At 28.3% G+C, this 288,358-nt stretch overlaps 4 protein-coding genes across 19 annotated transcripts in view; 1 reads left to right on the forward strand and 3 right to left on the reverse strand.

The window, feature by feature from the left end:
- The first annotated feature begins 1,514 nt into the window (after positions 1-1,514).
- Positions 1,515-160,440, forward strand: LOC119604447 (polypyrimidine tract-binding protein 1). 5 transcript variants are annotated; one of them, XM_037957049.1, is made up of 12 exons: positions 1,515-2,058; positions 55,432-55,476; positions 89,124-89,244; positions 105,123-105,388; positions 123,443-123,733; positions 123,801-124,086; positions 125,680-125,873; positions 127,327-127,360; positions 142,830-142,922; positions 155,245-155,461; positions 159,114-159,191; positions 159,274-160,440. In XM_037957049.1, exons 1-12 carry the CDS (start codon positions 1,522-1,524, stop codon positions 159,404-159,406), a joined length of 2,295 nt encoding a protein of 764 aa, XP_037812977.1. In that variant the 5' UTR covers positions 1,515-1,521; the 3' UTR covers positions 159,407-160,440. The 5 variants fall into 5 exon arrangements, with proteins under 5 accessions (XP_037812977.1, XP_037812978.1, XP_037812980.1 ...); XM_037957050.1 differs by lacking the exon at positions 55,432-55,476 and adding an exon at positions 26,131-26,172 and having other exon boundaries at positions 1,522-2,058; XM_037957052.1 differs by lacking the exon at positions 55,432-55,476 and adding an exon at positions 26,131-26,172 and having other exon boundaries at positions 1,522-2,058; positions 123,801-124,074.
- LOC119604448 (seminase-like) lies at positions 155,763-156,667 on the reverse strand. The gene has a single exon (XM_037957054.1). The coding sequence runs from the start codon at positions 156,572-156,574 to the stop codon at positions 155,807-155,809; it is 768 nt and encodes a 255-aa protein (XP_037812982.1). The 5' UTR covers positions 156,575-156,667; the 3' UTR covers positions 155,763-155,806.
- Positions 160,441-182,655: 22,215 nt separating the features above from the next.
- LOC119604449 (rho GTPase-activating protein 100F) lies at positions 182,656-257,250 on the reverse strand. Of its 10 annotated transcripts, none has more exons than XM_037957063.1 (15): positions 256,670-257,250; positions 252,894-254,087; positions 239,929-240,702; positions 206,820-207,122; positions 206,631-206,753; positions 206,433-206,570; positions 206,094-206,367; positions 205,018-206,027; positions 203,832-204,957; positions 203,682-203,761; positions 203,246-203,609; positions 202,562-202,815; positions 198,874-198,997; positions 197,533-198,338; positions 182,656-183,833 (listed from the first exon to the last, which is right to left on the reverse strand). In XM_037957063.1, the coding sequence occupies exons 3-15, from the start codon at positions 240,013-240,015 to the stop codon at positions 183,828-183,830; spliced, it is 4,695 nt and encodes a 1,564-aa protein (XP_037812991.1). In that variant the 5' UTR covers positions 240,016-240,702; positions 252,894-254,087; positions 256,670-257,250; the 3' UTR covers positions 182,656-183,827. The 10 variants fall into 10 exon arrangements, with proteins under 10 accessions (XP_037812991.1, XP_037812983.1, XP_037812990.1 ...); XM_037957055.1 differs by lacking the exon at positions 182,656-183,833 and having other exon boundaries at positions 195,659-198,338; positions 252,894-253,835; positions 253,935-254,087; XM_037957062.1 differs by lacking the exon at positions 182,656-183,833 and adding an exon at positions 195,659-195,984.
- A 3,782-nt stretch (positions 257,251-261,032) lies between these two features.
- Positions 261,033-288,358, reverse strand: part of LOC119604450 (pleckstrin homology-like domain family B member 1) — a 53,041-nt gene continuing 25,715 nt past the window's right edge. For all 3 annotated transcript variants that reach the window (XM_037957067.1, XM_037957068.1, XM_037957069.1), the window contains exons 3-10: positions 281,868-283,636; positions 281,636-281,808; positions 278,948-279,789; positions 278,773-278,881; positions 273,495-273,708; positions 262,952-263,373; positions 262,756-262,888; positions 261,033-261,448 (exon numbers count right to left, since the gene is read on the reverse strand). In XM_037957067.1, coding sequence (XP_037812995.1) covers positions 261,272-261,448; positions 262,756-262,888; positions 262,952-263,373; positions 273,495-273,708; positions 278,773-278,881; positions 278,948-279,789; positions 281,636-281,808; positions 281,868-283,636 — 3,839 coding nt within the window. In that variant the 3' untranslated portion in view covers positions 261,033-261,271. The remainder of the gene's footprint in view (positions 261,449-262,755; positions 262,889-262,951; positions 263,374-273,494; positions 273,709-278,772; positions 278,882-278,947; positions 279,790-281,635; positions 281,809-281,867; positions 283,637-288,358) is intronic.

Genomic DNA, 288,358 nt, shown 5'->3' on the forward strand with positions numbered 1-288,358 from the left:
TAAGGTCCCCAATTTTCATTTAAAATTTGTTTGGTTTTATATTGAAAACAGTGAGAACTGTCATCATTTTATGACAATATAATTATTAAATTTGCAAAACTAATTCCAAGAAGAACCGTTAAAAACAAAGTGTCAGTCAATGTTTCAACACTACAAATTGTATTTAATTACGGTTTACACTCGCAGGCAATCAGTTGAAATACGACATTTCAGTTCTTATTATTTGAAAAATTTGAATAATAATCTGGTAATTTTTTAATTAAATTTCGAGCCAATTAAAATGGTCCTTCGGTCCCAAATGAGTTTCAGAATTGGAATGATTCTTTCAGGCTTAAAGTTACATTAGTTTTTAAATTTTTTTCTGAAATTATTTTCCATTCAATTTCTGGTTATTTTATAATGACAGTGTCTTATCAGTTACGAACGAAGACTAAGATAAGATATCTTAACCCCATTTTCTTAATGTCTAGTTAGTTTTTAACTTTAAGATATTTTGACAGTTTTCGTATAAAATTTACTTTAACCAGCAGAATAACTAACGGGTAAGCGATAACTGGATGTTTGTTTTCTATAGTCCTTCGAGCCAAACAAAACAATTTATTTAGGCAATCTTTTGATAAAATAATGTTTAAATAACAAATGTTTCAAATACATTATTATAGGCTATAATATTGAATTTTTTTAACATAAAACTTAAATAATTTAAACAAATTAATATAAAATGATTTCAGGAAATCATTACTAAATAACTTTTTAAATTAAATGAAATTAATTAAAAAATGTCTGAATATTTTTGTATAACAAACCAAAAGATTTTTCCGTTTGGTTTCCTTTTCTTAAAATGAGTTTTACCTCTGAAATTAAAACTACAGCTAATTTTAGTAGATGGAAAAAAGTAATGCTGTTATTCAACTTATTTAAATACTAACTATTTTTAATTTTATTGTTTTCTTTAAACTTTTATGGTTAAAAAATAACTAACTTACTTACTAACTGTCTCTTAATAAATGCTATATATAATAGTCTGGCTAAATATACAACTCTCTGCTAAACTCTTTACTTCTACACTCCACTCCATTCTACTCTTTCTTTTTTTTTAAATTTCACTCTTATAAAATTATTAAAAAAAAAAAAATTTCACTAACTTTGTAGTATATTTCACTTGTTCTAAACTCTTGGTTTTTTTATATACTAAACTACTTACTAATACTAGTTAATAATTAATTTTGCTTTCATTAAAATTTATTATTTAATTTTTGTTAATTGTTAAGAAAAACTTCAACTCAGCACTTTTAGGTCTATTTTAATATTTTTTTAAATACACAATTTAAAAAAAAAAAAACTTAAATAAAATATTTCTTTCAAATTATTGATTTCTTTTCAAAATTTAAATTTTTTATGGTTTTTTTATTTAAAAATACTCCTTTTTTTTATTAAAATTAAATTTATATTTATATATATGAAAAAAAAAAATTATACACTACTAAACAAAATTTTGTAAAAACCAACCACAAACAGCAAATGCAGTTGTTACAAGCAGCACCAACACCAGCGCATCCTCATTTGCATATGACGCCACAAACGTATACAACGGCTACGTATCCAGCAACAGCTGCTGCTGCAGCAGCCGCTGCCACTATGCTGCATCAACAGCAGCAGCAACAACAACAGCAGCAGCATCAATTCCAGATGCAACAATTCTATGCTGCTCAACAACAACAACAGCAGCAACAGGCTGCTGTGGCCCAACAACAACAGCAGCAGCAGCAGCAACAACAACAGCAGCAACAATTACAAATGCTGCAAACTTATATGCAAATGACAATGAATAATGCCACCTCGCCCACTACGCCCACCAAATACAATTCCAATCTATTGGGTCAGGCTACACAGCAGCAACAACCTGCTACAGCGGCCTTCTTCTCTACGGCCGCTGCTACACCCTTGACGATCATACCCACCTGTAATGGCTCGGCAGCTGTGGCAGCCGCTATGTTTGCAGCAAATATGGCTGGTACGACTTCATCATCGTCGTCAACAACTACTCCATCCAATAATGTAAATAATAACATTAGTCTATCTGCAACTAGTTCTTCTCCAGCAGCAACTGCAGCGACTGGGGGAGCCTTCCTCAATGCTCTGGCTACAACAAACGCTTTTACGTCTATCAACACTAATGGTCACCATGCCCTTAACAACACTGGTCCTGGTCTCTTGGGTGGAGCACCCAATGGCTTACTGCAAACCAATGACTTTAGCACCAAATATTTCACTAAAACACCCACTATGGTGTCTAATAATAATGGTGGCAGTTATGTTGGTATGCGTTCAGGTGCTGGTTTGCTAGGAAGTGCTCCTGGCTGTCCTACCATCGAGTTGGCCAATAAGACTTCGAAATTATTATTGGCCACCTCACCAGTGGCCAGCCACAGCCAGGCCACTTCTTTGGCTTCGAACTGCTCCAGCTCAAGTCGTTGCAGTTCTGCTTCTTCTGATTGTTCTATGCCATCGCCATCTTCATTACACCTATCTTCTCCTAAAAAGGTTTGTGTCTACTTTTCGCCTAGAGCAACAAAACAATAAAACAAAACTCAACCTTTAAAAAAAAAAATATATCCTGTCCATCCTAGAAAATCCCTAAAATTCCTCAAAATCCTGTGGTAAATGTGAGATAAAATCAGAAATTCAAATCTTATTTTATCTATCATTCATGGCTTTGTATGTTGTTCTCTATTAACTCTCTGTAGTTAACTAACTGCTTTTGACTTTAATACTTTCATTCTTTCTTTCTCTCTCTCTCTCTTAAACTAAATGTAAATAAGTAGTTGCTGTATACTCTGTGTTTAAAAGTAGTTGATCTTTATCTCTCACTCTGTCTCTATGTAACTGTTTTGTTTGTAGTTTATTATTAGTTTATTAAATGAATATCCTTTTTAATATCCGGTTTAACAATTTTATTATAAATGTATTTGTAACAAAGTGTTTTTTCTTGAGTTTCTTTTTTTTTAAATTGTATGATTACATTTAATTATTTTATTAAGAATTCAAGGATTATTTAATTATTCAAAACAATATTGTTAATACTATAAGCAGTTTATTAAGATATACAATTATAATAACAGCCATTAAGAGACATTATTTGCTTACATTAATAATAATATTGAACACAATTAGTAGGCGTTTTAGATTAAGAGAATTAAAAGGAGACGTTAAGAACCTTTGATATTTTATAATAGACATTTTTATAATGCCTCCAAAGGAGGAGTACATTTGTTTTTAATTTCCCATATCTTTATTTAACTATTGTTAATGTAAACATTATAAACATATGACTGTATTCCCTTACCAAGCTGATTTTGCAACTTTGTTGGTGAATCCTAGAGAAAATAGAAAACCACAGCCAAACTCCTATATACACCTACACATGTTATTAACCGTTTGTGTCTCAGATCGTTTATCTATAGTTTCATATTGTTTTCTGTGCGGTTTTTCTGTAGTAAACCCTATATTTAAATTTAATGAAGTAGGCGCCTATAAAATATTAAATCATATGTCCTCGTTCGCTCACTCTCCCTCTCCATTTCTTTGTTGTGTTAAGTAAATATTATAGACTTTTATATGTATGTGTTTCCTTCCTACTCTGGACTATTCTGCAGTTACCATCATGCATATTTATTAGCTTTTTTTTACTTGTATACAGGGTTTAAGTATGCCATGTCAACGAGCTTTTAAATTTAAAAAAAGTGCTTATCACTATTTTAGTTGTTGCTGTTTGCTTCACCTCGACTCGACTACATTCCGGTAATGTGTGTTGTGTGTGATGGCTTTGATAGATAAATGTCTGATACACTGTTGTCCAGGTTAAATGTTTTTTTTCCAAAACCTTTGCAATAAAGATATAACTATTTTTGCAAAACTTTAATAGACTTCAAGTCTTAAAAGGTTTTTGGAAATTAAAGTTTAATTTCTCAAACGAATGAAGGACCATGTTTGGTCCTTCGAGCCAAAAGTTTAATTTGAATCTATGTTAAATTTAGTTGAAATTGAATAAAATGTTCTTCTCGTTTAGTAATAAATTTATATATTAAAAGATATCTTTATAAAATCAATATATAGAAAAACAACACATGGTCCTTCGAACCTTAATAAAATTGAAAAAAAATCTCTTTTTATTTCTAGAAATGGTGTGTTGCTAGCAACAGGATACACCATAGACCCGCATATAATTGCATATAATTATTTTCTATTTTTTTTTTCACTTTTATAAAAAAGGGGGACATATTCCCCTACTTTCAAAGTACCAACGTACCACATATGTTAGTCATTTAGTTACTCATTGAATGGCTTTATTTTTATATTCGTATTATTATACTTTATCCTTTTAATGTATTTATATACATACATACACCTTTTTGTATCGATTTGTGTTAATGTATTATTGCATATTTTATTAAAACAATTTTGTATATTCATTTTAATGAAAAACAAAAATAATTTTTGTTGCTTGAAATATAATTTGTATAAATGGAAAAAAATCCTCAAAAAAAAAAAAAAAACTACAAAATTCCATTCGATTTTCAACGTTCATTAGTCCTGCAAACAAATATTCCTAGCTACTACTTACAACTACACTAACAGTTTGTTGGTATGTATTAAATAATTGAACAAGTACTTTAACTGCATTTAACTGCCGTTAAAGTCCGTCTGTCACTACTCCGCCCACTTAAAAGAAATTGGTCAATTTATGTGTCTTTATCGACTCTTGTGTGTGAGTGTGAACAAGAAAAAAAGGAAAAAAGGTCTAAAAAACAAACTAGTGTCGTTGGAATAGCACTTTTATCAATTGTTATTGTCTTAACTTGCCTTTATTTCAAACACCCTTTACTTACTAGTTTTCTACTTCTGAAAGTTGTTTAGTTGTTTTTTTTTTTTTTTTGCTGCCTGTCCAATTTAAACAATTTACAAAATGAGTTTATTTCCTGGGGATTTGTTTTATTATTACATTTTTATTATTATTATTATTAGTTTTATTATTTTGCTGTGACTTTATGGTGTGAGAGAATAAATGTTGTTTTCTATAATTTATTCTATTAATTTATTATTTTATGTTGTTTTATTTAAGCGTCTAAAAGGATTAAGTGATTTTTGCAATAATATTTTTTTACATACATTTGAATATTATAGTATTTAGTGCCAAATTGTAATTACAAATTAAATAAAAATCATGTCTAACTGACTTATTTTCAATATAGCCTAAAACTATTAATTAACTTTAAATTTGAAACCAATTGTTGTTATTGTTTGACAATGAAATTAAGCTCTTTTGAAACTTTTTTAAATTTAATGTTCAAAGAATTAGTTTAGAATTTAGTTTAGTTTTTAGTTCAGTTCTAGTTCAGTTCTAGTTCAGTTCTAGTACAGTTCTAGTACAGTTCTAGTACAGTTCTAGTTCAGTTCTAGTTCAGTTCTAGTTCAGTTCTAGTTCAATTCTAGTTCAGTTCTAGTTCAGTTCTAGTTCAGTAGTTCTAGTTCAGTTCTAGTTCAGTTCTAGTTCAGTTCTAGTTCAGTTCTAGTTCAGTTCTATTTCAGTTCTATTTCAGTTCTAGTTCAGTTCTAGTTCAGTTCTAGTTCAGTTCTAGTTCAGTTCTAGTTCAGTTCTAGTTCAGTTCTAGTTCAGTTCTAGTTCAGTTCTAGTTCAGTTCTAGTTCAGTTCTAGTTCAGTTCTAGTTCAGTTCTAGTTCAGTTCTAGTTCAGTTCTAGTTCAGTTCTAGTTCAGTTCTAGTTCAGTTCTAGTTCAGTTCTAGTTCAGTTCTAGTTCAGTTCTAGTTCAGTTTAGTTCAGTTCTAGTTCAGTTCTAGTTCAGTTCTAGTTCAGTTCTAGTTCAGTTCCAGTTCAGTTCTAGTTCAGTTCTAGTTCAGTTCTAGTTCAGTTCTAGTTCAGTTCTAGTTCAGTTCTAGTTCAGTTCTAGTTCAGTTCTAGTTCAGTTCTAGTTCAGTTCTAGTTCAGTTCTAGTTCAGTTCTAGTTCAGTTCTAGTTCAGTTCTAGTTCAGTTCTAGTTCAGTTCTAGTTCAGTTCTAGTTCAGTTCTAGTTCAGTTCTAGTTCAGTTCTAGTTCAGTTCTAGTTCAGTTCTAGTTCAGTTCTAGTTCAGTTCTAGTTCAGTTCTAGTTCAGTTCTAGTTCAGTTCTAGTTCAGTTCTAGTTCAGTTCTAGTTCAGTTCTAGTTCAGTTCTAGTTCAGTTCTAGTTCAGTTCTAGTTCAGTTCTAGTTCAGTTCTAGTTCAGTTCTAGTTCAGTTCTAGTTCAGTTCTAGTTCAGTTCTAGTTCAGTTCTAGTTCAGTTCTAGTTCAGTTCTAGTTCAGTTCTAGTTCAGTTCTAGTTCAGTTCTAGTTCAGTTCTAGTTCAGTTCTAGTTCAGTTCTAGTTCAATTCTAGTTCAGTTCTAGTTCAGTTCTAGTTCAGTTCTAGTTCAGTTCTAGTTCAGTTCTAGTTCAGTTCTAGTTCAGTTCTAGTTCAGTTCTAGTTCAGTTAGTTCAGTTCTAGTTCAGTTCTAGTTCAGTTCTAGTTCAGTTCTAGTTCAGTTCTAGTTCAGTTCTAGTTCAGTTCTAGTTCAGTTCTAGTTCAGTTCTAGTTCAGTTCTAGTTCAGTTCTAGTTCAGTTCTAGTTCAGTTCTAGTTCAGTTCTAGTTCAGTTCTAGTTCAGTTCTAGTTCAGTTCTAGTTCAGTTCTAGTTCAGTTCTAGTTCAGTTCTAGTTCAGTTCTAGTTCAGTTCTAGTTCAGTTCTAGTTCAGTTCTAGTTCAGTTCTAGTTCAGTTCTAGTTCAGTTCTAGTTCAGTTCTAGTTCAGTTCTAGTTCAGTTAGTTCAGTTCTAGTTCAGTTCTAGTTCAGTTCTAGTTCAGTTCTAGTTCAGTTCTAGTTCAGTTCTAGTTCAGTTCTAGTTCAGTTCTAGTTCAGTTCTAGTTCAGTTCTAGTTCAGTTCTAGTTCAGTTCTAGTTCAGTTCTAGTTCAGTTCTAGTTCAGTTCTAGTTCAGTTCTAGTTCAGTTCTAGTTCAGTTCTAGTTCAGTTCTAGTTCAGTTCTAGTTCAGTTCTAGTTCAGTTCTAGTTCAGTTCTAGTTCAGTTCTAGTTCAGTTCTAGTTCAGTTCTAGTTCAGTTCTAGTTCAGTTCTAGTTCAGTTCTAGTTCAGTTCTAGTTCAGTTCTAGTTCAGTTCTAGTTCAGTTCTAGTTCAGTTCTAGTTCAGTTCTAGTTCAGTTCTAGTTCAGTTCTAGTTCAGTTCTAGTTCAGTTCTAGTTCAGTTCTAGTTCAGTTCTAGTTCAGTTTTAGTTCAGTTCTAGTTCAGTTCTAGTTCAGTTCTAGTTCAGTTCTAGTTCAGTTCTAGTTCAGTTCTAGTTCAGTTCTAGCTCAGTTCTAGTTCAGTTCTAGTTCAGTTCTAGTTCAGTTCTAGTTCAGTTCTAGTTCAGTTCTAGTTCAGTTCTAGTTCAGTTCTAGTTCAGTTCTAGTTCAGTTCTAGTTCAGTTCTAGTTCAGTTCTAGTTCAGTTCTAGTTCAGTTCTAGTTCAGTTCTAGTTCAGTTCTAGTTCAGTTCTAGTTCAGTTCTAGTTCAGTTCTAGTTCAGTTCTAGTTCAGTTCTAGTTCAGTTCTAGTTCAGTTCTAGTTCAGTTCTAGTTCAGTTCTGGTTTAGTTCCAGTAATTTAGTGGACTTTAAACATTTGCAATATAACTCAGGTTTATTTTGTTTTCATATTGCAATAAATATTTAAAATGTAATTTCGCCATGAAAGCAAGTTCGCTTTTTCAATATTTTTTTGCTTGAATTTCACCTGCCTATTACTTACGTATGCTGATTGAAGTACACCTCTAAAAAATATTACAAATATTTTTTCAACGTAAAATTCTATTGTTTTAGCAACAAAAATAGTTTTTTCTAGTTGCACTAAAAAGCAAGCAAAAAATTTTGCAAATAACATCAATAACAACAAGAGCGAAAGAAAAATAACGAAATATTTATGTTATTGGTTTTTAATCCTTTTGCTAAATGTAGTAAAATTGTACTAACAGCAAATCTAAAAAAAGAGGAAATATTGTTAGTTTATGTTTAATTGAATATTTTATTATATTTTTACAATATTGTTCGGAAAAATGTAAATTCATAACAACTAATAAAAATAGTTCAAATAGCGAAACAAAATATTTAAATTTAGCTAAAAAACATACTTTTTTGATGTGTGAGTAAGTTAAAGCCTGTTAATCCTTAAGATTTGTTTTACAATATTTTAGGTTTTTATGTGGGTGTATTTGTAGCTGTTTTTTTACTAAAATAAAAACTGTAAAACAAACTAAAGCATAAAGAAAAAATATAATAAAAAATAATTGCAAAAACTGTTAAAGCAAAATTTCATAAAACATCCAACTAGTTGAAACCAGGAGTACAGATCTACTGAGAAAACTTTTTTGTAGTTTTCTACTAAACACTTTGTTGTTGCTGTCTTATAAAAGTAATTTAAATTTTCTGCATCTCCAGCAATGTTCTAATAATGCCTTAGCGCAAACAACAACAGCAAAAAGTCCTTCACACAGTTACGTCGGCTACTCATACATTTACACTTTTATGTTGTCTCTCTGGTTGAGCAACAAAACAATCTACAAGTTAAATTTAGTTTTATCCTTTATTGCTGTTTTTTATTCTTGTTCTTATTCCTTTTCTTATATAATTTTATAACTTTTTAATTTGTTATTATTATTTTTTCTTTTTTTTTTTTTCAATTCACTTTAGTCAAGGAAACTACTTTCCATGGTGACAATGTTTTTATTTCCGTTTCCTTTTCAGCTATATAAGTTGGCAGATTTTACTCGTTTCCTTAATATTGATTTTGGCCTGCAACGAGAACAATACGAAAAAAATTGAAACACGTGATTTCTTTGACAGTTATTGTTGAGAATATTTGAGGGCTTTTTTGAACAATTTCCCAAGAAAGCAAATAAAATATCTGAAATACATACATTCATTTCTACATAATAAGGACTTTTAGTCTAGCTGTCTGTCTGTATGTCACTTTCTCATAATCTCTTTATCAATTTTGCTATGACTTGATATCACCCCTTTTTGCTTGTTATTATTTATACTCAATCAAATCTAAAATTTTATCTATATGTTTTACTAATAATAAACATAAAATATTTACCCCATCCCTTGAGTTGTTTTTATTATTAAGAGTATTTTTCATATTTCAGCATATGTCCCTTGGGTTGTATTATCTAATCGCTTGGATTGTATTATTTTGTTTTCCTCCTCCTCGTCCATAAAAAATTGAATTTATGATATTATTCTATCTATATCTGTACTGCCACTCAACTCAGTGGAGGGTGGGGGTTTGTAACAGCCAAAATTTACTGTCATTTTGTTTGTGTCTATGATATTTTTTTATTTCCTTTTAACGATAGATATATAAAAATATTTCTAATACAATTGTTGCTTAATGAGTTCACTTAGTTGAAAAGCGTTTTATATTGTTTTATTTTGTTGCCATGAGTTTTATGGCTAAAATTTAAGCATGCAACAAGTTTTAGGAAGAAATTATAATATATTTAATAGGAAGAGTACTGAAAGAACTGAACCAGAACTGAACTAGAATTGAACTAGAACTGAACTAGAACTGAACTAGAACTGAACTAGAATTGAACTAGAACTGAACTAGAACTGAACTAGAACTAGAACTAGAACTGAACTAGAACTGAACTAGAACTGAACTAGAACTGAACTAGAACTGAACTAGAACTGAACTAGAACTGAACTAGAACGAACTAGAACAAACTAGAACTGAACTAGAACTGAACTAGAACTGAACTAGAACTGAACTAGAACTGAACTAGAACTGAACTAGAACTGAACTAGAACTAGAACTGAACTAGAACTGAACTAGAACTGAACTAGAACTAGAGAACTAGAACTGAACTAGAACTGAACTAGAACTGAACTAGAACTAGAACTAGAACTGAACTAGAACTGAACTAGAACTGAACTAGAACTGAACTAGAACTGAACTAGAACTGAACTAGAACTGAACTAGAACTGAACTAGAACTGAACTAGAACTGAACTAGAACTGAACTAGAACTGAACTAGAACTGAACTAGAACTGAACTAGAACTGAACTAGAACTGAACTAGAACTGAACTAGAACTGAACTAGAACTGAACTAGAACTGAAGTAGAACTGAACTAGAACTGAAGTAGAACTGAACTAGAACTGAATTAGAACTGAACTAGAACTGAACTAGAACTGAACTAGAACAAAACTAGAACTGAACTAGAACTTATTTCTACTTTGGTTTCTCATTTCAATTTACAAATTGACATGAAATCTCAAATTTTAACATAATATGCGGTTCCAAGGACCATTAAGTGCTTAAAAATGATTTTCTTCCGACTACGCTTAATAATCTCAATATTTTTTTAATAAACTTATGGGAAATCTTTATTTATGTTATTTTTTCTACTTTCTTAAACAAATCACTTGCGCAAAAGTCATTGAGAAATGTTTTCTCATAAATCAAAAGTTTTCGTTGCGTAAAAGACATGTCATTAAATTTATTAAAAACTTTTTCATAAAATTTTTCCGTTTTTTCCCCCCTCTTTTTGCCTTGTTGAGCTTCTTTCGTCCTTTTTTTTCGAAGGCAAAGCAAATATATTTCTCAGCTAAACGGATTTCAATCAGCAACAAGTTTAAGTTTGTTTTTCAATAATTTATTTTCCCCATCTTGTTTATTTGATTTGATGATTTGATATCATGACTTTAAGTGATTTATTTTGAACTAAATATAAATGTGTATATATGATAAATAAGGGAATGTGAGAAAAAGTCAACACCTTCTTTACCCACTGACTGTTGTCAACCTTTTTCTTTCAATTTTTTAACATACTTATGACATTTGCACTATAAATTTATTGAAAAAAATCTGTCATTTTCCTTTTTTCCACTACAATTTTATTTCCTTTAAAAAAAGTTTTATATGTAGAAAAGTTGTTAGTGGTGGTATCGGGTTGTCTACAGTGTTAAAAGTGCCTTCAAAATCATACACAAGTCAGTCACATTGTAATTAACACATGTATACCACACACTGACAGCTCTGTTGGGGGAAAACGGAAACAGCACGCGCCCAGTTAAAAAGTAAACATTCAACGCACACATGTGCAACTTAATGTTTAACGTTTAATTTTTTTTTTTCTTCTACTGCTAGTTACAACATCGTTAAAATGTCTCTTGGTAAAGCGATACTAATGATGTCTTTGTGTTAGACTGAGTCTTGTTCTTTTTTTTTTTTTTCTTTTGCTTTCTTATGTTTTGATGCTGGTTTAACTAACATGGATGGATACCTTACCTTGTTCTAAATGTGTAAAGTTGTTTAAATATGCTCCTGTGTAAGTGCGTTAGCTGTTGTTGTTGTTGTTGTTCATTGTAAAAGTACTGAATTTCCCGCTGGGCTTACACTTACACACTTAAGTTTACAAAACTGTGATGCTGCTAGTTAATATTTACTTAGATATCAAATGAATATGAATGTATATTTCAGTTAAACAGCCCCCACCCTCTCTTAGTTCTTAACATGTAATAGTTTGGTGTGTTCGTTCTTATTTTCTGCTTGATTCCTTATTATTCATAGTTCTACGCAGAAAGTATGAAAATTAAAACTCTTTCTTAAAGTTGTTAGAAAACAGTTTCTGTATTGGTTGTAGTAAGTCTTTGTAGTTTTGCGAATTTAATCTTCAAAGTATTAACTCACTTTCATTATAAGTAAAATTTTCTTTACTATAAGGGCTGGTAAGAGGTGTGATTTGAAATTTTTTTAGAAACTAAGTTCAGTCGCTTTTACAAATAGATGATTTAAAATTTTTTTTAATTAGTTAGCTATTTAAAGATTTAATGCTAATATACAAATTTAATTACAATTTTAATAATTTTAATCGGGATATATTAATTAAAGAAAAATTTTTGGTTCGAAGGACCAATAGCATTTGCTCACTTTTTAGATCACTTATAAACTAAAAGTAAACTAAAAGCGGTACAATTTAAAGGGAATCAAGCTGATGCCAATTTAAAACTGTATTAAAATAATTTGTGTAATTATTACTTGACCCTCGTTGATCAAATCTATGATAAACTTAACTCTATAAGTAACTAACTATTTCGTCTGTCTGTCGACAAATGTGTGCTTTAGCTTATTTATTATCCACCTGTATCTGTAGTAATTTAAACTAACATCAGTCTTACTAATTTTTGGTTATACATAGTAAAATATATGTACATTTAGGTATGTAAATGTATGTGTATTTTATACACACTTTCACTCATTCTTGTGTAACTATGATTTCGTTAGGGGTTTTCTCTAATACAACCTAATAATAGGGAAAAAAATAAACTTGTAGTATTTTTACATACAGCCTGGAGTCATACATGATACTTTAAGCAACTTACATTGATACACAAAGTGTGAGTCATGGCATATTTAACATTTCCCTATGCGTCACATTACTGTTGTGCTTGCATACATTTTCCTGTGGAAAAAACTTATTCCACCATATATGGCAGCAGTTCTATTTCATACTCTTGGTATCTATTCATCAACACCACTGCACTTGAGTTGAAATTTAGTTACATACTACATATGCATGTTTTGCCTTCTGTCAGCCAGTCATTCAGTCAGTCAGTCAGCCTGCCTCTACTCTTCCTTTTATGCAGTTGATTTCATTAACAAAAAATGTTGGAAGAAGTTTAACATACATTTATCCTTGCACATACACACACACATCTGTATGTGTTTGTGTATGAGTAAAGGCTTAAAAATTAATTTGTTAAAAATACACTCTCACTCATACAAACACAACTATGTCAGCAACAAAACATCCTTCTATCTTTAGTTGTGAGAGTCATACCTGGATAAAGTTTTTATTTAGAATATTTTTAATAAACTTTATCTTTTTTTATATTTTTGCAATTTTTTTTTTTAATTTTATATATTAAAAGCATAAGTTTTGTTTTAACTTTAGCTTTGTGAAAGTGTGTCTCTGTGTTTGTGTTAAGAAGTCTATAAATACAAAATTAGTTTGGGGAAAATATTTGTAATGTAAAATTTGTTTTGCTAGTATTTTGTTAAAATTTCTGGAAAATAATTAGAAAAACTGCAGTGTCAAAAAATTATGTTTATTTTTTTTAATAAGTTTTGGAATATAATTAAATGAAAATTAAGAGTTGCTTAAATAAGGCGTTAGGGAAATTATAAATCAATTCATGTGGCTTGAATGATCAATGAAAATATGCTCAAGGTTAAATTGAAAACTATGAGATTATAATATTATTTTTTAGTTTCGTAAACAAAATATTTTTAAGAATTTTAATCATGTTTTAATATCTTCTACTAAATAGATTTTTAAATCCTTTACTATCATTTAACATTCTTAAAACCCTTTAAATTCTCAACACATTTTTCAACAAAGCAACATAAATTTTTTAACGACTTTTTGTCATTTTTGCCCCTTCAAGTATGCACTAATTTTTTAACACTCTATAAACACAATGTTAAACAATTTTAAGTGCATTTTACTCTCTTTTTTTCAGCTATAAAAATCAGTTTATATAAAAAATTTAGTCTAGTATTAAAAAAAAGAAAAGAATACAAGACACAAATTATTTCCAGTAAATTGCCAAAGGTTTACTTTTTAACCATAATTTTATACAGATTTATTTTTTTTATCATACAATATTTATAATTTTGCTGTTTATGTTGAAAAAAGAAGAAAGTAATAAAATGACAATGCTTTCTTTCTTAACAAAAAAAAAATAAAAAAAAACAAATAGAAAATGAATTTACTCCCCTAAAAGTATGCAACAAGACTTACCAACATATAGTCTATATTATTGTTTGTCTGTGTTGGGTTATATGTGCTAGATTTTCCGTTAAACTACTGCAATATATTGTGTCAACACTTTTTCTTTATCATCAAGTAAATGGTGGCACACAGCTCTAAATACTGAACAAAAAAAACGAAGAAAATATAAATTCAAAATTATTTTTTTTTCTCCTTTTAACGTCTGTTGAATACTTGTATATCCTGTGTGCTTTTTTCTATGAATAATAATATTCAGATTTCTTCTTTTTATTGTAAGAGTTTTTGCTAGCTTTTCTGCTTTAACAGCAGCTTCTAGCAGTCAAACAGTCATATTCTAAGGTGATTGTGTTTTTCCTGCAATATTTTGCCATTTCATCATTTTAATATAAAAATAGAAATTTTTGTTTCCTTCGTGGTGTCTGTCTACCTGTGTATTTCTATGTATGTGTGCGCCTGTTGGTATGCCTTTATATTTTTATTTTATTTTTTTTATACCATATACTTTTTTAGAATTTATTATTTGTATTATATATTTTTCTTGTATTTGCAGACTTATTTTTTTGTTATTTTATTTTCTGCCATTTATGTTTGCTGTTTAAATTATGCATGTTTTTTTCAGAATATGTTTTTTTCTTTAATTTTTTGATTTTCTTTTCAAGGTTTTATTTGAAAATTCAATTGTTTATTTATAAATTGTCTTCTATTCATTAGTTTAAAGTCTCTTTGGAGTTTTGCGTTTAATACGTTGGTGTCCTTTGCCGATTTACAATATGTAACTTACTTATAATTTTACACTAGTATTAGTAATTATAAGAGTTTTAGAAAGGATTTGTACAATAATGTACAAAAGAACCCAATGAACATGAGAACAAAACAAAACTATAACAGAACTAGAACAAAACTATAATAGAACTAGAACAGAACTAGAACAGAACTAGAACAGAACTAGAACAGAACTAGAACAAAACTAGAACAGAACTAGAACAGAACTAGAACAGAACTAGAACTGAACTAGAACTGAACTAGACTAGAACTAGAACTAGAACTAGAACTAACTAGAACTGAACTAGAACTGAACTAGAACTGAACTAGAACTGAACTAGAACTGAACTAGAACTGAACTAGAACTAAACTGAACTAGAACTGAACTAGAACTGAACTAGAACTGAACTAGAACTGAACTAGAACTGAACTAGAACTGAACTAGAACTGAACTAGAACTGAACTAGAACTGAACTAGAACTGAACTAGAACTGAACTAGAACTGAACTAGAACTGAACTAGAACTGAACTAGAACTGTAACTGAACTAGAACTGAACTAGAACTGAACTAGAACTGAACTAGAACTGAACTAGAACTGAACTAGAACTGAACTAGAACTGAACTAGAACTGAACTAGAACTGAACTAGAACTGAACTAGAACTGAACTAGAACTGAACTAGAACTGACTAGAACTGAACTAGAACTGAACTAGAACTGAACTAGAACTGAACTAGAACTGAACTAGAACTGAACTAGAACTGAACTAGAACTGAACTAGAACTGAACTAGAACTGAACTAGAAAACTGAACTAGAACTGAACTAGAACTGAACCTAGAACTGAACTAGAACTGAACTAGACTGAACTAGAACTGACTAGAACTGAACTAGAACTGAACTAGAACGGAACTAGAACTGAACTAGAACTGAAACTAGAACTGAACTAGAACTGAACTAGAACTGAACTAGAAACTGAACTAGAACTGAACTAGAACTGAACTAGAACTGACTAGAACTGAACTAGAACTGACTAGAATGAACTAGAACTGAACTAGAACTGAACTAGAACTGAACTAGAAACTGAACTAAGAACTAAACTAATAACTGAACTAGAACTGAACTAGAACTGAAGCTAACTGAACTAGACTGAACTAGAACTGAACTAGAACTGAACTAGAACTGAACTAAGACTGAACTATAACTGAACTAGAACTGAACTAGAACTGAACTAGAACTGAACTAGAACTGAACTAGAACTGAACTAGAACTGAACTAGAACTGAACTAGAAACTGAACTAGAACTGAACTAGAACTGAACTAGAACTGAACTAGAACTGAACTAGAACTGAACTAGAACTGAACTGAACTAGAACTGAACTAGAACTGAACTAGAACTGAACTAGAACTGAACTAGAACTGAACTAGAACTGAACTAGAACTGAACTAGAACTGAACTAGAACTGAACTAGAACTGAACTAGAACTGAACTAGAACTGAACTAGAACTGAACTAGAACTGAACTAGAACTGAACTAGAACTGAACTAGAACTGAACTAGAACTGAACTAGAACTGAACTAGAACTGAACTAGAACTGAACTAGAACTGAACTAGAACTGAACTAGAACTGAACTAGAACTGAACTAGAACTGAACTAGAACTGAACGAACGAACTAGAACTGACTAGAACTGAACTAGAACTGAACTAGAACTGAACTAGAACTGAACTAGAACTGAACTAGAACTGAACTAGAACTGAACTAGAACTGAACTAGAACTGAACTAGAACTGAACTAGAACTGAACTAGAACTGAACTAGAACTGAACTAGAACTGAACTAGAACTGAACTAGAACTGAACTAGAACTGAACTAGAACAGAACTAGAACTGAACTAGAAATGAACTGGAACTGAACTAGAACGAAGTCCTGCAATTTTCACTGCCCTGCGTTATATTGGGTTATGAATTCAATAATTCATAAAATTGTTTCTATGTATGTGAGTGTATCGCTCAGTTGGTATTATGCTATTTTCATTGTACATTTAAACCTTTTATGCGATTTCCATTTTACTACACATACATACATATGTATATTTACATAATACTCACACACACTTCGACTCAATCAGGAAGGTATAAAATTTATACTGGCAACAACAATAACAAACACATACAATTTTTCATGGAAAATCAGTGGTCAAGTAGAGAAAATTGCCATAAATTCCATATGTTTTCATATGAATTTGTAGTATGCACGATGTAAACGTATGAATGAATGAACTCTCTCACATACTCATACACACACACACAAATACTAATAACATTTATTTCTTAAGCGTGCCACATGGGGAATGAAATTGTAGCATTCAAGCTAAGGCACGCATCATACAGACAGCATACATACACTCACGTTTCTTTTTTTACTTATACACATAAATATTTATATTTTACTGTCTGTAAACGTATGTCTCTGTATGTTTGTAAGTAAGTAAGTGGTGTAGGAATGTCTGTTTTACTCATCATCATCGTCGTCATGATTGTCCCTTCCCCCAGTTGTCCTGCTTGTCCTTTATGTTGTCGTTATGGCAGTGGTAGTAGTAGTAGTAGTTGTTGTAAGTGCCATAAAGACTATTATTGTTCATCATATTCATCTTGTTAAGAATCTAATAATACATTCATATTGTACTTGTCTGTCTGTATTTTCCTCTTTTTGGTTTTATATAAATAATACAACTGTATGTGTTTGTCAGTGTTGGTTTAATCCTCGTTTTCTGTACGAATAGTCTAATGTATGAAGAGGGGAGTGGAGAGTAGTGTGTTTGTGTGTGTTTTGGCATGTATGTGGTTTCACACATACAAAATCTCTTGATTTGTGCTACAAAATCCATCATTTACATTTGAAATGTTAATGTACTTTTATATCTCTGTATTATATTTATGTATCTTTATAATATTAACATGATTTTCTGTTATCGGATTGTAAGAATAATAACAGTTTTTATATGCAAAAAAAAAAAGGAAGAAAAAACAAAAGCATACTTATAGGTTTGTATGTGAAGGTTTTTTTTTCTAGGTTCTTTTTTGGTATTCTCTTTAGTTGGAATTAAAATTTATGAGATTTTTTGTTAAGGAATTTGTGTTGTTTTTGTAACATATTTAACATGATGACCCCAGCGGCTAGATGAGTACCATAGTGGAAATTATGAGATTTAATTGTAATTATGTTAGAGCAGTTTTTTAAACAATTGATTCGACTGTTTCTTTACTGTGTCCTGGAAATTTTTCTTCCCAGAATTATATTTGCAACATTTTTATGTTTTAATTTTAAATCTATGAAAAAGAAAGTATAAGAATTATTTAATTCTATAACATTTAGAAAAATAATCCTCCAAGCTATTTTCTACAATATCAGGGTTTTTTTTGAGTACTTTGTTGTACTTGTTTCCTTTTTGCCATATTTGCTGTTGTTGCTGTGTGTTGTGTGTATTTCCTCCTCCTGCTAAACATGCTCCAACATGTTTGGTTAATTAATTTGTTTTTCCTATTTTAGTTGAAAGACAGAGAAAAAAAGCAAATAAATATTTCATAGAGATAGAATTAAAATTAAAAAAAATATAATGTAGTAGTATAAAACGCTACAATTTGGCTTAAAGCTAAAAACAATTTGTTGCCATGTTTTTTAAATATTTTGTTATTTTGAAGAGTAGGAGTAGAGTAATTTATTAGCGATAAAAACATATAAAATAAAGAGGAAATTATGTGGAGCTTTATACACCTACACGTGGAAGTACTTAGAATGAAAACAACTTCCTAGGAAGAGAAATTAGAAGTAGAATTTACAATTCGTACTAAGCAAAAACTTGTTTTTAAAACCCTAATTTAGAACTGGAATACACGAATCTATTTTTGAGATTATTCAGTTGATTACTTGATCCTTTGATGGGTATTTCTTACTTCTTATCTCAACTAATGTAGAATAAGTTTTTTTATAAACTTCATATTCTTTATAGCTGGTCTTTAATAAGCATTAGTTAAAAATCAAATTATTTTATAAATTAATAAAACAAAAAAATATTGCAAGTTTAAATACTGTCAGTGTTTAAAAATCCTTTAAAAATTATATCTCCACTGCTTTTTCATTTCTTACTTTTTTGCTTTAATTTAATAATCCTTGGAAAAAGTAACACAACGAAACAACAATTATAAGCAATAATGTTGAGCCTGTTGCTGGGGCTGCCAGAATTTTCCTTCATTCCTACTTCCCTAGATTTAACAACACATGCCAGCAACTAGTGGCAAAAGTAACTAGTTGAATATCCTCCATATAGACTACAAAATATTATCTATCTATCGTGGTAGATAAGAGTTTCTGTGTTAAAACTAAAACAAATTAGTTTTAGGTTTCCTAACCGTTTCCCCTATTTTTATACATTTCAATTTGTTTGAATTGAAAAAAAAACTGTTGCATACTTTTTGGTTTATAGTAGATAATGGAAAATGTGTGTTAGTATAGTTATACAACTTTTTGATTTTGTTTGTGTTAATTACTAAAGTGGATTTAATAAAATTGATTATTTATCAGGAGAAAATGAAAAAAGGGGGAAATACTTGGTGAAAATATTGTGGGGAACCTAGTTGGTGCATATTATAGAGTTTTTAAGTGGTAGCATGATATGAACTAGTTGCTTTTAGTTTGTAATATAATATTTAAAAGCCAAGGGGGAAATTAAAGATCTAGCTTGTTGCTGCTTGTCCCTTTTAATAAAACTCTACTTCCCTTTTAAAAAAATCTACTATATTTTTTTTTACCAAATCATGTCTGCAAAACTGAGCCTTCTCCAAAATTGATGCCATTTTTTATATAAATTTTAGGGACTTTCCTCCAGCATTAAAAGCCTGTACCATTAATAACTCTTTCTTGAGTCTCTGATCTTTCAAAATTTTGAACTAAAAGCAATGCAATTTTCATACAAGTACAACTTTGAAAGTACTGCTCTATTTATTTCGGAATTTGGTGAGGTTACAGAGAATGACTTAAACTTTTAGTATATAGTTGACATAGTTAAAAAATTTACACATAGGGGGCGCAGCAAAGCTTTAAAGTTGACTACTACAGTTATGGAAAGCTTGTTTTCCAAGTATTTATTTATAAAATTTGAATTGTTCAAAGATTTTTATTTAAAGTGTTTACAGCAAACCACCCTTAGATTTTTCAATTTGAAATTTCTTTTATAAATATGTTTAAAAATAAATTGACAGTTAAATTAATCTATTAAACAACAATCAAACAATTATATTAAATTTTCAAGTTAAATTCAAAGTAAAGAATAAAAGCTTTTTAAAGAAATTTTAATAATAATCATAGACTTACGTATGCTTAGAATACAAATGAGTTAACTCCACTTTTGAGAAAATTTGAAGTAAAATCAACAGCTGTTGAAAGTAAACGAAAGTAATGTCAGTCGTAATTCAGATCTGAGTTGGGGAATAACTCTCTTATAATCGCGATTATTTTTTAAACGCGTTCAGGCTTGTTTTCGCACTGGTGTAGTGTATTACTTCATGTAACTGTTGAAAGCTATATGTTGTCGACATTAACCTCGTGCTTTCGTATCGCCTCAAGTGAGGTTATGTTTTATTGGTGGAGATCATAGAATACTCAAACGTTTATACCCTGATGGAGACCATTATAAATCAACCGTTTATACCCTGGTGGGGACCATTAAACCTCAACTGTTTATACCCTGGTGGAGACCATTGAAACTCTTCAACTTTCCTGGTGGAATATAATAAAGTTGAGTTTTTAAAGGTTTCCAGCTTCCTTCAACTTAGAGTATTTGCTTTAAACGCGTTTTAAACGCGTTCAGGCTTGTTTTCGCACTGGTGTAGTGTATTACTTCATGTAACTGTTCAAAGCTATATGTTGTCGACATTAACCTCGTGCTTTCGTATCGCCTCAAGTGAGGTTATGTTTTATTGGTGGAGATCATAGAATATTCAAACGTTTATACCCCGATGGAGCCCATTATAACTTAACCGTTTATACCCTGGTGGTGACCATTGAAACTCTTCAACTTTACTGGTGGAATATGGTAAAGTTGAGTTTTTAAAGGTTTCCAGCTTCCTTCAACTTAGAGGATTTCCTTTATGAGCTCTGCCAACACTTTAAATAATCCAAAAAAAAGTAATTTAAATATATAGTTATAGTGAAAAAAGTGTTAAGTCCAAAATATAGATTAAAAATAATTCAATAATTTTTGAAATTTTAGTCATTAATTCAAAAATTAGTTCATGATTCATCAATTCATTTAAATTTCATTCTCAGGTATATTAAACATAGACTTAGCTGTTTTACTCACTAAAGTACCTTTCCTTCTTATACGATTTTCATATTTTTTTTACCACATTTATTATATATTGTTCTACTACAATGTTGTTGTTCTACAATATGCTAGGATTTGTATTGTTGTTGTTGTTTTTATTAGAAAAAAGTTTTTTTTTAAGGTAAACTAGGGTCGTGTGTCTATTCATTTTCCCCAAAAAAAAGAAAGATACGCGTGCGATAACACCAAATGATAACAATATTATGATAACAATATGTTATGTTAAGTATTGCTATAGCAAAATTATTTATATTTATAACCTATTGCCAGGATATTTGTGTGTGTGTGTGTATTACCTTAAATGGGTGTTTTTTGTGGCGCTTTAAAGGAAAAAACCCAAAATTTTTAGAAATTAGACATATTTGGTTAGATAATAAGTTTGTTTGTTGTTATTTTTTAACTAGGAAAATAATCTATATTAAATAACTGCACTATGGGTTGTAAAATTGTTATAAAATATGTTTTTATTTTGATCTTATGAATTTAGGCTGACAAATAAGCACTGAAATAAGTCATTGCTTTAAAGTAATAAAGAGTTTATAGAAATTTGATGTGTATAAAAAGTCTTTAAATATTTTTATAGATAACAACCTTTTCTAAAGATTTTTGTTTAATTTAAAGATTTTTTTTAAGAGAAAATAACATGTTAATACATAAGAGCGAGTATCTTGCTTTTTATAGATTACAAACCAGTTATTACTTAACTAGTTCTAAGTAAAGCACAAAGTATATGATATACATTTTCAATTCTTTGTAGGCTGTTTTTTTTAGCCATAGTGTTCAATAGTTTAGCTATTTTTCCACTTAATACTATCTGGTCTAGGTAATAAAACAATATTTTATTTTAAAAATTTAAATGGGAAACGCAAAAAAAAGTTTGTTGAAAAGTGGGTGGGGAAAAACGGAAAGTAATAAAGAAGATACAATATTTCTATATAATAACAGTAAAGGTATCTATGTAGGCAAAGACCTATTTAAATAAAGTGTAAATCCAACAAAATGTTACAATACAACAAGGCTAAAGCAAATAATCTCAACTGTAAGAAGGTATGAGTGGGGTGTGGGAAGAAAGCGTCAAGTTGTTAATGCTAAAAGTTTTGCTTTTTTATATATTTGTTTTATTTTCCAACTTATTTTTTATAAAATTTATTATCCTAGAAAATAAAAAAAATAAAAAAACACTCACACACGCTTTAGCAAGCATCTCTAGCATAATGTCAAATAAAAGGACATGGACAATGAATTTAATATGATAAAATAAATATATACTCCTCTTGATACTCCTCTGAGCAAAAAAAAATACTTATATTGAAATAAATAGACCAAGGAGGGCACACACAAAAAAAAAGGAAAATAAAAATAAAACATTTCTATAGACATTTATAAATATGTATGCCTGATATTTGAGTATGTATCATACATATATAATGATGATGTATACCTGTATAATATATGGTAATTTTTTCTTTTGTTTTTTGTTTTTTTTCTCCATATGACATAAAATGATAAACATTTGTTTAGGAGGAAATGTCTTAGTTTTCCTTATTTTGGCTAAAAACAACAACAACTAAACTTTTGCTCTTTATGTTCCCAAAACTAAATTGAAATATTAAAAAAAAGTTTCAACTCCAACCCCTGGAAAAAAAATAAGTAATAAAAATAAAAGCTCAATTTTTAACAATGTAGAAAGAAAAAATATCAAATATCTTACAAAAATTGCAATAAAAATATGAAAAACCTTCCCCTAAACTAAGGCTTTTAGATATGTTTATTATAACAGCCTAAAAGTATGTTTGCTTTTTTGAAATATGTATAATATCTAAATAAACTTATGTATGTGTAAAATTTTTTGCTTTTTGATGTTGAAAGATTTTTATTAATGGCCACAAAATAACATTAATTCATAAATGGAAAAAACACGTACCAAACTTAACAGCTTTTGAACAACAACAACAACGAAAAAACTCTCAAAAATATTATATTTTTATTTATAAAATTAATCAATAAATTTTTGTACTAGAAACAAAACTTTTTTATAAGTATACAAATTTATCTAGAGCATTTTTTTTCTATTAGTTGTGAGTACTTACACAGTATGTCTGGGGGGGAGAAGGATCATATTTATTTATGATTTTTTATAGTTTGTTGAGACATGTTTGGAATTTTTAAAAAAATCTAAATAGATTTTTTTTTTCTTATTTATTATGAAAACTTGGTCTTGTCAAATGGTCTTATGACTTCAAAGCATTGCTGAAATAATCATTAAGATTTTGTTATAGAAATGTTGTTGTATATATTTTTTAGACTTGACCTTTTTTTTCTTGGATATATCAAAATTGTCAGGAGAACGAAGGTGTTTTTTGAAAGCTAGAGTGCTTAAAAACTTCTTTAAGAATAAAGTTCATAATTTCTATTGCATTGATTTTTACTATAAAGGGTTCAAAAGTTCAATATTTGATAGAATTTTATTAAAAACTTTTGCCTTATTTGCAATTTAAATATATTAATTTAAATATTATGCTTAAAATTATTAACAAATCTCTTTGTTGTATGGAGGGGTCAAGGGTCAAAGATTTTAGTGGTGTCTTGTTTAAGGATTTATAGGCAAATTAGTGACATAGTGCTTTGCTACACTAAAAACCATATTCCCATATAAAATTGTTTCTAGTTGTTATATATTCGAAGATATACAACTTTTTGAATTTAATTTATATGGAAGGATCCACGCCCAGTATTTCTAGTGGACTTATTCTTAAACCAAATGTTCATATTTATGCTAAAGCTACTTGTACAATAGTTCAGACCTCCTACCTTTTGTAGTTCACATATGGTCAAGTTGTTCTTGCAAAATTTGATGATTCTATCTCTAATAGTTTCATATGGAGGTGTCATGCCCCCTATTGCTTATCCGACAATTTATTACACTAATGTTCACTTGGATGTCCAAGTTGTTCTTGCAAAATTTGAGGATTCTAGCTCTAATAGATTCTCAGATATACGAATTTTTGTACTTAATTCATATGCTCCCTTAATTTATATGGAAGGAGCCACGCCCAGTATTTCTAGTGGACTTATTCTTAAACCAAATGTTCATATTGATGCTAAAGCTACTTGTACAGCAGTTCAGGTCTCCTATCTGTTGTAGTTCACATACATTGGTGTCAAGTAGCACTTGCAAAATTTGATGTTTCTATTTCTAATAGTTTCATATGGGGGTGTCACGCCCCCTAATGCTTATCCGACAATTTATTACACTAATGTTCACCTGGATGTCCAAGTTATTCTTGCAAACTTTGAGCATTCTATCTCTAATAGTTTCCCAGATATTACGAATTTCACATGGGGGTATCTCGCCTCCTTATTGCTAGTCCGCCCATTTTTGTCTAAAATATTCATATTATTACTAAAGTGGCTCTCATAAAATTTGAGGACTCTAACTTATACATACTATATCAGAAATACTAATTTAACATTTTCTGTATATAGGAAGTGCCACGCCCACTATACCCATTCCGCCCATTTTGCCGACAATTGTTCATATCTATGTCAAAATTTTCCATACAAAATTTGAGGACCATAGCTGTAGCAGTTTCTGAAATAGACTACTTTTAATAGTTACTATGTTTGTGGGCGTGGCACTTTGCCTACATGAAATATCAAACTAAAAAGTAGCCTATAGTTCCTTCCAGTCATACATAGTTTGAAGTTAAAACTACTTTGAATCTTAAAACTACTTGCAAATTGAACTTTTGAGCTAAAATTCGCTCAAAAATATCTGCAGTAAATTGTTTAAATGAACTTCCTCAGCAAATCATTACTTAACCTCCCTAATATTAATAAACTAAACAATTGCTCATCATCTACTAAACTCTTAACAATTCTAATTGAATTTTGAAATCAAATCCTTTTGATTTTCTATTAATTTTCAATTACAATTACACAAAAAAAATCTCATTATAAATATTAATAAAGTTTTTTTTCTCTCCCATTTTTGTATTCTTCAGCACAAAAGCTCATGTTACATTCAGACATTTTAAGCATCATTATGTCTACTACTTTTCTACGACATTACTAACATTCTAATGAAAATAATTCTTAGATTTATTTTGCTATTTATACAAAAATATTTTATTGATTTAAAAAAAAACAAAAGATATTCTATTAAAATTTGTGATTTCTATACATAAATATTAATTGAATTTAATTATTATAATAATGTTATTAAATTAAAATGAAAATTGATAAGTATTATTATCTATTTAACTGCAATAACAACAAGGAATGGCAAAAAAATAATAATTTTAAGTTAAATTAATTGACCTGATTTGAAGTAAAAACATAGGCAGACTATTTTATGCCCACACAACTGAATTAGATTCAAACATCAGTGATTGTTATAAAGAGTTGTTATTTTTAACGGTTCGAAGGACCATAAATAAGTTTTCAATTAGAAACAATGGCAATTTGTTGCTTTTTTAACTGATTACAAGAGCTGTATTAATATTAATATTTAACGAACTAGAAATCTATTTACAACTCTTTAGAGAATTAGTGTATTATGAAAACTAGCCAGAACTCATGCCCCAAATTAAAAGTGTTTGTTTTAAAAATGTTTAAATTTTCATTAAATATTAATTTTTTGTCTGATGCCACAAAATACATTAAACAATTTACTCTCATATGATTTATAAAATGTTATTTTTTAATTACCCAATAAATTTAATTCTATTATGTGACGAAAAAGGATTTTTAGTTTTTATTAATACACAATAAAAATTTATTATAATTTAAATTATTTTTAATATTTATTTAATTTTTATTTATAAAATTGTCTATATTAGTGTATAATATGTATATAGTATAAGTGTATTAAATATTTAGCTGTGTTTGCATACTACTTAAAAAAAAAAATATTTTATAAATTTATTTATAAATGTCTATGTTTGTGTGCGTATGTGTGTAAATTGTAGTATTATTTAAATATTTGTTAAAAATATTCTTAAAGTTTTTTCTATAGCATATAAATGTATATATAAATTTTTTACAAAATTTTTATACAAATTCTTAAACTTTTATTCATGTTGAAATTTTTTCTTTCTCTTTCGTTTTAGGTAAGAATTGATAAACAACTTTTATATAAATTAAATCATTTGGTAAGCAAGAAATTAATTACTTTATTTTTTCTTGAGAAAAATGAGGGATGTAGAACAAAGCAATTTAGTTAAAAATGTAATTAGAAATAATAAAATTATATACAGTATTGTTCGAAACCTAAGCAACTTTTTTTGGCATTGTATACAAAGTGCTATATTTTCTATTTTAATTGATTTATTCAAAATTATATAATTGATAATAATAATATTATGTGTCTACATTATAATAACAACAACAAAATTTTAATTCCATTTCGATGTGAGTTACAAGAAAATAATAACTGAATTAACTCCATAAATAGCTGTTCGAAACTTAAGCAACTTTTTGATCTTCTTATGCAAATCTTTGGTCCCTTTGAGTTCCAAACACCTTTATGGAATAGATTAGTTACTAGTGTAGTTCGTAATGAAACCCAATCGGATTTTAAGCTATTCGCCCCTTCAATGTTTTCTAAAACGGCGAGTTCCGAAACAGCACTTCAAAACGCCGAACAGCATCTCTAAGGGATTTGAGTCAGGAAATTTTGATGAGCAATCAAAGAGTTTGGGTCCTATTACCCGATAACAACTCTTAGATCAACTTTGCCAAAGGTTTTGGTTCATTATCATGCTGAAAATCGCAATAAAGTAAGTTGATCTGTTCGATGTACTCAATCATATGATTCATTTTGTTGGCGAAAAACGTCCCAAAAGGAAAAACAATCCAACTTTGTTTGTGTTTCAACATCAGGACTAACTCTTCTCTTTAAAAAACATAGCCACACCCTAAAATTTTGCTCTCTATTCATTATTGGGCCTTTACTAAAAGGGTATATTGTAATATTTCCTTCAGCCTCTGAGCCTCGCATACTCTGTTTGAATTTAAGACGGAAAATGTGGACCCGTTTGTAAATAAAACTGTTTTTATTAGTCTTGCGTAATCTATTTCAATATTCTACCCAAAATTGTACAAAATTTTTGAAAAAATCGAATTTCTTTAAGTAAACTCTGTGCCATGTCACTGCGGGATTCATATGCGGTTACATCATCGTACATTAAAGACTTAAAAAAGCATGGAGGTCACACAATTAAGGTTATGGGCAAGATTTTTAGTGAGTAGAGTAAGTCCTGATGTTGAAATACAAATAAAATTGGATTGTTTTACTTTCTGGGACATTTTTGGCCAACAAAATAAACCAAAGGATTAAGTACATTGAACAGAACAAATTACTTTGTTGCGATTTTCAGCATGATAACGAACCAAATCCTTTAGCAAAGTTGATCTAAGAGTAGTTATCGTATAATGGGACCCAAATTCTTTGATTGTCCATCAAAATCTCCTGACTCAAGCCCCTTAGAGATGCTGTTCGGCATTCTGAAGCGCTGGGTCGAAACTCGCAGTTTTAGAAAACATTACAGCTGGCGAGTGGCTTAAAATCCGATTGGGATTCATTACGAACTACACTAGTAACTAATATATTCCATAAATGTGTTTGGAACTCAAAAGGATCAAAGATTTTCATATGAAGATCAAAAAGTTGCTTCAGTTTCGAACAGCTATTTATGGAGTTAATTCAGTTATTATTTTCTTATAACTCACAGCGAAATGGATTTAAACTTTTGTTGTTGTTATTATAATGTAGACACATAATATTATTATTATCAATTATATAATTTTGAATAAATCAATTAAAATAGAAAATATAGCACTTTGTATACAATGCCAAAAAAAGTTACTTAGGTTTCGAACAATACTGTATTTATTTATAATAAATACATATATATTTTTTAAATAAATAAAATATGCAACTGGGTTGAACATTTTTAGAAGACAGTAATGTGAAGAGTGAAAGATTTACATTTGATGCAAACATTTGCATTTTATTTTAAAAATTGCCATTTATGCTAAAATTTTCATTTTATTCCAAAATGAGCGTTTTATTCTAAAATTATAATTTCGTGCAAACATTTGCATTTTATGCTAAAATTTGCATTTTATTCTAAAATGTGCATTTTATGCTAAAATGTGTATTTTATGCTACAATGTGTATTTTATGCTAAAATGAGCATGTTATGCTATAATGTACATTTTCTTCTAAAATGTGCATTTTATGCTAAAAAGTGCATATTATTCTAAAATTGTCATTTTAAACTATAAATTGCATTTTATGTCAAAAGCTAGCATTTTACACTAAAATTTTATTTTATGCCAATATTTCAATCTAATTTGCATTTTATGCTAAAATTGCATTTTATGCCAAAGTTTGCATTTTATGCTAAAATTTAAATTTTATGCTACAATATGCATTTTATGCCAAAATTTTAATTTAAATTGCATTTTGTTCAAAAATTAGCATTTTTTGGAAAAATTTACATTTTATGCTAAAATTTGCATTTTATGCTAAAATTTGCATTTTATGCTAAAATTTGCATTTTATGCTAAAATTTACATTTTATGCTAAAATTTACATTTTATGCTAAAATTTGCATTTTATGCTAAAATTTGCATTTTATGCTAAAATTTGCATTTTATGATAAAATTTGCATTTTATGCTAAAATTTACATTTTATGCTAAAATTTGCATTTTATGCTAAAATTTGCATTTTATGCTAAAATTTGCATTTTATGCTAAAATTTGCATTTTATGCTAAAATTTGCATTTTATGCTAAAATTTGTATTTTATTCTAAAATTTGTATTTTATGCTAACATTTGCATTTTATGCTAAAATTTGCATTTTATGTTAAAATTGAAATTTTATGCCAAAATTTGCATTTTATGCTAAAATTTGCATTTTATGCTAAAAGTAAACTTCAAATTTTATACTAAAATTCTCAATTTATGCTAAAATTTGCTCTCTATGCTAAAAGTTGCATTTTAAGCTAAAATCTGCAAAATTTTCATTGTATTTTTAATTATTAAATGATGTTTCTTTTCTCAATGAATTATTGAATGAAATATTCGATATGAATTTTTTACCTACAAAACAAGTAAATTCCCTTTCAAGAGTATTTAAGTTTTTTTTCCGTTTTTTTTTTTTTTTTAATTTCTTTCCTTCTCTTCACAACAATCCTTATTAAGAAAAGCAATTATTTCACATTACACTTAAAGAAAACCCTAATCAATTGCATTTATTTTTCAAATAGCAATTCATGGCAATTTTTATACACGTTAACGGTTTTATTACCAACTCCTTTTGAATTCTACGTATACAGTTTTGTTCGTAAAAGTCTTAGCACGAAATATTATTGCCACTGAAGTAGTATTGCCATGAATGTGTGTTAGTTTATATGTATGTGTATGTCATTATAAGCTATTTTTGCCATTTGACCAGTTTTAAGCTGTCTCTTATGTGCTTGTTTGTTCATATATTTTTCGCCTTTTATGCCATAATTGAATTTTAAATAAACTCATACTTCTCTCTTAAACAAACACAAACTTACACACACATGATTATTTGTGTTTTTTTTTTCACCAGACCTATAGAGTCTAAAGCCTGAAAATATACTACACCTTTTCTCGTTTTCATACTAGTGCAATTGCAACTACTACTCTATGCTCTTAAATACATACATACATTCCGAATGTATGTTTGCTCGTTTTATCAAGTCTGTAAATACAGTCGAAAAGATTTTTATTCTTTTACATTTTACATTTTACTTATTTTGTTTTTGTTGTCTGTTGGTCTGTCTACCTTGCGTATGTTGAAATATTCCATAGGTTTTGGGCTGTTGGGGTAAGAAGAAAAATTATTAACTCTTCGTTCTTTTCATGCTTTCTATATAGTACATTTATCAGGTTGCTTGCTGTTAAGACTTCTTTAGCTGTTGATGCAATTTCTTTAACAGAAAGATGCTGGCTGTATCAAGAGTTTTCGGGAGTTCATAGGGAAAGGGTTATTTTTGTTCTTCTTATTTTTATGTATTTTATAAAATATTCAACATTAAACTTTTACCAGTACGAAAAGCTGGATTTTACTTACATTTTCGTTTATTTCAGGGGATTTTTTTTCTTCATATTTATATTTTAATGTTGTACAAGATGAGATTTCTTTCAGTTTTTTTTAATACGTTTTTTTTATATAGAATACTGTTTGCTTGGTTTATTATTATTATTATATTGTAAAGGGTTTTAAAGGAGGAAGCTTTAAAATATGGTTATACAAGTTGTAGACTGCTTGCATTTTCAAGCATTTTACCTATAGCAGACATTTAACATATTTTCTTTTATGTTTTTTTTGTGGTATAAGTAATATTAGATATAATTTTTTTGCCATGGTCTCATCACTAGAGATTTTTCTTTTTATTGTGTGTGTGTGCCACACAGTTGGAGTAAAGAAAAACTCTTTATATAGTAGATTTTTAATATTTTTTATTTGTGTTAAGAAATTTCAGTTCAACTTGTTCATAAACGAAAATTCATTTTCAGTAGTATTTTTATATTTTATTATTTCATACTTTTTTTCTTTACTTTTGAGATGTCTAAGGGTTTTCTTATTTTAACAAAAAAAAACTGATTTAAAAAAAAGTCTGTTGATTATAAGTGTACGTCATATTTTGTCATAGTCTATTTAATAAGAGAAATTTGGAAAATATTTATATAAAAAAAGTTTGAAAGTTGAAGTACAGCATTAAATGGATTATTTTAAGAAAAAGAGTCTACAAAGTATGTAGTTGTATTAATATATTTATAGTTTTTGTATAAAATTCTTTTCGTAAAAATTTTTACTGAAATTAGCATTTTATGTTAAAATATGCATTTTATGCTAAAATTAGCATTTTATGCTAAAATCAGCATTTTATGCTAAAATTAGCATTTTATGTTAAAATATGCATTTTATGCTAAAATTAGCATTTTATGCTAAAATATGCATTTTATTCGAATTATGCATTTTATGCTAAAATATGCATTTTATGCTAAAATATGCGTTTTATGCTAAAATATGCGTTTTGTGCTAAAATTTGCATTTTATGCTAAAATTTGCATTTTATGCTAAAATATGCATTTTATACTAAAATTTGCATTTTATGCTAAAATATGCATTTTATGCCAAAATTTACATTTTATACTAAAATTTGCATTTTATGCTAAATTTGCATTTTATACTAAAATATGAGTTTTATGCTAATATTTGGATTTAGTGCTTAAATATTCATTTTATGCTAAAATTAGCTTTTTATGTTCTTAAATTATGATTCTATTAACTTTTTATGCATAAATATGGTGCTAAAATTATACAAAAATTGCTCGCCTATTAGTCTTCGAATATATATGTATGTTTAACAATTTTGTTTAATATTAGTTCATTAGAGCCTTTTACAAAATATTTTTTTTAACCAAATTAAATATTTCCCCAAGACTCATGCCTCTACAAAAAAACTCTATCAGCTCAATGACCATATTTTTAATTGAATAAAATCTGTTTAAAGAGTTCTCAAATATTTAATGAACTATTAAAGCACTTATTTGTCCCTACTTGAGTTAATTTCTTTTAATAACAAATAAAGTTCTTCAACCCCTAAACTCAATTTAACAAAATCATGAGTAAACCAAAAAAAAAATATAACAAAATATTATTAAAGATATTACCCAGCATTTATCAATTTCTTAAGTACTACTTAGACAATTTATACCTTTATATAATAAAAGAAAATCTAAACTTCTTAAGAAGGACCTTTTTAAGCAATGAAATTTTTGCTATTTTCTATTATTTATAATAGACCAAAAGCGAAAAAAAAAACAAATCAAGACAAATTTTGTTAAATAACCCCGACCCTACCAACCAACCACCTATCAAAAAGTAACACTGATGATGATGAAGTATCTTTACCACATACAATAGACTAATGAAATGAAGAATATAAAAAAGAATCTTAAGAATAATGGCTTTTCGTATAAAAGTAAAGAAAGTCCTTTTACCTCTTTATTTTTTCCCTCTCTCTCGACATTGTAAATTAAATAGCAAAATATAAAATAAATGAACAAATGACTGGTGGATTTGTCAAATGAATGAGTTGAATGGGAGGTAATAGCTAGAGTTAACTTTGCTGTCCTTTTCTAGGTGTATCAAAGGTATCTGGCCAGCCAACATGAAATACAACAATAGAATGCGTGTGGATTTTTATACTGTTTCCATTCTTTAGTCGCAGCATCATTTAGCTATTATCAAAAAGTATAGATATGTATACACATATTTTTGGTTTTGCACAAAAGGATGCTTTTGCTGTTACATGAAAGGATTTTCTTTTATTTGGTTGTATAAATGGAGAACTCTTTCCCCCCCAGAAAAGCCATATACGTAACAACAATAAAATATTGTAATACAAAAAAAACCTTTTATAATGAGTTTAAGCTATTAATTAATTGAATTCAATTTGTGTTTGAGATTTTTGTTTTCTGAGGAAAAAAGGGGGTGTTGGGTTTAAAGAAAAAAGGTTTGGGTTTTCTGGGGGTTTTTTCTGTGTTGGAGAAAAATTGCAAAATTTTTGTGGTCTAAATAATTAAATTTCAAAATAATAAAGAAATATTTAAGGAATTCTTTAAAGAGAAATTTTAGTCAAACTGAGAATTTTTTATAGAATTGTTTAGCAGGATTTATTAAGTAATAAAGCAATAAGTCTCAAATTTCATATAAATTAAGACTTTTTACATAAAATGTGTGTTTTTATAAAAAAATATGAAGTTTACTTAAAATGTGTTATAATACACAAAATGTGTAATAATACACAAAATGTAAAATTTTACTCAAATTGTGTATTAATTTTGTCCAAATGTATTATTTTACTTATTTGTACTCAATCTATACAAAATGTGTAATATTACACTAATAATGTTATTTTACACAAAATGTGTAATTTTACACAAAATGTGTAATTTTACACAAATTGGGCAATTTTACACAAAATGTGTAATTTGACATAAAATGTGATTTTTTACACAAAATGTGTAATTTTACACAAAATGTATAATTTTACAAAAATTTTGTAATTTTACACAAAATGTGTAATTTTACACAAAATGTGTAATTTTACACAAAGTATGTAATTTTACACAAAATGTGTAATTTTACATAAAATGTGTAATTTAACACAAAATGTAAAATTTTACAAAAATTATCATATTATTCTCTTTTTGTGTTAAATTTTACACAAAAAAAGCGTTATTTTGATACATATTATGTAATTTTAACCCAACTGTGTGATTTTACACCAAACGTGTTTTTCTTTATTCAAACTTACTATTTGACTTTATTACTAAAATAACATTTAATTTGCAACAATAACAAGGCTCATTTTATTCGTTAATTTTAGTCACAACAAATTGTAGTTTTATACAATTTTCTCTTTTAGCTGACGCTCATTATCACTAATTACATCCTTTATGAGTTTGATATGATTATTAAAGTTTGAGTGTGTGTGTGTGTGTGTCAAAGGAAATGCCTTTTCTTTTATAAATTTCCGTTTGTTATTACACTTAAGTATCGGGTATTTGTTTATAAGCTTTGTTAAAAGTAAAACCTACGAAAAAGAAAATAAACTAAATGAATGTTTTTAAAACACAATTTTGTTAATTAATTTTCTTTAGTTTCCCGCTCTATTTGTGTGTTGTCGTGTTATGCTGCTCTTACAACCTGTAAAATATAATTATTTTACCCAAGTAAATAAATTCCTAGATATTAATCTACAAAATTTATCATACACACCAAAAAAAAGCAAACTCCCTTTTTTTAAACAATAAACAAAGTATTTATTTTTAAGCTGCCATAATAACAAAATATGGAGAAAATAAATGGGGTTTATAAGTGGATTCTATTATATTTTCAGTCTCTTTCTTGTGAGGATGCCGTCAATCACAGAAAAGCAGAAAATGAACTTTTTTTTCTTACACACAAACCTAGACACACTGAGCAAGCAACAGATACTTAAACACATATAAATGGTTTTTGAAATACATAATAATTTTAGATTAGACAGACATACAGTGGGTAAATATAAGTGCGTGTTTAACTAACGTGTGCGTGAGTTAAACACAGAAAATATTTGTATTTTGGTGGAATTTGTATTTTTTGGGGTGCCAAATAGACACAAGAAAAAAACCCCCATGCTATTTAAGTGTTTGCTGCTGCTTGTTTTTTTCCAATTTGTTTCGCAGAACAAAAGCTTACAACCATGCACTTGATGTTTTTCAATTATGTGTTTAAAATGTAAAATAACGAGAAGGAAGCGTTAAAAAATAAATGCTAAAATAGATAAAACATTATATGAGTTTTATTTTTGTCTTGTCGTGTGTCTAGGTTTCAGAATAAGGCCTAAAAGCCAAATATATGTGTAAGGTAATGATGGCATTGGCGGGGGGTTATTTATTTTTTTCTTTATTTTTTGCAAAATAGCAGACTATTTGGCTGTAGGTGTGTAAAGGATGTGTATGTGTTTTGCAGGATGTGGCGTAAATTACAAGATAATTTGTCCTCTAGTGATATATTCTATTTCAATTTACACAAATTTGACAATAGCAAAAAAAATACAAGCATAACATGTATACAGCAATAACAACATAATGAAAATAACACAAGAAAAATCACAAATACTCGTTACAATAGACAACGAAACGTAAGTAATAAATGCTTTTTTTTAAAGCAAAAAAGTATGAGTATTGAACCATTTCCTACTTAACGCATATGCAACTCATACATATATACACATAAATAACGCAAAAGCATCATGATGCTTTGGGGTATAATAAACACAAATACATACATGTGTTTTTTTTTTTTCGTTTTCGTTTTCAGCTCTTGTGCTTTGGGTAGAGATGATGGCACCCCAGGCGTATAAGTAATATTTCTAGTCATTGTATATTGTTTGAAGACAACACTTTCATACGTACCTCTACACACATATAAAGATTATTATTTTCTGTAAATGATGCATAGCTTTTTGAAAATTTGTTTTTCTCTCTATCTTTCTGTGTGTGTCTATTTCTACAATTTCTATTTGTATGTGTCTCTTTTATCAGCCTAACTGTTGCCATTTTTAAAAAGTCATTATAAATTTTGTAATTTCCACACATGTTACACATTTGACAAAATATCCTATTTTAGTAATAACAAAAATAAACAAGCAAAAAATTGTATTCTTTTCAATTTTCCTAAATTAAATCGAGTAAATTTAATTGTTTGCAAAAAACAAAAGTGTGTGTTATAATAATAAAATAGAAAAAATTAAGAAAATATAGTGATTATTGCATTAAAATAAATCAAATTATTTTAGGAAGTTTTATAAACATTTTAAAAAATTAAACAAAGATCATCAGGACATCTTCCTGTCCTGATGAAATAACATTTTAATTCTAGTTTACTTTATTTTAAACTTAAGAATTCCTTTTTTCTTAGAAAATCCTTAGCAATTTTTACAAAGAAGTTTTTTTAACTAGCAATTTTCTTTAAATAATAATATATTAATCTAAATATTTAAACAATTTCTTTATAAACTGCCATATGAATTTTGATTTCTTACCAAACAATAAATAACTAGCAGAAGGCTATATAACTTACACTTGCTTCGGTCAACTAACAAATTAAAAGCCTAAAAACACGCAATACCTAAAGAAAAACTAACCACAATAAATAAAGACATTTTTTACACTTACACATACATTCATAACTACATCAGGGTCTTAATTTAATAAATTACCCAAACTAAACTAAACAAAATAAAATAAATATTTAATAAACTATTACAAATTTAAGATTATGTGTAATAAAAACAAAACAAAAAAAAACTAAAATATTTTTATTAAATTAATAAAATTGTGGGCAAACAAAACCAACCACATTGTATCATATAACTTCTATCTAAGAGAAAGGAAAACTTTATTATACAAATAATATTAAAAAAAAGTACTAAATGAAAACAAACAAATAGAAAAAAAGAGATTATAAACTCCATTTAAGTACTAAAAGTAAATAAGTCATAGCAAAACAGCAACAACAACAAACACATTTAAGGAAAAAAGAAAACTAAAAAAACTTAAACAAAAACAATTGTCAACAATGAAAGAACAGAAATAATAACAGCAACAAATAGAGAGAAAGAAACAATAGTTAAAGCAACAAATATGCTTCTTACTTTTCTTTTTTAGTTTTTCTAACTACTGTTGACTTGTTGCAAACAAAACAAATATTGTTAAAAACTTAAACAACAACAAAATAAAGTCCTTGCACATATACAGTATTAAAAACTATTTTAAGTTTCTCACAAAAAACTCACATGAACTTGCTAAAGAATTGAAACTCTAAGAAAGCTTTAAGGAAATAAAACAACAACAACAAAACTTATATACAATTGCAATATACACATGTTTACTTTATTATATAGACAGACAAACACATACATATCAACAAGCATTTTCAAGTGTTTATTTCACTTACAAAAATAGTTGACTTTTGGTTAAACACAATGGTAGTAGAACAGCAACAACAATTACAAATATATGTACTATATACATATATCTGGTATGGAAAATCGAAATACCAATAACTTTTCAACAAGTCTATTAAGTACAGTATGGACTAGTCTATTGTCTAGCCTACGGGGTAGTCTATTGACTAGTCTACGGAACTAGTCCATGGACTAGTCTTTATACTAGTCTATGGACTTGTCTTTATAATAGTCTATAGACTAGTCTTCATACTAGTCTATGGACTAGTCTTTTTACTAATCTATGGACTAGTCTAAGGATTAGTCTATTGACTATTTTATCAAAAATCTGTTGGATAGCCAACGGACTCGTACTATTCTATAGACTAGTCTATGAACTAGTCTGTAGACTAATCTATGGACTAATCTATGAACTAGTCTATAGACTAATCTGTGGACTCGTTTATGGACTAGTCTATGGGCTAGTCTATGGGCTAGTCTATGGACTGGTATATGGACTAGTCTGTAGACTAATCTATGGACTGGTCTATAGACTAATCTATGAACTAGTCTATAGACTAATCTGTGGACTAGTCTATGGACTAGTCTATGGACTAGTCTACGGACTAGTCAATGGACTAGTCTATGGACTAGTCTATGGACAAGTCTATGGATTAGTCTATGGACTAGTCTATGGACTAGTTTATGTACTAGTCTATGGACTGGTCTATATACTAGTTATTCAAGTCTATATAGTAGTCTATGGACTAGTCTAAGGATTAGTCTAATAAATATTTTACCAAAAGACTGTTGAATAGCCAATAGACTCGAGTAGGCTATGTACCATCATCTTTGGACCAGCATAGGGAATATTCTAGTCCATGGACTAGCCTACGGACTAATACGATCTGGTATATGGACTAGTCTACGGACTAGTATACGGACTTGTATATGGACTAGTCTATTATATATGGATTATTCAATTGGATTGAATCTATTAACTATGGATTAGTGTATTGGATTGAGTCTATTAACTAGACTATCAGAAGTCTGTTGGATAACCAGCGCACTCGACTATTGCCCTTCAAACATTTTTAGAGTACATGATCTATTAAGGTAATCATATATTGAACTAGATGATCCGTTTAGTAGCCTCTTAGTTTTGATTGCATTGCATAGGATCATGTACTACCATAACTTAAGCAAAGGCCTAATTTCATGATGTAAAGCAGCATATATTTGGATTAGTTTTGGAGCAGTCCTTGTCCTTTGAGGAGTACACTTTACCCGTGTGTGTAGAGTAGTCTAAATTTGTACTACCATAACTTAAGCAAAGGCCTAATTTCATGATGTAAAGCAGCATATATTTGGATTAGTTTTGGAGCAGTCCTTGTCCTTTGAGGAGTACACTTTACCCGTGTGTGTAGAGTAGTCTAAATTTTTGTCGAATAAGCAGTCTATCGAATAGTTTATTGCCTATTGTCCAGTCGTTGTTGGCTAGTCTGCCAAAGTACAAAAAAGTACTTAGTATGCCATGGTTGTGAAGTTTACAAAAAGTACTAAACCATTGTAAAAGTACTAAATTTCCATACCTGATCTCTACTTTCATATGTATATGTATAAAATACAACAATATTAACTTTAAATATGGTTAGTTAAGAGTTTTATACTTAGGGTCTTATTCATAAACTATTATCAAAGGTTTATAAATCAAATTTTCATACAAAATTTGTTCTATAAACCTTTGATAAATGTTTATGAATAAGGCTGTTAGTCTTTACTTTTTTCGAGAGTGAGTGCGTATTTGTTTCCATCCACAAAGGTATGGGTTTACTGTATATGTTTGTATTTGTTCTAGTGCTCCTTGTTTATAAAGAGGGCAATTTAATTTTCTTTATTTTCTGCTGCATACACTTTATATTCAACTATTTTGTAGTTGTTTTTTTTTTTTCTATTAAACAAACAATAACAACAACAGCAGCTAACCACTGCAAGAAAAACTAGTTAAGAAATGAAATATTTCTATACAAATTTCTCTTCATCTTCTTTAACAAATACATACATACTTGGTATGTAGTTTATATTTGCTTTATTTGCAACAAAAAATTTTTGTTAGATTTTATTAAGTTTTGTTTTCTTTTCAGCAAATATTCAAATATATATGTGTGTTTGTGTATGTGTTTAAGGATCGTTGAGTTTTGTTTAACTTTTGCTAGTATGTGTGTATAAATTTCAAAACAATGTGGTGGCTGTTGCTGTTTTCCATTTATTTTCTTTTTTTGTTTCTAGTAGCTATTGTGTTGGTTTTTGGTTATATTTTGTCGCGTCCAAAATAATTTAATTTTATCCTTTTTTTTTTTTGTATGAAATCACATAAAACTCAAAACATTGTTTCTATGTTTTTTGATTTCTGTTTCTACTCATATATTTTTTATACATTTCACAAATCAAACAAGTGCTGAAAAAGTAAACTAACTGGGAAAACAAAACAAAAAATGAAAAACTAAACGTCATAAATCCTGGCAATGCACATTGTATATTTCATTTACTTAAAAAGCTGGAAAACATCAACATTGTTGTTACTTAGCTATTGGGTAAGGGAAAAGCAAACTCTTCAAATTTTACACAAATTTTTAAAATTTACAATTTTACTAAAAATTTTGAATTTTTTAGAAAAAAATTTTTAATCAAATTTAAAAGGCTTTTCTATACTTTCTTAAAGTTTTCGAAAGAAAATCCAAACTTCTTTTATAGATTTTCCTTTAAACATTAACTACAACTCACCTGTCAAAATCTTTAAATTTATATTAATTTTTCCACAAATTTCTTCTCAACAACAATTGTCATTAGTCATAATTTCTGTTTGTCTAAACTTTTGGCTTTTCAACTGTTTTTTAATAATGTCGAAGACATAAAAGAAATCATTAATTTCACTTTAAAATAACAAACAAAGTTAAAAACAGGAAAAAGTGAAAACTTAACAACAGCCAGCAAATACAAAAAAAGAATAAGAAGAAGCCATGTTAATTGATTACATGACTTTAAAAATTAATTTTCACAGACATTACTCATTTACGTTATAGGCCTGTAGTAAAGAAAGCTCATAAAAGCAAAAAAAATAATTTATATTTATTTTTGTCAAATTACAGACATAAGTGTTGGGAGGGGAGAGGATTTCTTTTTTTTAAGGTGTGTACGCCTAAAAGTAGACATTGTACTCATTTTGTAGTAATAGCACTTCCGTTGCCACATAAATCCTGACACTTTTTTCCTTAACACTGTTGTTAAGGTCTTTTTTTTAGTGCTGACTATATTGTTGGGTTTTTAGACAGCAGCAGTTTTTGAAATTTTTATTTTCTTTTTTTACTTGTCATAAATGTTTCTTTTTTTTATGAAAATAGTAGAAAACATGTGTTGTTGTTAAATAAAAAAACCACAATTACCCTAAAACAAAAAAAAAAAAAAATTTCATCTAAGACCAAGTCTTACTGGTAAAACGGAAATAAAAATGTTATAAAAAATGTCCTGCTAAATATGATGAACTGCATAAAAACTTAAACATAATAACAGCTTATGGCAAAGAAAAACTATTTTCTACAATTCTATATGTGCGAATAATTTTCTTTTAAAATGTATGAGCAAAAAAAATCCTAAAGTATAGAAACAGTTAGAATTGCTTACATTCGTCCATCCATCTTTAAGTACTCTCCTTTCTTTTGTAATTTCTTTTTTTTTGTCGTTTGACAGCTTCAAAATAAAACAATCCAATCTACTGTGTTTTGTTACTCAACATTGTTGTTCGTTCTCCTTTTTAAGTCAGAGCAAACATCATCATCAAATGAAAGAATGAATGTTTAACTTAGCAGTTCCTTCCTCTACTTTATGTTGATGCCATCTACTTTGCAAAAATTGGCGAGTCCTTTTTATACCCTACACCACTTTAGTGTTAAGGGTATATTGGGTTTGTGCTGATGTTTGTAACGAACAATAATATTGGTCCTATAGCCACCTTGGAGTTTACCAATCGGCTTAGAATAATTTTCTGAGTCGTGTCCGTCCGTCTGTCAGTCCATCTGTCCGTCCATGTAAACCTTGTAATCAGGTCGAAATTTTGAAGATAATACAATGAAATTTGGCACATGATTTTCTTTTGTCTCAGTGACGAAGCCTATTGAAAGTGGTTAGGATCGGTCAATTATTTCACCTAGCCCACATACAACTGAACCCCCGAAAAGGGCTTATAAACCTTGTAATCAACCTACAGGTCGCAAATTTCAATTAAATTTGGCACATGATCTACTATTGTACTAAAGACGAATCCTATTGAAAATGGACAACATCGGCCCAATATTTGACCTAGCCCCCATACAACTAAACCCCCGAATAGGGCTCTTAAGTTCATAATTATGTTTAATATACTCGTATCTCGACAGAAAGCTGCAAAACCAAGTTCTATACTAGCCTTGATGACTCTGATGAATTTTTTGATAATAGGGCCTCATTTGACCCTACAAGTCCCCCTTCGAAATATGACTTAAATGTACACAATTTTATTAAACAATAAATGGCTTAAGTATATCTGAGTCAAGGTACAATTCAACTTAAATGCTTTATTATGAACACTAAATCACATTTTATTTTTATAACTGCTGTAGGGTATTATATGGTCGACCTCCTTCGACTATAATTTCTTACTTGTTTTTTGCTCTATTTGTTTATACTCGTATTTTCCCTAAGTGGCTGTAGTTAGTTTCATCATATTACTTTGTTGCAGTTGTAGTTGTTGTATATTTCCATCATATTTGCAATGTTTTAAAAGGGGAAAGAGAGAAACAGCCAGAGAGCAAGAAAAAATATTTTTGATTTCAACAACAATGTCAACAGTAAAACGACATGTGAGTAAGAAGACTCACAGACTAAAGGTTAGGGGAACAAATCATTTCTATCCTACTCATATATTCTTCTAATTCTTACCTTTAAGTTTTTCATACGTTTTGTAATTTCCACAATATAATTTTGGGAGCCTATGAAGTGTATATTCTGGATCCGTATAGATAGCGTAGTCGATTATACTATGTCCGTCTGTCTGCTTGTATATGTATATCTTTGAGATCGAAATCTTCAATAATATTATAAGACATACTTTCTAAAAGTTCGTTATTTAAAATTAACAACACTGGTGTACAAATAACGGAGATATGGCGAAAATTACAAAAACAAATTTTAAACATTTTGAAAATTTTTTCACTTTAATCAAACTACAAAATTTTACATAGAAATTTTTAACAAAATGTAAAATTTTATATAGAAAGTTACATTTTACATAATAAGTGTAATTGTACACAGATAGTGCAATTTTACATAATACGTAATACTTTACACAAATGTGAAATTCTACATAAAATGTGTAATTTTACAGAAAATTATGTGATTTAAGCCGAATTTTATATAAAAAGTGTAATTTAACACAAAATGTGTAATTTTACAATAAATGATTAATTGTTAATTTGTAATTTAACACAAATTGTAAAATATTTCTCAAAGTTTAAACAAAATATTAAAAATATTTCAAATTTTACATAAAAATTTTACACAAAATGGAAAATTTTACATTAAGAGTTTTTTTTACTCAAAAAGTAAAATTTTCCATTAAAAGTAATATTTAACACAAAAAGTAATTTTTGTTGTCGTTTTATTAAGACAAAAATTGATTAGAAAAATTTTGCTGGAATTGTTTAATTTTACAGAAAATTGAGAGATTTAAACCGAATTTTATATAAAAAGTGTAATTCAATACAAAATGTGTAATTTTACATTAAATAATTAATTATTAATTTGTAATTTAACACAAACTGTAAAATATTTCTCAAAGTTTAAACGAAATATTACAAATTTTACACAAAAAGTAGAATTTTACACAAAAAGTAGAATTTTACACAAAAACTAATATTTACACAAAATAAAAAATTTTACATCAAAAGTAAAATTTTACACAAAATGAAAAATTTAACCAAAAACTAAAATTTTGCATAAAATGAAAAATTTTACACAAAAACTAAAATTTTACACTAAAAAATAAATTTTAAAAAAATTACACAATTTTTCACAAGTCTTGCAAATACTACAATTTTATCCATAAATTTATGTTTCATGAAAAGTATTTTTGGTGTTTTTACAGCAATTTTTGTTGTCGTTTTATTAAGACAAAAATTGATTAGTAAAATTTTGCTATAGATTTGTTCACAAAAAAAACCCCTCCTATTTCATGTTCGCAACCAATTACCTAAAAAAAGGTGTAAAAGTAAAAAAAAACTGGCTGCAAAACTTTTTAATAACATTGATTTTTATTTCCTCTACAAGTTTTTTTTTTTTTTTGGATACCTACAACTTTAGGGTCTTAAAAAAATACACAATTTTTTGTTCACTCTTTAGCTAACCTCAACATTTGCCGGTAATATTTCTCGCACATACATACTTCGTTTTTATTACTTTACCTCAAAACTTTGTGCTTTTTTTTTAGCTCATTTCTTAACAAAATATTTTTGTTTTACAACCAAAGCACGGCCAGTTGTGGCAGTGGTAGTGGATATAAAAAACAGGTCATATTTTTCTAGCCTTTTATTTTATTTGCCATTTTGTATGTGTGTGTGTTTCGTCGTTGGTTTCATTTTAAGCTATTTTTTATTTTACTTTCTTAATAAACGTCACTGTGCCAAATACACGAGACAGTTTAAACGTGTTTTTGTTGAAGGAAAAAAGGGGAAGTGGGGAGGAGACAGAGGAGTATGTTTAAGGGCAGGTATAACGGTTGTGGCAACATGGCTAAACTTAAGCATAAACTTTAAAGATTTAAAAAAAAATAAAAGAAAATGCTGAAAATTTTCTTCTATTTCTATTAGTTAAAAATAGAAATTAGAATATAAATTAAAGAAGGCGGACAGTATGAAGTTTACATTACATTTTCTAGGAAAAAGTTTGTTCATTTTTTTTAACTTTTTGTCAAATTTTTATTTTGAAAATGAAATAGATTTCTTAAAGCTTTAGAAAATAACGTTAAATTCTATTGCTTTAATATTTGGATTATTTTTAACACCCTTTTTCTGCAACTTTACTTTGTTTTCTATTTTCACCCTTATTTATGGGTTTTATAAAGCCCAGTCATTAAATTATGAAATTTTTTCAAGCATACTTTTAAGAGCCTATTATTTTTCTGTGTTTTTTTTTCTCTCTTAAAAAAAATTATATTACCATTTTATGCAATTGTTTATTATTTAACACTCTTGGGATTTATTTTTACTATTTGACCATCATCATATTGTTATTATTACCTGGCTTTATACAAAATACCGGAAATTTACTCAAATAATAATAGAACAAAACCAAAATTACTAATTTCACCCTCTTGTTAATTTCACATTTGGCCATTTCATTCAATTGCCGGAAATGGAAAAAGTACTCACACACACACACACACATTTCAACATTTGTTTTTTTTTTTCTTAGAAAATTCATTAATATTACGGCTGTTTGCATTTGATTTCCCATATGAATTTTGTTGTTTTATATTAATTTGAATAGAAATGAAATAAAAATGGAGCAACCTTATATATATTTTGTAAATGTTTAGTAAGCAAATTTTGTGCTTTGAGTATTTAATATGAACCTAGCAAGCTGTAGTGGAAGTAAAGTATGTGGAATGTTAAGTAATTGTTTAATAAAAGATCTATGGCTTTTAGGTTTTTAGTTCTCTAGTTAATTCCCTGAAAGCTTTGCTATTTAACTATTGATATTTTAAGTTTTATATAGTTCCATTGTGCACTTATTTCATAGTTTTTAATGACTTTCATTTTGGTTTTGTTATTGTTTTTATACTTTGATTTGAATTTATTAACTAATCTTCAATTTTAGCCTTAAACTCAAGTTTAACTAATCTAGGTTTTCGAGAGTTTAAGCTAAATTTCTTTGACATTTATATTCAGCAGAATGAAATAAGCAAATATTGACAACATTTTTATAAAAAATGTTTTATATAAAACTAAAGTTTTTAACTTTTGGTTTGTGTTAAAATTTAGCAATTTCTTATTAACTACTTCATTTTATGATTCCCTCTTGACTCAGGCAACTAAACTAATCATTAATTTAAGCCTTAAAAACGATTTTAACTAAACCGGTTTTTCGTTTCATTAAAGTTTATCTTTAATTGAGAAAGAAACTAAAATTTAAAACATTTTATTATATGAAAAAAGCTTGAAATTTTTAGCTTTTCGTTTCACTCTTTTCGATTTAATATTCTGTTTTATCATTCTTTCTTTACTAAGGTCTTGATCAGTTAAATAATTTTCAATTTAAGCCTTAAACTCGAGTTTAACTAAACCAGCTTTACGAGAGTTTAAGCAAAATTTCTTTAAAATTCACAATAAACAAACAATAATATAGTATATCACTATTTATATACATTTTATAATATAATTGTTTTAAACAATTTTAAATAAATTATAAACAAAAAAACGTTGCTATATCCCTTATGTGTTTATTTTTATATTAAAACCTTATGTTTATAAACAAATTAAAAAGAAAAAATTAAACTTTTTAATTGCATTTTTTTGACTTATTAGTTCAATTTGTTTTAAATTGCAACAACTACACTTATTTATGATTTAATTTTTGTAATATTGTTTAACAAAAAACGTTAAAATATTTACTAACTATTACTATGTGGCTTTATTTCCCGAGGTCTTTAATTTATAATTCAACATGACCTCTCTTGTTATATTTTTTATTTCAAAAAAATAAACTTCATCCTTGTTTGTGGATTTTGCACTGATGAATAAAACTAACTGATGACAATTTGACCAAAAAAAAAAACGATTGTTGTTAACTTTTGTTTTGAAAACTAATACTACGAGAAAAAAACACTAAACTAGAGAATTGAATAAATAAAAAACTAGAAAAAAACAAGAGAGTAAATTAAAGGGAAATGTAAAGCAAATTTTTCTATTTTGAATTTTGAACCCAAACATGAATATTGTATGTTTTACACATGCATAACTCTAGAAAAGGCAAAAAAAAAAAAACACACACACACTTTTTTTCCTATACGTGGCATATTTATTATTAAATATCCAACACAATGACAGCACATGAATGAACATGTTTAGGAAAGTGGCAGGAAATTGGAATAGAGAGTGCGGCTGTAGAGAGAGAGTTAGAGTTGAATTGCAGTTAACAATTTTGTGACATTTAGCATGACATTATAAATTTAAAGAAATAACTGTTGATTAGTAAACGACAAAAACTACTTTACTATAAAGAATTTTTTGGGTTTTTTTATAATTTATGTATATTTAAAATTTTGTTAAAACAAAAACTAAAAAATTAACAAACAATTTCCACAACAATCGTCATCATCAACAACCATCATACACACAACCACAATCATCATTTACAGGCAACCATTAACTTGACATTTTGATACTCTGTTGATGAATTCTGTTTCCTGTTGCCCCCCAAGTTCTTAGTAGCTACTAATACCACAAAAATTTAAAAAAAATTTTGTTTTTAAAACTAACTGAGAAATAAAATTTATAAATTTATATAAATATCCTGTTGCACTTCTATTACACTGTATGCTTTTTTGGTTTGTTGAAAAATTTTATATTTATAAACTTGTAAATATGAATTTTATTACACAGCACCAGAGTTCATACATTTCTGCCTCTACTACTGCTCATATACATTACTTCATACACAATCATTTGGTGTCCTGTTTGTCATGGTAATCAGGTGCATGTAAAATGTCCTCACACACTCACATTTATGCATTTTTAATTTTGAAATTTACAACATAAAATGGCAAAACTGTATTAAATATTTAACACTGACCATATTTTTTGGCACCCACATTATTACTTTGGACTCTTACACTTTTCCAAATTTACCTCATACTCATTTTGTGTATTTATATGCATAAAAATGGAAAATGATGATGAGAGTTTTTATTCGGAAACATCATGCCAAAACAAATCAAATATTTATCATCATTTTTATATGATAAAAATTCCAGAAAAAAAAGAGTTCATCATAAAATATATACGGAAATGTTTTCAACAGCAGACATTTATATGTTGCAAGTTTTACTATTATGTCACTTTTATTTTATTTAAAAATTTTTGGGACTTTTTTTTTAAATAATAGGTATGGGCAGGAGGGAACCAAAAAAAAAAACACAAATTTATGACAAAAATGTTCTTTGCATAGACATGCAAATTTTTGTTTGGCAAATTGTTTAGAAAAATTTAAATAGTTTTGGAAATTTGAGATATTCGTGTTTCTATTTTTTGTAAGGTTAAGGGGAAAAGTACAGGTCAAATAAATCGCATGGCTTTAAAAATTAACTATTTCTTTTAAAAATAGTTTTAGATGGCTATTATCTCTTAATTTTTAACACTAAACTTTACTTTTAGTCTTAAACTCGAGTTTAACTAAACTTGGTTTATGAGAGTTTAAGCCAAATTTCTTGCAAATTTGTAATAATTAATACTAATTAAAGAAATGTTGTTATAAAATTTGCCAAACAATTAACTACTTTAAGTTATAAAGATGTTTTAATCAATCAAATTTTAAGGCTACAACTTTAAACACTTGATTAGATTTTTTTCTTTAATAACTTTTGTATGCAAAATCATTAAAGTTTCCATTACTTTTTTATTATGGCCTTTGCAAGCCTATAGATATCTTAATGCAGTCTTAGAAAAACCACATTAAAAGCCAAACCAAAATGTACTAAAAACCAAGGCAAAAAGAAAGAAAAACAAACTAAAAAGTTTGCTTTTAAGTCTACCCAATACACACACATACCTACACATACAAAACTTAAATGAAAATAAACTATATTTTTTTGTAAAGTACACAAAATATAACCACAAATATTAAGTAGAATAAGCCCACAAACAGAGAGAGATTAAAACAGATGAAAAGTTAACAAACACATACTTAGAACTTACAAACACTAACAAAGTGGTTTTTGTTTATAGAAAACATTTGTCCAAAAGAAAATGAAGCACATTAACTGTATGTGTTGATTTCCGTTTTAAAGTCAAAATGAGTAGACATACATAGTGGTAGTAACTAGGGGTCAAGTCTTAGCCAAGTTTGTATGTAAAAACTATATAACGACAACATCAAACTAAATTTATGGTTTTCACACTCAAAAAAATAAAAGCAATAGAAGTAAAAAATCTCTGAAAAACAACATTTATACTGACATTTAGTATTTTAAATCCTGTACAGTATATCCTTTATACTTTTACTTGTTTTGCTGTTTCCTGTATATGGTCCTTAACTGTTGTTGTTGTTCGGTATAGGCCTTTACCAAACGAGTGTACTTTCCTTATAAAGTGAGTTGGTAGTTTGGCAAATATGGGTGGATAAATGCAATTTTAAGCCACAATTTTTGTGGAACTTTAGTTTTTTTTTGCTGGCCGATTTGTTATGTTTTTGTTTATTTTTCGGTTACCAGTCTTCACTTACATTGTTGTCGAAATATAAACCAATGAAACAAATATGCATAAAACCAAATGAACAATACCAACAACCAGACGTCATCATACTTGTAAAGTTGTTGTTCATCATCAGCGTCACTAACCCGCAAACAGATTGCAGTTTACAACAACTTAACTCCTGATACAGGCAAGGCAGCCACCAAAAAATATACAACATTTAAACCCACAATATGATGAGTGTGATGGTAGTATGTGTGCATTTGTGTTAATGGTGGGACATTGTTAAAGTTAAAATGATTTCCTATTTGTTATTGTTGTTACTTTTTGGGTGTAAATGTTGCTAGTTGCTAGTTGTTGTTTTTTTTTTTTGTTCCCTTTTTTGGTGGGTTGTGTTTTTGGTTTTGTTATTTCTTCTTGTAAATCATACAACATTTAATGGTCATGTTTCATTAACATCTTTACAAAAATGGCAAATATTTCTTTAAATACTTTGCTGGACAGGAGTAAAGTAAAAGAAAAACACAGCCTTTGTAATACATACATACAGGATTTTGTTACATTTAAAATTGTTATCCTTTCCCAAAACAGATTTCATCTTTTAAATTTAGTTTTAGCCTTAAACTCGAGTTTAACTAAACCTGGTTTTTGAGAGTTTAAGCAAAATTGTTTATATATTTGTTTTTAACTAAAAAATTTGAACAAGTTTTGTTAAAACGATTTTACTAAATGTTTATAGTTTAAGTTTTAACGCTATTTAAATTTATATATTTGTTTAAATTTTTATGAAATTAAAAAAAAAAATTCTCAAATTTATAATATACATATAAGATGTAATTAACAAGATTTATTTGTAATAAATAAATTTGCTTTCTTGCCTTATTCCTTTACTTTGAGGTATATAACGTCCTAATTGTCCATCCTACCCTAGACAATGTATCTCTCTGGTTACATGTCTCTATGATTGCCTGTTGTAAATTTGTATGTATAGGCAAATGAAGCAGGGTAAATGTTTGCTTATTTGTTTGCCTTTGTAACACATGCTGAAAATAGTAGAGAAAAAAAATCAATGTTTTTTTTTCAAACATATTTTTTTTTTTTTGTTGAAATTTTGGCAATGGTTAGGTTAAAATTTCAATGTTTGAGGGATCAGTTTACTGTGCCGATGTAACAAAACAACTGTAAATGCAACTATTAATACAGCAACAGACATGGCAACTACTTTTTACTACTTCCGTTTCATATGATACCAAAATGATGTTGAGTTTCTTTTTTTCGACAACAGAGTATAGTAGTGTTAGTAGATAATGTTGCTAATGTTGCTTGTTGCATTCTACACTTGTGCTGTTGACATTGGTATTATCAAGTCAAGCTGCAAAAAACAACCACAATTAGCCAAACACACCAACACTTCTATATGTTGATGTTAAGAAGTCTAAAACCCTCCACCTGCAACAAATCAAACAACTACACATACACGAATGTTTAGATAGCTTACAGACAAGGACAGAGAGTTTTAGGATGTGAGCAGAGCTTAATGATGGTTGGAATTAGCTATAAGTATAATGCAACTTTTGTTGCAAACAAAAACCCAATCATGTGTATGACATTTGCAGCCTATTGAAAGCCTAGTATATTAGACAGCTGACCACCCCGCCCCCCTAAAAGGCAAATTTTTAAGTTACATTCTCACTCAAAAACATGTTTGTGTGTCCTGAAGTTTAGCTTAACCTTATGTTTGTGACTTTAGAGGCTTGTCAAAATGCTGAGTAGCTCGGACAAAGCCAGAAAAACATGCTATTGTATTTGTATTAGCATATTAAATACAATACTTTTTCAAATAAATGAAAAACTATAAAATGATGAAGACAGATGATTTGTTTTACTTAATAAATAAAAAAAATTTTTAGTTATAATTTTTAAGCCTTATGGTTTTGCCTGTTGTTGCTAGTTTTATAATTTTTTTGGGACTGAGAAACAAAACAGTTTTGTGAGTATAGTGCCACAAAACCATAGTCGTCATAGTTTTTGTCAAACCACAATATTTTGCAAATGTTTTCGCAGTTCTTTCTATAGCTTAAGAGTATACTATTCTCCCTCAGCTGGATATTTTGTCTGTGCTATTTTTTTGTAATTTTCATGGAGTTTGTTGGTGGTAGAGTTGAGAGGGAGATATGAATTGCAATTTTAAATCAATAAATGCAAATTTGGTGCAAAAAAAAAAAAAAAAAAAAAAAAAAAAAAAATACTCACACTCTGCCGTATAAATGATATCAATTTAATTAATTGCCTGTTACTCATACGTATAGTGAGACCAAAAATCTATATTGATAGATTTGCTGTCAGTTTGAAATGTTGATATGGAGCATAAATATGAACATCAAGATCATAAATATTTTATAATTATGAAATTTTCTTAGCAATATTTGCTTAAATCTATCATTTTTCCTTAACGACTTTCATTTAATTATAAGTTTCCTAATTTTATTTCTGGTGTTTATTTTAACAAATCATTGACTTTATTGTAATGATAAATTTTTTTAAAATTTTTTTCTGCTTAAGGACTTAATGCATTTTTGTACCTATTTTAAAGTCAGTTGTTGAAATTTTTGTGATAAATTAAAAAAAATTTTGCTCCCATTTGTCATATTTATGCTTAAATTCAATAGCAAAATAAAATATTTTGTCAAGCATTGAATGCACTGAAGCAGCATCAGCTGCATAATATTATTTTTCAATTTATATGTCTGTCTGTCCGTCTCTACTCTATTGTCTGTCCGTCTTTCCGTTAGTCTACTGGCTTTTATGATTGAATACAATTTTGCAGCAAATTTATCAAATATTTTGAAAATATACATGATGATGTTGATGATGATGATACATAAATATAAACAGTTTTGTTATAGTACAACAACAACAACTACTACAAAAAAGGAAATATGATTTTCCTTTCAAATAAACAGATAGAATTTCAGCAACATTATGTGGGGAGTTGTCTGACGAAAAAAAAAAAATAAATGTTTAAATCTACTACAGTATTAGGAAAAAAAGTAGTAACTAGTTACAGTGGCAATTAAAACTAAAAATTTTTTAATATATAAAAAAATATATTCCTAACCCCGATTTTCACAATGTCTAGTTATTTTTAACTTTAAGATATATTGACAGTTTTCATACAAAAGTTGTCTTAACTGGAAGAATCGGTTAAACGATAACTGGAGGTGGTGAAAATGGGGGTAAATGTTATTACTGAAATTGTTTAGTTTTCTTATTCTCTTTTTTTAAGCCTTTAAGTTTTCTTTAAATTTCCATTAAAGTGAAAGAAATAAACAGGTTTTCATTAGATTTACGATAAAAGGTTAAAGTTTAGGAAAAGTTTAGTTTACTAGTGCTATTCTTAGCTTATTTTGATGTAGCTCGATCTAAAATTTTACACTTTAAGCCTTAAACTCGAGTTTAGTTAAACCTGGTTTTCAAGAGTTTAACCAAAATTCTGTTTATATTCCCATTAAACTGAAAGAAATAAATAATTTTTATTTAAAAATTTTATAAAAAATGTATTACTAAAAGTTTTAATAAGATTTTTTCAACGAAATTTTGTATTTAATTTAGCTGCCACTGTTCTAAAATGACTAATGTGTATGTTAGTACTGCTACTTGTTGTTAGTTACCTTAAATTCTCATGCACACTAACATACACATTATCAGATCTATAAATACTGTTGGTTGTGACATAAACATACACATGCACTCATAAATTTGCATACAAATGTCAGATTGTATAGCAGTGTGTCATACAATATTTGAAATATAATTGTGGTATTGTATGGTTTTGTTCAGTTGTTGTTGTTGTTGTCGTTGCTGTTTTGTTTTTGTTATGCCACTCAATGCAACAAAACAGTACAATTCAATTGCATGCAACTCAATTTTACCAAAATAATTTTTGAACATAAACTAATACCCACAAATACACACACACACACATCCGACATACATACATACAATATAGATATAGTATGATGCATGCGATGCTTATCAAACCATATTGACATGACCATATACAATGTTGCTACAACAAGTACTCCCAATACACACATAAAACTAACTAACTAACTGTACTAACTCATACCATATATTTGTTTGCTCTCTCTTTCTCTCACACTTTTGCTTTTATTATGGTTTTTTCATAGCATACATTTGTGTGTTCAATAGTAATTTGTCTGTCTACTGTTTTCAGTTAAACCAACATTTCTTTATGCTTATAGAGTAATATGTTTAAATGTGTGTATCTTTGCGGCTTTTTATACATATGAATGTATGTATGTATGTGTGTGTACATTTTCCAATATGTATAATTTTCTCATCATATTTTATTTCATTTATGTATGTTTTGTGTCTGATTGTTTTTAGCCAAATTAAATCATTTCCTTGTGGATTATAAACTTTGGCATCTGTTTACCCTTGGTTTTCTTTTTTCTCTTTCTCTCCCTCTCTCTCTCTATAGTGTGTTTGTTGTTAACTGTTGCCATTTTGTCAATAACAATTATTTAAGATTTTAATCTATATTATTTGTTTGTTTTATATTAATTAAATATGCATTAAATTTATTTGTCAATTTTTGTTATAAAATTCAGCATTTTTTAAAAAGCTTTATTTATGAATTCTTTATTTGGGGTTTTACAAAAATTAATAATTTATTGAAAATAGTTATATTGAATATTTTTTCCATTATTATAGTGATAATTAAATATTTAATAATGAAGATATTTCCTTTTCAATTTAACTAGAAAAATTATAAACAGTGTTGGACAAAAAAAAAAAAAAAAAAAAACAATGTTTTAAACAATTGCTGGGATTTTAAGTGAAGAATCGTTTCCAGATAATTGAATAACAATTTTGTAAAAAAGAACTATTTAAAGTAAAGTTATATTATAACATTTTAATCGACTTATAGCAAAATTAAAAGTCCGCCAATCCATCAAAATTTTAAGTGAACAATCCATCTTAAGTTAATTTTTGTTTTTCTCAAATTATTTAGATCTCAATAGAGCAAAAAAATTTCAATTTAAGCCTTAAACTCGAGTTTAGTTAAACTTGGTTTTCGAGAGTTTAAGCAAAATTTTTTTTAAATTTTAATTAATCGACAAGAAATAAACAAGTTTTCATTAAAATTATAAACATAAAATCCTTTGTGGTCCAAAAGTTTTGAATATTGTGCTTTCACTTTTATTATTTTGGCCTTTACTGTAAGCAATTATTTATATTACACAAATATACCTTGATTACTTGAGGATTATTTGTATTATATGCTTTACTTACTTATTTACTTTATTATTCTTTATGAATTTGAAATTATGCATAAATTGTATAGATAAGAAAACTATAAAAGATACAGTAGAATCACATTAAACTTAGTGGATGGTTTAGAATATATTTGTGTGTGATTTTTTAACAACTAAAGAAATCTAAAAGTTTTAGTTCTCGTTTTAAAAGCCTTATAATTCGAAAACACTCCACTCTCATATCTTTATTAGCACAGCATACTTTTAGTTGCTTAATTTCCTCAATTTAGTCATTACTGTTTGTCTTAGTATAGTTTTAATTCCTTAGTTCTAAACTAGCCATATGTTTAATTTACATAATGATTTTCATCTATTTACTATCATTATTATTTATTATGGTCTTTTATTGTTTAACGATTTGTGTATAGGTATGTATATGTATTGGTCTTTTAGTTCGAACTACTTTTGCATATAAAAGTGTGTCTTTAACTCTCACACTTTCGTCTTTTTTGTTTTTATTTACTCCCTTTTAATATATGGATTTTATTATAATTTATTCTGTTTTATTATTGTTATTTGATTATTAATATTTATGGCATTTACTTAATGTTTTTAATATTATTCATAACTACACACATATGTATTCATAATTGTATGTTTTTGTTTATCTGTGTATATGTTAATTAATTATTTAATTGTTTCACTTATCACTTAATTAATATGGGATTTATTCATATATTATGCTTAAAAAAAAGATGGTAAATATTGTTGCTGTTTTTTGCATATAACAAATTAAATTTTTTTATCATTATATGTGGTATCATCACTTGACTTATTATTATAAAACCTAAAGAAAGTAATATTTATTTAAATTGTAAATTTGAATTTCTATATTTTTTAACTTTTCATGTCTTTATTACTGGATTTTTTCTATTTTAACTATTTTGCAAAACATTTATCATTTGCAGCAGAGTGTCTTTTAAAATTTATGAGTTTTTAATTAACTTTTAATATCTCGAGGTTATATTTAATTATTTAAAATAAATTTCATGCAAAATTTAATTTACATTTTACAGAAAAATTATTTATACAAAAATTTCTGCTGGCATTTATATTTCTGTTGTGAATTTATGAAAAATTTTTCTTTTTTATAATTAAAAATTAATTGTAAAATATTTTATAAAATACTTTTATTTTAAAGAATTTTAAAAATATTGCAACAGCAAAATTTAAATGCAGCCTAAAAATAGGCTATAGCAAATATATTTTGTTGCAATCTAAAAGTAGGCAACATTATAATTATGATTAGAACATAAACGTTTCAAAAAAGTTTTAATCAGATTTTAAATGTAATCTTTGAAATTTATCCTAAAAGTAGGCACTATTTATTTAATATTTTTTTTATTAAAAACTCATAACTTACAAAATAAATTTTGTTTATATAAATTATTGCTAAAAGTAGGCAACATTTTTATAATATAATTAAAATAAAGATCCGTTTTAGAATGCTTTGAGAATAGATTCTCAATATAAAATTTTATACTTGCAATTGCAGCCTAAAAGTAGGGCACAGAAATAAAGTAATTAATTACGTGTCAATAACAATTACATGTAATGTGTAATTGAGCAATAAACAATTACACATACTTGTAATTGTAATTGAAGTTTTTCCAATTACAATTACTTGTAATGTGTAATTGACCAAAAAACCAATTACAATTACTTGTAATTGTTATTGAAGTTTCCATTTAAAATTACTTGTCATTAAGGTATTACTAATTACTAATTACATGTAATTATAAAGAACAAAATTCACAATTACAAGTAATTGTAATTGGAAATTCTTCAATTACAATTACAAGTAACTGTAATTGTCAAACCTTCAATTACAATTACAAATAATTGTAATTGGAAAAACTTGTAATTGTAATTGGTAAAGCTTCAATTGCAATTACTTCAAATGTAATTGTAATTGAAAATGTAGTCATTACCCCCCAACCCTGGTAGAAACTGTACATTAATAAAAATTTAACTTGTGTCTTAATTAAATTGTACTAATTTCCCTCAATTTTTCTCTCTTTCCAGGTGAGTCCTCACGAATATTATCACATAAAAATGCCGCAAAAATTTGTAAGTTGTTTTTAATTTCATACTTTTACTTTGTTTTCCATTCATTCAATCATTTCTAATTAATTTTTACATAAACTAAATACTACTACTTCTCTAGTTTCTATTATTTACAAAATTTCTATAAGAATTTATTTGTTAAGCACTTAAAGGGAATATAAATTTCAATTTTAATTTCTATACAATTTATTAATTGTTAAAATTAAATGAAAATTAAATCCTTATTAAATAAAATACTTAATTTTTTCTCAGCAACTGGTTACCAAAACAGCAAAATAAGAAAAGAAATTTCTTTAGAAAGTTTAAATAAATAAATAATACTTGAACTAACAACACACTTAATATTATTCAATAAAAGCCCCCCGCTGCTGAGGATGTTATTATACCATAACACACACACACAGCGCACAAAATGATTATCAATTACTTGTAAATTTGTTGAAAATAGACAAAAAAAAAACGACGAACGACCCTTATAAATACATATTTCATTAAGCTAATTTTTTCACTCCCTCTATTACTACTTGGCTTTGTTTTTATCTATTTTGAATTGCAGATATTGTTAAGGGGAAAAAGTTACTTGTTGTGCTGCTTTGTTGTAGGGAGATTTTATGCCTATTTAGCAAAAAAAGTTAAGCTTAATTAGCATTTGGTAGCATAGAAATCACTGGGGAGGCTAAACAAAACAAAAACCAAACATTAACTTTTAGATTTAAATAGACTACAAAGAAAGAACGATAGATAGAAAGAAAGAAAAGACAATGTGTCATGAAAACCAAAACGCTAATTATGATAATTGTTATTAAAAGGAATTTTACAGCAAAAATCTAATACACACAACACACTTTTACATACATTTAGACAAAAAGGTTAAAACAACAAAAAGTTTACAATCAGTTGGGCTTATGCTGCCTAGCTGCCATTGCCACACCAGGCCAACAAGCACTTAACAAAACCTAACGCTTGTATTTGTAGCTGCCTTTAACGTTATACTATTTGGCTTGTCTGTAATGATATTGGCTGACTGATGGTTTTCAGTTAGTTGTACTATATTACTGGCCTCCTTTGGTTCTTTTGTGTATCTTAGTTAAAATCTCTTTTAATGTGTATTATATTGACTGTATGGCCTTTAAATCGAACAATTTTGTTGTAAAGTCGTTTTTATTATCCCCAAACAGCTATCCAGCTTAATTTTAGTTCTATTTCATTATAGAGTGCGTGTGTTTGTATTTGTGTTATAATACGAGTCCTTATCTCTATGCTATTTTTGTATGTCCTTCATGTTTTTTTCACTTTTTGTGCCTAGAATATTATTCAAACATAAAGAAAATGCTTTTACTTCTATTCTTAATATTTCTACTTCGTGTTTTGTTGTTGCGAAAACTTGTTGAAGCTAGATAAGATGCTTATCATCAAGTTCAGAGTATCATCATCATCATTATTATTATCGTCATGAATGAATGAACGAACCATTATGTCTATTGCAAAAATTTGTTTTGTTTGCCTTTAATGGTTATTACGGGTGAGCTAAGATACTGCGAATAAAATGAGTAGGGTAAAAGACATTAAACGTACATGTTCTTGGTTTTCGAAAAAAAATTGTTTATAAATGTTTTAATTAGCCTAAAATTATATGAACAAGCTTGCTATGCAACTAAAAGTATGCAACATTTTTCATTATGGAATATTAGAACATTATCAAAAATTCTAAAAAAATGTGCAAAATTCGTTAATATACAAGTATTGAGTACTACTACACTACACAGAGGGAAAGAGAAATATACACGCCTGGCACCAAATTGACACCAAACTGTTTATAATTTTTCAATACCATCCGTTGTCAAAGTATATACATACGTACGACAACACTATGTAATGTTGACAACATTGCAACAACAAACGTTGTAAGCATTTAGATAACGAATGTGTATAAAATTTCGACAACGAATTGTTGCAATGTTGACAAGGTTGCGTTGTGAACATTACATAGTGTTGTCTTACGTATGTATATACTTTGACAACGGATGTTATTGAAAAATTATAAACTCTTTGGTGTCAATTTGGTACCAGGCGTGTTTATTTCCTTTTCCCTTTGTGTAATGGTGTGCAACATTCATGAAGTCTATCTAGTTTTTAAACTTTCTAAACTCCACTTTAAACTGCTTAAATGTATTCAAAGTAAAAATCGATTTAATATTAAAACAGCCCAAAAGTATGCTATAATAAGAAAAACAATTTAAATTAAAAATTCTACCTTATTCCTTGCTTGCTGAGTATTTTTACCAAAAATGGAAAAACGCACACAAAAACCTGAAGTACTTGTTTATTTTCCTTAAGGAGTGTGTATATCTGTGAGTGTGTGTGTGGCAGTATAATTTTTCCTTTAGTATTTATGTAAATTACTTTCTGATCAATCTGTTGTATAGTATTTAGTCTAATTAAAGACCCCCTGCCAAACAATTTTTGGCAATATAATCACTACAACCTATTAACAAGCAAACCCTAACTCTTAAAAACTGATACATAAAAAGTAACAGATATATAAAGAGGCGGAGAAGTTATCATAACAACGCCAAAGCAATGCTTAAGGGCTTGTGTTTATGTGTTTTCTATGTGAGAGAAAAAGAAAAGTAAAGGATTGTTTTTATTATAATATACAAAACATTTTTCAGGTTTATTTTTCATTTAAACAAAAACAAAAGCCTTGAAAAACATTATTTTGCTTTTAAAATACAAAAAAAAAAAAAAAAATACAATTGAAATTTTGTATTCTCTACTTTTGCTCTTTTTAGTTTTAAGTTAAATGTTTTTGGGGTTTTGTAAGTCAGGTGCCAGAGATCTTTCTTTGTTTTGTCTTTGGTTGTTATAGGAAAATATATTTCCACTCTATTTCCGGTTGGGGCTAAGTAAGCATAATAACAATTTCTATAATAATAACAATAACTTTTAAACTTTTTGTTTAAACTTGAAAAGTTTTATTTTCTTAACTATGATCTATTTTCTTTTAATTTGTTTTAAAGTAGTTTAAATAGGTAAATATTTTATTGATTTTTATCTTCTAAGGAAAAATTAAAAACAATTTCGCGAATATTCCGAGAGCAACTCATTTTAATGCAGCCTAAAAGTATGCTTAGATTTTAATACTAACCAAACTCACAGATATAAACAAAAACCTTTAATACACCCTAAAAGTATACTTATTCAATACTTTTCTCTTGATTTAAACCAGAAATTAGTCATTTTATAAATAACATTTTTACAACAACTTTTCATTTGATTTCTTTGACTTTTCAAATAGTTTTTTTTTTTGACATTTACACAACTTTTAAGAGATTTTTCTTTTTTACTCTGAAAAAGCTCTTCAAACTATAAGTTCTAATTAAAATGACGCCTGAATTGCTTTGATTTGTTGAGACTGGCAAATTGGCAAATTCCAATGCAGATGAAAAGTTGCAATAGTTTTGCAATAAAGCACAACACTTGAAGTTTGTAGCCAAATGAAAGTGTTTCTTTTGCTATAATAAAAATTTAATTTAATTAAAAGGTCAAGCCCAATAAGGCCAATAACAAAAAGCCAAAAGATTTTAATACTAAATATAGAAAACCAACAAAATATGTTCGATAAAATCTAAAGATTTTTATTGATTTTTAAATTTTTAAACAATTCACAGAAAATTCAAATTCAATGTAACATTAAACTGTTGTTGAAGGAATATAACAAACAAATTGCAAGTACTTTTAATCAAATGCATACTTTTATTTAATTTTGTTTTATATATATTTTTTTTTTCATCTACTAATAAACAATAATGGTCAACAACTTGAAAATGTAGAGGAGCACAAGACCTAAATAAATGAATAGTAAATGACTGCTCAAGTAGAAAATTTTTCAACACAAATATTATAGAAAAAAAAACATAGAAATGTTTATGTACTTGACAAACAACAAAATAGTAAAACAATTTTTTTTTTTTTTTTTTTGAGAAAAAAAAATCCTGAAAAGTCCATTGAGAATCAATTGCTGAATTAATTTCAATCTAACCAGAACACACAAAACAAAAATTCAACAGCATTAGACTTTCAACAGCAGTTTTGAAGCAGGAATAAACTAGAAAACTGTGGATAAAATATAGAAAAACCAACAGATTACAACTGAAATCCTTAGATTGTGAAATTGTAAATAAATGTAGAGGAGTAGTACAGAAACATAAAAAACACAAAGAAGTAATCTAAGAAAAAAAATGAACATTCCAAAATCGTTAGGGGAATGAACTAGAGCAAAGGCAAGGAAACTTGATTTTATATGAAATTTGGTATGAAATAAAAAAAAAAAGAAAAATAGTTTATTGAATTGTCGTATACTTCTCTTAAAAGAAAAAAAACACCAAACCCAAATTATTAAAATCACCATAACATAAAAAAATCCTTTCCAAAAAACAATAACTGTTAAAAATTCAAGCGGAAACCGGAAGTGTTGCTGAAACACTAACGATGATGAAAACAACAATAACTTAACTGCCAGTTATAAATTTTAACATACATTCTTACACATATTCACAGACAGATACATATACTCCAACTTTTTGTTTTTGGTGATGAATTGTTTTGCTTTTTTTCTCTCATCGATCTCTTTTTCCTTAGTCCTTTTTTTTTGGGTTGTCGTTTTGCTACAGCCAACAACTACACAATATGATGAATGTCAGTTCTAAAAATTTATGAATATTGAATAAATTCATAAACCAAAAAAAAAAATAAAACAAGAACTCAATTGTTGAGAGACGAGATAAAAAAAAAACACGGGTTAAAACATGTTTGAAAAAGTCATCACCATTTTGAATGATTTTTCCGTTAAGTTTATTTTACAGATTAAAAATGTTTAGTGCATATTTTTGAATGTGAACAATTTTAAAATTTTATTTTTAAAAGGAGACCAAATTTTTTCATTAACTAATTTTATTACTATTTAAATTTAAGAAAAGTAGTAAAAATTTTACTTCTTTTATTATACCCTACGCCACTATAGTGGGGAGGGTATTATGAGTTTGTGCTGATGTCTGTAACACAAAATATTGGGCCTACCTACATCCACCTTAAAGTATAATAAACGGCTCAGAAACTTTTTTAGATAAGCCTACTTATTTTCGTAATGATCGGGCCTCATTTGACCCTATCCCTCATACAAAGTCCCCTTCAGAAAATTACTTTATGGTCAAAATTCTCTTATAAATACTAATGTCATGATGATATTCTGCATATATAACTGATGTAGACGTAAATCCCTCTACTAAAATGTATATGGATAGGGCCATATTAACCCCCTGGCTCCATAAAACCCCTCTTTTATAAATTCCCTTTTTTGTCAAAAAATATTGTTAAAATATTCCTGAATTAAGGCTAAAATGAAATTAAAACTTTATTATTGAAAAAACGATCAAAATTTTTAACATATTCACTAGAGTAGGGTATCATATGGTCGGCCATGTCCAACTATAAATTCTTACTTGTTTGAATTTTTTAAATAACAAATTTCTACGAAATTTTAACTATTTCTATAACAATTTTTTAAAATTTTAAATTTCAATTTAAAAATAGTTGTAGAAATACTACTTTTTAAAATATTTAAAAAACTAATTTTTATTAAATATAAAATTCCCATATTTAGTTCAATTGTCTGAATTTTAATAAAAAATTAAAAAAAGACTATAAAAAATTCTAAATTAAGTTTTCAAAAAAGTAGTAAAAATACTACTTTTTTATATATTATAAGAAAAAGCAAAAAATAAATTAAAATTTTAATTCATAAACAAATTCTTATTTCATAAAAGGTTTATAAAACTAGATTTCCTTATGAAACTCGTTTTATAAACCATTTATAAAACAAAAATTTTTTTATAAAAAAATTTTAAATATTTCTTTAAAGAAATATAGATTTTTTTTAATTAAACTTAGAAAACATGTTACTATAAAAACTCTCTTTACCCATATAACTCTTATTAAATCTTTATGCCATTTATTAACAAACAAATACACAGATTTTAAATAATCATGTTATCCACATATACAAAAGTCTATAGAAAAACAAATACACAACTGAAAAACCTTAACAATTTTTTCCATATTTTTTCCATTAGGTAAGCATTTGCTATTGTAGGTATTAATATTAGAAAAAAAACCAACCATATTTATACCCTTTTACAATATTAGATTTAACATGTATTTAAAGATAGATGAACAGAAAAAAACTACATGAGCAAAACACAATCATACGCTTTTGACTGCAATACATATGCATCTGTGCCAGATTTTTTTTCATAACAAAACAAAAACAAAATTTCTGAGTTTTAGTTTATGTTGTCATACATACTAGTATTATTTAGCAAAAAAAAAAGCGCAATAGAAAAACCATTTTCAATAAATTTATCTGGTATTTTATGAAAAAAAAAAAAAATGTAGAAAAAAAAATGAAAATCATAATGTGTGTGTAATATTTAAACCGGCTGTTAGTAACGGACGTTTATGACACAAATACACATACACATGAAAGAGTGTTAGTGTATTGCTGTTTTAGATAAAATTATTTACTGAACCATTTTTTTGCAGATAAGAAATTTTTTTTCTATATTTTAATAAAAAACTAGAATTTTTTTCCTCTTTATGATTATTTCAATTGAGAGCCATTGATTTTCTAGGAAAATAAAAGAAATTGATTTAGTAGAGTCCTTTTTTTTCTTAATAAATAAATTTACTTTTTATTAAATATATTGAGTAGAAAGTTTATTTCTGGGTTTTTCTTTTTTAAGGAAAGGTTATGAAGAAATGTTGTTATAGAGGAAAATAAATTAAAATATTATTTTAAAAGAGTATTTGAAGCTAAATAAATAAAAGGATTATATATATGATTAAAAAAGTATCAAATTGATATTTCTTTTTAATTTAAACTACAGAAATTTCATTAGGATTTATTATTTTTAAGTTATTTATAAATAATTTTATAAATTAATTTAAAATTTAAAGAATAGTAGTAAAAATACTACTTTTTTCAAAATAAAAAAATTAAAAAATTTCACACTTTTTTATGTATAATAAATACAAAAATGTTAAATTAAATTCTAAAAAAAATGTAAAAATATTTTTCTAGGAGACTTTTTAAAATCATACTAAACAAGTAAGAAGTTATAGACGGGCGAGGTCGACCCTACACCAGTTATAAAAATAAAATGTGATTTAGTGTTCATAATAAAGCATTTAAGTTGAATTGTACCTTTTCTCAGAACTCGGAACTAACTAGTTAGTTAGTTAGTTATTTAGTTAGTTAGTTAATTAGTTAGTTAGGTAGGTAGGTAGGTAGGTAGTTAGTTAGTTAGTTAGTTAGTTAGTTAGTTAGTTAGTTAGTTAGTTAGTTAGTTAGTTAGTTAGTTAGTTAGTTAGTTAGTTAGTTAGTTAGTTAGTTAGTTAGTTAGTTAGTTAGTTAGTTAGTTAGTTAGTTAGTTAGTTAGTTAGTTAGTTAGTTAGTTAGTTAGTTAGTTAGTTAGTTAGTTAGTTAGTTAGTTAGTTAGTTAGTTAGTTAGTTAGTTAGTTAGTTAGTTAGTTTCAAAGGAGGATGTATATACACTAAATCCGAAGAAATACACCTAAGCCTCTATCGGGCCTGTTGTGCGCATCAGGGTCATGAAGGCATGAATATAATTATGAACTTAAAAGCCCTATTCGTGGGGTTCAGTTGTATGGGGGCTAGGTCAAATATTGGACCGATGTTACCCATTTTCAATAGGATTCGTCTCTAGTACCATAGAAGATCATGTGTAAATTTTCATAGGATTATCTTCAAAATTGCGAACTGTACTTTGATTACAAGGTTTGCAAGCCCTTTTCGGGGGTTCAGTTGTATGGGGGCAATAATGTGAAATAATAGACCGATCATAACCTAGGCTTCATCACTGATCATGTAGAAAAATTTCATTGAATTATCTTCAAAAATACGTCCTGTAGTTACAAAGTTTACATGGACGGACGGACGAACATAGCTAAATCGACTCAGAAATTGATTCTAAGCCGATTGGTATACTTTAAGGATGCTATAGCACCAATATTATCGTGCGTTGCAAACATCAGCACAAACCCAATATACCCTCCCCACAAAATTGGTGTAGGGTATAAAAAAAATATATATTTTAATTAAATTCCTGCTGAAATAGATATTAACCTTTTAAATAAAATTATTTTAAATGTAAATGTTTTCCTCCCTAACACACACACACAGCTTCTCCAGCTATTTGCTACAATTTTATGCAAAATATCTACCATTATAAGCATTATATTTTCAACTTAATTCTACTATTCTTTTCTAGAACTCACTGCCATGATGTTTTTTTTTTAATAAATACAAATACCAACTGAATGAATAAATATGAATGCAATATCATCAAGAACAATAAAGCGAGTAATAGTGGAAATAAAAAAAAGTTTAATGAATTAAAAAAACAGGAAAAAAAACTACAGAATACATTTGTATTGCAACAGCAACAACACAATAACTGGTTAGTCATGTAAACGAGAGTTTAGTTTAGATTTTCTAGTAAAAATAAATGGTTTGTATACAATTACAATGGCGTATGTACATATATAATACAGCTTTACCTTACTCTTAGAGTTTAAATAAAGAAACTCTCAACAGGTTTTAAGTTGCATATAGATGATGTTGTAAAAATCAAAATAATAATATAGAAAAAGATTGTTAGATTGTCTGGCTGGGAATTTTTTTTTATTCTCTTTCTGCTTGAGTGTTGTAGTTACATGGCAATGATGTTTCCCTTGTAATGTTTTAAATATATCTTTCTTTTTTCTCTCTCTTTCTCTCATGAAAATATAGAAAATTTTATTAAAATAAATTTAGTTTATTTTTCTAGTTCTACTTAGCATTCGCCATCATAGCACCTTTATGTTATTTCAAAATGAAATGATTTTTTTGTTTTATTAAAAACTTTAAATTAAAAAATAACATCAATGTTAATTTCTTTAGCTTTTGTTTTCCATTTCTAGCAGCCAACAAACATTCTTAAACAATATCTGTACTTGCATTCCCTGTTTTAGCATATTTACCTTTTTTTTTGCCACAAAAACTACACAAAAAGCAAAACAACCTTGCCACAGCAAATAAAACTAAATCATAGTATATATATTTAGAACTGCAAAGAAAAAGAAACAACAAAAAGCAAAATTAATCTAAAAAGTTTTTAATGCGCTTTTAAATCACGATGATGATGATGTTGTTGCTTATTTTTCTTAATTTTTCTTTAACTTAACCATTTAGCCATTTGTTGGTATACAACTGGTAAACTCTTTCTTTCTCCTTCGCTTTCAGGCATTTCCTGTTTGCTTATACATTTAATGTTGATTTCTGTGGTTTTTTCCCTCTGACAGCATATTATCATTGTAGGTGTATTTGTATTTTGGTTATATTGTTGTTAGTTTTGCTTTTGCATACAATTAAATTTACCCTTCTTGTTAACAAATGAATAAACTACTTCGTCTGATTTCTAGCCAAGATCTTTGTTAAGTAAAAAGAATATTTATTTGAATTTTTTAGCAATAGTAATAAACATATTTCGTTATAGATAATTCTACTTTTGGAGAGAAAGATAGTTACTAACTAAATGTAAAATTTGTTAATTTGTCCATAGTCAAGTTTAAGCTTTGTTAATCTGCAATCTCCCAGTCTCAAATTGAAAAATTTCTAAACATACAACTTATCTAGTAAAGTTTTTAAAGCAGTACCAGTGATTTTTATACACATTGTTAAATTTTTTCATTTCTAACAAAAAAAATTTTAAATTTAAATTTTTTTTATATAATTTTTTGCAAACCACACAGTACTCCAGCATAGCTTGCACACAGTACTCCAGCATAGCTTTGGCAAACTGACAGACAGACACCCAGTAAATTGTATTTTCAACTTAGCCGTGCAGCAAGCAATGTTTCATCTTCTATTTTATCTGTTTTTTGTTTTGTTGTTCTTGTATATTTGTTTTTTTTTTGTTGATCCTACCACACTGAATAAAGTATGCGGCAACTGGCAACATAATAAACGTTCCACGTACTATTAATACTATAAATGAATTTGTAAGCTGCATTTTCTGCATGGTTGTTTAAGGACCTGTTGATTCTCTCTCTCTGTGTGTGTGTGTGTGTGTGTGTGTGTGTGTGTGTATGGCACACACAGACTGTTCTGAACAATATTTAAGAGCTGTAGTTTATTTTGTGTTTGTATTCGGTGTATGTTGTAATTGACGTTAAATTAAGTTTAAAACAGCAAAAAAAGAGAACAGAAAAAAAAGGAATTTGTTGAAAAAAGGAAAAATTCGCTTAAATTTAAACAATTACGTAACTGTAGCTGAGAGAGCTGAAACCAGAGTAAAAAAAATCTGTGCTATGATAGTTATTTAAATAATTAAACGAAATTTGTGAGAATTACAAGTTTTTTGTTAAACAAACTATACATAATTATATTGAGACTAATAGAGTGAACAAAAAAGTATAGAATTTAAGGATTCAAGAATAATTAATTGCTTGGCAACTAAACAAGTTTGTCATTTGCTGACGCTAGTTTCTATGTTTTCTTTAATTTTATTACATTAGTTTGATTATAAATTATAGGTTATTTTTAACTCCGGCACCTTTAGTGCTGACCTTTATTGCTGTAAATGTTTGTCTGGCCTACTATTCAATAGTACTAAACTTGGAGCAAATTTCATCCAATTCGATTTTTTTTAAGTTGAGTCGCTTTACACGAAATGGCCCATATGTATCTAGCTTTACAATTAAGTACTTTACGTAAATGCATATAAGGCGTATGATTTATTTTTTTTCTAATACTCATACGCTCCAGAGGATTTTATATTAATATAAAACTTATACGGCCATAGTAACTGACAATTTTGACAATCATGATATGAAACCTAATCTCTTTTTTAAAAAATCTTAATGATTTTAACTTTAATACACAAAGAATTCCAGATTAAAAATAAATATTTTGCATTCTTTTTAAAGTTTAAAATTTTGACTAATTTTTCAAACTCTACTATAGCCCCAGCATAAGTGTAAAAAAATGTATGTTAAAAAAAATAGCAAAAATTTTTTAAATATTCATAAACACTTTTAGAAAAACAGACATAGAAAAAGTATCATCACTTGCATATTTAGTTGCTGACACACTTAAATGCTCGTTAAATACACTAGGATAAGTTGTTTTTGTTTCTATGTGTGTAGACTAACACATGAATATCAATTTTAACACATACAACAATGAGAATTTTTTTTTATCATAACAATCCACTTGTTATAAGTTTTTTTCTTTATTATTTTAACATTTTTCTTCATTTTCCTTTAGTATATTTATATTTATACTATACTAAAGTTTATATAGTACAAACATGTCTAAACATGGTGAACAAGCAGCAGTAGCATTATCTTGAGATTCTTTTGCTGAAAGTGTTAGAAATCCTAAAATACCTTTTAAAACCTAGGCAAGAAACAAAAAAAAAAACAGTGACAAAAAATTTGTGTCTTGGCAGTTTTGTTAGTTAAAACAAAAGAAAGAAAGAAAAAAGCTTTGCATACATTTAGGGTGTTAAATGTAAACACTACCATATTATATATGTATGTATTTATGCTTTAATTTCTGCTACTCTCACACTTGGTCTAAACATTTAGGACTTTAGTTACGACTGCTGTTGCTGCTGCTTGTATTTTGGGTTGCTTTTAGACTGTCTACCTATCTAAAGCATATATGCAATTAAACGTTAAGCTCTCTGTACAACATATCATATACATGTGTGTGTGTTGATTTCTATACTCCCATCTAAGTGAATAAGATCCGAAACTAAATTTCAACTTAAAAAAGTCAATATTTATACTTGTTTTATGTCTACTGCCAACTCAAGCAATATAATGCCCCTTTTATGGTTTACAATAGGGGCAATAACATTAATAGTATTTAGTATCAAAATTTTAAACCATAAATACAACAACAATAGAGCCTCATCATATGCGCTATGTAGGATCAATTTAAGTCAAATATTTAACTTAAAAGTAAGGAGCAGAGATCCATACACCATAAATACATATCTATAGAAAACTTTTAAAATCAATTAATCCTTTATAGATCCTTGGCTGTTAGAAGTTAAAAGAAACAACTCTTTGTATTTCCGTTTCCTTATTCATTTCACAGCACAGTTTAAATAAAACACATCCTTTCATGTTTAAACGTTTGTGCATATTTGTGCTGTATGTGTCATCATTGTCGTTGGTATTGTTGTCAGCTTTAAAACATACAGACAAAATATATGTATTTAAATATGTTACATATGTGTATGTTTCAAATTCAAAATAACGATACACCACTATACGAGGCTTTTGTGTGTGACAATAAGCAACATCAGCAAGTTTACTTTAATCAAACATATACATACACTCCTTCATATATATTCTCACAAAAACACACGTATTCTGGCAAAAAGACAAAAACAAACACACAAACTAATAGATTACTCTTGTTTCTAACAAGGCTGGCTGCTTTTTTTCTTCTTTGCCGTTGTTGTTGTTGTTTTTGTTAAGAATATAAATAAAATACTATACCTTACACTCTACCTACTGCTAAGTACTTGTACTTAACTGTTCTCTTCTTTAGAATTTTTTTTTTCTATAATTTAAGTATAAAGCAATATGTGTGAGAGTGCGTGTGTGAATGTGTAGGTTGGTTTTTATGTTAGTAAAATTGTTATAGTAAAAGGAAAACTCAGTTTCTTAAGCCTTAACAATTACTAGGTTGTAGTTAAAGTACAAACGTTACAAGACTAAATGTTTAAATAAAATCTTTAGTAGTGGGAGGTTTATATATGAATATGTAGTTAAAACATATATTAACAATATATAAACAAAACATTTCATTTAAAATGTAAAAAATTCACAGTTTTTGTTTAACTTAAATATTAACAATTTATACTGTTCTTTATGTGTGTGTTGTGTTTATTTCCCTAACAATTTAAAGACGAGACATTTTAACCATTTAAAGTTTAATGACTTGAATTTCAAATTCATGGTGTTGTGTCATTTTTGTTATGTTAATTTTTTTTTTTGTTGTTTTGCGGGAATTATATAGGCGGTTTTGATAAATGTGTCAATATTGTTTTAAATAATACAAAATAAAAAGGAAAACTTTTATGTTAGTGCTAAACATTAGAGGGGAAATAAATTTGTAGTAAAATGTTAATGTGAATAATAAACAGTTGCTTAAATTACGAAAATAACTAGTAAATTTTGAAATAGCTTAAAAGATTAGCATAAACAGTTTATTTAAGAATAACTTAACAAAAATAATAGAACAGTTTTCATATTCATTGATATTTTTCTTAAGAGAAATGGTTGGCTTTAAGGCATGATTGAAGTCTAGTTTAAATTTACTTAAAAACTAAGTAAATTCCTTTGTTTTTAAACCACAAAAGTTTGCATATGCGTATGATTAATTTATATCTCCCATAACACTCATACGTCCTATAGAGTTGTGTATTAATAATACTTATACGCCCTAGTTTAAATTAATTTAAAATTAAAGAAAATTCGTTTGTTGTTTTAACTAGAAAAGTTTATTTAAATCTCTTTGATACTTTGTTTTATTACCTACTAGGTCTATAAATTATTGTTTATTTTTCGCCCTCACTCCTTTTCCTTCAAATATTTAAATCCTTTTTGGTATTTTAAGAAAATTACACACGTATGTTAATTACCATTTTTCTCAGCTACAACAATTTGTTTGGTTTTCATTTCCTAAAATACGCTTTACTTTAATGAACTGGAATTTTGTTTTTTTTTATGAGTAAAGACAATCTTAAACATGTTAGACAAACACTACTAACACCTTTAAATACCTTTCCTCATTCCTTTCTTACCCCCCTTATTATTAGAATTTTGTTATTATTTTAACCGATTTACTGCTGTTTAGGCGGTTTTTTTGTGTGGCTTGTTTGTTTTCCTTTTACTTTAATGCTTAAAGCTTAAATTGTTAATTTTTTTCTGGTTACGAAATATTCTTTTGTATGTGTTAGTCAAACGGTCTGTGTAAAAAAAACAAGCTTTAAATCCTCTTTTGTGACGGGTGTTAACAAAGTGTTAATTTAACATTATCAAACAAATGTGTAAATGGGAAAAAGAGTGAAAAAAATTTTTTGGAGCCAAAAGAGAAGGAAAAAAAAACGCCAAATCGTAAAAAATTATAAAACAAACGTGTGTTGGTTTTTGCTGCAGCTGTTGTTGTTGTTGTTTTTCTACCTTATGTAGCTAAACCAAATGTAAGTCTGTCTGGTTAACTGTTTGGTTAACAGCACACAAGAAAAAGGATAGAATTTTGTTGAAAGGCAACAACTTCGTTTTTGTTTGTTTATTTGCTTGTACATCGTATCGAGAGTAGAGTAGCAAAATAGCAAAAATTGCTAATTAAAAATTTATGTAAAGTTTGCTGTAATAGCATTTTTAATTAATGCTTTACCCTGGCCTTACTTTTCTACTTCTCTCTACTCTACGTTTTCCTATAAAATGCAAAAAAACTTTTTTTTTTGTATACTACGGTGATTATAATATTAACACCAATGCCACCACCAAAACTCTGCAGCAGCAACAGAAGCAGAGTTAGAGCAGACAGCATTATCTTTATCATATTTTTGTTTTTTTTTTTTTCGTATTTGCAACATTAGTAACTAACCCTTGCTTTTTACTTTTGTTTCACTTTCGTGCTAAACACATTATTTTATTATTGATGGTGGCGAATGTCTAAAAAATGTTAAACAGTAGCAGGCAAAACAGTAGAAAGTTTTATAAAAATATGACGCCCAAAAGTAGGCAGCTCAGTTTAATTTATGTTATTTGTACAAAGGAAATATTTACTATTATTTTTATATATCCTAAAAGTATGCAATAATAATGTTTCTTTTAATTAACATTATTTTGAAAGTAGGCAATTTATTCCTTAATTTTCTTAAGATATTCCTAAAAGTAGGCAGTTCTTTAAATCTAATTTGTCTATGATTAATTAAAACTACAAGTCCTATAGCAAGCAGTTTATAAATTGGAAATGAATATTGATCTCAGTAACCACTTAGCCACCCTTAATGTAATCTATGAAGTTTTCCACTACCTCTCCATTTTCATACCCCACTGTAGACTTAACAAATTTTCCATTCTATATGAATATGATACAGAAGTAAGAAAAATGAAAATAATAGATTAAAACCATCTATGAAAATTAATCATTAAAAAAGCATGAAAATGCTACTCTACTCCACAATATCTTCTCTTCTGGCGTTGTTGTTACGCTGTATTTTCAACACACGCAGTCTCATACCATTATACTTAACATAAAAATTTATATAGAATTTTTAATTAGATTTTAATAAGTATTTGGAATTTTATAGACCAAAAACAAAACGCGCTTATATGTGTATTTGATAATGAACAATTAAATAATTTATGCTGTTTGACGTAAAAATGTACAAAACACAAAATATTAAAATGAGTAATTTTTCCCCGACAAGATTCTTTGAATTTTTTTTCTTGTATAATTTCTGTTAATTTTATGAATATTTAATTAATTTTAAATAATTTAATATTTGCTTTTGGAGTTTTGAAAACTAATTAAGAAGAGAATGAAAACAATTAAGGGAAATTTTTTCGGCTTTTGTTTATTATTATGTTGTTATGACTAAAGGTGGTGACAGCAAATTGAAGTTATTTGAGGACAGGATTTGTTTGATTAATTAGTTTAGACTACAAATGAAATTAGGTTTAGATTTTGATATTTTAAATTCTTTAAAGTAGCTAAGGGTTTTATATAGCAAACTTTTTAGCAAGTAACCTTTAATACCTGCTTAAAGTATGCTTAAATTTATAAAACAATTAATTTTTTTTGGGAAAAAGAGAATTGGAATTAGATTTACGAATTATAGTCAGAAATACATAGTTAAAATTGATAACAAATAACTAAATATTTTAATTTTGCAATACTTGTTTAAATATATGTTCGCCCTGAGGTAGGCAATTTATTTTAATTTTACAGAATATGGTTTACCCCCCCCCCCCCCAAAATAGACAATATTTTTCTTTTAATAGATTTAATTTATTAATAATTGTTTGCTTTTAACTTATTTTACCTTAAAAACTAAAATCTCAGACACTCCTTAAACTATACTAGGTAAATTAAACATTTTCATTAAAAATCCCTAAATTATACTACACAATATTTCCATTTACTCTAACAAAACAATGCAAAGTATGCTAACAATTATTTTCTTCTTACTACTACAAATTTAAATAAGAATTTTACATTTCTTTTTGGGCTACAACATTTAGACGTAAATTAAATATTTAACAAGAATTTTATATATTATATTAAGACTAATAAAAGCCTCAAGCATTTATCAACAAACAACAAAACAATACAATACAGACGTCTACTAACAATGGCAGTGACATTAAGATTTGTCGACCAAACCCTGAAATTTCTAAAATAATAAAAGAAAACAATTTAACTAATGATCAACCTTAAAATTAGTCTACAAATTACCAAGAAGAAAAAAAAACAAGAATTCTTAAAAAATATTTATTATAAAATGGAATTAAGACGCTGGCAACCACAAATGAAACAGGAAAAAATAAAACACCACAACGCTTAAATGTTGTCCTCAACAATAAAGCAACAAAAACTGAAAACGGAAACATCAAAATGACATCCATTAGCACACCTATTAATCACAACAATAACAAAACTAATGAAAAGCATTTCAAAGCCGGCCACCAACCCCTATACTCTTGCTTTTTCCCAGCACCCTTTATAAATGAAAGTTTAAGCAAAATTGAAAATATTCACAAATTGAAGTGGATGTTTGAAAAACACAAAACTAAAAGCAAATGGAAAATGACTTACAAATTTAGAAAGACAGACAGACATACAGACACAAACAAAAATACTAACACCACCACCAGCAAAAGAACTTAAATGTCACTTACAGTAGTACAGCTGTCAGTTGAAATTGTTGTTATTATTGTATGAGTATCATATTTAAAACTAAAAGCAAAATATTAAAACACACTCAAAGAAACACTTTTACATACATACAAAGAAAAAGAGAAAATTGTTTGTGTGTATAAGTGTCAAATATAAAAAATGACACGCGATTTCTTTATGATAAACCAAAAAAAAAAAAAAACACTTTAAACGAAACCCAAGACAACAACTACTCTTTCCCTTTAAAGACCAAAAATACAAATAACTACTACACACATAACATACAAAATAGCCAACAAAATAATGTGCAAATGATGTTAAAGTAATAACAGAAAAAAAGAAGGTGTGTATGTTAAGGGGCCATAAAGACCGACAGAAGAACGGACGAACGGATGTTATAAACTTGGAGCTTTACAAAAGCCAATTTTTCATATGATGCTTTTTGAAGGTTAAAACTTTGCGGCAACAACCAAAAAATAATGATAATGACGTTAATAATGACCAAAATGTTAAGGAAGACCATGATAATGAGCATGATATTTTAAGCAACACCATGAATTTTTATATAAATAAAAATAAATGCATACTTCAAGGTAACCAAAAACGATAATGTTAATGTATAGTCACATCAAACTTAAATCTAACATTTAAGCACACAATGAAACCACTAATAATGTAAAGAAGTGGGAGTAGTGGTAGACTCCACTCAAGTTATAAAAGTTTTGAGGATTGGTATTTAATGATAGCAGAGGGGAAATAGAAAGAAGGTGAGATAAATGAAACAGAAAAATTAGCTAGAAACAGGTGACTGAACCAATTAACAAAACAAAGTTTTTAGTGTCGTTGTCGTCGTCATCATCACACTAAAGTGACATGACTGGCTGCCACAAAAGAAAATATAGGAGGCAAACAAAAAAATCCCAAGAAATTGTTCAATGATACAAGTATGTGTATACTTACGTAAATGTTGAATGGTGTGTAAGAAATAATTAGCAGGTTTTTAGTATAGATTAGTAAAGGTTGTCATAAAAAGTAGCAGCTGTTGCCTGGAGTCAAGCCAGTCATTTTGAGTTTAGTTTCGGTAAGTTTCGTTAATGCCCACCACATGAAGTGACAGGCAGTGAAACACAAACAGCACAAATGTGTCAAAAATGTAAAATATAAGAAAAACGTGCTGGGAGAGTTTTATAACAATGTATGTATAGGGAGTTTTTCTCTTTCAATCAATCAGTAACGAATTGATGAAATGAGCTACAGTGTACTTTAATTAATTAAAATATTTACATCTTCTAAAAGCAATGCTTTTTGATATAGGTAAAAAAATTGCCTAAGAGTAGACTTCAGTATTTACTTTTCAATTTATTCTAAAAGTATGCTATATAAAATATATATATTATATAAGCAGCACCATCAAACATTTTATTTTTTAAAAAGTTTATAAACCTTTTATAAAATAAAATTTTTTATACAAAATTTGATTTATAAACAAAAAGGTCTTTTATATTTAAGAACTAAACTGGAACCGTGTTAGACTGCTAAGCTTTCTTATTAATATCAGCCACAAATTTCCTTTATTTTTTAGTTTTATTTAAACTTAAACTCTTATTGAATAGTAAAGCAGGTTACCAACTTATTGCAACATTTAATTACTTAAAGTAAATTTCTAACCACATTTTTATAGTTATGAGCCGAACAGAAAAAAAATAATAAAACACATCAAGTGAAAATGTCTCACAAGTTGAAAATTAATTTCTCTAAGGAATCAAGCTGTATAAAGAAAACAAGACATCCGAAGAAAATAAAAGAAATAAGAAAGACAAGAAAAACATAAAATGACAAACAAGTAGATATTTTAAAGGTAACCTAAAAGCATACTATACTTAGCAAGACACAAAAAAATATATATACAAAACGCAGAAAACATTACAAGTAGACAGACAATTAAGACACAGAGGCAAGCTAAACAGTTAAAACAGGTTGCTACTGTAAAATAGCTAAAGTTCATCTGGCTTTAGAGCTGTTTTTATGACTAAACACACACACACATACAGCAACAAAATGATGAAAATGTATAAAAAGTTATTGTGGTTATATGTGGGTTTGTCTGTCTGTCTGCTTAACTTAGCAAAGGTTTTCTTCGTTACTATTTTCTTTATTTATTTTTTTTTTGGGAATATAATAGCAACATAATAATGTAATATGTTTGTTAACTACTACATACTACTACTGCTGCTTGTACTAGGTATGTATTTACCTACAACACTTTTCCTCCTACTGTTTACTACATCCCAGTGTCCTTTATAGTAGATCATAGCATATTCTATTAGCAATTATAAATATGGAATGCAGCCAACCACATTTTACTAGTCGCAATAGCAGCACTGGCAAGCAAGTAGTATGTAGTACATATTATAAGAAAAAAAATTATAGAAATGTTTTACAAAAGAGATTATCATTATCATGATGTTAAAAGAATGACAACATTTATGTAGCTTATATATAAAAAAAGATACAAAAACAAAAAATACCACAAAAAAAAATTGCAAGAAAAAATAATGACTTTTTTTATTTACATTTTACACGTAATGTCGTCTTGCTGACTGGAGGTTTAAAGGAAAATATTTATGAAATATTCTCATTTAATATTAAAGTATGTCTTTTTTAATTACAATTTTTAATAACTTTAATTAAAACCTCATCTATGCAGCTCAAAGGCAAGAAAATTTATTTAAAAAACTATTTAGTTTTTAATAAAAAAAAAACAGAGCCCTGAAGTAGGCAATATAGTTTAAAATTTGAAAACACCTAAAGGTAGGAATAGTTTTAATTTTATTAAAAAATAAGAAAATATTAATTAAATTTCATTTTGTTAAAGAAATTTTTAAGTTTTATTTAGGACGAATAAAAAATTTTTACAATTTTTTTTACTTAAAACCCTTTAAAAATTATGATTTGCTGTATACCTGTATAATTCATTAACATATTTTCTATACACGTTTGAGTGTGTTTGCATAAATAGATACAAAATTTTACTTAGTTACCAAATCACATGTTGTCTGTATTGTCCTTCATTTAGATTTGTCAGTTATTTATCATTTCATTAATACAAGTGCTGTGTATTTTGAATTTAAAGTATTTTTCATACATACATACATATGTATGTATGTGTGTATGTATATACCTAGTTGTTGATGTATTAAAACCTCATCGTCATAAATATTGTTGATAAATATTGTGTCCTCGGTTCTTGTGATGATGTTGATGATTATTATTGTGATGACTGACTATCCCTCCAAAAAGAGCGGATGTAATTATGTGACAAATGATGAAATATGTCTGTAACTGTTATGTGTTTAGTGTTCTATGTGCCTGGGTTTCTGATTATATGCACGTTAATGAGTTGTTGTAGGTTGGTCTGTTGTTTATTTGTTTGTTTTTGGTGTCGATAGTAATGGAGCCATTACAGATTATAATGATGGTCGTTTATTTCTAGGAAAAAAAAGAACTCTTGTTAGTTTTATAGTAATGCCTCATTATAATCAAAAAAATAAAATATTTTAAGATTTTCTAAAATATAGTTTTATGCAACCAAATAACGCATTGCATTATTTTTCCTGTTACAAAATTTTGTTATTAAATGAAATTTCCGTTCAAAAACCAACCAACACTTCATAAATTTTTATAGTGAAAAATTTAAATTTCATTGCAAGCATTTGTCAGTTATATAACAACACTTATGTAAATACATATGTATTCAGTTTTTTCCTATGTTTTTTGTTATTAAATATGTTTAAATAAACCGCTATATGTTTAAACCTGCGCCTGGGTTGTTACTTTACTTTTTTTTTGGTGTTATTTTATTAATATGAAAATAAGTCTATTTTTTTGTATATTTACTCATACATTTACAGTAAATTCACAATGAATAAATCCCATAATTAGCGCTATGTGAATTTATAAATGTACATCCGGACGAATGGTCGAGTTGTTGGCCATTCATAAAACATGCAAACGTTGTGAGTTTTTAAACAAATTACATACTGAAATCAAAGAGACTAAATTGATAAGTTAATAACTGTCTAAACTGATTTAAAATTAAAAATTTTGTTTTTTTATGTAAAGTTAAACAACATTGCATACTTTTAGGTTTAAAAACCAATAAAACTCAATAGTTGAACAGTGAAAAATTCAAAGCAATTAAATATTTTTTTTTAATAACTTATCTAACTACCCACCATTATATTTACCATATGTACATTACAAATAAGTGCACGTGTATAATTTTTTGCTTGTTTGTTTGTATCAGGTCAGGTCATCATATTGTAGATTTAAGTCTACCTCAGCAACAATAGCAACAACATGAACTGATGACTATGAATAAAGTACTTACGGTATTCAACAACAAAAAAACACACATACAACACGCAACATTAAAGAACATAAACGAACAATGACTATTGACCACGCAAAGGCGACAATGGTTAGTGTATGGTTAGTTTTGAATGCATTTTTGGATACGGTAACGGAGATGGCTTGGTTTGGCTTTGCCTGGACCTTTGTTGGCCGGTTGAGTAATGTGCTAGAGCTATTTGTCAGACCAAACCAAAGTAAAGCCAAACATGCCATAAAACTAAAGTCAGTCAAAAAAAAAAAAACAACACAATATGACGTCATAGCAAAAGAGATATTAAAATATAGGAAAAGAGAGTGAGAGTCATAGGGGTAGAGAAAAGAGTTCATATGACAACAATTTGTGTTGGTGTTGTTAGGTCTGTTGAAACCGGATACGGATGACTTTGGTAATGTACTGTATGTGGTGATTATGGTACATACTTTCATCATCATCATCATAATCACAATATTGTAACTGTTGTCCATACAGCTTATGGTTTACATACACAGGCAGTAGATTCTTTTTTGTGTTTTATAAGCTGAGGTTATACACACACGTCAGGTACAGATTCAGTCCACAAACGTGTGTGTGTGTGTTTGGTCATTGAGTGATAGCAACAGCAACAGGAAATAAAACAATGTGTGTGTATAGCAGCTCGCTGTTGATTTGTTACAAAAACATTTTAACATACACAATTGGTTAAAATAAATACTATTATGCATAAAAGAAAAACACACACGTATTGGTAGCAAGAAAAAATTCTATGAAAATCATATTGCAGCAAGGTATTGTGTATGAGTTTTTTTTCCATTTTCCAAAAAAGTTTAAAAAATAAACATTGTAGTTCTCCAACCTAAAAGTAGGCAACTTAAAAAACATTAAAATATGCTTAATATGTTAAATTTTTGTGCGCATAAACATGTAAGCTGCTGTTCATGACTACAAACATATTTTTATATAAAATTTTATCATTTAAATTATTTAAGGCAAATATTTATGAAAAATTTTTTTTAAACAAAAAATTAAAGAAAAAATTTCATATTAAATATTTAACTATTTTCTCGGCAAACATAACTCGTTGAGCAATGATTGTTGTTATCGCATAAAAATTTACTGCTGGCAGGTTATTAAACGGATGTAACCACTCTCTCTCTCTCCAATATACACACACGCAAAAAATTGTTATATTTTCACAGCAAAAGAAAAATAATATTGCATGTCTGTTGTAGTAAAGTGCTCAGCGTTGAAAAAACAAACCTTTAAAGGAAAATCAACTTTATTTCCGCTCATATTAATTGATGTTTGTAGTTATTTAAATAAAAAATATATTCATATTCGTTTGCTTTCACATACATACATACATACATGTATAACAAAGTATGTCTGTTTAAATATAGTGGTAATCAGAATTTAAATATAAATCAATATTGCTTATGTTGCATGCCACATCACCATGTGTATGTGGTTATGTGTGTAAGTGTAATTACTGGATAAAAATATATGTTTAACGTTTTTTTTTATGTTTATGTTTCTGTTTCATTTTCTTTTTTTTTAATTTTATTAACAAAATGAATTTGTTAAACAAAAATATTTTTATAGCAGAAAATTAATTTATTTACAGTAATTGAATGCTTGTTTTTGTATAGGGTGAAAAAAATATAACAGATCTGTTGTTTATTAAAAGGTAAATATTGCATATTTTTAGGGCTTTTTTTGCACACAAATGATGAAATTGTTGAAATGATTATGTTGTTAATTAGTAAAACATTGCTGGAAGTTTAATTAATAGATTATTAAAAGTTAAGCAATTTTGAGTGTAAAATAAAATAAAAATATTTAAATTAAAATAATAAATTTCTACTGTAATTTCCCCTAATTTAAAACAAATGTTCAGCTTACAGTTTTACTTAAATTCTGTTAATTTTTTATTTAAAAATGTTTACAGTTTAGTAATTTATGTTTTTTCTTGCAAATTAATTGAGAGTCTAAATACTATACAATTAAAAAAACAATGTTCATACATACTTTGTTCTATTGCTTTTTTAAAGTCTATCTTAAGGTGTTTCAAATTTACAACTTAACCCACTTTAAAGGTATTTTATGAGTTAGCAAAAAGCTGTTTCCTGTATTGTAAAAAAATGAGACCATAAAATTTTCTTTTAAATATTTTATAAACCCTACATTTTATTTCTGGTTGCAATAATAATTTTTATTTTTGTGAAAACACGCAAACAAATAGAGAGTAGAAAAAAAAAGAAGTAAAGATTTATCTTTACCTATACTTGATACTTTACAGCTTAAATATAGTAACAATTTTAACTAAATATTTCAAAGGACGTAAATTTGTATAGTGAAGCAACAAACCCAGCAGGAGCAGCAAGGAAAAAAGGATACGTTTTTGGTTTTCAATATAAACCACTCAATATATAGAACATTATATGAGATATAAATTTACTACCACAAAAAACGCAAAACCTAAACATACTTTCAAACAAAAAAAGGACGACTTTTTTCAAGGCGTTACATTGTAGTAATACACATACACACACATATATATAAAAGTATATACAAACATATAAATAAAGGCTCGTAAACCTACAAGGTAACAAGCTATAGTAGTATTTGTTTAAAGGTATCATAGTAAAATGTAATAAATTATCTGTCAAACAGTTTCCGTTGAACATAAACAACAAAACCCACAATTATATACATACATACATACATACACAACAAACTAACAAACATTATTGCACAGCATCTCTCGTTAGAAACCCAACTTTGTTTAACAAATCTATCTGAAAGGAAGTACCACTACTTGTATCTTTTCTTACTTGTAAACGAAACTCTGCCCCCAACCAGTCATTTGTATGCTCTACAAGTTGCAGGCAACAGCTGCCACAATTTTCATAAACACACCTCTCTTGTTGTATTTGTTAAACAAACTCAAGTCGTTTGTTTGAGAAGGTCTAGAAAGCACAAAAATTGAAGAAAAAAAGGTTAAAATTTGTTACTCTTTTTTTACATTTCATGTCTACAAAACGGAAATATTAACATTTTCTTTAAGTTATAAAATTCAATAAAGTTACTTCTATTGCTTGCCTACTTTTAGGCTGTAAAGGTTATTTTCATAAGCAGAGATATGTTTCAATATTTTAAGCTTAAAATTAAGCCAATTTTTTTTTTATTTTAGCATAAATACTAAAAAACTAGCTGGAGTTTTAAAAATAAAGTTTTACTCTATAAAATATTTTATTGTAAAAGAAAAGTGGAAAAAACTAAAGTTTGTTAACCTACCCAGTTGTTTAGTTTTGTGGTAAGTTTGTTGGTTTTCTTAATAAATATTTACATTTGACTTTATTACTCAAACTTGTTGTGCAACTAAAAAACGAGACAAAATTTGTTTTATTCTTTTATTTTTTTGTTGTACTGTTGCCCCATAAAATTGTCTGCTACAAAACTCTTGATATTTCCTACTTTTAATACTACTACTGTCTCTTTCCCATTCGTCCTTTTGCCAGGAACGTTTATATTTCAATTTGTTTACTTAAATATTTAAAACACTTTGGCATACAAAATGTTATTTGCCTTCGTACAAGTAGAGGAAAAAAATAAGAAGAAAAAGTAAAGAAAACTTTTAGATAGCAAAGTATTTTAAGCAATTTTCTTAATCCAAACGATTTGTTACCAAAATATTTGTGTCTATAAAAACTACCCAAAAAAAGTGTATAAAAAAAGGCTGCTTTGATATTTATACAAATACCAAAAAAAGAAAAAAACTAAAGGCAAAAAGTATTTTTGGTGTATTTTTATTGCAACATTTTTCACTGTTTTTATTATGTTTTAGCAACATTTTCCATTTATTTTCTTCGTTTGCATATATATTTTATTTGAAACAATCTACATACATACATATTTGATTCATAAGCCTGTTAGCATAGGAAAAAAAGTTTTCTTCTACGACTCCTACTTCTATGCTCATCACCAAATACCAGCCCACCCATAGTATAAATAAATTATTCAAAACATGTGTTTCCTTAGCCGTATTTATTCGTTGTATAAAAGTGTGATTGAGCAGTCAAGTTGTGAACACAATAAAAAAAAAATATTACTCAGTTTATTCATTCATATCCTTAACAAAAATACGAAAAAAATGAAAGTTTTTCTTAAGACATTTCCTAAAACGTTTTTTTGTTTATTTTTTACTTTTGGTTTTAGATCACGTCATCTCGTTTAAACAACTTTATTTTTTAACAGTTTATCTTGTATTTCAATTGAAATGCCATGAATGTTGCAAAATAAACTGTTTTTCTATATAGAATATGTAAAAAAATTCTAAGAATACGAAAAAGGTTTTTAGCATAATATCAAGCAAACAATCTGAAAAATTTGAAAGAAAAACTTTTTTAAGGGAAATAAAACAATTTACTAAAGATTTGCTAAATCTGTTGTTAATTGTTTAAATATTGAGATATTTGTGGCGTATTTAAAATGTTTTGCATACTTTTGGGGGATTATTGTAAATTCTCTATTTTTATTATAATTTTTGGAAGCTTTTAGAGATCGCTAGGATATAACTTCGTACTAAAAGTTCTCTTCTCATTTTATGGTTTAAATTTTTAAGGAGATTTAAAGAAAGCTTAATGACATTAAAAGAGCCTTCAGGCTCTAAATGTAGCGATCTTAGTTATATACTTATTGGCTATAAGAAAGAACTTTATCCGAAGAAGACTTTAATAGTTCAATTTTATTGAATATTCCCAGATCTTTGAACTTGATGCGAGCTTTTGGGCAGTTTGTAAATCTTTTTGTAAAGCCTCGAATGAGCTTTAGCGAACTTTATCCGAATCCAATCTTATTGAATATTCCCAGATCTTTGAACTTGATGTGAGCTTTGGGCAGTTTATAAAACTTTTTGGAAGCTTCCATTAAACTTCAGCAATCTTATGCAAAGAGCTTTGAATGTATACAGAGGGAAAAGGAAGTATACACGCCTGGTACCAAATTGACACGAAATAGTTTATAATTTTTCAATAATATCCGTTGTCAAAGTACGACAACACTATGTAATGTTGACAACTCAATTTTGTAAACATTGCAACAATTCGTCGTCGAAATCTAAATTTTATACACATCTATTGTCTAAATGTTAACAAACGTGGTAAGCTCACTATTGGCAACGGATTGTTTGTCAATAGTGAGCTTACCACGTTTGTAAAGGTTTAGACAACGGATGGGTTTAAAATTTAGATTTCGACAACGAATCGTTGCAATGTTGTCAACATTACATATTGTTGTCGTACGTATGCATATACTTTGACAACGGATGGTATTAAAAACTTATAAATAGTTTAGTGTCAATTTGTTACCAGGCGTGTATATTCCTTTTTCCCTCTGTGTAAGCTTTGGACAATGAGATCTCCTACTCATATCGATTATATACTTTGCAAGCTTTCAATGATAAATTCGGCATTAAAAGTTTAAAACTATTTTTAACATATTTACAATACACGCACAAATTAATTTTACTATTAATATGTATTAAACACAACTGGAACATTTTCCTTACCAAATGTCAAATAAATTGAAACAAACTTAACCTCAAGCAATAAAATTGCAGAAATGTAATTATCATTAAGACCAAAAAACTTAAATGTTTCAAATGTCATAATTAAACTGTGGGGCAAATATACATTATAAATGTGTACAATACAAATGAAATTTGAAACATTTCACAATATATACATTCATATATATTCCATATTTTTCATATGACTATTTTATGTAACATAATTTCAAATTATTTGTAATCTTATTTAATTAATATGTGGTATTTAATATAGCATACATATAGGTCCAGTCAATAACATAAACCCTCAAAATATGCTAAATTATTTAAAATGTTTAAATATTTGTAGAAAACATCAAAAACACTTTAATAAAGTTATTGACAGTTTTGTGCATATATAAAATATTTGATTTAAATTTGGTTATAATAAAATCTATATATATATTTTTTTTTTCGAACTGCAGTTATAACACATTTAATTTGATTGCCATTTTCAATGGCTGGTGATGACGTTTCTATTTTTTTTTTTCCTACAGAAATATTTAATATTTTAACATTAGATTGCTGTCAAACTAAATAACAAGTAAATTATTATAATTTGTAACAATTTCCTAAGTGTGTTTTGGCTTATAATAGAAATATCAAATTATTTTGTTCATTGAAATATAAGAAATTAAGTTAATTTATATTGTTTTTTTGTGTTATTGAAAAAGTAACACTTTAAGGAAAACTAATTAAAGATCTTTTGGTGGTTTTCTTGTATGCCTGCCATAAAAAGCCTTTTAAATATTTGTATTTTTTTTCTGTGTTGATTTTGTGTTAAGAGTTTTATACAATCATTATACTTTTCTCGTTTTTCATATATTTCAAGCTTTTGTTTTGTGTCCTTCGCCTTCCTGTCTTTATTTACACAATGCATGTTAAATGCACAAGAAAAAGGAAACAAAAGAAGATTGTAAGGATTACTTTTCCGGTATTATTAAAATTAAGTACAACTACTTTTACTGTTGCTGCCACCAAACCACACTACTTCCATCAGCTTTTTACATATACACATTACAAAGATTAAGTAAAAATTACATTAAATATTAAAGTAAAAACCAAACCGGAATAAAGTGGGCAAAAATGGAACAAACAATTAAATATTCAAGGATAAAAGAGTTTTTGATTAAAAAGTAGTTTAAGGTTTTTAAAATATATTCAAATAAAAATTCACCATAAAGTAGGCAATAGTTTTCTGCAAAAATAATGTCTAGAAGTAGTCTTTTATTTAGATAAAATTTGAAATTAAACTAAATTTGCCTGAAAGTATGCAATAATTTTTAATTTTAACATTTTCAGCCTTTTTGCAGAAGAATTTATTTGTTTGTTTCTAACTACCAACAAAATATTTCAAAATATTGATCGAAGGCTTCTAAAAGTGTCCGTCGTTCTGACAGATTGTTGGCAAATTTTTCCAAATTTATAAAACATCTAATTCATGCTTCTATCTGCCTAGCAACATTTAAAACATTTAAGTTTATTTCATTAAAAAATTTTCCCTTTTCTAAACTACTGCAGTATGCTATAACTTTTAACTTTATTAACAAAATTACACAAAAAATATTTTTGTATATTTTTTATTTTTCAACAATTTAGCTGCCACATGTACTAGATAATCTATTTTATATAGACGATTACTTATTTGTTGTAAACAATTACACACAGCACCGACTCCAATAAAAAAAACCTGCAGATCTTGGTGTCTATAAAGAACTAGAGCTCTTATCTACCATTTAAAGGTACCCATATTCTTGTCTAATGATTGATTTAGTGTACCAGGTTAACGATTTGTCTTCATCTTTGCTAACAAATTCAAAGCAATACAATCTAAAAAGGATACTTTGAGTTTTTTTAAAACTGCTGGGAACTCTTTAATTCCATTCAAAATCAAAACACACAAATCAACATTTAACAAATACAACACACAAATTTGGTTTTATAAAATTTTTTATAAAATCCGACAGTTTAAACGTTATATTTTTCAAATAATTGATTTATTTAAATATATGTTGTAGACACAAACATTAAGTAAACAACTACAACAAAAACATAGATGGATTCAACAGCTACAATATTTGTAATACTTTTAACATTGTTGTTGTTGTTTATATTATTTTTTATGGGTGGGTTTATTTGTGGTGTTGATTTAATGATACCACATGTTGCTTGATAAACATTTATTGGTTTTTCATAATAGTCATAGCATAATTTTAGGGGGCGTTTTAATATTTTTTTTATGTTTTTTTGTTTTTCTTTTGGAAAAAATAAAGGTTGATTTTTATTTTAAGCTAAGTAAGCTGATGTTTTTCAACAATTCATTTTATACTATTGAATTAATAATAATTTCACTTTATGTTATTTATTTTTTTATCAAATTGACTAGATCTTAAATCAACAAACCATTAAACCACCCCTTGGAAAAAACACACAGCGTATAAGGTATTTTTAATAAATGTAATTTATAATTTACATGGAGGGGTTGTTGTTATTGGTAGTGATTTTTAACTTTTAAAATAATTATTTTCTTTTTTACACGCTTTATAGCAACAACAAAAACTTAGCTAAATTTAACTTTTTTCCCAGAAAAAAGGTCAGTTATGATTTTATCTCTGCTGGGTTTAATAGATTTATATATATATTTTTTTTTAAGAAAATGTGTTGATGTCCTTGTTCTTTTGTCTTAAGGCTTAAGTTTTATTTTATATTAAATTTATGGCCTTGTTTTTTAGCACTTTTTTCTCCTTATTAAGGAAATTAATTAACTTGTCATTAAAAAAAATAGAAGTAGAAAGCCGCCAGTATTATGTTAATTTCCGCTTGAAAAATTAGCTTCTTGTTAATAAGTGACACACAAAATTTGGTTGAAGATGTTGGTAGCCTCAAGTATTCACGTTTCTTTTTTCTTAACTCAAGTAAGCCAACAAGAATAAAGGTTTTTAAGTAATTCTTAAACTTGGACAAATATTTAAGGGGTATATTTAACCCTTAGCTTTCTTTTCTGGGAACAAAAAGTTTCCATGATATAAAAGGTATAAAATAATAAGGTAAAGTTTCTAAGTAGCCTGAAAGTAGGCAACATATTTTGTAAAATAACGAATTTTAATAAAATAGCCTGAAAGTAAGCAATACTTTATTGTGTTATAAGATCGAAACATAGCTGTATTTTTAATAACTAATCCTTAAACTAGGCTATAAAAAACGTTTAAGAAAACTTTGTAATTTTAATATATTTTTGCTATTTAGCTCTTTTATGTATTAATTTGTCCATTAAGGTTTAATTTTTATATCTTTTTAAACACAACACTACTTTAATAAGTTGTTAGAAAAAATTTAAGAAAAAAAGTACATCAAGTAACAACCAAAAGTAGGCTTCATATTTTAACAAGGCATAACATTTAAAGCACTATACTACTGAAATTCAATTACCAAAAAATGTGTAAAAAAATTAATAAAATGTTAAAAACTATATAAAATGTGTATACTACAATAAAACCTTAACAATAATAACAAGTGTCTCTACTAATTATAAAAAACAAAAAGCATATGTCAAGCTTCTGTTAAATCTTTCTTAACATTTTGTCATCCTCCCTCCACTCCACCCCCACACACATACATATGTTAAGAAGGTCATTTAATAATGTTTTAAAGCAAAAACCTTTTAAAATAAGCACCCAAAAAATAACAAGAAGAAAAATATATATTTAATACGCCTAAAAGTATGTTAAATATTTGATAAGTCTAGGAAAAAAACATAAACAGCAGTAGAAAACAAAATATATGAAAATAAAAACAAGGTCTACTTTAAGTAAAATACAAACATATAAACAAACATACCTACATATGTACGTATACATATTAATAAATGTATGTATGTGTAAAGGTACTTGTACCTAGATGTGGGTTACTATCACATACACATATAAACAAGCAAACATACTTATATTCATTTATTTGAACGTTCATTCACTCATTTCTCTATTTTTACTTATGGGCCCACATTTACTTGCCACATTTTTCAGTTTTAATGATTCTTCATTCATCTTACTGCTTTTTTTCTCTAGGTTTTCTTGTTGTTTTTTCTCACTTTTTTTTTTTTTGCTATGGTTTATATTTTTCTATTTTGTTTTCTCTGTTACATTTTACATTTGTAATCAAAGCTATTCATAATATGTTGCCTACTTTTAGGTTGAATATTTATGTATATGGTTTGAAATACATATTGTATGTATGGTTTAACATTAAAAAAAGAATATGGTTTGCATGTTGTATAGAGTAAATATTAAAAAATGTGTGTGTTTGTTTATTTGTTCAAGTAAATGGGTCATTTGGCTGGACTCATTAAATAAAATAGTAAAAATCTGTTGAAAAATTTATATGAAAAATTTAATTTAATGTCTGGCTGTTAAAAAAAACTAAATTAACAATTTTTTAAATTTTAATCATTTAATAGAGATTAAATAAAATCATAGCAACTCAAAAAGAATTTATACAATTCCCCTTAACTTTCTTTTAACATTATTAACTTGTAATACTTTTATTACTATTCTTAATAATAAAGTGTAGTATACTTTAAGGAACTGTTAAGCAAAAAAAAAAAACTTTTAGCGACATTTTTACTTTATTTTATTCATTCAACCAAAAAATCACAACAACTTTATTTGCCAACTAAAGTAGACTTACTCCTTGTCATTTTGTTCTTGTAATTAGTTCATTAGTTTAACTAAATATAATGTTAGTTACTTTTGTGTGTCGTAATAGAACTTCTAACAATTATAATTTTGTTGGTATTGCTATTTTTTGATGGTTTCTAGCTAGTTAATTTAACTACATACATAATTATTATGTATGTATATTATTTCGTTATAAAGTTAGAAACAAACAACTTTTCATACCCTACACCACTTTAGTGTGGAGTGTATATTAGATTTGTGCTGTTGTTTGTAACGCATAGAATTAATGGTCCTATTTAAGTATACCAATCGGCTCAGAATCATTTTCTGAGTCGATTAAACCATGTCCGTCCGTCTGTCTATGTAAACATTGTAATCAAACTACGCAATTTTGAAGATAACATTACTTTTTACCCAAGGACGAACCCTACTGATTTTGGTTGATACCGGTTCATTATTTCACCTAGCCCCCATATAACCGGATCCCCTAAATTGGAATTTGGAGCTCATAATTATGCCAAATATACTAATATCCCTACAAAAATAGGCACAACTACGTTTTATACAAGCATAAATGATAACGCAAAATTTCGTAATGAGCGGGCCTTATTTAACTCAGGCCCGCTTGTAAAGTTCCCCTCTGAAAATGCTTGAACGTCGTTAATTCCCTTATAAACACGTGTATTTCAATGAAATTTAAGTTCTATGTCAAATAGCCTCCATCAGAAAATCAATTTTTTCATCAAAAATATATCGAAATTAAGTAAAAATTCAACATAAATGCTTTATTATTAAAAACAATACAGATTTTATATATACTCATAACTGGTGTAGGTTATCATATGACCGGCCACGCCTGCCAATACATTTTCAACTTGTTATTGTAAGTTTTATTTGGGAAAAAAATTTAGCAGCAATTCTTTTGCTTGTTTTGTGCTGTAATCAACTGTTAAGTTATTACAATGAAAACATTTAAGTTGCTATAAAAATAATAATAAAAACAAATACTAAAAATGTCTTTTGATGGCTTATTAACAAAAGGCCTGTTAGCAGCACTGGAAAACCAAAAATGTGACAATAAACTTAGAAGAAAATCGGTAATTTTGAAAATTAAACCTAAAAGTAGTCAATTTCCATGTATTTTAAATTAAGCCTAAAATTAGGCACTTTTATAAAACATAATTTTCGAAATATATACTTCATTTCTTAAGCTTTAAAATCTATAGAAAATAAGCCTTAAAGTAGACCATACTTTTTATTATCAAAATTCAACATAAATGGAAAAAAATTATTGAAATATTTTTTGCAGCCTTCAAATATGCTATACTTTCTTTGCTTACTTTTTAAAGAAACACAAATAAATTTCAAATAAAACAACTTTAATTTATATTGTCCTCTTAGCTTAATATTTATTTTCAGCTTAAATAAATAAAAATAAAATCCAGTCTCATCCAGTTTTTTGTACAACGAAAAATTTATATTTAATTACATTTTTATGTTGTTTGTTTTTTTTTTTTTCTTTTTATTCTTACACTCTAGATTTTTTTGTGTTTTATTCTATTTAATACTTGATTATTATAAAAAAGAAATGTTGTTGTTTATGTCCTTAATCTCTTTTTATATACGAGAGAAAAAAAAATGTTGTTGTTACAATTATTAGCTTAGAAAATCTGTTCATAATTTATATTAAGTACAAGAAAATAATAAAATACATAAGAAGGAAAAAACAAGAACTTTTTTCTATTTTCTAAAGTATATAACCAAGACAAAGTGTGAGTGTGTGTATAAGTGTGTATGTGTTTGAGAGTGTAAATAACAAATATTTATTATATTTATTATTATTATTTTAATACTAACTTGTATTTTGTTGTTATCTTGTTGTTCTCTTTTCATATGATGTTGTTGATGTTGATTTTGGCTATGATGCAGCGTGGTAGCGACGAACTTTTAAGTCAAGCAGCAGTTATGGCGCCCGCTTCGGACAATAATAATCAGGATTTAGCCACAAAGAAAGCCAAATTGGACTCAAGCACCGTACTGGGTGGAGTTGGTAAGTACAAAAATGAATTTTTATATTTTATTTTCATGTTTTATATTTTTTTTACACAATTTTCTGTTATGTTGCTCTCGTTGCCTTTTTCAATGAGGAGTGTAATAATAATGAGCATAATGTTTGTGTGTAAACGAAACTAAAAACATTTATAGCAATTAAATAGGTTTATAATATATATAATTTTTTATTTATTTTTCTTTTTAACAAAATTTATGAAACAAGTAATTTTTTGTTGTTTCTAGGAGATTTTGTAAAGAGCTTATAGGTTTTTTTTTGTTTTTTTTTTTTTTTTTCTCAGAAAAATTTTATAAGAAGAGATAAAAATCATGTTAAATAATACTTATAAAGGAGCAACAGTATTTGAGATTTTATGAAAAAGTTTTAAAAAGTATTAAATTTATAAAGTTTTTCTATATGTACTTTATTAAGGCTGTAAAATAGATTAACAGTCTAGCTGTTGAAGATATAATGTAGAAATAAAATTATACGAAAAGAAATGTGAAAGGGATTAATTGCATTTTATATGAAAACTTAGTCATATTAAAGTAAAAAAAAGTATTTTATACATATAGTTATACCCTACAACACAATAATGGGAAGAGTATTATGCTTCTGTGTTGATGTTTGTAATACCCAAAAATATTGTTCCTACACCAACCTTAAAGTATAGCAATCGGCTCAGAATCACTTTATGAGTCGATTTAGCTACGTCCGTCTGTGTGTCCACGTAAACCTTGCGTTTACTCTACACATACTCTTCTTTTGACCCAAGCCTATTGAAAAAGGTTAATATCTGTCCATTATTTCGTAAAGCCCCCATTGAATCAATGGACTAGGGATTAGTTTATTGACTATGCTATTGACTTGTATAAGGACTTTATCATTTAGCCATAGACTAATCTGAAGACTAGCTTTTCGACTTATCTATGGACTAGTCTACAGACTAGTTTAGTCTATAGACTAGAAAATGTCCTAGTTTCTGGATTAGTCTATTGATTAGTTAATCTACTAGACTATTGACTAATAAACTTGTATATGCACTGGTCTATTGTGGGCTATTATATGTAGGCCTAGTCTATTATCATACCTATTGACTATTTTATACTTAATAAGTCGTAAAAGTACTACAGTAATATCGTTATCAAAAAGAACTGAAAAGTACAATTGTTCTGAATTCGTCATCATTGAGCAAGCATCCTTAATACTTACTTAGTAAACGATTGAAATTAGAAGTGTTTACTGTCCTCCTACCCAAAGTAACAAGTTCTTCTATAAATATTATTTCAGTTGCAAGTAGTTAATCTTAATTAATTACTCTCTCCCTATTTACTCTCTTTCTATGGAAAAAAAGCTTTTAAACACATTTTTATGCATTTTGCATATTAGTTTTCAGGCGTAGAGATATTTTTTATAAAACTAAAAAAGAAATTAAAAACAACATAAATTAATTAAAATTAAATTTATAAATATGTCGATTAAATAAATATGAAGTTTAAGTTGTGAGTGATTTTTTTAACAAAAGTTCTAAATAAAATAAAAAAAAATTTAAAGTCATAAATTAATTAAAATGTCAGTTATATAAAGTTTTATTACAATAATTGCAATAAGAATAAAAACATCATAAAATTAGTATTTTCCTACACTCTGCTAGTAGTTTATGATGAAAAATTATCTTTAGGTAATTATATTTTACAGCCTCCTGAAAGTATGCTGTAAATTAGCATATTAGTTCTGATTTGAGTTATATTAATAACATCAATATGTATATTTTTTTCATTTTAACCAAATTTTCTAAAAAAAACAGCTAAATAAAGCTTAAAATCTTTAGCCACAAAAATGTTTTTACCATTTAAACAATACACACACACATTAGTAGTACTTATACACATACATATTAGTAAATATGCGTAATATTTAATAAAATTTCTAAATACAAAAGCAAATGCCAATATGATGCTCTGGTCAGCCAATATGATGACAAAAAAACCTTTAATAAACAAACAAAAAAATAGAAACACCAAAATATCATTGATATAATCTACTGCAGCAGCAACAGCGTAATAATAAAACCAACTACCGCGTTATAACCACAATAACATGCACAATTTTAGACAATTTAATTTGAATTCTTTTAACGTTTTTGTAAACACCATAACTACAACTATTTCTCTCTTACCACACCTCCCCCCATCCCCCCAACACAAGCATATTTGCCACAACACTCTAACATACTAAATTGTATACATGTGTGTACACTTGTTAGTGTAAACCACACTAAAGCATACTTTTGAGAGCCTAAAATATTTTTGCTGTTCAATAAATATTTATTATTGAAAATACCAATACAGTTATGGTAGAAAAAAACCGTAAAGCCCAACCCGCTAACAATTTTACAAACCATCAGGTGGTATGCTTTGTTGTCATAACGCAGCAACAACCACTAGCCGCCACCAACCGTTGTAATAGCCACAAGTATCCATTCATTCATTTATTATGTTGTATGGCTAAAAACAATCAACACTCTCCTACCTGTCTCAAACCCTAAGGACCTTTATGTTCATTGCTAAAAACCTTTAACAAAAATATTTTAATTTTTTCCCCCGTTTTTGTTTATAAAAACATTTCATAATAATTATTTTTTTTCAATTACGGACTGTTTGGTATTTTTTATTATTATTTTTTTCCTTTTACTGTACAAACAAAATATTTGTTTATTATTGCAATATTTATAAGTTTTGTAATATTAAGGACATTTATAATTATTCTTTGCATTTTTTGTTGTTAAATAAAATACCTTTAAATGGGGCTAATTTGTTGTTTCATAAAAGCAAATAATCATTAAATTAATGGATAAAGGTTTTAATTGTTTTATATGTTTAAACCATTTCTAAGGAAATTTTTAATTTTATATACTTTGTGCCTTTTTGACCTTTATTACACCGGCCAACAAAATTTTAAAAAAGTTGAAACTCAGAGATAAAAATTTACTATTCTAAAGACCTAATTAAAATTACTAGGCGATATCTCCTATCTTTTTCGAAATATCATAACTTAAAGTTTGACCAGTGTTATTAAAATATTTATGTTAGCCTAAAAATAGACTATACTTTTTATACACAGTTCTCATTATACCCTACACCACTATAGTGGAGAGGGTATATTGGGTTTGTGTTGACGTTTGTAACGCACAATAATATTGGTCCTACACCCACCTTAAATACCAATCGGCTTAGAATCATTTTCTGAGTCGATGTAGCTATGTCCGTCCTTCTGTCCTTCTTGTAATCCAACTACAGGTCGCAATTTTGAAGATAATTCAATGAAATTTGGTACATGATCTTCTATTGTCACGAAGCCTATTGGAAATGGTTAAGATCGGTCCATTATTTCACCTAGCCCCCATACAACTGAACCTCCGAATAGGGCTTGTAAACCTTGTAATCAAACTACAGGACTCAATTTTGAAGATAATTCAATGAAATTTGGCACACGATCTTCTATGGTATCGGAGACGAAGCTTGTTAAAAATGGTTAACATCGGTCCATTATTTCACCTAGCCCCCATACAACTGAACCCCCCGAATAAGGCTCTTAAGTTCATAATTATGTTTAATATACTCGTATCTCGACAAAAAGCATATATATCACATTTTAATTTTGTAACAGGTGTAGGGTATTATATGGTCGGCCTCGCCCGACTATAATTTCTTACTTGTTTTATCATTGATTACCTGGTATTTATTAAAAATTATAATTTTTCTATAAAAATGAATAAAAATAATTAATTTAAAATATTTTTTTTAATCAACTACACTTTTTTTCTAAGTGTAGTAGTTCCACACTAACCACTGACTAGTTTTTAATTTTACCTATTATATGGTGATGGTCTTTGGCTTACAATGTAACCATATAGTACTCTACTTTTATGTTTTTGTTTGAGTTTCTGGGATTACAATCACATCTCTATACATGCATACAAACAGACATTCACTGCTCTCTATACGTATTGTACGTTTGTTAATAATCATGTTTATAAAGGTAAAAATTTTCACTTATTTCCTTTTTATCCCCCTACTACCAAACACTTTGCAAGTCCTTCAATATTCAAACTGTCGTAGTAATAGATGAAGAGTATATGCTATTGCTTGCCTCGATGGATTTGGTTGTTACAATATTTTTCAGTCTGTTCAGGCGTGTATGTGCGAGAGATTGTCGTTGTTGCAAAGTATTTGTAACCACAAAAACATAATATTTATTTATTACTTTACAAAGGACTTTTCTATTAATTAAAAAGCAACAAACTACAGTTATATACATATATATTTTTTGTATTTCCTCGTGTGTTGGTTTAGCTTTAGCTACCCCACCCTTGCCACAATTTTTACCATGTTGTGTTCAATATTGGGGCTTCATCTAACCATCCGTAGCTTGGTTTGGTTGTTGGCAGAAAAAATCAACAACACAAAACCTGGAAATTGAAAGGTTGTTACAATTGTTACTGGCGGGGGGCTGCTGATAACTTTGATAATGGCGGTAACAATGTTGTATGTTTTTTTGTTCTGTTGTTGGATTATCAAACAGTAAGTTGGTTTCAATTTGGCTGCAGGCTTTATTATATTCCTTTAACATTTTCTCTAACAACTTTAAACACTTTGTTGTAAACAAAACCAGCTAAAATTAGCATTAAAAGTAAATTATGTATTTCATTTACCAGCACTAATTAGTTTTTAGCTTTTTTTAACCTTTTGTCAAAAGGCCTACAAATTAGCAAATAAGGCTACTACATAGCTTTTGATTCTAAAATTGTATGATTTTTATTAGTTTTTATTACTTTTATTGTTGTCAAATATATAACAAAACAACAATAGCCAATTGTACAAATAAAAGTAAATGTATATAAATTTTTTGCTACAAAAAAACTCTTACGACAACACCTGTATCCTACCCACAACTCTCAGCCATTGTTGTTCAAAAAAAAAAAACTTTTCAACAATACTATTTGAAAATAATACACAACAATAATAACAACAAAAAATATCAATGAATTTCGTATACACTTCCCAACTACATGTTAAACCAATAAAACGAAAACTTTGGTAAAAAAAAAGTAGCCCCTTTTTTTATACTATACATTTTTTCGTCATGAAAACCCAACAAATTTGCAAAAGAGGGAAAAAAAGCAGTGTTGTATTGTGTTTATGGTCAATATGTTTATTTTTTTGTTAATACACTTATAGACACACAGATACACACACATACTACTACTACTACAACCATTTATAACATGCAACTAAGCAAATCCACCTTTTAGCTCATTCAATTCAACTTCAAAGCCACTTTTACTACTCATTCCATAGTTTCTTTTAACATCCTCTTCCCCTTACTTGTTGTTGTTCTTGTTCATGGTCATATGTAGTACGTTCATAAAATACAATGGAAAGCAACAGTCAATTGTTATTTGTGTATTTTCAGCTTTAGATTCCCTTTACATTCAAACATATAGAAACACATTTACTTGTATCCTTGTTCTCTATAAGAACAGGCAACATGTGTTGCTTTTATACAATGATGATGATTACGACTTTTTTTTTTTTTTGCTGGTTGTTGTCGTTAGTTTTGGGTTTCTTTGAAAACTACTGCGAAAAATATCAAACCAACTTTAAAAAAAAACTTAAACATTACAATATCTAATAAAACTAGGAAGGAGGAGACAATGTTTAATAACGAGGGTTGGTGTCAAAAAAGGGAAGTGTTCTAGATCTTAAGCAGATTTTCATACTTTAAAGATTTAAGATATTGAAAGATATTGTCCATAACCCAAGTAATAACCCTAGAAGGATAGAAACAAACACAAAAGTCGTATAACTGACCTATTAGATAAATTCTAATACTAACTCTTAGTTTAAGAGAATCTTTCCCTTCGTTTCTAATTTTCTCGTAATCACTACCCTCGTTAAAATGTTTAATGTCACTTCAAAAAAACGAGTAAAACTAACAACTAAAACTAGTGAAAACATCCTATGACATGCAACAAATTTCAACTTAATGACATAAAAACGTTTGGCCATTGTGTAACAACAGTCATACAAATTCGAACAAACTCGAACATTCTCATACAGATATGAACAAATGTATCTAAACAATAATAACACCATAGAAGTATCTGTTGGGAATTTGTCGTTGAATATTGGGAGCTTTAAAATTCCATTTTATGTGTTCACTCGACATTTTGGAATAAATTGAATGGCAAATTTGTGATGACAGCACAATAAAACGTAACAAGAAAGAATAAATTTCAAAAACTGCAAAGGAATTTTTGTAGAAGGATAAAATATGATTAAGATGATTTGGAAAATGTTAGAGAATTTTAAACAAACAAAAGAAAATTTTAAGAAATTTCTAAATATTTAAGTTTTAATAATTAAAAGATTTTGATTTTCATTGCCCCTTTTAGTATGCTACGCTTATGTTTGTTTGCAAAACTTTTTGTTTATATCTATGGGCATAAGGTGTTGCTGTTTGTGTTAAAGGTTTTGGTGGTCTTGGCGGTTGTTTGTTTATGTTCCGACTTCTAGTGTTATATTCAATGTTTGTTCATTCTAGGTGACATTTACTCTTGTAACAAACCAAATACATTTAGTCAATTGTTTAAACACACACCAGCAAAGATTATTATACCCTACCCCACTATATGGGGAGGGTATTATACGTTTGTGCTGATGTTTGTAACATTCAAAAATATTGGTCCTACACCCAACTTAAAGTATATCAATCGGCTCAGAATCATTTTCTGTCCGTCTATCCTTTCGTCCGTCGGTCCATTATTTCGTATACCCTCCAACCCATACCGTACCCCCAGAATAGGGCTTTTGAGCTCATAATGATGGTAAATGTTCTTTTATCACTTCACAAATCGGCAAAACTTAGTTTTATATAAGTCTTTATAGAAAATCGCTCTATTGTCAACAAATTGTTAAAATATTTCTGAATTGAGGTAAAAATGGAACTAAATATTATTAAAAATATAATCAACCTCTTTAAAATAATCATTGGTGTAGGGTATCATATGGTCGGCCATGACCGACTTGTTTAATTGTTCTAGTTATTCATGCAATTTCAATTTCAATAATGTTAGCAAAGTTATCTATTTGTTTGGAAAAAAAGCCTAAAAGTAAACTATACTTTTTATATTCAATTACAATTTATTTGCAATTATATTATATAGACAAAGTTATTTATATTTTTAAAAACAATTAAAATTTAACTAAAATATAAAATAAAATTCATATATCATTTTTCCTGCCATATGCCCTTTTGTATATTGTTTTAAGAGCACATTTAATATAGCCTATTAAATGGCGTCAATTAAGTCCTATTATTTGTACACTTAAGTGTGAACACATTTTAATTTGTCCTCTTGCCACAGACAATATTTTGCAATACAATATATTTGTTATTTTTAACAGCCTCAATGCGTATGCGATGATCTGTTGCAAATATTAGTCCATTGATAAATTACTGTAAATTAATAAAACAATAATATTAAATAAATACATGAAAAAACAACAAGAACAACAACAACTACATTTATATTAACTGTTTTTGTATTATAAACAAAATAAATTAAATTACATATGAATATGTATGTATATGTGTAAATAAATATGTATGTTTGAGTGTTCAATTGACCAAATACTTTATTTACCGTTCGCTGGTTGAATTGTCATTCTCATTCATAATATTGTAATTCAATTTTATTATTAATAAAAGTGAAAAAAATTTGGTGACATTTGAAAGGTTTTAAAGTTATTTATGATAACTTTAACAAAAAAAAATGCTTTTGTTTCAAAATTTCTTTGGAAATATACAAACAAATATAAGTTTTCATTATTTTCGTGAATATTCCCGGATTTTAGTTTTGCTATACTAGAAGTAGCATAACTTTAAGCGCTTAAAAATGTTATACTTTTCACATATTGAGTGTAAAATAAGAATGATTTGTGAAATCTCATAGAAAATGTTTATAAAATTTAATTCAAATAATTTTTCGCGAATATTCCAAGATTTTTTTTTATATAAAAAATTAGCATGCTTTTAGACACTAATAAATTTTTGGACTAATTCTATATTAATATCGTAGCACATCATTTAAGTTCACATTTCTGTTTTATTTTACTTTACATATAACTTTAATGAAAAACTAAAATATTTAAATAAAATTGTATACATTACTGCATATTCATAGGGGCAATTAAAAAAAAATACAAAAATGTGTATATAATATGAAAAATAATAATAAATAATAAAAATAAATGATTATAATGTATGAGTAAAACTACCTGTTCACCACCTGACACTCACTCTATCTATGATAACCACACACCCTCTGAGTGGCCTTTTTTACAAAAAAAAATGAAAAAAAAAAACACAAAATAAGAGAAAACATTTAAAACATTTAATGCAAATGTTGTATGAAAATAATCACACGCTGTATTAATTAAAAATTCCATTTATTGTAAATACATTATTACTACTACAGCAAACAACAATTGTTACAAATATAAACAAAAAGCGAAAAAATAACAACATGCATGTTATTTTTATATTATTATTTTTGGTATGTTTTTTTTTTTTTGTTGAACTTTTTTTTGCCTAAAGGCTATCGTTTACAATTCCGTTACAATACCCATACAAATACAATAATTTGCCTTGTTTGTTGGTATGTGAGTAAATGAGTACGTATCCGATTAAATTTGTAATGAGTGCGTATAAGAGTGAGAGTTAATAATTGGTATTTAACACAACATGACTGCCAATGTTTTGCAAATGTGTGTGTGTGTATTTGGCCAGGACTAAAATGTATAAATAAATGCTTGTTGTATGTGTAAGCATGAATGCCTGATTATCATCGTTTTAATACAATATTGCAAATATTGAATTCAATTGAATGTGAATGAAATTGTTTACCAATATACAAGCATATTTATAGGCAATTTTTATATATTTTTTTCCTTCACTCTACTGTTTGAATCTGTAAAATGTGTTTGTCATAAGTTTATGGTGTCAAAGCAATTATATTTAAAAAACTCATACTTACACTCATACAGAGATAAAACCTTATACAAATAATTTAATAAAAACCTTAAATACAAAAAAAAAAAAAAGAAAAAAATGAATCTAGGAAAAAATATTAAAAGATTAATGTTAAAACTCATCTACAGCTGGGTGTCTGTCTATACAGAACGACAGACAACCCAACAGTCAAACATAAATATTTATAGTATCTGACGGTATGAATATATGACAGTATGTAACACTGTGTATCAACAAACATTTATAATATTATGTAATGTTGTTGTTGTTGCTGTTATATTACATCTATACATGAGAAAGTTAACATATTGTTTATTGTATTTATCTGTTTACATGTAAATCTGTATGTGTTTGTATGTCATATATATAAATAAAATTTATTTTCAATTTGTTCAGTAGGCATACGTCAACATTCTGATATAAAAAAATATATTGAAAAAATAAGAGAAAAACGCTTTCACACACACAAACATACATACTTGCAATAACAACTAGGTGTTATGTTGTTGTTTTATTAAGAAAATATGACAATATTTAATGTTGATTTAACACGACACACTCGGTTGTATGTGTGTTTTTTTTTTTGTGAGTTGTTAAAGATAATATTTACATAATTGCAGTAGCAATAACAACAGCGTAAAAATACTATTCATACATATTGGTAAGGGCCCCTAAAAGTATGCAACTCTTACAATTCTACTGAAACCAAATACCAAACTATTTGACGTATTTCTGATGAATTTTTTTAATATTTCCAAAATTTTTAATTATAAACTTGGTGAAAGTAGTCTATAGACTAGGTAGAAGTCACGGACTTGTTCATCAGGTTATTCCATAGTCAATAGAACAGACCTTAGACACAAATCCAAAGACTAGACTATATACTAGCCCATTCAATAGCCAATATTCCCTCATTATTCAATAAACTAGGTAATAGTTAAGTTCATACACTGGTCAATATAATAGACTATACAGTAATCCATCGATGTATCAGTAGACCAACCCACAGAATAATCAATAGACTTTTTCATAGAACAGTTCCTACACTAGTTATTTGAATAGTCAATACATTAGACTCGTCCATACAGTTTATGGAAATATATTCTATACATAGTCTTATTCAGTAAAGGGTATATAGAATAGTCTCTATAACAGACTAGCGAATCGGCAATGCGTTATATTACATGTTAGTTCATTGACTAGGTTATTTACAAACTAGTTCTAGTCCCTAAACTATGAAAAAATGTGTATATTGAATATTCTATGGACTAGTCTATTGAGCATGCTTGGGGGGTAATGACTATATTTTCAATTACAACTACAATTGAAATAATTTTAATTGAAGCATTACCAATTACAATTACATGTAATTGCAATTGAAGTTTTGCCAATTAAAATTATTTGTAATTGTAATTGAAGTTTGCTCAATTACAATTATTTGTAATTGTAATTGAAGTTTTGCCAATTACAATTACTTGTAATTGTAATTGAAGAATTTTCAATAACAATTACTTGTAATTGTGAATTTTGTTCCTTATAATTACATGTTCTTTGTAATTAATAACACCTAAAGTATTTTTAACTGAAAATTACAATTACAAGTAATTGTAATTGGCAAAACTTCAATTACAAATAATTGTAATTGGTTATTGGTCATTTTCACATTACAAGTAATTGTAACTGGAAAAACTTCAATTACAATTACAAGTAATAGTAATTGGTTATTGTTAAATTACACATTACAAGTACATAATTGTAATTGATCTTGTAATTAATTACTTTGTGTAATCATGCCTGCTATTGAGTAGTCTGTGGTTTACTCTATTTACTTGTCTATGGATTAGACTATTGACGATTCTATTGACTACTGTATAGACTAGTCTTTAATACATATTTAAGGACTTTTTTATTCACTATGGTGTCATCTATGATCTAGGGCCTTATTAATATACATTTATCAAAGGCTTATAAAACTAATTTCCATACAAAATTTGTTCTATAAACCTTTGATAAATGTTTATGAACAAGGCCCTAGATCATAGAAAAAATATATATTGAATATTCTAGGGACCAGTCTACTGAGTAGTCAGTGGTTTACTCTATGGACTAAACAAGTTATTAGTCTGTATAGACTAGTCTTTAATACTTCTTTCAGGACTTTTCTATTCACTATGGTGTCATCTATGATCTAGGGCCTAAATCATATACATTTGTCAAAGGTTTATAAAACAAATTTCCATACAAAATTGGTTCTACTAAATTTTTAATTTCTCCCTTCCTGCTACTACCATCTGCTATTTACTTCGTTTAACATATAGCTTTTAATTTAATTAAGAGCTAAACTTAATGTTTAGCAAATTAATTTGTAACTAATGTTTAATCTACCATAAAACATGTTTTATTTGCGTATACTTGATTTGTTTAACAAAGAATTTTCTTTCAATGGAAAACTACTTTTTAGCTGTTTTTCATACATTTACTAGCAATATGAATTTAATTTTGAAAAAAGGATTTCTGTACAAAATTTTTTTTTTTCTTAGTTCTGTTCGTATTTTTTTTTGTTTTTGTTTCCCATACATGTTCATTGAAACTTCGTTTACTTTTCTAACACCCTTAAGAAATGTAATTCATTAAAAATATGTTCTCAACATAACAGACATGGAAACAAATGATGGTAACTGGCAGCCAGAGCATGAGCTTGTTATGGCTGTAAATGTATTTGGGAAAAAGAACGTTACTTTACCCATAGTCGAGGACTATATATACAGTTTTTTTAATTGCATTTCAATTACGAAAATAGTTCCATTTTTTTTGCTTAATTTCCATATAAAAAAAAACTTTACTATTTTTTTCTTCTGCTGTATTTCCATATTAAATATTTGCATGCAGTTTTTTCCTGCTGACTGGCTACAAAAAAAAAAAACTATGTTTAAAGACCTATACTTTACATCCTTGTCCTCTGCTCCCGATATTTATAGTTGTGCCATTATTTGTAGGGTTTCTCTGCTAAATGAATCTTTAGCTATTTGCAATTTCTACTTATACTTACTACTACTCATTCTCATATTTAATGCATAAACATTCCGAAAACCCACCAGTATATTTATACGTTTAAAACAAACTCATAAAACAATAGTTTCGAAATAAAGCTCAAAACTACCAAAACAGAATAAAAAAAAATTGTTCTTGACTGTTCCACATCATTGAAGAAGTAATTACAAAATGATTTTTTTTTCTCTGCTTTCTCTCTCACTGTAGATTCATTGCAAAATATTTACAAATATGAGTGAGTTTTGGGGGGAAGTGTGTTGCCATATACATACATAAATATGTATATTGATAGGTATATGTGTGCACTTTATTTGTCCTCTTTAAAAAGTAATCATAGTTTTATGAATGTTATATTAAGCTCAGATTTAAGTTCAATAGTGGTAGTAATAACAATTTTAATAAAAAGGAATTTTAACAAACGTAAACGAAACTAATGCAAAAAATTAGCAGGAAAATATAAGCTACAAGTAAAGCTAAAAATGGGTCATATGGCAGATTAGGTAGTTTTGTTGTTACTTACATGTTTAATGAAAAATTTTACCTAAGTCAGGTAATTTTTGGCTTAAAGCTTTAAAGCTTCTATTCTGAAAATAAATAAGAACCTATTTTTTAACTCTAACTAAATATGTTTCAATCAACATAACTAAAACCTTTTAGGCCTTAATATCCCCTTTAGAAAATTAAGTTTTATTTGAACGTTTTTTTTTTCAATTTAAATATAAAACAATCTATTAGTTTGTTGGTTTTAGTTTCTAAATCTAAATAATTTTTTTTTAGTAAATCCTTTAAATCTCCTCACACAAAACTAAATTGAATACATGTTTTAATTTATTTATTTTTTATTTATTTATTTTTTTTATTTATTTTATATATTTTTTTGTTATTTATATGATTTACTAACAAATCGCTTTAGTTGGATTTAAACCATAACACTTTTATTTAAACCTAAAATCTTATTGATATATTTGTTTGACATTTTGTATATGTATAGTTTTTTGTTTTATAGAGATAACTACTTTTTAAAATGTCAACGGGTTTTTTTAAATTTATTAGGATTTTTTCTTGTTTAATTTTTATACCCTACACCACTTTAGTGGTCCTATGCCCACCTTAAAGTATACCAATCGGCTTAGAATCTGAGTCGATTTAGCTATGTCCGTCCGTCCATGTAAACCTTGTAATCAAACTACAGGTCACAATTTTGAAGATAATTGAATGAAATTTGGCAGATGATCTTCTATGGTACCGGAGACGAAGCCTATGGAAAATGGTTAACATCGGTCCATTATTTCACCTAGCCGCCATACAACTGAACCCGACGAATAAGGATTTTAAGTTGATAATTATGTTTAATATACTCGTATCTCAACAAAAAAGTTCTATACTAGCCTTGATGATCCTCATGAATTTTATAATTATAGGGCCTCATTTGATCATAGCCCCTATTTAAAGCCCCCTTCAAAATTTGACTTAAATGTCTACAATTTTATTCAACAATAAATGGCTTAAGTATATCTGAGGCAAGGTACAATTCAACTTAAATGCTTTATTATGAAAATCACATTTTATTTTTGTAACAGGTGTAGGGTATTTATATGGTCGGCCTCGCCCGACTATAATTTCTTACTTGTTTGTATCTTTTTTTTTTGTAATTTACTGCCTCTTGTTCTCTATTAATTTATACTGTTGCCTATTTTATGGCCCTTCAATGTCGTCGTTTTCGTTGTATTTCATGTGCCTTTTTTTTGCATAATTTATTTTCAGTTTTATTTCCGTTATGAACTAATCAGAAAGTGTAATTTCCGTTTTGTATTGAGTGCAACATGGTTTCTTTCTCATCTCTGTTTTTTTTTTTTTTCTGTTACTTGTGTTGTTTTATACATGAAAAAGGTTTTCCAAACTGATTTTATGAAATCACCATCTTTATTATACGAAAATTTCAACAAAATAGTACACTGAAAAAAATCCTAGCTTAACTTTAGGAAAAACAAACAAAACTACTTTTTTCGTAATATTTACGAAAATTTCATGTATAATACGAAATATGTATTATTAAAACAAAACCTTTTCTAACATTACAGCAGTACGTAAACCTGTTAAGCCAAAATTTTCATTAAGAATTTCACCCATAAATCTACAAATTAGAAAAATTATTTTATATTTTTCAATTCTAAATTTAACGCACTTTTCTTTAATTTGAAATCCTTGGCGTTTTACTAATTTGTCTCCAATGCCACATTGTTTAACACTTTTTTTTTCGGTTTGTTTTTTTTTTTTTTATTTAATGCCACAAAACTCTTTTTATGTCACATATAACAATCCCTTTAGAGAGTGAAACAACACACACACACACAGAGAAGTACTAGTAGTAGCTGCTCTAAAGGAACTAAGTAACCCACAGCAATCATAAATTCATTGAGTGAACATTGTACTTAATACTTTAAACATTTCATATGCAACATGTAACATAATCATGTAGACAAAATATAAAATATAATAAAATTGTTAAAGGTGGCATATATAATGCAGGCAACACTAGTAAATAACAATATGATAGAAACCACGTTGGTCTCTGGTTGTAATGTCTGTCCGTCCGTCCGTCCGTCCCTCCATAAGTCCGTCTGTCCTGCCATTTGTTTCACAATGTCTAGTTGTATGTCTAGGTTTAAATATAAAACAAAAGGTAAATTTGTAAAGCTTTTTATGCAGGTTTTCGGTTCAACCAAAAAAAAAAAAAAAAGCACGAAAAACCTAGAGTGTAGAGTAGAAGAAGACTCAACAACTGGCTGCTAAGTCTTGTGCATGGTTAGCTATGTTGTAGTAGTAGTTTTAAAATATTCCAAAATTTTAGCATAAACTTATAGGAAAAAAATGAACTATAAAAAAAAAAATTCCCTCATGTTTGTGAACAAATGGGATTTAAAATACAAAATATAGTATAAACAAACAACTATTACATACACATACAAACAACAGACATACATAGTTTTTTTCTAACAAACATTTGCAGTTGTTTTTATTAGGGTAAGTGTGGAATGCTACAATAAAAAATCTTTAGCATATTTTTAGGGGCCGAATACAATCCAACATACACAGAGTTTATGCCTGAGTGTGAATATTGTTTTCCATTGTTTTTATATGGCAAGCTACTTAATAACAAGGGATCTTCTCCTAGATTTTACTGCATACTTTTAGGTAGCTTTAAAAAGGCACATTTACTCTAGTATATGTAGATTTTGCTTTTTGTGTAAAGTGCCTTAAAATGTTTATTTATTTACTATTTTTGCAGTGTTTTGCTTTTTTTATTTTTTACTTTTTTTCAAGATTCAAGTTAAAATAAGCTCAACTACATTTATTTTTGATGGCCTTAGAGTACATATTGTAGCAAAATATACATATTATATTTTGCTGTTATTTTTTTTTTTTTTTGCTTTATTTAAGGTTTTCAACACAATGTGTCAACAAGTTCAGTCAACACCTTTTTAAAATAGCATTATTCTTCAGCATTAATGTGCAACAATAGCAGAAAAACAGGGAAAATTTCCATTGTTTAAAATAAACTTTCAAATAAGGATTTTTTAGCTATCGCTTTTTTTACAAAACGTGATCTATTTAATTTTTATAACTTTTTTATTTAAGTATTAACAGAATTGCTTTTCATTTATGACCCTTTTTTTCCCTCAAAATAAATCCCCCTAATTAACAAGTTTCATTATTTTTTTTAATTTCAGGTAAACCCTCAAAAGTTATACATTTGCGTAACATTCCAAATGAATCGAGTGATGCTGATGTCATTGCCTTGGGTGTACCTTTTGGCCGTGTCACAAATGTTCTTATATTAAAGGGCAAAAATCAAGCATTTTTAGAAATGGCCGATGAAGTTTCCGCCACAGCTATGGTCTCATGTTATAACATTAATCCGCCACAGATGCGCGGTCGCATGGTTTATGTACAATTTTCAAATCATCGTGAATTAAAAACGGATCAAAATCATGGCGTAAGTACTTAATTGTTTATTTTATTTTTTAAACATTTTATGTTTTCCATTTGAGTCTGTTTTATTGTAAAAAAAAAGAAACAAATAAAGAGCCATTTACTTATTTAAGCAGACAGTTAACAAATAATTAGAAACAAATTTAAAGTTTTTTGGAAAATTATTATAAATATTTGCATTTTAAACTTATCTTTAAACAAAAAACTTGTATAAAAATTATAAAATTTCTCATTCACCCAAATAGAAAATTGAAAAATTTCAACCCAAATTAAAAAAAAAAATTCAAGCAAAAATTTTTAAAAATTTCTCCTAAAATGTTCACAAAAAATTTTTCACTCAGAATATTCACTAAAAATTATTTGCCCGAATTTTCATTATGAAAATTTGTCACTTTAAATTATCATCTTTAATTGATCATTTGTTTCTAATTAATTAAATATTTAACAAAAACTTTTTAAACTCCATTCAATTACTTACATATATTTATCTAATATAAAATTTAACATTGTAAAAAGCCCGCATTTACAGGTAATTAAAATGCGTTTCAATATTTTAGTCAAAGAAAAAGTAACAGCATCAACTGCATTAGCATGTAAACTTCCTATGTGTGTGTGTGTAAAAAAAAAACTTTACAACTACATACAATACTTTTCAATTAATTAAAAGAATATCATGTTCTGTTCTCTGCACACATGTCTGGATAAGTATTTTTCTGTCTCTCAAAATACCGGTCTTTGTAGTAATTGTGTTGATTTTAGTTTTCAAAAACTCTTGAGCAAAATGTTGGTTTAGTTCTTTTTTTTTTTTTTTTCAGTGCACAATTACATACATACTTACGTTTTCCCTGTCTTCCTTGTGCACGACTAAAACTTTAAACAGTTTTTGCCAAAAACCAATTTTCTAAATTCAATTTTCATCTTGAACCCACTTAAACTTTGTTATAAAGAAAGGAAAGAATCTAAGCATACAAGCAAAACAAGTTATGAAAAACTAACATGCAACTTTTTTTTCAACAAAAATTTTGGAACAAAAACTTAAGTGTGTGTGTGTCATATGATATTGCATTTTAACATACCATCAGGAATTTTTCTTTTTCCGCACACACACACACATGAACACACCAGGTCACAGAAATACCTGCTGTTAGACTTTTTATAACCGGTTGGACTAAAGTTGTGTTTGTTATCACCATTAGTGTCTAGCTGCAGTCAAGTCGTCAGCACAGCACGTGCTGCTATGCTAAAAATGTTTTCTACTTTTTATAGCATACAACTAGGCGAAAGAAATATCACTTTTACCTTTCATCTTTCAGTGGTGCTTTAACTACAGATGAAACATCAAAACAAAAATATTTTTTTTGTTGAAAAGCAACACAAATTTTTCAAGATGAAATGTCACATTTATATGATTAAACTAGCAAACCGCCCTTTCCTCTATAGAAGAGATAAAAATCCAACAAATAGAAATATTTTCAAATAACACTTTTGTGCTTGGTAGTTAAAGTTAACTTTAGACAAATACTTAAATAGTATTAGTCACACCAACACACACACAGACTTTAACAGACATGCTGTCAGTTCGTCACATCAGTCATAAAAGTCAACATTTGTAATATGAAACGTTTTCATTGCAGACCAATTTTCCATACTACCCTCGTGTATTTATGTCTTGGAAATATAACTTTAAAACATTAGCCAAAACTACTACAAATCTTACGTTAAAGTTAAAAGTCAGTCATCACTGTCCTCTCAACACATCACACAGCTGAACTCCTCCTAATCATGTGTGTGTTAGTGTGTATTTTCAAGATAATCTTACATATCAAAATTGTTCGTTCATATCATTGATTGTAGTTTACAGTTTGCAAAACCTAAAGATTCTGTGTGGATAGTAGGTGTCTGTGCCACAAACAAACAATTCTAACTTTGTATTTATGGTATTTTTAAAAGATTTTTATGTCCTTTTACTTCGGTTTGACTATTACGTGTGTTTAAGAAAAAATCCTTAGATTTCTAAGCAGGTGTGTACACGGACATACATACATATGTATATGTGTAGGTATTTTACCTCATTTATAACATTTTTGCCATACCAAATGGCAAAATATTTTTCCAACTTTTCTTACGTTTCTTTCACTTTTTTTATGTTATTGTTGTACGTATGTATGTATGTATGTGTATTATTGTGGCCATATTTAGAAGATCTATTGTTGTCATCATCTTTATCCAACTCATTCATACATATGGCTGGCAATATGATTGTCATTTCCGTTTCGTTTCATTTTTTTCACTCACATTATAGTCCTTGTATTGTTGTTTAGGTGGCAAAAGGTAAACAACATCTGTTTTTCCAATTTTCCTTAAGAATGTGTAGGGGAAAAAATAATAGAAAAACTACTCTTGTATGCAGTTGAAGAACACATGCTTTCACGTAAATTAAAATATAGAAAAATAGAGTTCTTCTCTCTGGCTGGTTTTGTAAATAAAAACTGTTAAGACTGTTTGTTTAAGAAGAAAAATTTTGATTTAAAAAACTAAGTTTTAAAGCTATAAAATAAATTATCTTAAAGAAAAATTCACTGAAAATTTTCATAAATCATTTATCAAAGATTTTAGCTATAAAAACTTTAGGACTTATTGTAGCATTTGCTAATATTTAGAATTGATTTAGTCTTAAAGTCCTTCTTTTATCTCTATAATATACCTTCTTTTGCTATGTACTCTTTACCCTATTATCTAGCTGAATTTATTTGTCTATTTGCGGGAGTTAAAAAATAAAGAAGAAACATGAATATTTTTGTTAAATTATTCCATAAATTATAAACTCTCAACTGCATGAAATTTGTCAAACCCTCAAGCATTTAATATGGTTCAGTGATTTCAATTTTGTATGAATAATTAGGTATGAAGAAGCCGTGAGCAAAATTTTAGCCATTGTTGCTCACTGTATAGAATAATAACGAAATCATTGTGCTACTGATAAAATAATTTGTTTAAAGATTTTGCTATCGTGATCTTAACTTAAATTAAAATGACTTTGGAGGATTTTTAGGAAAAACATGCAGCTGATCAAAATTTGAGCAAGATATTTAAAAACAATAATTGTTGCATACTTTAAGTGCTTTCTAAAAAAAAGAGAGGGAAAACGTTCTACAGTAAAGCTAGAGTATCTACAAAATGTGTTATTTTAAAGATCCAAATTTGAGCAGAATCTTAAATAAGTAATATATAGAGCATACTTTATGGGATTATAAGATAAAATGTCTAAAATCTGGGTTTAATTTTCATAATCCAAATTTGGGAGTTTTCAAGAATTGTTTTGTTTTTACTGTGGAAATTTGAACATAACATTTGAAAAAGTAATATATGCGGCATACTTTGAGGGATTTTTAAGAGATACAATAAACAGGGAGGTCTGATAGATTTTGTTTAGTTTTCAAGATTCGCATTTCCAAAAAATGTTTATTTCAGCTTTTTAGTTTAAAGTAAACTTAATATTTTGTTATATATTTGTTATAAATTTGTCATTAAATTTCATTTTATTTAACATATAATATGCGTAAACTTTTCATTTCTAATTTCTTGCTTTAGCTGTTGTTATTATTGTTGTAACCTGTCAACAAATTATGTATTGAATTAATCTAAAACCAATAATTTAAATGTTGCCCTATTAATTAGTTGTTTGTTTTCCTTCCTGCGTGTCCTTTCATGCCTGTATGTATATATGTATATGTTAAAGTGTATTAGTGTTTGTTGTTAATATGAGTACACAAATATACTTACGCACTCCACTCACTCATTCACCCACAATGGGGCCTCCGCTTATAATCCATTTTAATAAAACCTGCATATAGGCTGTTATATGTTATAAATCTATAGTAACCCAGTAGTTTTGCAAGGTGTAAATGTGTTCCTTGCAAATTGACTTGCCATCATCATTAAGTTATCCAGCGATTAGTTAATTGTAATCAATTACTGTCCCCAGATTACTGTAATCTAAGTGAAGTCTGTAGAAAGATGAATCGATTTTATTCTACTTCACGGACATTAAAACAAATTGTGTCACCGACTTGCCGGGCAGTTGTTCTGAAGAGTTTATGTGTTAGTGCGTTTATGTGCGTATATTAGTATTTGCTTGCATAACTGCCAATTATAATGATTACACAAATTACGCCACAAAAACAACAAGTAAAACTATACATACATATAGGCAGAGAGTATGTAAGAATATAACTACAGTCAATGACAAATATATTCGGAAGGTTTTAAAAAATCAAACTGAAATAAACATTGTTTAACCACATTTCCGACCATCTGTCCTTCTAAAATTATTACAAACATTTAAAAAAATTTGCACAAAATCGTCCGTTAAAGAGGAGAATAATATTGAAATGTTATTCAAAACAACTTGACAGTTCATCTCTCTGGTTTGATTTCTCTCTCGTCTGGTTTCTTTAATAATTATTTTACGCTTCCAAATTATAAACTGAATTAATGATTTTATCACTCACTGTTTATTTACTGCTGCTCCTTTGAGTATACTATACCCAAAGTACTAGTTATTGCATGCCTGATGTAGGTGAATGCCTACATGCTAAGGAATGTAGTTGTATGTTTGTGTGTGTGTATTTATAGGTCTTTGTATTGTGTTGAGTGTATTGTAATTTTGTAAATAAACTTTATACAAATTCATTTTACAAAATAACACATTAAACTATTATGTATTTATTATAGTTTAGTAACTAAAGATAAACTATACAATATACAAACACACATACTAATGGCTTAGTTGCTGCATACTCACATGTATTAATGTTGTAATATACTTCATGAAAATTATATTAAACTTAATTTAAACATGATCAATAACCATAATAGATGACAGCCACCATAATACCACACCACACACAACACATTAGACCACATTACAAAACACATCATTTCTATACCTTTTCCGAGCATACTCACACACACTCACAGAGAGACATAAATCACATTAAGGTGAAAATAATGTTTAAGAAGTTATTTTAACCCTTATTTTTGTATTGTCTTGTATTTAAAACTATAAGTTTTGTTTTGGTATTTGAGAAATTGATCATAATAGCATACATTAAGGCGAATAAATTGTGTGTAAAAGGGTTTGGATTAAATTTAGAAAGTTATAAGCAGAAAAGTGAAAGTTTTTGCTTTAAAGTTTCAAAAAAATAAGGGTTTATTGCTTAAAGTTTTAAATTTCTTTTTTCCTCTAAAGCCCCTTAAGATATGCAACATGTGCTTGCCCGGTTTTTATATAATATTTTATGGTATTTTTCTATTAATTTGTAACTTTTCTAATGTTTGTTTTTGTTTAATTAATCATTACAACAAAAAATGTATAATTTCTTTTTTCCTCTTTTTTTGGTTAATGATGCCGCCTTTAGCCTTTTTCCCTACAAAAAAATATCAAATAACACAGCTTTCTTTGGGTTAAAACTCTCTTAAGATTCTGTACTTAAAAATTAATTTATCAAATTCAAAGTAAAAATACCCTTTATGATGAAGATATTTGAAGATAAAGATAAAAATAAAAGAAATATATGTATGTATATAAAACGAGTGAAACATGTTGAATACCAACAAAACCATAATGTCACATTTAATACATCAAAATTCCCACAACATGTGAAGTTGAGGTTTTATGTTAACCCTTTTTTTCTTGCCACCCTCTCTTTTGTTCACTTTATTGTAAAAACAAATATGTATATGTATATTATTAAGTTTCTCACGTATATAACGGTAACATATGCATTAAATCCTTTTGTTGATGCCACTTTCTTGTATTCGTCCTTCTGCTTTTTTTTTTCATTTTAACCCTGCTTTAGTTTGGCAGACGCGAGCGTCGTCTATGTCGGTAAAGTGTTATCTCTACTTTTGCTGTATTTAGTTTCTTTTACTTCCCTTTAACGTTTTTACAAACAATTGCTTAAATGAAAATGTATGTATAAGTTTCTTTTTGACACATTAAGACTTGTTACTTCTTTGTGTGTTTTGTTGCTGAACTCTAGTTATTGTTTGTTGTATTTATTTGTTTTTTTTTTTGTAGCTTTACTCTGTAAAATAAAAACGAAAAACATAAATGTCAAACAATACCGAACATATACATTCATATAAAAATGTTTTACAGTTTTTCGTATATTTACACACATCCATATGTATGTTTTTTACGTTTATTTTATATATCCTTCCATCTTGTTGCAATTCGAGATAGTTTATTTTTATTGTTGTTTTTTTTTTTCACTCTCACCCTGTTATTTTTTTTTTTTCTTTTTTTTGGAAGAGTATTTGTTTGAGTGTAAATGTTGGCAACTTCCATGCAATCAGTCACTTTGAGTTTTAGCACATGATTTCAAATTCTGTTTTTTCCATCTTTCCTTAACGTAAGAATAAATCCCTTAAGGTATGCTATGGAAATAATAAAAAAAATAATATAAAATATATAAATATTTTACTATAGTGTAATAAATTTGAATTTATTTTTTTGTAAAAATAGTGATTTTTTCTTTTGCCAAATTGCTTACATTTCTTATTTTAATCTATCACTTCAACAGAAAATTCAAAGAAAATAAAGTAACAAAAGCTATAAAGTTTGTAAAGAGGTACTCTTTTTGTCAAAGAAATAAAATATGAATTAAATTTTTAATTTTGTTTTAAGAGGTAAAAGAGAAAATGACTCCAAAAAATTTAATCTAAAGACAATTTTTAAGCAGATTGTAATTAACCTTTCGCCCTTAAAATATGCCTTATTAATAATTCATAACTCTAATATCTGGCCCCTTACTATATGCCATTAATTACTTTTATAACTAAACAAACTTACAATAAATTTCTCTAAAATGTTATCTAATTACAAAAATCTTGTAAACATTTATAAAACTAATTAACTTTATATTAACGAAGTTTAAAAACAAATTTATATTTATTAATATAACATTTTCCTAAAACTTTGCACGTCAATTTTAATCAAAACTCTCTAAGCAACATTAAATTTCAAATTATTCTGCACACAAACCCCTAACATTTGTTTACATATTGTCAACATTATAATGTAAACAATTAAAAACGTAAAGGAAACCATCATCATCATCAACCAACAACATTTTGTATTTATTTACCCAACTAAATCAAACAATGCAAAAACTAAATAATATTTAATAAACCAATAGCAACAACTACGTAACCAAAAAAACAAGGACATTTATATACCCAGTTAATCCTTATAACAAAATAAATATAAAAAACACACAACTAAAACTTTTTATATCCTATAAAACCAATAAATAGTAAACACAAAATCTAAATGTACCTATAACCACTAAATTGTTAAATAAAACTTTTAGACACTCATACCACTACTCACACTTAAACACAAAAACTTTTGCATACTTTTTGGTAGAGGAATGATAATAAAATAACATTTAATACAAGTGTCAAGCTGAAAACGATTAAATCTGACATACAAACACATGTATTACACCAACATACATATAAACATTCATGTGTATGTGAGTTTGAAAAATAAAAATCTAAATGTAATAACTAAAACTTTGGTAATGAACTAAACTAAAGGATTAACATACAAGACAATTAGCAAACATGCCACATTAACACAACACACACATTTACACATACATGTTGACTGACATACATACATAGACTTTGAAGTTATTAACATGTGTTAAACATACACCTAACTAACACATACTTCTATTGTTATGTATAAGTGTTTGTCTATATATAAAGATAAATATTTGTTTGTTAGTGTATGTTTGTGTGTATGTTTCAAAACGCCTTAAGTCATTTCGTTTTTAAAGCATACATTGATGACAGCTTTAGAAAGAACAATTTTTGCCAAGTCGTCGTTATTGTCATTATCATCCACATCAAATTGTATATTCTTGTTTTATTTTTGTCACTTTCTTGTCGTTTTCATTTACACATCTGTCTTGTTTAGCTGCCGTAAGACAGAGTGTTACGGTGCGATACTGTGCTATGAATTAATGGAAAATTAATTAGACAAAAATTAATTATTTAGATATGAATTTAGTTAGGATTTACTTTTTTATTATTATTAAATGAAGATTGATTTTATGTTTTGGGCTTCTGTGAAAAAACTTTTTGCTTTTAAATACAAGAATAGGTAGCAACATGTTTCTTAAGACAATTAGCAAAATTTTCATGTTTTTTTTTTAAACACTTACCCTTATTTTCACCACCTGCAACATGCGGGCAACATGTTACTGGCTGCATATTTTAACCATATTTATAAAAAATATTTAAAATTTATCAGAAGCTTTATAAATCTTTGATTATTATAGAAATAAAGGGTGTTATTTGTTTAGCAACATGTTGCTAAGTCCAGTTTCTGAATAGCTTTTAATCAAGTGTATTGATAGTTTAAACTGGTTTAATTAGTATTGCAACATGTTGATAAAAAAAAGAATTCAAAAAGCGATTTATTATAAATTATAACAATAAATATTGAAGAAATTGCTGAATCTAAAATGCAATGACATAAAAATGTTGCCAGCAACATGTGTGTGGAAAATTATTCTTCCAGTTAAGACAATTTTTGTATAAGAACTGACAATAGACATTGTGAAAATAGGGGTTAAGCTATTAAATTAAGAATTCAGCTACATTTGATATGTTTTTCAAGTATATATATTAAAAAGCAACATTTTGCTAACTAACAAGTGAGGGCCTAGAAACAAATTCTTTGAAGATTTTATTGAAATTGAAATAAATGTTACACATTTTAATGTTGATCTTTGACTAAATTTTATATGTATCTGCAACATGTTGCTAATAAAAAAAGTTTTGTTTTAAAATATGTATTATGTCGAATTATTGAAAGGATTTTTTTTAATAAAAATATGTGGCTTATATTTTTAAACTCTTAATGTTCTGCAACATTTCTTTATAAATTTGCAACATTTGTATCACAAGTTTTTAAAAACTTTGTGCAAATTTAACTTAAATTTCGCTACACTGTTAAAACTTTGAAATAAGCAATTCTTTATTAAATAAAATGTATGTGAAGTATTTCTGAGATTTATACATGGCTTCTTTCATATACATACATACATATTCACATATAAATGTATATTTGTTTATAACAAAGTAAAGATTGTGTATATGTGTTAAACGCTAATGATGTTATCCTTTGGCTTAACGCAATTTTGTGTTTTATTTAATTTTCTGCTTTATTTCAATCTAATGTTGAACACAAAAGACACACAAACACACACAGTATTAAACAAACAAATAAACTTTGGCAACAAATAGCAAAAGTCATTGGGAAAAGAACAGACCTAATCATACAAAAAACATACATATATAGAAAATACATACAATATTTCATACATACTTATATATTAGAAGAAAAATATTTAAGAATTTTTTTTTTGCAGAAAGAAACCTGACCATTACAGAAGAAGCAAACATTTTTGTTTCTTTTTTGAGTTCGTGCCACAAAAAGTAGCAATAGTAGAAAGTAGTGAACAGCAAAAAGAAATCTCTAATTCTTAGCAAGTATTATAAGATAAAATAAAAAGGATTTTTCATGATATATCAGCAATAGCTATATATTTATTAGTTTAGCTGTTAGAAACACACATGCATATACAAATACAAGTACATAAGTATGTACGTACATATATGTAATCAATGGCATTATATTGTATACATTTTATATACATTTCGTGTATGTTTGTAAATGCCTGGAAAAAGTCATTGTTTAGTGTGTGTGTGTTTTTGTGTTTGTTTATGTTCATATTGTTCTTACTATGTGGTATGCTTCTTGTGGCAGTTTGTTGAATTGTTTGCACGCTTGGCCCCTTAAGAATGGCGGCGCATAGCTAATCTTATTGTTTAAACAGCTTCTTACCTAGATCTCCATAGGCAATACTAAGAGACTTTTGAATAGGGTAAAAAATAATAAAGAATTTAAAAAATTTCTAAATATTGCAACATGTTGCAGTATTTGCAAAAAGTCTTCAAAATGTTGATAAACATGATCACTTGAATGAACAGTTAACTATTCCATATAACCTAAACAAAACTAATATATTATTTTATAAAATTTTATTTCTCCACACACATGTTGCTGGCAACATTTTTATAATAAATAACTTAGATTCTCAGAAATCGCTTTTTGAATTCTTTTTTCTACCATTATGTTGCAATAGAAATTAAACCTATTTAAACTTTATATTTCTTTTTTACTTTTGTGTTTACTGTGTTCTTTGGAAAATTTTGAAATTTATCAATAGAATGTATAAAACATCTGTTCTGAAACTAGACTTTGCAACATGTTGCTAAACAAATAACTCTCTTTATTTCTATAATAATCAAAGATTTATAAAGCTTTTGATAAATTTTAAATATTTTATTATAAATATGGTTAAAATATGTAGCCAACAACTTGTTGCCAACAACTTATTGCCAACAACATATTGCCAGCAACTTTTTTCTTAAAAATTTTTCAAAAATTTTTTTTTCTCATTTTCCTCATTCATAAAGCTTTGAGTGTTTTCATAGGCTCATGTTTTTTATTATTTTTTTTTTTTTTGCTGATTGTCTAGGTATGATGACTTTTGTATTGTTAAGCTTCTCACATTTTATTTTCTTATAATGTTATTATTATTTTATAACAAAACAAAAAAATTGTTTCTTTCTATTATTGCAAATAATACACGCTAATATTATATGGCAAGTGTATGTACAAATATTTATTTATTCATTCATTCATTTATTGTTGTTGTTATTGTTCTTGTTCCCCTGAAACGTTTTTAAGAAAATAATAAGAAAAAATACATAATTTTACATATGTATGTTGACATAGAAAGTAAAATATACATACATATGTATGTAAAACAGCAAAATTGTGGCATGTTGATAAGTTTATACATGTACATATGTGTGTCTGTGGTAAAAAAAAATAAATATTTGTTGCTTTTGCTTTTCGATTCCTTAGAGCTGAGTTTTACGTACGTGTTGTTATTTTTTAAAGGTAAAATATTACGCACTCATATACTACAGACATACATACAAATGTACGTTTTTTACATGTTTGTATTGCCCTGTAGTTCGAGCAGACAGTCCTTACCGTTAGATTATTTGTCATGAAATATTTAAAATATGTTGCCAGCAACATTGTTGTCAATTAAAATCGGAACTTCTGGTGTTTTTAACTTATCCCTACATTCGTTAACTAGGGGACATTAACGTGATTATTGATTTTCTTTATTACACAAAGACAAAAAAGATTAAATAAGCTGCTTTGACTCCTTGTGAAGCTACTGGAATATTATTTTTCCTTTCTAGTTTTTTTTTGCTCTGCGTTGCTCTCTTCACACACGTGATTGTTAGTGACGTGTGCAAATGGATTTAAATTACGTTCCTATTATGTATTTTTTTAGCTTTCGTTCATATTCTTGTCGAGAGCGTGTATGTATGCGTCTGGAATTCAAGTGCCAAGCAAATACATACATCATGTCACGATACATGATGTGTAATAATATTTGTATGCTTTTTCATAGATCCATTCAAACATTCATATGTCTATCTTTACAAATACTTTGTATGAACAAAAAAAAAACAAAAAAAAAAAAAAAAAACGGTGTATAAACAACAAATAATAGATAATAAAAATAAACAATGACTTAGAAATAATAACACAACAAAAGTAATTCCCATAAAAGGGTTAAGCGTAAAAATATTGAAGCATAAAGCCTGAAATGTTATCTAAACGTTTTAATACATTAAAATAAATGGAAAAAAATTCTATGAAGATTGAATGTTTAAACAGTTAGAAATGATATAATTTATCAAAAAAGAAGTATGTTAAATATGTTGTCATTTAAATATAAATGACAGCCTTAAAATATGCTTTGAATGTAATTTTTATAAAGCAGCCTTGTAGGTAGGCAAAGGTTATGCTATTACAGTGAAGTAAAACAAAAGCTTAGAGTGAAGCAGTGAGTATATTAAAAATGGCAATTTTATGGAAATTAATATGTGACCTCCTACCTTTTTTCTTTAGGGCTCGTAGGACCATAACTTCAATGAGTTCAAGTATGACAATTTTTCTCAAAATATTTTTTTTTTTTTTTTTGGCAAAATTTTTAAAATTAAATGAACAATTTGTCGTTATTGTTAATATTATTAAAGAGGACTACATTTCCTTTCAAAATAAAACATTTAATAAAATATGCTGTTAAAATACTGTAAACAACTGACAGTCTAAAATTTGTTTTGACATTTTATTTAAATACCCTGTCATTCATAATTATGTTAGAGCATATTTTATTGGTCAATTTTAATATTTAAAACCATATTGTTAAAGTAAATATAAATGTATAGTATCCTAAAAGTAGGCCTTAAATATTTACATACAAATTTATTCGTACCTCTTTAAAAATAAGCCCAACAAAAAAATATTTAATTTAAAATATATAAAACCATTTTGTAGTAATAAAATAAATTACTGTAATGAAAAGCCCTTATCAAAATGACCAATATTTAAATTATTAATAGGTCAAGCCCAAAAGTATACTACACAATTACGAAAAAATTGTCATTGTAAGCACAGCATAAACAAAGGTGTGGGGGAGAAAGAGAACAAAATAAATATTAAAAAAATATAATATAAAATGAAAAACTTGTTGCCTTCTGTCAATTCTATGAAACAAAAAATAATAATAAAAAAAGTTTCTTTTTTCATGTTTTGTTACAGTGCTGTTGTGTCTCTGCACTTAAAACAATAATTTGTAAAGCAACTTTAAATAAAAAGCATCTACTTGTCAGTGTTTTTTTTTTTCCTCTTTAGTTTTGCTACTTTTTGTCGCAACAATGGCAACAGGATTTTATTTTTTAATAATATATATTTTTTGTATATTTTGTTTTGTTTAAACTTAAAAAGCGTACAATTGTGCAAAGAAAAGTTTTTTTATTTTATTTTTGCCTTGTTGCCACAACCATTATGATTTTGTTGTGTTTTTCTTTCATTTTTTTTACACTCTCTCATGTTTGTTGTTTTAAGTTTATTATTTGGTATTTGTTATTTTGGGTTACTTTTTCCGGTTTGTCTGTTTTTTTTTGGACATTGTTTAAAGTAAAGCATATTTACAGGCGAGTTATTTATTTTGGAAAAACTGTAGTTTTAGTTAAAGCTGTTATTGGTAGCAGCTTTTTTATTTTCATTTTCAAATACATATGTATGTATGTGTACTGTCTACTTTAGTAAATTTTAAAGTCTTTTTTCCTTGTATAGTTGTGGTTTATTTAATGCTCTTTGCATAAATAACTAAGTTTTTATTTGGTTCATGTTATGCTCATAAAGCAACCATTTCGATTTTTTATTTTTTGAAAGGACTTCTATATTTACTTTATATATTTTTATTTTCTTTAGCTTATACTTTGTTTGTTTTTCTTGGTGTTTTTCTACAACAATATTTTTGTTAGGTTTTTTTTTTTAATGTTAAGGGATTATCTTTAGCCGGATTTTTATTTTGCCCAAAAAAATTTGTTGTTCAACCATAAGTAAATGCAAAACTTTGTAAAATTTACCAAGTTTTTTTTTTTTTGTCTACTTTTTTTGCTAAAAGCTTTTATTGCCATTGTTACTTGTTGGCAACTTTAAACAAAATATCAAAAATGTCAGTTTTTTTCTGTTTACTTTTTTCCATTTCCCGTATTCGGCATTTTTGATGTTGTTCTTCGCTTTTTTTTAGTTTTTTTCCGTTTCATATTTAAATCCCTAAAGTATATTTTCATTAAGTATTTTATCATTTTGTTTCCAGTTTTACCTGTTGTTTTTTCTCTACTCTATTTTATTTAAAAAATTTTGTTTTCTTTGGCATTTAAAATATACGTTTTTTTTTCTTAAAATATAGAAAAAAATATGTCATATTATTGCTCTAGTGGCCAGGCAACCCTCAAATGTGTTTTATTAAAATAAAAACAAAAATTTATATATATTTTTGTTTGTTTTCTAAACCTTGGGGAATACCCTAGTATGAAAAAAAAAGGAAACAATTTATAAAAATAACAAAAATGTAAAAAAATATTTAACTTAAAGAGTTTATGACAGTTGTTGAATTGGACATGAGATATGACAGTTTTTTTTAAAAAAAGAATTTTAAAAATATAAAAAAATCAATTTATAATTTTACCATGTAAGGAAAACAAATACATATGCATAAAAATATCCATTAAAATATAAAAAATCAAATATATAATTTGTCTTGATATTTTCTAAAAGAAAAAAAAAAATAAAAATATTTTGAATTTGTTTTTTTTTTATAAGTTGACTCTCTAAAATAGGCAACATCTTTTGTAAATATTAGTGCCTAAAGTGCTAGCTGTCGAAAAAGAATACAAAAAACTAAACTAAAGCATGACTTTAGGCGTAAACATATAATTCGTAAACGTTTCATAAAGTTTGAAATATTAAATTTGTTATTAAATTTTTTAAATTTATGCTACAAAATCTGCTCTATTTGTAGTTTTTCCAAATCTTGTTATTGTTTATAAGATTTTTTATACCTATTTTAAGTGGAATACAGTGTTATGTTAAAGTATTTTCAATATTCATTCACAGTCATAGGTGGAAAAATGTCAAGTAGAAATATAAACTTAAACAAAACTATTACACTATAAGAAAATTAAAAAGTCTTGGATGCAAAGGATCATAGAATATAAAAAGCATTTAAATTTACACTTCATACATCGTAGTCTTTTAAGTATGCAATCCTTTTTTAATATTCATTCATAATTCACAACATATTTATAGATGAAAAAGTTTGATCATTCTTAATTTTAATGAATTGGTCCTTCGAACCAAAACTAGGAAATTTTACAATTCGAAGAATCAAACATTATCTTTCAAAACTATTATAATACTTTTGAGTCTTTTGGCCCATTCAAACCAAAGATATAGACCAAAATTTACCATAGTACTTTTGGTCCTTCGAACTGTATTTTGATCCTACATATTTAAAATATAGTCTGTGGATGTTCATTACATATTTCAATTTTAAACCAATTCACCTTCAAGTTATTTGTCATATAAGAACAATTCTCTTCATTTGATGGAAAGTTTAATGCTGCTTCTATAATCGAAATTTCGATCCATTTGGATTTACTATACCATAATATATTAACAGCAAATACGAAATATTCAAATAAAGTGTTCGATTTCAAAACGATCCAGCGATTTTGTTGAGATATTTAGATTTGGTCTTTCGAACCGTTAATTTATTTGTTGTATTTACATCAAGGTAGGTAGATAGGTAGGTTACGTGCGTTGCTCGCTAGCAAGCAAGTTCACTCGCAGGCCTCGTGGCCCATTCCCTAATATTGAGAGAATGGTTTCCCTCCCTAATTTCGTTGACTACTTGGTTCGTTTGGTCTCCGTGTAAACCAGCCGGAGCTTTTAATAAAACCGATGATGTTTATTAGTGACGCAACTCTGAGACAGTCTAGATCATGGAAAAGAGCTCTACCAAGATAGTGTAGTCTGTGCTCTTGTAAGCCTTTGCAGTCACATAGAAGGTGTTGTACCGATTCCACTTCTTCTTCTTCGTCCAAGCAGCTTCTACATTAACTATAATTTGGTTAGCCCATACGTTCCGACATATGTCCAATCATACAGTGCCCAGTAATTTATACCAGTTAGAAGCCTAATCGAGTTCTTACTTAGAGACAAGAGAGTCCTAGTCCTATCTGTTGTTAGAGTAGGCCATAGCAGTCTCGATATTCTAAAAGTGGTGATTGTTGACCACCTGAGTTCCGTCTCACTCAAAGCCCATTCATCTATCAATTTTGATAGGGTCGTCAGAAGAGTGTGAGTATCCTTTTGCGCAAGGGTTAAGTTTAGGGACGACCCTTTGTTTTCACATTCATCAGATATTTCATTTCCCCTGATGACCTCATGTCCTGGAACCCATATCAACTCAACGTGATGTTGTGTCAGTTGTGCCAATGATTGAATACAATTGAGAAGACAAGAGCTCCGTAGGTCAGAATAGGTCTTATAACCGCAGTGTACATCTAGTGCACAATGTATGGTTTATGACCCCATCTTTTCCCAAAGGTTTTCTTACATATATAGAAGGCACATTCGACTCTCAGCATTACGTTTCCATGTGAGCTTAGAGTCTAAAATTACACCAAGATCTAAAATTACGGAGTTCTGAATTCTGGAATTTTGTACCTCCTAGTGAAAAGAACCAGTACAGTTTTGGCCGGGTTGACACCCAGACCGTTTTTCTTGGCCCATGATAATAGAACGCTGAGGGCTGATTCCATGAGTTTACCTATTGTGGAAAGAAATTTACATCAAAGTTTAAGTAAAATGTTTCTTAAAGTGTTTTTTATACAACAACGTACTTGATTTTCTTCAATGAAAACTTATGAATGCATTTTTGATCTTAAAGTGCGAGCTTTTGTTTTCATAACAGTCAGACGGACGGACAGAACGACAGTTATACAATTTTTTCCTATTATAAATGTTTGAACGTGTGTCAGCTCTTTAGCAATTCTAATCAATTTTTATTATTTCTAGCATATACAAAAATACACAGTATTTCGTTTCGCAACATTTTTTTGTTTCTTTTTTTTTTTTTTGGAATAAAATAAAGAAGTTGCTTACAGATGCCACAGTAGCATAGCGCACGTACTATAGTATCTTATACCTGACACTTTTGTGTCTAAGTGTGTGTAGAGATGGCACTACATAGCTGTTCTACATATGTTTTCTATAGCTACAGTTTATACCTAGATATACACTTTTAAACATTTATAGTGTTTATTTATTTATTTTTCCGTTTTCTTCTATACATATTTTGTTTAGACTTTTTCAAGATTTTTTTTGTTGGTTCTCCTGCTCGTGCTTTAAGCATGAGTCGTGTCTGCGTAAATGAAAATCACACGCTTGGGTAATATTTGGCTTCACGTTTTGTTTTCCTTTATATTTCTGCTAAAAGTGTGTATATATTTGTTTAGGTATATTTAGTGGCTATGTGTATGTGTGTGGGTGTCTGGGCATAAGAATCTTTAAATTTTCCTTTACAAAGTTCACCTGGTTTTGTTGTTGTTGTTGTTTTCCTATTTTTGAAATCAAAAAATCAGCACGCATAGAAATAAATTTATTTCCGTTTGTCATTAAATTGTTTTCCGATCACATAAATATACACAAAACTTCACAGTTACCGTCCGTGTCTGGCTGTTTATATGTTATAAAGATTTTTGTCTATGTCTGCGTTTAAATCAATATTGGTGTGATTGATTTCCGTTTTCCGTTTTGAGGTTTTCCTTTTATTATTATTTATTTGTTTGTGTTTGTTTTACGAGCCAAATAAGATTTCTGTGGCTATGAGAAAACAAAAACCTTCTTCATGTCATCTCTGTTAGACAACTATTAGATTTTATCTGCCTATTGCTAAGTCCTTTATATAGCTGTTTTTAAGTTGTGGGCCAAAAGGTGTGTGTATTACTGTTTATACTTACCTTCTCTACGGGTTTTCTCTTTCTTTTTGTTTATTTAGTGTAAATTAGGGTTTACATAATTTAAAGTTGTCTAAAACCCCATAAATGTGGGAGTTATAAAGTTTGCATTTGACCCATTTCACACGTTAAGTTTAAACTTTTGCTCTACATGCCATGATTTTACAATTAACATAAACTTTGTTATAGATTTTTTATGTTTATTTTCCTGTCTAATAGGTTAAACTAACAAAATATAAGAGAAAAAGTTTGAGAATTTTTTTTCGCTTAACAGAACCTTTATAATCCTTAAGTAAACTTTCTTTTAACTTGACCGCACAAAACAAATAAAAAAAGAACTTTTTTTCTAGTAAGCTTAAGATTTTACTTTTTTAAATTTTTAATACCCATAAACTTTGAAAAGAAAATCAAATCTGATATTAAAAAAAGAAAGAGTTTTTTTTAAGTAAACATTACTTTAAAAAAGGCAATAAATATTAATTTTTGTTTAACTTTTTGCTTATATTTTTAGAACGCCATTGTACCCGCTGATTATCGCATACAATCACCAGCATCGGGCTCTCCATTGCCCCTAACCAATACCACAAATACAGATCTCACAGTGGCCGTTTTAACAAATAATACAAATGCTGTTAATTCTGTATCCGGTAATGCCAATACCGCCGGTGGTCCCAATACAGTTTTACGTGTTATAGTCGAATCTCAATTGTATCCCGTTTCCTTGGATATCTTACATCAAATATTCCAACGTTTCGGCAAAGTTTTAAAAATTGTTACATTTACAAAAAATAATACATTCCAGGTAGGTTTAACTATATAATACTTATAAAACGTGAGATTATTACATTAGTATTTCCTTATCCCATTAGGCGCTCATACAATATCCCGATGCCCATTCGGCTCAACATGCTAAAACTATTTTGGATGGTCAAAATATTTATAATGGCTGTTGTACGCTACGTATTGATAACAGCAAAATGACTACGCTCAATGTTAAATACAATAATGATAAGTCACGCGATTTTACAAATCCCTCATTGCCACCTGGTGAACCGGGTGCCGATATTATGCCCACCGCTGGCGGTTTAGTAAATGCCAATGATTTACTATTGATAGCGGCCCGTCAAAGGCCCTCATTAACAGGTGATAAAATAGGTAACACTATCCACTTTCCTTTATTATTTCGTTGTGTTCAAACTGTTTAAGATGTATGAGTTTGTTTTTTTATTGGCATTTTGAGTTGTTTTTTTTTTTTTGTAAAGTTCAGCAAAAAAAGTTGAAACGATTTGGAAGTGGTTCTGTAATGGGAGTCGTCTTAATGGAATCAACATTAGTTGTAAAGTTTTTACATTTGAGTAAAGTTAAAATTTTGTGTAAAATTTTACATAATGTTTAAAAATTTTACATTTAGTATAAAATTTTACATGTACAAAATTATGTTTTGTCTAAAATCTAGTTAAAATTTAAATTTTAGTTCAAATTTTACATTTCAAAAATTTGTATAAAATTTAACATTTTGTGTTAAATTTGATATTTTGTAAGTTTTTATATTTTTCGTGTGTAAAATAAGATTTTTTTTTTACTTTATGTAAAATTTTACAATTTGGTTAAGATTTTTTGTTAAATTACACATTTTGTGTTATGTAACACATTTTTTGTAAAATTACACAATTTGAAATTTTTTGTAAAATTATACAAATTTTGTGTTTTATAGAATTTTTCTGTAAAATTACACATTTTGTGTTATATTACAAATTTTTTGTAAAATTACACAATTTGAAAATTTTTGTAAAACTATACATTTTGTGTTATATTACAAAATGTGTTATATTACAAATTTTTTGTAAAATTACACAATTTGAAAATTTTTGTGAAATTACAAATTTTGTGTTATATTACACTTTTTTTGTAGAAATAACTTTTTGTGTTATATTACGCATTTTGTGTTATAATACACATTTTTGTAAAATAACACATTTTGTGTTATATTACACATTTTTTGCAAAATTACACATTTTGTGTTATATTACACATTTTTTGTAAAAATACACATTTTGTATTATATTACACATTTTTTGTAAAATTGCAATTTGAAATTTTTTGTAAAATTATACATATTTTGTGTTTTATAGAATTTTTTTGTAAAATTACACATTTTGAGTTATATTACACATTTTTTGTAAAATTACACAATTTTTGTAAAATTACACAATTTGAATATTTTTTTAAAACTATGCATTTTGTGTTATATTACACATTTTTTGTAAAATAGCACTTTTTGTGTTATATGACGCATTTTGTATTATTTTACACATTTTTTGTAAAATTACACAATTCGAAAATTTTTGTAAAATTATACAAATTTTTTTGTGATATAAAATTTTTTGTAAAATTACATATTTTGTGGAAAAAAACATTTCAACTGCTTTCAAATCTATCACAATTTCTTTGCTCGAACATTGTTTAAAATTTAATTTATAATTAACTTTGCCTACCATAAACAACAACAACAAAATATTATACTAATATTAATAAATATAAAACAATTTAATTACTTTTTTTTTTGCATTTATGTTTTATTTTTGTTACTAAAACTTTTCTTTAATACTGTTACTAACAACCTCAAAGCTGTGATGTCTTGAGTAATTAATAATTTATTTTACAATTTAAATAAAAAACCATAAACATATTAAAAAAAATTAATAAACTAATTTTGTATTTAACTTTTTCCTGTTTTCCAATTTATAGTAAATGGTTTAGGAGCACCCGGTGTGTTGCCACCATTTGCTTTGGGCATAGGTACTCCCTTGGCTGGAGGCTATAGCAGTGGTATACCCAATTTGGGTGCATTTGCTCTTGCCAATAGTGGTGCTTTACAAACAGCCACCCCTGCTTTGCGTGGTTTCTCAAATGTCTTGCTTGTTTCGAATTTAAATGAAGAGGTAAGTGTTTGCTAGGCAGCAAGTTTTCTCTTTTAAATTAGTTTTTCTTTTTAGATAAAAATGAAAGATATTTAGTTTATTTCTTTAATTTATTTTATATATTATTTTAAATTCCCCTTAGTATTTATATTAAAAAGTAATTAGTTTTAAAAAAAATATATTTATATAATAACAGACTTTACTTTTAATATTATTAATTTAAAAAAAATTAAATTATTTTTTCCCCAACAACTACAAGTTTTTAAAATATCATTAGTAGTGTATTTTATTTTTCCTTATATAAAAAAAAATAATAAATAAATATATAGTAACCCAAAAAAAATCAATAAAATCTATAAAACTTTTATCATGCAAACAATTAAATGCATATACAATTGTTTTTTTTTTATATGTTCATTTTATTTGTTTGTATTGTATTGCATTTCCATTTTTCCCACATTTTCCATTTCAAATTTTATTCTCAAAACTATTGCGCTTTTGCTTTTTTTTCATATTATTATATTTTGTTGTATAAACAGCAACAGAAAATAAAAATGAATTCATTTTATTTCAATTTCATTTAAATTTTCATGCTCATATTTCACATGCTGTTTGTTTTTATTTTTTTAGTTTATTTTTATGATTTTATTTGTTTCCCCTATTTTTGTGTGTTTTTTTCTAAATTCTAATAATTAAAAAGTATTTTTCATTTTAATTAATAATGTTCTAAATTTCATTAATTAATAATCATTAAAAAAAGGTTTAGAAATGGTTGAAACTTAAATGCTTTCTACAGACCATTTCACCTATAAATCTCAGTCTCTCAGATGAAAGCATCTGTTTTTAAATGGTCCTTCGAACCATCAATCAAACTACTGTTTAACGTCATATAGCTTTAACAATATTAGTTGAATTCACTTTATCGGTGTTCTTTTTCAAAGAAATCATTAGACGTTTTAAGATTTAATACTGTTTCAAAAAAATTTTTCATATTGGTCCTTCGAACCTAAATTATACATTGAAAAGTTGAAAATTAAAAATTTTTCTGGGTTTTTACCAAAGTATTTTAAAATCATTTAAATATTTTATACAAAAGCGTAATTTGTTGGTAAAACTTCCAAAAACTATTTGATTTTAAATCATACAAAAGACTTTTGTTAAAACAATTAATTTCTTTCATTGTTTATTTGATTTTGTTTAATTTTACCAAAAGTTTTGTTAAATCAAACAAATCTGTTGTTAAAAGTTTTTAATGTTTTTGTTAATTAACTAATTTCATAAGAAATTATTTAATTACTTTAATAAAATTGTTTTATTGGAAAGAAATTCTTTTTTTTTATTTTCTCCCCCTATTTTATGTGTTTTTTATTAATGTTTTATTTTTGTTTAATATCATTTTAATTTTTAATTTCATTTATTTTACATCAAACTCTTGCTAACTAAATCTCTCTTTTTTCTCTCTTTTTTTCTGTAGATGGTCACGCCTGATGCTCTATTTACCCTCTTTGGTACGTCTGCACAAATAATTTTTTTTTTTAATTAAAAACATTTTAATTTAGTTAATTTTTTTTTCGAATACAAAAAGAAAAAGTGATAATTTGTTAGATTTTCTAGATAAAGTAGTGGTTTCACAAACGATGTTTAAAAATTAAATAATTGAATGCCTGTTTAGGTATTGGTCCTTCGAGCCAAATATATAGTGTTAGTGAAACAGGGGATATTTATAAATTTTTATCATTTAATCCTTTGTAGATTGATGTTAAAGCTTTTAATTTATTGTTCAATTTTTCTTGACAATTCCTAAAGTTATTAATTTATCCCCAAAATGGCTGTTAATTAATATCAATCATACGTATAGTATAAACAAATTGTTAAAAAAAAAACTTAACTCCTTTTAAAGAAGAAATTAAGAACAATTTTAAAGTCGCCAGCAATTTTTAAGAAATATTTTCCTAAAATTTAATATTTATGGCCCTACGAGCCAAGACTTTATAAAAGTATTAAAAAAATCTTAAACTATTTTCCTAAAGTTTTCATAAACATCAATTTTTAATATAATTTTAAAAGGTCTGTAATTTATGGAAAAAATTCTTATATTATGGTCCTTCGAGCCAAGATTTCTTAACAGTTATAACGGATATTAAAAAAATCTTTATTCATTTTTTAATTAAATTTCTAAAAGTTCAGGATTCTTTTTCTTATAGTGAAACCATTACAATTTGATCTCTTTTACATTTTTTTCAATAAGTTTTAATTTACATTTTCCTTTCTTTTTTTAATGAACATGATAGCTTAAGTATTTTCTATAACTTTTAATAGTTTTTTTACTATATTATTCGGATTTATAAATATTGACATTTTAATCATTTAAATCATATAAACTTATTTCCTTTTGAGCAGTTATAAAAAAACAAAGTTTACAAACAAATTTCAAATTGTCGTTTTTGGGTTTAAGTTTAAGCAGCTTAAACTTAAATTTAAAAATAATAATTTAAAAACAAAAAAATCGACAATATTTTTATATAATATTTTCTTGCACAAATCTTCTTAAGAAGTGATTAATATTTAAACAAAATAAATTTATAAAACTTAAACAAAAAGTGCAACTAAAATTAAAACCAAACGAATACAAAGGAATTGAAAGAAAATAGAGAATAAAATATAAAAATGTATATTTTTTTAAAAGAAATTGAAAAAAATCTACAAATTGCTTTCGTAGAATGCAAGAAGAAAAAAAAAAAAAACAAATGAAATGAATATGAATGAGTAGCTACGGTGGGTTAAAAAAAGTACTAAAATAAACTTAAAGGAAAAATACAAAATCCTAGATAAGCTTTAGCTTTTTAAAATTTGTTTAACCCACTGTTCAACCATAAAGAAGGCAAAAAGAAAACAACTCTATCGAAATCAATTTTAACTAAATAAATTATTTACGAAACAAAACATAAAAATTGTTTTAGAATTGTTTTGTACATGGAGTAAAATAAAACAGCAATTTGCACGTTTTAAAAGTGCAAAAACGTATTAGAGAAAAAAAATGAAACCCATACACAATTTTATGCTAAAAACCATTTAAAATAATGTTTGTGTTAAACACTTTAGCTTAGAGGGTCTCCTCTTAATAAACACATGAAATTGTTTAATCTACATTACTTTTTGTTTACGAGTTTTGAAAACAAATAACAGTGTGGCACATAAAATTAAACAGGAAATACTCCAAGAAAAGGTCCTTCGAAACTCAATTTATCAATACTGCAACAACTTCTTATTACCAATAAGTGTGTGTTAACTTCTAGCTTAAACTATACTATTTCATTTTGCTTAAAAATTATTAATTTTCTCATAACTTTTGAGCTTATTTTATTACTTTTTTTCACAAAGTTTTAAAACTTTATTAATAGCCTCCTGTGTCTCATCAATTCTATAGTTAACTGTACTCTCCTTAGTACCAGCAAATGCTGCTATTTTTCTAGCAAAATGTAATAACATACAAACTAAGTATATTTTAACAATACATATTTACTTCTTTAGTCTAAAACTATAAATAAAAGAGCAACTCTCCTCCTGTTGCTTTCCAATACAAGTTTTGCGTGTTTCGATATTTTTTTCCTCCAGAAAAGTTCGAAATAATTTTCCAAAAGGAAATGAATTGTATATTAAGTTGTGCATGCTGGTCATAAATGAAAACAGCACAAAAAAAACAACAAATAATTCATTTTTAAATAAATTGCTAAAATACAATTGTGGCATGCTGCTGTTAAGCTCTAAGTTTAGGAAAACACAGCTTCCTTTTGGCTGCAAGTTTTTTCATTTTGCATTTTTTGTGTGATAATAGTCAATATACACGGTAAAAACCACAAAAACCAGCGTGCGCTAAATATTGCTATTCCTGTTTTTTTCTCCTGTAGTTTGAAGCATTTTAAACGAATCTAACTGTTTGTGGCATCTAGAGAAAAAAATGGAAAATTAATCAAGGTTTTTTATAGATTTTTTTGTAGTTCATGGTTTAGTGTTGGTATTTTGAACAGAAGTTAATGGTTTTATAATAAATATTATTAATTTTATTAGTTTGATAAAAGGTATAGTAAAGGAATGTAATTTTTAAGTATAAATAAAATATTTGTATTTTTAATGTTAATATTTCATTGTTTCCATGCGAAATACTAATAACGATTTTCTTCTTATAATACAATTTAATGATAGTCTATAGTGTTAGCTTTGCATTAGTTCTTTTAGTTAAAAAATTTTTTAAGAGGTTTTAAAGTTATTTAAATTTTCCCGCAAAAACCTTTAAATTAATATTAATCATACGCCATGTATTCCTACAAATAAACAATCTTATTTTGCAGGTTTTAGCGATTTAAATGAAAAACTTTATTTGCAAATAATTAAAAGTTAAAGTGAAAACTGCAAGGTTATAATTTGTATCATGTTGTAGTTAGTATCATATCATATGTATGTGAAAGAAAGGTGTAATTTTTCATTGAATTTCTTTTCAAAATTTCATCTCATAGTTATTTCTATTCTTATTTGAAGTCTTACTCAGGCATGGAAAAATCTGTATTTTAGTATTTCTTAGTACTTTTTGATATCGAAGAATACCGCGCTACCCGCATGACATTTCGGTATTCTAACTTACAAACTTTTACTAAATAGTCCACATAGTAGTTAGTCATATATATAGCATATAGTATAGTCTAGTTTATAATCGATTATTTAGTCTAGTTTAGAGTCTTGTCTATATTTTAATCTAATCTATAGTATAATCTATAGTCTAGTCTTTAGTCTAGTCTATAGCCTAGTCTGTAGTCTAGTCAATAATCTAGTCTGAAGTCTGGTCTGTAGCCTAGTCAATAGTCTTGTCAATAGCCCAATAGGTATAGTCTAGTCTATAGTCTAGTCTATAGTCTAGTCTGTAGTCTAGTCTATAGTCTAGTCTATAGTCTAGTCTATAGTCTAGTCTATAGTCTAGTCTAAAGTCTAGTCTATAGTCTAGTCTATAGTCTAGTCTATAGTCTAGTCTAAAGTCTAGTCTATAGTCTAGTCTATAGTCTAGTCTATAGTCTAGTCTATAGTCTAGTCTATAGTCTAGTCTATAGTCTAGTCTATAGTCTAGTCTATAGTCTAGTCTATAGTCTAGTCTATAGTCTAGTCTATAGTCTAGTCTATAGTCTAGTCTATAGTCTAGTCTATAGTCTAGTCTATAGTCTAGTCTATAGTCTAGTCTATAGTCTAGTCTATAGTCTAGTCTATAGTCTAGTCTATAGTCCAGTCTATATTCTAGTCTATTGTCTAGTCTATAGTCTAGTCTGTAGTCTTGTCTATAGTATAGTCTATAGTCTAATTTTTAGCCTAGTTTATAGTCTAATCTGTTGTCTGGTCTAAAGTCTAGCCTATATATTATTACATTGAAAGCTACACAAGTAATTAGTGTATAAAATATATTTTAATTTGTTGAAATTCTTCTGAATTTGAAAATTTGCAAATTTTCTTCGGGTGTAAGAACGCAATTTCCAAATTTTCTTAAAGTATTTTCTGCGATTTCATGATATTATATATGAGTTTTAATTCTTCAATTAATTCAAAGTTAACTAACCTTTCTCGTAAAAAAGTAAGAAATAAATATTAATCGTACGTCTAGCTGTCTAAAAAAATTACTTCGCTATTAAAGTTTAATGTTTTGAGTTGTCTTTTTTTGTTTAACTTTTAAATATTTAAAATATTCACTAAACTTGAAATGTTATCTTTAACAAAACTCCATTAATGTCACCAAAAGTTTATTTTAAATTAAAATTTTATTTTGAAGAGGAAAAGCAAAAAAACACTTACCTAAATACCCAACAGCAAACACACTACAGCTACTAACTAACTTCATTTTGATAAAAAAAAGAACTATTTGTTCAAAGAATAACAATACAAAGACACAACATTTACTATTACAACAATAACTTAATACTTACAATGTTAAAAAAAAGTTAGAAATAACAACAACGTGAAAAAAGTAGTAGAGTAGTAATAGTAGTAAAACTAACAAAGTCCAAACTATGCTGTAGAAGTTAGAGTGGGGGTGGCAAGAACAGCAACAGTATTGGGGATTTTATATAAAGTTTATTTTATTTCAATTCTAATTGTAATTGTAATTCAGGTATTAAGCCAACAACTAGTATAACACAGTAAATGCAGCAACAAGAATGTTAAGTAAAAGGAAGTATTGTCTGTTGTAAAATAATGGTTATAGAATAAAATACAACAACTAGAACATGAGAACAAAAATAAAAAATAAAATAATAAAAAAAAAAAAATCTAACGAGATGTTGAAAAAATTATATACAAAGGACTTTTCTCATTTGATGCACACAATAAAGCACAGCATTACAGACTCATATAAATTCACAATATTTTTTTTTTTTTCGTTTTTTCCATGGTTTTACAGTTGTACAGTTAAGGGAAAAGTTATAGCAGTGTTGCTAAAGAGTGTTGTTTAAAATTTAAAGAAAATTTTAAAATATAATTTGATGGCCTAAATATTAATATAGCTTTTACACTTTGAAAACTGTGGCATTTTTCCTAAAATATATATGAATTAATATTAATCATACGCCTAGTTGGTCTAAAATTTTTAAATTTTTAATTTAACAAGATAAAAGCAATATTTGTTTTGGTTAAATAGATCAAAATGGGTTTGAGAAGCCTTTTTGTTTAACATTTGAAGATCCATTTTATATTTTCAAGCCCTACTGTACTGTATGAAGTGTATGTTTTTAACTTTGTATGGTTCCAAACAAGCTACTTTTTATCTGATGTTTAAGCTTCTTTTTGTTAAATTGTGTTTTGTTTTTCTTCCTATCCTATAACTCCCACATACTTTTATTGCATTAGTTAGTTTACAATTTGCGATTGTTATTTTCTCCTCGAAAAAAAGTACGTTTGTACAAAAAAAATCTCCAGCTTCAACAACTGATTGCACACATGTACTTGTTTTAGACACTTGCCTGCAGTTTAACAAGGAGTCAAAGTATCCAAAATTAATAAAAACTAAGTTAACTCGTTATTTATTAATTTTGCGTAAATCATTATTTAAATACTGTTTAGTAATGCAAATAACAAAAAATTTTAGTTTTAATGTCCTAACGGGTTAATACGTTAACATTTCTAAGTAATATTCTGTAAATCTTTACTGCGGAAGATATACCCCAAATACTGTAGGGTCAATGCATGTCTGTGTATGAACTTTAATACGCTTTGTATTAGTATGCATTAGTACTAGTTTAGTGTATGTAATTGTAAATGTTGTTGTATGTCAAGTATTATGTTGAGTACATTTTTTTTCTATTCTGCTATAAAAATGACTTGTAAGCATCAAGTACTTGTGTTACAACAAAAATGTAAATATAAAAAAACATATAGATGTTTATACAAAGAGATAGACAAACAGAAAGACGGACAGTCATACATGTGTATGTTTAAGTGTATGTAGTTACAAACATAACAAACATAAAACTACATAACTGGCCAAATGACGATGTATATTTTAAATTTTTTATATATTAGTTAAAGTATTTTATTGTATATGTTTGATATTTTTACTCTGTTTACTATGGCCCCTTAAGTTATGCTTCATTATTGTAGTTTAACTTTTGATGCAAATGAAGTTTTTTGAAGTTCAACTAACAATTAAGGACGGCAAACAAAATTGAAATAATATAAATGATCAAGCAAACGGATTAGACAAACATAAATTCAGATATAAGAAAATATTTCCAACTGTTTTGCAGACCTCTTCCCTTTCAACTATAATTTTGAGAAAATTCTTTTAAATATTTAACACTCTGCAACTGGTCGTCGTCATCATCAGTACTATCTTCATCATTTCTGTTATCTTGCTACATTTAAAATTTAGCTTCATTTAGCTTTTTATATTTCATCCGTTTTTCGCTCCTTTTAAGTGGTCTCTCTCAATTTGACATTAAAACTGTCATCATACAGTTTATTTAATGTCTGTTTAAAAATAAACAAGAAACAGCTACAACTAGCAACCAACACGTATTGCTCAGTAATATAAATAAAAGAAAATCATAAAAAAAACAACAACTATTATAAAAGTAACAACAACACTAAAAAGTCATGTTTAAATATACTATAAAAAAAAAAAAACAATATAATGGAAGGATAAACGACCTAGATACATATAAACCAAAACACACACTACTCGTATGAATGAAAACCGTAGAAAATCATACAACTCGTACATATTCTTTCATTTATACCATAAAAAAAATACAAATACAAAATTGTCAGTATATGTTAGTATATGATTTTAGTGCATTTTACACAAACGTTACACAACTTACACAAATACGTTTTATTAAATAATATTGTGATTTTTCACTAACTGTAGTAAAACCAACAGACTGGGCTTTGAAATGTTTTCCCTAATCTTCCCCCTTTAATTACACGTCCCTGAACAACCAAGTTGGTTGTAAAAATTACGCACACACACATACACTACGTTTTTTTGTTTATTGTTTCCTTTGGTCCTCAGGGTAGACATGAGTATGAAGAGGCAAATTATTTTGTAGTTTTTATTGTATTTGTATGCTGCGTGCATACATATGTTTGTTTGCAAGTGTGTGTGTGGTTTTTTTATATTTAAACAAATAAAATAACTTCATAAGTAATTTAAATTCAAATTAAATTCAATTTTATAAATCATTACACACTCATGGACATAAACTTGATAAATTGTTCATAAATTCATAGGGAAAATAAACGAAATGCAAATAAAACTACAATGTAAATAAGAAATTTTTGAATTAAAAAGAAAACAATTGTGTTTTCTTTTTATAAATGGCGGAAAATTTTGGTTAAAAACTTTTAGAAATATTTTTATTTTAAAACAATTTTTTGTTTATATAAATCACAAATTTTAATTGACATTTTAAAAAAATTGTTTATAAACATTTTACTTAAACATGTTTTTTTTTGCTTAGAAACATGTTGTTGCTATTTTTCTTTAAAAGGGCACACACAACTCTTTCATAAACATAGGAACCTCTGTTGCTGTTACCCTGTAAACATGTTGCTTCAACATTTATCTTTAAATATGTTTTTTAACTTTTTAAAACATAATGTTCTCATATATGTATATTAGGAACATGTTGCTTTGATTTTTTATAAACATGCGATATTTTCTTGTTCATTTTGTTGTCTATATACAAGTTGACGATTCAAAAAGACGCTGCAAGTTTAACTTGAAATGTTCCATATTTTCTTATAAGAAATTATAATTTTGTAAATAAGTTTCTTCTTTATTTCTTCTGGCGTCACTTTAACACTTTTACCTATCAACATGTTGCTTCAACAGTACTACAAACATGCTGCTGCAATATTAAATAAAAATTTATTTTACGTGTTTCTTCAATAAATATTTATAAGAACGAAAAATTTTTAATGAAAAAATTTGAAATATGTTGCAGTAACATATTAGATATATTGGTGTTGCAACAAAAATTATTGAAAAATATGTTGAAAGAAATTGCAGTAATTTGTTAGTGAATTATATGGCATTCCTGTAAACGTCAAAATAATATTGAAATGACCGAAAAAATATTGAATATTTTTGATACTTTATTGAAGCAACATATCCCTAAACAAGCATTAAATGTTGCTGCAACATTTTGTTTCTAAACATTGTTAGAATTATCAAATTCTTTTAATTTCTTGCTAAAATGCAAGTCAATTTGCTTCCCGAAAGAACTATATAAATTTACAACTTTGCTAGAACAAATCACATCTTCAGCTATAGCATTACCCTCCATTATTAAAGAATTAAAGCCGGAAATATTATTTAACTAATATGAAAAAAACTATCTTAAATTTACAGTCCCTCATCTTCTTTCCAATACATAAATTACTATTTTTGTTTTTTCTTTGCTTTAGTTTTCCTCTAGTACGGTTTGCATATGCAATCATAGCATGTCATGCGTAAAGTAATGATGTCACAATCTTTTAAATGCTATCATTCAACAGAGTAGTAGGTCGTCACCATAGTTGTTGTGTTTATTTTATTATTATTTCTTTCTTTCCTTCACTACAACTTGACTTTATATTGTGTTTTTTTATACCTAGAATGCAGCTAAATTCACTCAAGTACCTTCATTTATCCGCATGAAATTGTTATTTAACAATAACTTTAGCAACTTAAATAACAATAATGGAAAAAAGAAGTACTGAGTTTTTGTTAGCTGCAACTTGATTACATTTAGCATTTTAATGTAAACTTTATATTATTATAATTTCTCTACGTTTTTATATTCTTTATCTCTTGCAACAATAATATAAATGCAATTAATCATAATTGTTGCTTGGCAAAATATAATTTATATACATATAAACTTCTTAATTATCATTTATTATAAATTTTATAATTTATATTGTAATAAACTATTAAAATGTTATTAAATTATGTTGAAATTCAATTATTTATTTAAAATAAAGTTTATGTGCTATTGAACGTATAATTGTTATTAATTGAATTAATATTAATCATACGTTTCATTACATTTAATTTGTTTGTATGTATATAAATATAAAATGTAAATAATATGCCAGTTTTCTTATAAATTGAATTGTAATTAAGATTTTCATGAAGTATGTATCTGGAAATTATACGTATGAGTGTTATTAAATAGAAATTTATTAGATATTATTCATACGTAATAAAATTTAGTTAAAATATATATTAAATTTTAAGAATTTCTTTTTGGAATCGCACAAATATTCGGTATTTAATGTCAGATTTTTAAGCTCTTTAACTCTTCCAGTTTTTATACCCTACACCACTTAAGTGGGAAGGGTATATTGGGTTTGTGCTGATGTTTGTAATGCACAATAATATTGGTCCTATACCCTTAGGGACACCTTAAAGCACACCAATCGGCTTAGAATCATTTTCTGAGTCGATTTAGCTATGTCCGTCCGTCTGTCCGCCCGTGCTTGTAAACCTGGTAATCAAAGTACAGGTCGCAGAAGATAATTCATTTCAAAGCCCCCTTCGAAATATGACTTAAATGTACACAATTTTATTCAACAAAAAAATGGCTAAAGTATATCTGAGGCAAGGTACAATTCTACTTAAAGGCTTTTTTTATAAACACTAAATCACATTTTTTTATAACTGGTGTTGGGTATTATATGATCGGCCTCGCCCGACTATAACTTCTTACTTGTTTTCTTTTTTTCTTGTTTTTCATTTATCAGCTGTCATGCAAATTTCAGTTTTTCTATCTCTTAAGCTTTTAAAGAGTGTTGAGAGCAAGTTAAATCAACAATAAGTAAATGATTTGTTGATATTGTATATATTTATATTTGAGCAAAAATTGACAAGTATATCAAAGATAGAAAAACGAAAGATAACAAAATTTATCTATCCAACCTAGCTAGTCTTTTATGCAAATTATTACTTACCCTGAAAATCTTTTCACTGAAATATGTAAATTTTTTTTTCACTCAAGCTTTTTTATAACTTTAACATAAACGTTTAACATTAAAGAGACTGAAAAAAAACTTTATTATTTTACCCTTTTTTGTAATAGTTAAGTAACATCTAATCTATCAAAGTTTAGTAGTTTTTTTTTTTCTATTTTTTATTATATTTATATTAGAAAAAATACCTTAGATAATAACAACAGTTTAAAAAAGAATATTTATTAGTTGCGACATCCTATTAACACTTTAACATGAAAATTGAATTTTATTTATTCATACGTTTGGCTAAAGAAAAAAAAAAGGAAAAAATGGTTTAATAATGTGAACCCTTTTATCTGGTTTTTCCATAAAAGTATGGGGGTTAGTGTTGAAGAAAAATAATTTTCTATAAAGTGGGTGTGGGTTGTGGGCTAACTTTTTGTATGTATGTGTGTATGTATATTTTATTCTTGTTATAGATTTTGCCAAGTTGTTGATATGTGTAACGACCTGCTTTATTTAATAAAAGCATGTCAAACATACATAAATATCGATTATTGTGTATGGGAAAAAAGTTGTATAATAAAATATGATAATTTATGACACTATTAAGATAGTCTTAAGCGTATAGATTTCAAAACGTACATTAACAATGGTTACCTTACCTACAACATTTAATCAAAGTAGGTGTTTAAAAGGTGACAGACAGCATTATCAATGAATGGATTCACACTTTATAATGGATTTATACCCCGCCTTTAACACCTGTGGTGAATGTGTAAGTGTACATCTAAATGTATTTTTATACCCTACACCACTTTAGCTGATGTTTGTAACGCACAATAATATCGGTCTTATACCCACCTTAAAGTATACCACTCGGCTACGAATCATTTTCTGACTCGATTTAGCTACTTCCGTCTGTCTGTCTGCCTGTCTGTCCGTCTGTCCGTCCATGTAAACCTTGTAATCAAACTACAGGTCGCAATTTTGAAGATAATTCAATGAAATTTGGTACATGATCTTCTATTGTCCCAGGGACGAAGCCTATTGCAAATGGTTAAGATCGGTCATTATTTCACCCAGTCCCCATACAACTGAACCCGACGAATAGGGCTTTTAAGTTGATAATTATGTTTAATATACTCGTATCTCGACAAAAAGCTGCAAAACCAAGTTCTATACTAGCCTTGATGACTCTCATAAATTTTATAATTATAGGGTCTCATTTGACCATAGCCCCTATACAAAGGCCCCTTCAAAATTTGACTTAAATGTCCACAATTTTATTCAACAATAAATGGCTGAAGTATATCGGAGGCAAAGTACAATTCAACTTCAATGCTTTATTATGAAAACTAAATCACATTTTATTTTTGTAACAGGTGTAGGGTCGGCCTCGCCCGACTATAATTTCTTACTTGTTTTGACTATACTTATATAAAACTTCAGGAGGTACATATTTATATAGTTTTGGTTATTGGGAAAATCAAAGTTTATTAAGAAGTGTCTGTCTGTCAACTCTGTTGTTTGCTTAAGTCATTATGATGTCCACAATTTTTCATCGAATTAAAAAGAATTCACTCAGAATGTTTATTACTTATTAGCCAAGGAGTTGGGTATCAGTGAAATTGCATTAAAAAGTTTGAGTCAAAATGAATTTTCTGCTTTTCAGAATGCCTTATGAGCAAATCGCAATTACGACGAAAATGTGATATTTAATTTTGATTAAATTTTTGAGAAAATAAGTAAAGAAAGCATTTTATTCCAAATTGTTTGCTTAATTTCAATACAGTGCCTTTTAGCTTTACACTGCTGTATATTACTTACACTTCACTTAACATAGTCTTTAAGCCTTAAGCAAAATAATAGATACATCAATTCTTATTTATATGAATATCTACAATTTATGTATATATATTTTTTTTCTCATACTTAACATGAAATATTCAAATGGAATTTAAATACAACAAAAAAAAAAGGAGAGAAAAAAATGCAAAATCTATATAAAAAATATTATACAAATAGTAATAGAAAGGAAATAACTTGAAATTTGCACTCAATTTAGATTATTATCCTTATAGTCAAAAATATAAAAAAAATCTATAAAATATAAAACAGAATAAACATAAAATAATATGTTAGACATGGTTAAAACAGTCAGCAGTCACATATATTTCTTCATCAAATATGTACAGAAATATTTGCAGCAGTATTCAGCTAATGTTGCCCTGGAGAATTAAAAAACGCTGCTACTTGTTATCTTTGCTTTTTTGAAAGCTGAAGGGCATTTGTTTTTTGTTCGGTAGAAGCTTTAAATGATAATAAATTATTATCAAATGTGGAAAATATTTCAATATGTATGTAACAAAAAAAGAAGACACTGACATGTAATATGTATAAACTACCAGTACAACGTACTGAAATTTCATGAATAGTTTAGTGGGTTTTTTGTTTGTTTGTAGAGAAATTTTAAATTTCAATTTCTTTGTTTTTACCCTTAACATGATTAACATACAACTAACATAAGTCAAGTTGTTACAAAAATTTAAAAAAGAAAGTAGAAAAAAATACAACCAGAATTTGAAATTCTCATTGCATTTCCATTTTAAAAAATGCTTCATTGAACATAAATTTGCTTGTTTTTTTTTTTCATTTTCTTTTTCGTACCTAAGTTACAACATACAAATAATAGTTTAGATACTACCTAAGTTATGTCTGTTACTTCTCAATAGTTTTTTTTTTTCTTTCCTATTTCTCTAACATATTGATGTTTTTACTACACCTAATGCTTGTTAGTTTTTAAAACATTGCTTGATTTTAGTTCGTATCATCTCAGGTTTCCCAAAATTCTAAATATTCGCAAATATGTATGTATTGGATTACTTCATATATAACAGGTAACAATTCTTCTTTATACCCTACCACTACAACTAACAAAACATCAATACTTTTTTTAGCATTTTTAAGCTGCTACTCTATTTCCTGTTTACTGTTCATACATCTGCCTGTTGGTGTCTGTGTATGTGTACGTAATGCTGTTATGTATTAGTGCTGCTACTGCTATCTCAACCCGGGCCATTCCAATTTACTTATTGGCAAATTTGTTTGTTTGTTTTATGTATTATTTTCTTGTTACTATTGCCAGTGCATCTTGGGTTTTTGTAGGTTTATTCAATTGTATAGAGTAAAACTGTTCCAAACCATTTTCTAGATGTGTGTGAGTTCATCTGTTCATCTCCACTTTGCGTTCTTTACAAAAACTCCCCAGTTGCATATGAAGGCCAACAATTTGCACTTTATATCTGCCGAGTATATCTTAACGTTAACGATTTTTCCTTTAACCTGTTTTCTCTGGGGAACCAATTTGTGATGGCTCATATGTGTGTTGCTTGTTCGAAGGTTGAAATTAAAACAAAAATATATTACAAAGAAAACTGTATTACAACATAAGGCAATAATTTTAAAATCTCTTAAAAAAAGTAAAATTTTTAAGCCTTAACATATTTTTCGCGAGTATTCCAGAAGTTTGGAATATGTCTAATTTTATTTATAAAAAAAAATGTTGCTTACTTTTAGGCAAATATAAAAATTGCAAATATATTTGTGAAAATGTTTGAGTTTTACTCTTGACAAAACATTTTATTTCCAGAATATTGCAATAACTCGATTAAGGCCGTTAAAATTTTAAAAATATATTTTCACAAAATTTTATCATTCTGTATGTACAGCTTTTGCTTATGTAAAAGAGAAGCATACTTTTAGGAAAATATAAAAAATGCACATGTTTGAGTTGTATTCTTGTTTTCATAAACAGGATTTGGAGAATATTCCGGGAATTTTATTGAATATTTTAGTTAAAAAATAAAGGCATACTTTTAGGCAGATGCTCAATACAAATTTTTTAATTGTTGCAGTTTTTACTAGTTTTTTTTTGTATTTAAAATCCATTCAATTTAAACCTTCTTGCTTTTAATACATTTCATTAACCACATTTATACGTTTTTACAATAAGAGGGTCACATTTCGAAAAGTGTCTAAAAATTTTTATATAATTCTTAAAACATAACATGTACCCATAACTTTAAAATCTTTACACACAACTCCTTTTATTCCTGTCCTGTTCAAAATTTAATTATTTGCCCTAATTATTGTGCTACCCTCGTTTGCCAAACCATAAAATACAAATAAAAACTTTTGTTTTAATACAAAATCAATAATGCAACAATACAATCACTATACAACCAAACTTACTCTCTCACACACACACACAAATAACACAAAACTATAAGAAAAAGGATATAAATGTAAAGGATGAAAAACTCAGGTAAAACGGACTTTAAAATTCTTGTTGGATTTCATGATAATGAAACATCCGTTACAACATTCAATGTTACACCGGCAGTATATTGTTTGGGTTGCATGCTACGCCGGGTGTTAATGTTGCAAAACATTTTCTATAAGTTTGTTGTTCATGTGATGTTATAAAGTAAAGCTATAAAATACATTTTGCAAAATAAATTTAAAATAATAATGAACAACTTACAACTGGGCCAAACCCAACACCATTAACCCCACCACAAATTATTAGCTTTAATAAACTCTTAAACTAAAAATATGATACAACAAATACCTGGTCTGTACCAGCGACAACGGCCAAGTTTGTTGCATACAGCAGCAGCAGCAACAACGTCTATAAACAAAAGTTTTGGCCAACTCAATAAGCATCATAAATTTTCCAAATAAAACATAAAGAAAAAAAGTCCCGACAGTTATGTGTAAAAGTTTTGCGGCTGCTGCTGTTCCTTGTGGGTCTTATGACTGAAGGTCTGTTAATAATCTTTATTTTAAGTTTGGGGTTTTTTACTACGGATGTGGTAGTTTGTTAGTAGACGTAAAGATTTTAACAAAGTTTTTTTTTTTTATTTAACACGCGTTTTACGCCATAGCGAAAGAAAGGGACAGACAGATTTATGCATACTTTGTCATCAGCATGAAGGTAGTCATCATCATTTGTAGCCAAACTTTGCTCATGCAATATATATTTTTTCTTATTGTCTTACAATTTGTAGATGCCTTTTCTGTTAAGTTTTTTTATTATATATTGAAAACTTTTGTTGCGGTTTTTGCCACATATTAAGATATTTGCTTTATTTTTTGTGGTATATGGTTTCTTGCCTATTGTTTTATTTATTGGAAAATTTAAAACTTAAAACTACTAAATATTTAATATTTAAATACAAAAGAAATGCATATATAAAACAAATATTTGAAGGGTTGTTGTTGTTAATTGTAATAATCTGAGGATAACCTCTTTTCGCTTTAAAACTTATTCATTCATATTTATTTGAAAATTTACTGCTCTGTAAAGGAAAAATGTTTAAATATGATTATTTATATAAATTCGAATAGTCTATTTTTTTTTAATTTATCGTATGTTCTTAATTGTTTTTATTGATATTTTATAAAATTTTTATAATAATTTTCATTTTTTTATTTACTTTGATGCAGGTGTTTATGGCGATGTGCAACGTGTAAAGATTTTATATAATAAAAAGGATTCAGCTCTTATACAAATGGCCGAACCACAGCAAGCTTATTTGGGTAAGTTTTTTCAATAAAACAAAAGATAACAGAACTTTTGTAATTTTCTAATACCGATGTCGTAAATTATAAAAGTATTAAAATTTTAGTTTCAAAATTTTATCGCGAATAATACTTGAGTGCAAATAAAAGGGGTGGCATATTCTTAGGCGATTATAAAGAAACAATTGCATGTTGTTGATTATCTTTTTAATAATAAAGTATTTAATTTCAAATTAACTAAATTCAGAAATATTTTAACAATTTGTTGACAAAAAGGTATTTTCTAAATGAGAGTTTATATGGGGGCAGGAGGTTAATATGGTCCTATTCTTATAAATTTTGGTAGAGGGATTAACGCCTACATCAGTTATGTATGCAGAATATCATCATGATATTAGTGTTTATAAGTGAATTTTGACCATCAAGTCATTTTCTGAAAGGGACTTTGTATAGGGGATTGGGTAAAATAAGACCCGATCATTACGAAAATCAGCAGTTAATGATACTGCTGACTTATATAATACGAAGTTTTGCCGATTTTTTAACTGATACAAGAACATTTAACATATTTATGAGCTCAAAAGTATTATTCGGGAGGTACGGTTGTATGAGGGTTATACGAAATAATAGACCGATTTTAACCATTTTCAATAGGCTTCGTCCTTTGAAGAGTATGTGCCAAATTTCATAAAATTATCATGAAAATTGCGACCTTTAGAGTGAAAACAAGGTTTACATGGACACACAGACGGACAGACAGACAGACAGACAGACAGACAGACAGACAGACAGACAGACAGACAGACAGACAGGCAGGCAGGCAGACGGACAGACAGACGGATATAGCTAAATCAGAAAGCCAGCAAGTGACTTTGAGTCGACAACGGATATATCGTTCATCGTTAGTTTTTAAATTAATATAAAAATTTCAAATTTAAACTTTTATCAAGAATATTCCATGAGTCCAAGTAAAAAACTGAGCATACTTTTAGGATGCTATTAAAATAACAATTGTACTACAAAATATATGAAAATAAACATATTAACCAAAAAATTGAATGCATAACTAAAGTATAAAGTCATTAAAACTAGTCATATGACATGTGTGGTTTTCTGACAGTGGAGGCGATAAAATTACAACAGAACAAACAGAAATACATACATACGTGTAAGAAGATCGTATATTTTGAAAAATTTATTTTCATTTTGCCAGCCACAAATAACTCCTGCTGTTGTCATGTAATCAAAATTGCTCATATTTATTCCCGTTACCCTCAAAGGCTGAGTATAAATTTTAAATGATTTTCCCTTTCAAAAGCCTCTATTATTTATATAAAATATTGTTAATAATTGATTTTAATACAAAATCAATTTATTGGCAATATCATCTTGTTAGCTCATCAACAACAGCATAATGAAAACGATAATTATTATCAATATCATCTTAAATACAGCCCAAGGCTCCCTAAGGAGTTTATAAGGTCTATGATAACCAGCTGAGTTTCTGTTTGAACAGAAATAATATAAATATATAATTTCCAGTAAATATATATTTATAAAGACAAATTATGTATATGAATCTTAAATACATGCATACATATGTATATATGTATTAAAAATTTTCATTATACTGTTAAATTTCTTAAATATATTGACTGCTACTGCTGTTTAATGTATTTAAATGTGGTTTTATACTCTCCTGTCACATACATACATACATGGTATAAATCGGATCATGCACATTTCTTAAGCCAACCTGTTTTATTTTTGTTGTTGGCGTATTTTGAACTGTGCCTGATGCTTGCAATAACAGATGTTTGCTTTGGAATCTTTTAACAGCAAATATTCCTTTTTGCTCTCAATAGCCTTATACGCAAGCAGACTAACGTTATTGATGATGAATTTTTGAGGTTTAATATACAGATTTATTTATTATTAAGAAAAATACAACAACAACAAAGTAAAACGGCCATACACAGCAACATTTTATTTATTTCCTTTTACACACATACTCACAACAATAACTGCTGCATACACTCTTGCATTTGTTTAAATTGTTGATATTTTTCATATTTGTTGTAGCCTTATTTAAGAGGCAAAAGTGAACAACATTAATATACAATTAATATTATGCTGGCAACCACCAGCAACCATTCCATAATAATTTTTATTCTCTTTCTCGGGTATCACATTGTCGAGAAAACATTTAACAGGAATATTGTTAAAAAGTTATAAAGGTTGTGTGTTGAAAAAAATATGAAATATTCTCTACAAGTATATGAAAACAACAGATTTATGTGGTTGCCTGTTATAAATTAAATACACTACGTTAGTTGTTGTTGTTGGTACCTGTTTTTTTTCGTAAATATGTATTAATGAAAATCATGAAAATTAAGCAAATATGTATATAAATGCATACAAGACAGCTGTATTTTGCTTTTGTTCATTAAATATTATTTTAAGCATATTAAATATTTATTAAATACTCACTTGCTGACACACACTCATTTCTCTGGTCGTCTTTGGTCCAACAGTCATTATTAATTGCTTAAATCTACTGCACTTTTGCTGAGTGTAAATTAATTTAAAATAACAATTGTTTTTAATTTTTATATTTTTTTTAAAAAATTCACTGTTTAAAATTGACAATAATTTAAATGGTTTTCGTTTAAAATTTAAGACTCAATATAAAGATTCAGAAAGTAAGGAAAATTGCTAAATATTTGCATGATTTTGATGAGCCTTATCGCTTAATCGCTTAAATTCTAAACAATTAACTTTTTATAACTGCCCTAAAATATGCTACAAACGTATGCTTATTTAGAATATCACGATTAATAATGAATCAATTCTATTGCCGAAAAATATTAGAAATATGATTATTTATATTTTTAATTCATTTAATGTTATAAAAAATTCTACTATATTACCTAAAGTTATAAGATCTGTTATATAGTGAAAACTACCCAGCAAAAACTTACATTGATAAGTAAGTTAAGGGAATTAATAAAAAGTTTTTTAAAAAAATAATATTAAAGAGGAGCGAATATTACTGTATGTCTTTATTAAATCATATGTTAATAGTTGAACTGCCTTAATATTTGCAACAATGCAGAGGTTTTGTTGTTTAATTTGTTATAAATAAAAACGTAATGTAATTCATACCTATAAAACCATTGTTTTTAGTCAATGTTTATTTAAGTGTTTTGGTTTAATTTTGTAAGTACGTGTTGTCTTTGTGTATTTGTGTTCTCATTTACAAAAAAAAAACTAAAAACACACAACACTACAAGCCAACACATACATATAAACTATACTTACACTTGTAGGTATATCGTAGGAAACAAAAGCTCTCCACATGATAAAAATAACGGTGCAATAGTAAAATACAATACAGTTACCACATACTATCACATACACACACACACGTTTACCCACACAGTATGACATTATTCATTGTCCTCTCGCGCACTCTAAATGGGTTGTGTATGTGTGTAAAAGTTTATTTAACTGTAATTTTGATTGTATGTGTATGCAACCAACCAACCAACCTGTTATTTAGACAAAGGTTTTCAGAGTTTGTTTTAAGTTGAAAAAATGTTTTTCTCTTGCACCGGTTTGTGCTTATTTGCACAAAAAAACAAAAAAAAAAAAAAAAAACAACAATACAACACACACATACACTACTTGTATTGTTAAACTAGTATTTTGGGGAAAAATACAATTGTAAATACAGTTTTATTTACACAGACTCACACATGTAAACAATTTACACATTCATTAAAATTCTATTATTTACTACGTGATTTTTTTTTTTGTGTCTTTTATACCACTACAGTATTGTTTAAAAAGAAATATAATTGTATGAGTGTTAGAGTTGTCTGCCACAAAGTTGATAGTGTAAAATTAAACAATTCGAGGCTCATTTAACTAACGTATTTGAATCCATTCTTACCACTACTTTAACGAAAGTTACTCAAAAATATATAGTTTTCTTTTTTGTTGTTTTGTATGCATAAGTTTTTATTGTTACAAATGCACACAAAAACCATGACACATGTTTTTGGTATTAGTATGCAAATTAGCATTGTTTGTGTGTGTTTGTGTTATTAAAAGGTATTGTTTTATTTACCTTTTGTCTAATGCCTCTTTTTTGGTTTAATGGTGTCCACAGAAAAATTAGTAACGTATTAAGTGTAAAATGCAGTGTAAGGATTTAGTTTCTGTGAAAAAAACTACTAATTTAGAAACTTGTTTGTGTTGTTTTTATTTAAAGCATGACATGCTTTATTTATACCCTATACTACTATAGTGGGGAAAGTATTATGCGTTTGTAACACCCAAAAATATTGCCTACACCCGCTTTAAAGTATACCAATCGGCTCAAAATTACCATTTCTGAGTCGATTAAGCTATGTCCGTCTATCCGTCCGTCCGTCTTCTCCTTAGACTAGAAGACAGCTGTAATTTTATTCTAAACAGCTGCTATTGCTAATTGTGATAGTGTGTTAATAGGTTAGATTATATAATTTTACGCTTAAGCTGGATCCGCACCTGCTATAGGTTAACCTATAGTCTGATCTATTACCTATTGACTTTAGCTAATAGATCAGTTCATATCTAGGTCATTGGACTAGTTAATAGGTTAGTTTTTAGAATTTTACATAAATTAGTCAATAGACTGCCAAGTAGTTTAGTTGCTAGACTAGTCTATAGACTATACAGTACACTAGTACATAGTTTAGTTAATAGAATAACCTAGTCCACAGACTAATACATAGACTAGTCCATAGGCTAGTCAACAGACTACTCTGTTTATAAAATAGAGTAGTCCAGAGACTACTAACTAAACTAGTCCATTCACTTGGGAATAAATTAGACAAAAGACCAACCTATACACAAGTCCATTAATCCAAAGAGTTGTCAATATAATGCATTTCGATTACGTTTCCGAATTCAGTTACCCTACGGTCGAAAATTGGTATTCCAACAACAATGAAGCAATTCCATATTATTTCAATGCTTCACGATTATGTGTAAAGCATTTGATTCGATTCTGTGTATTCGATTCGATTTGAAATTCAGAATGGGGGTGAGTACTTTTTGAAAACAAGTTATTAATTTTTCCAATGTTAACTTTACAAAGACTTTTTCAAAACTTATCAAAGAACTATTTAGAACAATTGCCTATAAAAAGTTGAACATTAAATCTCTTTTCGCTTAAAAAAAACTACAATAGTAATTTGCAACTAATTTGCATTTTAAATATTTAATTAGTCCATATGAACTATTTTATTATAATTATTTACAAAAGAAAACTTAAACCATATATATAAAACATATATAATTAAAAACAATTATAAAAAAAAAATATGTCTACATACTGAATTAACAAATACAAATAAAATATTCCATTTGATGAAATGATTTGCTATAACTTGGCGTATACTTGTTTTTTTAATTCCAACATGTGTTTAATAACAAGTATACGCCACAATTGTTAGTGACAGTTAAAAACCAATAGGATACCAACACTCCAATACTAGCAGCAGTAACAGCAATATAACATATGTATATATGTGTGTGTGCATATTTTCCTGTTGCATTTGACACATATTCAATGCATTTTTAAATATACATATATTTTTTTGCAATTTACATTACTTTTACTGCTCTATATGTATGTACATATGTCTCTACATATGTTTTAAAACAAATTGTGGGAGTTTAAACCTTTGGTAATAAGGTGTAAATAATTATACACCTTTTGTAGTTATTTAAAATTCTATGTAATATAAAAACCATACACATATACCTAGGTATTAAAAAACAATTATTTTAATTGTTTCAAATGGAAAATAGTTTACTTGTTTAAAGATTTATTAAATAGCTTTAAATCCTTTAAGCCTTTCACTATTGCTAGAATCACAACTGCTGTCAAAACTAGCAAAACATTTCAAAGACACATACATATTATTATCATATAAGATTTTACTTTTTCTTTTTATTACAACTTTCTTAGTTTTTAAATAAAACTTGTTGGTATTTAATGTTGTTGTTGTTTGGGGGTGTATGTAAATAATTATTACTAAAAGTTTTTTAAAACAGCATTAGTTTACAAATTTATTATATAGAGTAGTAATATTAAACAATTTTTTTTTGTTAAAAAATATTTTGAAAGTTATTTTGTATATATTTTTTAATTATTTTAGTTTTGTTGAAATGGATATGTAAAAGAATTGTTTCTTAAATATTCTAAATGTTATTGTTTAAATTGCTAATATGTTGTACAAATATGTACAAAGTACCAAAAAAAGTACCAATTATTCTGCATTTCTGCAGAATAGGGGCCTACTTTGGCAACTTTGTTATTCTGCATTTCGATTCGACTCTCCGCTACATAAACAACAACTTACAAAAACGTAGGTACGATCGTAATACACACATTCGTAAAGCATTGAAACGAAATGATGGAACTGCTTCTTCATTTTCATACGATTCAGTTTTTTGTTGGAATACTTTTTTTCGATCGTTGCGAAACTGAATGCGTAAACGTAAGCGAAATGCAGAATGGGGGTGGTAATGTAAACACTCAAACCATAAACGATATTTTGTTGTTTTGTTCATTGTATCCAAAGGATTTTAAATGGACTATAATACATTTTATTTGAATAAATTCTTTTAAAGTACAATCCATTTATTTTAATAAAATTTTTACACTTGAAAACAGCTGGTCCTACAATTGTTGTTTTTCTTTACTAATAAAAGTACAAGAAATATTAATAAACTTTAGAGAAATTAAAATAATTTCAAATTTTTTTCTAAAAACAAACATTTATCTTAATTTATATAAAATAATTTTTAAGAAACTTTCTTTTTTATACAAATAATAAAACATTAAGGGTATTCGCTTATAAAGTATTTGGATCTCTCAAAAAAAAATTTTACACGATGGAGTTTTTTTATATTTTTCAATACTGAGTAATTAGAATTTTCTTAATTTAGTTTAATTTCCCTAAAATTGTTTTCTTTAATAACACATTTTTAAGTCATTAACAGCCTTAATAGTTTTATATTAAATCATTCAACAATTTTCATATACAACTCCCACACAGACAATATAATAGTTATTTTTATCAGTCAGCATATGCAAAATATTACAAAATTACTACTAACAGGCAAATTTGTGTGGGTGTTATATGTATGTATGTATATACAAATTAAAATACTTTAGAGATTTGACCAATATTTTTCCAAACATAGTAGGGATGTTGAAGAGCTCTCTATTATTTACAAACCAACATATTTTATTAAACAAATGTTACAATAATTTTATTATGAAAATCATACGCACACATACACTTACATATAAACAAAAGAGTATGTATGTGTTTGTTATAATAATTAACTTTTGCATAAGTTAAGAACTAATGCCCCAAACAGTGAGTGTTTGAATTGTTCAATAAATGGTTCTACAATAAAAAAAACAAACACTGGTATGATAGCTAGAAGATAGATAAAGGGAGAAAAAAAGGGGAGTTATTTAATTGAAAATATTTTTCTCGTAATTTGTAAGCTAAACTGAATTTTCATTGAAAATTTTTAATCCCAAATGTGTATAAACTACTATCACTACTGCTAGTATTACAAAATACTACAAACAGGAAGGTTTATTTAAATATACATACATATATGTATGTATGTGTATGTATAGCCTTTTATAAGCATGTAAATGTAATGTATGTTTTATATAGTTGGAAAAAAACAACAACAACATTGTTATTGTAATGTTTAAGTAAAATTTATATAGCAATCCCTTGATATTTAAAATTTTGCTTCTGTTTTGTTGCGTGTTATTGTGTGTGTATGTGTGTCTGCTTACAAACAAACCAAAGAAGGACAATAACTAGCTTATTTATAAATTTCCTTAACAATATTGAGGATCATTGATGGAAATTTGGAAATTTGTTTAATTTTTTTTCTCCTTTTAAACATTTTTGTCTAAATATCTCTGATTTTTGTATATATCTCAGTATTTAAAAAAAAAATGATTTTGTTATAAAATATGTACTTCAAAAATATGTATATTAAGGTTTTTTCTATTTAGTTTTTAATCTCGTTAGTCTTTACTAACAAAAGTCTGATATTCCCTACTTTTCTTTAAAATAAAAACATATTTCACACATTTTTTTTTTTTTTTTTGTTTTAAAATGTATCTTTTCCTTTGCTTTAAAAGTGATTTTAATGCCTTTTAAGTCTAAAAAAATACAATGTTTGTTATTATTTTATTCAAAAAAGAAAGTAAAAGAAAAATACAAGTATTTATAGTCTGGCATGGTCGACCATATGATACCCCACACCAGTGATTATGTTAAAAATGTAAATTATTATTTTAATAATATTATTTTAATAATAAAGTATTCAATTTCATTTTTCCTTAGTTCAGAAATATTTTAACAATTTGTTGAGAAAAAAAGTTATTTTCTAAATAAGGGATTATATAGGTGTAGGGGAATAATATGGTCCTATCTTATAGATTTTGGTAGAGGGATTTTCATCTACATTTGTTGTTTATGCAGAATATCATCACGATATTACTGTTTTTAAGTTAATTTTGACCATCAAGTGATTTTCTGAAGGGGACTTTGTATGGGGGATAGGGTCAATCATTACGAAAATCAGCAGTATTATTAAGACTTATATAAAACTAAGTTTTGCCAATTTTCGAATTGATGTAAGAACATATTTATGAGCTTAAAAGCCCTATTTGGGCGGTACGGCTGTAAGGGGGATATACGAAATAATGGACCGATTTTAACCATTTTCATTTCATCCTTGGGTCTAAAGAAGAACGTGTGCCAAATTTCATCAAATTATCTTGAAAATTGCGACCTGTAGAATGCTCACAAAGTTTACATGGACACACAGACGGACATAGCTAAATCGACTCAGAAAGTGCTTCTGAGCCGATTGATATACTTTAAGATGGGTGTAGGACCAATATTTTTGGGTGTTACAAACATCAGCACAAACGCATAATACCTTCCCCACTATAGTGGTATAGGGTATAATAACATCCCAGCAAAACATATGATCAGTATTGTTTGCCCTTCCATTAGGCCCTAAAGCATGTTATTAGATTTATGTTGGACAGAAAGACGGATGCAGAAATTGTTATTGAAATTTTTTAGTTTCCAAGAAGTATTTGTTATAAATCTATTTTTGTATCGATCTATCGATAAACATTTATGTCTAGTGGACAGTGATTGTCGACAGGCTCTATTGTGCTTTCAATGGACGGACAGACGAGATTATGATCGTTTTGAATTTGAACTGGATTTAGAATAAAGATAAAGTTCAATGTTTTACTGCTAACATTTCAGATTCACTGGTTACAATCATTGATCAGTAATTATGTTTTTCAATCAAGCAGACATGGCTAAAATGTCCTCCATTTTTTAAAGTTTTAAAAGAAATTGATTTCAAATTCTTCTTTTTTGACTTCAAAATTGTTTGCTTGGCAATTTTCACATACGTTTACAATAACAAAAGAATAATTCCTTAATTTGTACTTTATCTGCTGTTGTAATCGATGTAAAAGTGTACTGCATATAACATGCGTTTGTGTCAATTTTTTCTCTTCTTTTCGTATCTGTAAGTAGTAAAAATTTGGTTGTTGTTTTTATTTTTTTTACTTTACAGACTTTAATACTTACCAGGTATTTGCTACAATAATTTTATTCTCTACTTTATTACACAAAAGTAGAAACATACAAATAGATTTTTTTTCCCAAAAACATTTACAACATTGCAAACATTTGTAAATTTGTGTGTGTGTGTGTAAGTTTGTGTTTAAAAGTTTATGTGTAACGTATGGCTACAATTTTTGCCGCTTCGTTGATGTAACAAATGAATTTGTTAATATTTTATGAGCATTTGCAATAAAAACTTACATTTGTATTGAATATATAACACATTTCTCAACAAAACCTACCAACAAATACATTTAGCCTGCTATTGTGTTTAAATGTGTATGTGTCTGTATTGTGTAGCAGTTATATTTGTATTTTATATGCTTGTATTGTGTGTATGTATGGTTTTTGCCTATGTGTAATATTTTCAGCTTTATTTTTTTTCTCCATCCTTGTTGTTTTTACTACTCTATTAAAAATGCAATTGCTGTTTTTGCCACTCGTCGTCTGACAAGTCAGTGGAACTTGCCATATTATTATAGGGGGGCTGTTAATGCCAGGACATACTCACATACACCAACTTATTTGATTGTAAAACAAGACCAGCAATATTATATATGTTTTTGTTGGTTTCATGTTTCAGGCACGAAAGCAAAGAAAATTCAAAATTATTTCACTGCCCTTGTGGCACATTAGTAGTCTATATGGACTGCCATTAATACTTGTACTTCAATAGTCTTGCTGTTATTTTTTTCGTCCTTTTTTTTTTGTGGATTTCCTTGCTTATTGTTGCTTTCCTTGTTCGTACCTTTAATAACTATAAATTGTATGTTCTTTTTCTCATACATTTATTAGTGTCTACATTTGTCTATAAGTGTTCTTTTTTGTTTTGTTAAGAAGAAAAAGGTGTCGTATTTATTTTGTGTGTGTATTTATTTGTTGGTCCTGTCTTCTACTGACAAAAGTGCAAAATTTCATAAATTTTTAAATTTGTGAAAATTGTTGTTTTTTCCTTTTTTGTTTTATATTACATTGTCGTTTATATTTTGAATATTCAATTGATTTTGAAAGCTTACTAATGGTTTCTTTAAATTCTATGGCGTCAAAAAGTGTTGAAGAGGAATTATAGTTTTTTAAAGGTTAAATAAATAAAATAAAGGGACAATGTTTTATAAAGTTTTCTCGTCTTATGCTTTCAAACATTAGGTAAAGGGGAATTATGATTGATAAATTAAAGGGACCAGTTTTTTTCAAAAAGTAAGTCTAAGTAATTAATATTAACTGTAATATGGAAAGGTGAACAAGTTGTTCAAAATTGACAGACGGTCGGACGGACATAATAAGATGGCATTGGAATGTCATGTAGATACACAGACGTAAATAAGCGGACCAGATTTGGTTCCAAAAAATTGTATGTAATCTTTTTGAACATCAGGACGGACGGACATAACTCTTAGGATCTCTATGTTTTTGTAGCAAATGCCCCAAATATTACACCCAGAATGACAACTTTAATATACAAATAAATACTATTTAAAAATGAACTCTAATAATCAAAAATTATTATTTTTATCATATGCAGCATTTCAAGCTATTGGTCTGATTTTATAAAATCAAGACGTATAAATTAAAACTTATCTAATGATTTTGAAAATTTCGAATTATAATTAACTTAACGTTAATAACATTACTTTTAATTGCTAACTCATATTCTGATAAAATTGAAATAGTCCTTGCTTTAAAACCTTAATTTATGACAATTCAAAATATTTAAATATAATTTCATTTAAAACTAAAATTTCTGAAATATATTTTTATATTATTTTTATATTTTTCGGCCACAAAACATTAAATAATAATAATTTTTAAGTATTTAAAAATAACCTCAGGTGTTTTGTAAAGTATATTCAATATACTGTTACTTAATGCATAACGATACTAGAAACAGCTACTAAGATACTATAATAAATAAGTATTACTTTTTCTACTGCTATAAAATGTATTGTTATCTTTTGGTTAAAAGGATACAAGTTCAATCAACATCAGCAATAGCAACATCAACATCATCATCTTCAACATTGTCATAACTACTGGGTTCTACTCTATACTATTATGTATGTCTGTCTGTCTGTTTAAAGTTTAAATCTCTAAAATAAAGATGCAATAATACTCCTCACTTATGGGGACCAACTTCATTTAAATTTGTTTCCTATACTAGAGATAATGTGTGTGCTTGGTAACCAGTAGATAGCTAGCTTGTAGTATACATATTTTTTGCAATTTATAAAGTAAATATTTAAGCAGCTTCCAGCCACCATAAATGTAAACAAATATTTACAATAACTTGTCAAGGAATAATCTGCAATATTGATGAGTGTATATAGAAAATAATATAACAAAATAAAAGTAAATGAAAATTAAACTAAAAGTACATTTTCAGGTTATTTATCTTAACAGTTACCTTAAGTAAAAAAGTAACAGATTTATGATGAATATTGATTACGTTTTAAAAAGATAAAAAGCATAAATACCAAAAATGTCCAAAATAAAGTTAAGACACTGAGATTTTGTGGTTTAACTAAAATAATTTGTTTATCCTTTTTATATCTATTTAATAATATTGTATTTGATTTTAATTTTACTTTCAGCTATGAATCATCTTGACAAATTACGCTTGTGGGGCAAGGCGATACGTGTTATGGCCAGCAAACACCAGGCTGTACAACTGCCAAAAGAAGGACAACCCGATGCCGGCCTTACACGTGACTACTCTCAGAATCCATTGCATCGATTCAAGAAACCAGGCAGCAAAAACTATCAAAACATCTATCCGCCATCGGCGACATTGCATTTAAGTAACATTCCGTAAGTAAAGCTTATATTTTATTTAAGTTGGAAACAATATTACAAAGCTTACATTAAATGTCATAACTGTCAACTGATTTTTTTGTAAGGCTGTTTGGAATCCCAACCGATTTTAATTGCTTAACTCAGCTGATTAGTGTAGCGAAAGCTTCAAATATAAACCTTCTCTAAATTGAATAAATGTAAGAGCTTTTATATATATTTAAGAAAAGTACTGAAACAGTCATAAAAGTCTATCCGTATCCGTTTCAAATAACATGCGGAATATCTTACCTTTTTCGCCGTAAATAAACTGCAAATCTTAATAAAAATTTCGTTTATTTAAAAATTTCAATTTTCACTTCTTTACCTTTTCATGGCATTTCTTATAAACCGACGCACCACATTGACATTAGTATAGACACCAGGAAAAGCTCTACGGGCACAACCAATACCCCACGATACTATACCGCAAAATTGACCATTTACAAAAGCAGGACCACCCGAATCACCCAAACAGGCATCTTTACGTCCAGGGATAGCAGCACAAAACATTGACTTGGTTATCTTTGCCTGTCGTCCATATTGTGCCTGACATTTAGCTCTTCCAATTACTCTTACATTCACAGTACGCACTTGTTGTGGAACATTTCTAGCATTTTCTCTTAGTAAACCCCAACCAGATACTTTAACTGCTGCGCCAGGACGCCAATTTCTATTACACAAACCTGTAGGTCGTATTCCTCTGCCTCTAACTGGTTTTTGTAGCTTCAAAACTGCCACATCCATATTCATGGTAGCTTTGCTGAAACCTTTGGGCAGCATTATTTTGCTAACCCTAGACCTTACACCAGCTTGAGAAAGCTTAGTAGCTCCCGCTACTATAGATAAACGTCCAGCTCGCATACCCTTAACACAATGGGCGGCAGTTACGACAAAACGTGGAGCCACCAGAGTGCCACCGCAGAAAAATTTACCATTATCCAAAAGTTGCACTAAATAGGGTACTTGGTTAATTGTAGTGGTTTTTCCACCCACTATGCGTGATTGAATTTGTGGCAAGACTTGTGTTATTTGTAATAAAACTAACTGACAGATTATTAACAGTTTGAAACACGTTTTTAATTTAAACATTATTTTTTTTAATTAATTGCAAATTTTTTGTCTGCCGAGTTGAAAACCTCATTTACTTTTTAGTTGTTTTTAAGAACTGTTGAATTATTTAAAATTTCTATAACATTTTAATCAATGTTAGAGTTGAATTAAAAATTAGTTAAAACAATTGTTTAAATATTTACTTATTAATTTTATACAGATATAGTTGTTTTATTAATCTCTCTATGGTTGTTTTAGAATCATGTTCTAATTTTTAATCTATTTAGAAATGTGTCTTAAATTATCAGGTTTTTTTTTTGAGTTATAGGTTTTAATAATGATTTTTGATCTAAATGGATTATTTGTCAAAGGAGAGATACGGAGGGGAGTTTAACCTTCAATATTTTTTCGTATTAGTTTGTTTATCCGTTGATTTTATTTGCTTTTCTTTAAGATTTCCTATTAAATAGACAATAGTTCTTCAAAACAAGTTTAAAATATTGACTCACAATGGCGTATATTAGGGTTTCTTTTTTAAATTAATAAAAGTCGGTCGTGTTCGACCCTTCATACTAAGACGTGTTTGCAATACCCCTGAAACAATGACCAATATATCTAGGCTACAAGTGAAATCATAACTGTATCCACTAAAAAAACATAATTAAACCAAACTAGAACTGTACTAGAACTGAACTAGAACTGAACTAGAACTGAACTAGAACTGAACTAGAACTGAACTAGAACTGAACTAGAACTGAACTAGAACTGAACTAGAACTGAACTAGAACTGAACTAGAACTGAACTAGAACTGAACTAGAACTGAACTAGAACTGAACTAGAACTGAACTAGAACTAGAACTAGAACTGAACTAGAACTGAACTAGAACTGAACTAGAACTAGAACTGACTAGAACTGAACTAGAACTGAACTAGAACTGAACTAGAACTGAACTAGAATGAACTAGAACTGAACTAGAACTGGACTAGAACTGAACTAGAACTGAACTAAGAACTGAACTAGAACTGAACTAGAACTGAACTAGAACTGAACTAGAACTGAACTAGAACTGAACTAGAACTGAACTAGAACTGAACTAGAACTGGAACTAGAACTTGAACTAGAAACTGAACTAGAACTGAACTAGAACTGAACTAGAACTGAAACTAGAACTGAACTAGAACTGAACTAGAACTGAACTAGACTGAACTAGAACTGAACTAGACTGAACTAGAACTGAACTAGAACTGAACTAGAACTGAAACTAGAACTGAACTACTGAACTGAACTAGAACTGAAACTAGAACTGAACTAGAAACTGAACTAGAACTGACTGAACTGAACTAGAACTGAACTAGAACTGAACTAGAACTGAACTAGAACTGAACTAGAACTGAACTAGAACTGAACTAGAACTGAACTAGAACTGAACTAGAACTAGAACTAGAACTAGAACTAGAACTAGAACTGAACTAGAACTGAACTAGAACTGAACTAGAACTGAACTAGAACTGAACTGAACTAGAACTGAACTAGAACTGAACTAGAACTGAACTAGACTGAACTAGAACTGAACTAGAACTGAACTAGAACTGAACTAGAACTGAACTAGAACTGAACTAGAACTGAACTAGAACTGAACTAGAACTGAACTAGAACTGAACTAGAACTGAACTAGAACTGAACTAGAACTGAACTAGAACTGAACTAGAACTGAACTAGAACTGAACTAGAACTGAACTAGAACTGAACTAGAACTGAACTAGAACTGACTAGAACTGAACTAGAACTGAACTAGAACTGAACTAGAACTGAACTAGAACTGAACTAGAACTGAACTAGAACTGAACTAGAACTGAACTAGAACTGAACTAGAACTGAACTAGAACTGAACTAGAACTGAACTAGAACTGAACTAGAACTGAACTAGAACTGAACTAGAACTGAACTAGAACTGAACTAGAACTGAACTAGAACTGAACTAGAACTGAACTAGAACTGAACTAGAACTGAACTAGAACTGAACTAGAACTGAACTAGAACTAGAACTGAACTAGAACTGAGCTAGAACTGAACTAGAACTGAACTAGAACTGAACTGGAACTGAACTAGAACTGAACCAGAAATAAACTTCAACTAAACTTGAACTAGAACTTAACTTGAACTTTTGTTCGTCTAAACTATAGACTCTAAAGCTAAAGTTGGAGCTAACAAAATGTTTAGTATGATTTGTATAAAAGTGTATCTACTTTTTGAAAGACGTCGCATTATACTGTAATTTTGTGTTTTAATACTTAAAAAAGTTTAAAAATAGAGATTTTATTCAAAGTTATCCTCCTTGGTCTGCTGCTTGCTGTGCCAGACGAAATAGATATTGTAGCGTTGAACAACAAGCAACTTACCTGATGGTTACAACTATCATTAAATCACCTGCGGTTATGATTATTAAAATGTAAATGGAACAAAGGAATAAAAATTTTAATTAACAACAAAAACATGCAATTTATCTTTAAGACATTGTAATGAAAATCAAAGTTTCCTTTTATATTAATACAATTTTTTATTGTTTTTTATTACAGATCATCTTGCACTGAGGAAGATATAAAAGAAGCCTTTACCACTAATAATTTCGAAGTAAAAGCTTTCAAATTTTTCCCGTAAGTTGTTTTATCTCTAAAAACTCAATTTAAATTAAAAATTAATTTATATTTTTATTCTTTTACATGTACCAACTTATAGTAAGGATCGTAAAATGGCCTTGTTGCAACTGTCCTCTGTTGAAGAAGCCGTTTTGGCTTTAATTAAAATGCACAATCATCAATTGTCAGAATCAAATCATTTACGTGTTAGTTTTTCGAAATCAAATATCTGAACCAATAATTATTATCATCAATTTCACCACAACCACCACCACCAACAGCAACAACAACAATACCACTACAACAACCACCAACAACAACCACACTATTATTTATATACAACTAAAAATCTATTATTACCCGCATGAATCTTTCAAAAAGAGATTTAAGATTTATAAATAATAATTAAAAATAAAATTAATATAAAAAAATTAATAATTAAAGGCAGCATATTTTATAGTATATAATACTAAAAAACAACAACAACAGTAAACCAACAACAACTACATACATACTACAACAACAAAAAGAAATTAACAATAAGTTAAGTTAAAACTACAGAGAGAGGAAATCAAGAAGAGAAGCCAAGTCAAGAAAAAATCATAAAAAATAAGTAAAAGAACAATTTCTAAAATTGATCAAAAAACCCGGCGTTAAGAAAATTTTTAGTAATTTTAAGTTTAAAAAAATATATAAAAACAGAAAATTGTAAAAATTCAAACAACACAACACAATAGTTATTTAAACAACAAACAAAAAGAAAACTATAGCATACAATTTACATTAATAATAAATTTAATTAAAAATTTAACAAGAAAAAACAACTCTTCTTACGCCCCCCCAAGACTCCTCACCCTCAGCAACAACAACAAAAAATCGTTCCCCCATTTTTTGATTAAAACATAAGTAGGAATTTTAACAAAACAAGAAGTATTAGCAAGTAATGAAATTAAAATTTATTAAAAAATTTTTCAGTGTAACTTTGTTTTGTTTAATTTCTTTTTTTTTATTAAATTTTATTCTTACTTTTATATTTTATTTTCACCTATTTTTTCTTATAAACTTTTTTAATCTTTTTTTTATGCTCATTTATTTAACTTTTAATTATATTTTATATAAAAAAAAAACTTTTATTTAAAAGAAAACACACACAACACGTAAAAAAAATATATAAAAAAATGAATGTGAACTCTTTCTACTTTTTAAACAAAACTAAAAATATCTATGTAATATTAATCTCTATCTACTTTTTTTAAAACTAAAATTTGTTTTTTTTTTATAATTATCTCTTACTATTGGATGTGAACTTAAATTTAGGATATGAACAAATATTATTATATATTAAATATAAAACAAAAAATATAAAAAATTTATTAAAAATAAAACAAAAAAAAAAAAAAAAACTATCGCACATTTTAATCAACAAACTAAATGCAATACAGTTTTACAAAAGTGTATAAAAAGTGTAAAAGGAATTTAAAAAAAACGTTAAATAAATAATAAACAAATGAACTTAAGTCATCATAAACTTCGTTGACGTCGTCATCGTCATCAGTTCAGCATCATCAGTTTCAGGTTCATCAAGACATACCTTCCACTCCCACCACATCAGCTACACAATAGCTTAAAAGCAGTTAGAAAATCATCTGAGTCAACTTTTTCTTCAATACATACAATTTACAAAAGAAACAGCTCTATTTCCAAAGATTCTGGGAAATTTAATTTATAGTTTTCATTCACATTTTGAACAAGCTAAAGGAGTTTTAAAAAAATTCAACTTCAGCTATTAAAAAACAATTGAATTATGAAATTTTGAAAAAAATATGGTTGACATTATAGGTTTTTGGTAACAACAACTAAATATGTTGACAGTTATTACTTTAAACTTAATGTTGTAGGATTAAGTTGAAGGCATTATTCGAAATCAATACAAAGAAAAAATTATAACATATACTTTTAATTAGTTGAGTATACCAGTTTTGATTGCAGCAACTAAATACTAAAGAAGTTTTAGAAAAAGACAAAAAATAGGTATCAACTCTAAATAATTTACTTATGATGACGCTGGACAACAAATTTCTCAAATTAGTTGTATTCTATAATACTACAACTTCACTTCCGAATAACTTCCAAAAAAGAGCATAAAAATGACTTCTTGAGAATGACTACAGAAGTAGTGAATTTGGAATCAAATAAAAAGAATATATCTCCTATGACAAACCTGTATTAAAATCTTCACTTCTTTAGGTCTTTTTCAATACTTCCATGGAGTAAATTCTACTTTATTTTCGCTTCTTTGGAAGTTCTTTTTTGCTGGGCTAGAGCTTAAAATAGCGTAAAAGAAGAAGATTTGTTTGACGTATAACGATTCAAACCATATAACAGTTGTAACAACAATAATGTAAAACTCTAGAGATTAGAGCAGCTTATGAGCATTTTTTGTCAACTTAATACATATTTTAAGAAAATATAGATTTTTGAACTAGAATCTAATTACAAAAAAGTTTGAATCAAGAACATCATAATGAAACATTTTTTTGAATGGAAAATATATTTCATTCAAGTCTGATGTCAAATATTGGAGAAAAATCGTTTTGAAATTTGTTCTTCAAATGTTGTATTGAACATAGTTGTGTTAATGATATTGTTAAAGGGCCCTTCAGACGATCACACTTTACGTACGACAAGTCTAATAAATAACAAAGTAATATGGAAACAGCTGTTTCACTTTTTTATATATGTTTACATAAAAATACATCCCTGATCTAATGCGACTTGCTTGTTTTTTGAATCATTTCAAAAAATGAAGAGAGCCATACGACTGTCAAATTTTCCATCCGTATTTTCTCTCAATTTGTGATGATTTCGTTACATATTGCGTTTAGACGATTCCATCCGCTCTCGTCTACATAAAATTTTTACAGATCATGTGAAGAAGGGGGTGTGCTCGTGTGAAATGGGCTTAAAGGAGTAAAAAACATTGAAACTGGTTGAGTTCATTTCAAATAAGTAAACTATTTTGCGAATCTATTTAGAAATTCATTTGTCAATTCGGTTTAAGTGAATTCTTGGGGTTACAAACAAAATTAGCTATTGTGAATGAACAGTTCTCGAAACATTCACAACAAGATCTTTTTACTATGTTCCCACGATACAATTAATTAATTAATTTGCGCTCTCATTTGCCATCACGATTTGCAGTTCGTCGAATTTTAGTTATTGCTTCATTTTGGATTTTGATTATTCTCGATTATTAAAAATATTACATTATTTATTTTTTTAGCTAATATAAACATTAACAAAAGTTTATGATATATATCGATAAAAATGTAATATGACAATGATATGTTTAAAATGTGTAACTAATGAGGCAATTCGTAACTGTATGACGAATCACGTAGGATTCGGAGAGAGAGATTAAATTGAATGAATTGTGTTGTAATAACATGGTATTAGACTATTCACAATAAAATAATATTTGTGAACTTTTCTTTTCAATAATGTTTTAGATAACTCAAGACATTTTCGGTAAGTTGTGATAATTTGAGAAATATATATTAAATATTTGAGGAAAATTATTAATTAAATACAGAAGAGAAATCGAAGTATAACTTTAACCAAAATATACAACACTACTTGACGTTAAAAAAAAGTCTTTGAAAATTAAAAGTTTTTCTTTAATATATCGTTCTAAATATATCTTAAATTTAAGAATTTCTAAAGACATGTTTAGGAATAGGGCTGTTTCAATTACAAAGTATGTTTTTCTTAAGCAAACTGCAGTTAATTAAAGAAAAAATCAACTTCTTCAAACAGCAACAAATGGACAAATCATGGACAGCAACACCCGCCAACAAAAACAACAATACTCGTGCAAGTTTAAAAACATTTTTTTTTTAAAACCAATAACCATTAACCAGTTGTAGTAAGTGAGTATTAAAATGACATTATTTTCAAAATCATATTTAAATAAATTAAAAAATAAATCAAGACAAAAATACTATAAATAAAACAACCAAATCAATCAAACTGTGTTTCGTTTTAAACAAAAAAATAATGGAAAATAAAACAACCCCCCACAAGAACTTAAAAATATAAAAAACACATATATATATTTAAATTTTTTTTGTGTATTTGCTGATTTATACATAGTGTTTATTAATATATATTTTTAAAACAACAAACAAAATGGGAATCTTAAATATATTTATATATAGAATATATAATATAGAAATATATAAGTATAAGAGAAAAAAAAAACAAATTTAAATTTATTTTAATTTTTATTAAAAAGTCAAAAAATAAAGTAAAAAAACCTAAAATTTTAATAATAAACAAAACTTAAGTTTAGTCGAAGAAAATACGATTAAAAAACGAAAAATATATTTATTGATTTAATAGCAGAATATAAACAATTAATATGTTTAAATAATGAAATGAAAATAGCAGAACAACATATTTTATTTAAGAAAAAAACTTTGGAATTTTTTGCAGTTTTTTAAATGGGTTGCATTCTTAGAGAATCATTTTGAATTGAAATTGTTTTAAGGTTTAGGGTTAAAAATATATTGATATTTTGAATACGATTTAAAAAAAGATCGTAGGGCTGCACGAAACACTCTCAATCGATTGCTTTAACAAACTATATGATTTAAAATAAATTGTTTTAAGGACTAGTACTTAGACTATCTAATATACAACAGACTAGCCAATAGTCTAGTCCAAAGACTATTCCAAAAACTAGCCTTTAAAATAGTTCACAGACTAATCATATCAATATAGCCTATTCAATAGACTATTCTATAGACTAGTCTGTAGAATAGTCCATATACTAGTCTATAGAATAGTCCATATACTAGTCTAAAGACTAGTCTACAGAATAGTATATAGAATAGTCTATTGACTAGTCTAAGGAATAATCTATAGACTCGTCTATAGAATAGTCTATAGACTAGTCTACAGAATAGTATATAGAATAGTCTATAGAATCGTCTATAGAATAGCCAATAGACTAGTCTATGGAATAGTATATAGACTAATCTATAGAATAGTCTATAGACTAATCTATACAATAGTCTATAGAATAGTATATAGACTAGTCTATAGAATAGTATATAGACTAGTCTATAGAATAGTATATAGACTAGTCTATAGAATAGTATATAGACTAGTCTATAGAATAGTATATAGACTAGTCTATAGAATAGTATATAGACTAATCTATAGAATAGTCTATAGACTAATCTATAGAATAGTCTATAGACTAATCTATAGAATAGTCTATAGACTAATCTATAGAATAGTCTATAGACTAATCTATGGAATAGTATATAGACTAATCTATAGAATAGTCTACAGACTAATCTATAGAATAGTCTATAGACTAATCTATAGAATAGTCTATGGACTATAGAATAGTCTAAAGAATAGTCCATATACTAGTCTATAGAATAGTCCATAGACTAGTCTATAGAATAGTCTATAGGCTAGTCTATAGAATAGTCTATAGACTAGTCTATAGAATAGTCTATAGACCAGTCTGTAGAATAGTCTATAGACTAGTCTGTAGAATAGTCAAGAGACTAGTCTGTAGAATAGTCTACAGAATAGTCTGTAGACTAGTCTATGAAATAGTCTATATACTATTTGATAGACTAGTCTATATACTAGTCTATGGACTAATCTATACAACAGTATATAGAATAGTCTATAGACTAGTCTATAGACTAGTCTATAGAATAGTCTATAGAGTAGTCTATAGAATAATCCATAGACAAGTCTATAGAATAGTACATAGACTAGTCTATAGAATATTCTATAGAACAGTCCACATACTAGTCTATAGAACAGTTCACAGACTAGTCTATAGAATAGTCTACAGAATAGTCTATAGAGAAGTCTATACACTAGTCTATAAAGAAATCTATGGAATAGTCTATAGAATAGTCTACAGAATAGTCCATAAAATAGTCTATAGGATAGCCTGTTTGATAGTCTATACTACTATCTTTTCTACAGACTATTCTGTATACTATTCTATAGATTATTCTACAGATTATTCTATAGATTATTCTATAGACTATTCTATAGACGAGTCCATAGACTATTCTATTAAATATTCTATGGACTAGTCTATATAATATTTTTAAAATAGTCTATAGACAAGTCATGAAAAAGCCCATATCTTGGCTTTGGAATAGTTTATAGACTAGTTAATATATCAGTTCATAATCTTGTTCCTTGACTAGACCACAGGTTAGGTAATGGACCAGTCATTAGACATTAAATGGGCTATTCCACAGTTTAGTCAATAGACTAGTTAAATGATGAGACGGTAGACTAAGACATAGATTAGTTCACATTATGACGGACTAGTCAATAGACTATAGACTACCAATACACAACATAATACTCAATGAGCTGGTTCATAGACTAGACCATAGATTAGTCCATGTACTAATTCATCGACCAGTCAATAGACTAATCCACAGACTAGTCAATGGAATAGTTCATAGACTAGTCTAAAGAGTAATCCACAGACTAAGCAACATACTAATGTCTACAGTCTGGTCAATAAATTAGTCTATAGACTGATCAATCGACTGGACCAGGGATTATTAAATAGACAAGTTCATAGACGAAAACCTAGTGTAGCCCAGCGAAACATAATGAGCGCTCTTGTTTATTACTCTCTGACATTCGCTGATCTATTAATATTGAACTTGGCCATAGATAAGTCTATAGACTATACTAGTCCCTAGAAAATTGTTAATATTTAACAATAGAAATGATAAATCATATAGTGTAAAGTAAGCCTAATGAAAACTTAAATTTTTTTTTACAAAATTGTTTTTAAATATTAAACAATTTATTTAAACTAATTTGCTAGTTGGTTTTTGTTTAGCAGCAATAGACGCACTTACAGCTGTTTAATAGAATTATAATTAATTTTTTCTGTTTGCAAAAAAAAAACAGCTAAATAAAATTGAGTTTATTAAAAGTATTAAAGGTAATTAGCATTGATAAACATACATTAGAAACAAAATGAGTATAGATCAAAAAAAAAAAAAAAAATATTAAACAAATAAATAAAACAATTAAATGCATGTGTAGTGAACTGAAAACGAATGACTAGTGACAAATTATTTAATTTATTTTAAATGAATTTAAACAAAAAAAAAGAAAATGAGCTTGTTATAAAAGAAAACTTTAAACTAAAGATTTTTTGTTTAATTTTTGTTAAAGGTTACGCCCCCCCAAAAGAAATCTTATTAAGGATTTAAAAGGAATTTCATATGAGTAAAACATATTAAAAATAAAAAAAAAAACTAAAGACAAATCAAAAGTATAAAATAAAATATATAAACAAAACTTTCAATATATATACATAATATATACCTAAATAAAAAAAAACAATATTTATTATTATTAATAATAATAATAAAACATTTTTAAAATATTTTTTTTAAACTCTCTTAAGAAAAGTGCTATTTTCACAAATGAAAATTAAAGAAAGAAAGAATTTTCAAATAAAAAATTATTCAAAAAATAACAAACTTTAAAAAATATCTTATTAAAAAAATTATAAAAACAAAAAATTAATACAAAAAAAAAACATTTAAAGGCTTGTGAAAAATTGCACTTGATAACAGAAAAAAAGTAAATAAAAAAAATATTGATAAATTATACATCCATATATAAAAAAAAAATAAAACAATTTGCGTTAAAAAATACAACAACAAGAACAAAACATAAACAATTTTTAAATGTAATATTTATCCCAACGATGATAAATATAAAACAAAATATGAAAAAAAAACAGTAAAAACCATACATAAACATAAATATATATATATTTTAAATGTTTAAAACAAACAAATAAATACAACAAAATTACTTATAACAAAAAAATAAATATTTGTACATTATTTAAAATTTATTTTAAAAAACAGAAACAGTAATAACAATATAAAAACAAGTAGTTTATGTAAAAATATAATTTTTAACAAATTTTCAACAAAAAAAAAGTAACAAATAACTGCTAACCGGAAATTATATATTTTTTTCTTCGGCCAAGTCGAATTCTAATATAGTTTATATCAGTTTTAGAAATCAAACTACGTTTGAAATGGATATTAAAACATGAAAATGATATCTATCCGATAACTTAAAGTAATTAGAAACCTCATTTACGATTTCAATAGAAGAGTCATTGCCTCTTTGCAAATAATGACTGTTTGAAATTGCATTCAACTGGTTACCCTTTAGGCTACTTGGGAACATTATAGGGACATTATATTGGCATTAGGTACATATTATAGCAAATACTTAGAAGCAATCAAATAACCCATCATTACCAAAATATTTAAAGAGAACATATTATTACTCTCTCCATTCATTACATTTCTAATAAAAGCTGGCAATTTTCTGTTTTGTCTCTTGAGGTTTTATGAGCTTTTCTTGAGCCTGAGTTTATCGATTACGGAACTAAGACACCTGATAAGACAAAATTTTTAACATATTTTCCAGGGATCGTCAGAAGTGTTTCATTACGAGTAGAGTCCACATGGCTAATCAACAGACCGGGCACCACTAGTGTATTAATAAACATTCTAAAACTGGTATAAAATATAAAATGTAAAGCTCTACAAACAAAAAGAATTTAAAAAATACACAGAAAAAGCTTAATTAGCTAATATTTAAATTGTAATAGAATGAACTTAATTGCTTCATAAAAATGTTTCATTTTAAATACATATTGTTCGTATAATTTGTTAAATATTTGTTTAAAAAAGACTAAAATGAAATGAAATTTAAGAACTTTAAACATTCTAAAGCTTAAATGTTAGAGTCATTTATTAACAGAAATCGAAGCAATCAGCGAACTGATATAAGTATAACTCTAGTATGTCTTAATAAAAGCTTTTTTTACGCTTTGAATTCATTCGGTTCGTAACGATTAAAATCTTTATCTATCTGACTTCTTTAACGAAATATTGTAGCTTTAATAAAAAAGAGACTTGAAAGCTCAAAGCAGCTTTAACTTTCACATATAATTAACAAACGTTTGATATAACAAACTCATAATATTTAAATACTCATAATAAATAAGCTTTGCCTTGCGCTCTCTTACCAAGAACAAATTGTGAAAATAAAGAAAAGCTTTAATTTTCAAATTACAAAGCTTTTATAATATTTCTTTATTTCTTTTAAAACACATAACAGCAGACATTAGTAAAGAGCTTTGTTATCAGCAAAACTAGTGTAGAATAGACAAGAGGCAAAAAAAAAAGCTCAGATGCTTAAATATGTGAAAGTTTAAGCTAAGATTTTTGTAAAAAATTTGATAGGTGTGAACAAAGTTTTAGTCTTATAACCTTTAAAGTTGAAAACAAGTTTGGAAAAGCTTTCAATTCAAAAAAAAGCTTATTCGACTTGAAAGCTCAAAGCAGCTATAACTTTCACATATAATTAATAAACTCATAATATTTAAATACTTTGGAAAATTGTTTAAAAAATAAAATAAAAAGCTTTGCCATGCGCTCTCTTACCAAGAACAAAGAAAAGCTTTAACTTTCAAATTGCAAAGCTTTTATAATATTTATTTTAAAACACATAACAGCAGATATCAGTAAACAGCTTTGTTATTAGCATAACTAGTGTGGAATAGACAAGAGGCCAAAAAAGCTCAGATGTTTAAACAGTGAAAGCTTAAGCTATAATCTATAATAAAGTTTTTGTAAAAAAAAATGATAGATGGCTAACAAAGTTTTAGTATCTTAACCTTTAAAGTTCAAAACAAGTTTGGAAAAGCTTTGGAATGTTAAAAAAAGCATATTTTAGTGAACAAGTTCATTTCTAGTTTTTTAATATACATATTTTGATAATTTCTCTTTTTTTGAAACCGAAATAAACAATGTTGCTAAACAACCACTTTAAATACATATCAAAAAACAACAACAAACAAAAGAAAACAGCTAATAGCAAATTACAAGAAAAAAACGCTTAAAACCCCACTAAAGTTGAATTTTGCAGCAAACTAAAAAATTGCATTAAATTGCTTGAAATATTTTTTTTTATTAAATAAAATAATTTAAGTATTATTATTAACAGCAGCACCTGAGTTTTATTTTAAAAAAGAACAACTTATTTGTGCTAGTTTATTTTTTAAATAATTTTTTTTATACAATTTGCTATAATTTATAAAGATTTTTTTATTAATAATAAATAAAAAAATATATATTACTTATAAAAAAAAAGAAAAAGAAGATGAAGAAAAAAAACACACACAGGGTTGTTATAAAATAAAACTTAAACCGTAAATAAAGAACAATCGTTTGAAACAAATCATTTTAAAAAAACAAAACAAAAAAATATATATTAAACATAATTAAATTAAAACATAAAATAATATAAAAATTATACATATGTATTTAAATAATAATAAAGAAAATAAAATTAAAAAAGAAAAACAAATAAAAATACATTTTAGCAAGTAGTTTAAATTAAATTATTTATAACTGAGTGTTGATTATTTTAAGTATTAAAACATATTTTAAAATAATATAAAAAAATAACTTGTGAGTAAAACAAAATGTTAGCAGAACAAAAAAAAAATTGAAAAAAAAACATGCATGTAAGTGTCAAAATAATAATAAAATTAAAAAATAAACAGAACAGAAAAGAAAAACTTAAACAAAATATATAAATAAATTATAAATATATACATTACATTATACATAAAATATATTAAAATTAGTATTTTAAAAAGTCAATTGCATTTCTCTTGATTAAGACAAATTAAGAAAAATTATTAAATAAAACAAAAAGAAAATTATTATTAATGAAAAAAACTAATAAATAAAACAAAATTAAAACATTTACAAAAATTATAAAAAATATAAAAAAATTATTTAAGTTTTTTTTTAGTTTATTTGTTTTGTTTATCAAAAAGTTGTTTATTAAAATTTTGTTGCAAAATATTTTGGTTTATTTTTTGTTAAATTATACTCTTTGGTGCACATTTTTGCTTTAAAGTTATATTAACACATAGTTTTCTAATGTATTATGTATATCAAATGAAAGTCCTTTGTAATAGCTTTCATTGGATATACATATTTGCCCATTTAGAGAAAAAAATTAAAAAAAAAAAAATTTGCAAAAATGTGAAAAATCTTGATTTTTTGAAATATTAGTCATATGGACCAATGTTGCTATTTTAGCTAATAGAAAGCTTCTGAAAAGCATTTGGTTTCCAAAGATATCTGGAACCTTTAGAAAATTGCCCAGGTCAACAACATTTCAAAAAAGTCGAAAGCCAGAGATTAATGTATACATTCCGAAAAGACTAAACACCGCTAAATCCGAATATATCCTCAGAATTCTTTCATCACATTAGGTCTTTGAGATATCGTGACTTAAAAACTGAAAAAATACCGTTTTTGGCCATATTAGAGACCTTTTAAAATCGGAAAAGACGCCTTCATTTATAAAAACAGTTATATATCAATCTGTCTTTAATATAAAGATTAATCATCTACAAAAATTAAGACTACTCCGCAAACGCCTGTAAAGGGGACTCCTCAAAGGACTAGGACTGGTCCAAAACTAATCCAAATATATGAAAAAAACATAGTCTACTTAACATTCTGATGTCCTAGGTGAGGAAGGACCACGTATTCCATCAATGTATTACAAAGGAGTAATGCCAAAACTAGTCTCTTGCTGAAATTATGGTAGTACAGGATCCGCAACATGGTCCTATGTAATGCAGGCTATGGACCATGTTATTTTCAAAAATAATAATCATGATCCACGTCTGCATTACATAAGACTACTAAACAGTTCATGTACTCCTATAATGTTTACAGGAGAGTAGGTTTTGGATTACCTAAATGGATTATATACTCCAATAATTTTTGCAGAGAAACATAAAAGAACTATAAAACCCCAAAAAATTGATATTACCTTTAAAGTTTGTCATAGAACAAAGACGAAATGGAGGTAAAATTTTCTTTTTGTAATTTAATGATTGTTCCAAGCTTTAGGTTATGTTAGGTTGATAGGAGGATATATAGTACATCAAACCGAAGATATACAACTGGCCACTATCGGGCAGTGAGTATATTATTTTTCAATATTCAGAAACTCAGTTTCCTGGACGTAATTCCTAAGAATTTTCCAATCAGTGTTAGTTAGGAATGTTATATCCGGAATAACATCACTTCCAAGATACTTGGATCTAACTTCGACGAATGCTTGACAGTGCCAAAGAAAGTGCTCTAGAGTTTCACTGTCCTCTCCACATGCTCGTCTGAATCCGCAAGGCCAATTTTGTATAGATGTGCTCGTAATCCTGTGTGTCCACTCAGAATGCGTACCATCATATTCTCGTATTGTTCTCATCAGGGTCACTCCATAGGCCGTGAGCGCCATATTTATTCTCATCCAATTTACACATTCCGTTTTTGCTCGGACTTCTGCCTGGAAGCTTGTGTTATGATTAGTTAAACGGTGGTATATTTCTATTTCTGGGTCTTCAATATAGAACCCCAGGCTCACTTTATCCCCCAACTAAGAGTCATCCGTATAATAACGGATTCCTACTGGTATTTGCTCTAGTTTTCCGCTTGATCAGCGTTTCCTATAACCGCTTTTGGCCAGTTCGCCTAAAGTAAAGGGAAGTTCGGCGCCGCCTCATATCTTTAATATGTTTAGTTTAAGATATCTCAGAAAAGCTTGCAATTATGATACGGAGATGTTTTAATTTTCAGAACACGATTTCTCAAAAACTTGAAGTGATAGAGAAATTCTGAAAGTCGTATTTAGTGATCAAGCTCAATCCTATAGAATAGAATGTATACCATGGTCTCTGGGTTAAAAATTGTTTGGCCTGTGTGGTTTTTAACAAACACACATACAGACAGACGAACTTCGCTAAATGTTTTTCGAAAGTTATAACGAAACTACATGTAAAACGAATAGATTTCTAGAATTTTCTTAAATATTTCTTGGCAAAAATTTTTAAAAAGTTTAAAACCTTAAAATACCATAGAGAATTTAAACTGACAATCAAATGTATGTAACAGCTAAAAAGCAATAGAAATTTGCTCATAAATCCATAAATTTTTGTTGCCAATTAATAAATATTCTAAACAGCATAAGCACTTATGCTGTAAGCTTAAAAGTAAGGGGGCAATAATGTCACCCAAAGAGTTTAGTTTTATTGTATATAAAATTTTAAAATTATTTATTTTTTTTTTAACATAATTTCATTAACTTTAGTTGGAACTAAGAAAATAGCTAGTAAAATTTTTTTTGGAAAAAATATAAATGTTACCTAAAATCCTTAAACTCCTGAAACCAACTCCTATTCCAAAAAACAAACTTTTGAACTTTAATTGAAATAGTAATAATAACAGCAAACAATTAACAAACAAAAAAACAAATAAATAAAACAAAATAATTTATATAAAAAAAAACAAACTCGCACACTTACACTGTATGAAAAAGTTCCTACTTTTAGTAAAAAAAACAACAACAACAACAGAAAACACACATAATTTTCAAGCAAATTTCAAAACTTATTTATTTAGGCCAATTATATTTATGTTGTTTTTTAACAATATTTTATTTTTACAATATGATTTGAAGAAAAAAACTTAATAAAAAAGAAATAATAATATGAACTAGGGTCCAAAAGTCCAAAAAAAATATTAAACAAAAAAAAGATAAAAAACAAATAAAGAAATTTTAAAACTCAAACAAAAGCGAATTAAAACAAAAAACTAAGTTTGAAATGAAAAACAGCTTAAAGCTTTAAATACTTCTTCTACACAAACAAAAAAAATCACACACAAGGACCTTTTAAGTGTAAAATTATGAAAAGAAGAGATTTTAAACAAAAAGAACTGCAAAATTATAAAAATAAATAAAAAAGGAAAATTTCAAAACATAATTAAATAATTAATACACTTAACAAAAGAAAAAAACAAATAACAATGTAAATTTAAAATATTACTTATTATTGAGAAAAAAAATTTGAAATATGAATTAGCAAATAATTATACAAAAACATATTATTAACATATTCAAATATTTAAATTAATTCTTTTGGTTTTATGTTTTTGTAAATAATTTTCTTGTTTTTTTTTTAAATTTAGATGTCAAACTAAAAAAAATTTTGTTCAAAAATTATTTCTTAATACAAAAAAAAATTAAAACATAATTAGAATACATTTTCGTATTTTAAATTAAATTTATTGCATAGCAGAGCAAAAATATGCAAAATGCAAGGCAAAAAGTGATTATTTGAATTGAACAAAATTTTGAACAGAAATGTTGAGTGAAAATTAAGGAAAAACATTGAAAACCCAAACCGATTAAAAAAAAAATTATTTTAATTTTGCAAATAATTTGGCATTAGTAAAGAAAACTTAATAAATAATAAATAAAATAAAAAAAAAACATAAAAGTTATTTGTTTGTTATGTTTAACAATTTAAGTATAAAACTGGAGAATAAAACCATAAATACAAAATAAATATATAATAATATTACAACATATAAAAAATAATTTATTTTTAAATTAAAAACAGAAAACAAAAACAAACATGTCATTATTTTTAATTTAAAAATTTTCATTTTTTTTAAACAATTTATTATAAATAAGTTTTATTAAACAATAATTTTTTTATTATTATTAATTAAACAAATACTTTTTAAAACAAGTCGTCGTTATATGCTTTAAGTTTGTTTTTTTCTACATAATATTTTTATTATTAAAATATTAAAAAAAAAATATTTTTGTCATAGTTTTATATTGTTTTAATTGATTAATAATTATTATGTTTATTTTTTATTAATAATTTAATTATTAATAAAGAATACAAATAAATTAATAAGAAAAACTTAAAACTAGCAACAAGCATATGTTAAATTGTTAAGTTTAAATGAAAAACAAAAAATTAAAATAATAATTCTGAAAATTTTAAAAATAAAAAACAAAAATTGTGTGAGTTGGAAGTTATGGAAAAAAAAAGAAAATTAGCAAAAACATGTTTGCCTAATTTATTTTTTTTTAATTGTTTGTTAATCTTCTTCTAATGTATTCATTTATAAACTATATAATTTTTTTTACCTTTACTTTATATTTTATAAATATATATATATATATATATTTTACTTATAAAAATAATAAATATTTTTAATCTTATTTTTTTTAAATACAGCTGTTTAATCACAATATACAACAAATGTATCAATCAAACAATCAATACATTTATACTCCACCCTACACAAACTCTCCCAGCTACCCCTCTCCCCCCCTCCCCCTAAAATATATATTTTATGTCAAATATTTTTTTATTTTTAGTATTGTAATTTTATCACATAAAAACAAAGAAAAAAACAAAACAAAAAATATTTAAACTTTCGACATTTTTTAACTTAAATATTCTGCAAAACAAAATAAAAAAATAAAAACAAAAAACTTGTATTTTTTAAAGCTATTCTTAAAAATTAAACATTAATTGTGTTAAAAACAAATAGAAAAATTGTTTCATTTCAAAAAAAAGGGACAAACTAAATATAAATAAGTAAGTATAAAGTTATAGCCGATTACATGGTTATATTTTAAGAGTAAGGCCTAATCTGGGGTCTAGTTACTATAATAACCAATCCAATTACTCACACCTCGAGACCAAGTTATACTTCCTACTTAGCTGCGCTGAATCCGAATATGGCCTCAGTGTTTCTCCATCACATATGGGATTTGAAATATTTTGTCCTAAAGTTTTTTGCCCTTTTTAAGACGTTCCCTTTCAAAATTATTATAGTGCATAATCCATTTGGGGACTAGCTTTCGGATTACTCCGATGTAATGCTTTAATGAATTACGTGGTTCTCACCTAGGACATCTTGTTTTTTCCATATATTTGGATTAGTTTTGGACCCGTACTAGTCCTTTGAGCAGTACGCTTTCGGCCAACGCCAATACAACTTTATTTATAAAATGTTGTATGTCATGAAAGTTCATTGTGTCAACTTTAAAATAAGGACATATTTTCGATCTTCTTTGAAATATCTTCACAGAACGCTTGAAAACTCGTGGTTTGCACGGTATTTATACCCTACACTACTTAAGTGTGGAGGGTATTATGCTATAAAAATATTGTTTATAACGAACAAAAATATTGGATCAATACCTAACTGAGGATGTTCCAATCGACTCAAACTCACTTTCTGATTCGATTTAAAGATGTGTGAAAATAAATTATAGTTCGGCTTCAATTTAAACACTTTTTTGTTAAAATAACAGAAATTTTGTTAACATAACTAAAAATGTTGTTTGCAGCAACAGATTAACATAATTAGTATTCAGTTTTTGGAACCTAACAAAACTTCAACGGATGACATCACAGCAATTACAACAGATTTTTACACAATTCAAAATGTGATAAGGTGAAGATATCTCGAAGAAGATATGTCAGATATTAAGCCTTTATTTTAAAGCTTACAGATTGGACATTCAAATGATATTCAACCTTTTATAAATATAGTTGTTATAAAGTATCAAAGGTCAGAATCGGATTCAACGCAGCTCTTTAAGTATACTTTGGTTTCTGAGTTGAATATTTGTCTGTCTGTTTTGTTGTTAAAAAGTATATTTCCAATTTTATATCAGTAAAAATGACAAGAATAATTAATAGTCGAGTTATTTTAAAACCAGGAAAATCTACGAGTTTTACAGTCAATCCAGTTTTACAGAATCACATTATATTTATTCTAAATACATTAAGATTTTTAACTTAGAACCATTTATATAGTTTTTTCTTAACAAAAAAGGCTCTATATGTGATCGCTTAGAACCGTTCGTACTTTTCCTTTTTGAAATTGTTAAATATCAATGATAACATTTAGTTTCGCTTAGATAAAGATTCTTTCGCTAAAAGACTCTATATAGGAACTTATTTATTGCTCTAAATCTTCTTAAATACACCCCTCGGAGACTGCGTGCAGGTAGTACCGAAATAGACTATTTTCAGGGTTAGATAATTAAGGGTTATATGATGGTACTCTCTAAATTTTGTATGTTCATATTAAAGTTGTTTGTGGTAAATGTAATCTCTGTATTAATGATTATTAAACAGTTATAAGTATCAAAGCGGATATTTTTGAATTTGATTATTTTTAGTACAAAGAATGAGTCATTATCTTAATTTTCAATCGGTTATTTTCGAACTCAAAAATCAGTTATTTTTGAACTCGAATAATAGCTTGACAACACACAGTGGGTTGCCTGTGTAGCCAAATTTTTAAGGTCTAAAGCAATGTTGCTTATTCAAATTTTTTAATTTCTTTTACCTATACCATCGAATAGCCTATTGCGATAAACTACTAAATAGTTTATGGACTTTTTTTGACTTCTCAAAACTATTGACATTTATATTAACCACCTATTGACTAGTTTATGGACTAGACTATTAACTTGTATGCGTAATAGTTGTGGGAACGGACTATTGATTGTTCTGTTGAAAATTATGGACTAGTTGAGAGAACAGATTATTATTATTACTATTATTACTAAATCATAATATTTGTCTGCCCTAATGATCTTGGATGCAGGGAGACGGAACAAATATTCTCTATATACATACATATATAAAGTTTATTTGTTAAATGTAAGGGGAATAGTCGGGAATGGCCTGCCTTACACCAGTGAATAGCATGTGAAAAATGTGTGTTATTATTAATAATAAAGCATTTAAGCATTTGTGATTTTCTGAAAGAGGGGTTATATAGGGGCAAGGGTAAATATGAACCTATCCTTATAAATGTTGGTTTTACGTTTACATTAAAGTTATTTATGCAGAATTTTATAGGGATACTAGTGTTTATAAATTAATGATTGACTTTCGAGTCCTTTTCTGAAGGGACTATGTACGGTGGCTAGGGTCAAAAGAGGACCGATCTTTATTTAGACTTATACAAAACTAAGTTGTGAGGATTTAGAGGTACTAAAATATTTAAAATAATTATGAGCTCAAGAGCCCTATTCGAGGGTTACGGTTGTCCAAATTGGGCCAAATTCCATCAAATTATCCTAAAATTTACGAGCTGAAGCGAGACCAAAAGGTTTATATGGACGGACGGACATAGTTTAAAAAAAAAAGTGATTATAGATTATATTGTGGGTGTTACAAACATCAGCACAAACGCGAAATGCATTCCTCATTATAGTCGTGTAGTGTATAAAAAGGGGAAATAATCTTTTATTTTCTAGACGGTGCATTTGAAGCTAACAGAGGTCCTCAAATTAGATATAAAATATTGGTTCTTAATGCTTCATTAGATCTTAATTACCAAAATATTTACAATTACTTACCCTCTTTGAATCAATTAAATTAAAACAAATGAAATAATTTTTAATGATTTTTACTTTTTTTCATATATTTTCAGTAAATAATTTAACATTGTTTAATTCTCACGCAAAGAACTATTGTTTTATTTTTTATTTTTTTTTGTTTTTTGTATAATGTATTTTAGTTTATATTCGTTATAATTTGATTATTATTCATTAATAGTTTGGTATTAATAAATAATAATATTAATAATAATTATAAATAAATAATGAATGATTGAAGGAATGAACTATTTTGTTGTTGATTTTATTTTGTTAATTATTTTTGTTGTAGTTTTACATAAATTTTTTACTGTTTGCCCGTTTATTGTTAATTTATTTAATAATTATTGGTTTGGTTTATTCATTTATTATTAATTAATTAATTATTTTTTTTTTGTTTGTTTTAATGCTAATGTTCGCTTAGTTTAAACATGTTTTCTTCTTTTTTATTTTCTTTTTTGGTTTTTAATTTATTTATGTTAATTAATATATTTATGTATATTTATTTCATTCTAATTCGATTTCTTTCGCTATTAGTATTTAGTTATTTTAATTATGTTTTTTTTATAATTTTTTCTTCTGTTTTATTTATTAATTTAGTTTTAATATAATATATTTATATTAATTAATAATAATTTGTGTATGTATAATATTTAAGTTAATCATGTTGATATATTTTTTTTTATTTTTTCTTACTTCTGTGGCAGTGGTTATTTTAAGTAGAGTATTTTATTTTTATTTTTTTCAGTTTTTTATAACTTTTTATTTGTGTACTTCATAATATGGTTGTTAGAAAAATTTTAAGGTCTTTTAACTAAACTTAGTTTAAACCAAAAACCAGACAGATGTTAATGGAAAATCGTAATTGCATTGCACTTAATGAATTGAAAGAAAATTCAATTATATTTTTCAATAATTTTAGTTAAAAGACCTTAAAACTAAATGTTAATTTTATGTGATTTTCTTTTAATATTGAACAATGTGTTGTTTGTTGCTATGAAGTTTTTGAAAAATGTTTGTGAGTAAAAAGTTTTTTTTTTTATAAATAAAACAGTTTTGAAATAATAATTTCAAAGAAATCAATATGAGCTTCATGTTTGCATGTCATGTAACTTAGTATGTAAGTATATTAATCTTTAAACAATAATCAACATTTATCTTAATAGAATAAGGTGTATAGTACAGTTGTGTGCCGAATAATAGCAGAGTGTGCTATATGTTTAAACTAACTAATTGTATACTCAAACTTTAGCCAATAGTATTAAAGAAAGCTGTAAACTTTTTTTAATATGTTTGTTGTTTTCATTACTTAAATAATAACAAAACAATTTAAGAAATCTACAATATATGTTTGCTATTATTTTGCTCACCGCTGTTTAACAAAAAAAAGTGTTGAACCAAAAGAATTAAAACTATATCTAAACAGGGGGATTTAAAAAAAAGTCGCAAAATTTTGTGTTCACCATTTTACCTTCCTCAGTCTCAATTATAACAGGCCTGGCTTGATGGGATTTTCCTTAAGTTCACATGGTTTTTAATGAGTTTTGTTAACGATTTTTTGTCTTTTTAAGAGATGGAGCATGCTCTGAAATGAATTTTCGTTTTGTTTTTTTCTTTTGTTTTTAATTAATAAAATTTTCCCTTTATTTTGTGTTTTTAACATTTGTGTAATCACATTAAAAGCCCTGAGCATTTGGTCTCCTTCTTTTAACGCGGTGTTTAACTAAAACTTTGTAATAAACACCCAATTTTAGAAAACCAAATTTTTATTTTGTATATAAAGTTGTTTGTTTCTTTCGGTTTAGAAAATATAATCCCCGTAAAACTATCTTTAAAAGGCAACAAGTAAAATGAAGTTTATGATTTAGGAGCTGTTAAGGCATTTTGAATTATTTGGAACTGAACAAAAAATTCACAATGTTTTTGTTATAATGCCAAAACAATTAAATACTAATGTTATAAAAGAAAAACTTCTGATTATTTATATGAACTAGAACTGAACTAGAACTGAACTAGAACTGAACTGGAACTGAACTAGAACTGAACTAGAACTGAACTAGAACTGAACTAGAACTGAACTAGAACTGAACTAGAACTGAACTAGAACTGAACTAGAACTGAACTAGAACTGAACTAGAACTGAACTAGAACTGATCTAGAACTGAACTAGAACTGAACTAGAACTGAACTAGAACTGAACTAGAACTGAACTAGAACTGAACTAGAACTGAACTAGAACTGAACTAGAACTGAACTAGAACTGAACTAGAACTGAACTAGAACTGAACTAGAACTGAACTAGAACTGAACTAGAACTGAACTAGAACTGAACTAGAACTGAACTAGAACTGAACTAGAACTGAACTAGAACTGAACTAGAACTGAACTAGAACTGAACTAGAACTGAACTAGAACTGAACTAGAACTGAACTAGAACTGAACTAGAACTGAACTAGAACTGAACTAGAACTGAACTAGAACTGAACTAGAACTGAACTAGAACTGAACTAGAACTGAACTAGAACTGAACTAGAACTGAACTAGAACTGAACTAGAACTGAACTAGAACTGAACTAGAACTGAACTAGAACTGAACTAGAACTGAACTAGAACTGAACTAGAACTGGACTAGAACTGAACTAGAACTGAACTAGAACTGAACTAGAACTGAACTAGAACTGAACTGGAACTGAACTGGAACTGAACTAGAACTGAACTAGAACTGAACTAGAGCTGAACTGGAACTAATTAATTGGTCTTTATCCTTCATAATCAAAAGTTTTTCACAAAATCATAATTTAATTTTAACCAAAAGTGTTTGAAGTAGTTTAGGCACAGGATTTTTAAAATATAATTGTTTTTATAAATATAGTAAAAAAAGCAAAAATACAATTAAAAAAAACTTCAAAATTAAAAGTTGTAGTTAAAAACTAGTGTTGTTGTTTAATAAAATAAATCATTTAATTCATAAATTACAAATTAAAATTAAAAAACAATTAGTTGTAAAAGATTTAACAAGCTCTTTTTTAATATTTTATTTTTTTATTATTTACTTAAATATTTGTTTATTACCAAATATTTTATTAACTTAAACAAAAATAAAGTTATTCAAATAAAAATTTCTGCTTGGGAATGTTTTTGAAAAAGAAATAATTTTTTCCTTTCCTTACTTAAAGTTTTATTTTTTAAAGTATTTTTTTGTTTTTAGTTTTATTGTTTATAAGTAAGTTTATTTTAAAGTAAAATTAAATAACAAGTAAATCAGACATGTAACTGATATTTTTTTGTATAACTATTTGTGGTGTTTATTATTTTTTTGTATAATTTCCAACATTTATTTTTTTTTTTCATTCCATTTTTAACAGCACAGTGTGAAAAGGAATTTTTGAATCATTTTTTTTATCTGTAATAGATATTATTTTACTTCAAGATAAAGAAATGTTTTGAAAAACTAGGTAATGGCTTTCAAATGTAATTACTTACCTAACAACATACTTTTCAGTGACTACAACATATCGTCTGGATTACATAGAAGTAGTCTAATAAGGTCTTACTAATAATGTGTTCTATAAATACTTCCTAATTCATTAGTCTTCTTGCCAGTAAAGATGTAGAAGCTGTATACGTTTTTTCATGCGATTTACAATTAAAACTTTTTCTGATTACTTGTAATCGTTCGTGGTAAGTACTTGACTCCAATGAAATTTTTTTCTTTTAGTCTTTAATACATATATAAGTAAATAAGCCCGAATTTAAGGAGTCATTGACATAGACTGGCAAATCAGCTCTCTTGCTGGTTTTTTATGCATGTATGGGAAGAGAGAAAGGAAGCTTAGAAGAGAGCTTTTTGCCTATTCGCGAGTTAGTTCGTTAGTGGTGGCGTGAGAGAGTGTAAAAGGTGAAAATATACGGCGCTGCGAATTATGGCCCCAGGTAAAATGGCCCCAAAATATAAAACGAAAAATTGCCCCAATGTTGGGGTCAAAATTCATTATGAAGTATAACCCTAACATTTTTTAAGAAAAATCACCCCAAAATTAATGAAAAATCTCCCCAAGGTTGAAATGAAAAGTGGCCCCAAATATTGGGTTAATTTTTCGTAATGAACAATTACCCCAAAAACGTAAATGAAATTTCACCCCATTTAATTTTAATTCAAATATAGGTGACGTGTCATAAAGTCCAGTGTCATATTTTCCATGGGCGTTATGACTCACTAAATTGAGTCTAGTGTCCATGGACGTTATAACAATTTCAAAAGTGTCACAATGCATAAAGTCTATGGATTTCAAAGAGTCCATTTATCAAAAGAAGGCTTAATTTAGCGAAGCCGGTATTCGAAATACCCCAGAGTTTAAAACCCCTGCGCCCGGCCGAAGGCCGGCTATACAGAAAACTTTTTAAATGGAAACCAAAATGCAACATACACCAAATTTAGGATAAATTCCTTTGGGGGTAAGAATGTCCCTTTCATAAATTCTTTACAAATTTTCAAATACAGTTCTGTTTTAAAAGTGATACAATGTCAATGGACATTATAACACTTTTAAAAATTGTCATAACGTCCATGGACACTATGAAACTTTTTGGTGTGTCATAACGTCAATGGACATTATGACATCCCACCTCAAATATAAGCTAACATATTTATAAAATTTCATATTTAATAATTTTTGTTGTATTTTTATTAAATGTTTGTTAATTTTGAACATTCTTGAAATATTTTTTGTAAAAATATGTTCAAAATTAACAAACATTTTATGAAAATACAACAAATATTATTACATAAAATATTTTTTAATAAAAAATATCGCGCGATAATGTTCTGATTTTTTATAAAATATTAATAAATAGTAATAATGAAAGATCACCCCTAATTATTATATGGTTTTTTAGGTCCCTTTTTAATATTTTAATATTCACGTATTTTACAAAATTTAAGAATGAAAATTAGCCCCAAAGGAAAAAAGTTTTGTTTTGGGGTATTTCTTCATTTCACAACATTGGGGTCATTTTTATTTTTTTTGCAAAATGCAGTATTACCCCAAATGTAAAAATGTTGAAATACCCCAAAAAATATATGAAAAAAAAACAAAACTTTCGTGTTTTTGTTTCCTGTATCTTTGTTGGGGCCATATTTCGTTTTACGTTTTGGGGCCATTTTACCTGGGGCCATAATTCGCAGCGCCAAAATATACTAAATGTTTTACTTCACATAAATCAAGAGGACATTTTGAAAATATTCTCTCAAAATAAATTCAATTTCACACTGTTTTGTCAAAATATTGTGCTTAATAATTTTGCTGTTGTTTTGTTTTTGTTGCTTAATTAAAATACATTTAATTTTTTTCATGCTTTTCTTGTGTGTTTTTTTTTTTAATATTTTTGTTGTTTCAAACATTTTCTAACAAATTTGATTTTGTTGTTCTACTTAACATTTTTTGTTCTACATTCTCTTAAACGGTTTTATTCTTATTCATTTCTTTAGCATTTTATGTAAGTATGTATGTATGTTGTTTTTGTAAGTGTAATTTGTTTAAATAGTTTTGTTTTTATTTAATTAATTAATAGAATGTATGAGAAACTTTCGATTTTCATTTATTTTGTTAAAGATTTTTAGCTTTAATTTAAATTTAGTTAATTTTCTAATTGTTGTTAATTTGTTTTTTGTTTTTTTTTTTTTTTTTAATTGTAATTAATGTATGTAGAATTACGATATGACACAATGATATAATAATATTTTTTTTTCAATTTCATTTTTATTATTATTAATTAATTATAGTTTATAATTTTATTATATTTTATTTAATGTATTGTATAATAACTAAGCAAGCTCAGAACCAACATTTACCTTTATGTATTTTAAAATACCAAAATTGTAATAGTTACAGTAGCAGTTTAAATATACAAAATTAAATTTTCGAAATAATTGAAATTTTTATCTTAAAATTAGCATTTTTTGACGATAAATGAAACTAAAATAACTTGAAGCAATTAACTTAGGTTGAGACACACACACATGCGCAGCACACAAAATTAAAAACACATTGATTAGTTAGTAAGTACTAGTTTGTTAATAAGTTACTCTAATAATATGCCCCTTTTTTTAGTTAGAAATTTTTGTTTTATTTTATTTTATCGAAAAGCCTTGTTTGTTTCCACCGCCACTAGTTTTGTTTTTTTTCCGTTAATCATTGGTTTTTTAGTTTCAACATTTTTATCATACCATGTTCCGTTTTCTGGTTCATTATTTTAAATCTATGAAAATTATAAATTTATGCATTTTATGTAGATAATTATTTGCAAATGATTAGTTGAATAAATGTTTTTTTTTTCATTTATTTTGCCCGCCCAATTTAATGAATGAAAATGCTATGCATCTATTTATATATAAATATTTTAATGTTTTTTTTATAATTTATTAATTAAACTAGTGATCTATATTTTAATTTAGATAATCCATCAACGTAAAGTAGTGTGGTTTGTTTTTGTAAATTAAAACATTTATAATTATCTAAATATTTTGCTATACAGAATGAATAGGATGCTTTTAGAAGATTAAAGAAATCTAATTGAAAAATTTATTCATAATACCGAAATCTATTCGAAGTCAAAATAGTAAATTTTAAACTTTAACTCTCAATATATTGCCTCGAAGGACCAATTTTTCTTCTTTTATCTGAAAAAAATTTAAGATGGATATACATCGCATAATACCGAGGCCTACCGGACTTCTAAACAGCAATTTTGAAAGTTTTAAACTGAAGATATCGATTAAAAGGGGTCTGATGTTAGAAAAATATTTAAAATTTTTATCGACTTCAAAGTATAAGGGCTGAATAAACGATTTCTCGTTCAACTAAAATTAATCTTATTGATAGAAATTATATCAAATAAAATATCTTTCGATCCCTAATTTTATACGAATTTTAGCCATAGAAGTTCAACAATGTTCTCTGAAAGAAAATTATGTTGTAATTAGGTTAGTTAGTTTCACATAGTCCTCCACCATAGAACTAGTCCTTTAGAAGCTCTGAACACTAAATTGCACATCATAAAATTGCCATATATGCTTGCAGCGCAGCGAGGTTTAACTCATCCGGAAGGTGGAGATCAAGAACATGTGGACACGCTAAGATTTTAAGCCTATTACCTCCAATCTTGCCAGAACGAGATCTGCTCTTGATATATCCAACGCCGTTTCAGTAGCAACTCCGTTAGGGTTTTTCAAGTATCTTCTGATTCTTTCTTCGGAAGGCTGAAAATAGGGGGAATAATCTGGTCACATGTAAAACGTAGAAGACACCATATAAAGCGAAGCAAACGGGATATATCGAGGTTGATACCAGTGATAACAGGACACTGGGTGCTAGACAGACATGCAAGTCGCCTTGGGCTCCCCTTCAATGAACACTTTTGCAGTTGCAGGCAGGGGAAAGGAAGATCACTGCGATTGCACTGATCTAGCTGTTAAGAGAAAACGCTTTCTTGGCGGCTACTGGGTTTAAGCTAATGATATCCTGAGATTTCTCACGACTACAGATTGGATCTAACACTACACAATAACGCATCTGACGAGTGGAGTAGTCCGTTCAAAACTGAGTTTCTTCGACTCTACTTGACTGTTCGCGCGCTGTGGACTACCACGTTAAACAACCAGGCCTACACCCTTAGCAGTGCTTCAGTTGGGTATAGTACATACGACCTTTGGTCTAACAGTAACCTCTATATTGTAATTAATTTACGAATAATAGTCGGTTAACAATATTTTCTGGGATTTTTTCAGCAAAATTATGTTGAAATTAATGTAGGAAAGTAAATCTGAATTTTTGGACTCGAAGAATTCGCGATGTGAGATAGTGATGGTCACAATTGATTAAAATTCATGGGGGAAAATTACAACATTCGAAGTCGATCGAAATTTTCATTTCAACTCCCAGCTCCCACAAGTAATTTAAATTTCTTTATTTCCAACAATTTGGCCTATATACTTAGGCCAAACTAGTTTATAAATTTCTATTATAATAGAGAACAAGAGATTTATATTTGCTCTAAAATTAATAATCGATTTAAAGCTATCTATCTGAGTCTCTATAATGTATATGAAAGAAAAAGAAGAAAGCTTCAAAATGGTCCTTCGAACCGTAGCAAAAATGAATATATTTTTACAAATTTTGACTCAAATTAATAATGGGTTTAAAGCCATCTGTCTGAGACTCTATAAAGTATATGAAAGAAAAAGGAGGAAGCTTCAAAATGGTCCGTCGAACCGTAGCAAAAATCAATATATTTTTACAAATTTTGACTCAAATTGAGAAACGGTTTAAAGCGATTTTGTCTGAGCTAAAAAGAAGAATGCTTCAAATGGTCCTTCGAACCGTAGCAAAAATCAATATATTTTTACAAAGTTTGACTCAAATTAATAATCGATTTAAAGCAATCCGTCTGAGTCTCTATAATGGATATGAAATAAAAAGAAGAATGCTTGAAAATGGTCCTTCGAATCGTTGCAAATATCATTATGTTTTTACAAATTTTGACTGTTTACTCTGTTTAATGGAGTGTCAAGTCCTGGAAATTTATTTATATTTTAGCTAAATGATTTAATTAAAATGTTAATGATTTAAATTTATGTTTTAATAATGATAATTATAACTGTACAAGTTAATTTATATTTTTTTAGTAATTTATTAGTTAATATATATATTTTGTTGAGTCGTTCAACGATTAAAGCTTAAAAAACCAATAATAATTTTTTTTAGATTTTCTTTTTGAGTTTTTTTTCGTTATCATTATTAAACAAAAAAGGCATAAAGTAATTTAAATTAAATTAAAATTAAGTGGTAGTGGTAGTTTTTTTTTAATTTTTGTTTTTTTTTTTAGTTGAATTTTTTTTTTTCATAATAATCATTTATATGATGAATGTTAAGTATGTTTAATTTGATAGTTTAGTTAGTTAAATGTACTTATCAACTAATTAAATGTAATTTAAGTAATATTTAAGTAATGGCAATAATTATAATTATGATTCCAATACACAATTGACATGAAATATTATAAATCATTTGCAATTTTTTGTTTCTATCATCAACATCTTTAAGGTTTATGATCATCATCATGAAAATGATTGGGGATTTTTTGCTATTTTTTATTATGTTTTTTTATTTGTTAGTAATATTTATAATTTGTTATAAGGACACCTACAAAATACCAAAAAAAATAAATAATTATAATTAACATATAAAGGTTTAAATTTACTCTTTCTAAACTAATTGTTTTATATATTTTGTTTAGGTTTCATTTTTATTACTCTTTGGTTTGGGAACTACAGCCTACTCTTAGTACAGTTTTTAACAATTTTCTTTTTTTTCGATTTTATTTACTTTTCACTTTAAACATTCTTTTTTTAATAAATAAAATATTTTCAATAAAATTAATTAATTTAAAATTTCTAGTATATTTAAATGTAAGTGAGTGATAAAAAAAAAACTTAGAGAGATTTAAAAAAAGTTAAATAAACAAAAAATATGGAATTATTATGGTCCTACGAACCAACAGAAGAAGAAATTTTTTCTCAAAGGAAAGCCTTTTCTAGGTAATATAAAAAATGGTCCTACGAACTGACTTGGGTAATTATGTGTTAGAAGTCTTTTCTCTTAAAAATAAAGTAATTTAATACTCTCAATAAAAGGTATATCCTTGGCCACATAATGATACTTTATAACCGATTATTTCAGTCAATATATTAAACCTGCTACCAAAAGTCATTCGCTAATACTTTAATTAAAAATTTATCAAATAAAAACACACTTACAAAAGTTTTATTAAAGTAAAATTTAAATTTAAATTGGCAACTTTAAAGAAAGATTTTGGTCCTTCGAACCACTAGCAATAACAAATCTCTGACTTTAATCAAATCTCTCCGAGTATTTTATATAATTGGGTGTACTCAGTGTAGTGTATGTGTATAAAATTTCATAATTTTTTTTGTTATATAAATAGTTAAAATTATTTAATTAAAAACTGAAAAACACAGATGATAACAATTAATATAACAATTGAAATGTTTCTTTCAAAAAAACATTTCATTCTATCGATAAATAATTAAAGTTTATGTATCAATTAATCAATCAATGAATTAATACAATATATTTGTTGCTAATTAAAATCAATAAATATAATAATTATTTAATTTTAATAATAATATTTAGATATTTTTTGTTGTTGTTGCTGAAATACACATACAAATCACAGGTGTGTAAATGTATGAAATGGAATAATGTTTCTTATAATTTGTGTTTGTTTCTTTTTTTGGAAAATAATTAACTTGTACTGTTGGTTCTATATGTTCATGTTTTTGTTTTTTGTCGTTATGTACCTTTGAATAATTTTTTAATTTTTTTCTTTAATATTTTGATCAAATTTTTTTTCACTAAAAATGTTATTTTTAAACTATGAAATTTATTTGTATTTTAGCTTTTTTAGGTTATAAAGAATAATTTTTAAAGTAATGTTTTTTTTTTGTATTTAATATTGCTTTATTGGCTTTATTTTAATTATTTACTGGGTTTTTTGTTTAATTTTCTAGTTTGCTTTATAGTTTTCTGTATTGGTGTTGAGGGAGGATGTTTTTTTATTTGATGTTTTATTTTTAATTTAGGAAGTTTGTTTTTTTTGTTAATTTATACACATGCAGTATTATTTGGAATATATATGTATAGGAAATTAAGAAATATATATCTTCAATTAAAGTGTAACATTTGCTTAGTTTTGAGTGAAGTGAAGAAATATGGTCCTTCAGCTGACGACAAGAACCCGCAATCACATTTTTATGTGAAATTACGGTTTTATTTCATTTAATAAGTTCCGGATTTAAAGTTTATAGCTCTATGAAATAATGGACCGATGTTAACCATTTGTAATAGGCTTCGTCTCCGGTACAATAGAAGATCATGTGCCAAATTTCATTGAATTATCTTCAAAACTGCGACCTGTAGTTTGAGTACAAGGTTTACAAGCCCTATTCAGACGTTCAGTTGTATGGGGGCTAAGTGAAATAATGGACCGATCGTAATCACTTACATTTACGCTTCGTCCCTGGGACAAGAGAAGATCATGTTCCAAATTTCATTGACATATCTTTAAAATTGCGACCTGTAGTTTGATTACAAGGTTACAATGGACAGACAGACAGACAGACAGACAGACAGACAGACAGACAGACAGACAGACAGACAGGCAGACAGACAGACATAAAGACAGACGGACAGACGACGATTCTAACCCGATTGGTATACTTTAAGGTGGGTATAGGACCAATATTATTGTGCGTTACAAACATCATCAGCACAAACCCAATATAGGGTATAAAATATATATTTCAGCTTATTTTTTTGTACTGTTACATTTTGAGAATTAGAATTGGTCCTTCGAACCTAAAAATCATTTCTGATTAATTTCATATTTGATATGATACTTTTGAAATGATTTTCCTCATTATTCCTATGGTCGCCGTTATAACCAACCTTGTGGACTACTCTTGGCATAATTAGACCATATTATAAAAGAGGCTTGTAAAAGTATTGTGTCGATTATTCTTCCTTCTCCGTTATAACCAACCTTATGGATTACTCTTGGCATAATTAGTCCATATTATAAAAGAGGCTTGTAAAAGGTATTGTGTCGATTATTCTTCCTTGTTTAAACATCATCCAAGGTAAATTTTTTGTGGAAAGTCAATTCGATTTGATATAGTCCAATCAGACAGTACGTATTGAATATGACTAAGGCAAAGAAAGCATTGTAAGCAAGTTGTAATAGTAGACATTTGTTCCGAATATTTTGTTGCTCTTTCGTCGCATATATTCGTGATTAGTTTCGTCCAAGTAAGATCCTTTTATTAAGCATTCATTAACAATTTCATTTCCCCGAGTTCGTCTATGTTGTGTCTAAGAGTAAATGCGATTGAGAAGACATTTCAATCTTATCACGCTAGAGGAGAGTGTCTCGAGAGATGCAAAACTACCATACGGTTGACGTTTCGAGATTCAGTTCTCAGCTTTAAACCCCATACAGGCATTAGGCAATCTGATGGAGTCCTTGAGACTATTCTTATCGTAGAAAGGTAGATTAGAGTAGACCAAGAATCTGTTTTTGAAATTTGCCAAACCCTTCCAAAATCTTGAGATACGGGTGAGAACTTATAAGTTAGTAACTCGGTCGATTATCAACCGATTTTAAGTTTCTCAACGGATTTAGAAAGCAGAACCTGAGGTCTTTATAATGATATACATATGTATATAATGTTTAAGTAGCATAGAGAAATATGTGTTCATTTCATCGGCAAACATGTTTTTGATATTAGTTTTGCACCATTTTCCAAGTTTGGAGATGATTTTACATAGTATTTTATATAGGAAACGTACTTTATATTAATGCCTTAGGAAAATATGTCTATTCATAAGTAAACACAGCTTTTCTTTTTAAAATCCATTAGCAATTAGCTGTGAATGTTTCTTTAATTTATTGCAGACAAACTTAAACGTAAATGATCATTCTAACTTGTAAGTATTACAATTACGAATTCAGCAATTCAGGTAATGACTTTCAACTGCTTACCTATTAACACACTTTTCAATGGGTACTATATATCGCCCTGATTACATAGAAGTAGTGTAATAATGCCTTATTAATACTTTCTTATACATATACATATACATTAATCATCTTTTCTTTGAAGCTATAGAATTCGTATAAGTTTTTATGATTTACATTGGCTAAATTTGCTAATTACTTGTAAGCGTTTATGGTAAGTATTTGCCTCCATAATGCCTTAAAATTTAAGAATCGCATAGTAAATGTTACACTTTCTTTTAAAGAAATACTTTTTAAAAAAACTGAAACTTAAAAACAGCCTTTTCTATTTATATTACGTCATATTATAGATTGGATTTTTAATATTAATTTTAAAATCTAAATTATTACTGTTTTTTTAATGTTGTATTTAGGATGTGCAGACCGATTTTATATATATTAATTTTATTTTAGTTGTTTTTTGGTTTCCTTAAAGGAATGATTAGAGACATAGATTTTCGGAAAATATTTATATGCGATTATTTTGTTTTTGTTATAGAATATATATATGTATTTATGTTTGAATGTATTTATAGATATATAAGTATTTGTATGTATATATTTATAAGTATGTATAGGTATATATTATTTATGTATATTTTCATTTTCTTTTGGTTTTAGAATATAATATTGGTCGTAGTGTTTTAGTTTTTTTTTTTTTTTTTTTTTGTTTTATATACGCTTAGAGTTTTGCCATTTTTATTTATCTTTATGGGGAGGGGGTAGAGGTGAGAGTTATAAATACTGATTGAATAGAATACAGTGCAGTTGGAATTGGAATTTGGTAATATTTGAAACTAATTTAATTAATTAATTAATTCTTTATGTGGACAGGAGGCTGTAGAGAAGTAAAGTAAGGAAATGTCTTTCATGCCTTTGATTTATCTAGCTAAGTATGTATTATGTATGTATGCAAGTATGTTTGTATGATTAGGTTTAACTGTCAGTTTGTTTGTTTTGTTTTTCTAATAATCTTTGTTAGTTTAACTGTCTGTTTTAGTTTTGTAGAAAATTTCTGTTTCAAAATGTCTTGTCATTCATTCCAGCATTAAATGTTTTTTTAATCAGTAATGTTAATTAGTTATTTAGTTTAATATTGTTGGTTTATAATATAAGTATATTATTAAATGCATTCAATCAACCTTTTATTGTTTTTATTTGTTTTATTTTTCTATTATTTTACATCAAATGTTTGTTTTTGTTTTGATGTTTTAGCTTAATTTTTGTAGCTTGTTTATTATTTTGGTAGTTTTTTTTATTTAATGTAAATTTCAATACTGTTAGGGTTTGGTTTATAGTTATATTTTTATTATTTTTTTTGCATTTGTATATGTTAATATATAAATATTATTTATAGTTTTATATATAAAAAAAAAGCGTTTTGTATGTGTTAAAATTATATAATTTATTATTGGTAATAAATTATATAATTTTTCTTTCCTAGTGCATAATAAAGTTTTATTCCCTTTTATTATAGTAGAGAGTTGTACAAAAATTATTTAAATTTATTAAAAGTTCGACTTAAGTCATCTACTTAAAGTCTCCTGTGGAAATTTTAATATAAATACACTTGTCTGTTTCTTATATTAAAATTATATTTCTAAACTGGTATTTGAAGAATTTAAAATAATTTTTCATATCTTAGGACCTGTTCCTTTAAATGCATATGAAAGCAACAAATATATTCGATCTTTTTCATTGTTTTCAATATAAAACAAGAATGAAATCTTCGTACGTTCATTTAGCGGAACGGACACTAATTTTCATTTCACACAGAAAAACATTTTAAACAACTTGTTTTAGAACAGGTGCAAAGAAATTCACTTCTTATATAGCAACTTTGAAACTAGTTATGTCGCTATTACTTTTGGAAACTATTTTCTGGAAAATATGATTCTATAAAGTACTTGACTGGAATCATAAATTAAATTTACTAAGTAATAACAAGGTAATGCGTTGTAATTACTCATACTTTTCAATTACAACTGTATATCGCCTGCATTACTTATAAGGAGACTAGTAATGACTTACTTTATATCTGATATTTCAGTACTTATTTTCGGCTTTATCATTATGTTTCTCATTTTATTTAATTCCGATTTAACAAAAGTATTTTACACAAAGAGAAAACCAAAATGTATTTGTATGTGAAAAACGTTATTTGAAACGCTCAGGGTAATACTAAATACAAGGTGACATCATTAGCCCAGCTGATTATTGTTTAAAATTTTTTATCATTCTCTTATTTTAAAGCTAGCAATACAACTGAAGTTCGGTTGACATACATAATCGATCCATAAATTAAATTAAAATTTACTAAGTAATAACAAGGAAATAAGTAGTAATCACTCATACTTTTCAATTACAACTATATATCACCTGCATTACTTATAAGGAGACTAGTAATGACTTACTTTTAATCTGATATTTCAGTGCTTATTTTCGGCTTTGTCATTATGATCCCGAGTTAACAAGAGTTTTTTACACAAAGAGAAAACTAAATTGTATTTGTATGTTAAAAACGTTATTTGTCGCCCTCAGGGTGAACTGAATACAATGTGACATCATTAGGCCAGTTGATCATTGCTTACAATTTTTTATACATAGACTTGTATACAGGTTTAAATCGCACGTTTGGCAAACTCGATAAAAAAATTTGACAAACGTGCGTTTGCTCTCAAGTGCCGGTACCTTGTTAATTATACCATGGACGCACTACAGCTGATTAACAAACACAAAGTCTCTGCTTGAATTTATCTCTGGCTCTTTTTATCTTTTAAACACAAACCTACTTAACTACTCCTTTATAAGCGTGCGTGGTAAGTAGTCCAATTCAGCCAACAGGTTTTAACAGCCAGTCGAGCAAATTTTCGATTATTTCAATCTATAAATTATATATGTATAGTCAAGAGTTATTTGCCTGAATACAAGGTGAAATCATTAGCTCAGCTAATCGTTGTTTACAATTTTTTATACATATACTTGTATAAAGGCTTAAACCGCACGTTTGTCAAACGTGCGTTTGCTCTCAATGGACGCAATACAGCTGATTAACAAACACGAAGTCTCTGGTTGGATTTTTCTCTGGCTCCTTTTATATTTTAAATACAAACTTACTTACTTATCTACTTCTTTGTAAGCGTGCGTGGTAAGCACTCCAATTCAGCTAACTGGTCTTAACAGCCAGTCAAGCAAATTTTCGATTATTTCAATCAAGAGTCAAGAGTTATTTGCTATTTTAGTGTAAATTTTACGTTTTCTACATTGCATTGTTCTAATGATTTAGATGTAGGTCTGATCACGAGAGCGATTTAAAGAACAGTGAAAGTATTTGGGAAATTAAGAGGTCTTCCTATTGTTTATTTATTTGTAATCGATAAACTCAAGAACAATTGCGACCTCTGGGAGGAAAATGTAAAAATATGTGTGTATATTCAAAGGGTTGCGAATAAAATGGCTATGGGTAATAATGAGCAAAATATCCTAGCAAAAACTTACATTGAAAAGTAAGCGATTAAAATGCTAAAATTTACATAAATCATTATTTTAACACGAATCGAGCGTACTTACCATGCTCGCTTACAAATAGGTAAGGTAAGTACTATATATGTATATATATATATATATATATATAGCCTACAAATAGGGAGTTAAGTAAGTAGTTTTGATTCCATTGCGTCTATTATTATTAGTTTTCACATAATAAATATTTTTGCGTTTATGTTAAAAACAAAGTTCAAAAACAATATAACAAGCCTAAAAAGTACTAAAAAGTAAAAAGTACTTACATAATATATTATTTGTCATAAGTTATTGCTACACTCCTTCTAAGTAGTGTAGAAGGTATGTATTAGTAATTGAAAAATAAGTTGTTGAACATATACATGTCATTACAATGTCTTTACTGGATATTAAAAGTAAAAATTTGTGTAATAATCACGAAATGTAACTTTCGAACTGATCAGGCGATTTGAAACGAATTTTGTCAGTATTTGTGTTACGAAAATAAGAACAATTCTTCGAAAAACATAACAGTATTTCTTAAACTATAAAAATCGAGCTATCACACATCTGATATTGGCGGAATTAACATTTTTGAGAAAGTATTAATATCCTAAACTATTAAGGGATAAATTTTCATTATGCACTGTATTTTTCTTTTTCTTTTTGTTCTTTTTTTTTTTGTTAGCCAAGTTAGTAATAATGAAAAGTCAGTTTCAAAAATATACATATATGTATGTTAAGTTTTTTTTAGTTTAGTTATATTTTAGTTGTTGGTTTTTAGAAATTTTTAGCATAAATATTATACGTTTATAAAAAAAAAATTCATAAATAGTCAAGTTTATAAAAAATTGTATTGTTGTTTGTATGTACATGTACAAATATATATGTATGTATAAGTAAATAAGTAAAGATTACAAAAAGGAAAATTGTTGTATTATATTGGTAGTTAAGTATGTATAATTAATTATAAATTTGGGTATAGAGAATAAATATTTTTATATATATAGATAGAGGTAGCGACCAAAACAAAAGATTTTATAGAAGAACAGAAAAAGAAACTTGTAACAAAAACAACAATATGAAATTTTGTTTCGAAAAAGTTAAACAGAAAAAAAACTTAAATTGTATGCGTGTAGACATACATAGATATGAAAAAAGCTTTAATATTTATAATAATTTCTTGGTTAGGTTATTATAATGCCTATAATTTATGTTGTAATTATTATTATTTTCTTTATAAGGTTGTATATAATTTATCTAAATATGTTGGTAATAAAGTATTAATTTGTAAATTCAGCTTTTTTTTAAATCGGTTATAAATTGAACATGAAATAAAACAAGAGAAATCAAAGAGCTTTTTATACATCGAGGTATAAAGAGAGAAATAATGGAATTTGCTGTGGCGTTTAAAAGTTTTTGAATACAAATATACATAAATATTAGAAAAAGAAATATTTTAAGGATTTTCATTATTATTATTTAACTATTTAAGATTATTTTATTATTATAATTTGTAACTATTTGTAAGTATGTATGTTTGTTTTAAATATGGATTGCCACATAATCAGTTTATTTAGTTAAATTAGTTTTATTTTATTTGTTGTTTTTGTTTCTGTTCTTGTTGCTGTTGTTGTTTTTGTATCTTCATATTTTAATAAACCTATTGAAAATTCGTTAATTCGTTCACTTGTTTAATATTTTGTTAATTTTTCTTACTTTTTTTCCTCATACTTATTAGGGGAATTTTTTTGTTTTTGCCTATATTGTTAAATGTTAATTATATTTAATAATAATTAATAATAATTTATGTATGTAGTCAGTTCGTTTTTATTAAGAGAAATTTATTTAAAAAAAATTAATATTTGTAAAAAAAAATATTGTTAATTATTTTGTATGCTTCTTGAATTTCTTTAAATACATTTATATATTTATATAGTCTTGTTAAATTGTTGTTTTTATTTATTATTAATAATATTGTTTACGTTTTGTTCTTCTTACTAACTTTTTCGTATTACTGTAAATTTGTTTTTGTAAATTGTAAATGTTTAAAAAATGAAATCTTTCAAATTGTTTTTGTTTTATTTAAAAAACATATAATTTAAAATAAAAATAATTATTTAATAAAAAAAAAAAAACAAAAAAATTATTGTTTACTCTCTTGTTGGGTTTAATTCACTTTTGTATTGGTGTGTATTTTGCATCTGTATGTATGTGTACAATACGGGGCACACATACCACTTTGTATATGTTATTCGGAAATGAATTTGAGCTGCTGCTGATGAGAACAAGGAGAATTAGGATACGGAAATGGGTATTATACAAGTGTGTATGTGTATGTTTAGTTAAATGTACATGTTTATTAGATGGGAGTAGAAAAATATCAAATCATAGAAAGTTTAAGGAACACTACTTTGATGAAGATTTTAAGCAAAAGAGCTTAAGCCCGAAATGTAATTAAAAAACAGAAAGTTATTTGGGCAAAGTTTATTCGAAATTTTGCATCATATTTAAAGTTATAAAATAAATACTTCACAACAAAGCTTTTTCCCTGCAGTTATATTACATTTTACAGATATAGGTAAAGAGAGGCACACATGAAGCATAACTGAAAACTTTACTATAGAAATTTAAAAAAAATCTATTTAAGCTTTTTATAAAGCTTGTCATATGCAACAAACTTGAAATTCTACAAAAGCTCTACAATAGTTGAGTTTAACTCAAATTCAAAAACATTTCTCTAATCTTGATCATCCATTTTTCTTCTTCCATCTAAACTAAATATCTATGAAAAAGTGTAATTTTAATGAAAATTTACTTGACTAGATGAACATGTTGTTGTATGTCTGTATGTATGTATGTACTTGTTTGTGTAATAAGTCTATATATTTAGTAGTTTTGAATACATGCCTGCCTATTTTAAATCATCATATTCATCACTGCCGTTTTTCGATTCGCCAGAATGAAAAGCAGCCATAGCTGATGAACGATGATTATGATGATGATCATTATTGGAACCATTATTACCAGCACTATTACTACCACCATTACCACTACCACCGCCATTACTAGGCACATCAAATGCATCTAAAAATGGATTTGTTGCGGCATATTGAACACGATACGTACCTAATGTATGATAATTACCAGCACCATTACTGCTAGAGCCCAACGATGAGGCAGCAGCGGCTGAGGTGCCATTACTATAAGGTCTAGATGTGGTAGCATACATAGAACTAGAATTCGAATACGCTGAAGAGGCATTGGAGTTGGTATAGAAATCATAACTACTGGTAGAACCAGTCATTGAACTAACACCACTACTGCTGGCCGTACCAGTAGCTGTCGATGTCCCTGAAGTATAGCCAGTGCCTCTTCCTTCGGCTGAGGCAGCCGAGGAAGATGTATTGAATAGTGTAGCACCGGATATACTACCACTACCACCACCATTACCCGAACTATGTTTGGGTAAAGTGCCATACACATGCATTGCACTTGTGTGTGTGCCATTCGTACCGTTCGTACTGAACAGACTGCTACCGTATGAACGATGCTGTTGTGGCGGTTGCTGTTGCTCTGTGCTTGTTATTGACTTATTGCTAATATGACTACTACTTGCTACACTGTTTCTAATGTCATTATTATATGCTGTTGCAGATGATGTGGTGGATGTTGCTAATGTCGAACGGCCAGAGTCATGTTCTGAGGCCAAGCTATCGAACAGTCTGCGGCCTGTCGATACAATCGATGAGGATCCGGATGACGAAGATGAAGATGATGACGATACTGCAGTCGATGAGGATTCTCTTAAATTACCACTTACTTGTCTAGACGGTGAAGATGTTTTATCCGTCTTTTCCACATTATATTTGCCCATTCCCGGCTTGCTACCACTGGTCAGATGATAAGTGCCACGCGGTATGGCATCACTTCCGGGTGGTGAAGGAGAATCAGGTGATTTGATGGGTGTGAACTGAACACGAGGTTCTCGTTTCAAATACTTGGACATCAGCTGTGTGGTGGTCATAGCTTGTGACTGAGCCAACAAGGCATTAGTTGAGGCTGATGATTTGTAAGAAATCAAATCATCCGAATCATCTGAGGAGGTCGTGGTAGCAGAAGTGCCCGTTGAACCAGCACTTAATACCGTGGCCTGTGACGAGGATGACGATGATGTGGTACTTGATTTATTACGCATTGCCTTATAATCCTCGGTGGACAATGTTGCCGACGTGGTCTTTTCACCCGCTGCAGTTGCATACGCTGAACGTAATTTAAACGCGGAATCCCCATATTTATTGTTGCCGCCGCTCCCCACACCATTATTGTCGTCGTCGTTTTTGGTCTGAGTTTTGTGCGGTTCATAGAAATCAACTCCCTTACGATTGGTTGCTGTTGCCGTTGTTGTAGTATTAAATGATGTTGATGCAGCATATTGTTGATTGTTATTATGATGAATATTGTTGCTGCTGTTGTTGGTGGTGATGGATGAATGCATGGACGTTTTATCGTCACTGTTATAATCTTTATCGGGTTTCCTTTGACTGAGTGAATAAGAACTGACCGATTCCTGGATGTTGATCTGTTTGACGGATGATGGAGAAACACCGCGTTTTATGGTATCAGTACCTATGGGGTGAGATTTTTGGGTTTGAAATTAGTAAGGGAATTTTCTGGATCGATATCAGGTGTTTGAAATCTAAAGTTTTGATTTATTAATTTTTAGCGAATTTTATTATTTGAATCTTATAACTTAATTCAAATAGGAATTAAAAACACATTTACAGAAGGGGTCGAATTAAACCGATTACAAACATTATGCTGCTAAATGTTGGGTTTAATAAGAGTTAAAAAGAAAGAGATTATTGATTGAGATATTCGTATTAGGTTTAATGGTATTTTAAACTGATAAGGCAAGTTCTTGTTGATATCTGAACGTTTTGAAGAGATTTTGTGTTTCATATTTTGATGGTAAAAATTTATGATGGTTTGGAATCACCATCTTAAGTTTTCGAATTAAGCCTTCAAGACTCAACTATGAAAGTTTAAACACAATTTAGGAAGAAAACTTGTGTTGGAACTAATTTAAGACAATTTAGAATAACTTATTATATACAATCATAAAATATTTTTATTATTAAAAAAAAGTAAAAATTCTACTTACTTTTACCTGAACCCGAACCTGATCCAGTCGATGCCGAACTACTGCCTGGGGAGGGTGTGCCTGGAAGTGGCAGTGGCGATTGGTCGGGAATTGCTGAGCCCACTGAGTCCACCAATTGATGGGGCTGTAATGAATCATAAAATTAACAATATTTAATATTTTATAACCAACTAAACATTCAGCTACGAAAGAGGGGAGGTCAATGTATTAAGCAATGGTGCGGCATTTAAATATAGTTTAGAAAAAAAAACTTTGTGAATAAATTTTGAATTCAAATTGTTTTGATTTGTTTTAAAATACACAAATATTTATACAAAATTTTCAATTTCCAATTTATGCATGTATATTTAAAAAGGGCAAAAAGGAATGTATTTTAATTTAATATGATTTTTTTTTTCTCGTTCAGTTAACAAAGGAAACTACACACAATAAAAACAGCAAAGAAAAATGTCAAAGAAAATAGTAACACAGGTGCATTTGATAAGAATAAATCGATCCATATAAATTGTGGTGCCAATTTTAAGTCAACCAATACATCACTGAAAATTTCATTTTATTCTTTTCACTTTTCAAAGGACATTCAACAGGACATGCAAATTTAAGTATATTTAAAAATTTCTTCTTTTAAATTTTGTCTCTCATCAAATGAAAATGCTTTTTAAATGCTAAAATGTTTGTTAATATATTCAATAAAAACAGTTAGAATGAACGCTATTATGGGATTTTTATATTAATTAAGCTACAATTGAATTGATTTGAAAAAAAGGAATGTCAAATGTTTGGTTTTTATTATTGTCGGTGTATTTTTTTTTTTTTTTTGAAATATGACAATATAATGATGTTCTGAAGGACAACATGCCAAACAAAAGGACACAAATTACATGTCAAGTATATATGTACTTAAATGTATGTAAATGTGTATGTGAGTGAGTGAGTGTATATACAAATGATTTGATTTATACAAAACTTTTGTAAAACAATTTTTTGATTGAAGTGATTTTTGATTAGTAGATACATTAAAATGTATGCAAATAATGTGAAATGGAATGTTTTATTATTATTTTTTGATTTATTATTATTATAATTATGTAGCATGATACATTTCTATGGTGGTTTTGTTTGTAGTTATTATAATTTTTTTTTATTTGAATATATGAATTACGATGTGATTGAAATGCTTGCAAATGTTTTTGAATGGGTGTTTTTGATTTATTTTTTTTATAGTTTAGTTTTGATTTGTATGTTTTTGATTTGTTTTTAAGTTTCAACAAGTTTACCAGTAGTGGGCCAATCATGCTTACATCCGACTTCAGTCAATACACATCACATCAAATTAAGTAGTTCAGATCATTATTTCAATAGGTATTGAATTATTGTTTAATTATTTATTATTTTTAGTATTGTGTGTTAAGAAAAGTTTTGTTTTTAGAAAAATATATTCTAAATATGAAAGAGATTTTAAGTTAAAAGTTTCTTTTAAAAAATATTTAATAATTTATTATTTTATTAAAGCCCGTATTTATTTACATCTTATTTTGTGGGGCTTTCTCTTTTATTTCTACAGAATTGAATTTAATTCCATTTTTTACTTTTAACAAACGGTCAACAGGTTAATATTAAGAAAATGTTTAAAATTAAAGTTTAAAAAAATAAAATTAAGTATTATGACTTTCCATTACCAACAAAAATGTTTCATATTACGTACTTTTATATAAGTCTAAGTATTGAAACGAATATTAAATATAATACCCTACACCAGCATTTAATATGATACCATACACCAGCATTTAATTCGATTTTTACCTTAATTGAGAAATATGTTAACAATTTGTTAAAAAAATCTAAAAGAGGGGTTATATGGGGGCATAAAATTATGGACCGGTTGCCGTAAAATTTGCTAGAGAGATTTTGGCTTATATAAAACATATTTTTATGTCGAATATTTTTAAGACGGTAATGAGTATTAATGTCATTTCCTGGAGGGCACTTTATGTAGGGAGTAGGATGAATTATGTACCGATCCGCATAAAATTTGGTAGAGAAATTTTGATGCATATAAAAGTTATTTGTAGAATTTCATCGCTACAGTCATAGGGGGACCTTATTTGGGAGTATGTTATGGACCGATTCCCATAAAATTTGGTAGAGACATTTTAGCTTATATAAAACTTATTTATGTCAAATTATAGCGATATTTTTAAGCCGGTAATGAGTATTAATGTCATTTTCTAAAGGGGACCTTATATGAGGGGTAGGGTCAATTATGGACCGATCCCCATAAAATTTGCTAGAGCGATTTTGGCTTACATAGAACTCATTTATGTCGAATTACATAGCTATACTCGTAATTTTAAGTCAGTAATGAGCGTTTAAATCATTTTCTGAAGGGGACCTTATATGGGGAGTACGGTCAATTTAGACCAATTTCTATAAAATTTCGTAGAGACATTTTGGCTTATATAAAACTTATTTATGTCGAATTATAGCGATATTTTTAAGCCGGTAATGAGTATTAATGTCATTTTCTGAAGGGGACCTTATATGGGGGGTAGGGTCAATTTTGAACCGATTCCCATAAAATCTGGTAGAGTGATTTTGGCTTATATAATATGTTTTTAAAGCCTGTAATTAGTATTAATGTCATTTTCTGAAGGGGACCTTATATGGGCAGTAGGGTTAATTATGGACCGATTCCCATAAAAGTTGGTACAGATTTTGAGTATATAAAACTTATTTATCCCAAATTTCATCGCTATACTCGTATGTTTAAAAGAGTTATGACTGTTTAAGCTGTTTTTCGGGGGTCCACTTGTATGGGGGCTATGCGAAATTGTGAACCGATATTTCCCATTTACAATACCATACAATCCTTACTTATAAGGAATATTTGTGGAAAATTTTAACTCGCTAGCTCTTTTTTTTCGAACCCTATCGACCTTTCAACAGACAGACGGACATGGCTAGATCGCCTTGGAATTTAATAAGGACCCAGAATATTTATACTTTTTGGGTCTACGACCAATATTTCGATGTGTTACAAACGGAGTGGCAAAATCAATATACCCCCCATCTTTTTTAATGGTGGATAAATTGGAATTTTTACCTTTAATATTTAAATGTTTTTGTAGGGCCTTTTGTTTTTTGTTAATAAAATCGATAATTTTGGTCGGCCGTTTGCGTTTTAGGTCACGATATGTATTTCATCAGAAAACATATTTTTTATTTAATTTTTGAAGCATTTTCCAAGTTTGGAGAGGTTTTAACAAAGTATTTTACACAAAGTATACATAAGTGTCACCTTTGACATTTAAAAAAGTCTGAAATCAGCTTCTATTAAACATATAAAATTATACACTTATTATAGTTGGTAATGAAAAGTCAAAAGTGTTTGTGGCATTTGTTAGTTTAAAAAAATCTTTACAAATCATAACAAATTAAACAAAATCTTTCAGAAAAGCCTAACTTGAAAAAATGAGACAAGCCCTAATAAAAAACCCTAAATTCAATTGCAACGAATATTGGTTATAATTTGCACATTATTCAAATCAATTTTGTTAAAAAATAATAATTCCAATTTCTATCATTATGTATATTCGTTAGCAATTTTTTAGTTATTCTAACTTTAAGACTTTTAAAAAGTAGAGTGTTTATTTGTGTCTGTGTATTTTTGTAGAATTGTTTTGTTTACCTGTTGCACCGCTTGTTGCAAGGCTCGATGCGATTGAGCTAACTGACCCACTACTGATTGATACAGATGATTGTTGACTGTGGCTGAGAGCTGATGTTGGCCTTGAGAAAGTAAGTTGGTTACCGAAGTGGACGAGCGTAGTAGATTGCCCGCCGCCATGAGCTGCGCCTGCTGCTGCAATAGAAGCGCCTGTCTGTCCACTTGCAACGCATTGACTTTGCTTCCACGCTGCCCTGTTGACTCGCCGCGCCGACCTGTCTACATAGGACTCTGTATTAATCAATATTATTGTAATTTTGTTTTTTTTTTTCTTATTTTAGTTTAATTATCTTAAATTATACGTAAGAGAGTATATACAAAATAAATAGAAAGGCAACCGTTAAACATTTCCGTTTTAAAAAGAAAACTTTTGAGTTTAGGGTTCTGAAGAATAAGAATAAAATATTGAAGCGTTAAATAGTTGGGGGAGTTTGCCTCGATCTTGGAGGAAATTTGAAAAATAAGAAAATGCAGTGTAAAGTAAGAGTAGAGTTACGAAAAAAAGTACCAGAAGTTAGGTAGTACGCAGCAACGGATTATGTGCCACAAAAAAGTAACTTTTTATGTTTAAATAGTGTAGAATAAATAAAAAGTTGTATTTATAAAAATAATAGAAAAAAGAAAAATATACTAGAATTACGTTACCTGAAACAACACCGGCCATATTTGACATACTGCCCGCACTCAGACCAGCGCCTAATCCGGCTCCCATACCAACGACACCAGAAGCACCACCCACACCAGTCATGCTGCCCATAATATTTCCAGCAGCTCCCACAGTTACCGCACTCTGATGATGTTGTGTTTGCGGTTGTGGCCAAATTTGCAAGAGATATTTCAGCACGGCAATGGGTTGTGCATGGTCAATATCTGAACCGGGCTGGGCACTGGCTGAATGCAACATCAATGGAGGACCCATAACGGTGGCTAAAGCTTGAGCTGACATCTTATTGCGCTCGGAATTGGAAACAACTAAAGACAAGTGATCGAGTAAGAATACTAAAGTGGCCTGAGATAATGAATGATAAGAGAAAGTAAAATTAATGATTGTCTCAAGCATTTTGTAAACAATATTGCTTACTCTATTCGCCCTGGGTAGACAATCTAAAATGCTAAGCATAAGTTTTGCATTGCCTTCGGGATCGTCAGGGAGACAGACAGCTAAGATAAAAAACATTCACATTTATTTAATAAGCAGAAGTTATGCAGATATTTTTAATTATCTACTCACCTAAAGCATCGACTGTCATTTGGAAGAGACAGCGGGTGAATAATGGTTCTGGCAACTCGCGCAGATAGTCCTTAAGTACACCCGTTATGACATTGATATCAGGAACATGTTCTGGGCTCAATTCCACGGCACGACTATTACGTTCGAATGCCTCTCTCAGTAAACGTTTCTTGGTAGCAGAACCGCACAAACGATATAGACCAATAATATCGAGACCTCGTCTTTCGACTTCTTCTACACAACGCCGTAAAACTATGGGTACTGGAGCACTACCAGGAGCTCCTTTTGATTCACGATTAACTACAGTCTCTAAATCAGCACCAAATAATGTTGGATAACCAGCACGTAAACTGGGCAATCCGCGACGTTTATACAATGCTATTGGATCTGTATGACGCATACGTATGTAAATGGTACCTCTTGGCTCCACTTTCAAAGCCAACTGATGCAATGGTGACTGCCTAAGTATGGTCGACAATGATATAGCTCCACGGTAGCATAATTTATGGCGATGTTGGGGATCCCAGGAGTAGACTAAAACATCGAGTTGTTTATTGCCTACCAAGTCCAATTCGAAGGACTCATCCCAGTCAAACTGTAAGTCTCCGGATCTTACCACGGTTCGAGCTTTGTGCACACGATCGCACTCTATCACACAGTAGAGATCTCGTGAAGGCGCCGGTCCATGAGGACCACCTCCAACGTGCTGTGCACCTAGTTCGGGAGCCGAACGTAGGCCACGGCCCGCTAAAAGATGAATCCACAACATACCCGATACACCACCGACATCCACTATGGGTTTGTCCAACTTGTATTTGCTAAATTCTGCGGGATTAATATCTATCTGACGATGCGAACGTGGCAGTGTTGCGCTCGGAGTAGGTGCTGGACTTTGGTGGCCGGCCGTGCTCATAATACTACCACTGGGACTTGCAGGCCCAGCGGATAGTTCTAAGAGCTGGCGCATGCGACGAATACTGGGTGAACGAATCGAGGAAGGACCGCCAATGTGCTGAGACGACATTGAGCGTACTGGCAGTGCAGAGATGGGACGTGGCATGCCCAGATGTCGATCCAAAGTGCCGGCACCTAGTATACCAGTTCGACTTGAGTAAATGTTTTCAGTCTGCAATAAAATGCAAGTGTTACAAATGATAAAAACTGTAAATATTCATACAAAACTTACATTTCTAAGAGCGTCATGTATATTTTCAGCGCTGCATGAAAAACGATGTGATCGTGGCTGCGACAATAAATCCCTCGTCATGCGCATTTGTTCTGCAATGGCCGAACTACTGGGAGCTCTACGCAACCAAGCTCTGTACTCATCCGAAGTAAAGATTGAAGGGCTGGCAGTAATGCGCGATCTTAAGTCACGATCTCGCCTAGCATTGAATTCGGGTGCTGATATATTACCATCGTTTTCATCCATAATGCGGTCACCAATTCTAGAACGTATACCACTTGGTAAACGTACACCCGGTCGATCTCTTGGCAGTGAGTTGAATTTCGCCATATCAGGGCCCCCTCCCAACACAGATGTTCCAGCTCCAGAAGCACCTCGGGGCATACTACCAATAGCAGGTCTGTTGTAGTAATAGTAACTGGGACGTGGTCCCACAGTAGCCTCTGTATCACTGGAATAATCCAGATTGGGTCGTGAGCGCCGAGTCAAAGATTGCGTGCCGCTTGGACCATATTTTGAAGCTGCGTGAGGATCATAGCGGCCATAACGTCCCAAAGTGCCACCAGGAGCCATCATTACGTTTCCGGCACCGCTAGGCTTGATGCTAGGTCTTAAAAGTGAATGGCGTCCCAAAGAATTAGAGTAGTCAGCATACTCCACTCTAGGCAAATGTTGATCGGAACCAGACCGTGGGAAACGCGCTCTCTGAGGTACATTTCCAACCGACAATCGCCGAGAGGGAGCACCAGGATAGAAGGCATGAACTTTCTCGGCCAAACTTTCTAAAGTTCCGGCATTTTTGTAGTAGGCATGGGAAGGCGCAAATGCATGACCTTTCGGTTGTTCAGTTATTACAGACGAAGGAGGTGGTGGTGGTTTATAGCCCCAATTGGGCGGTTCCACTCCGGGGCGTGTGTTGTAATATAAATCTAATTGCTCCGATTGTGGACTATAGTTGTTTAAGCCTAAACCTAATCGGGAACGGGACTCGGACATCTCTCGACCATCTCCTGGTTAGAAAGAGAAAAGAAAGGACCAACGTTAATATATCACAACCAAGCAAAAGTACCAAATACCTGTACGTCTTTCGCGTGATGAACGGGATCTGGACATGTGATCAGTCTCATCTAAATCTTCGTCTCGTAAGTCGCGCTTCATAACAACTACCGGTGGAGGTTTCTGCTCTGGCCGTGATAGTGAGGGTGGTCCAGGAGAGCCAGTGCCACGATTACCGCAACGCTGTCGTATGGCTAAGACTAGACGACGAGGAATTGACATTATAATGACAACATCATCCAATGACATGTGAGTTACGTCAACTAAGTTGACAGCCAAAATTTCATCGCCAACCTACAGATATTAAGAAATGGATATAGAAATCTGAACTGTAAACTAAAACTTTTCAATTGTAATACCTTAAGACAGCCACTGTTTGATACTGCGGATTCTATAGCTATACGTGATATAAATACACCATCCGTACGATCTGCTCCATTACCCTCTCTTATGTATAAGCCCAAAGTTTGACCAGGTCTTTTAACTATTTCAACCAACTATTTGCAAAAGGAATTATTTTAGTATTATATTTTGTTGATTTAAGTTTTACTAAATACCTGTACTATATGTCTATTATCCTTTTTGGACAACAGTTTATGAGCAGCTTCCACGGCCTGTTTACCACCTATATTATGAGGCTCTAATATTCTAACAATCATCTCACCACGTCTCTCCACCGCCTAAAATAAAAACAAAATTTTATTTTATATAATATTTACTTAAAGTTGTTATAGTTGAAGACTTACCTCCAAAGCCGCTGCTGTATTTGGATCATGATCATTTTCAACAGCTTCTATCTGACGAAAGATCTCCGAACTGATACCCGATACTTTACGGAAATCGCCCTGCAACAATACCGGTTCCTTGGGACCACCCTGTCTCTGCTGTTGCTGTTGATGATGCTGCTGATGTTGTTGCTGTTGGGCTTGTTGCTGCTGATGATGAGCTTGCTGTTGGTTAACCATCGTTTGCAATTGATTTGTTGGCAGGGGTCCAGGCGGCGCACGACCCGGGCTCGCCGTAACATCAGGAACTGATCTCCCATTTTCCTGAAATTAATAATAAAAGGAAAAACATAACAATTTTGTTAAACTTTTCAGTATTTAAGAAAAAAGATTAAATGCATATTTATGTTAATTCTTTTAACTAGTTTTTAGTTTTAATGGATTTTCTGTATGCAGATACTTTGCATAGATTAAAGTTAATATTCATAAGTAAGATTAGCGAAGCTGCAATATAAACGTAAAAAGAAACTCCCAAGCTTTAGTACAGTTAGAGGACGTGGCAGAATGTTCATTAATGCTACAGACCGTGCATAAATTAATTTACAAAATGGCATATTTTACTACTGATGCTATACATATAGCAAAACTGCAACGGTACTTGTGATGTGTATGTATGCGTGTGCAGTATATTTACATTTACCATGATGCGAGCACTCATACTACATCGCTAAATAACTTATAAAACGTAGCACGTTTCACTCATTTGTCATAGTTTAACCACTACTATTCTATTGCTAGCTACAACTATTTGCCACTGTTGCTACTGCCGCTGTCACCCTTAGTGGAGACTTGGTAAGTAGGTTGCCTCCAATGATGCAAATTATATTATGTTGCCATCTATCCAGCTATGAGTATGTGTAAGGAGATGGAGGCCAGCTACACTGGCTTCAGTTAATATGGAGTCAGTCGTTGTAAGGCAAAGTGTTTTATAAAGTGATTAGTTTTGCATTTATTAGACAATTTTATACGTATTTAGCTCGTGACTATAATAAAGTGAAATGTTTTCAGTAAAAAAACTAAATAACACATACAGTTACATAACTTAGTGAATCTAATTTGTGGTAATTGTATTAAGGAAGAGAAAACTAAGGATATTGTATTCTAGCTGAGAGTTTTCCAGTTATAATTCTAATTATTAGACTATATATTGATAATGTAGTGGGTAAGGAGTAGAATTTAACTTTTTTAGAGAAAAAAATATCGAGTGAGTATGTTTTAGCAGTGAAATATATTAAATAAATAATTGGCATTGGAATTTATTATGAAATTATTTAATTTAAATTGGTTTTGAACTTGTCGGTATTGCTTGGTACAAAACCTACTTGAGAGAAAATATGAAATGTAATTCTTCCAATGTTGTGAAACAGTTACCACTTTATCGTACATTATTTATTTTTACTTTCTTTTAATTAAAAATTTTTAAGAGCTTTAAAGTTTCTTAGGAAGTTTTTTTTGGGTAAAATAAGCTTTTAAGTGAAAAAGCTTATTTTTGGAAGAAATCTCTTTCTTTTGTAAAAAACTTAAATTTTACGAAAAACAGTACTTTTTAGCACTAAGCTTAATATTTTTCAAAAAGTTCTTTTTATTAAGTAGTAGTTTGTAACCGCTAATAATCTATGGGCGATTTATACTGAAGAATATTGTTAAAAAATAATAGAAATACGTAAAAAGTCTTAAATTTGTTTCATTTCGAAAGAAAAATTTGAGAAAAAATCCTTTTACAAAAACTTTTCGATGAAAAGTTTATTTCATTTTCGTATTTTATGGCAAAAGCTTATGGAAAAGCTTAATTGGAAATTAATAGTTAGTTAGTTAGTTAGTAGTTAGTTAGTTAGTTAGTTAGTTAGTTAGTTAGTTAGTTAGTTAGTTAGTTAGTTAGTTAGTTAGTTAGTTAGTTAGTTAGTTAGTTAGTTAGTTAGTTAGTTAGTTAGTTAGTTAGTAGTTAGTTAGTTAGTTAGTTAGTTAGTTAGTTAGTAGTTAGTTAGTTAGTTAGTTAGTTAGTTAGTTAGTTAGTTAGTTAGTTAGTTAGTTAGTTAGTTAGTTAGTAGTTAGTTAGTTAGTTAGTTAGTTAGTTAGTTAGTTAGTTAGTTAGTTAGTTAGTTAGTTAGTTAGTTAGTTAGTTAGTTAGTTAGTTAGTTAGTTAGTTAGTTAGTTAGTTAGTAGTTAGTTAGTTAGTTAGTTAGTTAGTTAGTTAGTTAGTTAGTTAGTAGTTAGTTAGTTAGTTAGTTAGTTAGTTAGTTAGTTAGTTAGTTAGTTAGTTAGTTAGTTAGTTAGTTAGTTAGTTAGTTAGTTAGTTAGTTAGTTAGTTAGTTAGTTAGTTAGTTAGTTAGTTAGTTAGTTAGTTAGTTAGTTAGTTAGTTAGTTAGTTAGTTAGTTAGTTAGTTAGTTAGTTAGTTAGTTAGTTAGTTAGTTAGTTAGTAGTTAGTTAGTTAGTTAGTTAGTTAGTTAGTTAGTTAGTTAGTTAGTTAGTTAGTTAGTTAGTTAGTAGTTAGTAGTTAGTTAGTTAGTAGTTAGTTAGTTAGTTAGTTAGTTAGTAGTTAGTTAGTTAGTTAGTTAGTTAGTTAGTTAGTTAGTTAGTTAGTTAGTTAGTTAGTTAGTTAGTTAGTTAGTTAGTTAGTTAGTTAGTTAGTTAGTTAGTTAGTTAGTTAGTTAGTTAGTTAGTTAGTTAGTTAGTTAGTTAGTTAGTTAGTTAGTTAGTTAGTTAGTTAGTTAGTTAGTTAGTTAGTTAGTAGTAGTTTAGTTAGTTAGTTAGTTAGTTAGTAGTAGTTAGTTAGTTAGTTAGTTAGTTAGTTAGTTAGTTAGTTAGTTAGTTAGTTAGTTAGTTAGTTAGTTAGTTAGTTAGTTAGTTAGTTAGTTAGTTAGTTAGTTAGTTAGTTAGTTAGTTAGTAGTTAGTTAGTTAGTTAGTTAGTTAGTTAGTTAGTTAGTTAGTAGTTAGTTAGTTAGTTAGTTAGTTAGTTAGTTAGTTAGTTAGTTAGTTAGTTAGTTAGTTAGTTAGTTAGTTAGTTAGTTAGTTAGTTAGTTAGTTAGTTAGTTAGTTAGTTAGTTAGTTAGTTAGTTAGTTAGTTAGTTAGTTAGTAGTTAGTTAGTTAGTTAGTTAGTTAGTTAGTTAGTTAGTTAGTTAGTTAGTTAGTAGTTAGTTAGTAGTTAGTTAGTTAGTTAGTTAGTTAGTTAGTTAGTTAGTTAGTTAGTTAGTTAGTTAGTTAGTTAGTTAGTTAGTTAGTTAGTTAGTTAGTTAGTTAGTTAGTTAGTTAGTTAGTTAGTTAGTTAGTTAGTTAGTAGTTAGTTAGTTAGTTAGTTAGTAGTTAGTTAGTTAGTTAGTAGTTAGTTAGTTAGTTAGTTAGTTAGTTAGTTAGTTAGTTAGTTAGTTAGTTAGTTAGTTAGTTAGTTAGTTAGTTAGTTAGTTAGTTAGTTAGTTAGTTAGTTAGTTAGTAGTTAGAATACTAAGCTACCGGAGGCCACAAGAGATGAAGAGTCAATTTTTTGCTGTAAAAACAATAACATTCATGTGCTCATTTCTATATTCCTTGTAATGCGTATGGTAAGTAGTCGTAATTGAGATGCGTATTATTAGTTATCTTACAAAAAAATACTTCGTAAATACCAATAACTGATAATTAACATAATTTCATGCACAACTTTCATTCATCCAGAATTGTCAAATGATTTATGCATAATTAAACATTATTAATTTTTGATCACCTTTAACATTTACTGTCGATCTCTGATAAGAACAAAAACGTTTAATACAATGTGTGACGAATTGAAATGACAAAACGAAAATGCTGGCCCTCGACATTATTCATCTACAAGCTCATAAATAATCCACAATTTGCACATTTGTTTTTCTTGGAATGAAAAGCCATTGTCATCATTTTTGCCCAGAAAATGTAATGAACAACTGGCAACAGCAAGAAGAACGAATTTAACAAATTGTTTACAATTGAATTGAATTTGTTCACATATTTAGAAAGTGATTATTATGAGTCACTCCCCACCCAATTGCGTGTTGTATTTTTGTATTTCGTAAGGACTCCAACACAAATTATTAGTTTTCACAATTACATGGAACAATTTCAAGGAAAACGAAATATGAACGAACGAAAAAAAATGTTTAAAGGAACTTTAACTAAATTGTATAGAAATCGCGTGTCATAAAAGAGTGAATGAGTTGCAAGCGGCAACAGAAACCAAATAATAATGAGGGAAAAGCGAAACTAAAAATGAAAACTATTAATACACTGTTTCCAGTAGTATTTCGGAATTTTCTATATATATTTTTTTAATTATGTATATGAAACAAGCTAATGTTTCTAGTGGGAATTGAACCCCCGATTTAGAGAACTAGTACACAAACGGTTTAGACCAATTTTACTTTATATTTTTCAATGAAATTTGTGAGTGAGTTTTTGTGAATTTTTTGGAAAACTTTAGGCCAAAAAGCTGCATGATAAAAATGTTTATATAAAAATGTGTTTTTGAGAAAAAGCTTTCTTTTGCAATTTTAGGAGTTACTTTAGTATCAACATGAATGTTAAGAACAAAAAATGGGCCGACTAGCAATAGGGGGCGTGACACCTCCCAACTCTGTATAATTTTAATTTTAAACATTATCAATAAAATCCCAGTAAATAATTTTAAAATAGGACTCAAATCATTCCGAAGGTAGAACAAAAAATATTTGAATTTTGGTTCAAAATATTGAGACTAAAATTGAAATTTGAAAAAAATACAGTTAGAAACGGTGTTGACATTATTAATGTCTGAATCTAATTTTTATTTATACACTTATATCAGACACATACCTATAAATGTATAAATAAATTTTGGTACTAAACATACTAAACACTGTTTGTACTGTAGTTATTTATTTAGTTTGAATTTAATATTCAATTCAATCATTCATGCCATTAGAAACCAATTTGTTGTATTTGTAGTTGCTGTTGTTGTTTGTATATCGTTATAAATATTTGTGTCAAGTTCGAACTTTAATGAAAAACCAATAGATCCTTGAGATTTGAGTTTTCCTAATAGAATTTTACTTATGTTGTTGTTGTATTCGCATTAAGGATATTAGTGCTGCATGCAAGCAATTTCGGACAAAATTAAATTTACACACAAACCCAAGTAGTGGAAACAGTCATAGTTGTGTCCATGGTGTTCAAGCAAAGTAATCATTTATTGTTTAATTTAATATTCATAAAATTTATTGTACAAAAAAAGTTAAGTACTCTGTACTCTAAAATTACATTAGTAGTCCTAGTCCTGGTAGTAGTAGTATTAAAACAGTAGTTGTATTAGTAGTAAATAAGTAGTATTTGTTTGAAATGTTTATAACTTTATATTCAATGTTTATATTGATCGATTAATAATTAAGTAGCAATAACAACAATCAACAGTAATTCTACAATAAAAACGAAAACAAATTTTTTGTCCAAGTTTAACAATTTAATGGACATGTATAGAATGTTTAGTTGTTTGTTGGTAAAAGTATATTTTTTTAGTGTCATAGGTATGAGAGACTGTTATAAAAACTTTTACTACGCCATGTCAGTGTAGATTATAATAAATTTTCTTTTCAGTTGACGACAACACATTTTCTTGCTTAAATTTCTGTTTGTATTTTTATAATAAATGTTAAATATAAATATGTAATATTTCTTTTTTATGTGCAAAATAGATAATATTTAGGGCCTTTTACAGTTTAACATAGTTTAAATAAACTGTTGGCTAAAATACTTATGAGTATTGAGGGCGAAAGTTAAAAGGCTATTTTTAGGGTTCAACTTAATTAAAAGTTCAATTGTTTATTAATAAACTTTTTAGAATTTTTGGATTTAAAATAGCATAACGACATTTTTTTAATAATTATAATCTTGCATATCTTTAGGAAATTAAACTTGGTCCCTTTTTTTCAATTTAAAATTTATAGATTTTCTACTTTCGCCAACAAAACATTTGAATTCTTAATTCTAGAGAAAGGGAAATGTCATAAAAAAATAGTTTAATCCAAAATATGCAAATGCATGTTTTTATGGTGCGTCACAGTTCCCGAAAAATTTAGGAATTTTTTCATATTTTAGCCGTACGAGCATCTCTCAAATTTCCTACCGATTTGTAGAGTCTTTTAGAAACGCCAGAATTATTTCCAAAAAATATCGTTCCCCCGGGTTCCTGTTACCTTGATGAAAGACCCCATCTTGGTGTTACTGCAATCCCGGGGTTAAGAGGTCCTACCAGTAGCTCTAGTTTGCCTGGGTCTTCGGTCTTTCTTTTGAATGATTTGACATAGGTTCGAACCAGTTTGCCCTCAGGGCAGAGTTTCGGATTGTGTCTTGTCCCGGTTATTGGACAGGTCCCTTCGTGGTGTGGTTTAAACCAAATTTGCGGGAAGAAAATGTCGGTTAAAAGACTGATGCACAATAAAGTCTATAATTCGGGATAAGCTATTGCCTAGACAAGTGAGTGTGTCGAATGAATGAGAAATGTGCTGGGTTGAATGGTGATGGATGAAAAGAATCTTATACAATTGATACCATTGAATTTTCCTTCCTTGGCCAGGTATGTTCAGCACCCTTCTACCGAATAGGTGCTGTAGCCGACTCAACAGAGGTTATCTCATCTACATTGTAAACGCGAGTAATGCTTTTGTTTCTTGGAAGTTAAGCAACGGTCAGAGAATAGATAGCTCGAGCACTTGAGTTCTTGTACATGGATCGGCAGAAAAATGTCCAAAAATTGCCACCGGTGTGTAAGAAACACAAAGGGGCGGTGATAAGTCGTGTATTCAGCTCACCCAGTGGTTGAAAAAGTACCACCGGAATATTATCCCAACATGGCAGGTGTTCACGTAAAGCACTTCGACACCTTGTGAAAAAAATGTTGACAGCTCAACCAGAAATCTACCAAAATTGCAATTTGAAATAGTTAAATTTTCTTAAATTCTATGGAACTTTTTAAATTTCGAATCATTAATATGACAAAAATGCAATTTTTTAAGAACATGATGTTTTAGTCGGTAACATCGACACCTTATTTTTCCTCCATACAAACGGGGCCACACCTAATGTATAATGGAACTAATAAGTAGCATATACATATGCAAGAAGTAGGGAACCTGTATATTTTAGGGTGACAGTATTTAACACTTATTAGATCGCTGCAGCATCATTGCAATGCGAGTGGCACTAACACGAGCTTACATTAAATAACTTTTTCGCGAAATCTTTGTTTTAGAAAGTAATTTTAAAGTCCTTTTTTATAGATTTTTTTATTATCAAAAACTACTATTTTAGGTGTTTAGAATGATTTGAAAATGTTCCTCTACCAATAAATTTCATGAACTTTAAATATGTTTAAGAAATGTCATAAATTTTGATTCTCGAAACAATATTTTCTAAGTTAGCCCTGTCTTATGCTAAATGAGTTGAAAATATCTAAAGTTATGAGAAACATTTCCTAATATACGCCTCACTAAATTAAATATTATCAAAATAATGGCTTAATAAAAATCATCTCACACCTTTTAAACATATTAGATTTTTCCCCGAACTTTTCTAATATTGAAAATTTTCTCATAAATTCTTTGCTTTATATTACATTGCCACTTTTTCCTTTTGGCAAAAAAAAAAAAAAAAAAAAACAAACACATATAAAAACTAACTGTTAATGTGTTAAGATTCAATAAATCTTTAAAAATGACTTCTAAAACCCAGCAAAAAAGTAAGCAAAACGACGAAAACAAATCGTCAACAAAACACCCTTAAATCGTGGTTAATAAAAAAAACACAACGTATCAAGTAAAAAAAACAAATAAAACTCACAAAAATAATTTGATTAAATCACAAACAAAAATATGAAAAAAAAACTGTGAATAATATATAAAATTCTTTTTCTTTTATTCCCCCCATTTTGCAGTATGTAACAATGTGTAAACACTGACAAATAACTTACCTTCCGGCCACTGCTTCTGGTTAGAAAACAGCCAGTGGTTGTGCTATCGCACATTAATTTTGTGTGTGATGAAAAAATGTTGGCAATTTAAAGGATAAACGGAGGCACGCAAAAAAATATTATATGAAAATCATCCAAAAAAATAGATGAAATGAGATGAGACGTAGAGACGAGAACAACGACACAACGAAAGGAATTCGTAAATTTTTTTGTTTCGGTTCCGTTGGTGTGTGTTTTTAGGGTTTTGGATTTTTGGGGAATTTTTTTCGTATAACGCGCGCGCACTTTAAACAACAGTTTCACTAACGTATACACACACTTGGAAGATACGCATACAAGGATACTGTATCCTTAAAGTACCACATTTTGTGTTTGAGCCTCCAAAAAAAAAGGAGAGAGTCAAGAGGAGATGGCAAGAAAGAAATTTGTAAATTCCTAAGCATTGATTTTTTATTTCAGTTTTTTAAAGTATCTTTTTTTTATACATATTTCAAAATTCAAAAGTTCATAGTCTAACTCAAGGCTGCATATTAGAAGATTTTTTGTTGCAGGTATACTTTTTAATTTGTTGTGGTTAATGTAATGTAATGCCTACTTTTAGGCTTTATACTCTTTTTGCCATTGTCTTAGTTTTGTAGATGTATGGGTTTTTCTCTCACTCTTTCTCTCTCAATTGTTGTTAGTGTTTATGCATTTTATGTATTGGTAATTTATCATTCGTTTTCTTTTATACATTATAATGTTACTAGGACGGATAGTTTATTGAACTGTATATGGATATACATATGTATTTATGTATGTACATATGTACAAGTATTTCAATATATTTCAAAGTATGTCGTTATGCATTTGAGAGCAATCATTGGCGGCATTTATAATGTTTGTACCACTGACATTCAATTTTATATTTGTCGTTTCAATACCCATGTATCCGTTTACATATACATATGTATGTATGTGTTTTTTAGTTATTCCTGAGTTGAATTTTTTAACTATATTACTTACACACAATATTTGTTTCTTAATTAATTTATTAAACATTTTTTGTTGGTTTTAATTTTATTTATATAATTTTAAATTAGTTTACGTTGTTTTAAGTTCGAAGTTTAATTTTCGGTGGTTTTCGTGTTGTTAATATTAATTCGTTATTATTATTAAGGTAAGTATGTATGTGAGTTTCTAATCTAAAATTCATATAATAATCATTATCATACATGTAATTTTCTAATAAACTTTTGACATTTACAAATTACAAAAATGAAACCTTCACAGAATCTATAATTCCAATACATTTAATACTCAAACATTTCATTTCTCTTCATCACATGTACATTTGTTTGTATATGATGTCAAAAAAAATCAATACTTTGTATTTAGACAACGAATTTCTAAGGGGTGTTAAGAGATTTCGTAAATGAGGCTGAGTTTTTGTTTTTATTTTTTTGTGATATTTAGTTAGTTCATTAATTTTTACATTAAATATCAAGGTTAAAATTTAACACCCCAACGTGCTGTACAAATTTGTATTGAATTACCACCGAACGTAATGAATATCACTTAAGTAATTATTTCAATTTCAAGCACATTTTAATAATTACGAAAAAATTTTGTCTATCGCAAGTTGAAGGATATATTGACAGTATACTTGTGGTATCTGTTTAACGTGTCGGTTAATGTTTTAATTTGTTAATCAAGTTATTATGTATAAATATTTAATAATCTTTTCTTATGCATTAGGTATGCAGACTTATATTATGAGATAATAATCTTACCAAATTGTTCAGAATAAATGGTATGAATAACAAATTGTGTTTAACGGAATAATATAAAAGTGTTTCTATGTTTTAAGATTAGTGTAAAGATAATTTCAAGGTTTTCTTTAACTTCTATCTAAAATAGACAAAATTAATCTATAAGTCTATAATCTATACTATAGTCTAGTCTATAGTCTAGTCTATAGTCTAGTCTATAGTCTAGTCTATAGTCTAGTCTATAGTCTAGTCTATAGTCTAGTCTATAGTCTAGTCTATAGTCTAGTCTATAGTCTAGTCTATAGTCTAGTCTATAGTCTAGTCTATAGTCTAGTCTATAGTCTAGTCTATAGTCTAGTCTATAGTCTAGTCTAAAGTCTAGTCTATAGCCTAGTCTATAGTCTAGTCCATAGTCTAGTCTATAGTCTATTCTATAGTCTAGTCCATAGTCTAGTCTATAGTCTAGTCTATAGTCTAGTCCATAGTCTAGTCTATAGTCTAGTCTATAGTCTAGTCTATAGTCTAGTCTATAGTCTAGTCTATAGTCTAGTCTATAGTATAGTCTAGTCTAGTCTATAGTCTAATCTATAGTCTAGTCTATAGTCTAGTCTATAGTCTAGTCTATAGTCGAGTCTATAGTCTAGTCTATAGTCTAGTCTATAGTCTAGTCTATAGTATAGTCTATAGTCTAGTCTATAGTCTAATCTATAGTCTAGTCTATAGTCTAGTCTATAGTGTAGTCTATAGTCTAGTCTATAGTCGAGTCTATAGTCTAGTCTATAGTCTAGTCTATAGTCTAGTCTATAGTCTAGTCTATAGTCTAGTCTATAGTCTAGTCTATAGTCTAGTCTATAGTCTAGTCTATAGTCTAGTCTATAGTCTAGTCTATAGTCTAGTCTATAGTCTAGTCTATAGTCTAGTCTATAGTCTAGTCTATAGTCTAGTCTATAGTCTAGTCTATAGTCTAGTCTATAGTCTAGTCTATAGTCTAGTCTAGTCTATAGTCTAGTCTATAGTCTAGTCTATAGTCTAGTCTATAGTCTAGTCTATAGTCTAGTCTATAGTCTAGTCTATAGTCTAGTCTATAGTCTAGTCTATAGTCTAGTCTATAGTCTAGTCTAGTCTATAGTCTAGTCTATAGTCTAGTCTATAGTCTAGTCTATAGTCTAGTCTATAGTCTAGTCTATAGTCTAGTCTATAGTCTAGTCTATAGTCTAGTCTATAGTCTAGTCTATAGTCTAGTCTATAGTCTAGTCTATAGTCTAGTCTATAGTCTAGTCTATAGTCTAGTCTATAGTCTAGTCTATAGTCTAGTCTATAGTCTAGTCTATAGTCTAGTCTATAGTCTAGTCTATAGTATAGTCTATAGTCTAGTCTATAGTCTAGTCTATAGTCTAGTCTATAGTCTAGTCTATAGTCTAGTCTATAGTCTAGTTAATAGTCTAGTCTATAGTCTGTAGTCTAGTCTGTAGTCTAGTCTGTAGTCTAACCTATAATATATTCCATAGTCTATTCTACAGTCTAATCTAAGGTCTTGTCAACAGTGTGGACTACTTTCGATGGCCCACTCTATAGTCTTAATTCAAGTTAACGTTTTCTAGAGGCTTTTGCAAAAACGTAAAGGAAAAAGTATTAGGATAACTGGTCTGCGACCAATATTTAATTTTGCATAAACAGAGTGGCAAATTCTATCACAAAAAAATTAATTTCGATTTACGATTTTTCACTAAAAATTCAGCATTTCGTTAAAAATCCGAAGTTTCACTAAAAATCCATTTTTTGCTTTTCATATAAAAAATCCTGCTTTTTTACTAAAAATGCGATTTTTTACTACAAATTCCGATTTATTACTAAAATTTCGATTTTTTATTGAAATTCAGAACACAAATTTTCTATAAAATCCTATTTTCCTGTAAAAATACGTTTTTTTCAATATTCCGATTTTCCGAATGATTTCAATAAAAAAAGGAAATATGATTTATCTATTTTAATTCATAAGAATTCTACATTTAAAACAATCTATTTTTCAAACAACCCACTGTGCAGATGACGAAAACCTACATCAACTGTTTGACACTTGAAGATAAATTATAAAAATGTCATGAAGATAACTGCTTATTACAATAACTGTCAAATATACTGTTGATGTACCACAAAATTCCGTTCAAAATAATTTAAAATTAGAAGGAAAACAATATATCTTAAACTGTAACTTGGTGTTTACTTAACTAACCCATACTACTTGGTGTATAATTAATTGTAAAATCTTGTAAGTAAAACATAATTGTTAACTACAAATTTGAATTCCTTTCATTCTGCTACTCTTTAAATTTTATTCTTCAACTAAATATCACTGTAAAACCCTCCAAACCACAAATCATGTGTAAACATGTCTGTAAATAAAACTTTAAGTTGTTTTGATTTAATTTGTCATTTAATACACAAACTAAACAAGAAAAAATTATTGTTCATGTTTATGGCAGCCAACACAAAACTATTTATTTTCAAATCTAAAAATGTATTTACACTAAATATAGCTCTTAATATTATACTTAGTTAACAATATTACAATGCTCGTGGCTTAGAGTTATAAAAGCTCAAAATTCTATTTATTGTTTGCACACACATTTATAATTCCTGTATTTAACTTAATTGTCTCTGAATCCCCTTATTATCCCAAAAAACTACTTGATAGTAATCATGATTGTTATAGTATCGATATACAACGAAGAAAAACACAAATATAAAATCCTTTAAGTTTATTTTTCCCAAAAACAAAAAAATATAAATATAAAATAAAATCATCCCCCAGTTTATGTGGGGGAGTTATTTGGATACACATCCCATCCACAGACACATACACACAATATTATTGGCGCCATACAATAACACATGTGCGTAAACGTATGAGTGTTGGTTCGAATGATTCTATGGAAGGGAGTTCGTATATTTAACTATTATTTTTGGAATAGACATTCGAACAATTATGTGTCTGACGTGGTTCTTTGTTTTCAATAAAAAAAACAACAGAGAAATACCAAAAAAATTTAAAGAAAACCTAGAAACTAAACTAAACAGCCAACAAAGATTGCATTCGCCTATTCCCATATTTGGTGTGTTGTTGTATCTGTCAGAGTGTTTGCGTATGTCAGAGTTGCCATTTACTAGACAAAGTCTCATAAAGAAGGATACTCAAGTCACAATAATAGAAAAAATAACAATAACAAGGATACAAGTATACGTCACTTGCACACTAACCCTAGAAGTGGGTGACTGAATTCGTATAGTAAAATCTAAAAAAATAAAAAAAGAAATAGGGTGGGTGTATATACTTTTTGTAGCTTTTGTTCTTTTATTTTGGACGCTGCTGATACACAAACAATAAGATGGGATATTGGAATAACAATATATAATAATGAACAAATGAAAAAAAAAGATACAAAATAAATGACTCTTGATACATACAGAATATTTGCAATAAAAAGAGAAAAAACTCTTCTACTGTATATATTTTTAAATAAATGAAAGATATTCTTTAAGGACATTACTTGTTAAACTTTTGCTTTGATAATTTTGGGGGGAAATTTCGTAATTTCAAATATTTTAAGATTTTGCAATTTATCAAAAAATACTGAATTTTGAAATATATCTGATACTTTTCTTTACACCTATAAAAATTAAATATAAAAAACTTTGATCATAAAATGTCGTGTAGACCGCAGATATGTAACAAAAATTTTGGGATTTGAAAATAACACTCATTTTGATATTAACAGCATACTATCTGTATCAGAAAGAAGTGGAAAAGTATCTATCTATCTATCTATCTATCTATCTATCTATCTATCTATCTATCTATCTATCTATCTATCTATCTATCTATCTATCTATCTATCTATCTATCTATCTATCTATCTATCTATCTATCTATCTATCTATCTATCTATCTATCTATCTATCTATCTATCTATCTATCTATCTATCTATCTATCTATCTATCTATCTATCTATCTATCTATCTATCTATCTATCTATCTATCTATCTATCTATCTATCTATCTATCTATTCTATCTATCTATCTATCTATCTATCTATCTATCTATCTATCTATCTATCTATCTATCTATCTATCTATCTATCTATCTATCTATCTATCTATCTATCTATCTATCTATCTATCTATCTATCTATCTATCTATCTATCTATCTATCTATCTATCTATCTATCTATCTATCTATCTATCTATCTATCTATCTATCTATCTATCTATCTATCTATCTATCTATCTATCTATCTATCTATCTATCTATCTATCTATCTATCTATCTATCTATCTATCTATCTATCTATCTATCTATCTATCTATCTATCTATCTATCTATCTATCTATCTATCTATCTATCTATCTATCTATCTATCTATCTATCTATCTATCTATCTATCTATCTATCTATCTATCTATCTATCTATCTATCTATCTATCTATCTATCTATCTATCTATCTATCTATCTATCTATCTATCTATCTATCTATCTATCTATCTATCTATCTATCTATCTATCTATCTATCCATCTATCTATCTATCTATCTATCTATCTATCTATCAGCAACATGGATTTATAGTGAGCATCAATATGATGAGAGCAAAGAAAAGTGTTTTAGTGCGCAAATAAATTCTGGGAATGTTGTCAGATAAAGTCGTTGTCAGATAAAGTCGTTTTCAGATAATTGGCTTCGAATGGATTTCTAGATTGCCTCCTGAACTAACAATATAATGTTCCGTTATCAGGTCTTTGTCAGCCGATCTAGGTCTGACAATAATGTTAGATCGAACAACCAATTTGAACAAAGCTTAATTAGTATTCTTTTAGATAGATGTTTCGGTAAAAATATCAGGATTCTTTTAAATCTGTGAACATAGAAGTACAAATTATATCACTTTCGTAGTTTATTGCAAAATTACGAATATAATATCGGTAATATCGGTAAGAGGCCAATTTTGGCAATTGAGAGATTAAACTAAACATACATGAGTAAATGAGAATCTAAAAGGAAGAACTTTCTAGTTCACCATTGTTACACAAAAAAATATCGAGAGTTTTTACTAAGAAAATGTACTTTATTATAACAAATTTATGAAAGCGTTCACCTGATATTCTATTATACATTTGTAATCAAAATTTCGATTTAATTTTACTTTGATTAGAATAGCGAGTATAACAATTGGTTCAGAATAACTTTCTGAGTATATTAAGCTATTAATTTATTAATTCGGTGCCCAAAGGGTAAAAATATAATGATCAAAAATTTAATAATATTTATATTTTCAACACAGTATTAAAGAAATAAGAACATTTCACAGTTTTCCTAATTTAAAAAATAAATTAAAAATCAACAATTTATAAACGAAGCTAAGTCTTTTAGCATTCAACAAAATTCAAAGAATTTTTCATCAAATTCTAATCCATTGTTATCTCGTAAACTAATAGGTACCAAGCAAAGTTGATTCTTAACAAAACGTCACGTTTTCACATCCCTGCTGTGTGCAATGTGTGTGTATATATTCCTTTTAAGATTTTATTGTGTTTTTTTTTTTTTTTTTTTTTTGGGAAGGAGGGTGATAACAATTTTAGGAATTTACATTAAGAAATGTATACACAATAATGAGCAATACCATGGAGTATACTTTAAAATAAATTGAGAAGGACGAAAAGAGGAAGACACAATATAAAGCGAAGGAGGATGAAGAAGGTGGTTGATTTTTCCTTTTATGACAAGCAGTTGAAGAGAAATGTAAAAAATGTATTGGATTTTTTTATATTTGCTTAGTTAAATAATGAAGATTTTATTTTTTAATAAAAATGTTAAAAACATTCAAAGAAATTGTTTTTAAGTTTTAAGTTTATTAAGCAGTTAATCACCTTTTTATATATTATTTTAATTTTATTAATTTTTATTCAAATTTTATTCAAAATTTGATTTGATTAATTGCACCTTTTTTAATTGACTTAAGTTTGGAATTTTTGCTTTAATTTACACTTTAATTTTATTTAGTTATTTGCTGTGTTTTCTTTTATTTATAATTTTATTATTTCATTTATTTATTTTTTAAAATTATTTTATTTAATAAAATATAATGAAATTTTCTCAATTTCCGTTTTATATTTTTCTATCGTCCTTTTTACTATATATTTAAGTATATTTTTGTGCCTTTTTACAACTTTTTACTACACTATACTACGAATGAAAAATATACATATACACACACTCTAACAGTTACACATATCCATTTATTCGCTGGTGTCTTTTGTTCTTGTATATTTTCCGTTATTTTACTACTAGTTTGTATATATATTAGTACATATACATATACTCTAAACTCTCTTTTTATATATTTATGTATATATGAGTTGATTCTCTATGTATAGAGATGTTGTATGTATTATGTTTTTTTACACTCTTATTATTATTTTTGTTGTGTGATAAATGCCGTTCACTACATTTACTAACCGACACGACCCGACGCATTCGGCAAAACTTTTTGTATTAAAACCATTCTATGATGTTGACAAAAAATGGAGCAAGGCTTCCAATTATTAACAAAAACAGGAGCAATACACATACTTATAAACTCTATATACACACATACATACATACCTTCAAATGTAGGTATATAACATAGAATTGGAAAAGCTTCTTAGTTTTTCTTGTTGTAGTAATAATATTAAATTTGTTGTTGCTCTTTGTTGTGTTGTAGCAAAAAAAAAAGGAAGGAAACTCTGAAAAAAACAAATACTCGCACAGAGCAGTTTTTTCGGGAGAGCTTTATATAATTCTCTTATTTTTGTTTAATGATTTGGTTGGTGTGTGTTAGTTGTTGGTTTTGTTGCTGTTCGGATGTCGCTAATGTTGTTGTAATTGAAATAGTACTAACTTTAACCCAAAAGGGTACTTGTTACATAATAAAAGTACTAAATTTGTAGTAAATGATCTAGTCAATAGACAATGTATTAAATTTAGAAGCAACACGTATTGGGTTTACGGGTTGTATGAGTAATATTTTAATAAGTATACGATCGGCCGACGAGAGCTCACAAACGTACCGAAAACGTAATGGTTATAAACATTACCAAAACTAACTAACTAACTAACTAACTAACTAACTAACTAACTAACTAACTAACTAACTAACTAACTAACTAACTAACTAACTAACTAACTAACTAACTAACTACTAACTAACTAACTAACTAACTAACTAACTAACTACTAACTAACTAACTAACTAACTAACTACTAACTAACTAACTAACTAACTAACTAACTAACTAACTAACTAACTAACTAACTAACTAACTAACTAACTAACTAACTAACTAACTAACTAACTAACTAACTAACTAACTAACTAACTAACTAACTAACTAACTAACTAACTAACTAACTAACTAACTAACTAACTAACTAACTAACTAACTAACTAACTAACTAACTAACTAACTAACTAACTAACTAACTAACTAACTACTAACTAACTAACTAACTAACTAACTAACTAACTAACTAACTAACTAACTAACTAACTAACTAACTAACTAACTAACTAACTAACTAACTAACTAACTAACTAACTAACTAACTAACTACTAACTAACTAACTAACTAACTAACTAACTAACTAACTAACTAACTAACTAACTAACTAACTAACTAACTAACTAACTAACTAACTAACTAACTAACTAACTAACTAACTAACTAACTAACTAACTAACTAACTAACTAACTAACTAACTAACTAACTAACTAACTAACTAACTAACTAACTAACTAACTAACTAACTAACTAACTAACTAACTAACTAACTAACTAACTAACTAACTAACTAACTAACTAACTAACTACTAACTAACTAACTAACTAACTAACTAACTAACTAACTAACTAACTAACTAACTAACTAACTAACTAACTAACTAACTAACTAACTAACTAACTAACTAACTAACTAACTAACTAACTAACTAACTAACTAACTAACTATCTAACTAACTAACTAACTAACTAACTAACTACCCATAATAGTACCTTTTCACTAGAAACCAAAAAATAGTACCAACATCCTTCTACCCACCCTACCCCACTTCATAACCATTATATCAACAAGGATTTAGCCATAAGTGCGTAAAGGAGAGTGTATTTTTACAAGTGAGTAAGAGAGTGTGCGTGTATTTGTTGTACAACAACAACATAAAAACTGCCTTATATTTCATAAGTAGGTTTTCAAAAAATTCAAAGAAAACAATGAAAAAACCAAAAACAATACATTGGCGTTTCTTATTGTAGTATATGTGCCTAGTATGTATGTAGCAATATTTATATGCATGTACATTTATTTATTTCAAGGAATTGCCAGGCCAAACAAAAAATCTTTATACGTAGGTAGAATATTTCGTAATTTAACCATTGTATTTATAAATTATGCATACAGTTGACGTTGAGTTAGGTTAGGAAAACAAAGTAAAGAAATCTTTTGATTTAATTTAAACTTTAAATTAATAAATATACATATTAGGCGTACAAAATAACAATAATAATAGAAAAACAAAATGTTCGCTGTTACTAGCTGGAAAATGAAATTCTGAAAAAAAAGAAAAACATGAAATTATGCAAAATATAAAACAAAAAAGTTTACTAGACTGAAAATAAGGAATTTTTACATAATTATGAAACAAAAATGTCTGGGCACTAAATTTGAAAAGAAATGGGTGAACATAATGGGTAACAGGGAAGCCAAATATTTGTCAAAAAGAAAAAATTCTAAGAATTCACAACCGTTTTTAATTTCACATTGACAGTTTAATAATGTACCAAAATAAGTTGACATTTGTGTTGATTTTTAAATGGAAACAACAAAAATATTTTGTTAAGAATATGTCTAAAAATAGTTTTTTGATGTTTTTGGTTTAAACACATACATATGTAAATTAAGGTTTTTTAAGATATAAATTTTTTAAGATATAAATGTGGCCTCCAGTAGGTTAGTGGTTAGTGTTCTAGTCTGGTAGACCGGAGGTGGTGGGTTCGATTCCCACCTGAGGCACTGGTTAAGGAGCGCACAACAGGCCCGATAGAGGCCTAGGTGTATTTCTTCGGATTTGATGTATATACATCCTCCTTTCAAACTAACTAACTAACTAACTAAGATATAAATAGTACATCATAAAGTATAATAGATTTGAGTCAAAGTTTAAAAAGCTTAATGATAAGCTGTTTGGGAATAATACTGATTGATACATTGGCATGACACCTTTAACGCTTAATTTTAAAGATTTGTTAATGCATTTTAATGCAATTTTGTAAAGTTTTTATTTCTATATAAAATATGTATCTGTTTTTTTTTTTTGTAACAAAACAAAATATGAACTTTTTGCAATGGAAAACTTTTATTAAGAAAGTAGCGCTTAATTCTCAAAAGCTTTGAAAAAAACTTTAAATAATAACTAAGAAAGCTCATGATTGAAAAATTTACTTATAAAATTTAACATAAAAAGCTTTAATAAACTTTTTCCAAAGAAAAGCATTTTTAAGAAAATCATATTTAATTTCTAAAAGCTTTAAAAATACTTTACGAAAATAGCTTAAAAAGATAATGATTAAAAAAGTATCTGTTTTTATAACATTTTACATTAAAAGCTTTAGGTAAAGTCTATTAAGAAAACAAGTAAAATTCGCATTAAACGTTTTTGTGTAAAAAGATCAATAATTTCTCTTTTTAAAAAAAGCTTTAAAATGTCTTCGATAAGAATTTCAAAGATGTTTTGCCAGCTATACAAAAAATTCTATTACTAAAAAAATTTTTAAAAAATCGATGGCCAATCGTTAATAAACATATTTCAAAAGATAAAATCTCTTTTTGTAAAATAAGCTTTAAATATACATATTATTTGGTATCAAGAATTTTTTAAAATTTTTGCTAAAAATTCAATTAAATATTTGAAAATTTTGAAATTAAGTGAACGCTTATTGAATAATGTTAAAAATATGCTAGTAAGAAAGCTTTTTTAAATATTAATGTTTAGTAATAATCGTTGTGAAAAAAAGCGTTTAAGAAGTTTTTCTTATTATTAAAAAATGTAATTTTTTTCATAAGCTTTTGAAGAGACAAAACATTATTAATGTAGAAAAGCTTTCTATAAAAGCTCTTTTTGAAAAAAATGTTCGAAAACATATTTTAATAAATATATTTTTTTTTTCAAATAGAAAAATTGTTTTAAAGAAATACTGTGAAAACAATTTAAAATTAATTAAGAAAGAAAGGTCATGACTGACCATATGAAACCCTACACCAGTAATGAATATTGAATGTGATTTATGATGTTTCATAATAAAGCATTTATTTTCAATATTACCTTGTTCCGATACATTTAAGCAATTTATGGATGAAAAACTAATTTTCTGAAAGAGGCTTTATATGGGTGGGCTAGGTGCAAATATGGACCAAGCCCGATAAAGTTTTGTGAATATATATGTATGTATATATTATTTATTTGTGCTGAATTTCATCGCGATATTTGTGTTTAAAGGTTAATTTTAGATATTTAAGTAATTTTCTGAAGGGGACTATGTATGGGAGCTAGGGTGAAATGAGGCACCATCTTTATGAAATTTGGTAAAACTTAGTTGAGCCGCTTTTTATCGATATATAGGTATATTTCACATAATTATGAGCTCAGAAGCCCTTTTCGGGGGGTTCTGTTGTATGGGGGCTAGGTGAAATAATTGACCGATTTTAAACCGTTTTCAATAGGCTTCGTCCTTGGCCCAAAAAGCGTGTGTGCCAAATTTCAACCAATTATCTTGAAAATTGCGACCTGAACCTTGCGCACAAGGTTTACATGGACAGCCAGCCAGCCAGACGGACGGACGGACAGAGCGACTCAGAAAACGATTCTAAGCCGATTGGTATACTTTAAGGTGGGTATAGGACGAATATCTTTGTATGTTACAAACATCAGTACAAACCCAATATACCCTCCCCACTAAAGTGGTGTAGGGTATAAAAAGGCACAATGTTTATCTATAGTATCGGTTTATGCTTTAAGAAATTATACGGTATTTATTTATCTGGATTACTATCCACCTAAATTTTCTACTAATTTTAAAGTGAAATTTTCTCCATAATTATTTTCCTACAAATCACACCTTAAAAATCTACACTAAAATCTTGTCCGCTAAAATATGTCAAACTCATACTATTTACAATTTCATACTTAAAAATAAATATTTTGTCCTTGTTCGAAATACATTTACACATTTTAAAGCTTTTAGATTTTTATATTTTTTCAAAATTCAATGCATTTACAAAAAACGCATCTTGAAAAGAGTGTGTGTGTGAAAAACCCACATAGACAGAGGAGGTGCCCTACAAAATTATTATTATTTTTTTGTTTTCTTTTTTTTTTATTCCAATTTTAACTCGACATTCATCAAAATGTACCAACAAACGAGTATTTACTTGCACACAACACATACAAAAAGAATATTTTGAAGTCAATGAAATATTTACACACACTTTTATGATGTTGCTGTTGTTGTTGTTGTTTCTGATTTTGATGGGTGAGTGCCTGGCTGCCTGAATGCAATGTGCAAGTCCATATGTAGAAATGTTTATATGAGTTATGTTTATATTGTTGTTGTGTTGTACATATATATGTTTGTATGAAAGGACATCAAGTACAGCAGCAACATCATACAGCTTCAATTCAAAATAAGTACTTATACAACTACATACATTCATATACAAACAAATAAATAAAATATTCTTGTTGTTTTTTGTTCTTTGTATTGTGTTTTTTTTTTATAATTTTTTTTTTTTTTTTGACAAAATATGGGTCACTCTTAACAAAATTGGCAAAAATGCATGAAAAGAATATGTTATCACATAAAAAAACAACAGCAGCAACAAAAATATTTATACTTAAAATCTACAAAAAAAGCAAGAATATATGGCAACAAGATCAAATGTAATGATAAGAATGTTAATGGACTTAATGTTTATGTGTATAGAAATTCTCTTTATACTCATCTTCTTTTAAAAAATTCAACATAAAAACATCCCTCTTTCCCTCCATCACAAACAACCAAACATACTGTATCCTTATGAGAAAGTATACATTTGTATTTTAGCTAAGCATACTTAAAGGGGGATTCTGTTACTCATACATTCTTATACATACAATAGTAAAATATTTTTAGGACACCTGAATGACAGCTTCTTATAAACTTGGAAAAAAATACATAAAAGTACACAAAAAAAAAAACGTAAAAAAATAAAAATCAAGACAAACCGTAAAATAATTCAACGTCAAAAACAAATAAAAACATCCATTTAAAATAAAAATTGCACTTTGATTGTATGGAGGTTTGTTTGTATGTCATAAAGTGTAATTCTGTGCTGAAATGTATTTTGAAAGGAATTGAGTGATGTTAAGGTTTTAGTTGACAGGAAAAAACGCTGAATTTATCAGTGTCTTTATATACTTTTCAGCCTTAACACTTTAAAATTTAATAAGAAATGTCCATTTATTAGACATCTGTCTCCCTTGTTAAAAAAAATGTCTATTTAAGGATTAAATATAAAAAGGTTGTAAAAATACTACATCTCTCCTCGAACCTCCTTCAGTTAGGAAACATAGTCATAAGATATTTGAACAGTCTTTTACATAAAAGCTAATTTCTAGAAAGTTGTCTTTTTATAAAAAACTAAAAATTTTTCATTCACTTTCTAAAACTTTCGTAAAAATTCTTGCTAAAGCTTTTACTTAAAAAAGCTTACTAAAGCTTTTCATAGAAAAGCTTGCTAAAGCTTTTACGTAAAAAAGCTTCCTAAAGCTTTTACGTAAAAAGCTTCCTAAAGCTTTTTCGCAAAAAAGCTTGCTAAAGCTCTTTGGAATAAAGTTGCTAAATCGTTTTCATAATAAAACTTGCTAAAGTTTCTTTGTAAAAAAGCTTATTAAAACACTTTTTTTGTAAAAATCTTGATACAGCTTTTCATAAAACCGCTTCATCATAAAAAAGCTTGCAAAATCTTTTTTATAAAAAACCCTAGTGAAGCTTTAAGTTAAAACTATATCGTAAAAAAGTGTTGCTAAAACTTTTTCTTAAAAATCCTATAAAAGATTCGCTAGTGTTTTCAAAAACTACTAAAGTAGTTTGGTTCAAAATATTTTTAATGCTATTTTATACAAAACAGGATTAAGCTTTTTTGTAAAAATGCAAAAAAGCAAAAGCACCATAATCAGGGACTATAAAGCTTCTGAAAGGTTTTTCATAACAAAATTTATCAAAAAAGCTTGTTCTTAAAACATCGTGTTAAAGCTTTTTCATGCAATATATTATTAAAGCTTTTTCATAGAGAGCTATTAAAGCTTTTTCCATAAAACATCTTGTTAAAGCTTTTTAATTAAATTTTTTACCAAAAGGACTTTTAAGCTTTTGCATTAAAAATATTTTGTTTATTAAACTAAAATTATTAAAAAAGCTTATTATCATAAAAAAAAAACTTTTCCTAATCTTAACAAATTACATTTATGAACAAATGCTACACAAAACCGCTAAATTGTTATTATTTCAAACAAAAGTGTTTTTAATAAGGTTTTTAACAAGAGCAATAGTATGGGTTACACACATAATAAACGGTTAAGCAATATTACGTTACGTATACGTATGGATAAACTAACTAACTGCTAATGTATAAAAATAAAACGGATAACATGCGCTTTAACTAAATCAACATAGAGTGAGAAAATAATGGAAATGAAGTAGACTAAAAGAGAGTAATTGAAATTTGAAAAAGAGAAAGAGGAGTATATGTGTCTGTATGTATTAATAATTGTCTTATATACAATTTAATTGAGAGTTTTAATAGTATTTTCTACGATTCGATTACTGTTTCCTTTTTTCCACTAAAACCGTTTAAAATCTCTTGGTTTTTTTTGTTGTTCTATTAAAATACTCATTACTCATTTTTGTGTGGTATACACATACACTCGATTGCTTACACAAAATGTGTATGAGTGTTTTTGTGTGCGAGCGTGTGTTGCCCTTTTTTCTTCTCCACAACTGACAAAAACGGAAGTTTTCGGCTAATAATTGACATCCGGAGAGGAACAGTTTTATAAACTAAATTTGTCAAATGAATTAGAACCTGAACCAAATTTAAAACAATTTACTAACCTGACATCCGTAATTCTCTTGACATATCTACATATGTATGTATATATGTATGTCTGAATACACATATACTGTCTTACATACCTTTGATATACATATGTATGTAGACACATAAATATAGTTTTATTTAAAAAAAAGATACAAATACGATTAATGTTAAAGGTAAAACTAAAAATAGTGGTTGTATTATGAATGTGTATGTAGGGAATAGATTGTATTCGTACTTGTATTATATTTTTGTATTGAAGTGCTTTGTGTATTTCTTTTTTGTTTTTTTTTTTTTTTTTCTCATTGTATTGTAGGATTGTTGTGCACTTTTATTTTATTATTTTTTCTTCCTTTTTTTATATCCCATTGAGATTTGGTAAATAAATGATCGTTTGTAGTACAAGTAGTAAGTAGATTTAAATATGTAAAAGTAACGGTGTTAACAACTGATTAAATGTTGTAAGTTTTAGGTTAAATTTTGTTTTGTAACTAAAGCAAGTTGGTTTTTTTTATTGCGATACACAAAGTGAAAAGTTTCAATATGTAATTTAAAGTTTATATTGTAATATGAAACTTTTAGAGCTAAATTTTGCAATATGATTTTAAGGAATATAATATTAAGAGATTTTTAAGAATCGTATCCATTTGTAGCCAAAAATATAATTGCGGGAAATTAATATTTTGAAAGAAGGCATTTATCGCATTTTGCTTATGAGAGCCAATTATCTACCCATCGATGAGAGAATTTTGCCTTTTTTGGCAAAAATTTTCAACAAATGATGATACCAATCCTAAAATTAAGATAACGTTTTAAAGTCAAACAACTCAATATATCATGTGTCATGTCAGAATCCAGAACTGCCATGTGATATTTTAATTTTCAAGATAATTTAAAAAGGGTATTTGTCTTTGGCCAAGGAGGCCAACAATTTTCTAATTTAAACATACTACTAGTATTAATAAGTGAGTTATGGACTTCTCACATCTAGGATTCGAGATATTGGGTCTAGAAATTTGAATAAAAACTTAATTTTTGGCTCCATTTGAGACTTTATAACAGCGCCTATTTATAAAATAATGTAAGTCATCTGAAAGTCACTTTCATCAACATTCAAATAAACATTTGACATATCTTCTTTTATCATCGAGATAACTTCACCCAAAGCTTGTAAACTCATGGTTTTCGGTATATTTAGGGTATTTATACCCTACACTACTATAGTGCGGAGGGTATTATGCTTTGTAAATATTGTTTATAAAGAACAAAAACATTGGATCTACACCTAACTGATGATATTTCAATCGATTCAAAATCATTTTCCTATTTGATTTAACATGTCTGTCCGTCCATTGATTAATTGATAGAGGGGGCACAAAGCACTAGGGCCTGAGATAAGTTCTTTTATGCAGCCCTTTGTTTCACAATTGGAGATTAAGTTCATGTATGAATCTTAGTGTTTTAGACTGTGAGAGATTTAATATTTCATTAGGAATACTCGCTCTGAGTGTCTGACAGACACAAAGTACATGTTCGGAGGTTGACAGAATCTACATATCCTCGTCACATCGTCTGAATCCTGATATTGACAGCCAGTGGCGGAAAAATTCGGATTCAACATAAGAATTGCATTTCCCCTAATGTATCTTTTGGGGATACTAAATAATGGTTCTGGTCCAATAAATGGTAGCCGTGCGCCCCTATTTGCCAATCTGCTCTTTCATTGCCAGCCTTCATGGCCGGGTACTCAACATGGTGTGAGTTTATTATGTATACCCAGTTCATTTAGAGATGTCAAAGAGTCAAGTAAGTCACCCAACCCGATTTCATATAATAGTAACTCCTAAGGGCCGCTTGTCTATCCGACATCACAATAAGTTTTCTTTTCAGGCATTCTTTAATGCAAATTATAATTGCGAAGACGTCTGCCTGAAAGATTTAGGAGTAATTACCCATAGGGATGGCTTTTTGGAAATTTGGGCCAAGATTCCCGCTCTAGTTTTGCCATTTATCTGTTTGAAACCATACTTGATCAGCATGTTCATGCCACCAAGTTAGGTTAACCCAATGGTCCCTTTTTGGTATAAGAACCTCAAAGACTCTATGAAGCCACAGAACTGTTGCTCCTTAGTCTGGAATCCATATATGTATATGGATCAATCATAATACTTAGGTTTCCAGCTCTTAAACTTTTTAGTTCAGGTAGACGAAGTGCAGATTTGCGCGCTTCATCCTTTATAAGGAAGAGTAGATGAGTAAGTGGGACGCGCATGATGGCACCAAGAGCATATGTGGGACAACTTCTCATGGCCCCCTCGTGCAGACACAAATGCAGCGTAGGTTAGTATGTCCTTCCATTAATTTCAATGATATCTCAGCAATTACAGCAGATTTTGATACAATTCAAAAAGTAATGTTTATCAAACTTTAGATGCACATATACCAGAATGAATTTGATGACATACAACATTTTATAAATGAAGTTGTTTTGGCGTTGTTATAACGTCTTCCAAAAGGCCAAAAGTGATGTTTTTTTAAAACTCAGGACCCGATATCTCGAATCCAAGATGTGATGGAGAAATTTGGCCTCTGGTTTAAATATTTGTGGGCCTGTGTAATTTTTGATGAGTAATGCAAAAAGTGTTTTCAAAGAATATTGCAGGAACCTAGAATTCTTTAGAGATAACCATTTACTGTTTTACGGTTTTTTTTCTTAAAATTACCCTATACATAGAGAAAAATCCAAAAAATATATATGGGTGTCCCATATATATCCAAAACAATTAGGTTGAAGTGTATTAGTAAGCTTTTCAGGTATTTCCTAGGCATCAATATGATGGATCCAAGGGTTTCCCAAGCGATCATATCCTAGCTTTTTTGTATGCTATTGATAGTAAATTTTTCACATGCTCAAGAAATGCTAATTTGGGGACCTGTGGTATCGTCTTAGGTTGCTTTTTGAAAAGTTCGCTCACTGTTCAACATGTGGAAAATTTAACACATAATTTTTAAAAGAGGTTTCTGCTATTAACAATTTACACACCTTCACTTAAAAATAAACTTGTGTTCTGCTAAATAAAATTAGTTCATTATAACATAAGTTTCAATTTTAAAGAACCACATTAAAACTCTTTGTATTTTTAATTACATTTAAAAATTAAAAGTGCCCTAATTAAATATTCCCTAATTGTATTGCTTTATGCTAAAGAAAATGTTTACTAATTAAAACTATAAACCACATTAAAATTAAATTTTATTATCTCAACAATTTTTCGTAAAACTAAACATTTAACAACTCTTAACAAAAGAAAACCAAACAATATGAAAAAAACACCAAACTTCTAAAACTAAATAAACAAAAGAAAAAAAAACAAAACCTATTAAATATTAAACCAAATTGTCAGTCTTATTAGTTTAATTAAATGTTAATTTCTTTCTTGTACTCGTACACATATTTAAAAATTTCCAAATGAATAAAAACTATTTTCAAGTATTATTTTGGGGGGAAAAAAAACTTCAAAACACAAACAAACCCCAAAAACACAATAACAACCAAAAGTGGCAGCAACAACAATAATAATGACAACAACTTTATGCAACAATAGAAATAAAGCCAAAAGGCGCATGTTTGACTTTAGGAAAAGTTTTCCAGAGTGAAAAAAAGGAAGAAAACCTAAAAAATATTTAGAGGAATTAAGATGAACCAAAAACAAAACAACAGAAACAACACATGGAACATAAAACGTTTGCGTATTCTTATCTGCATTGAAGTGAACATCATTTTTAGGATGTTGTTGCTAATGCACACAGTTGGTTGCACAGCACTACAACAACAATCTAGAAATATTTATGTAATATGTATAAAACACTACAACACTAAAAGTCAAAAAATTATAATTTTTTTTTTGTCTTGTACTTTGAATTTTGTAGTAGTTTTTTTACATTTTGTTTGTAAGTATTAATATTATATACGTATGTGTGAGTGTGAGTGTGTGTGTGTGTATCTATATTCATATAAGTGTGTGTAGTTGTGCTGTTGTTAGTGCAAATAGTTTTTTGTACTTAGTGGATGAATGTTCATGTTGGATGCCATTGTGCTTAATGAAGTATCTGATGTTGATGATGTTTCATGATGATGATGACAACAACAATCACAATGATGATGCCACAGACTTGTATACAATAGTTTTTGTTATAGTTGTTGTAGTTCTACCACTTCGGTTGTTCTAACACTGCTGTGTTTGAGCCTAAATGCTTAAGTTTAGTTGTTGAATGACACTCAAATGAATGTAGATGTATTAAGATACGAAGGCTTTGTCAAAAGTACTTTTGAAATTTAAAATAGACAAAATTTTAAAATATTTGTTAAATTTGTTCAAAGAAACTAAATATTTCTCTTCATATTATGTTTCAATATATAACAAATTTTCCGAAAATTTCGTATTTTTATACAAAATTCTTTAGGGAAAAAATTCTTGAATCGCATAGTCGATATCAAAATTTTAAATGGTCCAATACGTTCATAATTATTAAGTAAAGGGGTTCGATAAATAACCCTTGGTACGGATGCTTTGGCCAAAAATTTAAAAAAAAAATCAAATTTTAGGGATTTTTCAAAACTTTTTAGGGAACTGTGGTATTCGTGATTATTAATAGAAATGTTTACAGTATAACCGTAAACTTTGGTTAAAATTTTAATACCCACTATTAAAAAAGATGATCCGTCCGACTGTTTTTCTGACTGTCTGTCCGTCCGTCCGTCTGTTTGTCTGTCTGTCTGTCTGTCTGTCCGTCTATCTGTCTGTTGAAAAGACGATAGAGTTCAAACGGGACGAGCAAGAGAACTGAAATTTTGCATAAATATTTTAAGTTGATGCAGTTCACTTAGCCCCCATACAAGGTCCCCTTCAGAGACAGAACTGTCTTAAAAGAGCTAGTATAGCAATAAAATTCGACACCCTACCCCCGATATAAAGTTATCTTCGGAAAATAATTTTAAATCTCAAAAATCATTCAGATACATATGTATATTGGGTAAACATAAATTCGTATACGGACAGAATTGCAGACAGACGAACATCGCTAAAACGATTACGCTATCAGTAAGCATTCAGAATGAATTTATAGAGTTACAAAATAAAACGATTAATGAAAGAGATAAATAATTAGTGAAAATGCCTGAAAATATTTGATTTTAAAAGAAAATTTTTCTGCAACTCACTTCCGCAAAGTAGTGGTAGTATTTAAAAATGGGGGTATTTGTCTAAATGCAACTTACATACGAACACTCTACCAAACTAAGGCTTATATATGCCTTACAATACAAACAAGTCTTATCAGTATTTGTTATTATTCGTATTTTCTTCTTCGTTTTGCCACCCAAAAAAAAAAACTTTTTTGTTCTTTTTGCTGCTGTTGTTACCCCATATTTGTTTGTATTTTTCCCATTTTTTTGCTTCCTTCATTAGAAACTTATTTGCATAAAGTTTTCATCATACATAAATACTACATGCATATGTAGTGTATGTGTAAAAATAACAACTACAACAACATCGAAAACTGTAAATAGTTCTTATTATTTGTTTTGTTTTTGCTGCCATTGTTGTCTTGTTGTACATACATATATCTTGTGTTTGCATGAATGTTTCTTTTTTTTAATATTAGGAGTGGTTGGCTGGCTGTTTGGTTAGAGGACTTACTCATATAATGATGATTTGTGAGAATGTTGTGTTTGAAAACTGAAATTTTCGATAAACGTTTGTAGGCATTTAGTTATAAATATAATTGCTGTTTTAGTTCTTATTGCTGCTGTTGTTTTTAAAATGTTTGTATTTATTAAAGTTTATGGCCTTTAATATTTGCAAAAATATTTTACAATTTAGTAAAGGATTTTTCATAATTAAAATTTAAAAGCAAATATGTAACTAAATACAATACATACATACCTTGCAATACGAGGTATATAATGAAAAGTTATCGAGAAATCTCTACCAAAATCATTATTTTTAATGTGATTTGTTAATTTAAAAAAAATTCTCAGTATTTTTGAAAAATTATCGAAAATTTTCCATCAAAAAAAAAAATATATATCGAAAATATTTAAAAAATAATAAATTTATCAAAATTTTCTATAATCAGAAAATTTAACTAAAAAATAAAATAAACAAATTACACAGTGCAACACGAATAAATATAACACTAGACGGACACCACCAAATGATAAAACACAAAAAAAAAACACTCGCTTCTCCCAGCTTGATCAAAGGCATGAACTTTGTTTTATGGGACCACAAAGATTTGGGGCCTCGGTGTTTCGACTCTTATCATAAAGAACATATAAAATTAAAAATCTTAATTTTCAAGATCAAAATCGCAAATAACTTCTCTAATTTGGGCGTATACTTAACATGTGTAATATCAATAAATCATTAACGCGTATACGTACAGGTGTCGTTAATGAAAGCAGTGCAATTTCACAATGTGAAACTGATACTTGAAATGAAAAAATAAAGATGAATTTTTTTATTGACAATTTTTGTTGTTTATGGCCAGAGCTAGAACTTTGCAAAAATTACACCGAGACCCCAAATCTTTGGGGCTCATAAAAAAGTTATTGACTTTGAGCAAAACTGGGAGAAACGAGTTTTTGGTTTGGTATTTTATCACGCAGTGATGTCCAAATATGATTATACTTCCATGGCTTAAAAAAATTACACAAAGTGTTATCAAAAATTTTCGGTCAATAGAAAATTGATTGAACATTTTTTATAAAAAGACAAGTAAGAATATTTAGTCGGACATGTCCAACCATATGATACCCTACACCAGTGAGTATGTTCAAGTCGTTTTCTGAAGGGGAGTTTGTATGTGGACTATTGTCAAATGAGGTCCCATCATTACAAATATCGGCAGTATCATTTAAAACTAAGATTTCCCGATTATTGTAGACATTCTACAACATTTAACATAATTATATGCTCAATAGCCCTATTCGGGGGGTACGGTTGTATGGGGGCTAGGCGAAAATAGACAATTTTCAAAAGGCTTCGTCCATGGGTCAAAAGAAGAGTATGTGCTTTCGCACAAAGTTTACTTGACAGTTTACAGACTTACTTACTTACTGACTGACAGCCAGACAGACGAATATAGCTTCTATGGGGGCCAGGCGAAATAATAGAACGATTTCAACAATTTTCAATAGGCTTCGTTCATGGGTCAAAAGAAGAGTATGTACCTGTAGTTTTCGCACAAAGTTTACTTGACAGTTTACAGACTGTCTGACTTTCTTACTGACTGACTGACTGACAGATAGACAGGCAGACGGACAGACAGACAGACAGACAGACAGACAGACAGACAGACAGACAGACAGACAGACAGACAGATAGATAGACAGACAGACAGACAGACAGACAGACACATAGACAGACAGATATAGCTTAATCGTTTCAGAAAGTGATTCTGAGCCAATTGGCATACTTTAAGGTGGGTGTAGGATCAATATTTTTAGATGTTACAAACATCAGCACAAACGCATAATACCCTCCCCACTATAGTGGTGTACGGTATAAAAATGAAATGAAAATTTTTCATAAATAAAAAACAAAATTTTTCATAAATTTATCGAATATATTCCTTTAATAGAAAAATGTTTAATAATAAATAGAAAATTTATCAAACATTCAGAAAATGTATCAACAATTTGCTTTTAATCAGAAATTAATCCAAAATTTTCTTTATATAAAAAACATCATTAAATACAAAATCTTTTAACATTTCATATAAATTCTTTGTAAGAATTCTCATTAAATTTATCTCGAAACTTAAACTGCAAACAGACATTATGTTAATAAATGTTGTAAATTTTTGTTTGTTTATGCAAATTGTTTAATTATCAACACTGTATTATCAATTAAATTAATTAATTATTTATATTTCAATGCTATAATGCAAATAAAGCTGAAAAACTACTTATGCAAGGATTAATGACACTTTACACACATACATACAATCTCTTTTAAGAATAATTAATTTACATATGTAAATAAATACTATTAAATGCATATAAGAATTTTGGAGAAAAAATCTTTTAACCAGGTTAAATGTGCAAAATATATCATACAATTTACAGGAAATTTGCTCTTGTTGCTATGATAGCCCAGCAAAAACTTATATTGGAACATAACGGTTTAAAATGCTATAATTCATTTACACAATAGCATTTTAAGTCATTATTTTGATACGCAGGTGACAATGGCAGCAAGTATTTAACACACTCGCTTAGAAATAGGGAGTCAGGTAAGTACTTTCTACAAGTAAACAAGTCTAAGAGAATACTACTAAAGGGTCTACTATAAGTTTTCCCAAAATATATCTTTTTCGTTTGTGTAAAAAACTGAATTCGAAAACAATATGTGAAAGCTAAAAAGTAAGTACTTACATATTATATTACTTTTAAGTCATTACTAGACACCTTCTATGTAATGCAGACGGTATGTAGTAATCATTGAAAAGTCAGTTGTTGAGTAAGTGCAATCATTATCATGTTTTTGCTGGGATATTGTCATAATTATTACACTTTAAAACTTAATTTATGTATATATTCCAACTAAAATAAAGTATATTCAAAATTCGTTTTGACCATAATATTCGACATTCACTTTTACTTGTTGTTTTTGTTTAACATTGAATGAAGTTAATAAGTTAATTGTGTATTGACATGGTTATAATAATAAAAATTTTAATGTCACATAAAAGTAACGACATGCTTTCTTTCTTTCGATTCAATTTTCCTTTTTTCTACTTGAATTAAAACACTATTTTTCATGTCAACACTCTGTACGATATCCGAACAGCAGAACAACAAGAGTCAATTTTGCATGAAGCAGCAGCAAGCAGTGAGTAAATAAATGTCCTTAAAAATAGTTTAATTTCCTGGGCAAGTATATGCACAATACAACAACAAAAAGAAGAAGAATAAGAAGGAGTAGGTTGGTCTTTCGGTCCGACTGTCTGTCTTTATTCATTCAGTTGTATACAAGAAGTTGTTATAATTCAATTTATAGTAAATAAGTACAAGCGGATGAAATTTTATTTGTTTGTTTGAAATTACTGTTCATTTCATTTCACTTCAATTTCTTACCTTTCTTCGTCCACAACAAAGCATTCTTCGCGCACGCGAATGTCCTGTAGCTGCTTTCAATCGAGTAAACTTCTTCTTCCACTGCATTTAGTGGTGTTGGTAAGGTGATAACGACGACAACACGGCGTATTTGTGGCACGTATTTATTAAACACAATAGCAGCTGCATTTAATAACAATTACACGAACAAGTGATTGCACAATTTTTGTATGATTTTCTGAATTTTCTTCCTTTTTTTTTTCTTTTCTCTATTCTATTTCAAACTGGAACTGCGAGTGACTGACTGAGTGACGGCCTGCCTCATTTACGTTTAATCATGGCACACAACAATTTCTTTTGTCTGTCGTTTTGGTTTGATTTGAATTTTGTTGCTGTTTTTTTTTTCTTCCTTTTTTCTAGTTTTTGGGTTGAAGTTGTCGAATGTCGTTGTTGCTGCTGTTGATGGTGGTGATGATGGAGTAGAGACAACAATGGCGTTTGTTGACGACAAATGTAATGACGACAAGGACGAAATTGGCGACGACGACAGCGACAATGATATATGTATGTATGTTTTTGTTTTTGTATGCGTTTAATTAAAATTGTGCATTGTCATAGAAAAAAAATGTTGTGATGAGCATTATCAATGATTACACATGATTATGACTCATTTTCGGTTCTTTTCGCCTTCTTCTTCTACTCTACTCCCGTTTTAGAGTTTTTTTGTTGTTTCTTATTTAGCAAAGTGGTCCATGGATTCGTTGTTAACATCACGTTGATTTTTTTTTAAAGAATCTGTAAAAAAAATGGAAGTGATAAGAATATTATTAGTTAAATCTATTAGCTAATGGATTTTTTTAATTAATTCTTTAGCAAACATTTATTTATTACTTGGGAAATGAGAAGCTTATGAAGAAAATTTTCTATTCTTTGAAGAGTTCTTATTATTTTTGTCATGCTAGAGTATAAGGAAGATTGTTATTCATAAAAATTTTTTAAATATTTAATTAATAATATGTTGGAAACCGATGCTTTTCGATCCAAATGAAATTTGCCCTAATTTTAGTCCTGCTGACCTTTTTGAAAATTATTTGTTTCTTCTTATCTATGTACCTATTATTCGTAACAAAAATTGTTCCAAATAGTTTAAATAGCCATTTCTTCAATCTTTCTGAAACAATATATTTAAAAACGTGTAAGAAAGTATAGTCGGGCGTGACCGACCATATGAATATTAAATGTGATTTATTTTTCATAATAAAGCGTTTATCTTCTATCACCTTGTTCCGATACATTTAAGCAATTTATGGATGAAAAAGTAATTTTCTGAAAAAGGCTTTATATGGGGGCAAGGGTCAAATATATACCAAGCCCGATAAAATTTTATGAATATATTTATATAATATTTGTGCTGAATTTCATCGCGATATTTGTGTTGATAAGTTAATTTTGGACATTCAAGTAATTTTCTGAAGGGGACTTTGTATGGGGGCTATGTTCAAATGAGGCCCGATCCCTATGAAATTTGACAAAGTCATCAAGGCTTGTATAAAACTTAGTTGTGCCGCTTTCTATCGATATTGAGGTATATTTAGCCCTTTTCGGGGGGGTTCTGTTGTATGAGGCTAGGTGAAATAATAGACCGATTTTAACCATTTTCAATAGGCTTCATCATTCCGTCCAAAAGCGTGTATGCCAAATTTCATCCAATTATCTTGAAAATTGTGACCTGTACCTTGCTCACAAGGTTTACATGGACAGCCAGCCAGACGGACGGATGGACGAACGGACATAGCTTAATCGAATCAGATTCTAAGCCGATTGGTATATTTTAAGGTGGGTATCAGCACAAACCCCACTAAAGTGGTGTAGGGTATAAAAAAATGCACTTATTTTTGCAAAATTAAATTTCTTTCCGATTTAGGTCCTTTTTTATTTCTTTATTTTTAGCTCTAAAGAAAGCTTATTTCTTTTCATTTAAGAGCTTTTTGGAATGCAAGTGTGATATGTATTAAAATAAGTGTTTTTCAACTCAAGACAAGTTTTTAGCATTTGTACTATTTTGTATTTTTTCCTATTTGCGTTCAAGTAATTCTAAAACCTATAAAAAAAACATATACTGAGAAACTAGACAAAATAACCTTTCCAACGGTATGTAACATGCCAGACTAAAGTCTCATATCGTCGATATAGTAATACCCCCAATATGATAGATAATCTCAAGAATAAAATCACTTTTTTCACTTTTTTTGTTCTTCATTATGCACAGTAGGGCATAATCATATTATTCTGGCATTTCGAAACGGCTGGTCCGTTCGAGACAAATTAATTAGTATTTTAGTTTAAATAGACCACATAAATTCTGTAGGGGCGACTGCTGTAATTTGCCTGATTAAGAAATAAACATTCCCAAATTTTCACCAAAATATTAAGCAATTGTTAAACCTGGTATAACAAAAGCCAAACTCATTTTAAATAATTTAAATAACATGAAATATTCTTTATGCATAACTCAGCCTGCAAAATTTTTCTCTTAAATTTTAAACACAAAAAATATTCCAACTCTAATAAAGCAACTTTGGTCGGCATTTCTTTGTCGTATCATTTACATTTTTTTTTTTTTTTTTTGTCGAATTTTGTCCTTTTATTATCCTGCATCAAAGTTACAAATTTGTTCTATTGCCAAATACATTTTAACATTTATTGTAAAAAAAAGACACACACACGACTACAACTACAATCATATAAATGTGTGAATATAAATATTACAGATGTAAGAATAAGAAATGCATGATGACACAATCCTCATAATATCCATATGGTTAGACTTTGTGACAAACAACAGCAACAACAATAACAGTTTCTTGTAACATAAAGGACTAATATTCATTATTATCCTAGGCGCCATTAACCCTTGCCAACAAATGAATTTCAACTCAACTCAGGCGTAATGGAAAATATTATATTTATGTCTGATGTACGAGTACGATTTGCTATGATAGTGTATAATATTATAAATTATGGTCGTAGTACAAGTATGAAAATTGATAAATCTATGTAGAAATTCTATACCCAATAATTATGGTTTACACCAAAAAAAAAAGATATATATATGTACTAGTTAAGAGGAAAACCCCCCAAAAAATATACATATGCACATAGTTTTATTTGGCTTTATTTGTGTGAATTTCTGTGATTTATGATTCTCTATGGTGACGTTTTTTTTTTCTTCTGAAATACATATACATAAATACATGTGTATGTCTGCACTTTAAATTACAATATGTGAATTTTATATTGAATTTTGATTGTCTGTGTGTGTGCAGTAGTTGAATATTTATAGAAAAGTGCCAAAATTTATTTTAGTTTTCTAAATTTAGTTCGTTGACTGTTGCACAGTGGAGAACTTTGACAATTTCAGTTTAAATAGAATATATATGTATATGTGTTATATTGACCTTATGCTACTTAACTTTGATATATCCTAATATATATTTATTTTTTTAAAGATTTGAACTAAATTTCCAATCGACTTCTAAAATGAAAACCTTTCAAAAAAACGACTTATATCTAGCAAAAACATTTCAGAACTTACTTTTTAATAACTACTACATACCACCTGCATTACTTAGATGGAGTCTAGTCTACAAATAACTATATACGTAAGAACTTACTTTTTAGCCTTGACATTTTGTTTTCGAATGTTGCTTTTTTTTATAAAACTATCAAACTACTTACTTAACTTCTTTTAAAATTAGAATGGAGACACCACATAGAAGATAGGATCAACATGGCACATCGATGCTGAGTGCTATGTAGGAGAACCATAGGCATGATTAGCTTTATAACTGTGTAATTAGATCAAGTCTAGCTTATGCTTTAATAATCTTGTGGACTTCTTTGGACAAAACTACTACAAGGAGTTTAGTGTACATGCTGCGTGGGTGTAAGTAGTGCCATGTGTACTACTTCAACCAAGGCTTTGGAAGCTCGGTATTCCACCCACTGAAACATATATATAAGGCGGCACTTACAGCAGATCGGCTCATAACTTTAGGGGAACCGGCCAAAAGTGGTTATAGGACATGACATCAATGTATACTGGACATATTGGATGGCTATACACAATCATCGGACGTGTCCGATCATATACCAGATACAAACTTTCGGAAACTTTGAAACACTAATCCTGAGAATGTCTCAAGCAGAACATTCCCAGCTAAAATTTTCATTACCTAGTAATCTAGAAAGTAATATTGGAATCACGTGGAAACTAATTACTCTTGGGGTGAATAACTAATTATTTTTGTTCGACGAGGTTCAAATAATATGTACCTACCTTAAACAAGTTAATAAATGGTTACTAATTATATTACAAAAACTTTGCGAAATAACTAGTTACAAATAAACCTACAAATATGTTATGAGATAGCTAGTTATTTTGGGCCGACTTTGTATGTAGAAAGCAAAAAATAAAAATAATCCTCGGCCGGGATTTGAACCCAGGCATCCAGTTGTTTTCTATGTTTCTCACTCCAGCCGCTTACTCGATGCTCCATTAACATGCAGCTTTTTGTAATTTTGAGAACGGCTTTTTACAAAAAAATATAAATGAATGTCATTTTGAAAAAATAAACGGTATCCAGCAAGGCGCGAACCACGAACTCCCTGTTTGTTAAATGAACGCCCTAAACAATTGAGCTGTAACAAATCTAAATTGTTTTGTTCTTTACCAGTAATAACTTATTCAGCTAAATGAAATAATGTGGATGATAATGAACACTCATTACCAAGTAATGTATGAAATAACTACTGGCTATTACCAAGAATTTCAGATTTTTTGCTGGGTTAGAGCAAATACCCGTAAGAATTTCTCTAAATTCGGCCTGGGGTTCTATATTGAAAACCCGGAAACAGAAATATTCCACCGTTTACCTAATTACAACACTAGCTTCCTGGCAGAAGTCCGAGCTATAACGGAATGAGTAAGTTGGATTAAGATAAATATGGGCTTAACATATTTACCGACAGCCAGAAGGCAATTAGGGCGATATTAGGTAATATGTTACATCTAAGACCATTTTGGAATGCCATTAGGGAGTAGTCGGCAACGAAGGGCGAATGTAATAGCTTTGAAGGGAAGAAAGCTCGACTCAACTGACGCAACGGCGACAGAATTAAAAATATATGGAGAGACACCCATAAGGGCTCTTGGAATAATGAAACTGTGGGTATAACCACAAAGATCCTGTGGGGTGACCCTAACGAGGGCAGGACGAGAAGTCTCCTACAAAAGGGGCATGTCTGAGGTTAGCTGGTATAGCTATTTTGTATAACTATTGGACGTGCGGATTCAGACGAATGTAGAGCATGTGAAGAAGACAGTGAAACTCTTGAGCACTTTCATTGCTTCGGATATAACATCTCTCACGAACACAGATTCGAAAATTCTTAGGAATTACGTCCAGGAAATTGAGTTTCTGAACATCGGACGATAATACATTCAGAGAATACTATATAAGGTTATTGTTTTTACCAGGAAACATTTTTTCCGTGAAAAGGAGCGGGTATTTTAAACCGATCCACTATTTCACTTCAGATTAAACAGTCCTCAAAAGGTCAGTTATTCAATCGTGATAAAATCTCGCATAAGTCGGCTATCTCTCAAGGAGTACCACTTCAAATGTAATAAGCTCGTAATGTATTATGAATTGATTTGGCTTCCAACACATTGGCTAAGGACGATGGACGATTTACAAAATTCGAACATAAGAAGTCTAGACTTGCCCGGAAAGGACTTTGCTTTCTTATCGATATCGGATGTTATTTGTGTATGTGTGAAAACATGATTAAATTTTGTTCCCCTGTTTTAGTTTTAAAATTTTTTCTACATTACTAATCCACTGTAAATAAAATTGCCCAGTTTGCTTGATTAAGAAATAAAAATGCACATATTCGTATTTTTCAAAAATTAAAAATTTTACATAAATTTTTGCTCAAATGTTTAGAAATTACAAAAATTCTTTTAGGGTATAACAAACGCCAAACACATTTTTAATTATTAAAAAAAAAGAAAAACACTTTGCATACTTTCCGGCAAAAATCACTTTAATTTTTTTGCCACACACTAAAACACCCAGCACATTAACATTAAATGTTGTGTTTTTTTTTTCGAAAACTGCGTACAATCTGCTGATGGCCAGTGACAAAACATTAACTAATGCATGAAGGCAGAAATTTCAGAATACAAGTTGCTTTAATGTTCAAATATTGAGGCTGGGCGACAAGAGCAATGCGTCACAAAAAAACTTTTTTATGATTTTAATCTTTAAAAAAACGTATAACATAGCAGGAAAAGCATTGAAGTTATCTTCCGGCGGCATATGGAATGCATTGATGTGTTTAAGGGTAAAAAAATAATAATTTTTTTAATGTTCAGACACTGTGTCAAGTGTGTGTGTACGAGCGTGAGTTTATGTCCTGTAAATGAAGTTTACAACAAAGTATGCGTGAGCGTGTCACACATAAAGGAATTTTCTGAAAAAAAAAATATTTATAAATACTTTGGGGGTTGACAGACAATAACATTCACACAAACTTATACATAAAAATGCATGTGCTAAACCCGGTTGTTCTGGTAACAAGGTTCACATTAGTATAACAATAACATAACATTAAATAACCCAGCAAAAACTTACATTGAAAAGTGAGGAGTTAAAATGCTAAAATTTACTTACACAATAACATGTTAAACCATTATTTTAACAATGTAATTACATTGGAGGTAAGTACTTACCACACTCGCTTACAAGTAGGGAGTTAGGTAAGTACTTACTACATAAGGAGTTTAATAAGTAGTTCTATTTTTAAGAGAAAAAATAGACTACGAGGATACAACATTTAAAAACAAAATATCAAGACTAACAAGTGAGAGTGTTAGTCCACAATCAAACCGAATGCCGTGAAAGCAACGCTCCTCTATAAACATCAGGATTTGGAATATGGCTTAAGTCAATTATGGACCGGAATCTTTTAAATTAACAAAATATTAATTTTTAAAAACAAAATATGTTTTTGTTCATATAAAACTAGGAGGGTATGGTGAGCTAGCGACACATTCTGCATGAAATTTTGATTGAAATTTTGAACGTTAAAGTAATTTTCTGAAGGGGGCGTTATATGGGTTGTAGGGTCAATTAAATCTCAATTCTCATAAAAGTCAGTAAATAGATTTTGGCTCGTTAGAATCTTATTTATGTCGAATTTCATCGCTATACGTCCACATGAGCGTTTCTGAAAGGGACCATATATGGGCGGTAGGGTCAATTACGGATCGATCCATATACAATTTGGTAGAGAGATTTTGGCTCGCAAGAATTTCGAATTTCATAGCTATACTCGTATTTTTTAATCAATAATGAGCGTTTCTGAAAGGAACCTTATATGTAGGGTAGGGTCAATTATGGGACAAGTCCTAAAAAGTCAGTAGAGAGGTTCTGAAAGGGACCTTTTATGGGGGGTAGGGTCAATTATAGACCGATCCTAATAACATTTTTTAGAGAGATTTTGGCTTAAAAGAAACATTATATCGAATTTCATCGCTATACTCGTACTTTTAAAATAGTTATGGCCATTTTTTTCCGGGGTCCACTTGTATTGGAGCTATTCCAAAACGTGGACCGATATTGTACATTTTCAATACCAAACAAACTTTACCTGTAAGGAACATTTGTGCTTTCGTATCGTGCTTTCGACAGACGGACAGACATGGCTATATCGTCTTACAATTTAATAAGGACCCAGAATATGTATACTTTTGTGGGTCTATGACCAATATTTCGATGTGTTACAAACGGAATGACAAAATCAATATGTATATCCCCATCTATTTGATGGTGGGTATAAAAAGTAAGTACTTACTTATATAGTTATTTGTAAGTCATTACTAAGTAAAAAATAAATCATAACAAATGATCCGAAAATATTCATGGATACATATGAATATGGGTAAACCTATGAAAAATTTCGTAGAAATATTACCCTAAAGAGACATATTGATTCCTTGCAAATAGCTGCAGGGTTCATATAAATGTCCAATTTCTTATGTGTGTGTGTGTGCGTCAGTCATTCATATTGATGATAAGAACTGGGTGGTTGTTTTTGTTGTTGATGAAGTTAAACGCGCCAATGTGTGTTAAAACACATCAATATTGAAAAGTAATAATAATTATATTTCTTTCATTTCTAGAGGGTGAAATATACATACATATATGAAAAAAGAAACAAAATCAATAAAATTCAATAGTATTACAAATTTATCTCTTTTTATCTATTTGAAGACCTCAAAAGAAAAAAAAAAAAAAGAAGATAAAAGTAAAGCTTAACGTATTGAAAAGAAAAACATAAAACAAAATTTCGTTTTATGTCCCGCCGTCATTGTAAAATAAATATCCTTTAATTTAACGATTTATCATTGATAATTTTATGTTTTATCTGAAATTATTTATTTTCAAATAAAAAACTCATCTTTAAGCAATTTCATATATTTTTTATAACCCACCAAACCCATTTGCTAAATAATTCAGCTTTTGTCATAAAATGCATCTGATGCAAAATGAAAATATTTGGGTTAAATTTATTTTCTTTTTACTTTTTTTTACTCTTTTGTTTTTTGTTTTATATTTTTAGTACTTTATACATTTTCAACGTAGTCATACATACTTAAATTCATTTCATAAGTCTACATGGGTTTTCAATACTAAAACTGTCACGAAATTCTAATAAAAATAAATTTATGATGTCACAACTTTGGATCATTTGCGTGCGTACACGTCATAATGTTTTCTTAAAAAAAAAAACACCCAAAAATTATAGTAAAACAAAATTGAGAGTGACACTAAAAAGGGACGTATTTCACTTAAAAATGTAACGAAATTCAAACCGTAATTCCTGTTAAACTATCATTTTTAAATCGTATATTTTACTTTGGGGGTTACTTCCCTTTTATAATGCGTTAAATTCCCATCTTACTGAAAATTGCACTTTTGCTCACACCATTTAAGTATTTATATTTTTATATAAGTTTTGTAGCTTTAGTGTAACCCAGTAGTTTTTTAAGGAGTCAATGTAATTTTTTAGCTATGAAATTTCTCTATCTTAAAAAAAAGGCAAATTTCTGGATGCAAATGGAAATAATCCACATACTCACTAGTGTAGGGTATTATACGGTCATGACCAACAAGACATACTAACTTGTCAAAGTCCCAAGTAATACCAGGGACGGTTAAAATCAGTAGTTCGTTATCGTCTCCCCGAACTACCGAGAATTGTAAAAGTTTTTATTACCACAATTGCTGATGAATTTTGTTCGCATTTCCTTGTTTATTATTTGGACCGTAAGTTTATAGTTTTTGTTTACTTTATTTTTTTTACCGGTAACTTAATCTTATTATGAACGCTAGTTTTGAATCGAAAATGTTTATTCAGTCAGTTTTTTTTCAGAAACACCTAAGAAAATTGCATTGGCAAAGTGACATGAGCTTATTTAAATGCGTGTCTTTTACATTAAGAATTTGAAAATCAAGACAAAAAAAGTGAGTTTCGTAAAACATATTGCAAAATGAAAATGCAAAAAGGCTATCTTGTTTATCTACTTGCTTTTCAGCAAATCTTTAGGCCATAAATAGAATAGTTTTATACGAAAGCTAAAACTGAATATGTATTTTAATCCCAAAAAATTTTTGTTTAAAAATGTTTGTTTATGTCTAATAGAATTATTTAAAATTTGAATCCCAAAGATATCTTGAGTTTTCAGAAATTTTATTTCAGACATACAGATGGATACCGCTAAAATGACTTCGTTATCTATAGTACATATTTATGGGATCGAAAAATTATATTGTGAAAATTACAATACGGAATAACAAAAAATTTAATTCAATAATTAATTACAATATATTAATTTTTACATCTTCTTTACGAAGAAATTTTTGTGTCATAAATTTCCGATTTCCGAGCATAGACTTTTCATTACAAAAAGATTTTGGTTCTATGGTTATTCCAAAGAAATTAAATTTTATTTAAAATATCCTCTTTTATTTCGAATGGAACTTGTCCATACTGTTATCGTATGATTCGTATGTGTGTTTGAATGCAATATTGGATGTATAACCTCTAAATACTGGATTTTTTAAATGTTAGTTGTTGCATAATACACATTATTAGCTATGAGCTTTTCAACTTTTTCTGGCTACATATGAACTCGAGGCCAAAAGAACTTTTCCTCTTTTCAGTCCAAAATCAAATCAAGTCAATTTCGTATACCATGTACTGAAGTAAAGGTTATACCAAAGAGAGAGTTCTGCATCGATTAGAACATGTAGTAGTCGGACAATTGAAGATCTGGCCTGGATAAGGCGAGTGAAGCAAAATTTATTTTTAACGGGTATTGCAACATGTAGCCGAGTGTTGTCATGATGGAGTATTGCGCTTTTATGTCTTCCCACTTATCGGCTCTGAACCATTCTTTGGTATCCCACATGGACACGTCAGACAAAGATGCGCCACTGGGGAGCTACAACAGGGCTTAGATAGACAAAGCGCTTAATAACGGTATCAAGGGGAAAATCCCAAAGGTTGATATCGCTTAACAAAAGCGATCTCAGAATATTATCGAGATTACTCACGGGATACTGTGGTCTCAGATATCATCAATTCATCCAAGGTAACGCCATATCAAAACTATGGCGTTACCATAGTATGTGTTGCCATAATATGTGTTAACATATTGTACAATGGTCCTACACTAAGGACTCATCGAGAATGAATCTTAGGAGCTGCATCAATAGCCTCCAAGGATATTGAAAATCTCACCAATCAAACCCTTTATTTTCATACGTGAATTAAACCTGTTATGTTGAACCCACAGGCAGCACATATTCTGGGCTTTTCGGCCGTTAATTGCTCATAATAGATATGATGCTATTGGTCCCACCAAAAGCAGAGCATTACTTTAGCGCCATGAATATTTGACTTTGATTTCGAATGGACTTTTTGGCCGGGCTTTCCATACGATCTCTTACTCTTCGAGTTATCGAATTAAATAGATGTTGTTTTCACATACTCTACTCTGTTAATTGTCTGATAAATTTTCAAAATACAAAGAAATATACCCTTCTTATTATGCTTTCCGAGATAAATTTCAATCTTTTTTTGCCTATATATTTATACCCTACATCACTTTAGTGGGGAGGGTTTGTGCTGATGTTTGTAACGCACAATAATATTGGTCCTATGCCCACCTTAAAGTATACCAATCGGCTTAGAATCATTTTCTGAGTCGATTTTCAATGGTTAAGATCGTTCCATTACTTCACCTAGCCCCATACAACTGAACCCCTTAATAGAGTTTGTAAACCTTTAAGTCAAACTTCAGGTCGTAATTTTGAAGAAAATTCAAAGAAATTTGGCACATGATCTTCTATGGTACCGGAGACGAAGCCTATTGAAAATTGTTAACATCGGTCTATTATTTCACCTAGTCCCCATACAACTGAACCCCCGAATAGGGCTTGTAAACCTTGTAATCAAACTACAGGTCGGAATTTGAAGATAATTCAATGAAATTTGGCACATGATCTTCTATGGAGAAGAAGCCTATTGAAAAATTTTAACATTTGTAGGGTATTATATGGCCGGCCTCGCCCGACTATAATTTCTTACTTTATTTTTTTTTTTTGTATTGTTAATGCTGTTGTGAAGGTTAAAGTCAATTTTAAAAGGGTCACTTGTATTGACGCTAGGGTCAAATATGGGAAGACCCTCAGAAAAATTGGTATATAGACTTCGGTTTCTAAGTGTTAACGTGGAATTTTGTTACTTTTCTGATATTTTCAAGAAATTCATGAACAATAAAATTATACTATTATATATTATACCAATACTTTATATAGGGGATAAGAATAAATGTGGATCGAAGTTATCTATATAAATTATTCTGAATTTTTGGATGCATTTAACTTAATTATACAAAATGTTATTAGAATTTGCTGCATAATAAATAGATTTCTAGATATTTTAACGGTTACTTGAAACCGCGACAAATATTGCCCATTTTTAACACCGAAAATTGCATCTTAGTGTAATTAAATAATTACATTTTCAATTGCAATTACGTTTGAAGTAATTGCAGTTGCAGCTTTACCAATTACAATTACTTTCAATGGAAACTTTACCAATTACAATTATTTATAATGTGTAATTAAGCAATAACAAGTAATTTGAATTCAATTTCTGTAAATTAATATTTGTAATTGAATAATTTACAATTACAATTAATTGTAATTTATTTCCATTATAATTACATTTAATTACAATTAAAAGTTATTGTAATTTGTTCTTGGTCGATTACACATTACAAATAATTGTTATTGGTTATTGCTCAATTACACATTGTAAGTAATTGTAATGAATTACTTTATGTAATCAATACCCCCTAATGGTGGATATAAGGGTTAAAGGTTAATTTAAAATTTTTAGTTTAAATTAATTGAAATTATAAAATAATGCTTAATTTTCACAAGTAAAAAATATTTAGAAGTAATTGCAGTTGCAGCTTTACCAATTACTTGTAATTTCAATTGAAACTTTACCAATTGCAATTATTTATAATGTATAATTAAGCAATAACAAGTAATTTTAATTCAAGTTTTGTAAATTAATATTTGTAATTGAATAATTTACAATTAATTGTAATTTATTTTCATTATAATAACATTTAATTACAATTAAAAGTTATTGTAATTTCTTCTTGGTCGATTACACATTACAAATAATTGTTATTGGTTATTGCACAATTACACATTGTAAGTAATTGTAATGGTAGATATAAAGGTTAATTTAAAATTTTTAGTTTAAATTAATTGAAATTATAAAATAATGCTTAATTTTCACAAGTAAAAAATATTTCTCAAAATAAATTCACTTACTTGATGAGGCCAATTCGAAAAGTTTTCAATTTGAAAATGGATTCCTTAAACTAAGCTCGTGTTGTAGGAGTTTGATGTGAACTGATGATGTTATTTTTTCTATGTTGTCCTTGTTGATAGTTTGATTTGATGAATCTGATGATGTTGAGATGTGATGATGTATTCCACTTTTTTTTTCGACAGAATGTCCTGTTTAATTTACGCACACACATATAGAAACACTAATACACAAATTTTAGCTGTATTTCTTCTTTTTCGATTCTTCTATTTCTTCTTTTAACGTTTTCTCAATTTGTTTGAGATTTGATGGATATTTTCTTTTTGAGATATGAATTATTATGTAAATGTAAATTTTTTTATGCTTTATAGGAATTTATAATAATAATTAAGCGATTTTAGTTATTAAATAATTTTTATGTATTGTAATTTTCTTAAAAAGGTTTTTATGTTTTTTTCTAGATATTTTTTTGTTAATAATTTATAAAAATGAGCCTCGTTGTAGTAATTCGGTGGTCAATAAACTCATTGCTTTTAATTCTTTTAAATTTTCACGTTTGTTTTTTGTGTTTTTGACGTTTTTCATCTGAATACTTAAGAAACCAAATTTCGTTTTTATGTTAATTATCTATTTTCAACATATTTCGGATTTTTTTTTTTTTTTGTTAAATGTAGCACTTGATTTTAATAATTAATAATTTTGTTTAATTAAATTTTTTCTTGTATTAGAACTTTTTTACTCTGCCCTTTTTGTTTTAGTTGTTGTTTTTAGTGTGATACTCCATCGAATCGATTTTTTTACAACTTATTTTTTGTGTAAATCATTTCTATGTTATTTCTTCTATTTTTATTTTTCTCGTTTTTGGTTTTTCTGCTTTTCACTTATATTTTGTTATTGTTTCTATTTTTTCTGTCATTTTCACTTTACACACACTGTAGGAGACTCTAAAATGAAAAAAACACACATTTTTCTAATTTTCTTGCTGTTCCGATTTTTTATTATATTTTTTTTTTTTATTTTTTTGGAACATAAACCACACATACAAACGACCTCAACGACGAGTAGCTAAGGAATGCGTTCGAGTGTCAGTTGAGAGCTTTTTTTCGTTTGCAGAGTTCCATGTATTTTTTTAAAAAAGTTTGTTGTATTCGAATCTATTGTTTTAGTAAAACTGTTTTATTTCTTATAGATTTTTCCTTTTACAACAAATATTAATGGTGGCGAATATGTGGAAATAGTAAAAATAACAAAAAAAAGGTAACTATTGAGAGCGAGTAAGTGAGAGAAAAACTTTCAAAGGAACAATAACGGTATTGTGGTTGTAATGAGCAAAAGCAAATGAGAGCTTAACTCGCTAACGAAGGTTGGCAATACTTTTTTTTGTTGTTTTTTCTGTATTCTCTTGTGTTTTCTTTCAACCTAGTAAAACTATAAAATTTCCGTTAGATAAATAAGCCGACAGCTGTATTGCTCGTTTGTACCGTTATTTTCTATACTCTACAGCAACTTTCTCAAGAGTAAAAGAGACAACTAGTTAAACAACAATAAATGCTAATGTTTTAATTTCGGTATAATAAAATATCCTGTTTACTTCTATATGAATGCAAACTGCAATCACTATAAGAAAGACAAAAAAAAAATAGTTACAAAATTTGAGAGTTGAGTAGAAACTCAGAGAGGAAGAGTGGGAGTGTAGAAATTCTGGTTTTACTGTAATTTTAAGTGTCGATAATGTAGTGCAAAATTAATTGAAAATGTACATACAATTCATATATATTTGTTTAAAAAATCATATTGCAAATATTGCACAGTGTTACGAACGACTGATAATGGAAAAAACGCTTATTTACTAAATGAATAAATTTGCATTTCAGTTTTTAGAAGCTTTATTTTATTTTTTGGGAAAATGATACTTCTTGTAAAAAAAAGGGAATTTTAGGTAAAAAAAAGTACTTTTTATAAAAAGGGACTTTATGTGAAAAAAGTGACATTTTTAAATTAAGTGACTTTTTGTGAAAAAGTACTTTTTATAAAAAATGCCCTTTATGCGAAAAAAGTTACATATTGTGAAAAAAGTGAAAATTTTGTGGCTGTTTGTAAAAAGGTGGCTTTTTGTGAAAATGTAGCATTTTTGAGAAAAAAGTACTTTTTGTAATAATGTAAAAAAGTGATTTTTTTGAAAAAAGGACTTTTTTGAAAAAAGAGAATTTTTATGAAAATCCAGAAAAAATATTTTTTTGAGAAAAAGTAGATTTTTGTGAAAAAAGTGGCTTTTTGAGAAAAAAAAAAAAGAGTTTTTGTGTAAATGTGACTTTTTGAGAAACAAATTTTTAGTGAAAAAGTGACATTTTTTATAAAAAAGTGACTTTTTGTGAAAAAGTGGCATTTTGTGAAAAAAGAGACTTTTTGAGAGAAAAATTACTTATTGTGAAAAAGTGACTTTTTGAGAAAAATAATACTAATTGTGAAAAAGTGACTTTTTGTGAAAAAACGATTTTTTCAAAACGCACTTTTTGGGAAAAAAGCTACTTTTGTGTTCCGAAATGGATTTTTTTACATTTTTCGAAATTGTGAAATATTTTTGAAACCCTGGAGTGAAATATTTTTGGATCCCTTGAAGTATGCTTTATTTAATCTCAAAGTATTTCAACAGTGTTAAACCCAAATAGAACTTAGTTGATCAAATACCAATAAAAGTGAAGCCTACTCCCATAAGAATCTTCCGCATTGATCAGCAGGAGAAAACTACCCAATATTCTCATCAAATATACCCGAATGCTACATGTCTTCTGTAATTGTCTGCTTCGATTTCAGCAGCTTATAAGGAAATGTTCTGGTCCAACCAACAACTGATAAATCATTACTTTTACTGCATGGATATTGGTTGATCCGGCTTCATACTTTGAACTTCAGATAATGGATCTATTTTATGTCATTCATGGCGATTTTAGCAGTTTTCTATTTGGTTCAAGTTAGTCTGGCAGGAGAAAACTACCGAACTATTATATTTGACACATTCTCATCAAATATACCCGGACGGTACAGGTCCCCTGTAATTGTGTGGTTGGATTTTAGCATCTTATAATATAGGGCAATGTTCCGGTCCAACTAAATACATATAGATCATTACCTTGGCGGCATGGATAATGGTTGATCCGACTTAATACATATATTGAACTTCTGATTTTCCGTAATTGATCTATTTGATACAAGTCCGCTTCAAGCAGCTTTCTATTTGGTTCAATGACTTGACAGTGAGAATAAACGGCTATTGTTTTCCATTGAAAATGGAAATTCCTTAAAACTTGGTCCATAATAGACATAATAATAGTGTAAGGCCACTATCTAAATATAAAGTTTTTCATTTTTTTTTAATGCCATTAAAACTTGTATTAATTAAAACACCAACTACTTCAAAAAAAGCACCACTTTTCCTGTAAGTGCTTTAAAAAGCACTACATAGACCGACCCCTATAACCACACAACACAACTTAAACTAAATGTATAAAAGAAACAGCAGAAGAGTAAAAAAAAGTTTACACTAAACATTTCAGAATTTAGAGCAACTTTACGCTTCGGGCAATTTAACGAAGCCAAACACTTGGAAGACTCGATGGCAAGAGACAAAAGGGAAGAGAGCGACGATGATGATGACGACGACGACATACATTTCAACTGACACGACCAAAACGATTGAAAATTCAATTCATTCTTAAATGCAGCTAAAATGCAATTTTTCACCAACAAGCGAAAATAAAACCGTAAAATGTTTACACACACACACATTCGCACAATCAAGTTAAACTTCAAATTTGATTGTTTTATTGAATTTTAAGCATCCTTTGGAGATTTTCACATCTTAAAAAAAATTTTTTCTATATAACGTTTTTTTTTGTTGGTTATGTGTATGCATTTTCTTTTTCTATATGTATGCATGTGTAACTGCATACAACAGTATGTATAAATTTTTTCTATTTTACAATTTTTTTTCTTTCTTAACTGGGTTTTTTTTCATTCATATGCATAAATCGATTATTAACACAAATTTTTCATACTTTTTTTTAAAAACTTTTCATAACACTTAACACTTTTACATTTTGAATTTAAATCTTTTTATTTTTAAGTTAAAATTTTTAAATAATAAATTAGTTTTTTCTTGTTTTGTTGCAAGTGTAGAGTTAAAAATTTTCTATCTTTCAATATATAGATGTAATGCATATATATCTTTTCCTTCTATATATATATTTTTTGTTGTATATATGTATGTTTGTAGTAGAATAGTTATAATAAAATTTTCTTTTCCAATGTTGTAGTTGTTGTGCTACGCGCGCGTTGCATTGCAACCGCGAAGCAATCGATTCGAGGCGAAACAGTAAAATGCGAATAGAAATTTTTGCACAGCAAGCTATTAGGCGCATTCAATATGTATGTTTTTCCTTTCACAACACACACGCACACAAATACTCGACAAATTGATAAGAGTTCGTTTGTTTGTAGAAGTGTGTATGATGAATAGAAAAAGCTTTTTGTTTTCTCTCTATTGTTCTGCATTGCCTCGTTTTTACTCCATATGAATGTGTATGATTTTGTTGGTATTTGAACGTTGCACAATTTTTGCCGGTGTTTTGTTTAAATGAAAAGCTTTGTGCTATAAATCGTAAAATGTATATATTATATACTTTTTGGTAAAGCTTTTGTAGGACAGCAGCATTGTTTTATTTGGTAGTATTTTTAGTGTTTGTTTTAACGGTTTCGTAGGGTTGTATTTTTTTGTACTATGACTGATGTCTAAAAGAAAATATTGGGTTTGAGTAGAATCTCTTTTCCAATATAAATAGAAAGACAATTTTCTCTTAGAGGTCTCATAAAAGTCTTTTTGTATTACAAAAGTCTCTTCAGAACACAATTTTCTATAATAAAACAAGGCACTTTTCTATAACAAAACTTTCTTAAAATACTTTTCTATAAGATAACTATCTTAATAGGGTAGGTAGGTAGGTTGATAGGAGGATGTATAATACATCAAATCCGATGAAATACACCTAGGCCACTATCGGGCCTGTTGTGCGCTCCTTATCATGAAAAGAAAGGGAACTGAATGAATTATTTTTCAGTGTTCATAAACTCAGTTTCCTGAACATAATTCCTTAGAATTTTGCAATCAGTGTTATTTCCGGAATAACATCACTTACAAGATATTTGGATCTAACTTCGACGAATGCCTGGCAGTGGCAAAGAAAGTGCTCCAGAGTTTCACTGTCCTCTCCACATGCCCTACATTCGTCTGAATCCGCACTTCCAATTTTGCATAGATGTGCTCGTAATCCTGTGTGTCCACTCAGAATACGTACCATCATACTAACTTCAGACTTGCTCATTTTGAGGAGATTTTTCGTCTTGCTCTCATCAGGGTCACCCCATAGGATCTTCGTGGTTCTACTCACTGTTTCATTATTCCAAGAGGCCTTATGAGATTCTCTCACCTCTCAGTTAAAGCTTTCTTACAATCCAATACGGTCTTAGATTTAGTTCTATCGCCTAATATCGCCCTAATTGCCTTCTGGATATCGGTAAATATATTAAGCGCTGTGGGTGCCATATTTATTCTAATCCAATTTACGCATTCCGTTATTGCTCGTACTTCTGCCTGGAAGCTTGTGTTATGATTTGGTAAACGGTGGTATATTTCTGTTTCTGGGTCTTCAATATAGAACCCCAGCCCCACTTTGTCCCCCAATTTAGAGCCATCCGTGTAACAACGGATTCCTACTGGTATTTGCACTAATGTTCCGCTTGACCAAGACATTCTATCTGGGATCAGCGTTTCAAAGTTTCCGACATATTCTGTGTCTGGTATACGATCAGGCACGTCCGATGATTGTGTATAACCTTCCAATGTGTCCAGTATACATTGATGACGTGTCCTATAACCGCTTTTGTCCAGTTCGCCTAAAGTAAAGAGCCGTTCGGTTGTAAGCGCAGCCTCATATCTTAAATATGTTTCAATGGGTGGAATATCTAGCCACGTTTCCAGAGCCTTGGTTGAAGTAGTACACATGGCACCACTTATACCCAAGCAGCATGTACGCTGAACTCCCTGTAGTAGTTTGATATTGCACTTTTTGTCTAAAGTAGTAAACCAGATTATTGAAGCATAAGCTAGAATTGGTCTAATTACACTTTTATAAAGCCAATTTGTCATAGTAGGACTAAGACCCCATTTCATGCCTATAGTTCTCCTACATATCGCAACAGGTCCTAACTTAAATGCAGGAATGACAAATGGAACACACATTATTAAAATTTGTATTTTTTAGTCCTGTTGACTAGTCTGTTATTTGGTTAGACAAATAACAGACTAGTCAACACGACTCCAAATAGTCAATAATCTAGCCTATAGACTAATCCATAGATTAGTAAATAGACTAATCATTAGACAAGGCTTTTGGCTTCACCATAACTAATAAATAGATTCGTCAATAAACAAATCCATCGACTACTTAATAGACTCAGTCGGGAAATATATGGTAATTTTAGGATCGCATATTAAATAACATCGTTTAGGTCGTTATAGTGTCCCTCTCTTTGCTAAATCGTCCTAATCTGATCACAACTTGAGAAAGATGTAGAAATAAATAAATGTATAGGGAATCAGATCCAATTCTGATCCATAGTTTTTTAAACTTTTCATGTTCCCTTGAGCTTCATTGTTTAGTCGTTCAGTTTTCTGCTTTAGGTCTAAATCTTAATAACAGTTGATGTTGTTTCATTCTCGATAATTTTGGGCCGGATTCACGGATCACCTGACCCACAAAGACGATTTCTATATTTGCATTAGGCCAGAGTTCGTAACCATATCCGATGATCTTAGCAATATTCATCTGGACGATTTAGATCATTGCATTAGACCGTAGGAGTTTGTCAACATGTCGATATTTCATCTGTTTGTAATATTTCCCTCAGGTTCACAACGGTCTATTATAGACACTGGTGGTGATGTCAAGCTGACGATTGCATTCTTTTAAGTAACTGTATCTTAGGTGATCTCTGTCGCTCTATACTAAGTTGGATTTCTAGACCTACCGACCGGTTATGCTTTTAGTATTTTGATTAACCTTCTGTTGTCTCATATATCTGTCTTTGTCGGAGTCAACTTGACTTCCACATCAGATAGGCATGACAGACATGCGCTTATATATTTATACTATACATAGCAGAGAAGGTCGTTAAATATCTAGCACTCAACTTTTAAATATAACGAAAAGAGCCAGTCTCTTTCGTACAGCTTTAAAGTCTAGCTTTGTAGGGTCAAAGTGCATGAAGCCAGATTTAAATTTTCCCCATTCAGCGCCTTAGAAGTCATTTTATCATCGTCAGTGTTATCGTCATAGCACTACCAGACATGAAAAAAGTTTTTCTCTGGTGAGTTTAATATTCTTACATCGGGTCTAATATTAACTAACTTAATCTTAGTATTATGTTATATGTCTCTTTTTTGAAATTTCTGTTTTATTGAAAAATAGAATAATATATGACTATAGAAAGTAGTTTATTTTTTATAGTACGCGGTTAAGAATATAATTGAGTTATACCAGTCTTGTAGTAAATTAGCGATATATTTAAAAGCAAATAAAAAAAAAACGAAACAAGCTATTAATTACCAGCCACTATAATTCACATATAATAAAAAACTATCACCCCATAGGAAAAAGCACTTATCAAATACAAAAATTGACTGTAAACTAATTAGAGTTTTTTCACACTTAAAGCAAGGTCAAGTGTTTGGCGTTATTCCTCCCAAAACAACTAAAAATTAGTGTATATAAATTATCTTTCATTAACAATTTCTAATGAATAAAATGTAATTTTTAATTACACCTTAAAGACGTTTGGAATCTGTACATTCAATTCCTAAACAAATTGATAGAAAAGAAAATTTATATGTATATGAATATTCCTCCATGAATGTGTGAATGTATTTATATTCTTATTTTACAATGAATTTATAGTGTTTTTATACCAAATTGTATTGTATACTCTGCATAAATGTTTTTCTTAGTTTCAAATACAAATAATAGTTTAAAAGCTAAAGTAAATAAACAATAAGAAAAGTTTATGAAAAAAAAACAACAAACTTTTTTATGTAAAATTATATATATTCATATATATATATTTCCTTTGGTTGAGCATTTCTTCTTATATAAAAAAAATACAGAATTTTTTAAAAAAAACTTAGTTAAACTCTTGCTTAAAGTTAATAGTAAAAAGTTACTTAAAATTATTTGAAAATACAAATTTATATGTATATAAAAAATATATATACGTTATTGTATGTTTTTATGTTTGTATATATGTAGTTTTGTAATACTTATTTTTTAAATTAATAGTCTAAGTTGCCTTGAGCTCCAGTTATTATGGCATCAATCCATATTCTGGCTGCAGCATCAGAAGCTGCCTGTAATTGATAGCTGCGTTTTTTAGTCTTAACAATAAATGTACAATGAGGACGACCACTTTTCGATATATTCAAATGATCTAGATAAACTTCATCAATTGTCTGTAAAAAAAGTGTTTAAAGAAAAGGAAATTTTTATTAAAAATTTAAGAAGTTTTAGGAACAAATATTATGTTAAAATAAAAATAGAAGAAACCTTTATTTTAGAAGGCTTTACTAAGGAATAAAACTTTTCTACAAAAATTACGAAATTTAAGGTTTTTCTATAGAAAAGTTTATTTTCTACGGAAAAGTCACTTTTCTACCAAAAAGTCACTTATTTTTCAAAAGCTCCTTAAAAGCTTTTAACAATAAATTTTTCTATTTGAAAAGTCTTTTAAAAATACACTTTTCTATTATAAAACTTTCTTAACAAGACACTTTTCTATTACAAAACTGTCTTAACAAGACACTTTTCTATTAGAAAACTCTCTTAACAGGTCAATTTTCTATTAGAAAAATATCTTAACAAGACATTTTCCATTAGAAAACTCTCTTAACAATACACTTTTATATTAGACAACTCTCTTAACAAGACAATTTTCTATTAGAAAACTCTCTTAACGACACTTTTCTATTAGAAATATCTCTTAACAAGACAGTTTTCTATTGGAAAACTCTCTTAAGAACAAATTTTTTCTATTTGAAAAGTCTCTTAAAAAAACACATTTCTAATATAAAACTTTCTTAACATGACGCTCTTCTATTAGAAAACGCTCTTAACAAGAAATTTTTCTATTAGAAAACTCTCTTACAAGACACTTTTCTATTAGAAAACTCTCTTAACAAGACACTTTTCTATTACAAAACTCCTTCCCAAGACACTTTTCTATTAGAAAACTCTCTTAACAGGTCAATTTTCTATTAGAAAGCTCACTTAACAAGACAATTTTCTATTATAAAACTCTCTTAATGACACTTTTCTATTACAAAACTCTCTTAACAAGACACTTTTCAATTAGAAAACTCTCTTAACAGTTCAATTTTCTATTAGAAAAATCTCTTAATAAGACATTTTCCAGTAGAAAACTCTCTTAACAAGACACTTTTATATTAGAAAACTCACTTAACAAGACAACTTTCTATTATTAAAGTCTCTTAACGACTTTTCTCTATTAGAAAAATCTCTTAACAAGACACTTTTCTATTAGAAAACTCTCTTAACAAGATACTTTTCTATTAGAAAAGTCTCTTAACAAGACGTTTTCAATTAAAAAACTTTCTTAACAAGACTCTTTTCTATTACAAAATTATTTTAACAAGACTCTTTTCTAATAGAAAACTTTCTTAACAAAACCCTTTTCTAAAACAAGTCTACTTTAGAATAAGTTTCCTTAGGAGGACTATTTTTATCTAATTTATATACTTACAGAAAAGTAAGCCCCTCCTCTTGGTTTACGTTCCAATTTATCGGAATAATAAATAAAAGCATTGCGTTGTCTATCCAAAACAAACCATCTCTTAGACCAACCATGAAAAGTGGCTCCCAGTTTATGTAAATACCTATAAACAGAAAAAAAAATCATTAAAAAATTTTAAAATTTATAACCACTTCCAAATAATTACCCTCTACACGAATTCGAATCGACAAAAACATGCGGACACAAAGCTATCTGATGACCAGCCGATTCTATATGCTGTCTCAAATCCAAATCCGGTGAAAATATAGGCAAATAACGTGTTAAAGGTCTCTGATGTTTGGGTAAAACTCTCTTACGTTCATTGGCATCCGAAGAATCCTTATTGCGTAACTTTTGACTACCCAACATAGAATTGCTGCCATCATTTGAATTTGAACTAAGACGTTTCTCTAAGGCATAGGCAGTGTTGGAGCTTAGTTCCATATTCGATTTGGAAGAATTTTGATGACCCAAAGGTTCAATATCTGAATTGGCTTCTGATAAAGGACGCGAATTGGCACTGTGACGTTTGGGTTCATCGTCATAATGATGTTGTGTTGTGGTAAATTCGGGCTGTGAATGACGTTGCTGAAAGTAATGGAATAAAATAAAATTTAGAATTAGTTGTTTGTTTTTTGGACTTAAATAATTAATCACTATAATCGCTTAGAACCTTGTGTGTATGCGTTAGTGTACAAGTATATTTGTTTATTTATTTTATTTTTAATTTAGGGGCCAAACCAAGTGGCTAAATTTAACAGTCAATTGAGTTTGTCTGTTGGTCTTACTTGGCCAAGATACAAAATGAAAAAAAAAGCATGTGACACATTAAACAGCTAATAAAAACATTTATATAAATCACTCTGTATGTATTTATATCTAGTATTTATTTTTTGGAATATTTGAAATTCTTTATTTAAATGTTCTGTGTTTTGGTTTTTTCTCTACTTGTCAACACCATTTCTATTATAATTTCATTGAAATTTAAATGTACTACTTTTCTTTATATTACGAAGATTTTTGTAGGTGTGGATTTTTCATGAAATCTTTCACAAAACATCGTTATTTTAGTAAGTTATTGAAAGTATTCCAAATTTCTGACATTGCTTAAAGTAGGTTACATATTTACAAGTAACAATTATTGTGCAAAATAAAATTATTTGTTAAAATTTTATATTTTTTTGAAATTTAAAATTTTTTGAAAATATCCATTTTTTTGTAAATTTCAAATCTGAAAATTTTGAGAGAATCTTTAATCTAAATATATTAGAAAAGTCTCTCTTCTATTATAAAGGTATCCAAAGAAGACATTTTTCTATTAAAAAAGTCTCCAAAGTAGTCTCTTATCTATTAATCTATAAAAAGTCTCTAAAGAATACACTTTTCTATGACAAAGTCTGTAAAGAAGACACTTATCTATAATAAAGTCTCTATAGAAGACACTTTTCTAAGTCTCTAAAGGAGACACTTTTGTATAAGAAGATAATTTTTGATAAGAAAAGTCTCTAAAAATACACTTTTCTATAAGAATAGTTCTAAAGAAGACACTTTTTTATGTCTCTAAAAAGACACTTCTATAAGAAAAATCACTAAGGAAGAAAAGTTTGTAAAGAAGACATTTTTCTTTAAGAAAAGTCTTTAAAGTATTTTTGTATAAGAAAAGACTCTAAAAAGAAGATAATTTTCTATAAGAAAAGACTCTAATAAGAGACTTTTCTATAAGAAAAGTCTCTTAAGAACACACTTTTCTTTAAGAATAGTCTCTAAAGAAGACACTTTTCATTAAGATAAGTCTCGGTAGAAGACACTTTTCTATAAGAAAAGTCCTAAAGAAGACACTCTTCTTTAAGAAAGGTCCCTAAGAAGACACTTTTCTATAAGAAAAGTCTCTAAAGAAGACACTTTTCTATAAGAAAAGTCCATAAAGAAGACACTTTTCTATAAGAAAGATCCCTAAGTGTCTTAAGAAGACACTTTTCTATGAGAAAAGTTTCTTAAGAAGACACTTTTCTATAAGAAAAGTCTCTCAATAAAGCACTTTTTTATAAGAAAAGTCTCTAAGAAGATAATTTTCTATAAGAAATGTTCCTAAAAAGACAATTTTCTATAAGAAAAGTCCCTAAAGAAGACACCTTTCTTTAAGAAAGGTCCTAAAGAAGACATTTTTTATAAGAAAATATTGTAAAGAAGACACTTTTCTATAAGAAAATGTTGTAAAGAATACACTTTTCTTTAAGAGAAGTATCTTATGAAAGAACTTTTCTATAAGAAAAGTGTATTAAAAAAAAACTTTTCTGCGAGAAAAATATATTAGTTAAGAACACACTTTTCTATAAGAAAAGTATATTAACTCTTTATTAAAAAAAATTATAAAAATATATGAAGAAATTTTTCTATTGGAAAGGTCTATAGAACTTAGAGAAAATACTTTTCTATTAGAAAAGTAAAAATTTTTCTGTAGAAAAATTTCTTTGGAAGACACATTTTTATATGAAATGTTTCTTCTTTTATAGAAAACTTTCTTGGGAAGGCAGTTAAACAAAAAGTTTTTTGAGAAAAGTTTATAGAAAAGTTTCTATGGAAAACAAAGCTTTCAGCAAAATTTTTAACACATTATAACTTTTTCAGCAAATAGTGTAAGTAACTAATAACAATTTGTTTAATAAATATGACGATAATCATAAAATATATAAACTTACTAGATAATACATTCCCTGATGACAATAACGATGTTGACCCGGTCGTCGTCTTTGCACATAAGTCATCCAAACAGACATTTTGTTTTATTTTTAAAAATTTATAACTTGTTGCTTAAAATACGTATTATTCTTCTATATAAAAAGATGTGTTCTTTAAGATTTTTTTGTAAATTTCCAAAAAAAAATTTCTTTAAAAAACCACTTTACTTTTGATTTACTTAATTTTGAATAAAAATAAAAAACAAACACATAAAAACCACAGGAACTGTGAAATTTAAAACAACCCGCTGTTTAGGCAGACTTTTTTTTCAATATTTTATTTCAAAAAAAATTCATTCACTTAAATAAGTTTTGAAAATAGAACAATTTGTTAATGTTTTAAGAATTAGTTTAAAAAATTCTTTTCACTTGTTTTTTTTTTTCTTTCTTTTGTTTTAATTAAAAATATTTAATTATTTTATTTTATTTGTTGATGGTAGTATATGCTTCTATGGCAAATGCTCTTTTGACACTGACCAAATAGATTTGCGAAAAATTCTACATATTTGTCCAGTTTTATAAGATTTGAATACACAACATTGAAGATGCGTACAGTGGGGTGTGTTTAAAGAGCAGTGCTAATACTATGGATAAGGTGTAATAGGAAAATTAAATGCCCACACTTAAGACAAGTAATCACTGTGTATAATGACTGACGTATGAACGTAATTTACATATTCTAATTCTAAGAAAAGTATAATTTTGTTTTCTACAAGGAACTGCAAAGTGGTCACAGAGTAGAAAGTATTACTATATGCTAAATGGGAGAACATACGTGGTTTTTACAATGAGTGGGAGTGATTTCATTAGATCATTTAAAATATGTTTGGGCAGGTCATTGGTCAATTTAGATAGCAATATAAATAAATGAGCAATTCTCTTTTTAAATTTATGTTCCCTTGTAAACCTTGTAAATGTTGCAAATCTATCACAACTAAACCACAACTAATACACTTGAGCAGATATTACTGCTTTTGTTAAATTTAAAGAAAAATATTACAAAATTTTATTGAGTTTTTTACCATGTTTTGCTACCCTTGCAAATTTACTACTAAAAAAAATTTTGCTGAAATTGTGAATCCATTATGCTGGCAACGAGTTTTACTTCTAATTACTAACAGATATTACTGCTTTTGTTAAATTTAAAATAAAAAATTACTAAATTTTATTCAGTTTTTTTTACCACGTTTTTCAACTCTTGCAAATTTACCACTAAAAATATTAGCTGAAATTGTGAATCCATTATGATGGCAACGAGTTTTACTTCTAATTTCTCAGCTGTTTTAAGACAATGTTACAAATGTTGCAAGCCTTGCAAAAATGCTACAATTTGTTACTCTTTGTTACTCTTTGCAAATTTACCACTAAAAAAATTTAGCTGAAATTGTGAATCCATTATGCTGGCAACGTTTTTTACTTTTCATTTCCAAGCTATTTAAGAACAATGTTACAAATGTTGCAACTCTTGCAAAAATGCTAAAATTGTAACTCTTGTAAATTTACTACAAAAGAAATTTTCTCCTTAAGAGTGAGATCATATTGATTTTGACAAAGTGTTTTACTGTTGAGTCATTCATGGACCAAGTTTGCAGACTTTTGTAAAATATAGCAAATACTGCAAAAGAGCAACAGTTTGCAAGACCACAACAACAAATTTGTTTTATAAACATAAACAAATATTGGTACTTTTCTTAATATTAAGGAAAAAACTAAATTTTAAATGTAAAAGATTCATGATTTGTTGAATAAGTAAGGCTTAGTAAGGCTAGCAAAAATGCAATACCAATCTTGATCAAAATGAAGATCATTAAAGAGGAATTTATTTATTAGATTACACTTGATGTTTACTCGTGGGTTTTTTATTGCTCTTGAAAATTTGCTACATTAATTAATATTAATTAAAACTGCTAAAATTTTCTCCACAACTGTTTCTTTTCCGTTGTTGTGTGTGTGTGTTTTATTTTTGCCAATACAATTTCACTGACTGTTTATAGGATGGACGCTGCTTCAGTTAAATGGGCAGAACTGAATTATTTTTGCTGATTCACACAACTCGTCTATTTTCTTCATTTGTTTTAAACAGAATTTGTTAATGTAAATATTTTGAACGTAAAAATTTTGTATACGCAAAAAAAAAAACACAACACGAAACGAAAATTTAATTCAAACGTAAATAACCATAAACACTTTATGATTTGAGCAGTGATAATAGGACATGATATATGCGAGACATATTGGTCATTGATGGTATTGAAAATGTAAACAATAATTTTGGGATGTTTTTTCATACAACAATATTTGTGGTTTGAAATTCACAGCAAATGATGGATTTTCATGTGAATTTTGGAAAATGTTATAAATAAAATTGAAAGATTTATTTTTAAAACATAAACATTAAGTAAAAAATGTCGTAGGTGAATAAACCTACGTTAACAAAAACGGAGGCAAATATTGTAAAAAATTAAAAAAAAATATGGACATAAAAAGTGCTTAAGACATGAAGCAAATGTTAATTTTGTATAAACATCATTAAAAAATAATGACTTCCTGAAATTTGTTGAAAAAGCTATTTCCAAGAAATCCTATTGACAACCATTTCATTTTCAAAATACTTTTTTTTTAATAATTTGTCAATCTATTCGCTGATGTGTAATATTTTGAAAATTTTAAATTTATTATCCATAACAATTTGCTTGACAAAAATATCTTTTAAGTGAAAATATTGTTTTATTTATTTAATTATCAAAATTAAAATGATTTGACATTTGCTACCATTCAATGTTGATAATTTTATCCATAAATTTATATAAAATTAACACTTAACGAAAGATTTGAAATAATAATAATAATTTCAAAGTAATATAAACAGTGTAGGTGCTAATTCAGTCATCACTACTAAGGGGACAACATAACCCAGCAAACAATATTAACAAAGTTTAACAAATTAGCAGTTGATATGTATTCAACAGTACAGAAATGTGAAAAAATATGCTCTAGTAAAACTTTTACATAAAAATAATACAATGGAGAAAGAGAGAGTTAGAGAGTTAGTAGAAATGTTGTTTAGGTTCTAAAACTTGTTTGAAACTAAACCTTCTTTTGGCTTATCGTAGTTAGATTTTGCGTTATCATGCTCTACTTCTTAATGGTCCTTCGAGCCATATCTTTTCGCCGTATGAAAGAACTGATCAACAGTCCATCAATTCGCCTAATGGATAGTTTTATTTTTTAGGTTTAATCGTAAAGGGGCCAGGTTTATATGATAATTATAGTAAAATTTTAAAAAAGTATTCTATAGAAAAAAAGGATTTTCTAAAAGAGGGGTTATATGGAGCAAGGCTAAATATGGTTTTGGTACATGTCTTTACGTTTACATTAGAGTTCTGTATGCTGGATTTCATCGAGATACTAGTGTTTATTAGTGAATTATTGACCTTCAAGTCATTTTCTGAAGGGGACTTTGTATAGGGGCTAGGGTCAAATAAATTCCGATAATTACGAAAATCGGTAGTATTATTAAGACGTATATAGAACTAAGTTTTGCCGATTTTTGTAGATATACTACAATATTTAACACAATTATGAACTCAAAAGCCCTTTTCGGGGGGTAGGGTTATATGGGTACTAGGTGAAATAATGGACCGATTTCAACCATTTTCAATAGGCTTCGTCATTGGGCCGAAAAACACGGATCGGTATACTTTAAGGTGGGTATAGGACCAATATTTTTGTGCGTTACAAACATCAGCACAAACGTATAATAACCTCCCCACTATGGTGGTGTAGGGTATAATAAGTTATGTGAAAAAGTGATCGTAGTCCCAATTTTTCATTATGATCAAAAAGTTTTATAAAAAAGTAATAGAAAAGTGATTTAAAAAAACATATTGCAAAATAAATTTCTTGTGAAATAGTGATCGAAAAATGATCTGCCTGAAAATCATTGGTGTTAAACTGATCGCATTTATAAAACACTCTTTCATATAAAGTATTATATGGGAAAGTGAAAGAAAGAATCACAAATTCCTTTATAAAGAACTAATTAAAAAGCGTTCTTTAAAATAGCTGATCAATAAGTTCTCCAAAGATTTTATTAAAAAATGTTGTGCGAAAAACTAATTAAGAAGACTCCTATGCAATACTGGTCGCAAAGCATTTTTTTTTTGTTTTTGTTTTTAATGAAACATTTTTTAATGAAACCAGATCTACAATTGTTTTGAACGCAAAATTTTCTGTTGGAAACTGTTTGAAAAGTAGTTTATAATGAACTAATTGATAAAGTTTCCTGTTAAACGACTTCTGTGAATACTGATCACGTTGAAAACTGATCTATTTAAAACTGATCTATAAATCGTTTATTCTATGGAAGGTTGATCGTAATATGATTTATTGGAAACTTTTTAAATCTAATAATGATTTATTGGAAACTTTTTAAAAAGTTTTCTACTAAGAACAGTTTGAAAAGTAGTTTATAATTAACTAATTGATAAAGTGTACTGTTAAAAGAATTCTGTTAACAATGCTCGCGCTGAAAACTGATCTTTTTAAAGACGATCTATAAATCGTTTATTGATTGATTTATAGGAAAGTTTTTTGTGGAAAATTAAATTAATGTCTTTTATGGAAGGCTGGTCGTAATACCACGATATGATCTATAAATGATATTTTCAAAACATTTTAAAAAGTTGTATGTTAAGAAGTGTTTGTAAAAGAATTTCAATAAAATTTATTCAAAAAAAGTGTTTTCTGAGAAACTCATCGCTGAGTTTCTTTTTTCGTTTTGATCTATATTTTCTTTAGAAAAGTGGAATACTGATCGTTAAACCTCCTTTAAGATTATTTTTAGTGTTTTATTCAAAACCCAACGAAATAGTTTATAAAGAATTGATAGAAAACGAATTTTGTGGAAAACTGATCAAAAGAAGTCTATAGGAAACTGATCGCGGTTTTAAATCTACGTTTTGATTGCAAATTTTTAAATTGTAGACCATTAAAAAAGTTGTTTATAAAAAACTTTTTAAAAAGTTATCTCTGTTAAGAATTGTTAGAAAAAGTATTTCGATAAAATTTTCTATTTTCCTTTTGATCTAAAAGATATGATAAAGATATGATAAAAAGCGAATTTTGTGGAAAACTGATCAAAAGAAGTCTATAGGAAACTAACTGATCGCGGTTTTAAAAATACTTTTTGATCACAAACTTTTAAATTGTAGACCATTTAAAAAGTTGTTCATAAAAAACTTAAACTTAAAAAGTTATCTCTGTTAAGAATTATTAGAAAAAGCATTTCGATAAAATTTACTCAAAAAAGTGTATTTTGGAAAACTGATCGCAGTCTTTCTATTTTCCTTTTGATCTATATTTTCTTTAGAAAAATAATTGCAAAGTGGAATACTGATCGTCAAACCTTCTTTAGGATTCTTTTTACTGTTTTATTCAAAACTCAATGAAATAGTTTATAAAGATACGATAGAAAGCGAATTTTTTGGAAAACTGATCAAAAAAAGTCTATAGGAAACTGATCGCGGTTTTAAATCTTTGTTTTGATCGCAAACTTGTAAGTTGTAGACCATTAAAAAAGTTGTTTATAAAAAACTTTTCAAAAAGTTGTCTGTTAAGAACTGTTAGAAAAAGTATTTCGATAAAATATACTCAAAAAAGTGTATTTTGGGAAATTGATAGCGTACTTTTATCCTTGTGATCTATATTTTCTTCGTTAAACCTTCTTCGATCGTTAAACCTTCTTTAGGATTCTTTTTACTGTTCTATTCAAAACCCAACGACATAGTTTATAAAAAAATAGAGTCCGACCGAACTCAAAATTTCGTTCGGTACCGAACAAAGAACCCGAACTTCGGTAAATTTGAAAGTTCGGCCGAACCAGAACTTTGTTCGGTTTTCAAAGTTCGGTGAACACGATCTTTTTTTAAATGAAAAATAATACTTATTTATTTTTGGTTTTTAAACGATTTATTGACAATGATGTAATTATCTGTAAGAGCATGCTGAGAAAAAACATGGTTGTGATAACCATGTTCTAAGAGCAACATATTATGATTAAAATTATAATCGTAGTCTAAACATATTATCGTTATTGTAACAATTTTAAAATATCATATGATTAAATACCGTCAAAATATTTCATCATGATATTTTTGTATTTATCATAATATTGTTATACATGATATTATGATCCAATGTGATCAAAATTTCGTTTTAAATATGTATCGAAATCAAAATGAATTTTATCGAATCAGTAAAATTAGTTTTTAAAAAAATAAAAAATATATATACAATACTTAACACAATTCGCAAATTTCAATTTGCCAATTTATATGAAATCTTGGTTCATAAAAAAAATTAAGTATAATTTCATAAAAATACTAGTATTTTTAAGCCTGTTATGAACGTTAGTAATTTACTAAAGCGAACATTATATGGAGGCCATGTCCAAATGTAAACCAATTTTGTCCGTTTTGAATACCAATCAAACTGCAACAATAATTTAGGTACTATCGTTCTTTCAAGAGACTGACTGACAGACATGTCTAGATCGTTTGAGAGTAAGAACCTAGAAAATTTCAATGTTACAAATGAAATCAAAGATTTATAATCGAAACTAGATAATTCAAATTAAATGTTTCACTTTTCTTAGCTTTTTAATCAGTTTCTGGATAACAGTTTTTCAAATCAGCCGAAAAAACTAACGGTTAAAAAGTCGTTTGTACCTATGTATATCCGAAATTTATTGTACAGCCAGGATGTATGATAACTTCTGTAAACAGATTTTCAGCATTTTTAAAACTTTTTGATGATATAAAAATTATGATAAAAAAAAAACATTTTATAAAAAGTTCGGCGATCGGTCAAAATTTCGCCGAACACCGAACATTGACCGAACCTCACTTTTTACCGAACTCCGTACCCAAACGTTCGGTCGGACACTATAAAGAAATGATAGAAAACAATAAGAAACTGATCGCGGTTTAATATCTACGTTTTGATCGGAAATTTATAAATTATAGACCATTTAAAAAGTTGTTTATGAAAAAGTATTCTGTTAAAAGGTGATCAAAAACGTATTCCAAAAACATTAATTTCGAATCTTCTATAGATATCCGAATGAAGAAGTGAATGATGCGAGGTATATTTAGTTTTGAAATGTTTTTTTTTTATAAAGAACTGATTGAAGAAGTAATCTGTTAATAAAACTATTCGGTGAGAAACTGAACGTAGTCTGGGCAAATTCTGGGCGGCATTCGAAATCGAAAGAAACCTCCATTTAAAAGGTTCTAAATTGTATTTATTAAAGGTACTCGAAATTATTATATTTATAGTAAACTGATCTGTTATCACAGTATTGTTTTTTGAGTCATTAGTAACTTATGCTTATCGAAAAAAACATGTTATGCTGATAATCTTATAAATTTTATCAATTTATATTTAATTAAAATTTAATCAACTCCGTCTGCTTGAAATATTTTCTTAGTCGTTTCAAAATTTGTTTATTTTATTAAATTGTGATAATTATATTAGTAAATACTTCAGCTGGAATTATTTAATATATAAATATTTTTTTTTCTTTAATAAGGTCACATAGTTGTTTGTAAAATTATAGTTCTACGAATTATGCTTATTTTACTCGGTATGTAAAGTGTATTATCAAGGCTAAATTTTGTTTCAAAATTATATTACAATTTAATTAATTGTGCTAATTACTTTACTATTACTGTAAATATAAAATAAGTTTTTTTTTTACTATAAAGATTTTTCAACTGCACGTTGAAAATTTTGATATTGTTTATATAACAGTAAAAAATTCATTATATTTTTCTTAAACGTGTGTGTTTTTTGATGTAATAAGGTAAATTTGGTTTGCAAAATATTTTGCTATTTTATTGGCCGTTAATGTGAGAATTGTTTATAAATATTTTATTTTTGTTTTCTTATTATTTTTTTTTTTTTGCTTACCTGACCCAAAGATTCATCATCATTTTTGTTGTTAGAATTTTGAGAATTTTTTGTTGTTACCAGCAATAATTTCTCAACATTCGGTTGATTCTCTTTGTCCATTAGTGGGTGTTCTTGTTGCTGCTTTTGATGTTGTTCTTTTTGTTGTTGTTGGGTTTTTTGAGCTGATCGTTGTGTTGTCGATAATTGAGATTCACTTTCAGTGTTAATGCCACTAAAATGCAAAAAAAAATAATTATTAATTAAGTGATCCAATAAAATAAACATAATTAACATTTAAAATAAGTCTTTTTAAAGAAATAATAAAATTTTTTTTACCAGCAAAGTATTGAAGTAAATTTATCCATGATTTGTTATTGTTTTTATTATTCCGCAAATACTCGTTATTACAAAAAATTAAAAAAAAAAACTTAAATGCACATGTCTCTCCCTCAGAGGACTGACTAAAGGTAGTAAAGACCGCAAAAAATAAAAACCAATTGAATAATGAACAAAAAAACTCATCTAGAAATCGAAAGAAGCATAATAAAAGACATTTTTTCTACAGAATAAATATGCAGCTAGAGCAGCTATAGCTAGTCCATATATTATTGTATGAGTAATGTTTATAAAAGAGCGTATGATGACAATTGTTGACAATTGACTATACAAAGGTGAGGGAGTAAACACTGACAAACAAACCAATGTTTTACAAATACACTAAAATCGAGGAGCTAAAGGGGAGACAGCTCTAATTCAGCCGATATAGATTTGAGCACATAATTTTGTTTGTTTTTTGTTATTGTTGTTGTTGTTGACTGATAACGGTAGCACATTTCTTATCTCTCTGAAAGCTTTTTTAACGTTTTGTTGTTGCTGTCATAAATGCAAACACAATATTATTTTGTTTTATTTTTGATATCGTTATATAGATAAAAAATTAATATTAATATTTGTTTTTGATTTTAATTAAAATTTTTCTTTATTGAATATTTTCCAATTTTTGTAATTAATTATGAAAACAGCATTCAAATTTTCTTTTTGTAATGCACGTGATTATTTTTACTTTATAGTAATATAATTTTTTCCCAATTTGTAACCACTTTACTCGTTTACGTTTCAGAAAATATTGAACATTAATCGACAAACTCAAGCTTAGTTAACATCACATACTGTCATTTTAATCCATACCATGTGTCTCCCTCTCATTATTGGAAACCCCCCAATAAAGTAGAGAACACTTCAACAACAACTACAACAACAAATAAACAATAATTGAGTAAAGTTCAGGTATGTAAAATTGGATTCGATCGTATTTATTTGGTATCATACTGATCATTTTAATCTAATTGAAAGGTAGGAAAACTGATCTTTTATAGATGTTTTTTTATCAAAACTATTATATCGAAAAACGTTAAATAAAATTCTAAAGACAGCTGATCCCGGTTTTATATCTTTGTTTTGAACAGAGAATTTCCTATTAAAAACTGTTCGAAAAGTTGCTTTTAAAGAACTGATTGAAAATGGAAAACTAATCAAATGTCTTCTGTAGAACCTTGATCGCACATTATGTTAAGTTATTTTTTGAAAACTGATCTTTTGACAAACCATCAATATTTCTTAAATAAAACATTCTATCAAAAACTGATCAAAATTTTAATTCCTTGAATAGAGTGCTAACAGTGACTTGCTTTTCGTTTCAATTACAAAATTGCTATAGGAAACTGATTGAAAAATGCAAAACTAATCACCCAGTCTTATTTTCGTTCTATTGGTATAAAAAAAGTATTCCGAGAGAAACTTATCACAGTCTTGCTTTTTCCTTGTGATCGCAAAGTTTGATGAAAAAACGTCTATAGAAAAACTGATCGTATAATTTTCTAAAGATAACTGTAAGCAAATTTTGTACAGTAAACAGATTGAAAGATAGAAAATTAAGCAAATGTCAAGAAACCGATAAATAAATTATTTAATGAAAGTACTTATTGAGTGAGAAACTGATCGTTTCGATCAATATAAACCCAGCTAATGCCACTGCAATTATGCAATGATTGCGAAGTAGAAACATGGTCCTTAAAGCGCTAGCACTTGGGGAATGGACAAAGAACCCTTTTTGGTTACCTATAAAGCAATTGGCCGATCAATGGTCAATTATGCCGCTCCAGTGTGGTTTCCTTTGCTGAGTGATACCCAGTGGAGAAATATTCAAAGCTTCCAAAATGCTATCCTACGGACTGTAACGGACCGCATGCAAATAACCTCGGAGTCCCACCTACACGAGGAAACAAAGGTCTTCCAAGTAAAGGAACATAATGTCAGGCTGCATAAACAGTTCCTCCTGGGATGTCATTTCAGAAGTCATCCCAACTTTAATATCACACAGTTAAATGATCCCCCGAGGCATGCCTGGATAGATATTCGAGTATAAAAGGAGATCATTCGAAGGATCCCTTGAACGACATGTGCAGGATCCCTCGAACGACATTTATAGAGACGCCATGAATGCCGCGGTTTCAGGTCACAGTATGAATGTCATTTTAGTAGAAATAGAGAAGAATCTGCCGCGGAAGACCAGAGTTGCTCTAGAACAACTGAAAACGGGATGAAGCAACAGGCTCAACGCCTTCTGGTCCCGCATAATCCTTGCCGTCCCCAATATATGCTCGGCATGTGGACAGGGGCCCCATGATACCCACCACATATTCAACTGTCCAGCTCAACCTACTTTACTTAGCCCAATAGATTTATGGCTTTACCCTGTAGAAGTAGCTCAATTTCTTGACTTGGACCTAAATACAGAAGCTGTTGCAACAACAACAACCTCAATATAAAAAGTTTATTCATCAAAACGATCAGACGTCTTTTAATCAAAGTTTACACAAGAAAAAAAAAACGCGGTTATATATTTTATTTTGATTGCGAAATATTCTATTGGAAACCGTTTTAAAAGTATTTTGTTTAAAACTGATCAAGCAATGATTTCGATCGCAAATTGTCTGTCGGAAACTCATTGAAATGAGAAGAACTGATCAAATGACTGATATAAAACAATGAAGGCGCAGTATTGATGGAAAAAGTATATGTAATGGTAAAAAATCTATATTCTGTGGGAAACAGATCGCAGGCTGGCCCAAAATTCAGCATTCAAAAGCGCAAAATTTCTTTCATTTGCGTTTTTGAATGATATTTTTTACATTGAATTAAGTGCTGCTTTTCTTCTTCTTTCTTCTTAATCTCTTATCCCCGTATTCATAAGCACTTAATAAAGTTATTGATGGTTTATTATAGAAATTTTTTGCTTAGTAAACCAAAAAATAAACGATTAATAGCTTCATGATAAAGGAAGTTAGGACCCTAAAAGAACTACAAAATTAATTAAAAAAATATTTTTAATAACATATAAAAATTCCCATCCCTGTAAATGAGCACAAAAAAGTGTCATTGATTTCCAAGTAAATTTTGTGTGAGTGTTTTTTTTTTTTTTGTTATCTTAATCTCCAAATGCACATACAACAATCATGTTATTTGTTTACATTTATTATGGTAGTAGTTGTTGTTGTTGTTGCAAATGCCTTTGTTGTTGTATTCATTAAAAACAATGCCAACATATAAACTTTGTTTATGAGCCAGACTTTAGTAGTTTAAGATTGATAGTAGTTAAATAAAGATGTTTTTTTTATATTTTTTTGTTTAAATAAAAATAATAATGTCGGCATATTTGTTTACTTGTTCATTTGTTTATTTACTCATTGATGTCATCTACACATTTGGCGTTTTCAGTCTTTTTTGTTCAATTTGCTTAAAGATATACAATTCTATGGCTAAATTGAAATGTAAATTTTCATTTGATTTGCAGCAGCAGGAACGTAGTTGTGCTCCCCCATCATAGTTTGAATATTTCGAACTATAAATCGTAATATAGTTATTGAATTGTTAGAAAAATGATTTAGAGCATTTTACACGAATGAAGAACTAACTGTTAACCTTTTCAATAACGTTGTCAAAGGTCAAACATTTGAATGTTAGTAATATTAATTACAAATCTGCTAAATGCTTTTGTATATTTTTAAAGTTTTTAATAGATTTCTGATAATTCGAACTAATGTTCGAAAAATTTTGAAAGCTAATTCAATCATAAAACGATTTCTTTAATTTTAATAGGCATTTAATAGATTTTAGAAAATTCTAACTAATCTCGAATTTGAAAATTTTGAAAATAATCCATAACTTTCATGCATTTTAAAGTGTATTTCAAGAGGTTTCGGAATTTAAGGTGTTTTAAATCGAACTTAAGTTCGAAATTTTTTTTAAATGTTTTTCATGCAAAAAATTAAAATCTCTGAATATTATCTCTATATCAAGGGGATTCATAAAAATATGGTTTTATTTTTAATGAGGCCAATTTCTTAAATTTTTCTATTTCAAACTTGAAAATTTGAATAAAATTTATTTTCGAAAATTCGAACTTATGTTCGAAAAGTTTTTAATGCTGTTAAATTAAACTCTAAATAGCGAGAATTATAATTTTGTATAATTTAAGTTTGTTTTTGAATTTGAAAATTTTGAAAACAGAAGTTTCAAAATGTTAATGAAATTTTTTAAATATTGACAAATGTAATAACAAGTAAATATTGTGAAAATAACAGAAATCTCAGGTATAGAAGGAAATGTAGGAAACTCTATTTTATAATTTTTTTTGTTTGGAGTTTGTCAGCAAACCTTATATGAATTTGTTTTAACCTTTCTTTAAATTAGATACAAATTTATTTTAAATATTATAAAAGTGAAGATCGCTTACTTTGCTTCTATAGATTTCAAAATATATGTAAATTGGCATTTAATCTCAAACAATGTTCTTAAACTTCAATGTTTATCAAATAAACTTAAAATTCAAATTAAATTTTAAACCTGTTCTCTCACTCATTAATTTATCAATAAGAATTTGCTAAAGTCAATAAATAGTTCCAAGGATTTCGAAAACAAATGTATGATAAAAAGCCCCCTAACTATATTCCATTAAAATAAACAAGTTTATAAACCTTTACATTTGTAAACAATAAAACCAGACTTTGAATCATCGAAGCACTTAACACAATTGCGGTAATAAATTAATAATTCATCTATAGGTACGAGTATTTATATTCAATTAACAGCTTTTAAATAAATAATTAAATATATTTTTTTTCAAACAAGCGCATGCCAATCTTACTTAGGAAAACAACATATCAGCATTCATACTTTTAGCATACTAATTGTATTGTATAAATAAGATAATAGTTAATAGAAAAAAATTACTTACTCAGTACTATTTCTATTAAACATAGAAATATATTGAGCACGTGCTTCGCTGTGTATTTTCTTCTTTAGGTCATTCATCTTTTGACGCTCATGTTCGATGACATGATGACCTATAAAAAACCAACAAACAAATTTTCTCAATTAAAAATAATTTATTAAATAACATTAAAATTTACCTTGTTGCGCCAATAATAGCTGTCGATTACGTTCTATCTCCTTAATTGAATCGAATATTTTAGTGGTAGCTCCTTGCGATGATATGGGTGCATCAGTGGTTACCTTCGATATACGATCGATATCATCTTGAGAGGGTATACGTTTTTCCAAAGGATTTACCTCAAAATCATCACTACCCAAGGATAGATTACAGCGTACTGCTTGTGTAAAAGATTCACAGGATTTGGAAATACTCTCCTGTTTATAGGAGGCTGTTAGCTGTGAATCATCTATATTAACTATTTGCAATTGTGGTTGTCTTTTGGGAGTACTGCTAGTTGCCGTTGTTGTAGAGCTGCCAAATTCAATTTTATTATTGAAAAACATATTTTCATTAACACTTTTCGACATGATATCATTATCGTTGTTACGTTTGGGACACAACATTTCCGCCGAACCAAATAAAGATTGAGACATTATACCTATAGCTTCTCCTATGTCATAGGGTTTATTAAGTAGACTATCTTGTAATAAGGAAGAATTGAGTTTGTTAGTTTTATTTCTGGGAGAATTTGTAATATCACTGGCTTTATGGTTGTTGTTATTTTGTGTAGCTGCTGTTTTATTGGTGGGACTTTGTAAATTTTGTATTTCCTTTTCTTTTTCCTCTATTTGTTGTATTAACATTTTTTCTTCGGTTTTCAATTCTTCGTGATATGCATGCCATTCGGACTCTTCTTCTAAATATTGAAATTCTAAATCCTCAAATTGTTTGCGATCATTATCGAGAGATTCACTTATATTTTTGAGTTCTTCTTTAAGGCATTCATTGTTGGGTTTCTGTTTGAGCATGTCTTTAAGTCTGCAAAGAGAAAAAAGTAAGAAAATTAGATATTTATGGATTTATGAAGGTTTATTGAAGAGTTTGGAATAAGGGAAGACTATGACTAAATATTTGTAAGTTAGTTAGTTAGTTAGTTAGTATAGTTAGTTAGTTAGTTAGTTAGTAGTTAGTTAGTTAGTTAGTTAGTTAGTTAGTTAGTTAGTTAGTAGTTAGTTAGTTAGTTAGTTAGTTAGTTAGTTAGTTAGTTAGTTAGTTAGTAGTTAGTTAGTTAGTTAGTTAGTTAGTTAGTAGTTAGTTAGTAGTTAGTTAGTTAGTTAGTTAGTTAGTTAGTTAGTTAGTTAGTTAGTTAGTTAGTTAGTTAGTTAGTTAGTCGTTAGTTAGTTAGTTAGTTAGGTTAGTAGTTAGTTAGTTAGTTAGTTAGTTAGTTAGTTAGTTAGTTAGTAGTTAGTTAGTTAGTTAGTTAGTTAGTTAGTTAGTTAGTTAGTTAGTTAGTTAGTTAGTTAGTTAGTTAGTTAGTTAGTTAGTTAGTTAGTTAGTTAGTTAGTTAGTTAGTTAGTTAGTTAGTTAGTTAGTTAGTTAGTTAGTAGTTAGTTAGTTAGTTAGTTAGTTAGTTAGTTAGTTAGTTAGTTAGTTAGTTAGTTAGTTAGTTAGTTAGTTAGTTAGTTAGTTAGTTAGTTAGTTAGTTAGTTAGTTAGTTAGTTAGTTAGTTAGTTAGTTAGTTAGTTAGTTAGTTAGTTAGTAGTTAGTTAGTTAGTTAGTTAGTTAGTTAGTTAGTTAGTTAGTTAGTTAGTTAGTTAGTTAGTTAGTTAGTTAGTTAGTTAGTTAGTTAGTTAGTTAGTTAGTAGTTAGTTAGTAGTTAGTTAGTTAGTTAGTTAGTTAGTTAGTTAGTTAGTTAGTTAGTTAGTTAGTTAGTTAGTTAGTTAGTTAGTTAGTTAGTTAGTTAGTTAGTTAGTTAGTTAGTTAGTTAGTTAGTAGTTAGTTAGTTAGTTAGTTAGTTAGTTAGTAGTTAGTTAGTTAGTTAGTTAGAGTTAGTTAGTTAGTTAGTAGTTAGTTAGTTAGTTAGTAGTTAGTTTAGTTAGTAGTTAGTTAGAGTTAGTTAGTAGTTAGTTAGTTAGTTAGTTAGTTAGTTAGTTAGTTAGTTTAGTTAGTTAGTTAGTAGTTAGTTAGTTAGTTAGTTAGTTAGTTAGTTAGTTAGTTAGTAGTTAGTTAGTTAGTAGTTAGTTAGTTAGTTAGTAGTTAGTTAGTTAGTTAGTTAGTTAGTTAGTTAGTTAGTTAGTTAGTTAGTAGTTAGTTAGTTAGTTAGTTAGTTAGTTAGTAGTTAGTTAGTTAGTTAGTTAGTTAGTTAGTTAGTAGTTAGTTAGTTAGTTAGTTTAGTTAGTTAGTTAGTTAGTTAGTAGTTAGTTAGTTAGTAGTTAGTTAAGTTAGTTAGTTAGTAGTTAGTAGTTAGTTAGTTAGTTAGTTAGTTAGTTAGTTAGTTAGTTAGTTAGTTAGTTAGTTAGTTAGTTAGTTAGTTAGTTAGTTAGTTAGTTAGTAGTTAGTAGTTAGTTAGTTAGTTAGTTAGTTAGTTAGTTAGTTAGTTAGTTAGTAGTTAGTTAGTTAGTTAGTTAGTTAGTAGTAGTTAGTTAGTTAGTTAGTTAGTTAGTTAGTAGTTAGTTAGTTAGTTAGTTAGTTAGTAGTTAGTAGTTAGTTAGTTAGTTAGTTAGTTAGTTAGTTAGTTAGTGTTAGTTAGTTAGTAGTTAGTTAGTCAAAGGCAACTTCTATTCGGAAAATGTCGAAAACCAACGCTTCCTTTAACACCGAAACCCGATGGAAAACTATTATGCTTTCCCGAACTTGTGAAATAACTTTAAAACTTCGTACTTACTTCTTAACTTGATCCATTTTCATTTCAGTCGATTGTTTCAATTTAGCCTGTTGATTTTCCTCCATAACACGCGTAGCATTACGTTGAGCTTCCAAGCGATGGATTTTATCTTGCAACATATCCAAAATATTTTCCAATTCCTGTTTGGACAAAGTTAAAGAATCCAACTCGGACTAAAAAAAAAAAATTTTTAACAAACTTGCAATATTCTTAAAACAAAAAACTAACATACCTTTCTTAACTGTTCCTTTTCATCTGCTACAGCTTGGGAATGTGTAACACCCGCCAAGTGTGGTAAACTGCCTCCTGTGCTACTATTACCAGATTTAAGTAATGTTCTAGGAGCTGGCGCCGGTTTCTTATTGGGTTTGGGAGAATTTTGTAAAGAACTAGGAGGTTTTAGATTCAATTTCAGATTATTGATATTTTTATTACTCCTGTGCTGGGGTGTTGCATATGCTGTAGGCTGGGGAGGTTGATAACGGCTGCATTCTTCGATATTTTGCATTTCTTGTTGTAATTTCTCACCAAAAGTTTTCAACAAATCATCATATTCTTGCTGTTTTGTGGACTTACTATTATTGAGAGTTTGAGGCTCTGGCTTTTGTGAAGAAAATATGCTGCCGAAACTTTGCTCTTTTTTGGGTGACATGCAATTGGTGCGTATTTTAGTGCGTGGCGATTGAGGCACATATTTTCCTATGACAACATTTTCATAACCCGATTTAGGAGAACCCACCAATTGGCCATTTAACTCAACACGATTTTGTCCCACTATACGCACATTTTCATAGCCTGTAGAATAACTACTGTTTCCCGTCAGTTCACTGTTATTAATCGAAAGATTATTAAAACTGCCCTCAAACGATTGCTGCATAAGAGAGCCATTCGACAAGTCATGTTGAAAAGGTGATTTCTTGTCACGCGGTAAAGAACCATTGGTTTTAATGCGATTTTGCACTATGGGTGAAGAAGACATGCTGCCACAATTACTAGAATTTTGATTTTGACGATCAGTATATTCCGAGCATATTTTCAGCATATCATCTAAATGTTCCTTCTCATCCATGGTAATATTACCATTATGTTCTGGAGAATTTATTTGTAATTTATGAGACGTTTGTGTATTGATTTCATTGTTAACAGTGGTCATGGGAAATATTTGCATATTACCCAATTTGGGATAACGATCGTACGCATTTACTGCTTGTCTATGTGTCTCATTGGCATGTTTTAATTTTGTCAAGTATTCTGCATTCCTAGAGTTCGGCTCTTGATTATTTACCTTAAGTGCTGGTACATTGTCATAAATATTGCCATTGTTGCGACTATTGTTCATTTGATTTTGATTATTATGCCAGGCATTATTAAGATTCTTTTCATTACGATGGTGCTCCGCCAAATTCTTGGCAAATTTTGTATATTTTTGCCCTAAAACATCTTTGGCGGGCATATTAACAGTAACCAAATCGGCGGTGAAAACTTTGGGGCACTGCAAACCATTTATATCTATTGGAGCTAAATTATTATAAGCATTGACGGTAGACTTCACATAATTACTGTCCTGTCCGTTTTCCTGCCTTAGGGAAGACTGTATTGTTGTTTCATAGAATGAGTCTATTTGATATGTTGTCACTTCACCACTAGAAGAGGTTCCCGTACTATTACAACTTTTGGCTGAATGCCTTTGTCGGTCTTGTGCAAAATCTATTTGTGGCATTGAGATTCTTTCATTCGATCCCATTGCTGTGCGTATTTGTTGTGCTTCGGCTGGATTATTGAAACGTAAATAGTAGGATTTTCCCACTGTTATCATGGCACCTTGTGTCAAATTCACTTCATCATCGATTTTATGACCATCGATTAGTATTCGTGCATCTCGTTCGGGTACCAAGGTTACTTCGTTCTCTTCGCTGCGATAGATGGTGCAGTGTAACGGACGTATACCGGTGCCATTGAGTGATATGCTGCAACGGGTCGAGCATCCGATTGTGGTATCACCTATAGAAAAGAATAGTGAAAGAATTAGGTATCTATTTAGCCTTTTTTTAGAATCTTATCATTCTTAAGTTAGTTTTTAAAAACTGCCATTTGAATAAAATTTTGGGGTAACTATTTCTCTTTCAGATAACTTTTTATCTGAATAATAGCATTTTCAAACTATTTAAACTCATCTAAACTATTGCTAGAAATAATTTGTAAATATTTTTTTACAAATATTTGAACAATATGCCTTTAATAGGCTAAAAAAATGTAATCCATAAAATTGATGTTTATTAATCATTTTCACATAGTTTTACGAAAATAATTCTTATTAAATTGTTAAACTATTTTTTTGCAAAAATTTCAAGTGGTCCTTAACAAATAACAACACACGGGTATTTCTGCCCAACGACCTTGTTGATTGATAACGAACGACCTCATTGTGAAGTAATGATATAATTTCATTTAAAAATAAAAACTACTTAACAAATTTACTATTTTATGACTAAATCAATTGTTTCCAACACATTGAAGTAAAATTCCGTTAGTACTATTAGTGGTAATGTGTACCTTTTTGTCATAACATATTTATGTAGAACTAAAACTGAACTAGAACTGAACTAGAACTGAACTAGAACTGAACTAGAACTGAACTAGAACTGAACTAGAACTGAACTAGAACTGAACTAGAACTGAACTAGAACTGAACTAGAACTGAACTAGAACTGAACTAGAACTGAAACTAGAACTGAACTAGAACTGAACTAGAACTGAACTAGAACTGAACTAGAACTGAACTAGAACTGAACTAGAACTGAACTAGAACTGAACTAGAACTGAACTAGAACTGAACTAGAACTGAACTAGAACTGAACTGAACTAGAACTGAACTAGAACTGAACTAGAACTGAACTAGAACTGAACTAGAACTGAACTAGAACTGAACTAGAACTGAACTAGAAACTGAACTAGAACTGAACTAGAACTGAACTAGAACTGAACTAGAACTGAACTGAACTAGAACTGAACTAGAACTGAACTAGAACTGAACTGAACTGAACTAGAACTGAACTAGAACTGAACTAGAACTGAACTAGAACTGAACTAGAACTGAACTAGAACTGAACTAGAACTAAACTAGAACTGAACTAGAACTGAACTAGAACTGAACTAGAACTGAACTAGAACTGAACTAGAACTGAACTAGAACTGAACTAGAACTGAACTAGAACTGAACTAGAACTGAACTAGAACTGAACTAGAACTGAACTAGAACTGAACTAGAACTGAACTAGAACTGAACTAGAACTGAACTAGAACTGAACTAGAACTGAACTAGAACTGAACTAGAACTGAACTAGAACTGAACTAGAACTGAACTAGAACTGAACTAGAACTGAACTAGAACTGAACTAGAACTGAACTAGAACTGAACTAGAACTGAACTAGAACTGAACTAGAACTGAACTAGAACTGAACTAGAACTGAACTAGAACTGAACTAGAACTGAACTAGAACTGAACTAGAACTGAACTAGAACTGAACTAGAACTGAACTAGAACTGAACTAGAACTAAACTAGAACTGAACTAGAACTGAACTAGAACTGAACTAGAACTGAACTAGAACTGAACTAGAACTGAACTAGAACTGAACTAGAACTGAACTAGAACTGAACTAGAACTGAACTAGAACTGAACTAGAACTGAACTAGAACTGAACTAGAACTGAACTAGAACTGAACTAGAACTGAACTAGAACTGAACTAGAACTGAACTAGAACTGAACTAGAACTGAACTAGAACTGAACTAGAACTGAACTAGAACTGAACTAGAACTGAACTAGAACTGAACTAGAACTGAACTAGAACTGAACTAGAACTGAACTAGAACTGAACTAGAACTGAACTAGAACTGAACTAGAACTGAACTAGAACTGAACTAGAACTGAACTAGAACTGAACTAGAACTGAACTAGAACGAACTAGAAACTAGAACTGAACTAGAACTGAACTAGAACTGAACTAGAACTGAACTAGAACTGAACTAGAACTGAACTAGAACTGAACTAGAACTGAACTAGAACTGAACTAGAACTGAACTAGAACTGAACTAGAACTGAACTAGAACTGAACTAAACTGAACTAGAACTGAACTAGAACTGAACTAGAACTGAACTAGAACTGAACTAGAACTGAACTAGAACTGAACTAGAACTGAACTAGAACTGAACTAGAACTGAACTAGAACTGAACTAGAACTGAACTAGAACTGAACTAGAACTGAACTAGAACTGAACTAGAACTGAACTAGAACTGAACTAGAACTGAACTAGAACTGAACTAGAACTGAACTAGAACTGAACTAGAACTGAACTAGAACTGAACTAACTGAACTAGAACTGAACTAGAACTGAACTAGAACTGAACTAGAACTGAACTGAACTGAACTAGAACTGAACTAGAACTGAACTAGAACTGAACTAGAACTGAACTAGAACTGAACTAGAACTGAACTAGAACTGAACTAGAACTGAACTAGAACTGAACTAGAACTGAACTAGAACTGAACTAGAACTGAACTAGAACTGAACTAGAACTGAACTAGAACTGAACTAGAACTGAACTAGAACTGAACTAGAACTGAAACTAGAACTGAACAGAACTGAACTAGAACTGAACTAGAACTGAACTAGAACTGAACTAGAACTGAACTAGAACTGAACTAGAACTGAACTAGAACTGAACTAGAACTGAACTAGAACTGAACTAGAACTGAACTAGAACTGAACTAGAACTGAACTAGAACTGAACAGAACTGACTAGAACTGAACTAGAACTGAACTAGAACTGAACTAGAACTGAACTAGAACTGAACTAGAACTGAAACTAGAACTGAACTAGAACGAACTAGAACTGAACTAGAACTGAACTAGAACTGAACTAAGAACTGAACTAGAACTGAACTAGAACTGAACTAGAACGAACTAGAACTGAACTAGAACTGAACTAGAACTGAACTAGAACTGAACTAGAACTGAACTAGAACTGAACTAGAACTGAACTAGAACTGAATAGAACTGAACTAGAACTGAACTAGAACTGAACTAGAACTGAACTAGAACTGAACTAGAACTGAACTAGAACTGAACTAGAACTGAACTAGAACTGAACTAGAAACTGAACTAGAACTGAACTAGATCTGAACTAGAACTGAACTAGAACTGAACTAGAACTGAACTAGAATTGAACTAGAATTGAACTAGAACTGAACTAGAACTGAACTAGAACTGAACTAGAACTGAACTAGAACTGAACTAGAACTGAACTAGAACTGAACTAGAACTGAACTAGAACTGAACTAGAACTGAACTAGAACTGAACTAGAACTGAACTAGAACTGAACTTGAACTGAACTAGAACTATAACTGAACTAAAACTGTTAATTTAAATTTAACCTGACAACCTTGAGAATACTGTTAAGTTTCTGCACTGAACCTTTTACCCACCACTTTAAGCTTGTAAATTAGCTAGTCTCCAGAACTGCAGAGATATTTGATTTGAAATCACAATCTATTTTATATATTTTTAAGTCTTACTTTATTTTGTGTTTTTATTTTTATTATTTTTCAGTAAACTTAGTGACTTCAGCAAATTCTTGAGAAAAGTAAAAATAAATTTAAATTCCACTTCACTACATGAATTTGTGACAAATCTGTCTGTCTCACAGCTGTTACAAACACCGCTTCGTAGAATTTCTAATAAAAAACTGAATTCAATGTTGGCGTTCAATTTTCTTATGGGGAATTTCAAAAATTGGTTTTGCAAAACAGAAAAAGCTTTTAAATGGAAACAAAAACAAAAGTATCACACACACGATAAGCAGCATACAAAACTGAAATTGAAACACAAGCAATGAAATATAGTAAATAAAAATAATAATATTTCATGCTTCATTTCTTATCAAATAACAAGCATTCCAAAGCTAAATCTAACAAAAAATATTTATGGAATGAATGAAATTTATTTGCTGTTCCATATGCTGGGCTATATACCTACATACTCTGAGACTGAATCTAAGTATTAATTGGTGTCTCTAAAACAAACAAGCGCCATTACAGCAAATACTACAGACAAATTTGGAAATTTGTTTTTAAAGTTTCGAAACAAATTCAAAGCTGGTTGTTTTTTTCTGTTTGTCTTATCGGTTTAATAGCAAATGGACCTATAACTTTTATGATTTTTGTTGAAAAAATATTTATGTTTGAGCGAAGCGAAAGAAAATTATTAGTGTGTTTCAAATAAAGCAATAATTTGACAACATTTTCAAATACATTTCTGAAATCTTATCAATATTAATCTTAAAATAAGAGGCAGCTTAAAAAATTAAATCATTAAAAGTCGGACAAAATGACATGAAAAATAAAACTTGATCTTTTGAAAATATTGATAAAGGATCAAATAAGTTATAATCTTCTTAAGAATATTTAATTCAAAGAATTTTTGATGATCTGATGTTTAATATAGCCTCTGGTCTATATTGAGAAAACAACGAGAGCTTTCTAGAAAATCTGTTTATTTATAAATGACAATTAAATTTATAGATAGATAAAATTCAGTGTTATTTTTATCTTTATATTGATTTGAAAAAAGTACAAGTACATATATAGATATCTAAAAAGTAGGCCTTTTATCAAATGATTGGAATTCATACATACTTATGTACATTTTTTCTTTCCCCA

This window comes from Lucilia sericata, unplaced genomic scaffold (assembly GCF_015586225.1).
Source record: "Lucilia sericata isolate MDLA Ls3-8-SP2 unplaced genomic scaffold, ASM1558622v1 Contig000394F_arrow, whole genome shotgun sequence".
NCBI classification, from domain to species: Eukaryota; Metazoa; Arthropoda; class Insecta; order Diptera; family Calliphoridae; genus Lucilia; species Lucilia sericata.

Coding starts and splice junctions, on each gene's coding strand:
- LOC119604447 (XM_037957049.1), top strand. CDS start 1,522: ATGCAGTTGTTACAAGCAGCACCAACACCAGCGCATCCTCATTTGCAT. Junction 55,477..89,123: donor TAAAAATGCCGCAAAAATTT/GTAAGTTGTTTT, acceptor GCTATGATGCAG/CGTGGTAGCGACGAACTTTT. Junction 105,389..123,442: donor AAACGGATCAAAATCATGGC/GTAAGTACTTAA, acceptor TTATATTTTTAG/AACGCCATTGTACCCGCTGA.
- LOC119604448 (XM_037957054.1), bottom strand. CDS start 156,574: ATGTTTAAATTAAAAACGTGTTTCAAACTGTTAATAATCTGTCAGTTA.
- LOC119604449 (XM_037957057.1), bottom strand. CDS start 240,015: ATGCAGTGGAAGAAGAAGTTTACTCGATTGAAAGCAGCTACAGGACAT. Junction 207,123..239,928: donor TTTGTTGTGGACGAAGAAAG/GTAAGAAATTGA, acceptor TATTAATTTCAG/GAAAATGGGAGATCAGTTCC. Junction 206,571..206,630: donor ATAATAGACATATAGTACAG/GTATTTAGTAAA, acceptor TTTTGCAAATAG/TTGGTTGAAATAGTTAAAAG.